This window comes from Trachurus trachurus (genome assembly GCF_905171665.1).
Source record: "Trachurus trachurus genome assembly, chromosome: 7".
In the NCBI taxonomy this organism is placed as follows: Eukaryota; Metazoa; Chordata; class Actinopteri; order Carangiformes; family Carangidae; genus Trachurus; species Trachurus trachurus.
The window spans coordinates 24,381,141-24,623,796 of record NC_139901.1 but is presented as its reverse complement, the minus strand read 5'-3'; the positions used below and the strand labels follow the sequence as shown (position 1 = coordinate 24,623,796).

General features: G+C 40.4%; 12 protein-coding genes across 30 annotated transcripts; 7 read left to right on the top strand and 5 right to left on the bottom strand.

Annotated features, from left to right (window-relative positions):
- Window positions 1-53,563: 53,563 nt before the first annotated feature.
- Window positions 53,564-71,329, top strand: LOC310988130 (immunoglobulin-like and fibronectin type III domain-containing protein 1; the record flags this gene model as incomplete). Its single annotated transcript, XM_083974642.1, has 24 exons — window positions 53,564-53,579; window positions 53,673-53,732; window positions 56,814-56,936; window positions 57,057-57,196; window positions 57,327-57,426; window positions 57,617-57,653; window positions 57,773-57,944; window positions 59,788-59,989; window positions 60,172-60,444; window positions 60,539-60,745; window positions 61,788-61,850; window positions 62,679-62,795; window positions 64,192-64,316; window positions 65,054-65,195; window positions 65,362-65,655; window positions 66,276-66,572; window positions 69,046-69,213; window positions 69,321-69,449; window positions 69,641-69,949; window positions 70,064-70,149; window positions 70,240-70,432; window positions 70,519-70,815; window positions 70,903-71,229; window positions 71,325-71,329. The coding sequence occupies 24 exons, from the start codon at window positions 53,564-53,566 to the stop codon at window positions 71,327-71,329; spliced, it is 3,882 nt and encodes a 1,293-aa protein (XP_083830768.1).
- Window positions 71,330-72,456: 1,127 nt separating this feature from the next.
- On the top strand, window positions 72,457-79,155 carry LOC310989065 (uncharacterized protein). 3 transcript variants are annotated; one of them, XM_083975951.1, is made up of 5 exons: window positions 72,457-73,062; window positions 74,720-75,207; window positions 75,678-75,840; window positions 76,451-77,160; window positions 77,253-79,155. In XM_083975951.1, exons 1-5 carry the CDS (start codon window positions 72,784-72,786, stop codon window positions 77,350-77,352), a joined length of 1,740 nt encoding a protein of 579 aa, XP_083832077.1. In that variant the 5' UTR covers window positions 72,457-72,783; the 3' UTR covers window positions 77,353-79,155. The 3 variants fall into 3 exon arrangements, with proteins under 3 accessions (XP_083832077.1, XP_083832078.1, XP_083832079.1); XM_083975952.1 differs by having other exon boundaries at window positions 72,462-73,062; window positions 75,678-75,744; XM_083975953.1 differs by having other exon boundaries at window positions 72,464-73,062; window positions 76,451-77,156; window positions 77,251-79,155.
- A 9,513-nt stretch (window positions 79,156-88,668) lies between these two features.
- Window positions 88,669-101,069, top strand: ppp1r12b (protein phosphatase 1, regulatory subunit 12B). Of its 9 annotated transcripts, XM_083974923.1 has the most exons (8): window positions 88,669-89,373; window positions 93,734-93,750; window positions 93,882-94,011; window positions 95,181-95,297; window positions 95,440-95,490; window positions 95,654-95,704; window positions 96,458-96,529; window positions 100,261-101,069. In XM_083974923.1, the coding sequence occupies exons 1-7, from the start codon at window positions 89,272-89,274 to the stop codon at window positions 96,497-96,499; spliced, it is 510 nt and encodes a 169-aa protein (XP_083831049.1). In that variant the 5' UTR covers window positions 88,669-89,271; the 3' UTR covers window positions 96,500-96,529; window positions 100,261-101,069. The 9 variants fall into 9 exon arrangements, with proteins under 9 accessions (XP_083831049.1, XP_083831048.1, XP_083831046.1 ...); XM_083974922.1 differs by lacking the exon at window positions 96,458-96,529 and having other exon boundaries at window positions 95,181-95,285; XM_083974920.1 differs by lacking the exon at window positions 96,458-96,529 and having other exon boundaries at window positions 95,181-95,285; window positions 98,342-101,069.
- A 9,256-nt stretch (window positions 101,070-110,325) lies between these two features.
- On the bottom strand, window positions 110,326-165,976 carry LOC310988980 (synaptotagmin-2-like). Its single transcript, XM_083975815.1, has 10 exons — window positions 165,838-165,976; window positions 139,879-139,946; window positions 119,059-119,277; window positions 118,549-118,709; window positions 113,670-113,807; window positions 113,352-113,519; window positions 112,633-112,800; window positions 111,972-112,089; window positions 111,499-111,632; window positions 110,326-110,653 (listed from the first exon to the last, which is right to left on the bottom strand). Exons 3-10 carry the CDS (start codon window positions 119,255-119,257, stop codon window positions 110,438-110,440), a joined length of 1,302 nt encoding a protein of 433 aa, XP_083831941.1. The 5' UTR covers window positions 119,258-119,277; window positions 139,879-139,946; window positions 165,838-165,976; the 3' UTR covers window positions 110,326-110,437.
- Window positions 165,977-167,707: 1,731 nt separating this feature from the next.
- oard1 (O-acyl-ADP-ribose deacylase 1) lies at window positions 167,708-170,225 on the bottom strand. The gene is made up of 5 exons (XM_083976313.1): window positions 169,934-170,225; window positions 169,655-169,820; window positions 168,310-168,368; window positions 168,086-168,198; window positions 167,708-167,965 (listed from the first exon to the last, which is right to left on the bottom strand). Exons 1-5 carry the CDS (start codon window positions 170,060-170,062, stop codon window positions 167,818-167,820), a joined length of 615 nt encoding a protein of 204 aa, XP_083832439.1. The 5' UTR covers window positions 170,063-170,225; the 3' UTR covers window positions 167,708-167,817.
- A 673-nt stretch (window positions 170,226-170,898) lies between these two features.
- Window positions 170,899-173,006, bottom strand: guca1b (guanylate cyclase activator 1B). Its single transcript, XM_083975021.1, has 4 exons — window positions 172,579-173,006; window positions 171,856-172,005; window positions 171,609-171,723; window positions 170,899-171,386 (listed from the first exon to the last, which is right to left on the bottom strand). The coding sequence occupies exons 1-4, from the start codon at window positions 172,780-172,782 to the stop codon at window positions 171,250-171,252; spliced, it is 606 nt and encodes a 201-aa protein (XP_083831147.1). The 5' UTR covers window positions 172,783-173,006; the 3' UTR covers window positions 170,899-171,249.
- Window positions 173,007-175,772: 2,766 nt separating this feature from the next.
- LOC310988364 (serine/threonine-protein phosphatase 4 regulatory subunit 2-like) lies at window positions 175,773-182,452 on the bottom strand. The gene is made up of 9 exons (XM_083974939.1): window positions 182,185-182,452; window positions 180,650-180,731; window positions 180,326-180,496; window positions 179,784-179,877; window positions 179,611-179,648; window positions 179,387-179,461; window positions 179,045-179,194; window positions 178,413-178,696; window positions 175,773-177,312 (listed from the first exon to the last, which is right to left on the bottom strand). Exons 1-9 carry the CDS (start codon window positions 182,216-182,218, stop codon window positions 176,978-176,980), a joined length of 1,263 nt encoding a protein of 420 aa, XP_083831065.1. The 5' UTR covers window positions 182,219-182,452; the 3' UTR covers window positions 175,773-176,977.
- Window positions 182,400-187,153, top strand: LOC310988365 (eukaryotic translation initiation factor 4E type 3-like). Its single transcript, XM_083974940.1, has 7 exons — window positions 182,400-182,891; window positions 183,758-183,830; window positions 184,337-184,431; window positions 184,527-184,587; window positions 184,689-184,755; window positions 184,878-185,033; window positions 185,158-187,153. Exons 1-7 carry the CDS (start codon window positions 182,731-182,733, stop codon window positions 185,202-185,204), a joined length of 660 nt encoding a protein of 219 aa, XP_083831066.1. The 5' UTR covers window positions 182,400-182,730; the 3' UTR covers window positions 185,205-187,153.
- Window positions 187,154-189,669: 2,516 nt separating this feature from the next.
- On the top strand, window positions 189,670-202,201 carry LOC310988979 (forkhead box protein P1-like). 5 transcript variants are annotated; one of them, XM_083975813.1, is made up of 16 exons: window positions 189,670-189,717; window positions 191,493-191,639; window positions 195,644-195,781; window positions 195,879-195,968; window positions 196,882-197,002; window positions 197,651-197,756; window positions 197,942-198,049; window positions 198,489-198,576; window positions 198,968-199,045; window positions 199,147-199,342; window positions 199,485-199,561; window positions 199,677-199,778; window positions 199,893-200,020; window positions 200,821-200,875; window positions 201,067-201,230; window positions 201,353-202,201. In XM_083975813.1, the coding sequence occupies exons 1-16, from the start codon at window positions 189,688-189,690 to the stop codon at window positions 201,498-201,500; spliced, it is 1,776 nt and encodes a 591-aa protein (XP_083831939.1). In that variant the 5' UTR covers window positions 189,670-189,687; the 3' UTR covers window positions 201,501-202,201. The 5 variants fall into 5 exon arrangements, with proteins under 5 accessions (XP_083831939.1, XP_083831938.1, XP_083831937.1 ...); XM_083975812.1 differs by having other exon boundaries at window positions 201,350-202,201; XM_083975811.1 differs by having other exon boundaries at window positions 199,147-199,348.
- Window positions 202,202-203,083: 882 nt separating this feature from the next.
- On the top strand, window positions 203,084-204,273 carry LOC310988129 (uncharacterized protein; the record flags this gene model as incomplete). Its single annotated transcript, XM_083974641.1, has 3 exons — window positions 203,084-203,162; window positions 203,551-203,796; window positions 203,991-204,273. The coding sequence occupies 3 exons, from the start codon at window positions 203,084-203,086 to the stop codon at window positions 204,254-204,256; spliced, it is 591 nt and encodes a 196-aa protein (XP_083830767.1). The 3' UTR covers window positions 204,257-204,273.
- A 1,252-nt stretch (window positions 204,274-205,525) lies between these two features.
- LOC310988384 (2-epi-5-epi-valiolone synthase-like) lies at window positions 205,526-208,977 on the top strand. Its single transcript, XM_083974963.1, has 5 exons — window positions 205,526-205,690; window positions 206,238-206,868; window positions 208,150-208,395; window positions 208,489-208,741; window positions 208,834-208,977. Exons 1-5 carry the CDS (start codon window positions 205,569-205,571, stop codon window positions 208,920-208,922), a joined length of 1,341 nt encoding a protein of 446 aa, XP_083831089.1. The 5' UTR covers window positions 205,526-205,568; the 3' UTR covers window positions 208,923-208,977.
- A 300-nt stretch (window positions 208,978-209,277) lies between these two features.
- On the bottom strand, window positions 209,278-241,503 carry LOC310988485 (microphthalmia-associated transcription factor-like). 5 transcript variants are annotated; one of them, XM_083975111.1, is made up of 10 exons: window positions 241,449-241,503; window positions 226,769-227,009; window positions 217,972-218,187; window positions 217,750-217,845; window positions 217,258-217,375; window positions 216,821-216,913; window positions 216,642-216,698; window positions 216,410-216,485; window positions 214,713-214,860; window positions 209,278-213,834 (listed from the first exon to the last, which is right to left on the bottom strand). In XM_083975111.1, exons 1-10 carry the CDS (start codon window positions 241,469-241,471, stop codon window positions 213,436-213,438), a joined length of 1,467 nt encoding a protein of 488 aa, XP_083831237.1. In that variant the 5' UTR covers window positions 241,472-241,503; the 3' UTR covers window positions 209,278-213,435. The 5 variants fall into 5 exon arrangements, with proteins under 5 accessions (XP_083831237.1, XP_083831234.1, XP_083831235.1 ...); XM_083975108.1 differs by lacking the exon at window positions 241,449-241,503 and adding an exon at window positions 240,400-240,602; XM_083975109.1 differs by lacking the exon at window positions 241,449-241,503 and adding an exon at window positions 240,400-240,602 and having other exon boundaries at window positions 216,642-216,695.
- Between the last annotated feature and the right edge of the window lie 1,153 nt (window positions 241,504-242,656).

Here is a 242,656-nt window from a genome sequence, read left to right as displayed (position 1 = left end):
AAGAATAGACTAAATGGATCTGACATCAGAAAATCTGATAAATAAATATTTAAATAATCTCTTGATGAAAATAAATAAATAAATAGAATGGCTTCTTTTGGTGGGAACAGCACACTACCAATTTTAGGTAGTTCAGAAACTGGTAGGACTAGGCTACCATGTAAACAAACGCCACTCAACAAAAACAAAGACAAACTGTAGGAAAAATGAACTCACCCTGGTTCAGCCTAGCATCACGGGCTTTACAATGCATCAGCTGTTTGGATCAGCGGTGTGTGGAAGAGGCGGAGTGATACAGCGCAGGGCGGAGCCTGCCTATGTGGAAGAGTGCTGAGTGAGTTGGTTAGTAGTTAACCCTCCGACCAGCTGATGCATTGTAATTTTTTTCTTTCTATCTGGCATATTATTTTGAGAAGGGATTTGTTGTAGGCGGCGAAAATACGCTGATTAATTGTCCCCCACTGACAGTCGTTTACTGCCTATGTCTCTGTGCAGCGCGATGCGCCGGTGTTTCTCAGTCGGGGGTGGGGGGGGCTTTCTATGCAGATAGTATACTTAATAGCCATTTGTACCTCATACAACCCCACTTCAAAAAAGCTGAACTACCCCTTTAAGCTACATGATGGGCTATAATTATAAAGGAAGGGAAACTGTGTTTTTCGTTTAAACTTTTTAGCGACCCGTTTTTTTTTCTATCGCACCACACGTCTACCGATCAATAGTAATACTAATACTACTACTATAGTAATACTAATAATATTTGGGAGTTTTTCTGCCCTACAGTAGTATATATATACATGTTTATCCATATTAACACTTTAAACATATTAGCAGCTTTAAACTTCTACCAAGATATAAAATCACCTCTTAGTTTGTCGAACATACATTAATGGATTTCCACAATATTGATGAAATAGAAGGATCCACACATGCTTGATAAATAAGGGCCAGTGCCTTCATTCTGTGCCTCATACCCAACCCCTGCCATTCTCTCCATGAGTTCATCATGGTGTTTATTTATTTTTTTGTGGGAGGAACAAAAGGAGTCAGTGTACAATTTGCAATTGTGTGTGCAATCTTCATTTCTGTCTCCAGTCTCTAAGTATTTGTCATAAACAGTAACGCTGGACTTTGTCTCATTAATTGTTAACCTCAGCAAAGCAAAAATCTGAATGTTGCATGTCAAAACCCATAACAAGTCATGTGAACACTTGCAGAGAAAAAGGTGTACTGTAATGTCCAGAAGGAAAACTACTGCAGAGGATTATAAATAACTAAGATTTTTTTGTTGAATCAATGATTCTCAGAGCTTCAACAAGAGTCTAAGGTGTTGTCGCAAATGTTTTCTCATCATTTGACAAAGTATTGTTTGTGGGATTGTTTGTGTTTGTGAATATGATAATTTACTGCTTTTTTGCCACAACCCCCCCTTTTTATTTTTCTAAAACACTTTGTCTGTGTTACAAAATAGAATATGTAAGTGCTGACTGAAATTAAATGGCAAGTTAGTGTATGTTATTAAAATGGATTGATCATGTCTGCTTTATGTACTGAATTATCTAAAAAAAAAAAAAAAATCGGAAGATTAAAAAAAGAATTACAGTGCCTGGATATTTATGAATTATCTATAGAAAAAAAAAGGTGTAGAGCATGTTCATTTTTATACAAGATATTTCTAATAAAAGACTGTTTTGCTAATAAAGTGATGCCGTTTCTTCTTTGGTAGCAGTTCAGTGGTATCTTCACATTCAGTGCAATCATCATTATCAATAATCCTTATTACTCTATAGTTTTCAAACTGACACAATAGGAAAATCAAGAGTAAAGACTGAGCTCTGAGCTTGTAAATGAAATGGTAATGCACAGAAATCATGATGTTGCCCTTGGACGGACATTCAAAGCAGCTATTAACCTGTCAGTGCTCTTCCAGCCCTGCAACACTAGGAGCCCAGTCCTGGAGCACTCTCGGTGACAGGCACACAGGCGGGACTGGGGAGGAGACTGACAGGTCTGGAAAAACCTTTATGGATTTTTTTTTTTTTTGACCAACACAGATGCCCACTGGGATTTGTCCCAATATGCCCGATGGCCATTCTGAGTGGGGCTGTTACCAAGGCTTGCTGACTGCGCTCCGTTAACTTCAGGCTGAGGGTCGACAAAGTGTTTTAACCAACAGATGTCGCTGCTGGTGATAATGATGGTGGGCTAAGTGTTTTTTGTTTTCCTACTGTCCCCGAATCCCAGAATGCCTGGTGGCCTGTCGGGGTTTGTTGTACCAATGATACTTTCCTTTGACAACATGGGTCATTGCAAGCTGTGCAAAAGATATGGTCCACACTTCCTGTCTGCTAAATGGCCGTCGTCGCCCGTACCCCCACCTCGTGTTGTGAACATGTATGTGGATGAATAAACAAAAGTGAGATATTGACATCTCATGATAACAAATAAATATGTGCAACAGCTAACAGTCATATTTAGCATTATGAAAATTAGTTAGTGCGGGCGTTCGCAAACATTAGTTGACGTTACCTTGGAGATCAGTGCCAGATCTCCCAAGAGTGTGTTGTTGAGAGAAGGTTCTTTTTCTCCTGATTTGTCCATCTGAAATGTAACATTTTCGTGTCAAAATGTTCAGAAGAGATGTAGCTTGTGAAAAATGACTCCAATATTTACTTCGATGACTTTCAGGCAAAGGAATTGACCGTAATCTGTGCTCAAGTTACAGGTACAGTTACAGGAAACTGACTCGTTGTGCGCCATTTTGCTCTAAACCATCTTTGGTTGTACCTATAGATGATGAGCATGTGCACCAAGAGTCGGAGTGCTTATCAAATCACAAAATCTATCCAACTTGATAACTGTTTTTGTCCCATCGTATCTTAGGTTGTGTTGCTACATGTTTCCACTTAATCTGTTGTTTCATATTAAAAGTCCTTTGCACAGCCATCTAATCGGAACTTCATGACATTGCAGCAGGCTGCCTCTGCTAAATGTTTATACATCTAACATGTCATTTTACAACGCTTGAGAAAAAAAAATATCAGAATTTTCCATACCCCAGTTTTCACTGCTCAGTCATTAAACTATGTGATTTACAAGAGCAGATGCTGTCTGGTTGATGGAAAGACAAACAGATTTCACGATCAGTCAAAAATATCACATTAGGAAATAACATGGAGAAGATATCAAGGCCACTGTTGAGCTGTGACCTATTTTTCAATGTGCTCCTCGATCAATACGTTGACAACTACGCAGAAGCTGTAATGAAACATGAATACAAGTCAAATAGAATGAAATGCTGTGTGTGAATTTCACCAGTAATCACCAAAGCCACAACCCTAACCTCGGTTTAATGGCAGATCAATATGGTCAGCTACACCTGCAGCATAAGCCTTGAACAAATTGAGAAAATATCATACCATCTATAAAAGGTGACAGAATTATGAGCCACTCGAAATGAAAAGTAGGGCTCGTGAAACTTTCTTTATAGTGGATTTATTACAGGGGTGAAATTGCACCTGGGTGATCACCGATACAGCATCATTAGCCTCGAGTTTTAGAGTAAATCCCTTGCCGTGGACAATTAGCAGCACAGCAGTATGTACAAAATTATATCACCTCTCCTTTTCTGTGATAGATATGAAACTGCCCATGGAAGGAATGTACATTTTTTAACTGATAATAAAGTCGCTCCTCCCTGCTGCTAACTTCCCCAGATTGCTGTAAAGTATTTCTGGATTCTGGAAACTCTCTTTTTTAAAATTGTGCAGAGTCCTAACTAACACGACAACAAACAAAAAAGTAAAAACATCAACTAGTGGTGAGTCTTTCATAAGGCAACTTTAAAAATGCATTTGAAATTCAAGATATTTCACAAGATACCTCATAAAAAGATACTTGTGGTAAAGTAAAAATGGCCAGGATCCAACTGCAGCTGGGCAGGCTCTTACTTCAGCCAGCAGTCTCTACAGTGATTGAGCCTCAATTAAATCTAATGACTTGTAATGGAACAAGAAAATGCTATAGAAAAAACATATTACATAACATTGATTTTTGTACATGGACATGAGATCTAATACAGTAGGTGTCATGTATAACAGTATGTGCACACAAAATGCCCTGAGGTCACAGGGAAAAATGTGTTGCAATACCAAATCTGGCCACTGGAGCAAATTATTTAGGTCGTAATTTGATTCAATATCGATTTAAATGCTTCAATATCGATTCAGTGCAGTGTTTCCCATTAATTAAGGAGACTATCGTTTGGGCCCGCCACACTCTCGTTTGGGCCCGCCACAGTCTCTCTCAGCATTTCACCATATCTCATCTCTGTCAGTCAGCCCCTCCTCCTGCTGGAGTAGGTCTCTCTCGCGAGCGGGGGCTTGCACGCACACAAACACATGTGCATGGACAGGTTGCGCTGGAACGCTAATATTCAATTCAATTCAAAGCTTTCCACTCTTCTTCTCTGTTTTTGGTGAATTTGTGTGACAGTGTCACAGCGCCACTACAGGCCTGGCATATGTACTACAACGTCGTTTTCAGAAAGACACAGGAACTGTATGGTTAATGTGCACAAGACAGTTACCAGATGTACTGTATGATTGGTGTAATGTGATGTGTTTTAAACGCACAGAGGGGACCCGGTTTCTTCCAGACAGACAGAAATTAAAACAGTGGATTCTAGAAATTGTTAACTTCCCACTGACATTCATTAGAGAGCCATTACTGACACCGTGGCTGAAACCATCAGCGGATTCTTCAGGCTAAACATTTATTTTTATATTATCATGATGTGAAATTAGACTTTTTCATCATAACATTATAACTGGCTTTATTCTCCTACTATATTCTTATAACATTTGTACAGAAGGACAAATGAACCTTTTACATAGAGTCTAGTAGAAGGTGACAGAAAATGTTGGGGTTGAGAGAGAGAGGGAGTGACAACTGGATCTGAAATCAGGACACTGCAATTATAGATGGTACATGTGACCCCCTCGGCCACCAGGATGCCTCATTAGGACACATTGAGACAAAAATTCATTAAAAGGGAGCATATGGACAGACAATGATATTGCATGCAATGAATTTGGCAAACTACTGGTATTTTAATATTGGCCGTTGAGGAAACACAGGCCTGATGGAGGTTGGACTTTCTGATTTTAACATGAAACAGTAAAAAACTATTACAAGGTTCAAATCATCATACATACACCTTATGCTAAAAGCTTCATCATGAAGTACTTTCTCTGGCAATGTTATTTCTTCCTCTTCCCTGAAAGGTACCCCGTGTTCACAAAGGAAAAGCTTTCATACTTAAACCATGGTCTTTCTATCCAAATTTCCTCAGGGATGGATCTTGCACTTATACTTGTTAGAGAGAGTGAAATCATTTGTCGAAGTAGGTGGGTGATGGTGTTACGAAGTCATTTCATTCTTTAATACTAATGCACATTCATATGACAATACAGGCAGGAAAATGGGCCAGTTTGAAGAAATTGGAGCTACTTTATTCAAAAGGTCACTGTGCCCTTAACCTTTGAACACCAAAGTCTAATCAGTGCGCCATTTATTCCAAGTGGAAATTTGTGCAAAATTTGCAGAATATGAATTTGACTCCCTACAGAAATTGTGAAGATTGTGTTCTCAAGGCCAAAATCATTTTTGTGAGGCAACTGCTTCACCTTGACGTAGCCATTAAAATCAGTTGATGCTTGAGTCCAGGTGAATGTTTTGACCAGATTTGAAGAAATCCCATTCAGGCATTAACAAGGCCCATACTGCATTTTGTGGGGTCACCTTGACCTTTAACCCCAAAATCTCAATCAGTTCATCCTCAAGTCCAAGTGGACGTTTGTGGCAATAGTTCTTTTACGTAGTTACTGAGACATCACAGTCACAATGTTATACGTTTGCTTCATCATAAAGATGTCATATCAGTAAAAAAGCTTTTTGATATTGTCAGGATAAAATGTCAGGCAGTGCTAAATCATTTCTAAACCTCCGTTAACTCCAGCTACCCACGGTCTCTGCTACTTACACAGTAGGAAATGAGACCCTGTGGATTTTTCTGTTCAGTTCTTCATGCATGGTTTATAAGCCCAAGATGCATTGTTCTTCATATCGTTTCCCACAAATTACCAAGTAAACGCCACATCTTTTGAATATTTCCTCATTAAATGTAATATTATGTGGTTGACATTCCCATTGTGCAAATGAATAAGTACTGTTCATGAGATCATTTAGGGAATACATGCTGAAAATAAAAAGCTTTTCCTCATTTGAAATATCACTTTAATATTTTCACTCTGCTTTTTATTCCATCCCCAGGAGAAAAGCATTAAAATGTAGCTGCGGTGTTTGTTTGTTTCTCTCTCAGTGTGGTGAAGAAGCACACTGAGATGCCGAAGATGTGGTGAGTATAGATTGAATTTAGTCCTGCTGGATTCTGACACGTCATAAACTACAGTGTGCTGAATGAACAGGGTGAAAAATTATTCTTTAGCTGTCCCTCTGTGGTCAAACATGCTACGGCTGTCCTGTTTTTCCTCAAATATTCCTGCAATGTCCCAACAGCTGTATGTGAGATCCCATTAATCTTAACTCCATGCACATGTGTCTCACTCTATGACTGATGCAGCTTCTGTCAACTGAAGCTAGACAGGTGTGAGTGATGGAGCTGGGAGGCTGCAAAGCTCTAATGACAAAGGGAATGGCACAAGGCCAGCTGGAGCTACCTCGTAATACAAATAATATACAATGTTGATATTTTGCAGTGAAGAAATAATAGTTTTACACCACAAAAATTCTGTTTTATCACAGAAAGTTTTCTTTTTATAGTAATAAATCATTGCATTGTTGTGCTTGTAACATTCACTTGTAATATTGTATTCAGTCAAACAGAAGGTGCACATTCTATTGTGACTGGAATACTAACGCATGATTGTTTGTGTCTACACAGGAAGAGAGGCCTGTTGACAACTAGAGTGTAGTTGTGGCTCTGATTAGAACTGATTAGAATTGGGAGCATCTTGGGTAGTTAGATGGAGAGCACTGGGATTGGTTAATTGCTATGGAAGGGTGGGGCTTTCCAGGTTATATACAGTAATGGGAGGGGAAGTCAGGTTGGCTCTCCTACTTTAAGTTGTTTATGTGTTTTATTTTTTCATGGCATTTTTCCTCAGTTTGTACCTTTTTTGTCCGGGCCTGATAAAAATTAAAAATCATTTTGTTTTTTGCACACCTGCCTCCTGTCCATTCATGGCATTTTTTGAGCCACACACCCACATGTTGACATCTGGCATGTGTTGACTTCACCAGTTTTGGGGGTTTTTTTGTAACTCTTACAGGATGTATAATTAAAACACCAAAGGCCAGAAGAGGGTGAACTTTCCGGAGCAGGACAATAAATCATAATGACAACCTGCACACCGTTTGGTGGCCCGTTACATCAAACCTCTAGCAGGATGTCATTTTGGACCTCCCTTGACTATGGAGAAAAAATGCAGTAATCAGTACAAAATTATCTTCTTTTCGTTCTTTTCACAGAACATCCTGCTGTGTTAACTACACTTCACTTCCTCTAATGAGGATGACAATTTCCTGAAGGTAGCACCTAACCCTAAAATTCAAGTTAAAATCATCCGGAAGTGGTTGAAATTAAAACTGTAGGCTAACACTTGGTCCTAATGTGACTTCCTTAAACAAAGTTTATATATAATCTGGTCATATATCAAATAATCAATATAAATCAGACCAACTGTTACACTGTAATATCCAAGTGTTGTTTGTTATTTGAATTTGTGTTCCGGGTTTTATCACACACATTCCTATTAGCATAAATATGAAATATTTACATGTGTTTATAACAAGAATTGAACTGAATTCCTTTATTGTCGTTGTACAAGGTACAACAAAATTCAAAGTGCAATGACTCTGACGAAATCCCACAAAATGAATAAGAGAGTTAAAAAAATATATTAGATAAGATTAAATAATAATAATAATAATGATTAAGACTGAGACTATGAAGTTCAAACAATGGCCTGAATATTTTTGGTTGATACCAACAGTAGTCGAACCATCAACACCCTGAAAATATTTTTTTGTAAATGAGCAAGTAAAGCAGCTCATCTTGAAGGAAAGCTATTAACAGTTTATCCTTATGCCCCCCCTCCCAGCAGGAAGAAGTGCTTGTTCAATTTGTTTAAACAAGGGCATCATCCTGCGTGTTTATAAATGTTTAAAGGGCTTGTGTGGTATTTTAGCATATATTATATGCGTATAACCACTTTACCTTGATTATTCCCAACAAGTTGAAGAGTTTATGGACATGCTCCATCAAACAATCAGATGGCAAAAGTCTCCGCACAAGAATCTGATAATTGAAATTCAAATGAGTGCAGATCGACTACAAACATTTAAATCACCCGGGAAGAAACTCATTATGCATAATAGCAACCTTTTTGTAGACCTCAAATAATCTTAACAAACTGCATGACAGCCTAATGGAGCCCTGTTGAGGGAAGATAAATATTGCTTCAGCAGCACACTTGGCTTCCTCTTTTAAATTGTAAACACAAACAAGTACAAGTTTGTTAAACCAATAAACAAGAGTTCCTCACATGTCCTTCATGATTAAAACAAGATCAACAGTGGAAGTGATAATAAAGGGACATGTTATAATACGTAAACACAATATCATCATATCATTTTTACACTATAAATTCTCAAAAGTCCAATGACGTAACAGTATAGAAATACAATATCATGATTACAGAGATGAGGATTATCACAGTTACCAGTGCTATCGTGATATTGTCAAAATGTGCTGAAAATGTTCAAAGAGGAACAACACAACTAAACTTGTTTTATAAAAGATTTATACTGTAATGGAAACACTGAACAGATAATGTGCAGCACTTGAATTTAAACACTGTCATCTGTATCACAGATAAGGACACGGACCAGTTTCCCTGCTGCACACCCACTCTAAACAATAGCAAACGTATCATTATAGGGATGCTCAGTGGTTAGAGCATATCCAATGTTGGCATGGTCCGAAGAAGTGATTGCCAGTTCAATTCCCAACTGAGACCATCCTTACTGCCTGTCACCCTCGCAGTCCATCTCCCTACTTTCCCATCTCTCGTCACTGTCCTATTTAATAAAAGGCCTAAAATACCTCCACAAATGATGTTATCATATCATTATTGTCATAATCATCACCATGTTAACATTATCTCTGTGCCATAGCATCTTTCTGAGCACACACACAATGCAACCCACCTGTCCCCTGCCCAACACGGTGTTAAACCACAAACTCTGATGCTGCACTGAAAGATGAGAGCCCTCAAATAAGTTTCTTTAACACCCATCACCGATCAAAGGGTCTCACACTGAACAGAGCACATTTTCTGACGGGGTTACCCACTAATTTCGGTGTAAAAAAAAATATAATAAAAACCTGTCAATCCTCTAAAGCAGCACTTCTCCTGCTTTCACCATGTTGACTGATACAAAACAAAGCCTGAGATATTTGCCACACATGCGTCTGGGTTGATGCCATACAATACCTAAGTTACTAAGAGCTCCAAGTATGAACATGAGAGTGTGTCTGTGTCTAAGCTGCATTTGTGCACATGCCAGGTGGAAGGAAAGCCAGGTTCTAACAACACAGTGGAGTCTGTGTTTGTAGATTTGCAGTAGTCTTATCATCTGTGAGGAGATGTCAATCAAATGTCCAGACAGGAATTTACTAATATCCTCACTGCTATTTTTAAACCAGCCTGCACAGCTGTTAGTGTTGTCTTTTTCTGTCCAGCCTTGATCTCATGTGTACAAACTAATAATACAAACTAATCATCTCCAGGGTTAAAGCAGGATAAATAAAATGCTGCTGATTAAACACTGAAATCATTTGTATGCTCCACATGTACACTTAAAAATACATGTCGCATATGCACTTTTTTCTTCCGTTAACTTACAAATGTAGTAGCCCTGTTGTTTGTGTGTGTGTGTGTGTGTGTGTGTGTGTGTGTGTGTGTGTGTGTGTGTGTGTGTGTGTGTGTGTGTGTGTGTGTGTGTGTGTGTGTGTGTGTGTGTAAGTGTGTCTATGTGTGTGTGTGTGTGCGCATATGATTGCTGCTACCCTGGTGACACTATTACAGCTCATGATTTAGGACTGTCAAGACTCTGAGCCATTACTCTTCACATACACACCAGATTCTCCACTCATTCCTCTGCTCCACCTGCCCCACAGTAGGTATTTACGTGTTCAGTTAGCTGTGCTACTGAAGAGGCCGGTCCATATGTCTCCCTGAACCCACTGAATAATTTAGCCCAACAGCCATTCCTATAAAAACCCCATCTATATTAATGAGCAGCCTCCAACCATTTGGATCACTGCATGAGGGTTGTGGTCCCTCCATCATGCGTGAGATGTCGCGGTAGGCCCGCCTCCACCAGACAATCTCAGGCAGTGTATGCCAAGGATAGATACTGTACGGTGTGAAAAACCTGGGTGTTCAAATTTAAAAAGTCACACCTTTTCCAATTCATTAACAAGCTTCTGCTTTCTCTTGCCACCACAGACTCACAGATCCTCCACTACACAAGCCAAGCCACTGTGAAGCAGCCATTTTTATGTCTTTCATCTCCAGGGTTCGGTTTTTGACGCCCTTTTTGAAGAGCTTGAATAGAAGTTCACTGATATGGAAATGAGGTTTACTGTCACAACTGAGTTGCAACTTCTGCAGTTACTGACAAGAAACCTAACTGAACAATAAGTCATGTTTATGACATTCATTTTCTTTTCTTTTTTATTATGCTCAATTTTTTTCAACATAATTGGGAACCGGTGCGAATTTTAACAATAAAATGGTTGTAAATTTTATATTTAAAAACATTGCACTCTGAGGGTCTTTGACAGATGCTGTCATCTTCATTTTCTGTCTTTGTTAAATTTTTGGACTTTCCTTTGGACTTTAACTTTCCTGAGTAAACCCTGTTGCAGAGTGAGTTAACTCCTCAAATAAGTTTGGAAACGTTATTTCAGTCAATCCTTTCTCCCCCATAATAATAACAATTGGTGTTGTTATTCTATATCATTGGAAAGCCTGATTGAGGAACTACTTGTAAGGATCATATCTGTGGAATGAGCAACACTGAAGGTGTGGGCAGCACCCAAAATAATGTGCCAAAATCCACAAAACATTGAGATCCTTACAAGTTGTACCTTGTATCTTATTATTAAGGTGATTATTCGGGCTTTCCAATGATATAAGATACAACAAGGCAAGGCCATTTTATTTGTATAGCCCATTTTTACAAAAACAGTTTGTCTCAAAGGGGTTTACATACAGTAGCATCATAAGAAGAACAATGGATGCAATAGAATTGGTATTATTAAAGGGGAGAAATGATTGACTGAAATAACTTGTCCAAACCTTTTTTTGAGGAGCTTATATTGTTAAGTGTAGTCAACATTGTCTTCTTAGAGAAAGAAGCAGAGTTCAGTTTCAGTTATTTGGAAAACTGTTTCATGCTCATATTAAAAATGTATTTTACATCCATTTCTTGTCCCCTTGTTGAAGCAAATAAGTTGCTCCATCAGTGTCCTGTAGCTGTTTATTAGAGTTCAAACAGAGTTATCACATTCCTGTGAACTGTCTTAAACATTTGTTGGTTGTGTTGGAGTCTAAAAAGCCTCTCTGCCTGCTGGACTGCATGGTTCAGTGGCATCAAGTGATCCCTTAACTGTACTCAGGGATCAATTTAGTTCATCAGGACTCTGTGTGAATCGTGTGTGAGTTGCGACATCACCTCTGTTTTGTCTACAGCGCAGAGAGGAGCTAGATTTCATTTGTGCAACTAATATGCATGTCCAACATCATCAATCCTGCGACACGAGAAGAACAGTACAAATACTGAAATCTATAAATATGAAGACTGTTTTGTTCAAGTAGATTCAGATCCAAGTAATTACTTTCGGGAAGTGAATGATATTTTTCATGAAGTGAGACACCGGTGTGGAATTAAATTTCGCTCTCATCTGTCTAATGAAATAACCTTGCCGCCTCAATTTATCACTTTTCGTGCTTCTAAAGTTTGATCTGGAGAAACAAAACATGCAGCTTCATCACTGCATTTACAGTTACATTTGCAGTTCAAAGCCTTTGTGTTTATTTCTCATCTTTCTTCAGTTACCCTTAAAATTTGGCAACAGATGTTACTTTGAGTTTGCATGACGAAACAAAGAAAACAAAAATAACACTCCTGCACTCTGAGTATGGGACCACATTGGAGTCACATTTTAAGATCGATGTTCTTAGCCACAATCTTTTCCCTTATGTATATTTGTCATATCATAGTTCATGAGTTGTAATTCCTAATTCTGTTGAATCACTTTTATTATTGGCTATGAAGTACGGCTGAGGATCAACAGGGCTTTCCTACTGATGCCTTTATGATGTGTCAGGCTCAAACAATGCTTTGGTATGAAGCCACTGTGGAGGGGTCAGCTATTGATCACCACCAGTTGTTGAATTGTCTTGAAATGAAGATTAAAGAGCAGTTCTGTGCAGAATTACTCTAACTGCTCCATCCTTTCAATCTCTCTCTTTCTCTTGGTCCAATAAACATTCTGTAACAGTATGCCCATTCCTCAGCAGAGCATCTGGTGTCGTGGCTGGCCATTTGTCTTTATGGTTAGTAATTCACTTACCAAGAGGAGCAGTGTATGGCCCAAACTTCCATCAGTGGATGTGTGGTTTTTCATTTGAGGGTAAATGAAATGAGCATAGGAAATGAATAAGCCAAGAAATAAAAATGGAGCAGCAAGAAAAATGAAAAACTCCTGAAGGCCAACCACCAAAATTCCTCCTGGAGTGCTGTTGTACGCCACTATAATGGTTTTGTGTATGGAGCAGTTATTCACTGTCAGCATGCAACAGCTTGTATGTAAGTTGCATGGCGACCATCCAGTGAAACAGTTTGAATTCCTATCTACCACCTGTCCTGTCTGTGCCGTGCAGACATATCTATTAGAAAAATATGAGCTCACCCTGGAGATTTTTCCTCAATGCATTGTGGCGTCTGCAGCCAGAGTAAAACTGCTGTAATTACCATTCTCTGTCAAGACAGAGAGCGCAGGCATCAGGCTTTCTTCTGCTGACAAAAACTACCATGACATGAATCTCCTCTCCTGGGAGGACAGTATCACACTCTCCCCTGAACGTCCATTTTGTCTCATTATCATTAAGCAGTATGTTGAATTGTAGATTTTGGCCAAAAAGAGCCAGTGGAGAGTGAAGGTTAAATGCAGTACAATAAACAGGTTGATGAGTTCCATGCAATAGTTGAGGCAAAGTTGGAAAACTCCCCGAGTACTTCTTCTAAAGGTATTTTCCCCCCTACATACATACATGAAATCTGTGGTATTATTGATGCAAGAATGAACAGAGGTTTACTGTAGCTCACTGAAGACTGATTCTGAGGAATAAAACACACAAATATCAGTATGTACTGTACATACTGCATTGCACAGCACAGTCTCAGAAGAACTTCTGTAAAGAGCCTATTTTTCTACAGGGAGTTCATTTTCCTCAGTAGACTTTGCTTGTGTAAATTAGGTGCTTCATTAAATCCACATTTCTAAAAAGGAAATATAATGCTCAAATCTTCATTTTCAAATAAATGGCAATAATTTCACACACACTACCAAGTGCCTCCTGTATCCTCCAGAATGAGATGCCTGACAGGATCACACAACTACAGAGACACGAAGAGACGAAATATAACACACTCCGTCAGCAGCAACTCAAACCTTTTGCTCTCTGAAGTGAAGGTGTATAACAGCATGCCATTTCTTCAGCATAATTAGGAGAACCACTTGCTATAACAGACTTAAAAAGGTATGTTGGGTTGAAGCTGCTCCTACAGGCAATTTGGTTAATTTTGACAGATGTTAAATCAGTGTAGAGTTCTTCTTTGTTGGGGCAACACGCCACTGAAGAACCAGTGGGTTCATGTCATTCTGAGCAAGTGTGCTCTTCAAATTAGGTGCTGTTTACTGACAAACAAACCTGTGTGATGAAACATCTATTTTTAGCATATTTATTACAGGCATTTGAAAATAGTAACCTTCTCCACAGGCTGTACCAGCAGGGGGGGGAGGATAAGTGACAACATCCGCATGTTTCCCTGCATGAGACAATCTCTGCCAATGAGTACTGTGTGGTAACTTTGTATTTTGAAATTACACACTGTGACAAAAGCAAACCTTGAGAAACCGATCTGATTCTATCTTCCAATTTCATGCCGATAAGCTGCAACCTAGGCTAATCCTTTTACAGTTATTAAAACAGGGAGAAATTATTGCTCAAGGCAACATGTGCTTCCAGATGTACACGAAATGAGACATTTCAAGTCTTCAAATTAGAAAATGTTCTTTACTTTTCCGTGAGTTGACAGAAGCGCTTAAGTAAATTTCAAACTTCTCAAAGTTCATTCAAATGCTCGACATACTGATGCTGATACATTTTGACAGAAAACATTAATGTTATAAATCCACGCTTCTGACCCTGTTAAAAAGGGCAGAATGTGTGGTGCCCAGTTACCCTCAAGGATTGGTATTAGGCCTATATACGATTTTACACAATTTTGTGTAATTGTGTTGTTTATTTGAACTCTATTGTTCCATGAATGCCTTAGAATTAGGTCTGTCATAGTTAACGCGTTAATTGTGATGCGATTAATTTTTTTTTTTTTAAATGCTCACTGTTAATATGAAGTTATATCTGATGAAGTATATTTGTATGCTAGTGTCATTTGTCCCTGTGATTTAGAACTGTGATAAATCCAATGTACCATTGGATGTATCCTCTGCCATAAAAGCTAATGTCTAAATCTTTATATTCACTCGGCACTTGGTTTGGGCTCCTCTGGTCCATGATGAAACAGATAAAGGGGTAACCAATAAATCACTCAGAATTTAAGTACTTTATGCAAGGCAGAAAAAAGTGATAATTAATGTGAGTCAAGTCTCCAGCTGCTCATGACTACCTGCAGTTAAACAATGTGTTAATTAGCATGAATTACTTATAAAGAAATATAAAGTGAAAAAAAATGAATATGGGATTCAGTTCTCCAGAAGGCCTCATCTGGTCTCAGAAGAGATATTCATATTTATTGTTGTTCAAAGGGATATTGTGCGGAAGCGGGACTCCATTATGTAGCTGCTGGTGGATTAGGGTGTGTTTGCAAAGCCTGTCTTGGCCTGCAACTCAAGGAAAGATGAGAAGATGAAATATCTCACCACATGTTACAAAATCAAATATAACCCACAATGGTACACGACAGAACCACCTGGGACTTAAGACAGCACAGCAAGAAGGCACACAAGCCACATATGGTTAAGTGCAAACTGTAGGAGCAAAACAACTCACTGTTGAATCAGCAGAAAATAGAAGCATCCCTTGTTAAACATGGATAATTTGGGTGATCATAACCACTGATTTAAAGAGTCTGAAACAGAGGTGATTGCTGTACTGTAAGACTGCAAGGGAAGTTCTGCTTCTTCTAAAATGACAACACAAATAACATGAAATATGAACTGTTTCATGACAAAAAATGCGTTAGAACACATTAAACTCTTAAGACGAGTTAATTCAGAAACAGCTACTTATTAACCCTCTACCTCCAGGTCGACTGACGCAATGTTTTTCTTATACAGTACACTCCCGTAGTGTCTCAGTGCATTAAACCTATTGAAGCTCAGCATCCATGGACTTCAATAGGGCAGTACACAATCGTTTTCTTTACTGCAGCGAAACTAGTACAAATGCTGTAATTTTGTCCATCCTGTGGCCACTCAGCGTCTCTGTGTGATGATTGGAGGATCTGTCTAAATGCTGAATCCCTTTTTGATTGACAGCTATTTTGAAACATACACCAGCACCGGAGGATTGTCAAGTTCAGTCCCATTGCTGATTTTCCAAATGAAGTTGAGAGAAAAAAATGCAGCTAATTTCTTGGCATTTGTTTGGTACATATCATACACTGTACTGTAAATAAAACACTATTATAGCATTTCCTTGTTTTGGTTTCACACAATTCTCGGTTTAAGTTCAATATCGTTTTGTTAGTTTGTTCATTCATTCATACTGTAGGCTACTCTAAAAGGAAAGGGTTAACATTTTCTCACATCCAGATATTTTGGCATCAAAAAGACTAAACTTTGGACGATACCTACTTGTTTAGTCCGACTCAGACTACTGAAGCGTTACATTAGCTTCAGCTTTCAAGTGCATTTTTTTGCACAGAGCGAGGACTATGGATTTTGCCCCTCCTCCTCCCCATCACTTACATTGAAATTACTTGAAGAGGCAATCTCTTCCCAGCCCATATGGAACAGAACAACCACCAGAACAAACCTCTTGAAATGTTACACAAAGCCACAAGAAAAGTATTTTAAGACATACTTCACTATCAACTTCTCCTTTCACTTTTTAATATATTCCATTATCTGTTCTAATGACAAAAATAATAATATATATACACACATTGCATGGTGCTCACGTCTACTATGATATTATTTGGCATCTTCCTTTTACGCATGATGAGGTCACAGATGTGGCTTTATTCTGAGCCGAGCGAGCCACTCAGCACCAAACCCATCATCTTCCAGCACAACTATTCCTTTTATCATTATGCTGCATATAGGAGTAAATTGAATTTCCTGTTTCTATTTTCATATGTGGTCACGTTCTTCTGTCATCGCAGATGCAGTGCATTAGGCTTGTTTGGAGTCAGGGCTTCTTTTACAGTGAATAATGGTTTTCTGCACAAGGAAAGAATCCAAGTCCTGCCAATAAAGTGGTGGAGGTATATCATAGCCCTCATTAACCACGGCTATTATGAACCTGCCGGTGCACAGTGCCACAAGACAGGATGAAAAACTGGCTCTCTGGACTTCCATTCCTCTGGCCCGGGTGAACAATACGGCTTCCCTCTCCTCCCTTGATATCATTTCAGCAGCCCCAATAAAAAGGTTGTATATTCATGCTGTGACATTTCTGTTTAGCTATAACCCATCTGCTCCAAGTCTCAGTAGGTTTACCCATTTTCAAAAACACATGGGAGGATTTCCTGCCATTTATATTGATGCTGAATATCATTATTTTCTACACACAAGAACCGTTTATATTCTGTAATGTATGTTATTTGTCAAAATGTGTGACAGCATGTTATGTAAAAGAAACATGTGGCTGCTACGTGCTTGTTTTTCTATTGTTTTTTATATGCTCGTGTTGTTTGGTCTGATTTGTTCAGACTAAATCATTGGTATGTTCTAATTATAAATATTTTCTGGGTTAAACAAAAAAGGTAAAACTTACGACGGAGTATTAGGGCCACATTTAAGAAAAAAAAAATCACAAATTCGAGAATAAAGTCGTAATTTATGAGAATAAAGTCGTAATTTACGAGAATAAAGTCATAATATTACGAGAATAAAGTCGTAATTTATGAGAATAAAGTCATAATTTTATGAAAAAAAAGTCGAAGTAAAACGGAAGTAGGTCGAGACGAGAAAAGGTGATATACCACAGTGAGCAGGGTAGGCTAATGTTGCTGTCGGCTAAACGTTTATTAAACTGTTCTGCTCACTGAGCAAACCTAGGTTTTAGTTAACCTACAGGTTAACGTTCGTTACATGTTGTTTAAGAAGTCATACAGAAAATGTATTGATCTGTTGTGATCAAAGCAAGTGTTAGGGCGACTATGGATGGAACAATTAATGGTCGCCGAGAGACTAAGCGAGGGAAGTTTTTTTACTTGCTGGACGCGCTTCAACCATAAAAACTAAGCTCCAGAGGTTATGTCGATTCACAAAGTTTATTAAGCTAAAAACATAGCAGTGAAACAACCCCACATAAGCCTAAAAACGTCCAAAACAGTGTAAATTAGCGGTCAGCAAAAAGTAGGACCTTCCCCCCTCACCCTCTCAGTTCATTCATTCACAGGTGAAGAACAGCTGATTTTACTACGCTTGGTGACGTACCATCCCACCTGACTCCTCCCCGGATGTGACACACCCACACACACACACACAAAAAACACTACATGGCATCTACAGCAAGGTTATTATTGTTTACAGAACGTATGTGTTGATCATTTGTGATCATGTTGTCATGGATTACAAAAGTAAGCCAAAAACACTGGATTTCTTGAGGTCACTTGCAGATGTTTGCATGAAGAGATTTTATTCTGGCGTTGGGGCCTTTGCAAGTGTATTGCCGGCGTCGGAGACGCCGTGCTCGCCGGAGCTCGACTCCCTCTGGATCCATAATCTTAATTATCAGTCGGATTGTTTCGAGACACCACGAAACCCCTCTGAATGGCCCGCTGATGCATCCACCGATAACCCTGCAGTTGACCAGTTCCAGCCATTTCCCCCTCCACAAAAGCAGCGACTTCCTCCAAGTCCGTCTGGTTATTTCTCCGGAAAAGATGCAATGTCTTGCATATAAAGTCCTAATACTTATGATGATATGATGCTGATGTGCCAAAAGATTAAGTATCTCCTTGTTTGTGAAACCTATCCTAAAGTACAACTCCACAAAATCCTCCACGGCCCCGATTTTACCAACTGTCTTCCTCTTAAACAACAGGTAAGTATATTATGACTTTTTTCTCATAAATTACGACTTTATTCTTGTAATATTATGACTTTATTCTCGTAAATTACGACTTTATTCTCGTTAATTACAACTTTATTCTCGTTAATAACGACTTTATTCTCATAAATTACGACTTTATTCTCGAAGTTTGTGACTTTTTCTTTTCTTAAATGTGGCCCTAATACTCCGTCGTAAAAACTAAACAATAATAAATAAATAAAAACGTAAAATGAATTAATTATTTGAAATCAAAATCGTAAGTGAAATACATCACCACTAAATTGAGCTTATATGCGACATAAAAATGAGGGATGTGAAACCACCATCCTCTGATCTGTATGAGGAAATTTCCCTGCAAAAAACAAAATCAACATATGACACACAGATTTATTTAAAGTCACTGCACGTCCACTTTGGAGAGGCTTTCCACAGATTAAATGTTGTTTTCTTAACTCAAAATGTTCAGCCAAGAGCCCAAATGCATCTAAATATAGCAGCCTCGGTGGGCCGGTGCATCTCTCGGTTTCAAACTGATGTTGCTTGTATTTGTTGGGCTCAACACGGTAAAAGCAATGTAGAGGCAAATGATGGCTCCTGACATACTCACTTATAATGATACACCAGAGAGTCTGGTTTGGGATGAACAACCATTTACCCTCTGTTAATGAGGGCAAGAGGAAATGGCAATAAAGAGAGCAGAGACATCACTGCCATTAGTGCCAAAGGGCCCGTTATGATTGGCCAGTGACAACGCAACCTGAATTTCTAATTGATGAGGATGATGCAGCATTAATATCCGCTCTACTCCCTGAGAACTGTTTATACATCACCAAACAAAACAATACGTTTTAAATTATTTATTACGCTCCTTTGTTTTTTTGTTTTTTTTTTTGTTTTTTTTTTGGGGGGGGGGTTACAGGCTAGAGTTACAAGAACTTTTGTTAGCAGTCAACAACGCAATCTGGAGCATGTATAATAAAAGTGTTTTGCCAAATCAGTTGTTGTTGAGTATCTTACTGGATCTATATGGTGCTTTCATTAATTCAGTGCTGTAGAGGGACAGAAAACGCTCAAGACAGACAATTGAAAAAAAGCATGTTAACACACTGACATCAAAAATCAGCTGTAGAATTACCCGGAGAACAACAACAAAGTCACTTAAAGTTATGCTAAACTAGTTTTAAACTTGGTAAATGTCATAAACTGTCAGTGTAGATGATAAACAGGTCTTGATTTACCAACTCAATTTATATGGTGTAGAATTTTCTGTTCTGTATAAAACTGCTTGTTTATCAAAATAGAAATGTGACAGCATCTCATGCTGTGAGTCATTTAGCCTTTGCTGAATATCTAAAGCCCAACATTCACAAATCAGCTGGTGAACATAAATTATTTGGTCCTCACATCTGCTCCCAAAGATCTGAGTCATGAAACAAGTGGCTGCATAACTTTTGTGCAGCTCTAAATGGAGGCCAAGGACGAAATTCTCCTGTAATCAATATTTCAGGACATCAACACTGCTCTCTAGATGTCGCATTAATATAAATGCTATTGTTGCATAACATTGTTTTCAACTGAGGTAAAAACACAATAGAAGTAACCTGCTTGCCTGCGAGAGATCAGTATCGCACAAATTTAGATATTAGATCCTCTGCATCATAACAGGCCGAGGTCCTTTCAGGTTGCTGTAGTTGAAATGAAAAAAAGTCTTGCTTTTTGCATTGACATTTCTTGCTCCCTCCTGACGTGATCTTGGACAGGGCTCTACTCCAATTTGGCCTTAGACCCCCTCCCAATACTGTAGGTCTCAAAGTGTTACAGACAGATTGTGGCTTTTCTCTCTTTGCTTTGTAAGGCCCTTTATGGTTTCACAGTCCAACAGCAGTTAATCAAAGAAAGTGTGACTGACTGACGGACTGAACTCTCTGTGCACCTCAGCATTTATTCTTCATATCACGATGCTCTGACAGGCAGCTCTGTCCTGTCTACCTCAGAGGAGGGAATATTTGCTTTTCCAAGGAATGAAGAGAGAAAACATTTCCTCTTAGATCCTTCTGTGGCACCATTTCCCCAAACGGTTAAATGTTCCCCTAACCCTTTCTTCCTCTTTCCTTACAAAATGTACAGAGAATTAATTTAAGAATTCACAAGGAGAATGATTTTAGGAGTGTGATGCTGAAAAATAACACTAAGCAATTTTTCAGTATTTTCTTCTTTCTTTCTTCTTTGCCTGAAGATCTGCTAAGAATAGAAATGTGATTTGGGACAGTGCAGAGAACTATGGCGGTAATATAACAAAAAATATTTTTCTGAATTAATGCCAGGCCATAGACACAAGTGAAGTCAGTAACCGCGAGAAGAAGAAGAGGTTTTGCTAAAGAGAACATGACGAATATGTTGTTGGCTTAAGTTATCGTCGAAAAAATTGTCCACTTACTGAAATCCTCCAGACCCTCAGATGAACTATTCTTTGTCTGTTAAAGTTCAATGTCAAAGAGACTTTTGTGATTTGAATGAACAACAGCTAGTACATGTACAAGTTATACAGCAAATGCAAATCTGAAAGTTTTTTTTCCCCAATACAATATTTTCCCCCCTTTTGCTTGATGGGGGCTACTACGAAATAGGGACCATATAATAATTTGCACAGATACAATCAGTAAACGTAGGGAGGCAATAACACAACAGGTGTCTGGGGATGATTTTACCCTGAACCACACCTCCCAACAATCCGAGGAGAAATCTGGTGGTGGGCCGTTTTCAGTATTAATGTCTTGCCCAGATTAACTGTGTGTGAGGGGTTTACAGATTCAGTCGTCCTGAGCTGTTTAGTGACTCATCTGAGCCACCACAAGAATATCAAACATGTTTGATAGATAGGAGTTAAAATTGGGAGGATTACAACCAAATGATGGTGTTGCCAGGCAACACTAAACATTTTGGCCTTCATACCGTTAGCTAGCATGTTGATGTTGACATATTGGAACTGACAGTTATAATCTTTAAAAAGTTTCTTTCTTTTCTCGCTGCATAGTAGGCTATTACTAATGGTGAAATAAGTAGTTGCATGTGCACGGGTAAGTCCATTGCCTCCCTCTGGACCACAGTCTTTATAATGACCCGTATGATAATGATGATAATAAGAACAATAACCACCCATCATTTTCAAATCATTACATGTGTGGATGTTTGAGACTGGACAGAACATCTGTAAAGTTTCTCCTCATGTGCAGCAACTCGATTACAAATGGGTTCAAGATTTTCGACCATGTAGTACAAGCCTGACTCAACGTTTCAAATTATGTGCAATTTGAACAAGGTTGTGTGAACACTGAGTCTAGTACAGACCAAAAAATACACCTACAGTGTTGCAACCAAGGCCAAAAAAACAAATAAATAGATCCCACAGGTGGGATGGTGCACTTTAAACTGTTAAAGAATCGGATAATGGAACATTCTCTGGTGCTTTTATTGCCTTAAGTCTTTACTGCTAAACTATTTCGGTTTCAGGCCTACTAAAGAGACTCCTGTAACAGGCAGCTATTTAATTGTGGTTGACTCAGTGCTCTGTGTGTACCTACAGTCTAAGAGTTAACTGACAGGTCCGTTCAAGCTCAACTATTTCTCCTGCTTCTCTTTTCTTTCTCCATTTCCCTCAAAAAGTGAGAACAGAAAGGCATTAAAACACATAAAAATCAATAGATATTATTCATGTCCAGGAATACGACTTAAATGTAGGTTAAACCCTGGAGTTTGGAGTCTGGAGTGTACCAGTGTACCTTGCTGCACATATTGCAATGTCAAGAAAATGTATGTTAAGTTTTTTGGAAAGCACATAAATGCGTCTTAAAATATGGGAGGTTGCAATTATGAACAATGCATTTTAACTTTGAACAAACACATCATTGGCTTGTTCTTGTCCATATTTAAAATATCACTTAAAAATTCACAGTGTCGGTTGAAAAAGTATGCAAACCCCTCGGCTAGTGACATCAACAAAAACTAATTGGAGTCAGGAGTTTGAGAGCCTGGAGTCCAAACAATGGTACCAGACTGGAGGTGTGGGCTAGAGCTACTTTGATTAGTAAAAACACTCAGTTTGAGTTTGGAATTGAGGCTGCCATTCATGCTGATGTGAATCATGCCTTTCAAAAAAAAAAAAGAGACCTCAGAAGGGTTGTGAATTGCTGATTTGCATAAAGCTGGAGGGGTTACAAAGTCATCTCAAAGGGTGTAGATATTCATCAGTTCACACTTAGACAAACTGTCTATAAATGGAGATGACTTGGTGCTGAAGCTGCTCTCCCTTGAAATAGACACCCAGCTAAGATGGCTCCAAAGTCACAGAATCCACAATAAGCTAAAAAGAAACCCAAGGGCTTAAAGCAAAGGCTTAAAGGAAACACTGAAGCCAGTCACCACCACTGTTCAAGCCTCTACAACACACCAATCACCGTCTATGGTACAGTAGATTCATGAACATTTTATGACCGATCAATAAAGAAGACCAGGTTACTCCGAGCAGTTTTACGTGACTGTATCCGAGATGTGAGCATCAAAACCCTCCACTGTGCACAAAGCCAATTAGCTGTGACAAGGAACATGAGTGAAATGCTAACAGGTGTTTAATGCTTGTAGTTGGAATAATAAAGTTTCTTGCTGGTGCAAACAAGTCAGACAGGGCAGAATGGTTTTCAATCTGAGTGATTAAATGATCCAAAAACATCAATATATCAGAGTGAAGATGGATTGACCGTTTTGTCCGACGAATTGTGAAGTCTATTTCATCATTCAGAGGTCGTGTCTTATCATATGAGCTGAATCGATCTGATTTTATACTGAGCTTTTCTGTTCACACCATGTTTATCCACCCCACCCCACCCTTCTTCTTTTTGCTGGTAGTTTACGGAGCAGAAATAACAACGTGCTGCCAAGGTTCATCCAATATCCTCGCTTTTTCTTTTTGGCTCCAACATCACATTACGTGGCCAGGGTAGGTGTAGCAAGCAATCCTGTTTCTGTGTGGACTTGTTGCACAGGGTGCAGTGAAGTTAATCCTTTGTCTCTGCACTGAAAAGGGGATTAGCTGTAGATTATTTCAACTTCAGTTTATTCACTCTCAGAATCAAATCAATGCATGATGTTAAAACTGTTATCAAATAGCCTGTTAAGTACAGATATGTAGTGGAACCTGTTGACAGATCTACTCTTCAAATAAGCAAACTGATTGTATTTTTCAGATTAAATAAGAATTTGAGGTAGTGCATGTCTTAAAGTCAAATTTTAGGTGGTATAACACTTTGCTTTTTCCAGGAGATATGAAAGAACTGCCTTCAAGTGTGAAACTGTTATCTATTTATATTAGGATTTTCCTACTATGTGTTAATGTGTATGAATCTCTTCTTTCTATGGCGTTTTCTAAAATGCACATGCATGCTTTTGAGATGTGAAGCATGTGAACATTCAAGTGAAGTAATGATAAGCAAAATATATATATTTCTGATTGGATGAGGACTTTAATTATCTCAGACTTGCACTGATTTTTTTTTCATTTCTGCCTTAAGGAGTGAACGCACTACGTTGCAGCCATCGATTGATAAATGACTTTGAAATTAAATAAGAAGAAAGCAATGGCCTCCAATCCACAAAATGTGACTCACTCCTCTGAAAGGTATTCTGGATGCATTTCATTTTGGACTGGATTCTATTGTGGGTGGGGGAAAAAATGGCCTCCATCTCTTTTGTATGTGGATGTTCTCACTGTATGGTTGTTAAACTGGTGCAAAATTTTGTGTTTGAAAATGTCTTTTGTTTATGATTTTACAGAGAAGGATGCCAGATTATATTTTTCTCCTTATGAATTTTACCAATGTTCCTCTGCTTACAAACATTTGTATAGCAACCTGGGAGGGGGACTTGGGCTCGTCCCTATCAGCAGATACTTGGAGCTCCATGCTTAAACATGTTAGTTCTCGTCAGTCCTTAATCCAGTTTAAAGTGATGCATAGGGCTCATGTTTCAAAAGCCAAACTATCTCATATATATCCTGGGATTAGTCCCTGCTGTGACAAATGCAGAGAAGATGAAACCTCCCTTATGTATACGGACTGGCCATGGCCCAGCTTTAAGTATTAGATGAAGGTTTTTTCATACCCTACCTCAGATATTAAAAGCCAAATTGAAACCACATCCTCTGGTTGCTGTGTTTGAGGTCAGTGGAGAGACGGAGGAGGTACAGTTAACTCCAGCAAAACATACTCCAGCATTTGAATTCAGCTCAGTGCAATGTTTTGCACAGGTGGAAAGACAAATAGTGACACACAATGGTTAGGATGATGTTTTCGGTTTAAAGTTGAGAAAATCAGATACACCAATGAATGTTGAATAAAAAATTCCAGAAATTATTAGGCTCCTTTTTAAGCATTTCATAACTTGTAAATTTGTGGTTATTTACATACTCTACAACTCAGTGATGTGACAGGTAGACAACAAAATGCATTTGGCTGAGGATGGATTGTGTTATTGTGAGTTTTCGTTTGTCTGTTTTCACTATCGTATTGTTGTATTCCCCAATAGACCTGTTATTACATAATTGCCTGATTACGATAATTTGAGCTGACCGCAATTATTTTGCATAATCGTTAAAATCTTTTCCATTCATCCGTATAAAAACAGCTGAATGAAACTAACAGAATGTCATATTTCCATCACCATTTCCTCAGCGTTTGCCAACGTTTGAGGTTTGATTGGTCCTCTTTTAATGACACCTTGTTGCACCGCACATGAGTGGAGCACCACAAACCGTTTATCTAGAGAAGCTTAATTTCTAATATTCGTCCATAATGTTAGCATCATGAACTTAGTTGCAAAGCCTGAAGTCAAACTGAAATGCAGTTATTTATATGTTCCAATGTTTAATGCCAATAAATGGGTCTTCCTCTTCATAAGGAGTATGTGTATTATTAAACTAAGTCTAGCCTTACATCCACCATTAATTTAGATGATGATCCATTGCCATACAAATATTTACAATTAACAATTTAAATGGTATTTTTCTGATAATTTTATGCCATTATTATAGTATGACAGCCCTAATACCCAATAAATGAATTTTGATTGAAAACACCCATCATAAACAATTACAAATGTTAAGAACATACCCCTTGACAACAAAACTATCCCCACCAATGCAAGACACATTTCCAGCACTACTTTTTATAATGTAAGGGTGGATTTGTTCTCTTACAACAAACATAGATGTTTTAGGAAAGTGGCTGAGAGTTTGGTCTGGTGTATATGATGTATGTGTAGGATCAGACACGCTGAGTGAGCTCAAAAGAGCTTAGTCAGCTAATGAAATCATTTCCGCTGGAACAACAGGATTAGCAGTGTGGATGTTGACATCTCCAGTCACAATTACTCTGTCAAAGTCTGTAAATTGCATTGTCAAAGCAGATTAGGAAACTCTTCCAAAATACAGAGTTGAGTCTTGGTCTCATATAACTAGCTGGTAGATAATAATGCTATAATGGTATAAAAACACATCCCAAAATTGAATACATTGCTTGTGCCCTACTGGATGTAGGGCTGTTCGATTTTGCCCAAAAGTAAAATCTCGATTTTCTTCTCTCAAAAATCGATTTCCGATTACGATAAAGATTTTTTTGTTAAATGACAAACTATTTTGTGTGCTGTTTGTGTCTTTTTAAATGGACCTAGAGTCAAATTTTTTAAAAAAAATTCTATCTATTTTTTTTATTCAAAACTTTGTTTCACAATACAAAACAGTTTTTCAAAAATAATATGCAATATATAAAGCACATTTGTCTGTCTGTCTGTCTGTCTGTCTGTCTGTCTGTCTGTCTGTCTGTCTAAAAACGTGACGTCAACTGACTGCCTTCCACTGAGCAGAGCGCTGTCACCGGAAGAGTCGCAAGCGCGACGTCCGACCATACTGTACGTCCGTCACGAGAATCAATACCGCTCATTTTACAGTAAAAACACAACAAACTGTTATTCTGTCACCTGAGTTAAATGTCTGCTGTGTGGAAAACCACGCGGTCCGTAATCGAGAAGACACGGCTGTAGCCGCTGTTATATGACGACCCCGCCCCCGCTGAAGAACTCAGCTGTAACTTAGAAAATCCTTGTCATATCACAGTACCGCTGTGATATGACGGCCGAGTCGAGCTGAGCCGAACCGAGCAGAGCAGTAACTGTGTAGTGGAAAAGGGCTGTTGGTCTTTTCGGCAATGAAATCCTCGCTGGTCATAGCAGAATGCCGACATGCTTGTTTCCAGTGTGTGGGGAGAGCAGTGGGAGAGCGTGATGGGAGGAAGGAGGCGGCAGTCATTACGGTAATTCAGCGCAGCGCAGATTCATGAACGGGGGCTTACCGTAATTACCCTAGTTAGAGTAAAAAATCGATTTTTAGGATTTGACGTTTTTAACATCGTCCTAGGCAAATAATCACGATTACGATTTTAAATCGATTAATCGAACAGCCCTAACTGGATGTAGACTTGGTGCAAGAGTACTGTAAGTGTAGTAACTTTTTTAACGGACGAGCAGTATGGAGTAGGGATGTGGAGATTCACCGATTCATATCGGTGGTCCGATATAAACGTGTGCGATGCGACTGCACCGGTAGATTCAGGCTACATCGGACATAATTTATGGTTGAATTTGCGATGCATCTCTTCTAGCCTTCTACATCGGTAAATTCCATGGTTAAATCGATCATTTCATTTTCCGAGGCAACCTGAATGCACCACCGCGTTAGCCGTGCGCAGCCTCCTCCTGCCCCTGACAGGCAGCAGCAGCAGCAGCAGCTGTAGTCAGAGCTGCCAAGAAAAGTAAACAGTCCGACCTGAAGCGCTGGAGCCGAGCGGCGGGTCAATACTCGGCCGTCAGCGGCTGTAACTAGGAGAAGGGCCGTGGTAGTGGCTCTGGTTGTAGTGAGCTGGGAAGCGGTGGCAGCCGCGGATGCTAACCGCTAGTTAGCGGTAGCGGTTAGCATCCGGACAGCTAGCAGGGCTAGTACAGTAGCTCTCCTACTCTGCTGCATGGAGCTTCACCTGAGCTTTGTGAGCACTGGCTGGAGAGAAAACACAGACTCTCCACCCAGAAATGTCCTGTGCACAACAAAACATCTGTGACTTGTCTCTTTTAAGTTGTTTTGTGAAGCACTTTGTAAACTTGTGTTTTTAAAGGTGCTATAAATAAAGGTATTATTATAGCAAAAGACCAAACTGCAGAGGTGCCACCACACAAGACTAGCCCATATAATTAAGCTGGATTTCATTTCTACCATTTATTTCCTCTAGACTGTACCTTTCAAATATGATTTGACAGGTTTTCCCTGTAAAAATTAACCAAATATAGGCTACATCCCTCAAATTGATACAGAAAGTAAAGCAGAATGGTATTGAGGTAATAAACTTGATGTGGGAAGAAACTCTCATATAACTGTATCAAACATCATATCGAACCGAATCTCTTTGTAATTAAGTCATATCGTTATCAAATCGCATTTGAATCGCATCGCATCGTTAACAGGAGTGAATCGTATCGCATCGTATCGACAGGAGCTTCAGTGTATCGTTAATGTATCGTATCGGTGGCAGCGTATCGAGATGTGTATCGAATCGGCCTCATTGGTGGAGATATACAACCCTAGTATGGAGGTATCTGGATGTTTCATAGTGTCATTTCATAGTGAGTACTGTCCGCCTCAATTATATGAAAATCTGTTGCCAGGGTTGAGGAATATAGAAGTTACCTTTCTTCACAGCTATGTGGTAAACATATCCACCAGCTAGCTAATGATCCATCATTTGCTACTCTACTAAACAAACTCTCTTTTCCCCCTCTCAAACTATTTTCCTAAAATACACACAATTTCTGGCTGAATGAATAAAATACAACATAGTGGTAATAGAGTCTAATTATCGGGGTATATTTCATTAGGTCATTACAAAGACCTAAACCTATATGGCACAGTTATTACAGTTCATAGGTTCAGTTCCTCTCTGTTCTGATCTGTGAAACTCGTGAAACTCAAGTATCTTTACTCTTCCATGTAAACTGAACAAATCTTCTTGTCTTTATTATAACAAAAGTCAAATACTGTAAGTTCAGAACAAAGAAAAAGACATTCCCTCATCCCAAGGCTTGCCAAAGCAGAAAAAGGATGGGAATATATGAAATACTGTGATCATAGTCATCGAATATGGCCTACCAGAACCTTTAGACCTTCTTCAGAATGAAACAAGCCTTCGAACAAAGCACTGCATGGACCTGCATTGGTTTTGTTGCCAGAAACACAGGTGAGAGGATGAAATATGAAACGAGAAGTCCACTTTAGAGTCTCAGTTCTCTCACAAAGACAGTACTCTGTGCTTTACTGCCCACCAAGGAAGGATTGTGCAGCTGGATCTAGTGATGAATGGGCAGATACACGTATATTTTCTATTACTGCAAATACTGCAGGTTCTGATCCAAACTCATGCAGTCACATGGGAAAACAGAGTGTTCAATAAGTGGTAGAAGACAAAATCCACAAAACTTATGAGGTGTCAAAGTGTTTCCCTTAATTAGTCCTTTGTGCACAGATGTTGAAACAAAAAGAAAGATTTTATGGAGAGAAGGTTACCAGAAGAAAAAAAAATCACCAACTATCAATGTTATTGATCCCTCCATCAATAAATGTCAATGAGGGTTTACTGGAAAAAATCAAGCCAAAGGCGCTCAACTGATTGTTGGGGAAACCACAGGGGACTCATCAGGTAAATAAAGTAAATTAAAACCAGCTCTAAGAACAATACCAGCTAAATGAAGTGGCAGACAAACACTACTGTCTCCAGTTACTAATCAGTAATCTGAGAGGATAATCACTTATGTCTGTTTAATCAATTTCAATCAGTTTCCTCCTCTGGCATCAAGATGAACAATGATTTTGTATTGAGGTGCACTAACCATGTTGACACGCATCTTTGACTTTAAAGCAGATAAAAGGCATTTCAGCTCATTCACAAACAAACATGAGGCTCTTTTGTCACGATTATAGTATATTACCTATACCAACATCAACAGTCTGACAGCATAAATATGAGTCAGCATCAACTTCCAGCACACACACAAACACAACTTAAGCAACTGATTCTGCTGAAACTAGGTCTGCATTCAAAGCCATTACGCCAAGATGAGAGGTAAATGGTCTGTAGAGGAGGCATCCACTCTAAGTGACAGGGAGGCCACAAAACACATTCCCCCGGTGCTCCTGAAGTGCTCTCACTGACTGGCAGCAGCATATCATTTCTGTCTATTTATTCTGAAGGATGTATTCACCTGACCCACAGATGGGGGCATTTGTCGGCTGGTCAGTCGAGTGCAGATCAGAATTCATTTAACCTCCACTCAAAAAAATCCAATGTGTCATTTCTTTTTTATACACACGGAGAAAGAAAGAACTGTTGAACTTTCCAATGAATGAGTGAGCCACACTTACAGTTCTATTTGCCTCTGTCACAACACACTCACAAGATCATTTACCTTCTTGGAGGAAAATTAATCATTAGCTTGTGCACCAACCATTGTTTTAAATGATCTTCCCTGCTTTGTGTGGTGTGGCTGGATGCTTACAATGGCTATGCATACCACACCAAGTGCTGCCAAATACTAAAGATGGATGACAGTGTTGATGATGTATAAATCTTTAGATCTAATCTTTGAAAGTATTTAAATATTAAATCCAGGCATTACTGAAATGTTTTCTAGCCTTTAAGATTGTGAAAAATCTCATCATTAGCTTTAGCAGGAACTGCAAATGGGCTTAAATATTATCGTGGTGTAATGTTGGCCTGCGGAAACCTTTGAAATCAAGAAGCTCATAGTAACTCGGGGGTCGTCTGCATCATATCATCCATTTATTCAATCATTTAACTAAATATGGAAGAAAAATTAAGAGGTTTTTTTTATATATAATTGGATGAATGCATAATACTCAGTCAGTCATGTCCTTATGTTCTACTAATCCATTTTAAAGAAAGCTCAACAAAAGGTTTAATCACTGTATGACCCTCTAAGATCAGTGATTGCTAAAGGAAACCAATCAGCAGAATATAGATCATAGAACTGAAATCAATAAATTGTAACAATTCCCATCCTTTAGTGAGGCTGTTTTTTAAGACATGGTTACAGTAATCACCACATGGTTATTGTTAAATGACTAACAGGCTCATGGCTAGAAAAACTGTTGATTGGAAACAGCAAACTAACAGGTCTTATGTGTTCCTCATTTTCCTCTGTCATAGTAAGGGCAGCTGAAAGGCTTTGTCATTTCTTGTCACAGGGACTTGCTTAAAAAGCAACTGGTGTCATTGTCTCATCTGTTTTATTTACCCTGGGATTAAAATAGTGAACGTATTCTCTAAGTAGCAGCCAATTAAGCTAATGACACAATAACAACAAGGTGAGAGTAGACACTTCAGCTGCAAGTCAATGGAGGTGACTTTTCAAACCTCTGGTGTTTGTTGCTTTGACAGTTTTGATTATGGATTCACGATAACTCTTTTTTCCCACCGATACCAATAACCAATAACTTCCTGCTTCTCATAACCACACTTTTGTTTTTGGTGTTAGTTTTGTGTGGCAGTGTTACAGCGCCACTACAGGCCTGGCATATAAACTACAGTGTACTGAGACGTTTTCAGAAAGACACAGGAACAGTATGGTAATTTGCACACCTGAATATTTGCTTATTTATCACAAGTCATATTGTCATCGCAATACTGAACAGTGTCATCACACATCGGACACTTTGCCAATATCGTGCAGGCCTATTGGCCAATATTGGGCTGATAATTACTATTATCCGATAGTTTTCATGCATCCCTTGTTTTGATGTTAGATGTGAAACAAGATATTGAAGAGTGCAGCTCATATACTGAACTAATCAAGCTTAACTCTTTCACTGCCAAAGACGAGTTATCTCGTCTTAGCGAATCCAAGCGTAGTCTGCCAAAGACGAGATAACTCGTCTTAGCGTTTTTTTAATGGCAACGCCATGTTGAATGTCTTGCCCTACTCCTCTGTGAAGATCAGACTTGTATCATCAAAATAAAGTGCAGAAAAACACATTTGGATTGAGAGATATAAAAAATATAGCGTGTTTCTCCCCCCTCACGGAGCGGTGCGGGTGTCTGACTGCAGCGGCGCCGCTCCGTGACTCTGGCCGCCGGTGAGAGCTTCGGGGGCGGCGGCGGGGCTCATGGCGGCTCGGCAGCTCGTCGAAGCTCCGTGCAGCTCCGTGATACAAAGCACAAACGTTAGTAACAACAACCCCGTTGATCGCTTGTTGTTAGTCGTCAAGAGCGTTTGGAAAGTCGCCAGATTTTGCGAGAAATCACTCAGATAGCAGCTTGAAAATCCCGCGATCTAGTGTGGATGAGGAGCGGAGCGGACGGCGCCGGCGAACGTGACGAGAGGAGAGCTAAAGATGGTGGGAGTGTCTGTTGTGAGCGTCAGCGTACTGTCTGTGGCTGTGGGTTCAGGGGGCACGTCAGCCAGAGCTGTAGGCTGTGTGTAGATGTGTGTGTGAGACAGAGAGAGTGAGTGAGACCGCTGCCTGCTGACCAGAGGAAGCTGGATCTGATCTAAAGTGCCGTGTTTCGGCCACAAAAACCTGTCGAACTGATCCGCGCACACGCGCACACACACACACACACACAGACACACACGCACGCACACACACACACACACACACACACACACACGTCACGTACGCACATACACTAAAAAAAAGGAAAGCAAAAGTTGTAACTCAAAGAAAAGAAAGAAAAAAGGCTGCAGTAGTGTGTGTCAGTAGCTAAATGTTTTGTTTTTTGTCATCAAAAGTCATTTGTCAGTGTTGATTTAGTTGTTGTTTACAAGAGAACAACTGAAAAGATGCTGAGGCATCACTAAAGCAAAATATAAAGGAGCCAATTGTACTGGTTAACCTGAAAATGACAGCCGACACAAAAACCTCTTTTTCTCAAGATTTTGGTGCCAGAATGGCATTTTGGGCTAAACTAACCTATATTCAACCGCCAATCTCACAAGACTGGAACAAGATAGAAACAAATGGAAATCAGTCAAAAAGCTGGAAAATGCCTGGCAAGCTGGAGGAAGCTGCTGTGAGAATGGCTGGCAGTCAAAGAGTTAACATACATCCATACTTCTCCACCTACTGGGCCAGTTAGAGAGGCATTTCACACTGGATGGGTCACAAACAAAAACTCCCATGGGAACAGAGTTAATGCTGTCAGGGAAACGACAGTACACTGTTTGCATTTGGAGCTACAAACATGGAACTCGATGTTGACAGGAAATAATCTGTTCTGTTTTGGTTAGACATGTGAAGGTGACAGCTACAGTATGACTTCTTTAAAGTTCTGATTTGAACCAAATTAAATGTTTTCTGATCTTAAGCTGCTAGGGCTAAAGTCTTAGAGGAGAATTGGGCACAAAAACAAGTTGGTAATGGTTGACTGTCAGTGAGAAAACAGATTGCATTCTCCTTTGTTTAAGCCTGATGCTTCGCTGACACCTCCATCTACCCTGCCCTGCTCCCCTGGACTTTGTGGCACAATAATACTAGTCTTCTTCCTCCTTTGCTCCTGATGGAGACTTAATTACTATGGCCACCAGAGGGTTTTGCCACTTGACTTTAAAGACATGTTATTTGGGGGGCATTTGCTGAAACGACTGCTCCTCTTTGTTTTTCCTTAGGAGCACATTCTCAAAAGAAAAAAAAAAGCAAACCTCTATGCTAAAACTTTCTTCTATCAGGGAAATATATGGTAAGTATGTCTTTCTCCTGACATTTAAGATATAAAGTTTGATAGCTGTCTGATGATAACCTTATTGCTTGATTAGATGTAAATGTACTGATTAGATGTCAATGTGATGTCCCAAAAAACCCTCCGGCATGTATTTGAAGTTGCAACGAAAAGGCAATTTTCCTCATTAATGATTGTTTGCATGGCAGACATCATGGTGATGCTCCTCACTGTTTCAACATGTCAGCTGCATCCTAATGTACTTCATGATGTGTCATTTTTCTTTCATATCGTACTGCATGTTGCTTTTGTTGATTATTCCTCCCTACATAAAAGGATATCATCAGACATACCGTTTTGTCATTTTGTTGTAATTAGTAATACTTGTTCAGTACAGATTAAAACTCTATAGCAGAATTTACAGAATACAATATGTAATATCTACAACACATGCAACCTACTGCTGCCAGCAGTCACTAATTAATACTGATTATAAACCCTATCAGCCTCAGTGGGGAGATTGTACCATCAGCCTGATTATTCAATTTGCTTGTCACTGACATAAATGCAACAGTTTCTCCAATTTAAACGCAAAGTGAATTGACTTTTGAATCAAACTATATTTATTGCCAATACATGTTTCTTCTTTTTTTTTTACATAAACATGTGCTGTCAGGATAATAACTCTTGTGTATTATTTCAGTCATTTTTACTGTAGAAAATGAGCTGTATTATATTAAACAGATATTTTGTCTAAAGCACTGAACCGTCACCCCTGTGATCGGTGGATAACCCACTGTAACTGCGGAGCCTCAGTCGCTCCACGTAGCAATACATAAACATCAGGGCAGTCCCATAAAAGTCCATGAATCAATGCATTAGATAAGACGACCCCGAGGCCACTGAGATTTTGTTTGTTTTCTTAAGCTGCCATACAGTATACACATTAAAGCTACAGTAGACCAATAGTTTTGTAGGCTGTAAACTTTACAAACTAGGTCTTATTTTAAAATGACTGTACTAAAACACTGTGGTCGAAGTAGAGACAGCTGATTTCATGTTTTGTTTATTAAAAATAAATACATGATCAGAACTGTGAACAAATGAAGACCGACCAAGGGCTTTCTTAATTATTTACCAATGACGACAATGGAAACCTCAGCCCTCACCACTGAACCAAAGTTGTGCCAACTCTGACAATCCTAACAGCCTAATAAACATGCTCTGCCATTTTTAAACAAAAAGAGAAAATTTATGCCTATGGGATGTGTCATTTGACAATTCCCACATGTGCAAATTTGAAATACCGTACAAATGTAATAGTTTGCCAGCTCTGTATAACTATTATAACACACCTAATAACACCAGCATCAGCACCACCGGGCTGTGGAGCTCATAATTACCTGTCCACACAGTTCATAGCGGTGATTAGTGTCGGCATCTACTACGTGGCATAACGCAGGAGAGTAGAGCTCAGCGTTCAATAGTCATCTTTCCCATCTGTGACTTTGCCACATTACATTTAGAAATGAGCAAAGTTCCACAAAACTAATTACAAAGCGTTGCATGACACCTTTTTTTAAGATGAATGACTATGGAGGCATCATTACTCTCTCATCGACTTTCTCACTGATAATGTATAAGGTCTGGTCCCTGAGCTATACGTCACACACACACACTCTCACTTACACCTAATGCAACACACGGTGCAAACTATGGAGCATTGATTGGACTGAATGTGCTCCCCTCTATAAGTGAATTACATTGTGTCATCCATTATTGGTGAAAAAACTAAATTTTGTGCAAAAGTTGTTTGTTATTCAAAAGCTGCTGGGTGTTTGAAGCCGGGACGGGGGTGGTGGTTTGTGTGATGATAATAATATGGCATTTACCTGTCTGAGTAGAAGATGTTGAAACCAGAAAAAATAATGAGAAGGGAATTTGTAATGATAAGAAATTTCTAAAATATGGCAGAGGGTGACACATTAAATATAATTAGATCTTTTTCTTTTCTTTTCCTGGCAGGCTGGAGGAAAATTTCCCCCACAGTGTCCGACCACGGTATAAATTCTGTGATGCTAATGGAGGCTCTGTTGTTTAATAAAATGAAAGCTTAAAAAGGTATTTTTATGAGGGGTTTCTTTCATCATCATTGAGGAGCAGAGGCCCATTATTATCAAAGGATTATTTGTTGCTGTCATTCCCCAGCATTGCCTACTTAAGGCAGGAGCTGTAAAGAAGAGCTATGGTCTCTAAAGGGGGAGATATACAGCAAGCAGGGCCTCACATGACAAATGAGTAGCTCGACCCACGCTTATTTATGGCTACTTAAAGCTGTCAGTTGGAGATGATAAAGGGTGACCACTTGATTAGAAAAGTGTGAGATTGGTCCAGTCCTTGTGACCTGCGACAAGAACAGATGAGCGGTGGAGGAGGAGGATGGTGATAGTGCTGGGGAAACTGTTTTTTTCTTGACAGGTTCACTGGTTTGGGATGTTGGCGGACAAGAAAAAGATGACTGGAGGGGGAAGTGGATGTCAGGGTTGTCTTGAGAGGTGTGCCTCAATCTAACCCACATTTGTGGTGACTGACATGAAGAGAGGCATTGAACTGGGTGTCATATTTCTGAAGTCATTGTCAAGTTAAATGATTCTGTGGTAAAAAACAGAAATTGCAAGATGAGAGGGGAGATAGAAGAATATAATGGGAGGGTGCCAGTAGCTCTCTGGGGTGATGGGTGAAGAAATTGATTTTAGAAAATCAATTTGCAATCACCTTCATTACTGTATTATGACCTTTATGTGGTTCTAAAGCACATAGTTGTTGGGGGATGGGCTCGGTGCAATTCTACCATTTATTTATCTTTTTTCTATTAAAAAAAACAAAGAAAACAATGAAAATGGTCATTACACACAACGATGGATCCAAATAGCCAAATGCACAAGCTCTTATTTTGTATTTAACCAATTTGTCTTGTTGCTTATCTACAGGAAACTGAATTTGACCGGCCAGTTTTTAGAAGACCTTCACCAATAATGAGAGAATGAATGCGATGCTCATTGCTGTGTCTATACATAGAAATCCTCTAATAGCAGAGCTTTTTAAATGTTCAGCTCATGGCCTCAGAATTTCAGATGGCTTATCTGCCATCTTCTGTATTAAGTGGGTCTTCTGCTGCAATGCAGTTAAGCAGTGGTTCAAAGACTGATAGGCACTCTCAGACCTCTTTTTTTTCTAAATTGCTGCTGCTGTGCCATCTTGTTAAGTGCAAGGTTAAGTATCATGGTCTCGATGAAGTGTGTTCTGTTGGTTGATGGGCCAGGGTTTGCAGAGGGGTAGGGAGCCACAGACACCAGAACTCACCTGCAACAACCTCACCAATATGATTCAGCTCCTACAGTATACATCCAGAGTCATTAAAAAAAAAAAGATGTTGCAACGTTGACCACAATTTTAGTTGGAATAGTCATTTTTGCATTATTTCTCTGAGATAAATATTAAAATATGATTTTGCTTTGGCTTGTACCAAACAGTAGGTTGTGTTGTGACGCATTTTACCTTCATTGACAAAACAATTTGCAGTTCCTCTGAAAATAAATAAATTGCAGCAACTATGATTAGGATACCGACCTTAGAATCGCTGTATTGCAATTTTGATATTTGTGTTATTCATCAGCTGATGTTCTTTCATGGTACTTTTTAGTTTTAGTTTCTGCCTGTACCTTTTGTGCAAAGGTTATATTTTATATGTTATACATCAATCTGCATTCCTCTCAAGAGGTGTCTGTCGGATTTCCTCTTTACAATCTCTAAAAACGAACTTTGTTTTTTTTAGATCTGCCGTTTTGCAAGCCATTTCCACAGGGAGGAAAATCAGCATCAGATGAGGTTTGCATTATGCTAATTATTCTGACCACTGTGGGTCAACGCTGGTAGTCATAAATGCAGTACAGATGTCTCATACAAGATCAGGGACAGAAGGCAGATGGAGCTTTAAAATTAACATGGAGGGCAAACACATCTCCATGGCTGCAGTTGCTGACTGGTAATGGGAGATAATGTTGATTTGATTTCAGATGCCACAGTCTGAGCCCGCTTCTTCAGGAAAGACACAGACAACGTGACAGTGACGAGGACTGTGAATGAGCAGCTGTGTCTGTGTGAGCGTTAGTAAAGATTTGGGTGAGGCTGCCAATGAGGCCCAATTATTTTGGAGGCTCATTACACTGTGACACCGACACCTACTTTCAGATGACACACTCTCCAATGTGGACAGCAATGTGAGTTTAATGCAGGTATAGTTGTGTACAGTACTGTTTTTGCCTCCTGTTGTTTCTCATTACTGTTCGGTTAAGTAGACATAATAGTTGATAGAGCTGCTGTCTGCAATGACCCTCACTGTCAGTTAAAGTGATGGATTTATGGTAATTGTGTTATTTCTGGAAGCTGCACAGGAGGAACAAGTTGAAGAATCTGTGCAAACCGCTTAGAAATGTTGAAGAGGATTCAAAAGGTGAAGAGAGTCAATGTCAGTCGAGCAGATGATAATTGCATTAGCCCTGAAATGTGACAAAAGTGAGAGCTGATATACTTCAGCAATAACTTATATGGATTAGTTAATAACTGCTGTTATGTGATAATGCTGCATGTCAGAGGTGGTTTGAGGTTTTTTTCCCCCCAACTATATGTATAGCTGAGTCACAGTCAAAGAAAGGCAGTTTCATATTTCATCCAGGAGATATTTCATTTATGTCACCGTGATGGCCTTGCTATATCATCATGTACTACCTTTCACATCTCTAGCAAAATGAAAAAAATCATTCAATGGATGGAATATGTCCTGAAATTCAATGAGGAAAACTTCTTAATTAAATCTGAATTTGATATAATGTGATGACATATGTTCTCTCTTTCCACATCAAACTTTATTTCCACTGGTGTAGCTGAACTTTCTCTAGTTTCACATAGTGAAGTGAAAATGCATGAATCACTTTTGGGAAAGAAAAAAGGGTTGTACCATTACACACTGTTCAAAAAAATGCCTTGCATGGGTTTTTCCTAATATTGCTGGGTACCTACACAATAAGTTGTTAAAAAAATAAAAGTTAATTTATAATTTCATGCTGAAAAAAGTTACAAGTTAATCTGCATTTTTCATTAATTACAGGTTAAGTGTCTATGTGATCTCAAAAAGAAGGAAATCTACTGCCATCTTGTGGTATCTAAAGGAAAAGAGGACCACCCTGGTCTCCAACGCCAAGGGAGTCCAATAATCTGGAGTGTGAGTCACTAGCACCAGCTATCCTGTTGTGTAATTTAAGCATATAATTTACAGAAGCCAGCATCTTAGTATGAGAGCAGAATTCATCTGTACATAGTCATTATGTTGCCCTTTCTGGGTTTGTTCGATCTCAGAGAGCATCATCAGGGTCGTATTCTGTTTGAGCTATTACAGGTATCGTAGCATAAATTGTGCATGAAGCACAGGTACAGGGGATTTTTCTGTACTTCTTTGTTTGTTGTTGTTTATTATTTTTTTGTTTTTCACAAAAAAAGAAGAACGTCTATGGCAATCTAGACTGAACTGTGCAACAGCACTGCAAATCTGATGTTGAAGACTGTGTCCGTGTTTATGTCGATCCCACGCTCATTGATATCTCAGTGGCATGCCGTTGATCTTCATAAATCCCGCAGACAAACCGCCAACAATCCAAACATTTCTGCAGAGGGAATTTGATTATTTGAACCAAATACCATTCTGCCATAGTGCACGATCTCCAGGTATGTGGGCTACTGATTTGATACAATTGGTCAGCTCCTAAAAAGGACATGATTCATTTGTAATGGTGCCGAGGGAGCACATAAGCAACCTAGTACTAGAGACTGAGTGATTAAAGCAAGGAGATTATTTGTCAGTGAGGAGAATTAATCAAGCTCGAAGCCTTTGGAGCTCTGTGTAATGAGGAAGCACCAGGATGATGTGATGATGACTTGGAATGCAATTCGTGGCAGGGAAGCATCTCATATCAAAGAGACAGAAGCCTCTTCTTTTTTCCTTATACCCAGTTTTTTTTTTGTCATCTCCCATTCCTGCCTGATTCTCATACAGATGATCCTACAAATTAAATGAGTTAAATTACCATCACTCTGAATGTTTTTGATTAGAGTACACAGGGGGGCTAAAATACAGTTCTGTTTGGTTTTGATCCATATTTTACATTCAGATCTTTGGCATTTATCTACAGTTATATACACAACATCATGTACAACCCAATGCCTGTGATCTGGTAGTAATTACCAATGCATAAAAAGAGGCAGTGGCTATTTAAAGCTACACAGCAAATGTTGACTGCCATGCTCTTAGTTACTTCATTAAAATTATGTGAAAGCAAGTGTAGTGCTGTCTGGAAAGTGAAAAATGCTCCAGACTAACAACAGAGGAATATTGACCGCATCCATCACATACAGCACTATGTCCTGCACCACAACCTTGGAACTAGTGCCCTCCGAAGGATAAATCCATGTCCTCTCATATTATAGGTGAGTGAGCACAGAGGGAAAATACAACAGGCGGTAAGATGGTGAGATAACTTGAAATAATGTGTGTCTTCAAAGTCAAAGGAAGGAAGTTTATCTTGGAGTGATAAAGAGTAAAAGACCATCAGATTATCTGAAACAGCTCAACAACTGCATTACATCTTTTCAAGTGTTCCATTAAATTATTATCATACTGATGCTCTGGCAGATAATAGCAGAGATTTTCAATTTAAACATTTTAAAAGATAAACCAATGCCATATTTGTTAGTAATTATATTCAGAACGAGTACACTCTTAACCAGAATTAGTTGACTTTACTCGCAAATCGCGTGGAAACCCGTTGCCCTATACCACTTTAGTTTTTTCACAAGCTGAAACTAAACAAGTCAAGTTGTATTAACATGGAACTCTAACTTTTTACACAAGCTAAAACTAAACAAGTCGAGTTGTTTTAACACGTTACTCTAACTTTTTACACAAGCTAAAACTAAATATGGCGAGTTGTATTGACATGAAATTCTAACTTTTTGCACAAGCTAAAACTAAACAAGTCGAGTTGAATTAACATGGAACTTTAACTTTTTACACAAGCTAAAACTAAACATGTCAAGTTGTATTAACATAGAACCTTAAGTTTATATTTATTACTGAAAATAATTAAGATAAAACTAGCTAATATGACTAGTTATTGCTACTCATAATTTATTACAATCACTGTATTTTCCTCTAATTTAGTTTTGATTTTTTTTTTTGTATGAAATGTTTCAATTAAATTGGATGGAAATAAAGAAACACCTTTAAATGCTCCAATACATTTTATTTTTTTTAAGAAAAATGGCAAAACACAGACAAAGTTGTTAGGACAAATTTAACATCAGGTCAACCTCAACATGATCAACCTAAAAAGATTAATCTGAAAAAGGTCATTCTTAATCATTGAAACAATTATGTGTGTTGGTGTTAAATGTGTCTCAAATTCACAAGAAAAAAAAAGTGGATTTCCCCTGAGATTTAAGTGGTAAAATCCATTTAAAAAAAAAAAAAATCACAAGAAACCGCCACTCAGATATCCAATTCCATCTACCGGTACAAAGACTGATGATGCAACAAGAACTGAAACAATTGTGTCTTTCTGCTAAAACTTTAACAACATTTTAAATTTTCACAGAAGTGACATCTTTCAGCGTGCTTCCTACAGCACCTTGAGTGTTGTGTGTGTACTGCAGGTGTTAAATGTAACAGAAAGTGTTATTGCTGGTGTGGCAAAAAAAAAGATAGCTTAGCTCAATAGCTTCTTACAGCAAACTTGACATCTCTTTACATTGCAAGCTGATTTTTCAAAGTCTGTAGCTTTGGCTTTAGGTCAGTGTGGCCCAACGAGAGCAATACCTGTTGGATGAACTGAAATGTGAGCTTCATAGTCTTGGGGTAGTTAAGATGGAGTGCATATGTGAGTCCAAACAGAATGCACATGGCCTTTGGCAGATCTTGAATGTTGTCCATGACAACTTCTCCCTCATTGATGATTTTCAACGAGGTTGGAATGAGATGCTGGGAAGATGCGAGCACAGCACCTTCACGTTCAATGAGAATTATCCCAATGTCCAGGTCACGAAAGGAATCATCATCAGTGTCCTTCATAAAGAATAACAGAAGAGAACAATCATCAAATTAGATTTCTCTAAAACACTATAAGATTGTCATGGTAAAAAAAAAATAATAATGGTGAAAACATTAAGAAAGCAAGAGCTTACTTACAAAACCTGCTTTGAAGAAGTTTGTGGGGTTGTCCCCAAGGATGATAGGAAGCCCTCTGAGCACCTGTGTCCGGATCGCAGTTGGCTCTGTAGTCTTTTATAACACAATAATAACACAAGTTAGATAGCTAAAATGAAAAACAAATAATGATCTATAAGAAAGCTTAACCAGCCAAGAAATGTTTGGATTGAATAACACAACTAATAGAGTAGGACTGTGATATACAGTAAGTACATAATGTGTATGGACCAACCTTGGTCTGTTGTGAAATCTGTGTCAACAACTGTCCAACATTCCCTCTCTTGTTCTGTGCTCCATACTTTTGTGCGCATTAAATGTGGAATACACATTAGTGTGAAAGTTGCAGCCATTATATGGACACTGTACTCTGTGATTTACCTTTAAATGTGTAGCCTACTGCGCAGGTGAGTGAGAAAGACTGCTTCTGTGCAGGGTGCAGAAAAATCACATGACTGACAGTGAAAGGTTACTTGGGCAGTTTCACTCAGTTGTGCACCCTGGGTTTTCTGGTGAATCTTTGCTAGGTGGACCTTAAGTGCATTAATGAAGTTGAATGTGCACACACATTGTTGGTGTAAGCAGGGAAATGGGACAGTTCTACCATAGTTTCCGTGTTTTAACCTATAATGTTTTAAAAGGTAACCCCTTTTCTCACACATAAACTCACAATACTTACACTTCCACAGCATCTTCACACCACATTGATCTGAAAAAATAGAGAACAAAAAAACTTTTAGCTTAACAACTCAGCTCAGCAATGTCACTGTTGAATATAATAAGTAATAGAACCGAACGAGACTGTGTTACAGGGAAAACCGCATGTAAACAAGCATGTGTGAGAGAGTGAGTGAGAGGGAAAAAGAGAGCGGTCAAGTGGATAAATGCGCTGCGCACAGCACCCCGTGTGAACAACATACACTTTCACAGTGCTTGCTAAACTCCGTAGCCCCGACAGCTATTGAAAGGCTTTTCTACTGCGTAAAATGACAGTAATATTAATGATACAGTCGCGCAAACCTGCCGTGTGTGAGCCGTCCTCAGACTGTTAACACTGAGCTAACTTTAACATTTAGCCGACACAATTTTGAGGGGACATTAGCTAGTGTTAGCCTATTTACACCATGCACAGGAAAGTAACCTTACACAGAAAAAAAAGCTGCGTCAACAAGTCACCCCGACAGCGATTGAACGGCTTTTCTACCGCGTAAAATAACGGTAATATTATACAGTCGCGCAAACCTGCCGTGTGTGAGCTGTCCTCAGACTGTTAACACTAAGCTAACTTTAACATTTAGCCAACAACACAATTTTGAGTGGACAGTGTTAGCCTATTTACACCATGCACAGATTCGAACAGTAACTTATCCAAAACCTATCCAAAGTTCCCACAAAGATAACAATAGTTATTTTACATACTAACCGTTCCTCTCGGAGTAGGTTGTTTCCTGGTCAGAGTAACGTTAAGTCTGCAGCCGCTTGTCCAGAGATGTTATTGCTCGTCCCGCCAAGTGTAGAGCACCGTGGACGCACAGTTACGCTGGCCTTGTCACATGACCCGGCAGGTTTTTGAATTAGGCCCCTCCCTTTTCTTATGAAAGTTAACATACCAAGTTATCTCTACTAAACATGATTAGTGCAATGAATCTTTCAGCTAAATAGTCCAAACAACTAATGTTGTTTAGTAATGATAGCAGGTTTTTGTTGTTTGTTGTTTTTTTTTCATGGATCCGCTCCGTGACACTGAGACTGACCGCCGGTGAGCGCTGTGGGACGGGACCGGGGCTCAGACAGCACCCGCTAATGGTGACAGCGTGATACGAGAGAGACTGCCGTGCCGTGTAAAAAAACAAAAAAAAAAAGTGTCACGTCACAACTTCCTGTATCTGGCCCTTCAAAATAAAAGCCCCATAACCTTTCCTATACAGTTCAGTCATTGATGTTGGCTTAATTTTGACAAGACACGGCTCCAAATGTTTTTTTTTTTTTCCTGCGACCAATCGACCAATGAAATTTTGGTCGGCTAATGATTTTTTGGTCGACCAGTGCTTGGTCGACTATTTGGGGGAAGCCCTAGAAGTATGCATTTCTTGCCAGTAGGGATGTGCACGGTTACCCGGGTACTCGAGTACTCGAGTAGCAATCTGCTACTCGGTTATGAATTTATTACTCGGGTACCCGAGGATTAAAAAAAACGGCACGTCAGAGCGCAATCTAGTGTCGGATCAGACTACATTATCATGCCCTGGTTCGGCTTTTTGTAGTGTTAAACAGTTTCGGATCAAGCAACGTGATTTTCTGCTGTGTAAAAGCGTTTTTGGATCGAGCCTCGGACTTTCAAACCTTTTACAATAATTCTCCCTCCCTCCCTCGGCGACGTACGCCGTCGGGAGGGAGACGACAGGTCTCAAGTCTGGTAGAAAATATACTTTCACTTTACAAACACTCTGAAACCTTCCCTGTTATTTCCTGAAACGATGCGAGGCAGAGAGGACCGAAGGCACCAACATGTGTAGTGTGGACTAATAAATAAGCACCGCTAATGATTTAAAAAAGAAAAGAAAAAAAAAGTTTTCTCCTCCGTGGCAGCCGCGGCATAAATGCGCTGCACTCAGCGCTGCACTCAGCGCTCAGAGCGCATGCAGCGCATTTATTCCCCGGCATAAAGATGCACATCTGCCTCGTATGTGCATCTTAAACTCCAGTCTCTACTCTTATTATCCACCTGACATTGTGTGTGACGACGCTGTGTGTCAGTAATGCGGACTGTCTGACGGACAGAGCGCATTTATGCACCGGCTGCGCTCTGTCCGTCAGACATGACGTCATTTTATTTTTTATTACAGTACTCGATTACCCGATTAGTACCAGCTTCGGTTACACGATTAGTAAATTAGTCGAAATGCCCATCCCTACTTGCCAGGAGTTAATTAGGAACATAGATGTCACGCTCATATCTGTATAGTTAATATAAGATCAGCAGCTAGTTAGCTTAGCATAAAAACAGGAAACCTATTTGCCAGAACCTGAAGACTCCAGGAAGTCAGGTCGAGTCAAGAGATGGTCTGTCAAGCCAATTGGAGTCAATGGTGGATGAAGTAGATGGTGGTTTTCTGCTTCCACTGAACGGAGGCCGTATTTTTTCAGTCTTTATGTTAAGCTAAGCTAACTAGTTGTTGTGCCTAGTTCATATTTTAATGTGCAGACAGGAGATGGTTGCTGAGTGGTATTGATCTTCTCACAAGGAGGAGAATAAGCATGCTTTCCATAATGTCAAACCATTGATTTATATTCCACATGAATTCACAGATAATCATCAGTGACACATTTAAGCAACACCATAAAAAAACCTGTGCATCTCATGAATGTTGCATTGTTCCTCAGGTCTTTACTAAGCCACACAGATAGCACATATATCAGCGTACCAATTTCAGCTTGCATAAGCCAATCAAATAAAGCAGCTTTTGCTTGGCCCTTTCTCTCGTAGACACTAGATCACCTCTAGTTGTTAGTAATCTCATCAAAAATAGCTTTTCATTACTGAGCAAAGATGCCTGGGCTGTTCTGGTCTGAAGCCCAGAATTGAGGGACCCAGAATAAACGGTACACATTTCACCCACCACCTCTTAGCAAAAGCCTAAAAATGGCAATACACACAATCCATATGGCAATTTATGTCTTTGGGAGATGGCACACACATTAAATGTGAGTGTCACAATCATGGCACCTTCGTCGCTTTCTTCCACTCATTCTGCCGTCATGATTTCACTTTGATTTGTAGGCATCAGTATTCTATCAGCGTTGCAGTGGCTATGTCTCAAAGTAATCATAGCTCTTTGAGTAGACATGCTCCAGCAACGATGAAAGGGTGATAGCATATAAAGTATAAAAGATGTCGGGTAGCTGTAATAAGATCTGATTACTGAAACAGTGGTGAGGCAGTCGGATTTTAGAGCAACTACAACATCAATAAAAATTATCTCTTAAGAACAAGAAAATATGTCAAGTTCCACTGACTCTGTTCCTGGAGTGACTCAAAGGTGTTTTTATAGCACGTCTGAGCCATTTGCTCGCCTTTAACATAAAATCAAATATTCTAAATAAAATATCAAAAACTAAAAGCCCTCTGATGCAGCACGTAAAGAGGTTCAAGTGAGAACTTGTCACAGCCCCATCCTCTTGTGACTATCGTTGTGCTTGCAGAGCTGAAGTGGTTCCTGGTTTTCCCCCTTGAAGACATACTGTCCAATTATGTCGCATGCACACGCATGGCTTTCTTGTGTCCGAAATTTGGGACTACTTAAATGCCAAATTTGTGCAACGACAGTAAATATGAGCAGATGAGAACAGTTTTTAAACAAGAGCAGGACAAACTGGCATTTGCAGGGGCTGTGTGTGTGTGTGTGTACACGTGTGTGTGTGTGAGTGAGAGAGAGAAAGAGAGAGAGATTACAAAAACAGAAAATAAATAAATAATGTTCTCAATTTGGATATAAGACACGAAAGTGGTGGAAGCTAAGATAACTCTTGAAGAGCTTCATAATGCTCCATTAAGAAAATAAAGAAAATGGAAATTCACCTGCCTGGATGGAAATCCAGCACCAATTCACCATTTAAAAGCTTAATGCACCTTTCTAGAAAATTAACAAAAATCCAGTAAGGGGGCCATATTACAACATTTCAATAATGAATGACATATAAAATAGGAGCAAAAAAAGTAATGACTGAGTTTGGCAGGTTGTTTGGATCAATGAGACCATTCCTCTTCAGAATAATGACCAGTTTGCAGAACAGCAAGAACTCATGTTTAGCATCCATATTCAAGGTATTGTTTTTGTCCTATTGCACAATTTTTATCTGTACACATGGAAATATGTCATATTTAAAGGCACAACTGTTATGGATTTCTCCTCTTTACCTCTACTCCTATCATCATACGTACAATAAAAATAAAAAACAGAAGAACCAAGCATTTGTTTATATTGCTCCAAACAAGACATGCATTTTCACAATGTCTCATGAGTTCAAGCTTACAGTACATGTTGTAGTGTATGTCTAAATGTCTGGATGGGTTTCACAGTCCCTCTCTGTTTTCCCTTCCTTTTTTCAGTTGTTGCTGTATTCAGAGGCATTAATCTTTGTTTTTGAAGGAATTTAATGCCCCACGACTGCTGTGTGTTTGAAGGACATATAGTATCCTACTGTGGTCATTTGGAGAGAAAGTTAATTAATTAAGGCTCCACGTCAAAGATGATTTTGATTATTTTGTTTTGTTTATACGACTGCCACCAAGCAAAATCCCACTTAGCACAATAATAAATGGGACAAGTGGAAATCAAGGGCATAATTATGGTGCAATCCTGATTTCTTTTCAAAATATTTTCTATAAACCATTAAGCCGGTGCATATTCTCATTTTTCCAGGTCATAGTATTTCAAAGGAGGTTAAATCGAAAGCAACTGGACTTGGGGACTTGGACAAATAACTAAGTCCAGTTGCTTTCGATTTAACCTCCTTTGAAATATAAACCATTAACTTCTTTCGTCTGATCATTTTGGGTTACCAGTAGTCAAAAACAAAAACGTGATAGCTTGTTGGGATAACTTATTTCGTATTATTTACAAGCCAGGATTTATTGCAAGTGCACCTAGTGAAGCCCAATTAAGAATATCCTCACTCCTTGTTGAAGAGTGAGTGACAAGGCCTCGGCTCATGTACCGTTGAGGTTTTCCTCAGAAGAGCAATCTACACTTCAGAGAGACAGGCCAGGCTGTCTAGTTAGCACATTGGCGGCAGCACTCTGTGGTTCCCCATGACTGGAATGACAGCTATGCAGCATGACATTTCATCAATATAAGGAGGGAAGGCTGAAGGGGTTTAATTCCTAATCCAGCTGGTTTATGTGGGCTCAGGTCCACTCAAGAGCCTATTCAGATGCATTAGAGGTACTGCATGTGGAAGGACAAGCATGACAGGACATTGGCACCCTTTGGACTTTGTGCTAGTAGATTCTGTGGCTGTCCCGTTGACACAGACACATCCAACGTGTTGGGAGCTTGTGTTTCTATCTATTATTCAATCCACAAGCAGTTTCCATGGTGTGCCATTTCACTAAAGCACATTTGGTGGAACTGTCACGTATGTTTTATTCAGATTCAGGCACCCAAGGCCTTTGATCAGTCGTTTAGTTGTTGTTCTGTCATAAACACAAGTGTTGAACTAGTGTAAAATTTCAACATTTTGGTGACACAACATGAACAATTCTGAAATCCCCACTGTTACTATAAATCAGCGTCTGGGGACCATGAATATGTGTATCATGGTTAATGGCAAAACCATTCACTTGTTGCTCTAGACTAAAATGTTAGACCAGTGGATAATGGACCAACAGACTGACAGACCAGACAGCATTGCCATTTCAGGAGGCGTGCTGCTAATGTGGCAAAAAACAAACAGGTTTCCATGGAGAGAACATAACAGGAATTAAATATAGTTCTCGCATAAGGACATTAGATCAGCAACTGCAAAAACAAAGTCTGTTCAAGTCACCCATTTAGCACCTGCATCTGTTTTTGGTCAATATTTTCTTATGCATTATAAGTGGTGCACATTACACATTTTAAAAGAGAGAGAATATACAAAAGTTTGTCTTGTAACTCAGTTAATGCCATGGATTTTCTGGCATTTGACCTTTAGAGTATTTGAATGATTTGTCCTTCATTTGATCTTGCCTTCCCAAAAGTCAAGATTGCCTCAAAGCCATGACGAGAAGACACAGATGCCATACCCTTGATTATATAATATACCGTAATATAAGAAGTACACTGCAGATGAGGGGATGAGTACCTTGTTCACAACGTGTGATCATCACTAATATCCATCCAAGGTTAGGGGGCCAATCCAGAATCAAACTGAATTTCTTCCACCATCATACCACCTCTGAGTTCAATGGAGATTATGACTTCCAGCCACATTCTTTTATTAGTGTCACAGTCCAGATTAATAGCAATGCCTGTTACTTGCCAGCCTCCAGCCAAGGTCACCATTACATTACATTACATTATAGTTTAAGCAGCTGTTTGAAATCGCAGCCTCGGGTGACAGCTCAGACTTTGATCTGTATCTTTTAAAATAATAATAAGCCATTTCCAGTAATTAACACAAAACTTCTCCCTTCTTCTGTCCTTCGACAGTTATGAGTATGGTATCCGTGTTGAAGTATCTAAGCATCACATACCGCACAAACAAAACTAACTCAATCATCTTCTTGTTAGCAACTGTTCTCTGAAAGATGAGAACGCTGTCATCAGTAATTACTGCACTGAGAGATAAACTTCACCACTAACTTGTCATTGGTAGCCCTTTCCCTCTCCCCTCTGACTATTCATCCCTCCTTACCTCATGCAGTGCCCACCACCACCTCCCCCTGACCCAATCCCCCCCTTAATAATAACCCACCAGCTTTGAGCATCCATCTGCTTAAGGAGAAAAAGCCTCTACCCCGACAGTCACCGTCGAGGTACAAGCGTGCAGGCAGCAAAATCAAACGTGTTTTCCAAAAAGGACTTAACATCCAGTAAAACCCAGGAGGCAGCGAGTTTATACCACATCTATAAACCTGTTTCAGAGTCTCAGAGGGAGTGAGGACAGTGCTGTAGACAGGTAAACCACTCTTCCTCTTTATTTGTTTGTGTCTCTGCGTGACTAGGGGTACATCCTGAACGTGGGTCAGAGCCCCCACTCCTTTATGATCCAGGAGGATTACAGTTTATGAAATGATAGAAGAACAACAACCGGGGAGTTTATAGTTCACTCTGGAAATCGGTTCTCTTCCTAAAAGGAGGGCAGTTGTTATTTACCCCTTGTTCTGTACCACAGGCATGGTAGTATACTCATTCTTTGTTTTTTTAACCTTTATACCTTCTACTCTCAATATTTGGATATGTAACTTTGAATAAGAACTAATAAACATAGTAACAACAAAGTTACTGCCATTGTATTTACATTATTTTAGACAACAGTATCTATAATTCTAAGCATTTAACATCTGACAGCACAGATCTCTGCTATAGCATGCAGTCAGGCTTTGTGTAAGCAATAAGTGAGAAAGTTACAGGATTACAGCTATCCAGTAGCTACAGCGAGCAGTGCACCATCAGTGTTTATCCTGCACTTAATATGACTTGGCTCCTATGACCAGCCTTAATATTGTAAGCCACAGATCTGCTCTGAGTATGATAATAACATGTTTAATCCGAGAAAAAACTAGTATACGCCTGGACCATGTATGGTTAATGTGTGAAACTGAATTGAATGGAAATAAGCTAAAGCTAACTTTAAAAGGCATTAAAAGTTACATGCATGATGTAACATGGCAATTAGCTTATCCATGACATCATTTTGGCATAATTTGCTTTCTCTACTGTCTGACAGTGTAAGGCCTTCAGCTGTTTGCTCCACTCCTACTGCCTGTGCTCACATTAAATATTTTAAAAGGGAAATTCACAATTTACTTTTAAACAGACACTTCCTGATTTTATAACAACAACAACAACCTCTTGACAAGAATTTCCATTCACAGTGGCTGTGCTGGATTTAAAATAATCATGGTGAGAGATAGTTAGAAGCTCATTCACGTCACCTAAAATCTGGTCAAGTGAAGTGGCAAAGAGAGGTACCCCTGTTGAGGAAAATGCCAAACCACATGCTTTCAGGGAAAAACTAGAAACTTTCTGCTTCAGAAAATAGCTACATTGCAATAAAAAGTTGCTGGATTTGTCACTACCTGCCTTCTTGGGGGGGGGGGGGGGGGGGCTGCTAACAGAGTCTGAAAAGTCAGTGATTCTAGGTACAAAGGTGCTAAGTTGGCAACACTGTCTGTAAACATCCCCCGAAGGCACCAATTCATTTTTGATAGAACCACAACCAGTGGAGAAACTCCAACACTCAGTTGGCCGACTAAGGGTCTTCATTGTCTCTGGTTTGTTTTGTATACTGCAGCCTGTAGCCCACACACAATTAGATGAATGTGGGTTAATGCTCAGGATGAACCATTACTGAGCTGATCGATACAGGTGTGTTCTCCATGCAGAGACTTTTCCTTATTTGTAGTGCTGAACAAAATGTGGGCAACACCAAAGTAGAAACAGAACTGTATTTTTTAAAGCACTGTATTGAAAAACTCCTCAATATTGTGTGGGTTGACTATTCTTTATGATTTACAAAATGTGTACAGTACATTATTCTGTCTGCAAAAAATACTGCAAGCCAAGGAGAACATAACATAACATGACATAACATAATACTCAATATTGCAAAGAAGAACTGATGATGCCTGGTTTTACCATTGGTACTAATGTTCACATTCTGTTTGCAGGTCACCTATTGGACAGTTAACCTTCATCAAAATGTGGAAAAGGGCGACGAACTCGGGTCCTTCTGTGAGACGAAGTACAGTACTGCTATTCCTCCTGCCCTCCCTTACATTCTCTTTTTTCTGTTTATCCCTGCTCCATTTGTACTGACAAAGAAGTTGCCTAATGTCCAGCTTTTGCAAGTAGCCAACAGATATTAGACATTTTCTGGTATTGTTATGCAAAACTATAATTTAAAATAGCTGCACTTCTTTGGATCTCTGTATTTAATGAGTAGCTACAGAAACTGTTACAGTATAAGAGTAAATATTGCTGCAAAGCTGGAGGTCACATTAGTTAACACATCATCAAATGTAGTGATATGAATTAAATACTACGAGGGGAGAAATGCACTCCATTTCTAAAAGCACTTATAGTCCCTGTCTTAATGTGCTTGTCTGTCGATACAACACAAAGAGTTCTATTGTATCAGCAAAGCAAGCAATGCTCAGGTTTCAAAAACTACTTAATATAGAACCTGGAGAATTATTACCTTCAGTAAAATTGAAAATTAAAATGTGAAATGAAGTTCTAGTCTTTTTTTTTCATTTATTATTAATAACAAGTGAATGTCTGACTATCTATATCCATCTTATGATGAATATCTTCCACAAAAAACTACTGCATTGCTACAGAGCAGACATAAGAATGACTGGACTAAAATAAGTGTTGCTTTATATAACTAATGCTGTTACATTTAGTGTGAACACTGCATTATATTCTTAAACAATGTAAAAATGTGGAAAGGAGTTGCTCAGTGATGAATCTCCACAGAATTATCCCCTGAATCATCTGCGAGTTCCCATTTCTCCCTCTCTGTGTGCTACTGTAGTGAGCTTCAAAAACAATGTTTGGCTGACCAGCCCCACTACCTCCCTGTTATGGTTTATTCTCACCGCTCTCATTGTGCTGTCTTTGAACAAAGGAGACAGATGCTTTCAGGAAAAAAGCCCCTAAAACCCCAGATCACCTGCTTCGAATCAAAGGGCAGACAGCCAGTGTCTAACTGGTGAACATAGAGAAGCTTAAGAGCCAGATATTTTTGTTTCCAGGAGTTGGTACAGATCAAAAAAAGAAGAGAGCATTTTTGGTACTTTGAAAAATATTTTACATGGCAGGAAATGTTGTGATATTATCGAGGATCCACTGAAGCTTGCTGAATGGGCCCACTTTGGCTTCCTCAACGTCATGGACCAGACAAAATCGATAAAGACTGCACAACATTAGTACTCCCAACACAGACACACACACACACACCACCACCACCAGACCAGGGACACTGTTGTGCACAACAAGTACACGCATACACTTTAACTACTCAGCGCTGTGTCAGCAGGCAGGCTCCATTTCCTCCGACGGAGGAGAGAGCAGGTCTCACACTAACAATTACACACGGGGCATTTTTCTGTCGTCTGAATTACAGCCTGAAGGTGACAGTGACAGAGACTGCAGTCTGCAAGTCTGAGGACTGAGATGTGATGGAAATCTGTCTGGGTTTATGTAAAACAAGTTCATTATACTTCAGCACTGACTGTGTATTTTTTTCTCAAGCACTTTAAAAAACGTTATCTCCATAACTGTTCTGCTTTCTGAGACTTCGACAGTTTGCAGATTTCTGGCTATTTTACACTGGAGGGACTGCAAATATGGGGAAGCTGCAGTCAGTATGTGTGTGAGCCTAAACTTAAAAAAAACACAAAGAACGAACAGAGTGTTGTGATATTATTGGATAATGAGTTGATTCCTTTATTCATCCTATTAAAAACATGTCTTACTGCAAAATGTGATTCATACTGCAAACACAGGAACTGTATATATTTAGAGAAACAATCACAGCACATAACTTCATCTGCATAATACGATGAAGTTATGACATCATCTCTCTTAAACTTATAAAATCCATGAGAACTATGCAAGTTCTTGTTTCCCAACTGACAGGCACTTCAACAGCCAGTTGACTAAAGGTCGTCTCTCTCAGGCTTCAGTGATAAAGTGAGGATGAGAAGAAAACATCCCTGGATTAAGGCTCCCTGCCTGCTGCCCTTTTACCATGACCCTCTCACTGCTTCGGTTTATTCAGGCCACTATGAGCTTTCCTTTTTCACATTATGCCTGACTGGGTCTCCACTTCCAGCCTTCTCCGCCCACTGTTTATTTCAATCTCACTCAATTACTTCTGTGTCTCTCTCCATCTATCAGAGACGGTTAAAAGTAAAAGGGAATAAATGCTTCTCCTGGCTTGGATAATCATCAGTGTTTCCGTAAATATAAGGAAATGCCTGGAGGACATACCCTGCAATTTCAAAAGAGGCAACTGATAACGTATAGCTTATGTTGGGCACGGATTGTATAAAGAGGATATATACACCACTGACACAACACAGCATTGACTCATCATGTTATATGTCTAATTGATCTGGTGCAATTTCTTCTCACCCAGATTTCTCCCTGGTACATCGATATATTCAACATTTTAATGAGGTGTCTGGAAACAAATCAGGTGATATGAACCAGCTGTTTTACTTTCTAGTAAACAAATACAGGTACAGCATGTCTTTGGGGGTTTTCCATGCTGAATTGTACTGTATGGGCACGACGATAAGCTATATCCATTATAATGAATAATGGAATGAATATTGAATAATACATTTGGTATTATTGAAGACTGTGTCTGCTTGTGTGACCTGTCCTGTCTGCGTGTTGATAACCTGAATTATCTGCTTACTACCTTGTCAAATAAGTCACCCTCAGCTTCACGTCGGTCAGGGTGGCGGTTCTATTTCTGTCCTTGTCATAATAATCATTAATCCCTGGATTAATGTTGTTCTCCATCAACTCCTGTGTGATCCTCTATCTTTCCGTGTCAAAAGCCTGATAACAAAAACGCTCAGCAGTAAGCAGAGGACGACAGAGTGGATTTCCTGCACTGCTGTTTGAAGTGTATTAGTGTCTAGTCTATTTATTTGACTGCAGTGGATTTTAAATGCACTTGAACTGAAACGATTAGTAGATTTGTTGATTGACAGAAGGATTATTTATCATTTTTTAATAATGTATGAAGTCACTGGCGGCTAAGCAACAAAGCTGCGTAAGACAGTCACTGTGCTCACTACTTTGTCTTCTTTATATTCTTGTTCTTCCCGGGAACAATATAGTAAAAACTTTTGACATTTGGCAAACTAACTAAGGACCCTCCTGTGATGCTTATTATCAAGTTTCATGTTGGTGTCTCAAGCTCTGTAATGCCACCAACAGGTCAAAGCTGGAAATGCTTTCACAGAAAACTTCTGAACCCTTATACCTGATTTTCAAAAATGAGGTATCATTGGATTCCTTGGATATTTAATACACCCTGTAATTTTATTTTTCAAGTGTTTTTTTTTTACTCCAAGAACAAACTGTCTAATCTTTACTAAAACTGGCTTCAAACCTCATAAGTCCTTTGTATTTCGCCTCAAACTTGTTGATGTGTTTGTTGCCTTAAAATCTAAATTCTGGTGTCTGATCTTTACAAAACTTGGTGATGGCTTAGTTGTTGGCTTTTAAATTTGCCTTTAATTTGGGCTGGTCTAATCCTTTGGCCAGGGTGCCAAACAAATCAGTCATAGTCATAGCCTATATCAACTCACATGAAACTTCCTGTGAGTGCTTACTACAATGTCCTGGAAAGGATGACATCATGTTTCCATGGCAACTCTAGCCTGCTGATGCCCGACAATGCTGTTTGCTGTATTTTTTTTAATGGTAATTGCAAAAAATAAAAATTCAAACTTCTAGCTTAGACAATGTAAGCGCTAGTTGCCGCCCTGATGTGTACATTTTCACTATATAGCATCAAAATCCATGATCAACTTTTGAGCCCTTTATGAAAATGCTCTTGCACTATATTCCTGTAGTAACAGGTTGTTCAATGAAAAAGGAGCATCCTGACATATTTATTAAAGCAATACTTACCTTTCTGGAACTTTTGCACATTTCTTTGTCTAAGTTAAAATGCTATTAATAATCTGATGATACATTAAAATGTAAGAGAAACCCAACAGGGTTAAAAACTCATCATTTTTTCATTCTCATATAATTCTGAGAAAAGTCTGACCAATAATATTATTCGGTCCGATTAATAAGATTTGAAGAGCGACCGAACCTACTTAATATGTAATCACTTTGTGCACCCCTCTCCTCCTCTCCCCCCTCCCGACCAGGAAGAATGCTTATTGACAGAGCAGAGTAGCAGGACACAGAGAGCAGAGGAGACTAGAGTCACAACACACACAAGAAAGAAGGTTTTTGGAAATAAATAGTTTTTTAAAAGACCAATAACTGCAGCCGCAGCTGGTCGTGGAGTTTCATGTCTGATATTGTAAAGTTGATAGTGAGCAGCCCCGAGTGATACGTAAACACAGGAAGTCATGTGTCTATAAAGCATCCAGTGCTAACGGCTAGGCTACTGTTAGCTCTGTGAGTTCTCAGCGGTCCGGACCCGGTTGAAGTCCGGACCGGCGCGGCTCGACTCGGCTCGGTCTGGATTTATTTTCGGCCTGAACCAGCGCATCAGGTGGCGCTGGTCCGGCCGCCAGCCCGGCTCGTTGAGAACTGTAATCTGTAACAATCACTTCCCCTGCGTCTCCAGTAGCAGTAGGCTAACAACAGTTTATTATAAAACTCATCAGTCATCATCACTGAGTCCGTTTATACGGTTTAAAACTCCGGTGTTGTGTTTGTTTGTGTTGTTCCCGTTTCACTCGCGTTCCTGTTCTGTTTACCGTTGCCATGCCAACGCATGCAGCAGGGAGGGAGGGGGCTCGTGGAGATGCGGCAGGAGGGAGAGGTGGGTGGGACTTGTGAGGGAGGTGGAGCTGTTGATTTTCAAATGTTTGTGCTGTGCTGAGTGAAATGCCAGATCGGTAAGTATTGCTTTAAGGATGATGAATAGAGCACTTAATTATCTTAATTAATTTTTACTTAGTACCAACTACTGCACAGTGTGTGCTGTACAAGAGGAACAGAACAACTGACTCACACCTTACAGTTCATTTTAGCTGATGTTGCCATTAAATTTCACAGTCAACATCACATTAGATGCATAAGAGTCAAATTAGCTCTATCCATGACAGCAGTGTGTTTTTCTCAAGCTTTAGGTTTAACTGTAAAATTATTGCTGGAGGTTGATGTGCTGATGCTCCGTCTCCACTGCCTATTACCCATTATCCTTATGACCAGTAATCAGCTACCAACAAACCCAATAACAACAGCAAACATGCATCCGTCATTGACTGAAGTGACATTTAAGTCAACTCAACCACAGGAATCATTGCATATGTGTACAGCGCTTCCCATTAGCAGTAAAACAGCAAACATTTCAGTCAAGTCAACACACACACAAAGCATCTCTAGGGAATACTGTCACACTCCTGACATCTGCTGGTAGAGAAAATAAATCTGTTTAAACCGACAGCTTTCTCCACTTGAAATCCTGCAGCATGGAATTGATCTTTTTTGTTTCAGTTTTAAGTTGTAAAGTAGGCAATTTTGCTCGAAATTGTCGGTACTTCTCACTGATTTTTGTGTTGGTTTTGTTCAGCTCTCATCCGAAGGAGATCTAAGATAGCTGGAGTGATGATCACTCAGTACGTGGCAAACCTGCCAGAGGGAAAAACCACCCCAGATTTCCAAAGTAAACCAGATGAAGTGACCACCCAGACAGGTAGGTTTTCATTTCACACAGCACTGACCTGAGCTAAACAAAGTTAAACAGCATTGCATAATAATATTATCATAATGAATTCCGAACTGTGAAAATGTAATATTTCTACATATCCCATAGGAAAAATGGCTGTTTTTAAGGCCTTGGTGACGGGGGATCCAAAACCAGAGGTGTCATGGAGAAGAGCTAAAGGACATGTTTTAGACAAAGACAAATTTCAGACTAAATATGATGAAACAACTGGGGAGCACATACTAGAGGTGAGAAACTACATTTTACATGCAGTATAAAACCCAGAGAGTAATTACTACTTTTATTTTTAGTACATAATGAATTTGTACATATGTTCTGCATGTTGAATGGATTCAGTCTGTTATGTTGATTTTCTAGATTCGCAAACTGTGCGCTGACGACACCGATACGTACAAATGCTATGCTGTAAACGAGTACGGTAAAGCTGTCTGCACAACAACATTAACTGTGGCCGAAGGTAAGACATTTCCAAATATCTAGACACTGAATACACTTGACCGTGCATGTGACAGACTTGCTTCTTGTTTAAGTGTAGTGTGTTCAAAGTTCTTTATATATTTTTAATGATCTTTTAATAAATGCATGCCAGTGTGCAAATGTCCAAAATTTTACCTACAGAGATCTGAACTGATTTTTTTTTTTTTTAGAAAATCCATCAAATTTCAGAAAGTTGCTGAGGAAAAGGTAAGAAAAAACACAGATACTGACTGTATGATATTGAAATGCCTAACCAGATGTTCCATATGCAAGTAAATTCTTTCATTTATTGACTATTTTCATATTCATTTCGCTAATACATCCAGTAAAGTAGCGAGAGCAGATGGGGAAACTGATGAGAAATTCTGGGAAGCCATGATGAACGCTGACAGGAAAGACTACGAGCGCATCTGTAGTGAGTTTGGTGTTACAGACTTACATTTGACTCTCAAGAAACTGGAAGAGAAGAAGAAGGAGAGGATGAAAAATAAAAGTAAGGTAGGAAAACTCAACTCTCACACTAAATACATCTTCTCTCACTGGATCATCAGTACAGTTCTTAACGAGCCATTTCATGTTTTGTTTGTTGTTTTAGTGAAGACATCTGGCACTGATCAAAGTCATGTTCGTTCTGAATAGTGCAGGTTTTAATTAAAGCTCAATAGGTTCAAATGCAGTTCATCATTGAAAATTAACTGCATTTGAAATATTTAGTCATGACTGAGTAATTATCAGTTTATACTGTTCATTTCACAGCAGTGATTCCTTTTCTCTCATTCATCAGCTCTGTCTGACTTATCTCAATCAGCTGTTTTCATCTCCTGTCACTATCAGACAACTGGTGTAATTGTGTTACAAAAGATGCAAGTGCTTCATTAGAGCTGCCGATTGAGCTTAAAGATGCACAATGAGACAGAACAGCTTATCAGCTCTTTGTTTTTGTTATATTTACAGTATCATACAAGATTTATGCTCTATGCCGTGCCCTCAAAGAGTCCATACAGTGAAATAAAAACACAAGTACATAACAAGTTCACCACTCATAGGCCTGGGACGATAATACATTTTGCTGGACGATATATTGTCCCACAAATTATTGACGATAAACGATATTATTGACACATTTTTTTGAGAACAAATTAACCACTAATATAATAATAATATTTCATAATAATGCAAGTAGACCCTTTTAAATGCGATAAACTTTTATTTCTCATGAGTATTTTTTTTTTAACCATTGTAATTGGAATGACAAGAACTTATATAGCTACTATCCTAAATAAATAAAATAAACAAAAAATAATAAACAGTGCAGTGCAGCTCTTCTGTCCAATAACGTTATACACCTGGAGCCCCACTTTTCATTCAAACAAACTAATATGACTTCCACGGATGTAAGATTTCATCAATGAGACTAGCATTTATCTCCTATAAAGTATTAAACCAGCCGGCGGTAAACCTCTAAAAACCTGCTGATAAGTTTTCTTGGTCGTTTTCTCCCCCAATGACGGAGGTTGACCGGCCCGTGAGCTGCTGCAGGCGGCTGCAGACTGTGGGAAGCCCCGCTCCTCCTGCTCGCTGCTACCACATTAGCTCCAAAAACGTCGGAGGAAATCTCCCAACAGGCGATATGTGGATAAACTGACACAGACTGGGATCTAAACTGTGACTTTCTCGCATGAAAAAATATTAAAACTTTAAAAAGTGACGTGTTAACAGCGCGGCAGCGAGAATTACAGTAAAATAGCTTCTAGCTGCTTAGCTTTACAGCTAGCGCTGCCGGTTGCTGCCAAATGCATTCTGGGAAACAAAGATCCTGGATGACTGAAAAGAGGGTTCACTCCTTTCATTCTGCAAAACAAACGGCCCAGGTGCTGAGACCATAGACTGTAAAAGGCTGAGACCGATGCACAGAGTGAAGCCTCTTGTTATCCAGTCTGGTTGGAAGCATAACGTCTCTGTTGGAAGTCAGAGACCAGGAAAACAAATACGTGCGCACATGGCGATTTATCGAGGCCGGAAAAACTATCGAGTTCATTTTCATTTATCGTGCGATTAATTGATTTATTGATTATCGTCCCAGGCCTAACCACTCAATATATTCATTATATAGGAAATGATGAGTGAGTTAATGAGGAAATTATTTCAGACATATTATTATTTCAAACATATTACTGTCTTACATATTGAGAAGTCAGGTTGACTATTTCTCATGATTTTTATAATTGATCATTTTCCAATGTATTTTCAAGTTTTTATGAATTTCATTTACTTGGAGAAATAGCTACACACAGAATATTGAAAGTTTAACGTGTCTCTCCAACTCCTCTGTACCTGGCAGGATGGTGTGATTCACTATGATGAAGCCACAGCCGAGAAACAGAGTCTTAAAAGTGCTGGGAGAACAAAGGATTTCAGTAAGAAGGGCCAGATGCAAGAGGACACAGAGATGAATCAGATGGATGTCAAGAGAGTCAAACTCCTCCACACAGGGCTGAATGAAATGGATGCTGAAGAACTTAGCCTCTTTCAAGAGTTCAAATGTAGGTTCATTGAAAGACAAATAAGTTGAATGTAAAAAGAAAAAAAAATCTGTTGGTCTCTACTGTTTTTAACTGTGGATTTATCTGGTTCAAGATGATACACTGTGTGGTGGGTGGCTTAACAATGCAAATACACTTCTTTTTCATCTTTTTGTACATGCCTCTTTTTTTCCTTTCTGCAGTTTCGGATGTGGACTTTGTCATTAAAATCCAGGAGATTAAAGCACAAGAAAGAGAGGACGCCCTCTTTGAGTGTGTGCTGACACACCCGCTACCCAAAATCACATGGATGGGCAAGGGCAGCACTCTGGAGGATGGAGAAAAATACAGCATTACAGTGTCAGACCATAAACTAATCCACAGGCTGTTGATCAGGGACTGTCAGCAGCAGGACAAAGGAATCTATTCAGCTGTGGCTGGCATTACATCCTGCAGTGCCTGGTTGGTTGTGGAAGGTAACACTTTACAATTCCACAATTTCCATAATAATTATTTTCACTAATAAACGTCTGTCATGAGTCATGCATGCTGTATTTTATAAACTACAAGGTGAGGGCGACCCCGCATCTGCTGGTAAGAAGAAACTTCGTAAAACCACTTTGGCTGGTGGAGCACGGATCGACCTGGAGAAAGTGGCTAAAGAGCAACAAATAAAATACAGAGAGGAGATGGAGAAGATTTTAGCAGCTGTGAAAATAAAGCACGAAGGAGGACAACTCAAAGAAGAAAAGACATTAAGCACTGATGGAGGAGATGGTGAAATGACTGCAGTCAATGGACTGTGTGAAAATGCTGGAGCAATAAAGGGTGAGGCTGACGCAGCAAAAGCTGGTGTCCTATCTGAGCCAACTGGGAGCAAAGGGAGAGCAAATATTAACAGCACAAGAGGAGATGGCACAGTCTCAAAATCTGATGCTTCGGGGCGTGTAACAAAGACAGAAGTGCAAGTGAGAGCAGATGATTCAAAGAGCAAGAAACATATCAAATCTGGTCAAGTGGATTTTGACAAGGTAACAGGTAAAGTCGATCTATGCCTAACAATGCATTTCCATTATCAGCACTTCAGTGGTGGTTAAAATCTGCATTTACGATCAAAGCGTAAAACAGACATGCTGCTAACATTAGTTAATATTTATTTATTTCAAAAGAGGAGGACAGTGTGTGATACCTTTATCCTCACTAGACGCCATCTATAAAGCACTTTGTAAAGTTTTTTGACCTTCAGTGTTTACTTTACACGTACAGACTGAGAAGAGCTCTTTTGTTTTACTGTCAGAATTTATGAGGCCATTAAGTAAGTTCCTGTGTACACCGTCTCCTGAACATTAAAGAAGATGTAACCAGGACAAGAGAGATGTTCAACACAACAAATCTGAAATTTCTCCATAATTCTCCATATTTCTCCATATTGATTAACAGTACACCTCCACATTAAATCCACCAGTGGATATAATGCATTACATTATTATCATTATACATTATGCATTACAGAAATCATATATATCATTGAAAGTTTCAAGCTGAGGTTTTCTTGTAACTGACATACCACAGATGGAAATGCGGGATCTGAGGAAAACGAGGACGTGAATGGATCAGCCCATAAAACAAGATTCATAAATCGTGGTGAAGAGACAAAAGGCGGAGTAGCTGATGAGGCACAATGTAAAGAAAATGTACCACTCCATTTCCAGACTGATGTAAATGGTCAGTTTCTTTTTCTGTGTTTTATTCCTTTAATATCAATAATTAGTTTATGAACAGTTTCTTATTCTCTTCATTGTACTCTCTGTCTGTCCAGGGTCCAATGGCAAAACTAGTGATGGGGAGTCACAGCAGATTCAAACGTTTGCCACAAATCAAAGTGAAGTGACTGAATCTGATGGAAATACACATTTAAACGGGTCTGTCAGGCATTCAAGGCACCCAAAGAAGGTTCAAAGGAAACACAATATATCTGGTAAGAAACAACAGGGATTATGGTGTTCTGCATGGAAGAGATTACAGTAGCACATCTGACAGCTGATTCGACATGCCTGTATCAGATGTCCTTTATAGTACTGTCAGAGGAAACAAAAGAAATGTCCAACAATGGCAGATACATATGTTAGTCTTGGTTTCCTTTGGTCTCTAAAGATAGTATTGGGGGAAAAAAACACAAAACAAACAATATATTTACTGGTTCAGAACTAATATCTTGCTGGTTCTCAAAAACATTAAAAAGGAGCAACAGGCTACCTGACTATCTGGAACACAACTAACACCACTATTTCTTTTTTTAATTTACATGATATTGTCCTAAATGCTGCAAATAAATTCACTCCACTTGTGAAGAAATGCTTTGTGAAATAGTAATTGGACTAAGTGAAACTCGACAGTGTGTGAATCAAGTGTTCATTACCTGAACCCTGTGGCTCTAACACAGATCTGAATGAATCAGCGAGTGATAATGAAGTAAGTGACAGTGATGGAAATGAGGACACGACAGGGCAGGTTGAGCTAACGAGTGGTTCGAAGCAAAGTCTGCTGCCACAGGAAGCAGTAAACGGTGAGAGACCACAAGTGGTGCATTATTACATGGCAGTGTGATATGGACTGATGACGACAACTAAAACTTGGCTTTTTATTGGTGGTTACCAAGGAAGCCAATAATAAATTAGTATATTCTTGTTGTATGTGAATATTTTGAAAGGTGAGAGCCCATGTCCTAAAGACTTCAGCGACTGTGACGAGACTGAAGATGCCACCGGCTCTGCCTCACATACAAGGCATAAAAGACAAGGCCCCCTGATCGAGGAATTGGTGATTGGTAAGTAAAGTGTCATGACTGAATGACAAGAAAATACAACAGTTCCACTTAAAAAAAAATATTATGATGAAGGTGTTAAGATACGCAGCTACTGCATTAGTATATAACTGATGTTACTGTAGTTACTAACATCAATATGCAAATTTGTATATTATCGTTATATCTTACTACTAATTGATTAAATTAATATTGTGTTAATCTCACCCTTTATAATAGTGAAAAAATTCACAAATGCCAAATACTGGCTTGTGTAAGAATACTAGAAAAGTAATATTATTAACATCATGTTGACGAAATGTCAGGCTTCAATAAGGCACAGCATCCAGACGGTGTGCAGTGCAAACAAATCTTCTCACTTCCAAAAAAGCAAACACCATGGATTTAGTATCTCACAGAGCAGTTTTTTAAAACCAAGGTGAAGTGGTTGTCAATGCTCCACACCCGATTACCAACAGACAGACATTAGCAGAGTACTCTCTCAACTCTAGTGAGGCCAAGGAAATGTCTCGGTCCACAGTCTGTGTGTCTGTTTTGGCCTCTGGTGGCTGCTCCAGTATCATGGCAGCAGATAGGCTGTTCCTCACTGCTGCTGGTTTAACACCAGTCCACTGGAGTAAAATATAGTGACCCTCTTTGCTTCCATTGAATCAAGAATTGTTTTGGATTGAGGATTAATTCAGAATCAAACATACTAACTTACATTTTACTTATATATACACACACGTTCCACAATGGATGATAAGAAATCTGAGCAACAAACATTTTAACATTATTATAATAATTCAAAAATGATCAAGTTTGTAGTATTACAGCAAAGTAATCATGAGTCTATTTGCGTGATAGGTCACACAAAACATCTCCCCCAACCGCAATCAAGCCAAGTCTAATAATAATATTTTTCATAAGTCAATACCCATTTATTCTCAAATATCCCTGCATGTTGTTTATCAAGTTGCTCTGCATGCCACGGTGCTATTTTGCCACAACAGAGAGGTTCTCCAGGAGATTAACTGCACTGAAAACTTAAATTGTTTTGTCATTTTCATTTGCTATTTGAAATTAGTCTTCCTGACAGGACGGCAATTGGCCAGAGAGAAAGAGAGAGTCAATTTTCTGTTCGCAAAACAATACACGTTGAATAAGAAAACCTTGCAGGTATGAAATCTAATAAAGGAGAGTTATCAACATAAATTGTTTTGAAAATATATCTCAGCGCATGCAAGACCTGAAGGGGACCAAAAAAAATCCTTCAAGAGACAGAGACTATTTGAAAAGATAGAAAAACATCAATTCCAAATTCGAGACAACAACACAAAAACATTAAACCCAATCATAACCTATTTCTTTTGTTATCAATATGTCATTGTCATTTACAGTTCGCTGGTGTCTGTGTTAGATCCAGGTGTGCAGTTCATCTGTGGACTGTCTGATGTCCATGCCATCATCAATGAGACGGCTGAATTAACATGTAAGCTCAGCAGTGAAGACTGTGAGGGAGTTTGGTTCAGAGATGGCAAAAAGGTAAGTCACAAGTTAGTTACTGGTCAGACTCATCATTGATGTGTCAGTGTCCATCAAGAAAGCACAGCCTGGGGATCTTAGATCACACAAAAAAACGCCATTGTGATCCTGCAACAACACTGCAACATGGACCCATGAGTAGAAATCAAATTCCTGTGACTTTTATGTTGGTGTCAAAATGGTCGAGCTTTATGTTTTACATCATAATAAAACAAAAAAATGTCCAAAATAAAAATCAGATTAAGCCACACACACACAACACACATAGAGGATTTAACTCTTTTTTTTCCTGTCTGAACCATCAAGGACTGCATTACCATGGTTACAAAATTATTTTGTGTAGCCAAGGCTGTATCCTGTTGACAGATCAGGACAGGCAAACTTCATCAAGTTGTTTAGTTAACACTTTGTTTCGTGTGCTATGACTAGTGTCAAACTAAACTGCAACTACAACATAGCAGATCATACACCATGTAGCTGCGATACCCTAAACTTGTATCCCACTATCCCCCCTCACAGTTTTTCTCTAGCTTTCTGACAATCTGCCACTAGAATATATAACCACACGTTTTGTACAGTATGTGCACATCTGTGATTTACCTCAAATATCTGCCAGATGTTTATATTCTGGGCTTGTGGGACAATACAGCTGGAGACAAAGCCCTTTGGAGGATGCAGTGTTTCTGACTTGAATTACTAATTAACTCTGCCCTCTCTCCTCCTCCCCCCACCATCAGATATCCCCAGATGACAATTTTACTATCACTAAAGATGGTGCAAGCCATAGATTAGTCATAATCAAGTGCATGGAAGAGCATTCTGGGAAATATCGTTTTGAAGCAGATGGTCGTAAAACAGAGGCGATGATCAACGTTAAAGGTTTGAAAGTTCATGATAATATTTGATACAGTGCAACATGTGAAACTAAAATGATGGCTTATACTCTGTACTATATTCTCAGCCACTGGTCAGAACAAGTTTGCATGTAACAATATACAAGCTAAATACTATTTCAACATTGAATGGATTGTTTTTTCTTTCTTAGATCCACCAAGGTTTCACCCTGGGGATCTCAGTGCATTCACTGAGCCTGTCACAGTTAAAGTGGGGCACCACGCCATCTTTAAAGTGCATTTTCTTGGCCATGAACCCATAAAGATCAAGTGGTACAGAGAGGGAGAAGAGCTCCACGATGACAGCAACACAAGGATAGAGAAATCTGCTAGTCACAGCCGCTTGCTCCTCAGCAGGTGTCAGAGGAAGGACACAGGAGAGATCAAGATCAAGCTCAAGAACGAGCACGGATTCATAGAAGCTATTTCACAGCTAATTGTGCTCGGTGAGTGAATGAAGGGCAATGTTAGATATCTCTTACCCAGAGATTTGTTTTTTTTAACTTAAGCTCTGTAGCTGCAGAAGGATCTTCTTATATAAAAACACAATAAAAATGCCAGACCACTTGAAAGGAAATCATTAAGCATCCAACTCCCTCAAGACAATTCTTATCTTTATAGATGCCAAAGGATGGGATTTTTGCAGTTAAGCTGCATTAGTGGTTTGTATTTTAGTGTTGTAATAGCAAATATCAGGCTGCTTCTATGTGTCAGAGTTCACTCACAATATGTTACAAACCAGCACAGTCATTTCTCAGGTAAAAAAAAAAATGGTTGCTGTATTTCTCTGAGCTCATCTGTTCCTCATATGTATTTGAGATTGTTTTTGTTGTACTTTCTACAAAATCACAAGCTGCCATAACTTGACAGTTTAAATATGTGTTATGGGAATACAATTCAGATCTTGACAAAAAGCAAATAGGTTCAAGCTACCTGCTACCAGCATCATACGCATCAAAAGTCATTGTACTAAACTCTCACTACTCCTGATTCCCTAGTATAAATGCAGAATTTGCTATAACCACATTCTTCAAACTTTACTCTTTTCTGCACTTTTTTGTTTTAGACAAACCCACTGCACCCCTGGGTCCTGCAGAGGTAACAGAGAGCTCACCTACATGTATTGAATTCAGGTGGAGGCCTCCAAAGGATGATGGTGGCTCACCAGTGATTAACTACGTATTGGAGAGACAGCAAGTGGGACGAAACACCTGGAAAAAAATAGGGGAAATTCCAGGTGTGCCCAGTTACCGTGACACAGATGTGGACCATGGGCGGAAATATTGTTACCGTATCCGAGCAGTGACGGCCGAGGGTACAAGTGACGTGATGGAGACTGATGACATGCAAGCTGGGACACTAGGTGAGACACTAGCCTCGCCCACTAATGTGTTACCCTGTCAGACAAAGCATTTAACAGAGAATGAAGTATAACTACTGAGATGCTACTGGTATTTCAAGTAAGCTAAATACACAGTGCTTTAAAATGTCACAAGAGATTCCATCTGAATAAAATAAACCATTTAGGATATTATCCAATAACGAAATGTACAATGCACAATATCTACCTCTTTTATAGCCATGAAATTGCTATGAGTCACAATTCAACAAAGGCAAACACTTTACACTCCAGTGCAGAAAACAAGAGGATAAATTGCAATCAACGCCACTGTTCCTAGAACTGACCACAAATCAAATCCTTGGGCAAATTAAGACACAATCCTCCTCCACATCTTACAAACAAGTCCACCTCGTATCTCAATCTGTCACAGAAAGCAAAATCTCACAACTATTGATGGCAAAGCAGCCAACAAATAGAAAGCCAGCAGGAAACTCACAAGCCGAAAGGCCGTAAGCACACAGTAGGGTCCAGCAGCCCACAGAGCACAATAAAACAACAAAAGCACAACACAAACAAAAATGGCTTGAACTTACTGTTTGAAGAATGTCTGCTTGAAGAAGAGGGTTCATTCAGCCGGCATGAGTCAGTGTGATGTTTTCCAGACAGGCCTTCAGTCCAATACACCTCAGAGACGATGGCCGCAGTTCAAAGTTGTCCTTTTGATGTTCCTGAAGTCTGAAGAAGTCCTCTGCAAAGTCATGATCCTGCTTTTTTATCTCCACAAGTTGTTGCTGCTGGGAAACAAAAGCACATAAAAAGCAGAAAACTATTGCTTCTTGAGTAGCCACACACAACCACTCTATCATCCTTCACTGAAATGTCTGCAGCTGTAAGCAGAGGTTTGGGCTTCCCCTTCTCCAGTGCACTTTTCCCTTTATAGTCAGGTGCTGCTGAAAACTTAACAAATTTACATTTATTTTACATTATTCTTCATTACATCTTGTTGTCAGAGTTGAACCACAGGAATCAATTCTGCACAATACTACAAATTCACACCAGCTATGGAGTCTGTTGTAGGCCTACTGATGCAATGGTTAAAAAAATATATCTTCCTACAGGGACATAAGGTTATCAATTATCAAATGTCTCACATTTCTGCCAATGTGTGTGATTACCTAAACATTTCCTTATCAATCCAAAAAGTTAGCTTTTGTTAGCTTGTGTAGAGCTGTAGTAGCTAGCTAAATGGACGAGCATGCTACAAAATACAACATTTGGCTTCAAGGCCTCATAACACGAGCTAACTGAAACAACAACAACACTAGCATGCCCACATAATTTTGGTTAGGCTATGACTAAACAATAGAGACCAAGCACTATTAAATTTAAATAACACCAGCTAACACACATGGAGGATGAACATTTTTTGTTTGAGACTTTTAGCACCAGGTGTATGGAAACCTTGCTAATTAACGAGGCCCAGCCTCCTGGGCCACTCCCGCTCTTACCTGTTGTGACGTTATTTCCTCTTCGCACTAAAACTCTCGCGAAAATTATCCATATGTTGTCCGGTACAATTTCCCCCCCCCCAACTTGTAACTCGGAGCATATTCAAATGCCGACAAAGTTTGTATCGATAGATATATATCTATCCCCTGAGTCAGGCTAATGAGGTCGTGGGCGGGGCTTGTCTTTGCCCTGAGAAGCTCCGCCCATTTATGTAGGCTATCTTCAGCAAGTAACATTTACAAAGGTTGAGAAAATGTATCAAATAAACTACAACATTTAGTTTAATGTCTCATCGTTTACAAAAAAAAAAAAAAAAAAAATTCCACAATATAGGCCAAAATCATACCAATATTGTCTGGTAACAAAGATAATAGGCAATGGACCTTATCCTTTTAACGAACATCAAGGAGGGTAACAAATCATTCAGTAGCCTAGTCAAACAATAAGTCTATCATACACAGTACTTGTACTTGTCCCTGCTGTGTGTTACTGGTCTCCTTCTGAATGCCACTTATCCATAATACAGCTGCTTTTACAAAGTCATAAAGCATTGACAAAGTAGAGGCAAAAATCATTTTGTAAATTCATTCATAAAGCAAAACTAAAAAAAAGTTGCATTGGCAGAAGAATTCAGGCTCTTTGCTTCACACTTGGAATTAGCTGAGGTGCCTTTCACTATGTTTGACTCCAATCACCTTGATTAGAGTCCACATGTGGTATGGCATGACTTGGAAAAAAGAAAAAGAAAAAAATACACCTGTGGGCCTGTGTATGTAAAATATCACAGCTGACAATGTGTATCAGAGCAGAAACTTGAGCTGTGTTGAGGAGGGAACAGCCTGCAGAGTTCAGAGATGGGACTGTCTCTCAACAACACTTTATTGCTCTGACCTAGTTAGCGTATGGACAGAAAGCAAGAGAAACTAAGCCTTTCTGACTACAAATTTAAACAGTATAAAATTATTTATTTTTTGCATTTCTTCAGCTTTTCCAGGCGCTCCTGCACCCCCAAAGGTGGTCAGTGCCTATGACGACTGCATTAACCTTTCCTGGGTCTCACCAAGTAAAACAGGAGGTTCTCGTATCCTAGAGAAACGAAAAAAGGGGAGTAATCTGTGGACTGTTGTCAATGCAATAGATGAACTAATAAAAGGTCTGTGTTGTGTTTTTATTTTAACCTCAGTTCAAACTAGAAGCATCATAGAATATAAAAGTGACGTTTTATTGTTGCTCTTTTTTTTTTTTTTTAATCACCTCCAGATAAGAAATATGCAGTGAAGGATGTCATGGCAGGTATGGCATATGAATTCAGAGTTACTGCTATTAACTTCTCAGGAGCTGGTGAATTCAGTAACGCCTCGGAGTTTGTTTTTGCACGGGATCCCAAGAGTAAGTATTGCAACTTTTTATACAATCAACAAGAACAGATGAAAGAAAATACAAGTATACAAACACACATCATATATTAAAATGACTTCATATTGATTTTAAAGCCTCATCTCATATACAGTATATTATACACTGTATATAGAAAAACATTTCATATTTCTCTTCTTCTTTTCATTATTTGTTTATCCCAGAGCCTCCAGGTAAAGTTACAGGTTTGAAGGTGACAGAAAGTTCTTACAGCCACTTGGTCCTGACTTGGACTAAACCTGAGGAGAAACCAGGGATACAGGATGAAGCCAAAGGATATTTTGTTGAAATTCGACACGCCGATTGTATTGACTGGTCTCGCTATAATAGCACTCCCATCATCACAACTTCCTTCAGTGTGAAGGGCCTCAAGTCCATGAACATGTACTGGGTGAGAGTGATTGCGACTAATGATGGAGGAGAGAGTGAAGCTGAGGAGCTGGCCAACTACGTCCTCGCTATGCCCTCACCTGGTATGTTCAGAAATTTAACAGTCTGTGTTGTGCTAGTTGGTAAATATTCTTATGTGTTTTAGCTTACTAGACACAAAATCTGTTTTTTATTTTGTTTCTTCTTCCTTATTTCAGTGAGGCCCAAATTCACAAACCCCAGGATGAAGAGTTTTATGGTGGTGAGAGCAGGAAACTCAGTCAGGATCACAATACATTTTGAGGTGAGACTTTTGAGCTATTACTGCTACAAACCATGTACAACTAAACTGAAAGGATACTAAATTCAAGATACTAATGTACTTTTTTATCAGGCTTCCCCACTGCCGGATATTATGTGGCTAAAGGACAATGTGCCAGTGACAAAGCGAGCTACAATAAGTAACTCTGACGGCTCATCACAGCTGCTCATCCCCTCCTCTGAGCGCTCTGATTCTGGCATCTACTCTATCTTGGTGAAAAACTTTGCAGGAAAAGAGACATTCAGCACAGAGGTTAGAGTCACAGGTAATACACTATATCGGTTCCATTTAGTTTGATACATTTCAAAGAGGAAATGGATCTGAGGCTGTTAAAGCTGACTGTGTTTACAGATGATCCAAAGCCTCCAGGTCTGGTAGAACTGGAGGAGAATGTGCCTGATACGGTGACAGTGACCTGGGAACCTTCTCCGGATGAGAAGCGTGATGACCGCCTCCACTACACCGTGTCCAAACTGGACTCTACTAAACGTACATGGACAACAGTGGCTGACAGACTCTTTAATAATAAGTTCACTGTCTGCAACATCGTACGCGGGAGGGAATATCACTTCCGGGTCTATGCCAAAAATGACATTGGCGTATCTGCACCCTCGGAGTCGCCGACCTGGGGGATGGAGAAGAAGAAAGGTGATTTGTAGATCTTAAACATTCTCAAAGGCCACATTCACTTCTTGGACAACATCATCTCACTGTACTGTATCTCCTCTCTTGCAGAAAAGTTTGTGGTGAATGTACCAAGTGGAAAGGACTGTGATTTGCGGTGTGCTCCAATGTTCATTGTCCCTCTGAAGCTTCACACTGCACCCAAAGGCTATGAATGCTACATGAGCTGTGCGGTGAAGGGAAATCCCAAACCTCGTATCACATGGTATCGGAACCACATCAGTCTCAACACTAATACCAACTATTATATCTCCAATACTTTGGGGGTTTGCTCCATGTTAATCCTCCATGTGGGCCCCAAGGACATGGGAGACTACACCGTCACTGCAGAGAACGCCCTGGGACGGGCTGAATGCTCCACCGTCCTCAGCGTCAGAGGTGAGAAACCAACACACCTGCATAATAAGAAGGGTGAGAGAAAAGCAAAAGCATAAGCAAATCATATTAAATCATTTTTTCCCTCAATTCCACAGAGTGAAGAAAATAAGGACACGACAACATGAGCAGCATTTATTCCCAAATTCAGATTTCTCTGACAGGACGATTGAATTGAAGTGGGAGTGCATGCTGCTGGGATGTGATTTGCCAAATGCAATAAAGAAAAAGAAAGATATGAGACTGCAACTGAAACTAAAAAAATAAAGTCGTTTCACAAATAAAATCACAGTAGATTGTGGTGATGGTTGTGTTTCAACATAAGCAGCAGCTTCTGTAACTACAGCAGATGACAGTACTGATACTGTGGCTACAGACATTTCTACAGGCTTCTCTGGTGTTTGTTTTTGCTCATGCTCTTGTTTTCAACACAGCTGCCCCTATAATATACACTTTATCTACCATATCCTACAGTACAGTACTTCTGAAGCATGAAAAATGATAAAGAAAGGCTCTAATAAATAATGCTGTATATAACTATTTTAACAGGATACAGATTCAAATTATGTGGCAGGATATTAACGTTATCTACAGTTAGTAGTCAAAGATTTAAGTTAGAAATAGTTTGACTTGACTTGACTTGGCTTCAGTCAAAAGGTGAACTGCATATTTCACCTTTTGGGCTGAAATTACTCAATAAAAATGATCGCTAGAAGGAAACAGACCAAATAAAATATCACACATGTACAAAGCAAAGAAAATGGACTATGAAAACAATTTGAGAGATACAGCACAAGAAAGAAAGAAAGAACGCGTGCACATCGATGTGAACATTTAGCTCCTTAACCTCTAATCTGTGTGAAGATGTTGACATTAGAAACTGAAGGTGACCTTTGACAGAAACCTGCCCTTTCCAGGAGTCAGTGAATGCCACAGAATGCCACAGCCTTAAACATCCACATTTTAAATGAAGGCTTTACCATCACATGAAAGACTGGGAAACTATGAGGTTCATTAATCCTCTGACAGACAGTCATGGGGTTTAATCTTAAAGCTCAGTCATGTCACGTCACTGGAGTAGCCAGAGAGTTAAGTGTGAACGCGCTGCCAAGGGCCTGAGCTGAGCTGAGCTGCAGCAATAAATAGCTCACAGTAGCCTCGCCACCGGACGTGTAGTCTTTCCATTAGATGACAGCAGCGCACATGGTGGCGCAGGCTCAGCCACTCCCGGTGTCCGCCCGGCCCCCTCTACACCTCCTTGCTCTTCCTGAATGGACGAGCACGCAGCCCACGGCTCACGCCTCCCTCTCACTCTCATCTGCTGCTGCTGCTCTGCCCTGCCCTCCTCATCAAGAAACAGCGCTGCCTGCAGCCTCCCGGTGCGTTTATCGTGCGGCGATTGAAACCAGGCCGATTTTTTTTGTGCAGCGCCGCTTTAAAGGACTCATCTGAAATAAATCACCGCAGACACCACGGTCCAGGCTCCGTGACCCACCAGCTCCTTCACCTCTCTCTCCTCTCCTGCATAGCTAGAACATTGTGTCCTCTGAAGGGAAAATGACTGCCAAGCATCGAAAAGGGAAAAGCAACCACAAACATGAAGACAACTTTTTCAAAAATGAAGTTATTGAGTCTGAAGTTCGCCCGGGAGGGAATAACTACACTCTTCTTTTGGTTTTATTCCTGATGATAGTGATTGGCGGTGCCACCGGCGCGTGGTTCTGTTTCCAGCAGCACCAAACTTTAACCTACTTAACAGAGAACCTCATGGGCATGCAGATGAAGATAGTGAAACTACAGTCCTCCCATGAAGAGATGCGACAGTCAAGCAGCAAGGTAAGGAGCTGAAGTGATCAGAAGCGAGACACAATAGAGTCACCTGGGTTTTTGCAGACATGAGCGACATGAACACGCCTCCCCTCATCGTCTGCGTCCTCTTATGAATACTTCATTAATCTTTTTTCCACAAGAATATAATGCACACTAAACACTCATTAAATGAGAAGAAAAGGCCTGAGCACATGCCAACTGTGCTGGTTGCCAGTTACAAGTAAGGAAAGTCAAGAAGTGCAGGCCTCTATCAGATTTCAAAATGCCAAGAGCCTCTGGAGTGAATACAAAACGCTGCTATTTCTAACATCCTCACACAGCTGCTGACGTTTGAAATGAGGATTATTCCTGACCCACTATTGCAGGAGACTCTGACTTTGGGACTCTGACTTTATTATCACTGAGTCGAATAAATCAAATCTAGTCAGCATCACACCTTCTCTGGAAAATGTGTGTATTGCGATACCAGTTGAGAACATGCTGCTGTGCACAGGGTACTGGTAAAACATAATAATAAACAAGACAGTAGTGAGCCAAGGCTAAATTTAGTCTGGTTTTGTTATTGAACACCAGTTCAGTGGTTGTTTACAGGCCATCTGAGAGACTGAGGGAGAACAGAAAATGGTTTTATTTGTGTTCCTGAGATGACACAATATGTCTAAATACTAGCACAGGTTTAAAATAAGTGTGATGGCTCAAAAAATAGTCCCATTTGTTATTGAATTAGCAGGAATACACTGCCCCCGTTGTGTCACTGTCAACTCATATCCATTATAGCCTGTGGCTAAATAATGAACTTCAAACTATTCTAATTATGCATACGTTGCTGCTGGTGACTCAAGTTGAACAGCATTTTTTTTAAAGTGGTGCCTACTGTAACCAATAAACCCCCACTCCTGCACTTCTTCCCTCTCAGAGCAACTCGCCTTTAGGGAAGCCAATGTGGCGAAACTCTGCCTGAAAACAGATTTGCTAGCTCAGTCTTGTTGGGGAAATATTTCTTCCTTGAGCAATTAATAGATTTTCTGACTCATGAATTTGCAGTTGCAAAGTTTAACACCTCGGCATGAAAGGTTCACTGAGTTTCGATCCTGATGAACATGACAGGAGTAAAAAAAAAAAAAAATCATTTACTTCCTTATGAAACATTACTCCATTACAGTATTGTCATTTGTTTTATGTAACATCCTCTATTGATTTTTTCCCCCCCATACACTGTAGTTTGCCAGGAGATGAGGTTGTACTGTACTGAGCTGTCCGTGCATGTGAGGATCTGTCCTGATTAGTTCTCAAAGTTCAGATTTTGCTGTTGTTTATGACAGAACAGATCTTTTTCTCTGAACACTGGATTTGTTTTGTAATGAGAATTCAAAATAACCCTATCGAATTGATTTAAAACAAGAATGCATGCTGCTGCAGCCCATATACGGTACACAGCAACAAGCTAAGGATTGAGTGGTGTGTAAATCCTATACTTACTACTTACAGTATGCCCTCTAATGTGGTGGGAGCAATGTAGTATTTAAAAAAAAATATATTCTCCATAAGGACTATGAATAAATACCATATTTGTTATCTCAGACTTTCAGTAAAACTATTATTTTCATGGTTTGGATAGTCTCTCAGTTTAATTCAGCATCACTCCTCCTGTGTGTCTCTGCAGCAGCACATCTCAGAGAGTCTGGAGACCCGTCTGAGTACCCTGGAGGATTCCTATGCACTGGCCCAGAAACAGGTGGGAATGGCCCTGGCTACAACTGAGCAGCTCAAAACATCTGACCTCCCCGCTCAGGTGCTGTCACTGCACACTGAGATGAAAGCCCGGCTAGCAGAGATGCAGCAAGCCACCGTGTCTCTGGAGCAACTGAGCCAGCTGCAGACGATGCTGACGGGGAAGAGCGAGGAGTTCGAGGGCGTCAAGGTTGAGGTGCAGGATCTGGCCGCGGTGAGCTCAGAGCTATCTCAGAGGGTAGAGGACTTAACAGAGAACCTGGGAGAAGCCCAGTCGAAGCTGGTGGAGAGAGCTGGGCGTGTCACCTCGCTGAGCACCACCCTGGATGGACAGGTCGCTGAGGTGCTCAGGTTAAAGGAGCAACTCAACACCTATCACGCTCAGCTGGAGGCCAGCACACTGGAGATGGCGACTGTCAGGTAGGTACCGGGAAGAAAAAAAAAAAGCAGCAGCTTTTGGTGTTGCGGAGAAAATAGCTCACCTCCTCTGACCCATAACTTTATGTTGACTTTGTCAAATCCCTGTTGGCTGCCTCTGTCTGTGGTACTCCAGGCCAGTGTTGGTAGGCCTCATATTCACATGGTGAGATTGCACTGATCCGTATAAACATTCCTATTGTGTTGATGATATCTGGAGTTGAATGGTGTGAGTAAAAATTTTTGTATGTAAAATCTGCACTCTTTGAAGCTTATCTAAACATGATGGAAATGTGGCTCACAGGCTATTGTTGCACATGTCAGGTTTTAGGAAAGCACGGTTAGGAAGCCACTGGTGCCTTTTTCACAATATTTCAACAACACACCGTCATGGGGCTGCACCGTTCATACTATATTATCACAAATCGTCACAAAATAATTTCACATTTGACATTTTGTCTTGTGTCTTCCAGGGAGTTGCTTGAGCATGAGCAGTCCCAGCGGCTCCAGCAGGCCAGTGTGGAGGAGCAGCTCAATACGGTACGTCAGAGTCTGCAGGATCAGAGCTCAGCAGCCCATAGTCTGCACTCTGAACTCAGTGCACAGCTGGAGAACATACAGAAGGAGGTTACCCAGGTAACCAACACACAAGCCGATCAGATTTAACCCGCTAATCAGTCCAAATTGTTCTCATATTGTTCACTAAATTCATTTACTGTGACAGTGTTTTCATGTTTAACAGTTCCTGTTTCTCATTATAACTGCTCCAACTCATCCAACTGTGTCAATTTAGTTCTCACTTCCTGTCACTCGGACTCAGTAGCAAGCTGTACAGAAAGATGACATTTATTGACTCGGTCATTTCTCAGACCTGTTGAAATGATATCAGTGGGCATCAGAAACCATTATGCACGATAGGCTACATGCAGATTATACATGTAGGCTATGGCTGAACTTACACACACATACCGAGAGCACACATGGTCTCTTTACTATTTCTGTTCACTGTGTGCCCGTAGGGAAACGAAATGAGATTTCCGTCTCATTAACCTGAAGAAGTTAATTGCCTGGCATGAATTCACTCAGAGACTCACATCAACACTTATACTCAGATAGTACAGATCATTGTTGTGTGCGTCTTTTTTCTCTGGCCTCATTTAACCAGTCACCAGATAACAGAGCAGTAAACTGTCCACACTCTGGTCTTTTATGATCTAATGTATTTTTATTGCTGGCTCTGGCTTAGGTGGTGGGTGAAGTGCAGCCTCCTGCTGAGTCTGAGGAAGAAGCAACTGAAGAAACAGCCCCCACAACTCAAGAAGAGGAAGCTGCCGCAACTGAAGAAGAAGGAGAAGAGGAACTTGGCACCGAGGCAGAAGCAGCTGAGCAAGAAGAGACGGCTGCGCAAGATGAAGCACCTGTTGAGCAGGAGGTCCCTGTGGCAGAAGAAGCTTCTCCTGCTGAGGAGCTGGAGGCAGTAAAGGAGGAAGAGGAGGAGGAGGCGGCGGCGGCGGAGGAGCAAGATGACTCTGCTACACTACCTGAAAAAGAGGAAGTGGAGACTACACAGACAGAAGCGGAGGAGGAACAAAGTGTAGAGGAGCAGATGCCTGAGGAGGAGAACCAGGAAGCGGATGAAGAGGAGGAATCTGAAGGAGAGAAAGTTCAGTCGGACTCACCAGTTGAAGAGAAGAGTGATGAAACAGAAGAAAAAGAGGAGGAAGAGGAGGTGTCAGAAACTGAAGAGGCAGTAGAGGCAGTAGAGGGGGTGCATGACAAAGCAGAAGAGGAGACGGCATCTGAAGGAGAGACGGGACAGGAGGAGTCACCACAGGAGGAGGAGGAGGAGGAAGTAGCAGAGGTGGAGGAAGACCAGCAGGATATAGCAGTAGAAGAGGAGGAGGATGAGGAAGAGGAGCCATTAGAAAATGATGCTTTTCCAGAGGATGAATGTAAGTAATACATAATAATTCAATAGGCACTGGATAAAATGAAATCAAAAATTGTCATATCCATCCTAATGCTTCCTTTTTTTATGTTTTACAGAGTTTTTTTTGTTGTTGTTTTTTTTTACACCGGACATATAAAAACCAAGAAGAATGGGAACTTTCTCTAAAGTCACTGTCTACAATAGGACACATGCTGTAGGAAGGCATTATCGATTGCTGTTTTGTAGGTGCAGTATTCTTAATGTGGTTGCTCTTTGACAGAAGAAGTCAGTCAACTATGCTGGAGCTGAAACATGTACCTCAACATATGAGACGGCTTGTTAAGTTTTGCAAGTGAGTAAATTCAGGATTTACCTGCCAATAACAACCTCAAAAGCCTTAATCCATAAAAGCACGACTGTCTTTCTACAGAGCATTTTCCACAATTCATAACTCACAAGTTTTTTTTTTTATGTGTTTGTCTTTTTGTCAGTTATCTTCTGTGGTAAACTGGAAAACTAAAAGCCAATGAGATAACAAGAAGCCATTGCGTAAACTGTTTATCAGTGCACATGAAGCCATACGTGATGCTTGTCATTAAAATATGACTCTTGTTGTCACTTTCTGAAATGTATCCTTAGACAATATCTTAAAAGATAAAACAGATGGATGCAGAGTAAGTTGATTTGTCAAGAACTAGGAAAAAAGAAAAAAAAATCTGTCTTTGATAAGATAAATAAGAAATTCCTAAATGTATTAAAATATAGGATGAACTGTAGTGGATAGATTTTTTTTTTTTTACTTTATATAAGTATATCTATGGTTCAAGCACTTTTAAAACTCACGATTCCAGCCAGACAGAACACACCTGTAGTAATGTCAGATACAGTGGAGTCTAAAAGCTTGAGCCCTCTACCAAAAACTGTTTGGTTTCATCAGCCTCATTTTATTGCTCCTATATTCTTTATTTGAAAAAAAAATGCATTATTTAGTTAGTTCAGGCCATTTAGTGCTGTTGTAGGTCAACAATCACAGATATTCTATGCATTAGTTTTCGAGGGGGAAAAACAATCAGAAGAGCTCAGTGAAGCACCTCAGGGACGACATGTTCTCTAGATGAATTGAAAAGTGTCTGTGATGAATTGCAGCTAAATATATATCTAGAGTCATGGTAATATTCTCACATCAACCAGTCCTCAGTAGATGCACCAAATAAAGCTCAGTAACAAGCTAACCTGTTCAGTCAAAAGAAAGCTGACAACTTTATGTTAATGTAGTTCTAGCATTTGCCAAACCACGTCTTAAATGACAGCATCTTTGCTCGAACAGCATCAAACTTTCACTGTTGAAAACCAGGAGTTTTGACGAGAGATACATCAGCTTTAACTTGTTTACATTTGCAAAAGGAGAATCTTTGTGAGACAAACAAAGCAACAGGAGGGGTTAGTGCATCCAGAGTCAAACAGTGGAGGTAAATGCAGATGTGGGGGTGTGAACTCACAGAAGGACGACGTCACCCTGCAGAGTCATGTCAGACTTCACGGCTTGAACTTGGAAGCAACACCAGGACTGTCTGAAGTCTGAGAACGGAGCTGCTCAGCTTTTGTTCCACACTCACTTGATCTCAACTCTGCTGAACATTGAAAAAAAAAAAGTAAAACACACAACACGTCAAAAGACTTTCTCTGAGATACTCAGAACCTGGAATAATGTGAATCTTTGTGAAGAAAAAAAGAATCAAGTCACTGCTGGAGTACAAGCTGTGTCTAAGGCAAACATTAGACATATCAAATATTATTTTATGAAATTTTTAAATTACCTCTCTGGACACATGATAAAAGTTTATATAGTCACAGGGTTAAACAGAGTTCTTGGTAGTTTAGTCTTTTGGACACCACTGTACTTTTTTACTCAAATTTATATTCACATTTACAAAATGCACTCTTTTTGCCAAGGCTTTGGTTACTGTCAGTACGACACTTCCCTTGTTGTCCTGTTTTTAAAATAAACCCTGGTTCTTTCACTTTTGGATACTGTCATTCTGTGCTGTTGTGTCATGTTGAATATGATTGTGATGCAGAATCTCTATTAGCTGCATTGTCATATTATACACAAACTTACATAATGTCATGGGCTGTTGATCTGTGTAGTTTTCTAGCATTAAGCCTACATCCTGCTGGTGTTTACAGATTGTATGAGTGAGCTTTCAACTACCACTTGAAAGATTCATTTATATTGTAGCATCCTGACCTGAATCTGACACTGTCACTTCACTCTGGTAGTATTCTGTATTTCTACTTCCCACTTTTTCTTATGATGAAAAAACCCCAAGAAAGCCCAGCAATAAACTGACCCTGATAACAATTACTGTTTGTGTAGCTGACGCTTGATACAGCTTATTACTGCTGCATTTTGTCTATGAACACATCAATGAGCCACGCTGTAACACTGGCTGACATGTGCCTCCATTATGATTAACATGAACTCCACAGCTAAAAATAGCCCCCAAGACATGCACAGTTAAAACAAAAAGAAAAAAGATGTGTATCTTTAGAAGGAACAAAAAGATTTGCAGCCAAGATCCAACACATACCTGATTTAGATATTTTTTCATAGTATTTGTAAGCAATAACAAAACAATGACCTTATCCCTAAATTTAACAGTCAGATGAAGCATGTGGATTCCTGTGCAGCTCGACATATTCACTGTTATAATTAAAACACAGGCATATTTTAGATGGAGAAGAAACAAGCTATTTACATTTTGCCATAAATGTGAAATAACTGGAACAGTTTTGTCTTCACTCCTATGCAAAGTTAAAAAAAAAAAAAAAAAAAAAGAAAAGAAAAGAAAAGAAAAAAAGTTTGACTTGCAAGGTAATAATAAACTCCACTGGTGGAAAGTAATAAAATAAATTGCCATGAGTAATGTAGGAGAGGTCGGGGATGATTGTGACACTTCTACAGCTCTTTTTATTTATTCTGTTCAAAATTGAATACAAACTGGTTCAGTGAAATGTCTCCAAACACCCCGTAGTCCAAGTTAGTTGTCACATACACTGGGCTGAAATGTAACATGACATAAGGATTATGACAAAAGCTTAATACTTACATTTTTTTTACTCCACTGACTGCAACATTTATAATGTGGTGTGTGGCATTTGTGAGCCAAATATGTCACTTAGTGTCGGCCGTGCTGTAGTAGTGATTAGACATTTGAATATTGACTCAGCTTGTTGAATTATGTTCACCGGAGGCAAAGGCAGTCTACAACACATTCAAACTGGGTGTAATCAAACAAATGATGTTGTAACGTAAACACTTGATTGCTCTTTGCAGAAAAGCAGCTCCTGAACTGAGGTCAGTGTAGACTTGCTTGCATCAGACCTTGGCAGACAGAAAGTTTAAATTGATTGTGTGTGCATCATCAAGATGGACAGGAAGTCTCTCTCCCTCTCTTCCTCCCTCTCTCTCTCCCTCTCTCTCTCTTCCTCCCCACACTCTCGCCTGTTACAGAGTCATTTTGCTCAGCCTCTCCCACTCATCACTGCTGCAGTGTCTCAGTCGCTGACCTTCCACAGGGACCATGCAAGCATTTGCTCCTAGGTAAGTTTCAGAGGATCTGAGTCATGCTGTTCTATTTCTGGATTCTTAATTCACCCGTTTTATTTTCAGATATTCAGTCTGACAAGCTACAGTTCTGGCAAAGCTCCAAGGCCTCTGTGTTTGTCATCTTAATGTGGAGCAACTATGCTCAGTGCAGGTGCTGCAGGCCTCGCAGAACGGATGTAACTGGGCTTGAATGTTGTTACTCTGGGGACTGAATTAAGTTTCTCACTTTGATCTCCTCAGTTAGCTTCTGTATGTACATTAGTAATTATTGGCCAGGAGCTGTTATTCTTAGCGACTATTTTAGCTCACTAATCATTAGTGTTTATTTTAATCATGGAGTCTGAAAGGAGCAGCTTGTTGTGTGTGAGTTTCAGATTTTGTTATTTAAATAAGTGTTGTAAGCGTCTACAGCTTGGATCGGTCTCACTTATTTAGTGGTTGATCATCATTCCACTGTGTCTTTCCTGGTATCAGTCCTGGAGCCTGTATCCCACTGTGATGCTTTGTACATGATATACAGTGGAGTTTGCAGCTCTCAGTCAGGAGGGATACAGGGCGACTCCACAACTGGGAGATCGATAGCAGTAAAAGCGCAGCAGAGGAGGGGCGGGCAACATGAGCCGCTCCTCTGCTGCTTGCTCAGCCCTTTCTCTTGGTGAAGTCACAGATGCAAATTGTGCTCCGGTCTCAAAGGTCTTAAATGAACAATGAAATCTCACTCTCAGTGAATCTTGCTTTTGTTAATTCGGTTCGTTTCCTGTTGCTGCTGCAGAAATTATTCCTAACTGTAAATTAGCAGGGTGATGCACCTGCTGATGCAGCATGAGGTCATAAACAAAGATCCACAGCAGGAAGTAGATGATGTGAGGCTTATGTAACATTTTCCCCAATTCAATTACAGTCATAGTCTTCTCACAGTTTTTCATTTAATTCATTTATCTTTTCCTGCAAATCTGGATTACTCACAGTGGGTGACTGCAAGAAGAAGATTTCAGTATGTGTGTGGTTAAATAGACACACAATACCCTGTAGGCCTACTCACTGTCTCGCTGAGCTGTGGTCATTTGCTTTTTGGGCAAGGTTTTCTCATTTAACTTTTAATTATGTATATTGTTGGGTCTGTGCATTTTGTTGACTGAAATCATTTGAAAATGAAATTGCTAAAGCTGGAAGAGAAACTCATCATTCATACTTTCCCTGGACAAACAAGGTCATTACAGCTGTTTTTATTATTATTATCATTGTTGTTGTTGTTCATCAAAACAAATTAATTGACTAATGAGAATTATTATGTATTATGTGGAGACTGACTCCCAGTTTCTCTAAAGGACAAAATACAAAAGTTGAAAAAGGAAACTGGCTGTTGGCAAACAGTACAACAATCATGAACTTGATATACCTTTAACTGCTTCACACCTTTTTGGGCCATTCAGTAATAATGCAGAGTGTATACTACTGTACTACTGTAACTGTAAACTGGATTGTGTATGCTTTTTGTTACCATATTTTATATCTGCTTGTATAATAATTAAATAAAAACACTATTAAATATGACAATAATAATAATAATAATTATAATTACATGTATATTCTACTTCCTGTCTGCCATTCTCTCTGTGCTCAGACATTGTTTCCTCATTTACTTATAAGCCCCGTAACTTAAAATCTGTGTTTGTGTTTTTGTCCTGACCCAGGTTATACCTGACCCCGGTCAGGGATGAAGAGGCCGAGTCTCAGAGAAAAGCAAAGTCTCGTCATGCCAGACAAACCCGCAGGTCAACACAGGTAAAGAACAAACTTTTCTCAGAAGCTCAAGTGTCATTTCATTGTGTGTGACGGTTGACAGATGTGAAGCTGCATGCCCTGCAGGGTGTGACTCTCACAGACCTGAAAGAGGCTCAGAAGACCAGCAGCCTGTCCCTTCAGGACAAGCAGGTGGAGGAGGGAGTCTGCTCTCTGGATGACAGGTCCTGTTTGAGAAAAGGCCCGACAGATGAGAGGAGGGTCAAGATCGGCCTGACAGAGTCCAGGGAAACAACAGAGATCTGTCCAAAATGGAGCCAACTAGATGAGGTGAGTGACAGAGAGATTTATTCTGACTTTTTGCAACTGGATGCTTTTTTTTTTTTTAAACTGTGTTCTTTTAAAAAATCATCAATTTCTTCTATGCATATACAGCAGGGGAACATTGAACCCAGGTTAGAAACACTCACTGAGAGTCCAGTGCCAAACATTTCATATTCGTCTGCTGATCCTGGATACTGCGGACTGTCTTACTGCAACAGCTCCTTCAGAGGTCAGAGAAGTATTGACTTTTTTAACCCTTGTGTTTACTTGAAAATTAATGTATTATCTCGTTTCTGTTTTAGGGTTAAGGTTCAGATTTCTTTTCATTATATTTTTTTTCTTATCCTTTAACTTGGATGCAACTCAATATGTGTAGAACTGTTGTAGTAATTCTTCCACTTGCCACAGTCTGAACATTTAATACATAAAAAGTTGTGTGTCTAGAATATACCCTTTGTATTTGTCTAGGTTTCAATTACAAGAATCCAAATCAACTTATTTAAGTTAATGTGAGGCATTCTGAAAACATAATGATAGCACATAAAAAAAAATGTATTTCCTCAGGTTTAAATTCTCATAACATTACAGAAAAGACATAACATGTCAGAGGGATAAAAACAACTTGTGTTTTCTGAGCCTTTGTAGAGCTCATGAACACAACATTAGGGCTAAGTTAATTAACTATAACTAAAGGTTGTTTCAGTTTACATTTTCAGCAAATACATACTTTTTATGTGTGAGCAGCTGGTGAGAGATGGTGGAGGGATGAGAATCAGAACCCTGTGGAGGACGCAGCACAGACGAGCTTCACCACAAAGCAGCAGAGACAACACTGCTATGATGTGGACGGTTCAGACTTCACTCCTATGGAGGTATGGAGAACATCTTTACTGTATGTGTTTTAATTAGTGACCACTCTGAACCGCTGTTTTTCCTTATTATTACCATTAGATGGCGCCAAAGGATTTTCCAATGTGCTATTCACACTCTTTGAGGAATTGAGCATTTTCAGTTGACTTGAAAAAAAAGATGTTTACTTCACCAAAATCCCCTTGAGAATAAGTAAAAATGTGTTTATGATATATTATTGTTATTATCGAGTAAAAATGTTTTTTTTTTAATATTCTGATGGAAAATACCTCAGATGTCAAATACTTCACAATAAATCTTCTGTGCCTTTTTTTTTGTTCTGTATGAATCAATATTCATTAGCACCATTGTTTCATGTTCATATCCTGTTTCTGCCTCACCCGAAAGCTATGCATGCTTCAAAGGCAACATTGCTCTAATCTCTGATGCAACATTTTGAGATGTGCTGCAACTGTAGATGTGAAGCATGTGTTCACAGATTCTTTTAAGTAGAAGAGCTGGTTAATATCAGACAGAGAGAAAGAGAGAGAGAGAGACAGTCCAAGAGGTCCAACCCTCCCCATCCTCATCCTCATCCCCACCCCACCCCTCCCCCCCACCACCACCACCACCATCATCATCACCCCCCCGGCTCCCTCTAAGTCGCTTTGCTTCTTCACATCACATGGCTGAGGTGTCTCAGCATTCCATACCTTATTGGGCAAAACTGAGGCTGCTCTCTGCGTAGTCGTAGCCTTGGATTCAGAGGGATTGACTTTCCTTTCTCTTTCAGCCTCTGCACTGACATTGTGTTCCCTCCACCTGTGTGCTAGCTGCATGTGAAAAACCCCTGACCCTGAACCTCAACACCAGTACCTCTGACTTGCTGCAGCCTGTCAGTTCACATGAGTATCAGTAGTAAGGGTTTTCTATTACACTGTGTTTCTAAAAAGAAGATGAAAAAAAAACACAGTGAGGCCACGGTGAATAATAGAGAAGGGGACACAGAGAGATGATAAGTCACGGAGGGGGTGACTTTTACGGGATTATAGATAATTATGGATGTCCTATGTGTAGTACAGTATGAATGGAAAACGGTTCCCCGTGCAGGCTGACTCCAGGTCAGCGGTTCAGCTGTCCCTGGAGCTCCTGGTGGAATCTGAAAGAGAGATCTGTTGGTAACCTGAGAGTCTCTTAGCGTTACTGAGCGGACTATATCTGTCTGTGATAATCATACCGAGCAGCGAGGTTCCATCAGGAGCATGACAGGCTGCCCATCACCAGAGCCGACCCCTGTGTGACTCCATGATGATCTGAACAGACTTTCCACATTTCTTTTCTGCAACAGAGAGAGAGACAGGTGCAGAGAGAGTCAGCTAAGAGACCCTTCTTCTTTTAAGCTTATTGGCAATGATTATGATACAAGGAATAAGCAGAGATACAGCAAGACAGACTGCTTTTTCTTTTTTTTCTTTTTTACCACGTTTACTCTGACTGAGGCTTCGTTTCTATTTCCTGAAAATGCAGGAGGATTTTGTCCCATATGGAAAGTCCTGCAGCTAAGGCTGGGGATCAGACTGGGGGAACTCCAGCAGGGATCAACGCTTAATAAAAATCTCCAGCACTAGTGCCAGTGTAGTTCACTGCCACGCAAAGTCATATCCTCTTCAGATGCCTCTCTCTGAAGATGAACCGTTACAGATATGTAGCAAATAGAGTACAAGATACATATAATATGCATGGGTCATATGTCAAGCCAGAACCAAAGCCATGAATAACAATCAATTTCAAGAAGCTAAGATGCAAATAAGGGTACATTAGCAGCTCTATATGAATATTATTTGCACTAAAACTGCCTCTTTGTCATGTAATCAGGATTTGCTATTTCACTTCACCTCTTTTCCGTTCTCTTTCATATTCTCTCCATGTTCTATTCTGAGTCTCCGCTTGTATTTCTTTCAGTACTATCTTTCCTTCTATCTATTTGCCCCGAGCAGGGATGAGGGAGTTTAAGAAACAGCGAGGTTGCTGCGAACCACACTATAAAAGGAAGATAGCAATGAGCCGGCTGGTGCAGACTATGTGAAGAGAGATAGTGGAGGCGGCGGGGTTGTTGAACGGAATAGTTTGACATGTGGGAAATATGTTTGTTTGCTTTCTTGTGGAGAGTTAAATGAGAAAAAAGATACAATTCTGTTTGGTAAACATGAGGTTGCACAGCCAGCAGCCTGTTACAGAAACAGTTAGCCTGGCTCTGCTGGAGGTGACAAAATGAGCCCCCCACCCCACTCCAAAAAAAAAAAAAAAAAAATACAGCATCCATCATTTCAGCAAATCCTCAAAAATATTTACGTTCAGGTTACAAAGCCCCCTAGCGGCTGCAATTTATGACCTTTGTTCACCGGGAGCAACAGAGGAAGTCTTATTGTACAGCAACCACATCCGTAGAGGGATGAGGTCACAGTCGGTGGACGATCAACACAACATCATACTTTCACACAAAAGCCTGCTACGTGTTTCTTTCCACTAACACTCGTCTCTTCAAACGGTTGTTCCCTAACGTTTTCCAAATTTCCCATTAAGTTACAATATTCCTTTAATAAGATGATGAATTTGAAGAAAGATCAAACCACTACGTCATATTTTGCAAAGCTTATGAGGCTGCTGGAGGAGCCACAAAAAGGAAGACAAGATAATCAATACTTTTTTAACTTGCGGGGATAAAATGTGAAATAGATTACACCTATTTTGGTGAGATGAGACTCATAAAATAAAATAAGATACTTTGTTTGTCATTGATTTTATTGAAAATAAATTGATGTGTAAGATAACAAGATAGAGGCTAACTTGTAATAGTTTACAGTCTGCAGGCTGCTGTCTTCAACAGTGTGTCTGTGCAAGTTTGTGTGTGGGTGAGAAATTTTCCGGGGATGGGTGTGTGTGTGTGTGTGTGGTGGGGGGTTTGATGCAGGCTACAGCAAGCTGTTCTTCAGTCTGTTGGCTTGGGCCTTGATAGCTCTGAATCTCTTCCCCGATGGCAAGGAGACAAACAGACTGTGACCTGGGTGATTTCGGTCCTCACTGATGTTGCCAGTCTTCTTGTGTCGATGGTTAGCATAAACTTTGTCCGAGTCTGGGAACCATGTTCCCATAATCCCCTGTGTCGTATTTACCACCTGCACCAAGTCCTTTCATTTCTTGTTAGTGCAGCTGGCACACCACGACCGTGGCACCGCAGCAGGAGGGAAGTTTGAAGAAAGCCTCTGCTGAGCTTTTGTTTTCAACTGATAATGACAGGAAGTTGATGTTGTTGACCACAAGGCCGAGGACCTGATTATGGTTCAATATTGGTGCGATCAGCAGACTTCACTGTTAGTGCTACAGAGGAGTGGATGGTTGTGCGGTCGTGGGTGGGGATGGGTGAAGAGCAGAGTGAAGTGGTTGATCCCAGGTTGTTGAGTCTATGAGGGATTATAGTATTAAAAGTGGAGCTCAAGTCAATGAACAGCATTCTCACATGTTTGGATGATCCACACGGGACAGGACTGAATGAGGTGTGTCAGACAGCACAAGCATGTGAAACCATTTTAGAACACAACTAGGGTTTGTGTAACGGAGGTCCGCAGGTATAGTCACAGTCACGAGGTACCAGGAAGGAGAAGTGACAACGTATGGCGGTTAGCGGTTCTGAAGTTAAAGCAGAAGTAAGCAGAATGTTTGTGTTAAAGCAGAAGTAAGCGGAATATTTGTGTTAATATAAGTCTTAAATAGTTATATCTTCCGACGGCAATCACTTACATAGAGTGTTTGGTCCGAAACACAGGTCTGTCAGTCACTCTGCTCTGCTGTAAGCCGAGGAGAAAACTTCTTGTATACTTCCTTGTATCCTACAAGCTTTATCCAATTAGGAGAGAGAACGGCATGAAGGGCTGTGTGTGCAGCCAAGGGATGCGCGTGAATGTGGTGACGTAGGGACAAGGACCAATAGATCCATGACGAGGGCGGGGGCTGCTAACTCCATCGGCTGACAAAAAGTTAGCCAAAACGACCGGATCGCTTACTTCTGCTTTAAACTCACTTGCCCATAAAAGACGTGCTAACCCACTTGCCAAGCGGTCATTGACCTCTTGGCGAAACGGTTAGCATCATCGCCCGCGGTGTGGGAGACCCAGGTTCGAAACCCACTCAGGGCAGGCCAGAACAACATTGGTCACATTAGTGCGACTGGGCGATGGCGACTCCAGCTTGTTGTTGGGAGAAATTAAAGATGCTGATCCGGTGATGCTGAGGTGTTTAGGTGTTGTGTCTTTTCAGGGGCAGCGTCATGGCTGATCTGAGGGGTGCTACTTTTTTTTAATCCCATATCATTTTCCTGCCCCTGCATGTAGGCTACTGTTAGTTCCTTGAAGGACAGAAGACGGCCCTCTGATAGGCTGGTGGTGACCCCGCCTCCTGTCGAGCTGTGACCCTCAAAGTATAAGTGGTCCAGTTAATGGATGGATAGATGTAGGAGGAAATGTGGCACAAGTGCTCTCTGTTAACACCATGTAACACACACACACACACACACACACACACACACACACACACACACACGCGCGCGCGCGCGCTAACATCCTCTCCTCTTCATCACACTGCGGGGTGCACAGAATTACTTGACACCTCGTGGTTGTTGATGGCTCCTCAGGTAATACAGTCAGTTGACCTTCCAGGACAACAAACTGCTGCAGCCACCCCCCCCCCCCCCCCCCCCCCCCACCTCCATCCCCTCGGCTCTGTGCTCCACCTCCCTTATCCCCCGTCCACATCACTGGACAATTTTAGCCCTCAGTGCCGAGTCCGGCCATAGCAGAGCTTCTGGCAGGCTGCCACAGAGAGCTGCCAAAGCTGGAGAGGGGGGGGGGGGGGGGGGGGGGGGGGGGGGGGGGGGTGGGAGGGTGATCAAGCAGTGAAAGGAGTAAGAGAGAGAGAGAGAGAGAGAGAGAGAGAGAGAGAAAGCAAGAGAGGGAGGGAGATGGAGAGAGTGTATAACTTTGGGAAACATAGGAAGAGGCAGCACAGGGAACAAACTTTTCTCTGTTGGCTGCTTTCTCCTGGACTTTTTTTCCCGCATTTCCTCAAAGACGTCAGTGAAGACAAGGGATGCTAATTTGTTTGTTCTGCTAGTTTAAGAGTTGTTTCTCAGTTTTTTTTTCTCTCTCTGTGAGCAGCAGACATTATTTTACTTTTGTTGTTCTTTGCATTTTTTATCTGATTATCGCCTCACTGCCTGAGCTTTGAAGAAGGCGTGACCACACATCTGAAATCCCTCCAAATTTAGCCGGAGTGCTTTCCAACTCATGGGAGTCTGAAGCTGGACTGAAACAAACACACACACACACACACACACACACACACACACACACACACACACACACACACACATTCACATTCACACACACACACACACACCCACCTGTTGTTGCTGAGGATTCCCCGGGAACACAGTCATGGGCATCTGCGTCACTGCTGCTTGAGGGGATCTGTGCGTCCGTGCAGCTGTTATCTGGCGGTGGCTTCAGTGAATGTTACAGTAGAAGTTGACCTGGCTTGTTGAGGGTAGAGGAGGGAGATGTCATCCTACTACCCACGCACCAAGGACCTGACCCGCACCAGAAAGTCACTGACAGACTCACCACCGTCCTCTCCGTCCCCTACAGACAAAAACTACAGAGTAAGACCACAAGCTTTTCTTCTAGAGAAATACACATTTAAAAACATATATATCTTGGTGTAATGATGTCACCCATTTAACAGAAATGTCTAATTTCAAATCTCTGCATGTGCAACATACTGTGAGACATATTGTCCTGAAGCTGTTGAAATGATGAAATGAAACTTGAAAAAAAACCCAAAACATTTTATTTCCTGTAGGTGTCAATGACTCATCCATAAACAAGATTCATTTCTCTGGATTCAGACCAAATGCTTTTTGACGTCTCACCACCTGAGAGAATAAACTCAATTTATGAATCATATAAGTCATAATTATATAAAGTGGAAATAGTCCTAAATGATGTGAGGAATGGTTACTTTAGTTTATCACATATAGTAAGATGACATATTTTAATAGTTTGTTTTTGATGGTTTGTCAGATATTATATAATATATGAAATTGAAACAGCTTGAACTAACTATACTGGACATATCTCACTATCTTATTATCAGTTTTCTTAAGCTAAATAACTGTGATATTAACTGATAACTGATATTATTGTTAGTTTAATTAAGTTTATGTATTTGGCAATGAGCTGTTTCAGTGTATTCAGTTAAACAAACATCTATTTCCCATTTTCTCTGTGCATATTTACATGAACAAGTGCCACTTTTGATTCATTAAATAAGTTAGACTAAAAATGAACAAATAGCTTGTGAGGCACATCATGTCACCGTGTTTGATGACTTGTGAAATAGAGGCAAAGTATTTGTTCCGAGGCGCTGAAGGTCTGATCACACTTTCTGGAAAAGACTTTTGGATTGAAACATTCCTTCTGTAATTTCCTGTTATTTCTCTTTTTTTCTGTCTAAGTGGCTTATTCTCATGGGCGTTGTTTGACTGTTGTGTTTATGTCAGTGCATCAGAGTGGAGCTGGACACTGTGTGACAGGAACATTTAAAGGGACAGACAGCTGTACAATTATGAAGCTAATGTGATTCAGTCATGCCACACTACAGACACTCTCATTGTAGTGAATGGATGCTGTCATTCTCTTTGCTCTCTATGAGAAGTGTCAGTGTCTCTGTGTTGTATCCATGGCGAAACTTGGGAATTAATTTTCCATGATGTCAGCCCAATCTGAATTGGCTGCATTTTCATGGGAGAGAAAATTCAATGCAAAAATGGGGTGGGGGGGGGGTTGGAATCAGACTAGAGGAGTATTTTTAGCACCTGTCACGATGTTTTGATGAAAACCTGGTCCTGTTTAGTAAAATACAATGTCTGTTACAGCTGTCAGCCGCAGGAAGAGTTATAAACATTAACACATTACATTATTGGATGACATCAATCATTAGACAGATGTGAGCAGGGGTGATTTTCTCATGCACTAAACCTACGTACAAATGTGAGGTATTTGCACTCTCCTCGAGTATTTCTATTTAATGCTTCTTTTAAATTTTTACTTTTTTTACCCCACTACAGTAGTTTGACAGCTATAATTACTTTCCACATTAGCATTTTACATATAAAAATGACAAGCTTATAAAATATAACACACTATTAAAGATTAAGCCAGTGGTTCCAAAAAATGTTTTGGCTTGCAGCGTTTTACAAAAAAAAAATTGTGTGTGTGCAGATGTCCAAATGCATATTTTCCCTCTAAAAGTCTCAGATGGAGATTTATACAACTGCCAAAGCCCCAAAAGAAACAGTTAAGGAGTATTTCATTAAAACAAAAAGGACAAGAAAAGTGTTTGAGAAAATGAATATAAATTTTTGTGGCAGAATTTAAATTTTTCTCTCCATTAATCCTTTTTAATCATTGCATGACCACCCACATTTATTTTGTGACCCCTCTGAGTGGCCTGACCCTCAGCTACAGGTCACTACACTAACTGTGCAAACATGTTAAAACTAGTTTCATTTCTATACAAAGATAGAACAATACAATTCTTGATCAATCAGCATTAACAATATACCACTGTAGCAGGTGCAGAGTACTTTTATTTTGGTATCCTAAGCACATTGAGCTGATCATAGCTACTTTCACTGCTGAATGTGAAGCATTTGGATTCACTGCTTTTGAAGAAGGAAAAAAAAAGAAGAGGAAGATGTTCTTAGTGGCCAAAAGGTCTCTGATGTACTGTAAAGAGTTAGTGGAGAGTGAGGAGTGGCTGAAGTCAGGAAAGGTGAGTGAATGTGGAAGAAACGTCTTTTATGGCCGTGCAGGCAGTGACGGCTCCAGTAGTGGGGGTGAAGTGAGAGAGGGAAGAGTGGGTAGCTCAGATTTTCCTACTGAAGTCGTCCAGTTAGCTTTGAAGAGAAGATGCTGTGACAGAAAGAGGGGATGAAGAGAAAAGAGTGAGACGAGGGAAGAGGGCTTGAGTCTTGTAATGACGATTTCATTGGCTTTGGAAAACTGTGAAAACTGCTGCTAACAATGTCATTTGTACTTCTTAACACTGAGCTCATGCAAACAACTTGTGTGTGCATGTGCATGTGTGTGTGTTAGCGTGTACCCCTGACCCCCTCCCTCACGGTGTCACGGTGTTATAATGTTATTCCTGGCAAACCATTAAAAACTGGAGGCAGTTGTGTTTACAGAGCGCTCTCGGTCCGTGCGTGCACCCGTTGGTCTGATACAGTCTGAGACTCTGTTGTTTTCTAACCTTCAACATCTGCTCTGCTACATGTGCCACTGGTGACTCCCTCTATATTTCCTAACAAGGCAATCAGGTTGGTGCAGCTGCGTGACTTTGGCTCAATGTGGACAAAAAGTTTCATGACGCAGAAGTATATATAACAGCACTCATGCATTACTGTAAGGATTCTCTCTCTTTCGCCCTGTGAACCACGCTGGGCCCACTCTGTATCTCTTGGGGATTGGAATTAAGTTATAAGAAACTCATTTCACCAATTTCCTAATCCTGGAGTGTGAAATAGGTTTCTGTGTAGGAACTAGTCACCTTGAAAGAGTTTGGCTCATATCTGCACAAGAAGACTTAATGATGATTTTTCTATATAATGAATCTGAGGGATCTCCCCACTATAGCACAAAGAGATCAGAGTGAGTGAGAGCTCTTCTCCAGAGCTCCATCCTTGGCCCTTCTTCATCTGAGGTCATGGAGGTCTGTTTTTTCCTGGATAGCTCTGCTTAAGCACATGACCACATAAGGACAGGCAACGCTGGCTCAGTTATGTAAACAGTTGCTGGGGAATAGCTCCTCTGACGCTGCGTGAAATATCCCCGTAACTCACCGAATGTGAGCACAGGAATAGCTGTTCCTTTGGACATAAATTGTCCTCCTATAACGCACATGCTTTTAACCCCATGTCCACATCTGCTTCTCGTCTCCCAACAGCTCCGACTGCCACACATGATGTTTATTGCAAAGCGTTTCTTCAACAGAGTTGTTTTAAGACTTCTTTCTGTCTTAGGACGGCTACTCCAAATCTTAGAGTTTAGGAGGGAAGTTTACGAGACAGCAGCAGATATAGATAGAGATTGTGGATCACTCTGGCCTGATATTATGGTATCTCTCTCTTCGTCTCTCTTTTCCAGCCTCTGACCGATAGTAAACACTTGCAGTCATCCTCCTCTCATGTGCCACGTTTATCAGCTGCTGGCAGTGAGTTATCTGTGTGTTCAGAGCAGAAACGGGTCCGGATGGAGGTCTAGATAGAGCAAAACATTTTAATACTAGAGATTCTGTTCACATACTGTAGAGCCTCCAGTGTACATCAGCACAAGGAGGCAGTAGAAAACAAGAACTACTCCAACTTTGTGCTAATTAACTATAGGCCCATCTCTGAGGAAAAAAAAAACACTTCCGAAATGAAAACAAATCCAGCATGTGATCAGGACGTGCAACTTGGCACCACGCAGGGTGGACATGCCAAAACAAAAACCTGCCAGGACAGTCTGCTATCAGTCAGTCGTTGTCAGAGGTCAGCCGCTCAGTCGTCACACAGGAGATACTTAGCTTCCAGTGTCATGATGTCATCTTCATGCTGCAGGCATTGGTGTGGCAGCCGCCTATTTTAAAAGATTAACCAGGCTCACCGGGAAGGTTTGACCTGTGTGAACCCTGTCAGTGTGCAGTGATGGGGTGAATTATATCTCACTTCTGCATGTGCTTTTTTCCCCCCTCTGGGACTTCAGGCCTCTGAACACGCTGTGATAATTCACTGGGAAGTTTTGCTTTTCTACTCTGTTGTCTCGAAATGGAAAAACATTTCACTGCCGAGCCTCTGTTTGGTCTTATCAAACAAATAAATCTGGATTTATCCACAAGAGAACATTTTTGAGACACTGTTGTTCCCATGCTGTGATGCTGAGCGATCACGCTAACATGGCTTATTCTTTGTGTTTCAGCATGACAGACTGTCAAGGTAAGGATTAGGCTTTGTTGTTTTCTCTCTCTCTCCTGTATCATACTGCTGCATTTCTTAAAATAAATAAATAAGTGCCCTAAATAAAGCGGCACCGTGTACTGATCTGATCTGATCTGTGTTGCCTCCAGATACGACTCCAGTGGAGAGAGTGCAACAGACAAACCACTGGGCCGCACCAGCTCATACACACGGAGAGAGACGAGGCTGGCTGCTCTGAACAGACAAGAACAGGACTCCACCACCAAAGATTATAAGAAGGTATAAAACTATTACTGTGTTTTAGAACAAGCACATTCCCCTGTGAATCAAAGCTACAGTCCTGGATACAGTATGGCTGTTGGGTCATCATGCAATCTTTATATCTATTTTTATAATAATTCTGCAGATGGAGATTTAATTGGACTTTTAGATAATTAACAGTATCAGTGTCAATCTTTGTAAGTATTTAAAGGTTACTAGAATAGGATTTCACCAACATGCAATGTAAGGTTGCTAATATAAGCCGGCTGTGATATGACAGTTTATAAATGTTGTTAATTTCATAGACAGATTAGTTTTCTACTAGTGTTTTTCAACCTTGGGGTCGGGACCCCACATGGGGTCGGCTGGAATTCAAATGGGGTCACCTGAAATGTCTACTAATTGATAAAACAAAAAACACACTAATAAAATAATTTTTAAACAAATTATTATTATTTTTAAAAATATGATTAAAAAAACCACACACAATCTTAAACAACTGTATTCTATACTTTCACTTTATCTTGACGGCCGTGACCATGTGACTGCATGTGATTGCGGGGTCGCCAGAAATTTGTGATGTCAAAATGGGGTCAAGAGCCAAAAAAGATTGGGAACCACTATGCTAGAGAATGTCTATTAATGTTGACATGAAATAACTATTGTTTTTACTAAATTAGTATCAGTAAACATTGTATCACATGCCATTTGGCAACTTGTTGTGTTTTGACATTTTATCCGTAGTGCATTTTAGTTTGTTAATTTAATAATGTTGAATAGTCTTATCAAGTTATTGTGCATACAATTAGGCATCAGTCTGTTGATATAATTAGATCATCATGAAATGACTTCATGATCAAAATGTTGATATTGCATTGATTTCTCCACTGCATACTCACTGGGTTGGCTTTCATAATATAATATATCTTCCCTTGAACATCATGGTATATGCAGAAATCAAACCCATATGTCATCCATTCTCACAGTAGTACAGATGATCCATTGTTAGGGTGGAGTTGGGCAAAACACCACGCTTTGTTATTGCCTAAGCTCAGGGGTTTGTTCCAACTGTGGCTCCTCATGAGGACACAGGATGAAAGATGTTTCAAATGTTTACTTTGAACTAAATTTTTTACTCATGCTATTTCTTAATCCTGATTTTCTTCTCTCTCTCTTTTTTTTTTTAGATGTATGCAGAGGCTTTGCACGAGAACGAGAGGCTCAAGTCCAGGTTGCATGACAGCAAACAAGAACTGGTCAAGATCCGTGCCCAGCTGGAGAAAGTGACACAGGTACAGAGACAGGTACATTTCACTGCCACGCCATCGACCCTCTCCCGTGTGGGTGCTCTGTCGAAAGGTCATGACTGATTACTCGACAATGTTCACAATTCTTCCAAGATTTCCTCCATTGCTTCACCATAACAGCACAATTCTCCATTTCTAGAGGCACGACAGGATATCGGAGAGGTCTACAGTACTTGAAACGGAGAAAAGGGTAAGTGTCCTGTCAGAGTTTTGGCATTCATCAAGATGGATGAACACCCACATCTTGTTCTTTGCAAGTCATTCTCTTGCCTACTTGAAATTGTAGCCTAATGGCTTTTCACTCCAGGGTACCCTAGTAGTATATTTATTTCAGTTGTTTCTTCTTTTCACAGGAAAAACAAGCTCTTGAGAAACGAGTGTCAGACATGGAGGAGGAGATAAAGGTCAGTCCAGACAAACCTAAATAGTGCAGACTCATCCTAAGTTTAAATGGCATCTATTTTGTCTCATAATGCAAGTTGTGCTTCATTGATCCTCATAATGGGTTTTTTTGTACTCCCAAAATAATAACACACCTCCAGCTCTCACTCATGCTAAATGTAGCACGCCTAAAGTGTTTATACAAAGCAAAACATGCACATTTAGCACACTCCAGGGTTGTGCTTAGGCAGGTGGGATGGGAGTCAAGGAGAGGGAAGGTTAATGCTTTAGGCTCATTACCCACAATGTTCTGCTGGGCCACTTCCTGCCAGGCTAAGGAGGAGTCTGCGCTGCTGCTCCCCTGCTCCACTTATCCCACTGTTGGGGTGAACATTGTGACCTAGTTCCAGCTGAATACCAAACCCTGTCCAAGAGCAAAAAGACCTGCTTTTGTGAGACATTCCTGCACTGCACTGTGTGTATTCTCCTTCACAAAGAAACACAACAGCAGAGAGATCTCAGGCCCGAGCAGACGCCGTCTGTGTTGGATTCGGTGATAGAAGCAGTCCAAAATCACACGATAAGGTTATGATTTGATTGTTACGGCAACATTGTTATATTCCCTGAGAGAAATGAAATCATGGCTAAGGCCTGAGAAAAAAACCCCAAAACAATACGCAGACACTGACGAAAACATTACAAAATAGGACACAATGCAGCAGTGTGGTACGCCAGCAGCAGATGTTTGACCCCCCATGTTGTCGTGGTTCCCTCAGCAGGACGCCCCACTGCGCTTCCGCTGTGGGTACCAGCCCTGAGTGCAGGCTGTCTCAGGGGGAGGGGGGATGGTGAGTGGTCGCTATGACACCGAGGAGTGATTGACACCTGCCTGTCACTTCACATCATTCTGTTCTGTCAGAGACAGGGGCATGTTTACACGTGTGGACACACACACACACACACAAACACACATGACACTGTAAGCTGAAATATACAAGTGTTTTATACCGTGAATGCCACAGAGGCACAGGCACATAATCCATTTATTTCATTTAGATGCAAAGCACCGAAGGGAGCTGTCTTGTCACTCACCCACAAAGTCACTTGTTCCTTTTTAGCAAGGTTGAGCTTCTCCACGAGGGGGGAAACCTCCTCAGTGGTTTAGTCCTACACGTGCCGATCTGCGCCACCTAGTGGAGGGGAAGAACAGCAGCAGCACCTTAGGCCCTGCTGGTACTGATGAGATTTTGTCAAACTACAGGCAAACGAGTAACAACTGCTGCCATTTGGGCACACGTTATAACACCATTGTGAGTGTTACAACTGCTGCTGCTTTTCTGTTTGTGTTGCCATTTAAACAAATGCAGTGGTGACACTCACTTCTCACCGGTGAAAGAAGTGTGAGAAATTGCAGAGGCTGTTACTCTACTTGACTGTAGACGGTGCACATCAGCTCCTGTTTGCTGCTCTTACTTCTGTTGCACATTCGGGGTTGCAGTTTGAGTTTAGGGTCTACCTCATTAGCTCCAAAACTACTGGCACTATGGTTCTTCCTGCGCCTGGTTTGGGATGTTTCACATCAATTCTACGATATGCCCCGGTTGCTCCTTTTTAAATAAGTGTCAGATTACTTTGTACGTTCTTACAGTTCTTACAGAAAAGCTAAATTATTCCTAGTGATATTATTCCTACTTTCTGAAAAATGAATTAATAGCAGCTGTGTTGAATTATCACTGGCACTCGCGAGTGTAGACAGATCTGATTTAATATCAGAGAGCTCAATATTAAGAGAGTGTAATAATGGATACTGGTCATTATGTATTCTCAGCTCACTCTGTCCCTTTCTTTCCTCTCACCAAGGGCACCTCTCCAGAAACTGTCCTGTTTTATTCTGCGAGCAAGAGAACATTATATGCATGAACTGCTCAGTCTCAAACACACACGGGCTAGCTTCAAATTGCTTTTACAAATGTGTTTTGGTGTTATAAGAGGTAGCTGGATGTCCCCCTGAATGTCATCCTCGGCCATATTCGTGTCATCAGATTTGTGTTTGGGGAAACTCAACTACAAGTGCGTGTGAGTGTGTGCGTGTGTGTTCTGAGTGGTTTCCCCTCAGGAATGGCGTCAAACCACAGACTTTACTGTCAAACCACATTGAGGTTTACCTCAGACAGTCAGGCCAAGAGGAAGGAGGAGGGGGGATGAATCATCTCCATTTCTCTGACTAATAACTCGACTAGGTTCTTGTGCTGAAATTGCAGCAAATTTAGGTTGAATGAATTTGAATTCCTTCTCCTTTGCAAGTCTATGCATATAATAATAACACGTTAGCGCTTCACCACTCTCGCTCATGTACAGCCCAGTTTTGATGAGTTCAAACCCAAGAAGATGTGGCTTCATAATTTGCTTTGCTTGTGGCACCTTTTTGCTCCTTCTCTTCAAATCTAAATATTTCGTTATGTAAGCCCTCTGACAAGTCCCTCAGATCTATTGTTCTTTTCCTCTGTGTGTGTGTGTGTGTAGGCGTGTGGATGCATTTCTGTATGAGTGTATATAGTATATAAATATACATGTATCAGTCTTCTTCCTTGCACATGGCCTGCCTCCCTGCATGCTTTCTCTGTCTGCCCCTCTCTGTATCTCTCTCCTCCTCTGTGCAGGCTTTCCCTGCTCTGGCTCAGGTCCAGACCTTGCGGAGGGTGAACGAGTGTCTCCTGGCTGAAAATAGAGCCATGCTGCGCGCCCTCGCCCGCCTCTCTGAGACGGCCTCCATGCCGGAGACGGAGGACCTCTGATCCTCTGACATCACCTGTCCTCCTTTCCCCCTCCTCCTTTTGCTCTCCCCTTCCTCACAGCCACATACATACCTTCTACACTCCTCTCTCCTTCTGGTGCCTCTACAGCCCCCTCGTCCTCTGCTGTGTTCTTCTCAGGCAGGTCCTGCACCCTCCCAATGCTCACTGCTCCCCCCCTCCTACACTATGCATCTTCCTCTGCACTCTCTCTCTTTTTTTTTAACCCATTCTCCTTTATGGCCATCAGAGGGTAACCCTGCTGACCCTTTTTCTCAAAATAATCCCCTGCAAAGTGAATTTTAAGCTACATTCATGGGGGTTCACATAAAGTGCATTAGTTGCTCTTTCTGATTATCATGTAAATCACATCAGTCGTAGATTCTGCACCATAAAGAATAAATGCATTTTATAGCTATTGATCTTGGAACAGTGAAATAAATGCAGGCCCTGTGTAATGTGCTGTGTAATCAATGCAAAGTTGTTTGCCAAGAAAATAGCCATTCTAGTCAATCTTCCAAAGAAAATGAAACGTGTGAGATCATTAGACTTCAAAATGAGCAAGTTCTACGCCACTGGGTGAGAAACACACACACACACACACACTTTGAGTGATATTGTTTGTGTGTGTGTGTGTGTTTCTGTTCATGAACCCTCTTAAGGAAAAATAAATAGAGAAACATGTCGCTTTAAAGTGATCCAACATTTGGCAAATGCTAGTGTCCACTTTCTTGCCAACAGTTAAACGACAAGATCAATACCAATCTGTGCACTAAATATGAAGCTAGCAGGTATAGCTGGCTGGCTTAGCTTGGTATAGACTGGAGCCTGGGGGAAACAGGTAGTCTGAGACTGGTCACAGGGTAATAAAATAGACCTACATCCTAATCTAATTTCAGTGTGACAACCTCTGTAACCTCATGCAATTCTGCACAGATCTAAATATAACTTGTTATTTGGTGAGCTTTAGAGGTAAGTCACAGTACGCTACCGCAGGACACAACCAGACTAACTGTTTCCCTGTTGTGCTCAGTCTTTATGCTAAACTAAGCTGCTGGCTGTTGCTGGTTTTCATATTTAGCATACAGACACAAGCGTGGCACTAATCTTCTTACCTAACTCTGGGCAAGAAAGATGATAATAATAATTGTTCCCTAAATGTCAAACTATTCCTTTAACTGCATTTAGAGCACAGCATTCAATTGTTTTCTGTACTTGGTTTGGATGATCGTGACAAAAGAAATAACCTGATCTCCGTAGATTATGAAGATGGTGATGCCAGGTGCCTTTGCTCATTCATCGGTTTTGGTAATATGTCACAGCAGAGGGTTACTGTTTGTCTCTAGTAGAGGGGAAATACTTTGACAAAGAGGGTGGTTATTTTTAGCCGTTGCTCCTCATGAGAGACATGACCTAGATTTGGGAAACTGACCCTCTCTCGGTTTCTCTCTCTTTGACTTCATTCTCTGTCACTGTTCACATGCAGAACATACCGTCAAAGTCACTCCTCACTGCATGATCGAGTACCGTGAAGCATGTCCTCATCGTTTGGCCTCAAACTTTCCTGAGAGACAACTTTAAGCCCACTTGTTGATGTGGTGATTTCAGATAATTGATCATTAATGGCCCTGGCGATTAGTGTCACTGTATCTGAAGCTTTAGATTACAAACTTTCTATCCACAAACCACTTAAATGACAGTGCAGAGAAAGACTGTACTGTAAGACTATGTTCGCTGTAATTATTGTCTGATTGTCTAATATAATTTCTTTCCCTCTGCTCTTCCAGATCTTAACAGAGCTCAAGTCTGACAACCAGAGGCTAAAGGATGAGAATGGGGCGCTCATTCGAGTCATCAGCAAACTGTCCAAATGAAAAGATATCTGAGCGTTCCCCGTACTGTGTCCATGGATGCTCTAACCCTGAAATGGCATTTTAATTATCCATGATATCCCAAGTTGTGTCTCCTCTCAGAGTAATGGTGATGGGCCGTTGAGGCTGTATTGCGGAAATAAATTCCCACAGGGACTGGTGAAGTCTCACAAAGTTTCAGACATAATATCGCAGTTAATGACGGAGTTACAGAAATCTTTTCTACTTGATTTATCATTGTTACTTTGTAATATAGAATATTATTTCACATTATCCAAATAGGGACCAGTTATACTGTTTGAAGAGCCAGTTCAAACAAACCCAGTGGTTTGCATGAAAATGCTGCAAAATAATATAATGCCCACACATCACGTTGAGATGTCACGTTTGTTGCTACATTGTGCACTGCAGAAATATATTTTAATGTTGTCTTTTTTATGAAAGAAGAGAGAGGCCAATTATGGTATTGATTTATTCTACTGAAATGATCATGCCACATCTGGGTTAAACATGGGGAAAGTAGGTGAAGCCCCAAAGGCCACTTTGGCATGGATATACATTTGAAAAATCAATCATCTAATTAGAATAAATGGCCAAACTCCTGCAAGTTGAAAACTAAAAGGAGCTTCGTTTCTATAGATAATTATGCGAGCATCCCATAAAGCTACAACAACCAGCAGAGAAGCTTTGCAAGGTGCAGTTCTTCCAAGAAACTTAGATTAATAGAGAGCTCAGATGTGACACTCAGGCCACACTCGGATCGAAAAGCTCTGACCTGAGGGATCAAAGATGGGGCGACGGCAGAGGTGTGGTCTCAGTCCCTGTCCCAGAGCTGAGAGAGGGAGGAGAGGAACGGCGTTTAAAGGACTTTTAACATACCTGAAAAACAGCTACAGAAAGACCCAGACGTGAGGAAACGCAGAGATATAAGAGCTTTTGCCATGGCAGGTATTAAATCAATAACCGCAGAAATTTTCGCAAAGCTGTGCCAGAATACAGTACATGCCTTTCAAACATGCTAAATTAAAACGCAAAAACTGCCACTGCAATCTGTTTCAGGTTTGGTAGGCTTAATCACGTGTGCTAAATAAATCTATTTGCATCTACTCCTCCCAATATTTTGCACGTTCTGTCAGAAACGCCCCTATTTGCATATTCATCAGGGCAAACTAAATGGATTGCCCGTTTGAGAGACGCAATCCTCTGTGCACCCGATTAGTAGATCACATGTGTTTGCACGTGCAATCAAGGTTGCACACGTTTTTATACAAGCAAACCTTTCGTAGATCAGGCCCTCAGACTTTATCTCAAAATGAAGATATGATCTCTTCCATCATCTCAGAGAAAAGATGTTCGGAATACAGCAGCTGGAAATGTTTCATATCCTCCATTAAGATGTTAAAGGTTCTGTAAACGAGCATCTCTGATTCTAGATGTTGCACAAGACCACCAGCAAACCAGACCAAAACAACCGCTTCCTTCTCCTTGGCTATCTTCCCCTCCTCTAACTGCTAACTTTATACTACAGCTAATCTCTTCATGAAAACACATTTTCAACATTATGGAGCCAGTAGGTTACTTACATTAAGGAGGAGGAGAACAGCCAGTTGGAGTCTGTTAGCAGTTTCATCTTATAAATCCAGACCAGTATTAACTCCACAGTCAGACAAGAGAGATTCAGCCTTGGAATTAATCCACAGGAGCAGTGAAGGTAAAGACTTAAAAAAAACCTTATAGATATTAGGATTATAAGAGTCACAGGACCTTTAGATGAAAAGAGGTTTCTCTCTGTAACACTGCTCTCACTTGATCCCACCATCACACCTGTGACCTTTACCTGTGGTTACAAACTTTTTTTCTTTTTGGGGAGACAGAGAGAGGGGCAATCAAACTGGGGCGGCTGCATCTGTATACGGGGTGCCTGTGCCACCCCACTGAGCTAGACAACACCCTGCTATGGTTACAAACTTGGTTTAACAACAGAAACTCACATACACCAACATGCACATGCACTGGCTGCCAGACCATCTACCAAATTGATCAGTTGCTACTCAGGCCACCATTTCTCCACCACATCTTTACAATAGTTGTTTGTTGTCATATTAGTTTTGGGGGGTGGACTCACTTGGTGAAATTTCTCAGGTTTGTCCTTGATTAGCTCTGCACAATTTTAATTTCTGCAAGCCCAAAACTTCTCTGTTGAAAACATTGATATCAGAGAAACAACATCCACAGTTTTCCCACAGTGTTTATGGCCCAGTGCATCAAGTTGCTCAACAACAGTTACCGTACCTTTTTTGATAAGATACAGATCAAAGCAGTTAAAAGTGCAAACCACTTTCAACTGCTTTGATCTGTATCTTATCAAAAAATGAATTTGTGTAACCCTAAGCCTTTGTTCTGAAGAAAGGAACATAATTATGTGTTAAGACAAGTAAACAAAAATTAACGTTCCCACTGTATTTGGTAAGTGAAGGGGACTGTACATTAGCCTCAAAGGCACAATCCTTGGCCTATGCACTTTGTACAGAAGGGACAGCGTTGGTCTTTCTTGGGCATCATAAGCAGCACTGTATTAGCTGCAGTATGGTACAGTTTCCAGGATATAATTGAATGTTTTCCAGATTCTGTTGCATATTGCATTATTAATGTAATCACATTTTTGTAGTTGTTGTTGTTGTTACGCACATCCTTCATAGAGGATGTTTTTTTGTTTTTTTTAAAATCAAGTATCACATCCTTAAAACAGCAGAATGGCTACACAGAAGAGACGGTGTGTGAGTGTGTGTGTGGGAAAAAAAAACATGTACTATATTATGTTTTGTAATAGAGATATATTTATTTATTTATGCATTTTCTTAGTTTTAATCTTTATACATTGTTTACTCTGTTTTCTTTCAAAGGATTGCATTGCACCAGTTATTGTTGTTGCTTGGCCCGTTGGCCATCTTTGTGTTTGGTGATGAAAACACAAATGCCAAAATCATCCAATGGTAGATGTGCTGTAAATCACCGCTGACATTTTAGCATCCATGATATTGCCTAATCTTAAATATCAAGCACAAAAGTTTTAGGACTAAACCTTTCATTTACTGTATGTGGACTTGCAATCAACATGATATTGTGATAAAAAAACATACACTAATTTACCAGTTTATTAGGCACAACTACTGATACAATCCAGTATAACAGTCCTGCTTTAGTAACCCATATGAAACTGAACAGCTTTTGTTATGGCTATGGCCATTTTGCATTTTATAATGTGTTCTTAATATCTCAACAAATATGTCAACAACAAATATGAAAAATTAATGAGCAATGAGCATCTTTAAATTTTATAATAAGTTAAAATGGTAGAGGAGAAATGCAGCTTTTTACTTGCACATCACCTTCACTACATTGTCAGGTTTCAGAAGGAGAGCGTTATCCTGACTTCAAAGCAGTGTGCTAATTACGTGTCATTCACGCTATCTAAAGTATAAAACTGCCAGACTCAACTTCCTATTTAAAATTCCTCTCACCATGACCAAAGTCCCCAGTGTTTGATGTATTCTTTTTGACAATGTGATGGTTTTAAAGTCCAACCAGGGCAGCATGCTATAACTCACAGTATTATCTTTGGCCACATTTAATGAACTGATTTTCTCAACATTAAAAATAAGGAACAGTATATGTCAGCTCTTTCTACATGTGCTGTTATTGAACTATTCTGAGTATTGTATTGAAACGTTTGAAATGTGTTGACTTAATAATACGCTCACATTGGTTTACTCACTTGGCTTAATAAACTGTGCGGGGATGGAAATGTTCCTGTGTGTGTGGTGTTATTATAGTGAAGCAGAGAGATTATTGTTATTAGCATCCAGCTAATGATGAAGATGAATACACTGCGTATTGAACACAAACAAATCATGGTAATTAAAAGGCCTTTATTTCCTATTTGTTTTTTTACAGAACTGGTAACACATATGATAAATTTGTAGTAAGTTATTTGGTTCCCTTGATAACTTTATAAGGATCCCCAACGTTTGTCCACATAAGGGTCAAGAGGAGTTTGTGAGCAACGTTTGTGTCCAGTCAAGGGCTAAAGCATGCGATCCACAGTAGGCACAAGTACTGACATGAACACGCGCACCACGACACTAGACACGAAGAAACACAGCTAGAGGACACAACCTGGCTGTCCTCCGATGCTTTAAAAGATGATGAAGAAGAGAAAGAGGTGGAGAAATAAAAAGAGTCTTAAGAAGTACAGTTGCACCAAGGATGAGGTGGAGGACTAAGCGCTCAAGAGGGGAGTTTGGTACGGTCCTGCATGTTTGGCAGTATACAGTATGTCCATGTTGTAAACATGAAGGCCGGCATTCTTTACGCTCAGAAAAAAAGCAGATTCAGTGGAGAACACAGTGAACCTGCTTCCTATTCAGCATAACGATACTGATGGTACGTAGCTGGTAACATATAAACAGGACAAGGACGCAAACAGAAAGCAAGACATGAGAGAGTATGGCGACATATTTCTGGCATCGGTTCAAATACAATCCTACATTCTACAATAGAAGTATACATCACAAGAAACAAAAAAAAAGACAGGAGTGATTGCACATATGCACAAGAATACAAAGAAGAAATACAGCGAGTAATAGAGGAGACAAGACGACATGTTTCAAAGTGGTGTCTTTACCTGCTGAGATGCTTCTCAACACATTTTCACGAGGTGGCAAATGATCTCACTGAACTTTGGATGCTTTCCCTTTTTAAATCCCAGCGTTTGTTTTTGTTGTTTTTCCAAAACAAATAAAGAAACCAAAAATAAAAAAAGAAATAAACACAACTATAGCTGTGTGAACGGTGCTCTAAAACTGTCTCTGCAGAGCTGGAACAGCGCAGTTTCAGACGCAATTGTGCATAAGGTATTGGACATCTACACAGCTTTCAACAGAACAGATCAACCCCCATATTAGAAATGTAACTAAGATCGTTTGAGTATTACAGTCATACACACAGAGATGTACATTTAGGAATGAGTAATGTATCTGGTGCATGCAGACCTGTACTATTATAATTATATAATCCAGAGCCATGATTTTTTTGCACCATCTCTCCTAAAGGGCCTACACTCCATCGATTTAAGCTCCCCCATAGAACTTAGATGTCCGGCGGTCATGTGATTATGGTGATCCGAGGAGTTAAAGAAAAAGAAAAAGAAAAAGAAAAAGAAAAAGAAAGGTGTGCTATACATTTACCTGTAACCACATTTGCCTCATCATTTGATGTGTGTGTCTGTTTGGGTGGGGTCAAACAGTGGTGATGAATGCAGGCAGCTGTAATCAGGTAGTGGCAGTAGTTTTGAAACGCACTGAACACATCTTGTATTTGAATTACTCTCAGTGCATCATTTGGTCACAGTCAGTAGCTTAAATGGGACACTGAATACATATCATATTGCATTAGATAATGTGCAGTGTCGCACACAGCACATTGGAAGTTGTGGCCAGGGCAGGTAGATGATGGCAGTTACATGTTTACTTCAGAGTAATTCAGAGGCTGAGGTGAACTTGAGTGAATAGCTTGAGAATTTCTGAAATGTGCTTCCTTGAAGAGTCAGATGAGGAGACTGTTATCACTCGTTGATTGGTCCTTGGGGCCAGGACACAGTTAGCTTAGCTTAGCACATCGACAAGAAAGAGGGTAAATCAGCTAGTCAAAGGTGACAAATCTGCCCACCAGCACTTCCACAGCTCAGCGATTAACACACTACCTTTCATTAGGTTACCAGTTAACACACACAAATATAAAAACATGCTGTGGTTGTAAAGGGGATTCTGTCCTGTCCTGAAAAAAAAAAGACTTCAAGGAGCCTTTTTGTCTCTGGGAGGCGATGAGGCAACCATAAGAGACTGATTCAAGCTTTAAAAGAGGCCGAGTCATATTTTGGACAGAAAAAGGCTAACTGTTTCCCCCTATTTCCATAGTTTATGCTAAGCTAAGCTAACTGACATTGATCTAATCCTCCAACTCTTTGCAAGGGAGCATATCTCTAGAAATTTTGAACTATTCCTTTGATTTCATACCATGTGCATGACATAATATGTATTCCTATATCTTTATATAGGCAATGTACCTGTGAAAATCATAACTTTATGCATAGTTCTATGGGAGGGATCCAGACCTAAAACATGGGTGTCACTGTTTAAGTTTCTCTTGTTGCCTTTAACATTGTTGAAGCTCTAAGTGTTTTGCAGCTTGAAAAGTTTGATAGCAATAGGAATCGACAAAAACCATCAGCTTGAGCTTTAGATCACCAGCAGTAAGATATCGATTGTACATGTAGTCATAGTACAAAGTGCAAGTAGAGAAACTTAAAGCGTGACCCAGTTTGGTTCATAAATTGCACTCAGCCCAAGAATAGAACACACTCTCATATATCTATCTATCTATATACGTATATATAATTTTAGCAGTATTAGTGAGAACTTATTGTGATATTTTATATATTATTTATACTATCAAAACAAGGCATATACATTACTAATCACAATACTGTAAAATCAACTACCTCTATGAAACAAGGACATCAACAGCTCTGAAAGTAGAAAAAGACACACTCACTCTACTAAACTCACAACTGTTCTCAATGCTCACATATACAGTTAAATGGATTTTGCCCTCTTGATGAACAAAGACCTCTGAACGGAATGTAGAAGAAACACTGGCCAAGGAAAAATGAAGACGTCAGATTTTTTTTTTCTTCATAAATAAACTCTAGCTACTCGGCTGAGCTCTAAAGAGTTAGTGCTTGAGTTTTATGGCTTTAGTTTTATCTTATTCATTTATCTTGTTTACACGTACACGTTATTGTATAATAAACACAGTAAAAGAGACACAGCCGTGAAGGGTTTCAGGTCATCTAAATAGAAGTGAAAAATAAAAAATAAAAACTTCCCAAGTGAAGAAAGAGAGAAGGGATTCCAAGTCATTATTTGTCTTTTGGCCCCTGGACATGGATTTTATGTAAAGACGTGATCCAACAGACTTCACTCTCTGGGTCAGTACTGGCACTAATAATGACTCCCACTCCTCCTACAGATTGCAGAATTATTCAATCTCCTTCCAATAAGTTACTTCACAAAAGCACAGTGCCCAAATCTGCTGTAGGAAAAAATAGTCTTCTTATAGACTTGGAGACCCCCTCCCTGTTCCAAATATTAAAAATCAAAACCATATTTAAAAACATTAAAAAAAAAAGAAAAAGAAAAAGAAATGGCAATAAAATTCAGAAATAAGTCAAACATTGGCCTTCAGATAAGTGCTGGAACAAAAAACAAAAAAAAGTATGGCAGTTAAATGGCAACAAATAAAAAACGTTGATCACAAGGAGATAGATAGCAAGCATGCGGCTACATTTTCATCCTACATGAACTCACACACAGTACTGGACGACACACTTGCTTAAGAATTTCAGGCGTGGAAAGGTTCTTATTAGTAATAGTACTGTAATATTTGTATGACATTCTCTCCAATGACCCTCATGGAAAATAAATACGCATTTGTTTCATTTAGAAAATATACAAGTGCATCTTTTTTTCTCCCTTCATTGTGTTATTAAAATGACAAATGACACCCATTTACGTACACGAGATATTTTTGCTTCGTCTCTAAAACATGCTCTTATGTACAGTATTTTGTATAAACATGCAGTATCAACGTGTATGAACTATGTATATAGGCAAAACTACACACCAATGGGTTGCTTGATTGCTTCCATGTTGCCTTTTCTATAGTGTTGCTTCGTCAACAGAAGAAAAAACGGTGATGTGAGGTGAAAAACAATGAGAGCATGGTCTATGTTGTTGGTTTATAAAAACATAAAGTGTTACAATTTCCAACAGAGAGAAAAATACAAGAGCCAACATTCATTAAATTCTCAAATAAATAAATAAATTGTGGTCCTGTTAAAAATATCGACTGCATTTCTTTGCACACAGTCAGCGGGTAGTTTTTGCTGCTGTTACTCACACACAGCACTGATTTGAATTAACTATATCTGAAACCAGGAGTTCAACGAGCACCTGGCCAGTTTCAGCAAGTTAATTAACAGTTCACATTTCACCAATTTATTCAAGGGCTGATGTGTTTGGATTTAGTCAAAAGACAAAAGTTCAGACTGAAAATTTCCCTTTGACAGAATATTAATTTACAAATACACTGAACCGTGACCTGATTGCTTTCTGTGAAGGAGCCAGGGAGCAACATTAAATTGAAACGTGTCTCTTTTCTTATCAGAGGAGTTCATTTATACGAGGAGACCTGTCTGTGTGTGCCACGTGTTCCACAGAAAAATTCAATCTCACAACATTTTATCACGAAAAAAAATAAAAAATACACAGATCACAGAACAGAATAATACCCAGTAGTGCAATTAAATTCAACAGTTTGGTAAGCTGTGTATAAAATACACATGGATCAGTGCCTTCTTCCAGACCGTATTCCTTGCAATCAAGTGAGAAAATGAAATATCCAAACAATCTAATGACTTACACAAAAAGGCAAAAGCAACAACAAAACAACTGCTTATATAATGCACTCCCTTGCTCTTATATTAAAAATCAGCAGTAAAACCAGTTATTCTTAACGTAAAATAATTAAAGCTCTGGTTTCTGAGGGTACTTAAACATAACAGTTGGATTTAAAGTGCTTGAGGAATAAAGTTAAATCAAATAAAACACATCTGGATATTAAAAGGAGGAAAAGATCGAAAAAAAAGAGAAGAAAGAAAGAAAGAAATGAAGAGAACAACACCGCTAACTGGAAGGCGTCCCTGGTAGTTGAAAATTGCTTATTTTGTTACTTGGAAGGCTTGTCTCCTTTATGACTGTAAGACGGTTATAGGGATTCCTTTGAAGTAAAACCCTTGTGTCAAGTCCATGACTAATGGCAGTAGCACTGAACAAGTGAGATACAGAATCAGAGGCATTGGGAGGGGAGGTGGTAGACTGCAGGCAGTAATCGACACCTTGTAAATATCATGTCATTGGTGGTTGGAATCAGTCAGTGTTGTACCCGCTCTGATATTTTCCTCGCAATTTTTGTTGCTCAGATGACAGACACAGCCTTTTTGCACAGTCAAAAATACACAAATACCCCCCACTTTCTTTTTTTTCTCTTTTTTTTTCCATACTGAAAATCCAGCACTCCCTCCCTCTCCCCCTGACATACCATTTCATGGATGAGCTAACTAGTCGCGCTCCTTTACGTCACCGAAAGAAAACAAACAAAGTGGTCAAGCTTTTGAATCCAACGTTTTCGTGGAGTATTAGAATAATAAGAACCCGTTTAGAAAAAAAGGCATGGAGTTTCAGTTTCCTCTCAGTTTTCCTGAGACGAAGGGTGAAAGGTCAACTAATCAAAACGGCAGTGTGTTTGTGGGTAACCCGGATAATATGTGCTTATCCCTACTCGCTACCCACCTCTAGGAATGTACTTCAAACTAACAAAATCTTCTAGTATGACAACTGGCAGGTGTGGAACATGGTGCACGATACACCTAAGGAATGGACCTGCTTGTGTTATTTCTCTATCTTATGGCAGTATAAAGCATTTTATTATTAAGCACTATTCTAAGCAAACTGTGTCACTAAAGGGAAGGGGCGAGAAGTACAACATGAGTGAATGTATGTTTTATCCCCTCTATCACCAGATTCCCATATAGCACTCTTACTGTTCTTCATAGTCTACTCTGTATTCTTATTAATGGAACCACAACCCCAATACAAAAATAGATCTAAAGGAAATCAACGGAGTCTCTGTCCATCCTGTAACTTCTCTTATTTTTTTTTTTTCAATGACATGATTTAATATAACATGATGTTTTTTAAACCCTATTTCCCATCATGTCGAATGGTATTTATGGATCTTTTGAACGGTGGCAGTGGAAGAGGAAAAGGGGGACGGGGACGGGGGCGGGGGGAGGTGGAGGGAGTGGATGCACAGTCGGGGTGTTCTTCTGGAATATACACTGATATGTGGGACCTGATGGGAAATACATGGGTAGACAGGTGCAGGTGTGGGGACGATGTGGTCGGGTGGGAGTTTACTTCTTGGCATTCAGGGCTGCGAGGGAGGCATCCACCTCCTCCTCTGGCTGCAGTGGATGCCACTGGGCGATGGGACGACGGGGGTTGGCCAGCATGTCGGACCAGTGTTTCAGCCCGGCCCCCGTGGACTTGCTTCCCACCCAGATCTTCCCAATGGCGTCGTTCTTGCCAATCTTGTCATAATCCAGCACAGTGATCACAGCTTGGATTTTCTGGGAGAAACAGGAGAAAAGCATCACAGCCAGATTCACAATGTCAGAGAGACTGAATAACAGTGACTTGTTTTAATGTCTTTTATTGCTGATCACCCTTTTCTTTGTGTCCAAAATAAATAATTCTGCTTTTATTTTATAGTGAACGGTCACTATGAGCAGCAAAAGAGCCAGACATTTTTCATGGAAGTTGGTGGTGGAGACCAAAACGGAGCTTAAAGTGACTGATTATTTGACTTAATTAATTTGCTACGACTCAAAGATTTGTTGTTGAAATATTAAAGGACAGGATACAATTTTGAAGAAATTGTCAAGTACCCATATGTTGTTAACATTCTTAATCTTCATATTTGATAAGATTTTGTTTTCAGTGTAGGTGATGAGGGACAAAATTCACAGACCTCCATTTGTCTGAAAACAAATTCAAATGCTGAGTGTCCAAATATCAATATGATTATAAATGATGACCACATCTCATGGTATCCTTAGTTCATTTTGTGTAAACTGCAAACAAACTGTCACAAATTGTCTGCATAAACATCTGTTGACATCCTCACCTTTACCTAACGCCCATCTGTCATGTAAAGATAAAAGAAAACATGGTAATAAAACAGCAGAATTTCTGTATATTTTCTCTTTGATGCCCATAAATGAGTGTGGTTGGTGTTAGATCTACTCTTTATATCTGGCTGTCCATATTAATTGGAAATGAGCTGTTTTACTCAGGCACAGTACTTGTTATCAGTAGTTCACTCTCTGTAGAACAGTACTTGTACATTTCTAGGACAGCGTGGAGCTCTCTCCAGCCTTGACAAATATTTCAACACATTACTCTGTGTCCTTACCTGCATTTGCTCAAGAGGAATCTCAAAGCTGAAGGACTCGTTATAATATGGATTCAAAGTGTTCTTCTTCACCGTCGTTTTCTTCTTCTTCAGCCTCTTTCCATTCTGCAGCAGGTTAATTTTCACATAGGGATCTTGAAATGGAGGGGGGAAAAAAAGGCAAATCATGATAAGCTGATCGAAGATACGTTGCACATGCATGTTTGGGCTGCAGTGCTGTAATGCACCAACAGATGGGGCCAATGCTGAGGCCAGAGGGAGTGTGAGTTGCTGCATGGTGAGTACTGCAGCGTCAGCACGTGAGCAGAGCAGGAACGACCTAATGGCTGCGCTCGCAGGCACGCTCTCATATGCACTGCAGTCCCACTGCGAGCATCCAAATTTCACGTTAAGCTGACCAGAGCAGCTAATTCAATGTTAAGTCTGATAATGAAATTCAATATTTGATGCTGTGCTCTGTGTATATACAGTACCTGACAGTCCACCCACGTCCATTTTCTTCAGGTTCTTAGCCTCCAGAATACAGATGGTGAGTTTTCCAGCAGTGGGGACGTAACGCAGGGAGATGCAAATGTCACCCAGCTTCTCCGGCTGTAAGGATGAGAGCGGGAGAGAGAAAGTTAAAGGAGATCCCTGATGTATCAAATAGATATACACAAACGGTTCCATCTTAAATATACACTCTCAATAACATCATGTCTCTGCTGTAATAGCAGCAGGAATTATTTCTTAAGCTCGTTGTCTCAAAATGAATAAAATATGTGAGACTGCGAGCAAAATAAACTGTGGAGTGAGTATTTCTTTTTAAGGTGGCTCAGGGGAGGCAGCTGTAGCATTGACTCAAGTGTGTTATTCATATCCTTGTGCAGCATAATGATGAAAGCAAGAAATTACAGGCTGCATGGCTCCAGAGGAAGCAGTGCAGTTGGTCAGGAACCAAAGAGCCTGTCCTTTAGCCTCATTGGTGAACAGATGAAGTTGGCAACTTGTGCTCTGGGTTATTTTTAGACTATGTCATCAGCTGTTTACGTCGCCTTATGCAAAGGAATATGACTAATAATACTGGAGACTGGAGAAGTTTATGTCAAAAAACCTCTCCTTACGTTAAACGGTCCCAGCCAGTGCGTCCCTTACCTCCTCTTGGTCTGCGCTGTCCAGGTCCTTCCACTCCTCAATTGCCTTAGCCAGGTCAAGGGTGTTCATGGGAATTTTAATCTCTCCAATGACATCATGTTTCGAGAAGCGATCAAAGTCGTAGACGGACATCACCAGAGTCTTCCCTCCCATCTCTTGGAATGGAATCTGTAAGATGGTAACCAATACCCAGTTCATTCATTCCTTGGAGATAGAAAAGAGCAGTTCACACATTTCTAACGATTTCTAAGCGACTTTGTATAAAAAATTCTGCCGGATCAGAACTACAAAGCCACGCGGGTTGCGACTTTGGCCTATAGCTCTAAATTGCCTGACTTAATAACGTGCTGCTTCAGCAGAACTGGCCTGACTTTGACAAAGCAAAGCTGTTTGAATTGTTTTTTATAGAGCTGTGTCAGCAGGTGAGGTGCACCAGAGGTGGCACTCTCCTTTAATGCGATTCCATACCACACTCCCCTTGTCAGACACCTTCAATATGTCTGTGCCTTTTTATCACCGCGGGCTAGAAGTGTTAGTAAAAAAAAGAAAACCAGAATTGAAGCAGCACCTAAGCTCCTAAAGAAAGTGCGGGGAGAAGAAAGGAAGAGTTGAGGAGCAGTTCACCTTTTACAAGACCCGTCTACCCATCAAACAGGCCGACGTACATGCTGTTTTAATAAGTAATAAGTGAGGGGTGAGGATGAGGTGCTTTGCTCTACCTTGAAAACGAAGGTCTCGTTGAAGACAGGATTGAGCGTTTTCTTGTGAACCTTCGTGTCGTACTTCTTCTTCTTGTCAGGGAGGACAAAGACCTTGACGTAGGGGTCAGAGGTGCCGCCGCTGTCCATGGAGAGGAGATCAGCTGCTTGCAGGATTCCCACAGTCATCTGGGGAGGCAGAGGTGGGACTTTAAGGCAGTATATACTATAGCTCCATTGCAAACTCACACCTAAACTAAATCCAACAAAAGCACTGCCAGACTAGAGGAAATGCCACCCAAAGGAAATCAGGCACTGACTGTCTCTACATCTACTCACCTTGTTCTCCTGGAAGTCATAATCAATGGAGTACTGGAGCTTCCCGAGCTTTTCTTTCTCCTTCACTTCCTCCTCTTTCTCGTCCCCAGTGAGTCCAGGCTCGACATCATCTTCCTCATCATCTTCATCCTGTTGTTTCTGCAGAGACAGAAGGGAGGCATGCGGCAAGAGAAGGAGTGAGAGGCCGGTTCTGAGGCGGCGGCGGCTGTGCTGAACACCAAACCTCAGCAGTCGGGTCAGTCAGCACCTACCTGCCACACTTACCCCGGCTCACCCCGGTGCTACTAGTGCAATCTGTTCATCGATGACCACGGTTGCAACCTGACTTGATTTCACTATTTCTTGGGTGACACCATTTGCTGTTTTCTTGACTTTCTTGTTTTTGGTTTTGTTTTTTTTTCTCCACGAGGATTACAGGTGTGTTACTGTATATATCTGATATAATTAGAGGCAGGGGATTTACTCCTGGGTTATATACTATTATAAATGCCATTTATATAGATGAATCAAAACAGATTAATCAAAACTCTCAGCGTGCAAAGAGTGGAAAGAGAGGAAGAGTGAGAGAAAGAGAGAAAAAGAGAAACAACAGAAAAAAACAGTCAATATACAGGAGGTGGACAGAGGCAAACAGGAACACCTTACATTAAATGCAATCTAATACAACAGACGTGCAAAAAAAAAAAAAACTCTGGAAGTTTTGTTGTTTTTCAATTATAAAAATGCTGATTATCCTTTGTTATTATCATTAATGAGAATTGGTTTTCAAATTAATATGACTCACGTGTGTAGCTGCCATTATTTGTGACAATATCGGGTACGGGCAAAATACCGGCAGCATGACAGCAATTGGGAAAGTTTGAGGGAAATCAAGGTTTACAAAGGCAGCTACACAAATCCTATGTATGACTCATTCCAAATGAGTCATATTAAGTTTTCCAACAAAGTCTCAAAAAATCGTGACGACGTATCCCACACAGATGAAAGCTTCATGAGCCAAAGTGCAGAGAAAACAAACTGAAGGATATTATAGGATACTTTTTTTTTGTTTTGAAAGCAGCATGATGCAAAACCTTTCTGACACAAAAGAGTAAACACTTGCTGCATGTGTTGCAGAGCTTTGGCATTGCACTGCATTGTAGTGACAGGTGTTCCTGTTATTTTGTCCACCCCGTGTACAATAAAAAATCTCCAGTACAGTTTGTCACAGGAAGCAGAGCGTCCTTACTGAGAGGAAGTGAGGGACAGACATGATTTTTATCAAACCACTGATGCAGTGATTCCTGACACTTTTCTTGAAAAGCCCTCAAACTTGCTAAAAAAAAACTGCAGGCAAATACCCTCAGATAACACACGCTGCGCCAGCTGACAGTGTAAAGCTGTTTGACAAATACGTTTACTTCAAGCCAAACAAAATTACTGTTTGCCGTTTATCTCCTCCTGACATACCAAAGAATCATTAATGTGTTTACACTGCTGTTGTACTGTAGATAGCATTTTTGCCGCTATTATCGCCGATTACTGTAGCTACCTGAGTCACTGAAAGATTTCACTATTTATTCCAAACAGAGTCCAGATTTTCCACCTGATGCTCTGATGTGGATTGTTGTAACTCTTGATCATAGGATGCAACAAAACTCAGCAGTTTATTAACACTTAGCTGCTCCTGAGATAATCTGGGCGTGATGGATGCCTGAACATCACTGCCCTACAAAGGCAAAGTGCAGTATCTGCATTTTTTCAAAAGTGTGGCATATTCTCTTGAATCTGGTAGAATTTGCAGAGTTATTGGGCTTTTTATTTTGCTGTTCATCCAAAAAAGCACTATGAAACCAAGGCAAAGTGCAGTATCTGCAAACTGTACCCCCTACATTCTATAATTTATTCTATAATTCCATTGGAGTAAAACCAAGGCAAAGTGCCGTATCTGCACCAAAACCAAGGCAAAAGTGCAGTATCTGCCATAAAACGGTCAAAATTGGTCAGAAAGACAAACTACAAAATACATTTAATTCAGTCCACCTTTTTCTAATCAATTATAGACTTGGTAGTTATTCATAATTTGATGCTTAAACCTGACAATGAAAAACACAAAAAGCTGTTTTTCTCAGTTTGGCATTTTTTTTTACAGATACTGCGCTTTGCCTTTGCAGGGCAGCACTCCTCTATATGTCGTCCCTTCTTGCCTGAACATCACACCCGGCGACTTTTCATCTCTTCAGAGGCGGTCGTGACTAATAGAATGAGGGGCAAATGATGCTCTGATATTAATATTAAAGTAAACTTTCATTTTCAGATGCTGAATGAAGCTGGATAATATCTCAGTATGGCCTACTTTCCTATATGGCTGTCTTCTTGACAAAACACTGATGTCCTCGTAAGACTGGAGGCTCCAGCTACTCACTGATGAGCTGGAAGAGGAACAGGGCACACACACACACACAGAGAATACGCACACCATCACACACATACTACACACCACACTGTAGCGTCCACACCCCATCTCCATACGCATACACACATACACACACACACATTTTCTTACATACAAACACACACACATTTTCTTACATGCAGGCTCTCATGCATGCTTAAAGATACACACTCTCTCTCTCACTTTCTCACTCACATTCTCACACAATATTCCTTATATGTGGCATTCTCTATCTTTATAGTGGTAAATGCTTTTCATTCGAGCATGCCAGGCCACACAATGCAGGATCCAAGTTTCTTTCTGATGGCAAATGTGAATGAATTACCTTGTAGTTTCTGAAGGTAAAACTTACGCTTGGATGTTTTTTTTTGTTTTTTTTCCTAAAAAACCCCTCTGTGGCAAATTTTTGTCAGTTCCAAAAATTTATGTACATGTGTTCTGAGTGAAATGTACACATCCATGGAGGGATCATGCTACATTGAGAATTACCAGTTGTTCTCAAACTTCCAGTGGGGGTTCAAGGATAAAGACATGGTACGTCTGAATGAATGCCCTTTGGTCAACTCCACGGGATTGAACTGCAAGGTCAGCGCCGAGGTTTTGCTAAATGAAATCTGTGTCAACGCCGTCGGCCGATTGCGTTAGCTTTAAAATCGACTGAAATCAGGCCTCTCTGCAGTTGACTGCAAATGTGGGCAAACATTCTGGCTCACCATTTCTCCTCAGTGAGACCCAAGTGCTTCAGGATAAGGAGAGGGGGGAGGGGCATCAATGACTAGTCACCTAGTAATGTCAGCAGCATGGGTCATCCAGGAAAGTTACTCTCAAGTCAAGTTGTGGCCATTCAATGGTACCTACTGCAAGGGCATATGCTGGTCTTTGTCAAGCGATACCAACAGCTTTAACTGTTGCAGAGCTCTGAGCGTGTTTGCACAGGTGGGGGGGGGCACAGTGTAAGAATTTCTGACCCAAGTCAATGTGTATCTGGAGAGTAAATCGACTGTCAGCCAGGTTTCCTCCGCTTTTTGTTTGTGTTGCACAATCGAGGGGTTGTCGTGGTGGAAACATGCTCAAAGCTCTCAGTTAGGTAAAGTTTCAGCTACTCTTTGACAAATATCCAGCTTACCCCTTGCACATGCATGTTAGTGATCTCTAGTGAGTTGCTCAGTGCACTCGTCATTCAAAAGGCTCAACCATAGGATGAGTTTCATGTTCAGTTCAAACCATAGACACTGAAACAGGTCTTTGTTCTGTTGTTTTTTGCCAAAAAATTGCAATCTCTGTATAATCAAGACATAGCAGTTGGTGCGGCATATCAGTTCAGTGGATTTTGCGAAGCAGCTTTATCGCTCCCATAGATTCCTCAAGCACCCGCAGCACCTAAGCTTGCAAAAAACTAAGGAAGCCATAGCACTCATTGTCATCATCATCATCATCATCATCATCATCATCATTGCAATCCAATCCCTCCAAGCCCAGCCCACCCCCCCCACCACCGCTTCCCCCCCCTTTGCCCTGGTCTGTGCTTACACAGAGCGGCCAGAGAGGGGTGCCGCGTGCCATCAGACCTACCGTAGGCAGAGAAGTCCACCACAGTCAAGATACACGGAGCACACATAAGACACAAAGCAGGAAGGAGGAGAGCAGAGACAAAGGAAGAGATTGAACTCACAGCAGACACCAAAGAAGGGTAATCACAGCAAATGTAGTCAGCTACAGTGTAGGGTGCGAGGAAAATGACAGATAGAGGAACCTCCTCGTTAGCACAATCGCATCTTGTGCGGCAGGGGCCGTTGGGTTTTAAAATAACTCCAGTTTTAGAAGTGTTCTTATTGTGCTTCGTTAAATCATCAATCACACGTGTGAAAAAATAATAATCACAGGCCCAAAACAGCACCATTGTGCTAACTGCTAATTTTCATAATTACTCTCTAATGACTGAAGAAATAAACAATAGTTGGGCTGTATAGATAGGGGTCCTGTCATTTTCCACTCAAATCCCAAAGCACAAGTGAGAGAAAGAGCAACAATAACACGACAAATACATTAAATAACAAAAAAAGAAAGAAAGAGAGAATGAAAAATAATCATGGTGCGTAAAGAATGTAATTAACACCTGCGGAGAATACACTTGACTGGGTTAAAAAGCCATCAAAAAGCTACACAGGCTGAGCCAAGGATATGTAATCTAACACATTTCAACCAGGAAAATATCATTATTTCAATGTCACTCAGGTAAAATATGAAACATGATGGCTTCTTGTCCAAATTGTCAAACATATTGCTGTATGCTACAGTCTGCTACAAAGCTAAACTTGGAGTCTCTTAGCTGTTACATAATGGCCTCATATACAGGTCGGAGCTGGCTGTGGTTTGTCTTGCTTCGTACACAGTGTGGGTGTTAATTCCCTCAGCCGTGACACCAACTCCTGCGGTGAAACATACCTCTCCGCCTTTCATGTTCTTCATGCCAATGTCACCCTTCCCCTTCTTGCCCTTCTTGTTCTTCTTCTTCTTGCAACAGCATTTCTTGATGATGCAGAAGCAGCACGTTAGAATGAGTAAAGCAGCGACCACGGCAATGGCAATGATGGCCCAGGATGGCACTGAGGAGAATATACAAATCAGTGAAGAAATGTATAGATAGTACATCCACAACCAGAAGAGAAGCAAATACTTTGACATTTGACCAACCAATCACTTAGCTTGCCCCCATGTCATGTCCTGGGCCAAATATATTTAGTAAGAGGTGCTAGGTTAGCAATTAGATTGGATGGAAATTAGATTTCTCAGCCATTAGAAGGGGCAGCCAGTGATCAATACTGAATGAAGACATTATGAGGCTGCCGACGCCTGCAGCACAACAGAAAATCTAATTCCAAAATCATTGCCTAGAGGCACATCAATAGAAGTTGGTTGATCGGAACAGGTTTGGGGTTTTTGTCTGGCACTCACGTGGAATCTTGTCGATTTCATTGAGGAACTTGTTCTTGATCTCGTCGAAGGCATCGTTCTTGTTGACTGGTTCGGTGGTGTTGTCATTATTGGAGACTGATGCGACAGGGGCTGGACTCAGAGTCAAGGCACTGGCCCCTGTTGGCTTAGCAGCGACCATGGGCGTTGTCTGATGCTTGAACAAGTTAAACTTCGTCATTTAGGCTGCACGCACAGTCCCTGAAAGACAGCATGAAAACAATGTCTGAGAAAAGTGCAATTATCCAGCAAACAGTCAATTCTTTTCCACCTGTGCATTAAAATCCATTGACGTGCCATTGCACTGTCAAAAGCAGATGCCCTCATTAAAGTGTTGTGCCGTTCATCCAATTTAAAGGTCTTTGGAGACATTTTGAGAAAGCAAAAGTAGTGCACACAATCTGGTGTTTACAATAATGCATGAAATCACCATTAGACAATGAAAAGAAGGAATGATTCACTCAACTCCCAGGCATCTAAAAACTCTGCTTGGTAGCTCAGGTGTTACAAGACAAAGTGGTTTGATCCCAGCCTCCTTCTGCAACCATATCCAACTGTGATTTTGCAAAATACTGAACCACAAAATTACTCTTTGAAAGAGTGTGTTCATAGAAAAGCGTCTGCTAAATAAATGTTATTTAATAGAGCAGGGTTACCATAAAATATGGGTCAGATTGCACAGGAAAAAAAATCAGTTAATACATTTTCCCTGCATAACACTGTGTAGAGTGAGTGTATCTTAAATGCCCAGGCCTGAGCCACCACTGTTTTTCTTCTGCATCTGCCACAAGAGCAAACACTGTCAGACAAACAAAATGAAACAGGTTTTTCAAGTGAGGCAAGTTTACATCTGCAAACTGTATTAGTTGGTTAAGCTTTATTATTCAGGGAGGATCAAGATGAAACCAAAACCAAGTTTGCAATTTGTAAAATAAATTGGGATCCATTTGTTTTTGAGACTTGGGAGAATAATGAAACTATTCAAAGCAGCACTAATGAAATTAAAAACAATTAGAAGTCCCTACGGGGATGAGTGTTTCTAACTCCAGTTTGTTCTGCAGGTAATTGGAGGAGAGTGGAGCACGGTGCTGAAAATGACAGTTTCCCCAGTGTTTAACACAGAAAATGACAAAATCTGATAAAACAGTTATTTTATCATCCACTGCATGGATATTTCACCTTGTATCTGTTGGCTGAATAGTTACAGTATGACCAAACCAGTATATTGTGTAATACACCCACATCAATACCATGATCAGTTTCAAACAATGTATCTCTGTCTCCACCGACTAACATGAATCCATGTGGAAAAAAAGAAGATAAACAACCAAACAGTTGAAAGCACCTTGCTTGCAAAAACAACTGAAGTATCTCGATTGAAGCTTCTGATGAACACGAGTCAATATAAAGGTTATACATTGTGAAAAAGAAAAGAAAGTAACATAACAAGCTAAAAAGTGATCACCGCTCCTACAGTATAAGGAAACAATCAAGATGTCATCTTCACTACACTTCAGTGAAACTAATTCTCTAACATCTTACTTTCCCTTTAATGGTTGCAGCCACATGACGCTGTGATGTCATTATAACGTCATGATGACATATTGACTCTAATTTACTGTATGTAGAAGCGACGATGACTAGTCGATGAATTGATTGGCTGATCAACTGAAAAATAATCTGCAGCTATTTTGATCATTGAATCATTTCTTTCTGCCAACGATTTGCATTAACTGGCTCCAGCCTCTCGGCAATAGGCAGTTTTCTTAATGAATATCTTTGGGAATTGAAGTGTTGGTCGAATGAGGCTGGAAACCTAAAAATATCAATGTGGACTGTGGGAAATTATAACAGACATTTTTCACATATTCTGTCATTATATAAAGGCCCTACGTGGACATGATGAGTCATGAAGAGAGGGTTATTATTAAAGGTCACCGCAGGGTAAATTGAATGAATTGATCCATTATTAGACATTATTGGCCACAGTATGTTAAGAGTCTGACCTGCTTAGCTAATTCTTAAACATGGCGTGACAGTAAGTGCAAAACAACTTTCAGAAATGTATGATTTAGCTGTTTTCTATAACTCACCCAAGGCCTGAGCCCTTTATCTTTGTACCAGTACTTCATAAAATGACTGATTGCAGTGGTCAACGCCACAGAGTCTGCCGTTTTATAGTGTTTCTAACATATTTCACAGGGTGGTGAGGTCAGCGGGTAATGATTGGAGATCAGTTACCTACAATATTTATAAGAAATAACCATCAATCCTGCATTTATGACACCTTTCTTTTGTCTGGACCTCACTCCGTTCTCGAGCCAACACTGCCTGGTCCAGGAAAAGGTGTTTAAGCGTGTCAAAAAAAAAATCTAAAATGAACAACTGCAAGCCATTCTCCAGTTGTATTTCAACAGGCCAAACAAATGTTCAATCAGAGCTCTTATCGGTTCCAGAAATCACAGTGTGACAAGTGCAGCTGAAAGCAGCCTGCCAGCAGAGTGATGAGTGATTGGGTGAGACCTCAATTCAGAAAGCAGTGAAAGATGACAAGCATAACAAGAGGCGACATCTGCTGTTGATTTTATTAAAGTCATGGAGATATGGACAAAAATAGAGGAATCTCCCATTTCTCAAATGCTAGGTCTCCAACTTGCTGCCAGAGATTCTGCTTCTATTTATTACCACATATTAATTATTTACATTGAGACTGACAGCAGGAGGGATACGCTTATATTATTCAACGGCCAGAACCGGGTTTATACATTTTGAAATATATGTGTCTAAAATAACTTGCGGCTGGTGTGTAGGCTGATGTTACAGACAAGCAACATCCTGTGAGAAGGGAACTGAAACACAATCCGAGGCTTATTGATGAAATGAGTCAGAATGGTTGTTTCATTTTTGTCTTATCTGTTGTCGTGTTTTTATGATCTAACACTCTACATCAGCTAATGGGGATTCTAATAAAATCATAAAAATCCTAGTATCATTTTCATCCATCTGACACATTTGGGGATGAATGTGTAGCTCAATAAAACAGCAAATGACAGGCGTCGCTGCAGTCTCCACTCTGTATGACACATTGCTGTATATATAGTGACAATGTTAAAAGCATCCACTCACATCTGGGGTTTTATGTGCATTTCATCCTGTTTGTCCCTCACACCAGGCCAAGCCAGTCCAATTAAATTAACATTCATGGATATGTGCTCAAGCATTTTATCTCCTCCACTCTGAGGACGGACAGAGAGGACATGGACTTACAGCATTGTTTTATTACGGCCATTAGTCCTGCTTCACAGCCAGCTCTTAGTGCTCGCTTCAACTGAATCAACTGTAAACCCCTTTTTCTTTGAAAAACACAGTCTTACACCTTTCAAGCCGTACCTTCAAACAAGGTGTTTAATAGTAACGATTTGTGAGGAATTAGCTGTGTGAACCAACAATGGCTGACACTGGAGACAATGCTTCTAGTTGGTCACGACGGCTCAGCCCTGAAATGTCGAAACCACCTAAGTATGAAATCAAACTGCTGAAAAGACTGGACCACAGCTGCTCTATGAGGCTGCACATAGGCACAGCTAAATGCTAGCATGTTCAAAATGAGAATGCTAACTTGCTGATTATCCCGTTCAGCATCTTAGTTTAATAGGTTAGCATGCTAACTAAAAGCTGTTCAGAAATGGCCGTTTGTCCTGTTTGTCGCGCCTCCTTCTACGAGTTTCCACGAGTTACCGCACGAGTTTACCCGAGTAAGGAAAATTAATTTGATCGGTCGTTATCGAGCGGGCGGGATATTCAATGTTTGGGGCGAGACCGAGCTCAGTGTGTGTGCGTCTCAGACGTTTGATTGATGGATGACGGGATCCAATATCAGTGGCTGATGAATCGTGAGCAGGGTGACATATACTTTGTGCGCCTGCATTATCCAATGCGAAAAAAAACTACCACACTTTCATCCCGGATTTACTCGAAAATATAATTTTGCACAAAGTTTGGGCTACATCGTCTGATAGATGAGTTATTACACTAATGTTAAGACCCACAGTGGGCTCAAATTCAAATTTATTTTCTGAATACCTTTAAGGTAGTGGCTGCATTTGCCCACAAGCCAATGTACTTTAATTTTTTTTTTTTTTTTTTTTTACAGCAATTAGCCTACGTTCAAACTGTTATTCTGAAAAGATTTGAAAGGAAGCTCCAAAGTTTATTTTGACAAACCTCTGACAGCAAAAATACAAAATCAGTATGTCATGATATGTGACAGTTTGTTGTCGAGCTATTAGACAAATCAAGACATTAGAAAATTCCTCTATGAGGATATTTAATAATAAAATGTAAGTGTCATGTAACTGTGTTAACTATTAAACATCTAGCCTGCTAACTGCAGCAGGAGACAGCAGTCCTTGTTCTGCTCTGCAGCCTCTGTGAGTTTTGTGAAGCTCCACATGAACCAGATCTTCACCAAAGCACAACAAGAACCACCATCATGGGGGCGCTCCGGTGGCTCACCCTGCAGAGCGCAACCAATGCATAGGCAATGTACTGGATTCGAATCCAACTAACAGCCCTTTGCTGCATGTCATCCCTGTTTCTTTCTTCCCTGAATTCCTGTTTCCCACGCTGTCCTATCATAAGGCACAAAAAGCCCCAAAATATATCTGTGAACCACCATCACCAGCTGCAGTCCAAGATGGTGGGGACGACAGACCTGCCTGCGGGACGACAGACTTGCCCGTAGGCAGCACAACCTGAGGCAGGACGAGTCAGGGACAAGTCTGGGCTTTCTGGTCAGCAGCCACTGAAGATTCAAACACTTTCATAAAGCACTGCATGTGCATGAATAAATAACCGTGCTGTCCAAACAAATACTCAATATGAGCTTAGAAAAAAAAAACCAAGAGTGGTTGTGACACAGTTTGTAAGCAGAGAACAGCATTGATGCCATGGCCTGTAAGCAGAAGATAAACAAACAAACAAAGAATCAGCAGAAAGATAAGAATCACAACTTCTGGCCAGGACGTTCAGAATAAAATCAGTCCAGCAGCAGAATGCAGATGACGATTACCATGATTGGATTGCTTTTCAACTCATAAAGATTGTGATATGATCTTTTTAACAGATCCCCCACCCCGATATGTGACTGTGGGTCACAGGGCCACATCCTCTTAGGACGATCAATGTTTGTACAGAATTTCATTGCAGTCCATAGATGCTGAGATACTTCAGTCTGGTGTGGCCTGATCCTTCTGACTGAAAAGCCAACATGTTCTTCCATACAGTCATGCTACTAACTTGGTTAAATATCAGAGGGATCTAAACTACAAATGCCACAATTTCCACACACAAAAGTAAGAAAACAGTGATTCTTAGTGGGAGGTTAATGGCTCCATCTGTGAACCAACAGATTAAATCTTGGAAAGGAAGTAACAGAGCTGAGATGCCCTTGAGCAAGGCTCCAGACCTCCATCCACTCCAGTGGAGCAGCACTGTGTCTAACAGATGAGACTGTTGTCATTATGGGCAGCTTTAGGTGTGAACGTGTGTGACTCTGTGAGTGTATATCAGGATATCAGGGCGCTGCTGAAACATGAGCGCTCTTGCTCCGGAAAAAAAAAAAAAACCTTCCCTGAATGAATTAAAGCTAAAAATAGACTTCTTATTCAATATTCATTTCATATAATACTCGATTACTGTAGTCTGTGGGAGTTTTGAGCTCCATCTCCCAATGTGAGTCTCATTTCGTTAACGTTTGAGTCATCAGAATTTGTTAAAACAAAATGGCTCGGCTCCATGGCCCACAGCAGCTAAGCTATGGGCATGATCGGCCCCTTATCGCTAAACACACTGCTACGAGTTGGATGGGGATCAAGCACTTTTATCTTTGTACAAACAGAATGCGAAAAGAAAAATATTGCACACTAAAACAGCAGTTTTATTGAAAATTAACTGTGATGCATAAAGGTTCAACACGTGCACCAGCTGAGACACGTGAAGGTGAAGGAGGGCGGTTTGGAGACTTTGAGGAAATTCGCTTGAGCGTGGGTGCTTGTTTTTTGTTTTTGTGATATTTAATGGATCAAACAGCTACTTTTAATTTTGTGAAAGAAATAAACACCCATTATTACATTTGATATGTCTTTTATACCGGGTGTCCACAGGAAAAAACATTGTGTTTTATACAACCAGAGTCTATCCATCAATGGAAAAGAAAAAATGATAGCTAATAACTTCCAACGCCTTCTCTGCCATAGCTTTCTCTTCTTCTCTGCACCTTCTCCTTTATTATTTATAGCTAAGATGTTATTAATAAGACCGGTGAGAGATGAGGACTTTTACCCTGACTCTGGAGTAAAGCACATTTCCTTTTGGATTTTTAAAATAATTTTTGTGCTTTCATTACACGGAATGGAGAATTGAGGGGGCGAGAGATGTAACAAAAGCCCCCATGCTGGAGCAGACATTGCTCAGCATTTTGGCCCCCAAGCCATGGATGTGCTCTTTGACGCATATTTAAAGAGATAAAATGCATATGTTTTATGCAATATGTACGCATTTTTTCTTTTTAAATATAAGAGTAAACACACATGCGAATAGATTACCACATCATATGTTGTCTCCATCATCATTAGAGAAAAATATGAGTCATTTGGAAACAGAAATATGCCTTCAGGCTAAGTGTTTTTACTTAATTATCCCACACCTGTCAAACTAATGACAGTAACTACGTCTCCTCGCTGTCACATGTAAATGCATGACGAATGTCGCCGCCTCCTTATCTGATATCATGCGTGTTCTGACCTACTGACCACATCATGTGACATCCTCCCCAGTGATGGGAAAACCCCAGCTTGGAGAACAAACCATGTGTGAGATATTGTGCTTATCGAGGGCTTATTAGCACCCAGGTCAGATCCAACAGAAAACAACCTAAGGAGAGTGCACTAAAGTCATGCAGCTGTTTCATTACACAACAACAAGTACCATGAACAGCAATTAATTAGCAATCTACATCCAGACGGCCGAGTCCTTTGTTTTCCCCCAGCCCTGACAACTTGCCTCTTTACTAGTTCACACAGCTGTCTGCCAGTGGCCGATCTATACTGTGTGTGTGTGTGTGTGTGAGTATTCAAGAACATGTGTGTCTTTAAGTCTCTGAACATAGATTTTCTTCCATTTCATCCATAATTAAATGCAGCACATGGTTCAAAACCGTATAAAGGTCTCGAGTCGGCACACTCTTTCAAAATGGCTTCTGTAAACGGAGAGAGAGCTGGATTTAAGGTCATGTGACGACAGCTCAGGGGCAACAGTCAGTAGCAGTCGGGCGGCAAATTAACTATTGAATATTAGTCATTGTGAAAGGTTGTTGTATTCAAAGAGAAACAACAGCCACGGCTCGGTTGTCACAGGCCACCAGACCACCAGGGAACCTGAAAGATACAAAGCAATCTGAATAATGTGACCCCAGTGAAATCATTCAGCCCCCACTGAGGCCCCCACCATCTGTGACATTATGGGTTATGTGTGGGTGGGTGGAGTGCTTGGCCTCCAGCTGAACTAGCTGTGCAGCTTCATTTCCTCTAAATCTTACTAATGTGATTGCTACAGTAACATGGGTTGGATTATTTAAAAAATCTACAAGAAGAACTAAAGGCACTCTGAATTTTGAAGATTTCAGATTCAGGCCCAAAAGCAAACTTTATGCAAAGTGGCGTTTCTTTCACGGAGAGGCAGATTATCTCTTTCTGGGAGGTTGCATGAGTGTGTGTGCTCTAATTTTGTATTTATTCTTTTCATGCTGAGTGACTCTTTCATTTCATCCCATTCCTGTCGAGCTATTTTAGGCATGCGCCAAGTTGCGTAAGATATCGAGGGTCTGATCTGAAGGATAATTGTTCAAAAGGCATCCCATGCATCTTGAATTTATGATAAACACATTTGATCAAATGGGAAGAGAGCACTGGCTCGGCTCGACTACCTCTGAGTCACAGCTGACCTCTGCTCTGTCTGGACTGGATTTCAGCTGAAAATGTGTACTGGAACATTTAGAGAACAAGGGGCATAGTATTTTATTAGATCCATCAGACAGAGCATTACTGTAGTCAGAAAGCTGAGCTGAGATGGTGGACTTGTTTCAATTAGAGATAATGTGCAGCTTTGTTCCTGAACTCTTGCTACTCTATGGTAATTCACCCCTGCTGAAATGGACTTGGGGCTCCCACAGTCATAATGGTCTCATTTTGGCCAATGTTTAATAGGATTACAGGGGGGGATACTGATGGCCACATTGCTTCTTATTTACCACTAAAGGATGAGATACTGTGTGGAACTTGTTCTGAGCCAAACCTAAGAGTATATTTAATCGCATAAGCACAATAATTCATTATTATTACTATTATAGAACGGCCGTGATGGTAATTCCTGCTATTATTCATTAAATGAGCTCAATGATGATAAAAATTTCACAAAACCCTCTAAAGTCTTTGGCTGAATGTAAATGAAAATACTGAGCTGAGGGACTGCCGGTGGCTCCACAGCACTACTTTGTTCACACTGTGGTCTTTACAGCTGCTGCATCTCTCAACGCTGTGTTCTGAGCCATGTTGCATAAAGATATCCTGCCCTGTTATCTCTCCAACATCACTCGCGCTCATATAGAGTCAGCGTACAGGTCCCGCGGCTGAACAGATTTTAGCCGTCATGCACAGTCAGATAAACGCCAAGTGCGTGGCAGAGACGGATTTCTGCAAGGTAGCCCTATCCTACAGTATACTGTAGTTGCAAAACACTCCCTTCCTTTGTCGTTTCGTGGTACAGAGCCAAGACACTGACAAAAGCTCTGGCAAACCCCGAAAAAAGAAGCGCACGGTGCAAAACATGTGCCAGAGCAAGATTCTGAAACTCTTGACCAAAAGCCTTTGAGTCTCCTGCCAAAATGCATCAGCGGGGAGCGTGCCGAGCCGCTGTCAGGTGGAGCAAATGTACTTGACAGTGATTAAAACAGTAAAGTCAACTTACAACGCACTGACTGCATAATGAAGATATGTATTATCCCCTTGTTTGGGTCGCTGTAGAACATCGTCTAATGCAATAGGAGGCTACTGTTAATGGTGACTCTGGGCAAAGACTGAAACTGTAGACGTTACTTGATGAAGCACCATTTTATTCCCTTCTAAGGTGAACTGGAGAAATCTATATTTTTTCCAGGTCAGCACAGTGACTTTAAAGGTACATTGTGTAGGAATTGCTCCCATCTAGCGTTGCGGTTGTATATCGCAAGCAACTCAATCGTATTTTTCATGCTGCATTCACGTGAAATTGGGCAGATGGCAGACGGACGACAGCCGCTGCACGTAATGGCTGAAGTCTCTATGTAAACAAGTGGTCTGTCAGCACGAGGCAAAACAATACACGTGACAATATGTTGTCATGGCGATGTCGTATTGTTTACCTGACCCACGTTTTACCGGCTTTCTCTGGACTTCTGTGACAAAAATGACATCTGGTTTGTTACTGACGGCCGTCTGCCCGACTGCAGGTGAATGCAGCATCAGTGTAACGCTCCATTCCTCCTCACTGCGTTACCGCGGTGACTTTTCACAGACGCCACCTCACCCTGAGCCGACAGCTCCGGTGTCTCCGGTGAGTTCCCGTGGTTTCCTACCGTCACGCTGCCACTGAACGTAAAAACATGGCGACACGACATGGCAGCCAGCACCGAGCTTACCCGCTCCATGTAGATATGAATGATATGAACGGCAAATTCAGAGCTTACCGGAACACTTCAGTTTGGTGTTGGTGGGGGGTGATTACTGGCTGATGAAAAACATACTTTTGAACGAAATACTGTAAGCGATAACAGGAGAAGTTACACAATGTCCCTTTAACCTTTACTCTGCACCAACAAACAACAGAGTGAATGACATTTACACATTCACTTGGATCTGACTCAGAACTGATCTGCAACACAGTCAGAACAACTGATTATGCAACTGTTCAGGACGGGACCTTTTCTGAGGCATCAGCCCCGCGTTCAGCATTCAGGGCTGCACAAAAACCCTGAATGCAAAAACATAAATAATACAAGTAACTGCAAGAACAGAGACTGACCATCAATCACAGACGTCAACATGGCAATTAGACTTTTTTTTTACGCTGACAAAATGCAAGTGTGCATGAGGAAATCCTGCTGGTGACAGTGGTGGTCAGAGGGCAGCCACTCAGATAAGGATGTCAAAATCATCTCGCTGAGGAGAATTAGAGAAAGACCTCTCCCTCATATATGCCATTGTGTTCCTGACCCAAAGGGCAGTCCGGAGAGGCTCATTGACAAAACCTGCTTGTGTAGATAAAACAATGCTGATTCTCACCTGCCCGCTGAATGTGACTCAGCTATTATCAGGAGGGGTCCTTGAAAAAGAGGTGGGAGGCGCTGGGGTTTGAATGCTGAGAGAGGAGCTGCAGGGATCATTTACAGCCAGTTGCCATACATCCTCCCTCTCTGCCCCCCTTAGCACAACCCCTCTCCCTGTCCCCTGATAGGTCGTTTAATCATTCTGTCACAGAGATAGTGACCCAATCTGCATGTAAGGCTGAGAGGAGAAAGAGGAGGGGGCTTCTGCAGAACGGCAGATAGGCCACAGACATCCTTGTTTTAAAATATGTAGAGAGTGAGATATGAAATCACTTCTCCTGTCACCCAGACTCGTCCATTGTGATTGTATTAAAGCAGTTTGGCAATGGTGCCGTGTTAGATGAGAAAGTCGATGCTAATCTCATGTGTGTCCATTTAATGTGAAGTGCAACCAGCTGCTGATTAGCTTAGCTTTAAAGCCGCAACTATTCGTCAATTAACTGATAAATAAAATTAAATTATATGATGTGAATGTGAATGAACAAATGCCAAATATTAGCTGGTTTCAGCTTCTCATGTATGTGTTGATCTGCTTCTTGTCTTCACCACACGTGAAAAAAAATGAAATTTATTTTGGATAGCTAGTGGAGATTTCGTACCACTTAATTGAGAAAAATAATCAGTAGCTTAGCACAAAGACTGGAAACAGAGGGAACAGCTAGCTTGGTTCTGACCTAGGGGAAACAAAATCCACTTTACAGCACCTCTAAAGCTCAATAATTAACACATTTCTTCTCATTTGCATAATCTGTGCAAAGGCCAACAACAAGTAAAGAGGGTTTTACAGGGACATGGTGAATTGTTTTTTACACTTCAGAGCTATGAAGTGTAAATTAGTGAGCTTCAGAGGAGCCGTTAAGAAGATTTTGTTGTTACCACTGGACACAGCCAGGTTAACAGCTTCCCTCAGATAACTAGCTGCTGGTTATACAGTAGCACTGAATCTACATTAACAGACATGAGGGTGGTGTTGATCGTCTCATCCAACTCTCTGTCAGAAGTGCATTTCCCCGAAAATGAAACGATTCCTTTTAAACTAACTACTGGTTTGATGTGTGACTTCCTATAAAGAAAATGACATGGTAAACTCAAAGGTTTATGCTGTAAAATTGTAGGAATTACTCAAAACATCCCCGGTATGATGAAACACAGTGAAAATCATTTCACTCATTCTCCACAGCGAGAATGTTAGCCTGCTCAGTGCTTCGCTCTCTGACCATCACCAATCCTCTCCTCCACAACAACAAAAAAAAATCTGGCATGTTTTTCTCCTTCTAAAGATTAAAAAAAAAAGTGAAGAACATGCCCCGTCAGCACAGTGGGATGTTCAGACTGGTGATAGCGTCTGACCGTTTAACACCGAAGCTCTCTGACTCTCTGGCCGGCCAGCCTGCCAGCAGCAACACACCATTACATGGGCTGGGGCCAGGACTGGGAAAGCTCAGCTCTCACCTGGAGTGAGAAGCTGGCAGCAGCTGAGCAATCACAAAAAGATAGTTGTGTTAATGTGTCAGAGGGTAAAATCACTGACTCATTCACAGGGTCCAGTGCAATTGGCTCTGTCTTCTGTTTCTGCTTGTGGAATTCAACCTAAGCCGAGAGATCGTATATTACAATCTAATGAAGCAGCGGGGAGCAGGAAAACAGTGGTTATATAGGTGAAAGAGGGTGCACACAGTGAGGGAGACGCAATTTAGACAGCTACACACTGAGAATAAGCCTCTTTTCTCTCGCCTCTTCTTCTTTGAGCAGTTCCAGCATTTGGGCACCAGCTGGCCTCTTGGAGGGAGGAAACAGGAAAAAGAAATAAGACTGGTGAACTTCAAAGCATCCTCTCATTTTTCTGGTTATGTATGAGGAACTTGGAGAGTATTTCTCAGTGTGAGAGCCACTGGGAGCGGCGTGCCTGAGGTACAGACTTAATGAGCCTGTCTGAATGTTTTAGAGCCTGACAAAAAAAACAAAAAAAGCATCTTCAGAGCATGCTCAGTATCAAACAGCCTCCTGCTCGCTGGATATTGGAGAAGTAAACACATATGCAGGTACAGTGCAGCTGAATATACAGTACACATCCACATCCAGTGATCCCACTCACGGCCTCCAAACAAACCCTGTTTGTTTACTATACTTCTGAAACCTGAGTGGTCACATGACCTCTCCAAATAAAACCCATTGACTATCCCTGGTAATCACCACCACAGTGACTCTGGGGGGGAAAAAAAACCTGATTTAGACGTCATGATGTTACTTCAGGACACAAAGCCCGGTGAAGACAGAGGGACAGATGATTCACTTTGTGCGTAATGTAAAAAAAAAAAAAAAAAAAAAAATTGTGTTTGGGTTTGTTTTGAAACCACAGAGGTTCACACCGGGCCAAAATCCTCAGGCTCCCAACAAAAACACCTTTGCTATTTTTAGTCGGTGTGTTTGAACGATTTTGAATTAAACTTGATCTAATGAAAACTCTCCTGCTAATGATGCAGGAGACCAGGAGTCAGCACATTAGGCAGCAAGAGGTAGCCAAAGATAGGTTTTGTCCTTGGTACTGTTACCTCAGTGCTGCCTGTGGTATAGGTCCCATGAGAGACAGCAGAAAAAAAGAGCATCCTGCAGCACTTTATAAAATCCCCACCCCTCCACTCTCCACGCTCCTCAGCACAACTGTCAGCCTCTCTTTACGTCCTGCTACTCTCTCTCAAAACACAAAGAGCTCCGTCCTATGTGCCTGCTTTGTTGCATTGTGGATATAATACAGCTCACCTGAGGTATTTTTAGTGTAGTAGTGTACTGTCTTTTTTTTTTTTTGGCTCCACTTCACTGTTTCCTGGTGTTCAGGGAGGCTGTGAGAGACACCGCTGTAGCTACAGGGGTAAGCAGAGCATCTGTCAGCAGGGCAGCCTCCTGGACATTCTCCAGGAAAGAAGTGCTACACCCACAAGGCAAGCTAAATGAGGCATGATCAATGAGAATAATCTAGATACACAGCTACACCACCGAACCCCCTTCTAAAAAAAAAAAAAGAAATCCATGCAGCTGTCCCTGATGTGAAATTATAAACAGATTGCATACAGTTTGCATGAAGACACTAGCTGGATCCAGGAGAAGCTCGGTATTTTCTTTCACGTAGCTTATGAGTAAAGTTTGGACCACATGCACCAGGAAGTAACATGCACACAGCCTGAACAGTGAATTATGGTATAAATCAGCAATAAAAGGAAAGTCAGGCTGCAGCCAATCGTAATCCACAAAAATATCTCCAAGTGTATTTTAAAATTCCTTACAGGAGGTGTTCAAGCAAAGCTGAGAGGAGAGTTGAAACACACCCTTACCAGCACTACCGTAATTCCGTAATCCTTTTCTCCACAACAAGCTAACCCATTCACCAAAGAGGCACTTAGGGTTAATGTAACAGTGCCTTAAATACCGTCCCTCGACCGCTCTCCCATCAGCACCAGAAACTGCAGTCCTCCTCGCACTGTTTCCACTGCAGCACTACTTGTTCTCCCATAGACACACACACACTCTCTCACACACATACACATGCTCACTCATTCTCCCTGTGCCTACCCCCACCTCTGTTTCTCTCAATCCCCTCCTCCTCCTCTCCCTCACTCTCTCTCTCTCTCCACTATTTCTGTCTCTTTCACTGGAAGGATCCCCCTCCCCTCCTTCCCCCCTCCCCCCTTGTTCCCTTCCCCATCGCTTTCTCGTCATCTTCCATCTCTCCCCTCCGCTCCGGCACTCACTGCCCGGCCGTCTGATTTGCGATGCTGCTCACAAGGTGCTGTATGCAGCAATCTGTGCCCCAGCCCAACGCATAAGGGGCAAATTCCAAAAGCATCCATGTGCTCTAACTGTCCGACCGACCGGCACCCTCCATCATCAAACAAGCACTGCTGCCTCCACGGGGCTCTGATATGTTTCTGAGCTTTACATGGCTGCAAGTGCATGAAAAAAACAGTGGGTGTAAATTAGTAAAACGAAAATGACACATTGTAGATGAGACCTCTGGATAATGGGACAAAGACCAGAAGAAGCATGTCATTTGCTGAGTGCTTACGGCAGCAGCAGCCTGCTGCTGAGTCTCCCACCCTCTCTCTCTCTTTCCCTCTCGCCATCTCCATCCATTTATCTGAATTATGTCTTTGGACTTGCACCACTCCCACTGTCATCAAGGAAGATTTTAATCTTATGACCACGACACAAATACCTGCAGGATATATAGTATATGACTCAACCGTGTATATCTGTGTATTGGAGTTTTTTGGTGTGATGTAAAATATCTCAGAAAGTTTCTCTTTTTTCATGCTGCTTTATTTAAGCTTCTGAGGGTTTGGGAACTGGTCCTGTCACTAAAATCACAAAAAAAAAAAAAAAGACTTAAGAAAGAAAAAATCATAAATACTTCCACTGCTAAATCGTCAGTGATGCCACCCAGACCCCTAATCTCCTTGCTACCCCCCCCCCCCCCCCCCCCCCCCTCATTGCAGGCACATTACTGTATGAATCTGCTTGTTTAATGACATGACGTGGTGACGCAGTCGTTGGCTTAACACCAACCAGACAGTTTGGAGCCCTCCGGGTATTAGTGTGTGTCACCGAGAATCCTCATCGTCCCCTAAGTGAATCACCCTCCTTATTGGCCAGCAATGAGCACTTGAACCAGAAATCAATAAGGTCTCAATCAGTAAAAATGGAAGGGAGAGGAGAGACAGGATGAGAAAAGAGAGATGACTCTTTGCTATCTTAAAATACACAACTGAACAAAGAAGATCGCAATATGTTCCCCGTCTGTGGCAAAAACCATTTATCCATTAGGTCCAGGTGGTAATATGTGGAGGGTGGTTCTGAATTAGAAGTGATCTCGTAATTATAAGAGCGATGAAGGTGTCGTGGTAATACGCACATGAAGAAAAATGACACAAGAGCAGCACTGTATGTCTTGTTACGCATTTCATTTGTCTTCCAGAACGTGCTGGACCGTTACAAGCTCACGAAATAAAGGTTAGGAGTAATTCTGTATCTTTCTTATTATAAAGATCAACATCCTGTTAGTCTGTCTCTCTGAACTCCCTCACACATCTGTGGCTCCCAGTCCAAAGCCCTCTCCTCCCTGTTGACATAAATCTTTAATAACTAGTTGAAAATACACATGGTTTCATATTCATAAAGGCTCGGTAGGATCCTACAAACACTGCCCAACCCTGGTTTGAACAAATGTTATTCATACAGGAGTCAGTGGTGAATTTATTGGGGACTAGTTTAACCCGTGAATGGATCTATATTTGCTGCACGTGTGCATTTACAGCAGCAGGTGAATGCAGTGGACAGGTGTAATACGGGTCAAATGTGCTCATCGCAGGGACGGACAGTGTCATCCAGTGAACCGCTGGTTTGGCACACTGGTGTGTTTTTTTGGGGGGGGAGGGGGGGACAAAAACTGCCCTCTATGGCATCGGAAGAATAATTGAAACCAGACTTTGGCTACACAGACAAATCCTTGTTTGCAGGATCAGTTGATTGTTGATTTTGGTCTTTTCACGGGATTTGCTGACAATAAGAAAAAAAAAACACAGAACATCAGCTTTAGGATCACAGAAACAGATCCAAAGCCAGAGGGTGGCTGCTCCAGCTCTCTGCCTCCATATTGTTTTGTGTATAGGGTGAAAGTAAAATGGCAGACCACCACTGCTATTTAGACTAAATAAAGCGGATTTCTTCTATTGTCTCTACAGCGACTATAACAATAATAGCATTTCTGCTATAGAGCTAGTGAACCCTGTATCCCTTCTCTACATTGTAAGATATATCTCACAGCCCAGTGCCCTGACACCCAGGCTGGACTGATTCACTGTCTGAGTGGGAACAGGATATTGATCCAACTGAGATTCATAGCATGCTGGGTAAACCCATGGTGAGCAACACTGGCACCTGTCCCATGAGACATGAGACACACTGTCAATTCTCTCGTCGGGGTTTTGTATTGCTGACTACACCACACACGCTAATCATCTCGTAATGATCAGCATCATTTCATTGAGTAAAAAAGTACCACAAAAAAAAAAACACTCCTCCAGACCTCACTTTGAACTAAACAGGCCAAGGCTCCAGAGAGATTTAGTGCAACTTACAATACATATTTAATAAGGCGGGCGTGTTGTGGAGACTAACTGCGTGGAGCTCACAGCCATGTGCTAAAGCCGTTCAGTCAATGACGTTGAGAAGCCATTAAAATGCGTTGCCCTACCCAGCTTTTACCACCAAAAATCACATGTAATGCCACGTGTGTGTGTTTTTTTTCTTCTTCTTCTTCTTCTTCTTCTGTGCAGTGATTAAAGTCACACAGCATTCTTAAACAGGGGTAACAGTGTTTCTGAGACGGCAGCGAAAGCCAGAAAAGAGGAAAAAGGGGGAAGGATGACTAAGAAAAAAAAAAAGACTATGATGCTTCTTTTCTCTACACAGGAACCAAACAAAAAACTGAAGAAAAAAAAAACACCCACATTTGCATAAAAAAGATGGAGCACACATGCAGAAACATATGACAGCATCTGGCGTTTCACTGTACCAAGTATCAAGATTTATGTCTGCGATGGCTTTAAACATGAAGCAGTGAAGCGTTGTCGCTGCCTCCACCCCCCGATCTCAAATTCTCTTTGGTGGCTGCTGCCTTCATGTATGTGCGGTAAATGTGCAACGCTGTGGCAGCCAGTCAGGGATTAGATCTGATTCTGTCTTGAGTTGCAGTGCTGTAGATGTGAGGTGGTGCAACAATGCACTACTTTGTATTTTATTGTGTTGGCCTAATTTTTTTTTTTAGATCTGGCAGTGAGAGTGAGAGGGAAACCTCTCTGCTCGGGCCGTGTTTCCATAATGTGTTTTCACACTGCTGCTACGAAAAGGCCAGAATCACAGTGCTCCAACTGATAGTGCAGGTTAAAATGACAATTTAGACCAACAGGCAACTGAGCTGGTATAAATTTCAATTTAACATGTAGCCTGATAGATTGTACAAATCAATATACACAAGTATTCATAAACTATAATTATACCACCTGAGACAAGCATATAATAAATTATTTCAACACCAATGAAGGCCACTTTCTTAAAACGATGTATATAATAAGACCTATGAGCAATGTGAAACGTTTAGCCATGTAATCACTGGAAATTTAATTTTATCATCGATTCAGTCATTTGAGAAGCAAATATTTCATTTGATTGTCCCTGCAATCGATTGATTGATCGTTATAATCATGCTCCAGTTGTGTAAAGCCTTTTAGAGCAGCTGATTCTATATTATTTAAAAATATGTTACATAATATCAGGGGTAGACAATAAGGGAAATTTGCCACAGGCCCTCTGGGCCAGTGGCTTTTGAAGATCACTGGCCCCACCATTCTAACCACTGGCCCAGGACAATAGGTATCGATCCCCATATTAACGAAAAACAACATATCCCAGCCAATTCCTGCGGTCTCGCCATCGAGGCTAGAACTTTCTGATACCATTACTAGTCAATTTCCAACATTCTTGATACTTATTCAATACCACGATCTTGTAGTTTCTTGAGATTTTGGGGGATTATTTTGTTATATGTATTTTAGTGATTATGTATGAGTTGGTATATTTGTGTTTAATTTTTGTATGTTGTTATTTATTTGAGTCTGATGTAAAGGATTTATATCCTGTATCAGATATTTTTCATTCAATTTCATTAAAGAAGGTAAAAAAAAGTGCTTTTAAATTCATCAGGCTACTTTATTTAATAAATAAATAACTGTTTCACATATTTAGCCTCCACTGTGGTTTAACAATGAAGTAAAAACACCTCAACACAAACATGAAGTTATGTAGTCATTACTTTTATCCTCCAAGTAGTTCAGTGATATAACTGTTGTTCTCATTCATTCACGTTTAGGCTGTTTCCACAGATTGGTGCAAAACTGACTCATTGTTTCATTTTCAGCTCAGTTTTGCGTTTACACACGTTTTTTTGTTGTTGTTATTATGGTCTAAATGTCACGTGACGTGCCACCGCTGTGGCGCACACCGAACAGCTGGCGCCCCAGCGCGAGCTCTGGCCCGTGTGTAACGTTCGCGTCGGTCCCGACAGGACTCGACCCGACGCGCTGAGGAGGAGGGAAGTTTCATGGTTAAGAAAAAGGTTTATATCGGTTCTTGTGACGACCTTCTATCAGCAGCAGTGAGTGAGCTGGAGCTGCAGCTGCAGCTGCTTGCAGGTGGTGCTGACGTGCCAGGGCACAGCGCTGGCTGCGCACAGAAAGTAGATGTCTCTGTCGTTGATCGGGTCGGGATCTCTTAGCACTAATTACCGAGACGATTTGACAGTTATCATTTCAAACCACAGGGATTTAATGTGAAATTAGATTTATTTATTTACTTGTTATATTTTTTTCAAGGCATTATTTTCACTGGCCCCACCGGGCCAGTGTTTGGAGCGTTCTGGTGGCCCTGACGGTTTGAAAAGTACGTCCGGGCCACCGGGCCATTTATATTGTCGACCCCTGAATATGGAAGAATTTGAATTGAGATGTTCAAATATGAAGAACATACGAAATAAAAAGCTTTCTCTCGTTACCATCATCTATATCTAATCAAGTGAAGTGCAAATATGCACTCATTTAATCCACTGACCTAAAGATCCAGTTGATATTTACCTCATTGTTTCAGTTTAAAGGACTCTGCCTTCACTGTTCAGGTGAACTATCCATAGTTACTGTATATAGTATTTCCATAAAAAGCCTGCTCCAACACCAAACAGCAGATGGACAAAGTTAGCAGCTAGTTGGAGAACAGAGGGACCGAAGCATGTAGACACCAAAACAGAGGTAAAGAAGAGTGAATATTGGGTTTACTTTTACCAGGTGCCCAGAAACACAACCCCAAATTAATATCAATGTCACTTCATATCTGTTAGATGTGTAAATAAGCAGCCATTTGCAAATTAGCAACCAGCAAATTTCCCATGTCAACTTGATAATGTCAGTTTATAAGTGATTCCCTCTGTCTCATAAATGGCGTGAAATATGTTAATACTAGTTTTTAAAAAAAGGTATAAAAAGAAGGAGTTTCATGAGTTTTATTCATGATGTAAAGTATTATCTTAATGGAATAGGAGGATTCTTTTTTGCCTTATTCATCTGTGGCGGTGACTCACTGAAAACCAGAGATAAGGCCGAATCTTCAGTTGTTCTGGAAAAATCATATTTCTACAATACATTATAGCATCATGATACATTTAGTTGAACTACAATCTCTAATATTGCTGCATATTCAGACAACTAATTGTGCACCACAAGTCCCCGGGGGCATGAATTCTCATTCAGTGATACTGAGCTGATCAATGTTAATAACGATAAGGCTGACACGGGGCAGCGAGGGGCTGAATAATGGCAGATGGTTGTACTAACGGAGTCGGTATAAAAGCAGCGGGGCCAGAAACCGTCCTCTTCCAGGCGTGGCTGTTGTCCGCTGGGGTTTATTAGCTTTCTGTAGCCCCTCAGGCACTGGAGCTTCCATCACTCATGGAAATGACTCTGATTAATCAGCTGAGTGCTGGAGTGTGCAGGGGTACGCTGGAGACCGGCGCACAAAGAGCCGGTCCTACAGTAAATCATGCTTGCTCACAGTGGGCTGCACCTTCATCTTCACCACGCCTTCCCCTGCTCACTACACACTGCAGTGCCCCGCCCCCCCTCCTCCTCCTCTTCCTCCTCATCCTCTTCCTCCCCCAGCACATGCAAAGCCTTTTCTAAAAACAGATGGGGGGAGCAGGGAAAACCCAACACACAATGTTTCATGCTGCTGACATCTAGTGGAGTCCACACATGTGATTACGCAAGGCTCTGATCTACAGTATTTACCCAGACTGTAGTACGCCGCCGATAGCCGAAAAATATGAAAAACCCCAATTCTCCAGATTTAGATCAAGGATCTACTACTCAATTAATGATACTCAGCACTTATCTTTTCAGGTCAATTAGTGCTGCTGTAGCCCACAGCTCATCAGAGTGCAATATTATGGGACAGTTTGAGAAAGCATCCAGCCATAGACGGTCTAACATCTGGGCCATGCCTTCAGTGGAAAGTCTTGGTTTCTGAGACAATGAGGGATGGTGATATTTCTGAGAGGGGAGCTGCAGAGGATGGAGGCATGTAACAATGTGCAGTGATCTGTCTCCTTTTAAAAAGGACGGTCACAGCAATGACACTGGACTGCTCTGATGAAGAATCCCCCTGCTCCTGCTCCAGCTCCTCCGCCCCCCCCCCCCCCCCTCCTTTTTTCCTCCCTATCTCCCAGCCTTCAAGTTCACAGTAGAAGCTCAGAGTCTCCACAGACACACGATGGATGCACTTACAGCCAGAATCTCGAATCTTGGAAAGTAGCTGGAGGAAATCACAGTGGGAACGCTGTCAGTCGGAAACCCTGAAAGAGAAAGACACTGTGGTGAGGGCTTAAGTTCAGGCTTCCAGTCAAGGAAACATCTGTGCTGAAAGTATCTCCTTAAAAGATGATTTTAAACTTTTACTGAAGCTTAATCCTCTTGGATTATGCACACCAACACAGTTTGACTGATTTGAAAGTAGCTAGAATAGTGTGTGTATCATTTCGAGATAATCCACTACATTAAATCTCACTCCTCACACACCTAGCGAGTGATTAGCATTTCCAAATTAAAACTATTAAACGTGGGTAAAAACAAATTAAAACTTTCGATTTGCACAATACAGCAGAAATTGTTTGCGAGCCAGGGGAAGAGTATTGATAGCTGTCTCTCTCTCTCACACATAAACAAGCTGATAGACGCCGGCAGCCAAATGTTTTGATCCACCGAGCTGCAGGACGAATGAATTATCACTGGCAGCTATCCGTTGCACATGACAGCTCCCCAGTTATTGAATTAATTCATTGTCATTACCGTGTCCTAATGACTCTCTTTGGAAAAATAGCTGTGAATCAACATTTCAATACCTGAGAGAGCTTTTTCTGAACCACCTTGTCAAGTCCTGGGTCAACTGAGCTTTTGAGTTCACAAAACCAGTTGTTTCCAGGGTCGACCACTGAAGAGGAGTTCATGAGTCATTTATGAATATTTTAGCAGAGGAGGTGTTTTATTGAACCAAAACAACAGGCAGGTTTTGACAAATGAGCAACACCGACATGCTGCTGTTACACAAATAACAGACTGTGAACCAAGCAACGCTAAATTTCAAGGAAACCAAAATGGGCTATAAAGATTTGTGAAAGGCTCTCATAGTGAGATATTAGATGTTGGTGTTTAAACTCCAGTCTGATTTGACTGTAAAACAAAGATTTGAATGTTAATGGCTTGGCTTGACATTTAAAATGTTTGCTTCATTGCTTTCTTGCCAGTTATTTGACAAGAAGACTGATACTAACTACGCTGTCTCTATGCTAAATATGATGCTACACTACAGCTAGCAGCCACTTAGCTTAGCCTAGCACACTGACTGAACAGGGGGAAACAGCTAGCCTGGCCCTTCCAGCAGCTCCAAATCTTACTATTTATGCATTTATTTACTCATTATTAGCCATGCAGATCTGGGATGGCCAATCCTGACATTAAATGAGAGTGGGCTACACCCTGGACAGTTCAACATATACAACCTTTCCCGCTCATGTTCACACCTAACAGGCAATTCAAAGTCACTGATGAACCTAACATGCATGTGTTTAGATTGTGGGAGCAGGCCAGAGGAAACACATGCAGACACAGAAACGTTGAGGCCGGCCAGCAGGTTTCAACCCAGAACCCCTTCTGCTAACACATCATACAGTATCTTGGCTGAGGCTCCGTATCTAGAGCACAGTCTCCTCATGTAACTCTCAGGAGGTAAACAAATAAGTGTTTCACCATATGTCTACCTGTTTTTTTAGGCCACAACAATCTGAGCTGAGTCACTTCCTTAGCTCCACGCTTGCAGATCACAATTTTGCTGATGAGAGACTTGACAAACTTTTATGATGGGGCAAATTCCATCTGTGCTTTTCCACAGACCTTTGAGGATTTTCTATTTGTGGCCTAATTTCCTTCACCTATTTTGGCAAAACAATCAATTTCATGACTCACTGGACTTAATTGCTTTATTGTAATTGTATCATGAATGACATCCACTGGGAGAGATAACCATCTACAATTTGTGCACTTCAGTGAAGGAAAACTGTTTAAATCTGCCTCCGCCACAACAGTTTTTCGTCTGTGAGTTATGTGTATTAACCATAGATTTTACTTCTCTAGATATGGTAAAGTGTTCATTTTCTCACTGGCATAGCTATTAAAGCAACACCCTTGAGATCAATTCATCATTTTCCCTCGCTGGTGCCATAAAATCTATGCTGAAAAAAAAACAAACATTGTGAAGATACAGTACTGAGAGGAATCCTTTTCTATACCTTGTGTTCATGACCTTTTTAATGTGAACACACCCAGCTCAAAGCATTTCTAGACAACAGGACGACTGATGAAAAATCTCAGCACAAGACTAAGGAATAATTTCATGGTACAGCGAAGAGAGTAGACCGGGGAACTCCAGGTTATTACACAATGAAGTACCTGCAGTCCTCATAGAAACACTATGAAACTGTCAAAGTGAGTTGTTTGCAGGGAGCTGAAGGCCTGCAGTGACAAGGAGAAAAGCTTCAAAACTGCTTCACATTGTAGCATTCCAACAATACACGTGGCATTTTCTTTGTTTCCAATAGAAAGGTCAAATAGCAAGGGCTGAATGCAAAATCTGACAATAAAAAACACTCAATCAAACCTGATTCGAATCCCAATCCTTAATGTAAATCATATTGTCTGTTATAGGCCTACATCTTATGCAATACCATCATTTGAAGGGCAATATAAAAGCTTTAACATGAGGACAAATATAAGGTCAAATCCCAATTGAAGAAAAAAAAAAGAGAAAATCTTGAATGATCATAAATTGGCTTGCTGACAGTGGCGACGGGGCCTGATGTGCAGATTCTTAGATACAATCATGTTAAGGGGAATTGCCTCTTGGTGAACATAATTGGATCTTTCCCACACCTATTTATGTCCCCGAGGGACCAGACTATGCAGAGGAAAAGACAATCTAATGAAGACCCTGTCCTTTGGTTTCCATTACAAGTCAGCGTCAGTGAACCATGCTGGCAGAGGAGTTCTATCGAAATGAACTTTGATAAGCCAAATCACTAAAGGTCAGGTTGAAGGTGTTACCAGAGAGGAATGAATGTTGACTTTTTTTCCCATTCGCCACAGGTCTGACAGCTTTAAATTGGTGCAATTGTTCTGAATTACGCTAAAACACAGTCTCTGCAACCGTTCATCAACATTACAAAGCTGAAACCTTGATGTGAGTTTTATTGCAGGACAGACTCACAAAATCATTTTGGCTGTCACCTCACTGGAGTATTGTGATGGAGTAGTTTAATTAATGTCTGAGGCTGATCTTTAGCATCACTTTATTGTAAGTAATCGGATATTATAAGAAAACACTGTATTGTGACGGAGCAATTTTGGTTATTTCCCCATGTCAAATTTTTGTCTCTTACTTTCTTCTCTCACTGGTTCAAAGTGGCTGCAACTCTGACAATGAGCACACACTTATGTGCACCAATTAGTATTCATTGGGTAAGATGGTGGAGTTGCTGCCAAATTAGTGATTTTCTTGCTAGATCTGGTGACATTTAAGAGCCCTTTAACAAAAAAACAACAAATCTAGTGGGTAATATTTCTCAGTGGATGTGCCCTCATGTGGCTCCTGGATTGACCGTGTGAAATGTGCTCCGAGTCCCACGTCTAAATTTTGGATATGATGCATGTAAATACAACAGTTATGTTATGATGTCACTCTACTATGTACACTGGCATGTGACATACTGACCTATGACATATCTAGTGACCTTCCATGCAGGCTTTGACTACCTTCATTTGAAAATAGTTGGCATCATTGTAGGTTATCAAATCTGATCAAAACACAGCATCGCAATGCCAAAATGATGACCTTTCTACATTGGCTCAAGCCATTTAAACATCTATTTGTGAGAATTATGACCATGAGAGATGTAACTACTTTTATAAGTTCTCATTTGTGTGCATATTATTCAGATGATGATTCAGAAAAGAAAGTATTACCAAAGGAGGCTTTTTAGATTGACTGGAGTGAAACTCACACACTCTCTGATCTCTTGATCCACATTTCATTCTCAATCAATGAGTGTGATGTTGTGTGGCTCCTGTTCATCACACAGTTGATTCAGTGCAGTGGCCTGGGCCCATCGGAGAAGTAATGAGGCACAGTCATGCTAGCTCTATTTTTTTTCTCATAATCGAATATTCATCTTCACAATCGAATGCTTGGATGTTTTTTTCCAATACAATTAGGCTATATATATCCAAATTAGGAAAAGTCTTTGACACCCCTAACACACATAATACAAACAGAGAAGACAATCTGAGTTTCTGAATGTTTTCTTTTTCATTGATTACTGCTTTTTTATTCTTAAATACACAATGTTATAAAGACCTATGTTGCAGTACTGTTCAGTTATGCACTTTCTGAGCTGACTGTCCACAATACAAACACCATCAATACTTGTAGCTCTAAATTCTTGTGTGTTACCATCTTCTGAAACCACTAATAGTCATGTCAAAAATATGATCACAATCACTGCCACAAATGCCACAAATTCTTCATCTTTTTCATTTGTCAACAGTCCAAGGAGTTGAAACGTTTCCCAGCATCTTAAGAAAGAAAAAAATTCCTGGAGGAACGTTTTGGCTCTGTAGACTGAGCTCTCAGTCGGCGGAGAGAGAGAACTGAAATAAAGCTTTCTCCTGTTCTTCCAAACTGCTAAAAATCACACTCGAGTCCAAAAGAAAGAGCCTTCCTCTCTGATTTATGCTGCCCCGTGTTCACCAATTGATCTCTGTTTGATGAAGAGGACCATGTAGTCCAAACAACTGGAAAAGTCACTCAGCACCAAACTCCAGAGCCCCTTTCCATTCTTTAACAAGATTACCGTGCAGCTTCTCAGACAGCACTGAGCCCCCAAGGATCCCATGTTTTCTTTTTTCGCTCTCCATCTCCCTCTCTCTCTCACTCTGTCTATCTCAGTCTCTCGTTCTCTGTCTGTGTCTGTCTCTAAGACACGTGGCTGTCCATGACTGTTGCTCCCACTCAGACAGGGGCGGGCGGTGGATTCATGTGGGGCAAAAAGAGCCTACAGGAGACTTTTGGAGGCTCTCAGCTGCCCTGCGCTCTCTGGAGCGTAGCGTATGAGCACTGGAAGATGTGCATGTGTGAGCGAGGAGCTTTCCACGCAGGAGGGATCTGGCCCAAATTTAATCTCTCTATTGTGAGGATGGAGGGTTAGAGGAAGAAAAAAAAAAAGGGCCGTGCCTGCTGAAATCCCACTGGCAGTGCTGCAATGCAGGGGTTTAACATGGAGCCAGAAGGCAGGCAAACACATTAAAGAACTGGCCTTCAGATGACACAACACACGCGCACATTTTCATCACGAGCACAAAAATTTCAACACAAACGTGGACCAATGCATGAATGCAAACCTGCAAAAGCCTGTTTGCTGCTGTGCATAAGGAATTTCTGACAGGCAGGTAAAGGTGACTTCAACATCATGCTTTGGAACAAATGACTTTATTCCACCAAATATACCTGATTTTACGTTGCCTCTGTTTCCCCAAATTGAGCAGCTTCGTAATTAGCATCATAGAGATGTATAATCTTCTTTAAGATTGGTTGTATAATACTGCTAAGGTAGGTTTGTTGATGGGACATAAAGGACCAGTGTGTGTAGGATTTAGTGCCATCTAGACGTCAGGTTTCAGATTGAATATTCCTGCCCTCAGCCTTCTCTTCCCAAATGTGTAGGAGAACCAGTAGCAGGACTAATGTCCTCTTAAGAGTGAGCATTTCACTTGTCCATTCTGGGCTACTGTAGGAACACGACACTGCTTTTGTGGAAAACATGGTTCTTATAGTTTCAGGTGATTGCATACTGATTAGATCATAATTTTAAACATTATATTCAATATACTCTTAAATCCTTCACATACACCTTCAAGGACACTGATTTATTCATAATCATACCTTAAGTATTAAAGGCTGAATAGGTAGCAATCATCATCAAAGTAGGTAGGTATTATTTCTTAAGAGTTTACGGCAGCAGCTTGAACTCTCTGCTAATGTTGACAAAATGAGAACGATAAGGAAATCCTACACTTTGATGAATGAAAAGTGTGTTAGTCTACATCCTATGACAAAAATACATATTTTAGGGCCATTAAAAGGTTTTCAAATGGACCTTTGCATTTGGAGTTCTCATCTGTGAGTGCATCAAACCATTTGTGTGAATATGAATGAAGGTGGAGGCGACCGTGGGCTTTACTGTTGGTCCATACAGTGTGAGAGGTGAAGAGCGTGATGGGTGGTTGCTTACATGACAGATTGCTGACTGTGGGAGTCCTTTACAGTCAGCAGAAACAAGCGATTGATGACACTTTGGCCTCTTCACGCTCTAATACAGCCAGTACAGATAGAGAAGAGAGAGAGAGAGGGAGACTGTGATGCCCGTCGGTTTCTGAGCTGAACTGGTTCATTTAATTCATTTGGATGCTGTGAAGAAATAACAAACTACTAGAATTGGTGGATTAGTCGTGGCTGTTGTTTCCCTATCTATTTTAAAATGAGTAATGATTGAAGATGGCACCAGTGTTTTTCCTTAGTTGACATTGTTACATCGGCCATTTTGACAGATCTGTGATTAAGCAAATACTGACAGGCGTCTTTCACAGGCTCAGTGTCAATGCAGGCATGTTTCCTTTTCCAAACAGTGGTTTGATGTGGTCGAATAGGATAAAGTACTGAATTTTGTTTAATTTCCGTAATAATATTTATCAATATCATGTGTATAAAATGTATTGGGTGGTTGTTATATTTCAGCTCAGTGCAAAATAAGGTGCCATGTGGAAGCAGTGTTGAAAAGTGATGTCATTGTGATATACAGGATCTTGTTTTGACCTTGTTATCTAATTCACCTTATGATTCATGGAAACCTGGGCTTTAGCGATTGTGTTTCAGCATCTGCTGGACACCTACGTATGGTAGTAGAACTTGCACTGGCCCGTGGGCGTGCCCAGAACATTAATTAGAGGCATCATGGAAGTACAAATCTATTAAATGGGTTAATCAGACCTGTTAACTAGTGATTAGTGGAAGCTGTAACACAATCCTGTTCAAACTGGAAGCGGGGCAACATACGGCGAGTAGCATTGTCAGAAACCATGTAACCAAACTGATTCTACTTTTACTTACTTGTTGTCCAGCCTACAAGTAATAATACAAATTAAAAACAGACTAGATTATAGCATCAGTTACTAAAAAAATGTAATTTGGTGTGGTAAATGTTAGTAGTGCTAAAACCAGCAGCTTTCTAACCTTTCACATAAACATTCACATTCTAACACAGCCTACATAAAAGGTAACTTTCATTGTCTAAATCAATAAAAACTACACCGGTTTTATAAGATATTACCTTCCTACTCTCCATCTCACTTGTTAACAACGTCCAGACATTAGCACTGCAGCTGGACAACACTGTAGCTACAACCGTTAACAGGTGTTAATAATAGGCAACACAACAATTAACAGGTGTTGGATGTTACTGGTAATTAGTTTACCTGATTCATATTTCTGGTGCCGACTACAGTAGCAAGCACATCAATGCTTAATCATTTAGTCGACTGATCCACACTCACCCCCAATAAGGAAACTACGGAGGGGAAAACTTCAGCGTCTGTCAGGATGCCAATTATTTTTGCTCCAGGGCCAGATTTGCCAACCAAATAGATGTTGATTTTACACTGGTGATACTTTGTTTCTTCCTGACACGAAGCACAGTGTAATTAATCTGACAGCTAGACTTTAGTTTTGTGAACCCAGTTTTCTTGTTGATGCAACGTCTCATTTTTTTTTTATTTTTTTTTTTACAAAACCTCTCCTGGCACAGATCTCATTTTTGGAATCTCATTGTTTGTTTCTGATTTGCAGTCACAATCGCTGAGTTTGTTCCAATACTGTTGCTCGTTGCACAGTAAAATACCTCCAAGGTCAGTTTGTGTCTTCAACCTCTGGTGGAAGTGTGTTTAACTGACTGCGTACATAGCTGTGCACCCAGAGGAGCAGTGAGGGCAGAGGAAACTACAAAGCACTGTGATCCAAAACCCTCTAGCCCCCGATGACTCAGGATCATTCTGCATTTAAGCCCAACAGGGAGGCACACAGGTTAAAAACAACTACAGATCTGTCTCAGCTAAATCTGAAATGGCCGCATTGAATGAATCTCAATGTCCTGCCTGGCAGCAGTTAAAAAGTTATTACTCCATCAGCCACATGACACAGCGTAAACACCAACAAGAAGGATTTCCCTTTCATGCTGTTTCTTTTTTTTTTTCAGTCCTCGCCGCTTTTAGGAAAGCGATGATCTTACCTCACTTATTTGAAGCGAGCTGCTACCTATAAATCCTGCTGGAGAGCGCCTATATTCCTGCAACTACCTGCTTCACTGGGAGACAAGATCTGTGTTTATGTGCAGAAATAAGACAATTCATCATCCAGTCCCAGAGAAATAGTCAACAGCAGCTACACAATTCCAGATTAATTGCTTCCCTCCCTGGCTGTCTGGTGAATGAAACACAGCACTACAAACCCCAACAGACAAAAGAAGAGATTAAATATTATTAAGGTAATAATGAAATGTATCAAATTTTCTTCCTGCTTTTTAAGCAACCGTCATCGCATAGATCTAAAACACATGTTGACGGCTCTAAACCGCGCCGTGCTTTGTTGGAGTTTATTATCTCGCTAGACATAATTGGTTCAAGACAATATGTGCAAACACAAATGGAAAAGAGAAGAAACGCTTGTGAATTACATGCTCCCCGAGAGCAGTGAGGTGCAAGAAAAACATCAAATCCCCTGGAGGACGACTATACTCTTATAAATGTCAAATAGGTTTTAGTAATGAGCTACCAAGGGTCTGTCTATACTACAGCTGGAGGAGCGATCTCAGCGAGCAACACATTTCTGTCCACATCTATCGCTGCAGTTTATCTCAATGATACACATCCTCTGCATTGTGGTTATATTTTAAGATTGCAGTCCTGTTATGAAACTACAGGAGTGATAATAAGCTTGTCAGACGAGGGCGGATGCTCTTTCTTTCTTTCTTTTTTTTTTGTTCCTTGTAATGCGGTCAAAGGTATTGTAGGACAAACGATAGACAAGCCGCAAGTGGCTGCTCATGGGGATCATTCACCTTCACATTGTCAGTGAACTCCATTACGAGGCAGGCCCAAATCTTGGAAACCACTTCGCCATTAGTCAAACGCAGATTGAGTCTGACAGCTAACCTCTTGTGATGATCTCCTTGCACCACATAAAAACTGACTTTTGCTGCTGCATAATGGTGATGCTGTTCTCAAGGCAGTCTCGCTGTTCAGACGTAGCCTATAGCACGGAGGAGAGACGCTGCCTCATAACAATATCTTTTATCTTGCATTAACAGAAACTTTTTAATCATCTCATGGAGTAAAACAGCTCGCTATATAAGACTATGCATACAGCTGAGCAGAATCTAATTACAAATACCAGGGCTTTAATGAGCTTAATGCAAGTTGTTGCCTCCCACCTTTTATTTAAAGTCTTATACGTACATGCCTTTAATCTACAGCTCCGTCGTGGGTGAAAAATGCTGCGGCTGTAGCAGTTTATTACATCTTTACTCTCCTCTCACGATTTGTTCCTCTGTGTGTATAAAAGAGTGAGCGTTAAACGGACGGTGTTACCTTTCAGCACATCTCTCGTGTGTTCAGAAAGTCGCTGTCTCCAGTCGAGTGATGGAAAGATTTGACCTAAGAACACTGTAATATTTAACTCAGATCATCTGTAAAGTAGACGCAGAGCTTTTTTCAATTAAGCACTCATTAGAAACTAAATTAGGCACTGACCTTTGAAACATACCAGCACAGGGAAGAGGAGAGAAAGGTAGACATGTGCTTCAAGACGTACACCTCTGATTAAAACAAGAACCCTCGGCGGTTTGTTTCAAGGGTTTCTTGTATTTCGTGCTATTACAACATTCACTCCAGACAACAAAGTGAATCTGAATCCAAGGAGCCTCATCTGGTTGTTAGCATCAGTATTTTCTTAGAGTTTCAGTTGCCACCAAGCTGTGTGTACTGCAAAAATATTTTTCCGACAATCAAGTTAAATATTCTCGACTAAAAGACGTGCTTCAGTTGAATTATTCAGAAAATATCTTAAAGTAATCAAAAATGCAGCAGCGCACAATAATGAACAGCTACTCGTCCTCATGAATTAATGCATTCACTTGTGAAACATTTCCAAACAAACAGCACGTTTGGTGGAAACAAAAAAAAGGTTTGACTTTCATGAATGAATGCAGACACAATCAGAGAGAGACACAAGGGGAACGTACATTAGGGATGTTCCTGCAGCCAGACAGACAGTAGTGTATTATCACCTGCCCTCACATTGCCTTGTAATCTGAGAGTGGCATCAACAATCAATGGAAGGAGGGAAAGAGAAGACAGGACCAATCGATGCCTCTTAGAAACACTACCGTAATTGTGCACTTATCACTGCTCTGAACTTTAAGGAGCCAGAATGAGATAACCTCACCAAAGATAACACTCAACTTTTCCCCAAAAAACCCCGCCCAAAATGTCATCCCATTTTTCTGCAGTCACAATATTTTGATGCACACTTGCTGACTGAAATCACAACATCTGATTTTTTATTCTGAGTGAGATTTGATTATTGTGTCCTACAGCTGTTTCACCTGAAAAGAAAAACAACTTTTCCAGAGATAATAGAAATTTCTCCACTGTGTAAAACAAGGTGCAGCGTTCAGGGTAACACGAGTAGTTAACAGAATAAGACAATTACAAGATCATTATTGCAAGGGTCAAGTGAATCAATATGAACATAAATCTATATATGGACAGTTGACCTCTTAACCAGTCCCACTATACCGTGCCTACATATGCATGCAAGCCTGCTGAGCATAGGTTTCACAGAAGCACAGTGAAGCTTATTAACAGGTCGAAATCTAAATGAATTATGGCACTGACAAGTCTTAGTGATTATATATTACATTCATAGTGGGTATGAATTCCCTTGGCCATAGTCAACAAGAGTAAGTAAAACCTACAGTGAGGCTAGTGGCTCACTGAGCCTGCAGCTGTGCTCCGAGCTAACACTAACTGCAGAATGCTAACCAGTGACAAAACGAACATATAGACGATAACGTTTAGCATGCATCCTGTATCCTCAGGTCACCAAAGTGATCACAGTTTGTTCTAATTTAATTTTAAAGGGACAACGAGGAGTTTCTATTCGGTTATAAAAAAGTCTCACGTTAATGTGGATGAATCTCCGCTACCCACACTTGTTAATGGGCCCATTTTCGATTAATATATCGTTCTGTCTCTATTGTTATTTTGTTATTATTAGCGGTGGCGGAAATGCTGGTCGAGCCGACCAGCATTTCCTTACTTTCGGTTTCATGGCGAGTCATGAGGATAACGCAGTGTGAACCTTTTTGAACCTCTGACTTTAATTATTGATGAATGAAAACATGAGTCCGTCTTGCGCCGGTCAAAGAATTTTACGGTGCACGCGGAGGCTCGTAAATGTAGTGTGAAAACGCTTCGCTTTTCCAAAACTCCTCGTTGTCCCTTTAATATATTGGTTTATTTGACAGGGACAGTGCAACACTGATCAACAGAATTTAAAAGAAACCAGTAAGGCTAATTTTCATCCGTTGTCCCTGGCCAGATGTTACAGGCAACCTAAGAACCAAAAAAGGGTATAACAATTAAGCAATGCATTAAAATACAAGGTGGGTGATGGATGCTTCCAACAAATAGATAGTTAGATGGACGCCTCCAACACATACTATGATGATGCTACATATAGTGATGTATAATGCTAAAATAACCAAGACTATAGGTGTCATCTTGAACCATTTCAGTCCCAATCCGACTGTAAATGTCCTAAAATCTTCAAAAATGTGATGACATGTAACATCCTTTATGCACACTGTGGCAAAAAGTGACAATAGCTAGACTAAAGTTTGCTTCCTAGGTAGCTCTGGCAGCCAGAAATCAGCTGGCTAGAAAACACAAACAGTTTTGGAGCTTGGCTGCTAAATGTAACCAGAACTTTCTGTACTTCCTGGCCAGAGAGTGCACACTGACTTTCCCCTGGAACGTCCTCGCTCCCTAACATGGGTCTGTTTTATGAGCCCATCAAATTATCCCGGCAGGATGTCGCATTGCTAACAAGGGAAGCAAAACAATTTGGAAAAGGGGGGTTATTAAATGTCACTTCTGCAACCGCAAACAACAACTGCAGAGCCCAATGATGTAGTAACTGCTCCAACACAACCAGGGACTGAGCAAAGCAATCATTTCAACACATTTATTGCCCTTTCTACAACAGTATACTGAAGTTTGACTATGTTAATGATCATGATATAGTGTAATAAAGTTTGAAGCAATTCATAATGTCTCTCAGTTCCTCTTAAACAAGTTAGATCCCCCATTTTTTCATCACTTTTATTACAGCTAAACAAGCCCTGGTTTTACCATAAAAGTAAGTACTTCTGCTGCATTGCCAACAGATGTGAGTTAATGCCCTGACAATTAAAAGCCAGGCAACCTTGAAGAAACACATAACACAAACCAAATCTTTCCACTCAATTGACAGTATGTGAAATCCTACACAGCCGACCGACAGTACTCCATCAATTATTCAGGAGGAGAAAGGCTCGCAAAAAGTACTGCAACCCCGGCTATGCAGCAGTAAATCACTGTACGACACACCATCTGCTGCTTGTCAGAGCCCAGGGCTGCTGGGTACACAGGAGCGCAGAACAACATTGATCCTTAAGTCTCTGTTGATTTCCATTGTGAATCATGGAGCAGGAAGTGTCGGTAACACGTGTGGGTCAAATTGTACCCATGTCACATTTACAAAGCCTCGAGTGAAACACTGATATCACTCACTGTGCACAGTGTGGTGCTGTGTGATATTTCCATATCCATCCTTGTGTGTTTCACCTGGGCTGAAGGGTGTTACTGTGCAAAGAATCAAATATATCCCTTATGAAATATTAAGGACCCTCATGATGGGATGTGAGCCTGATTCTCCCTCTTTGTCTCCCTGGTCTTTCAAAGCTGAACCACCTCCAGAGAAAAATGTCCCATAATTCAGACTTCAACAATGCAAAGACTTCATTATCAGGGTTAGCTGGTCTGACATCTGACTAATTGCTGACAAAACCATGAATTCTGTAGCCTATACTGACTGTTTTATGGGAAAATAAGAATCTTCCAAAATGAAACACCATTGTTGAATATAATCATATGCACAAAACAAACCATTCAAACTGCCCTCTGATTCTCCTTATTATAAAAAAAAAAAAAAAACTTCCATTAGGTTTTTATCACTTGGTCCGAGAGCAGTTAGAAACTATGCAATAGTCACAGTAGCACCCAGGAAGCTGCATTTTGTCCCAAACTCCCTATTTGTCATGAGAACCAAGTTGCTGTGAGTTCTCATTATGCTGCTGATTATCAGTTATTCTGGACGTCAAGCTCAATACTGTGTCCTGTCATTCAGCCAGTCAAAGAATTACCACTCTAATTATTTGCTGTGTTTACATTTCCCGGCCTCTTTGTGAGGTTTTTTCTCTCTCCATCTCTCCCCCTCTCTCTCTATCTCCCTAATGTAAAATGTTAAGTGAAGCAAAACTGCCCTAATTGTTACAATTAAACGCATTTCAAAGGATTGACAGTGTACTGTCCAACGTTTTCATCCTGATTCAGTTACATTTCCACTCTTTATTCTTCAGCTGCTCAGACCAAGAGAGACATTTCTGTCATATTCAACAGGAGCAATTTCAAACAGCACTGTACCTCCAAACAGAAGCTCTTGATTATAAGCTGGAGCTAATTTTACACGCTGCATCATTACGAGCAGCACCATTGTTGTACGCAGGGTGTTAATGTCGTCCAATATTGTCATTATATCTGTGAGTCATTTTTAGCTCCCACAGAGTTTTGAGGTGAAATATTCAAACTGGTACACCTGCCTGAACTGTGGGTAATAATAACACCTGTGTGATTAAAAAAATTGATATATTGCACTATGTATTCCCATTTTGTGGGAATGCTGCAAACTCTACACGGTGCAAATGCCTCAAAATTTAGGGGCTCAGTTCTGCATCTGCTAATTGCTGCAACATTATATCGTAAAACCCCCCTAGGAGGATTGGCAGCTGAGCTTAGCTGGAAGCACAAGCAGTTTAAAAATGTGCAGCAACACATAATGCACAGTTGGTTTGACTTCTATTGAAGCTTAACTTTCCAATTTGAATTCATTTCTTCAGAATCTGAAAATGGTGAGGCTGCAAAAATGAAAAGAACGTTTGTAAAGAGATTCTTTAACTTTTAAGCCGCATGCCGGGAACTAGATAAGGAGAAAATGTCAATTTCAATGTATGTATGAATTACTCTGTAATGGCACTGTGCAGTTCCACTATGCTTTTAGAGAGAGAGCAAGACAATCAGCTAGTAGCTATAAGACCGTTCAGTTCTCACAGAGCGGAGGGGAAACCCAGCCAACGTGAGGTCAGACGACAAGCTTGCCAGCTGAGATAGAGCCCAGCTGAGACACTTCCCCTTTCCCAAACAACAGATTTCCACAGGGCCTTCTTTTCCAGCCTATTTGTTTGATTTTATAAATAATATATCGTTCTATGATAAAAAGTTCTGCCTGGAAAGTGCAAAACAGGGAAAGAGTTATGATTAAACTAAAATTAGTTCACTTCATTCCAGAAACAAGTGATGAGTCTCTGATGACAATCTGATTATACTGAATGGCACTTAAGCATTTGAAATTAACAAATCGCAAAGGGCTGTGTTGGTTGGTAGTGTTAGAACAACTAAATCAAATTGGCCATGTTAGACAGCACAGATGTCAGAGAAGATATGAAATAATTCATCCCTGTCAAATCCCAAAAAACAATGATCACAGCTTTCGGTTGCATCACCCACTCGAAAACTCATCTCAAGGGTGAAAACTTTTTTCAGAGAGCAGATTCGTGGTGCACGCTGACACATACATAACGATCAGACGGCATGGAAAATCAACAGAGAAAATGACGGTGGATGTAAGAGAGATACCCATGCAAAGCGGGAATGTCTTTGAACGCAACTTTTCAAAAAGAACTTTCAAGTAATGATGTAAAAAGTTGTTAAAATAAATTCCATCTACATCGGCTGTAACAGTAAAATGACTGAATTAAGTATCAACAGTATAATAATGTACAATACCGGAATATGTCATTCAAATTGAGTTTTTATTGTTGAATTTTGCTGATAATACCTCCATACTTCTATGGTTTTACTCAAGGAGTCTGAACAATTGATTAAAAATTAAATGAATCTGAGTGAAATCACAGGTGTAGCTACTTCATCTGACCCATCTTACCTTTCACAAGCTCCTTGATCTAAAACCTGGAAAAAACTGATTTACAAATGTTGAGTTGAGTTGAATCATTGATTTAAAGCAGAAGTAAGTGATATATTTGTGTTAATATAAGTCTTAAATAGTTATATCTTCCGACAGCAATCACTTACATAGAGTGTTTGGTCTGAATCACGGGTCTGTCAGTCTCTCTGCTCTGCTCTGAGTCGAGGAGAAAACATTTATCGTATCCTACAGTTTTTATCCAATGAGGAGAGAGAACGGCATGCAGGGCTGTGTGTGCAGCCAAGGAACGCCGTGAATGTGGTGACGTAGGGACGAGGACTGTTATGGTGCGTTCAAGGAAACTCGTTTTTTTCCGACCTGTGAAGTCGTACCAGTTCGATCTGGTACATAGACTGTACAAAAAGACGTACTGGTACGATTTCACGGGTCGGAAGTTACGAGTGGCCGTTATAGTGACTTTCACCGGTAAAACAGGTCGGAAAAACACGAGTGGGTTGCCTGGAACGCTACAAAGTCGTAAGTTGTGACTTGAAGCTGTAATTTATGATTTCAAAAGCCTGCCTGGAACGCAGCATTAGCGAAAACGACCGGATCACTCACTTCTGCTTTAATATGAATGCTTTTAGATTATTTTATCCGAGAGGACGTGTCACTCTGTTGGATTTATGGGAACCGTGAAAACACTCATCCAGCTACTTGACTCAGAGGTAAGCTCAAAAAAATAGCAGCGCAGGAATAATAGAAAGCTAAAAATGAAAACACAGTAGTGTAGATCGGGTTTATTTCTATCGATATAATCCATTTAATCAAACAAATCTGTAGAACCTAGTTGTTTCTGATCTAAACACTATCAATGACATGAGCACTTTTTCTCCCTAACCTGAACTGACCAGTTATATATCTTAACACACTGCTCCTTGTCACTGCTGACTCCGCTGGTGTCAGACAGCAACGTGCTTCCTCCAATGACACATGCTGCAACATGTGCAAAGGTCAATGGGCTCCTCCAGCTCCCAAAACCCTCCGTCCATATACACACACCCAGCTTACCAGTAGGAGTCACCAGTACCATGACAACAACACAATCCCTCACTGGCTTCCCACCCACCAATATAACCAATTGTGGTTTGTGCTGGAACTCACAGTCAAGCTGATGCAGGTAGTGGGTGAGTGCTGTGCCCCTGCACCATCCGTGTATTTCTCAGGGCAGAACAGTTAACTCGATTATTGCCCGTTGTGTCAAGGACATTTGTGTAAGGATGTCTCTGAAAGCGAAAAAAAAACAAAAAAAAAAACACAAAATATCAAACTGCCTTTCACATCCGCTCTGATGCATTTCAGTGAGGGGGCACAAACCAGCCATGTCCTAGATAAACGGCACCCTGCACTGCACTGAAAGACTACAGCAGTCAGGTTTACATAACAGCACACAATGCACGGGGATGCACACCACTTCCAGGGATCCGTAAGGAAAAGCACGGGCTAAAATGCTGCCTGCACATGATTTTTTCAAAACCATAGAAGATCTTCTCTGCAAATATATGGATTTTAAGATGACTCACAGCTACATCAGGAGTCGTTTAATAGAACAGGTCATAGATTGTAGATAGTTTACTTGGTGGATTTTTATTATCTGGTCAGGGAATTGATGTTACTATTCATTTTTGGATTGCGCCATCCCTTAGTCTCTGTCTCCAAGATGTAAAACAGATGATTATGTTACACATATTTTCCAATTATTTTTGTGATATTTGCTGAGTAAACAGTCAAAGATTGTGAAGATGAGCAATGGTTTTTTTAGGTTTAGAATAAGCTTATTCAACTGCTGCTTCCCTCCCATGTTCAGACTGTTGGATGAAGCTGTTGACTGAGTGTGTCCCCAGTGTTGGCTGGATAAAACCTCAAGTAGCCTATAAGAGACCACTGCTTGTAACCGGCAGACAAAAAAGGAGCATCTGAGGGGAGAACTATGGAGTCATAAGAGTGCCATAAAATAAAATAAATTAAAAAATTAAAAAAAATCAGTGAGAGAATAAGAACCCTTTATGTGTTTGGTCCTTTTGTCATACAACATCACAGTTATAAAACCGGATTTGACTGTAGGTGGTCAAGCCTGTTTTTGTAGTAAAAGCAAAAGCAAATATAATACAGTTAAGAAAAAACAATATGGTAAAAGCTTTTTTTGAAATTGTTGCATCAATTTCTATTTGATGACTGTTGCACACTGTTGCAGCTATTTCCTCATTTTTTATTCAAATTGGAGATTATAGTGAGTCTCTACGTAAGAGTGACGAGCTGAGGTTCAACAGAATGGGTCTTGCTAATTAGCATGCTAACCTCTATAGAAGAAAATAAATTATGGAAAACACTGAACCTGCTCTACTGACAAAGACAGCTTTCAATGAGTAAAGGAAAAGTTTTATTGTCATGTCTCTTCTTGACTGCTGTGTAAATGCTAACGTTGAAAGCAATAACAAAACTTACAAAAAGGTCCTTTAAATACTCATGTTAAAGGTTCAGTGTGTAATAACTGGCAAGGTTTATTGGCAAAATCTGAATATACTTCCCATGAATATATTTGTTTAATCACTATAAAATAAAATTTGTTTGGTTTTCGTAGCCTTGTAATTATTCTTTTATATATACAGTACATATAGAAAGGATCTTGCTTTAGAGAGCGTCACCATCATGTGCCGCCATTTTTGTACGGCAGCCTGAAAGGAAAATCCAGCCAGCCAGAGAGCACGTGTGACGTTTCGCGAGTTTCGTGTGCATAAATAAACCAACGAAGAAGAAGACGGAAGGAAAGAAGGAGGAGGAAACAGCAGACATATCGTAAAATGGTTTAGATCTTCACCTCATCGCTCCATGCTCCTGAGATACTCCCAGTCATCCCAGTCCTGGTAAACACGTTTTTTTGTCATCGTAGGCCACCGTCACTTTGCCGACAGGAGGAGTGAGTGCGAGCGAGTGAGTGAGCGCTGCAAACTAGAATCTGAACGCTAGATATCACGGTTTTACCGCCATATTACACACTGGACATTTATGGCTACGAGCACAAAGGCATCCTATCTAATATGTCAAATACATATCTAAATGCAGCCGTGTCTCATCAGACAGAAGTCATCGTGAGTCAACATTTCATGAGTAAAAAATGTATTTTTCTTTTATCCTTGACTCGGTTTTTCTCTGTTATCTCTTAGCCCTATCACAGGGAGTGTACTGACACTACTGTTAGAGCCCACAGGGATTCTTTAAAATCATGTATGTTGTGTCCTTCGGCTGCACACTGGCCTCAGAAAAACTCAAAGAGACAAGGAGCAGCCTAGATGCAGAACACCTACTCACATTACTGAAGTATTCTCCATCCTCCCTCTTGTACCTTCCCTTTATTTCTCTTTTCTTATTCACAGCTTTGCACAGTGTTCCTCTAATGAAAAACTTAAGTCCTGTGATGCATAAACAAGCAAATAAGAGCCACAGATCACAGAAGCATGCGGGTTGCATGGAACAACAAAATTATATATATGTAAAGAAAATCCTCACAACATCAGCCTGGAGTTTCAAGCAATTTCATGAATTTCACAGTATGACATGCACTCAGAACAATTTCAAAGCCCGGGTTGATTTAAAAGCATAAAAAAATCGGGTTTTTTTTCAAGGTTTCTGTTGATGTTTGCACCGCTCCAAGCGTTCTGAATGTCAGATGGGCAGATTCTCACTTGGCAACACTAAGAAATGGCAACTCAGCTCTCCCACTGCAAAACCCCGTGGGAATGGAGAGAAAAGGAGAGGAGAAAATGTCTCTTCATTTCCAAGATTTCAGGGGACAGAAAAAATATATTTAATGAGGATCTGTGTTGTTTCTCCAAGCAGAAAAAAAGCCTTCACATTCTGCTGCCAGTTGCCTTTTAGAATAGGCCAGGAAGAAGAAAAATGGAGAGGGAAATACAGACAAAGCCCAAGAACTACATTTTAGACAGGGACCCTGCAGGCATGCTGTTTAAGACAACGGTTGGCAGGCTATCATAAGATCCATCATTATTTAGACAGATTGAATCACTGCATCCAAACAAGCTTGATATTGCAGCTATGTGGTGCTCTGTTCACCCTTCTGGGGCTTCCACCTTCAAGGTTCAATTGTCTCAGCCTTTACTTGCACGTAATATTGTTGAGGTTTGTAATCTAGGTGTGATTTTGTGGCTCTTGGGGGACTGGAATGAAATGCCGGCGTCATTACTGGCATTCTCACTGTGTACAGAGAAGCTTGGAGCCAATACAGGGTGCATTTCAAGTACCTCTGCGTGGTCCCACAGTCTTTCTGACAAGGACAGATCCCCACAGCAGCTTTTGGCTGACACATCTAAAGACAGAGTGGCACTGCTTTCAGGACAAAGTAGAAACAAAACATATTTAATACCACCTACGGAGAACACACAAACTTATTTATTGTGAAGCCATTTGGGGGATTTTGCAGAAGAAACAATGTGTCAAGGATGAATAAGCACGACAGTGATGATGAGGTTAGGTGACAGAGGTGCTAGTAGACCAGTGCAGTATAGTATAGTGTGGTCATCACCAACCAGGCAATATCACCCTGGAGACAGAGGAGCTAAACAGGTTCCTCAGCTCTGGCAGCACCGAGGACAAACAGGCTCTTACATACAAAACCTTGAATGCATTCAATAGATGACGACATAAAACATGTATCCACCTACAGGAGGGATCAGCACAGAGCCTCGCTGCATCTCATGTGCATGCATGTGCACACCTACACGTAAATACAGATTGCTTGCATGTGTGATCTGAATAAATAGCTGAACAGGAAGACGAAGAGAACTGAGTTTAAAAATAAAAATTGAGGGGAGAGAATAATAGACACTGTCTCCAGTGACAAAGAGCCTATAAACAGCAGGTCTCCTGTAATTGTGTACCCACTTGCACGATCACACTGTGTAGACGACAACAACCCAGAATCTGTAAAGAAGGTGCCTAAATATAACACCATCCTGCAGATTAAAAAAGCCACTCCTCCTCTTCCTTCCTTGTGGTCCAATTCAGGCAGACTGGATGAGAGTTACACCAGATGTGTCATATAGGAAGGTGTTTTGCTACAAATTGGATGATTAACGGAGCCGTGGAGCCAGCAGTGAGGCATTTGGCTGTGGTGCGGAGCTCAGTGAAGAGTGATTGGCTTTGAGGGCCGAGGGAGCAGATGGGACAGAGCTGGACCGAGCGACTGAGCGCGCCTCCCTGGGTTTGCATCAAAATATCACTTCCCAGTCGGCTCTGTGCTGAATTTGCCTCCTGAAGAGTGATTCCACACAAGGAAATGGAAAAAGGGAAAGAGCAAAGAGCTAGCTCTGCTTCTAGCAGTATTGCAGCGGCTTGTTCTTCATAGCAAGTTATCTCCGCCTTTAGCTCCACCCTCTTAACATTAATTATGCAGCTCAATGCAGCACTCCGAATCCCTACTGCAGCTCACCCACACTACAATACTCTGCCGCTTTCTCCCACTCTCTCTGTCTCTGTCACACACGCTCTCACTCTCACACACACACACACGCGCACACAAACCACCGTGTCTGTCTTTTTTCCCTGGCTACAATCTTAACTCTCCACAGCCAAAGACATCATTTTCCTCCGAGCATTGCCTTGTCAGTTGTGTGCTATTGCAGGGAGGTGACTGTAGCTATTCTTTTTCTTTGAAAAAAAAAAAAGATTTTGCACAGTTCCATCATGTCCAAACACATTTTTACATAAGATAAAAAAAATCACTACACATACAGGGTAATAAAATATTAAATCTATTATTTATTGATCACTGCTTTGAGTCAAATACCAGATGACCTAGATGTTTTATTTTCCAGAAATGTTATAAACATTTCTACTCACGACATTTGACATAAATAAATGTATTTCAATGATTTCAGATTGGGTTACTATCTTCAGCTGCAGCGTGACTCTCTTCCAGGGCATATTTCTCCCTGTATAATTTTCCAAAACCTGATTTCGTTGCAAATCAGTCACAAACACCGACTGAAGTGCCGAGGCAAACCCACTTTGCAGCTCAAACACCTGTCTGGTGGAGAGTAATTGACTCAACGCCCTCTGAACACGGCGAGAGACACAATCAGACCTTGTCACAGGAAGCAGAGAGAGTCCACGCTACGCAATCTGAATCAGCTACATCAGCAAAGTGGAGGGAAACCAGAGAACACACAACGGGGGAAGCTCTCACGCTTCAGCCGTCCACCTCCCCCCCCAAGGCAGGCAGGCAGGCAGGCAGTGGGACGGAAACGCAGCAACTGTTTATGGAAGCAGAAACAAGCTTCTCCTTCCTTTCCTAGAGCTTTTCACATGATTAAGATGCATTTCACATCTGCATGCATGTGTTTTGTGAGCTTGCGTGCATGTGTGTGTGCGTGTTTGTGTGTGACAGAGAGAGAGAGAGAGAGAGAGCATCGCTTGCCACGGCCAAAAAGCTGTATAATTAATCCAACACAACTTAAGTGTGAGGCTACCCTGTGTGAATCATTCATGCACACTGTACACAGCCTGACTTTAAACTGAATTAATTGTGCTTTTCTTCTTTCATGTGAGCCGACATCAGACTGAGCAGTTATTCATGGGATCATTATGTCTCATTCGCCACAGAGGATATCGTCAACAAAATGTCAAAGCACGGACACGCAAACACGGGCTATTTAGGAGCGCGTGCTGTTTGCCTCCCTATTGTTGCCATTTCAATAAGTTCAATAAAGTGTGTGTCCACGTGTGCAAAGATACTACCTCTGGAACAAAAGCAAACAACGAGGCAGATGTTCCTAATGAGGAAAACATAGCTGGGGAAGGTGGGATCACTCAGCTGGTATTGGAGTGACGTGAATGTGTTATGCGCTTACATAATCCAGGGGGAGTGTGAACTGACTACTCCCTCTCTCTACATGACAATGTGTTGGCAGGCGCAGGTCGGCGGTTTATGTCATGAGCGCCATGCTGCCATCGCTGGTCAAAAATCGGTGCATCATCAGCCGTCCAGAATTCATGTCGGCTGCTGGAAAGCTGGGTGTAGGGGTTGCTGTTCGTCAGCAGGCAGCCCCCTCTGTGCCGTGCAGCTCTACTTCTACTGCTGCTGCTGCTGCTGCTGCTGCTGCAGGGGTCTTTTCAGTGCATGCAACCGGATGGTGAGCAGAGAACGCAGCGGGGGCTGGGCACTGCAATGTACTGCAGTGCTTGTAGCTCAGCTATGCACACCCACTCTCTTCCATTCTTGCTCTGACAATCTCTCAATCTCTCGCTCTATCTCTCATCCTCTCTCTCTCTCTCGCCCCTACTTGTATCATTTGTCTTGCCTTCCTCTCTTCACTCTCTCCCCATCGCTTTTGTCCTTTTCATGTCAATTTTTTCTCCAAACCCCTTGAAGCCGACTGCAGTGCATGTGTCAAAAACTGCCTCTTATACTCTTCATTTGAATGACACTTCCCTCTGTCACTGACATGCGCACTGAGAAACACATTTACACAAATACATACATAAATACATCCTGTAACCGTTCCCTGCGGATGATGAATAAACGCTCTGCTTCTTCCTGGTTACAGAGAAGACACACACACACACACACACACACACACACACACACACACACACACACACACACACACACACACACACACACACACACACACACACACACACACACGACACGGGAGTCGGGACACACACACCCTGTCCTTCTCACACTTCAGTGTATTTATCAAGGTGCCTCTAGTATCCCCAAGAGGGTCTGCTCACCTTAAGCATCTGCAGTGTCCTCTATTTTCATTTGTTCAACCTAAACAACACCGTGACACTATCTCTCTGTGCGGTGACATTTTCAGCACCTGCCCTCGCTCTGACGTGGAAACTTTTGTGATTGGTGTTCACTGTTCGATGCCCTGTGTACTACTATGCACTACACAGTGACAGACGTTGCTGCTCCACTATGTTACCAACACCATCAGTAACAGGAGACGCTAAAACATCCATGTGGCACAGCCTGGGATGGAGGGTGCTGTACACAGAGGATGAGCAGTGACAAGAACAACAGCTCCTTGTTTGCTCTAAAAAAAAAAAAAAAAAAAACCCACAACTTTACAGTTGAGTTACAGTAGAGAACAGGAAGACAACACAAAAATAAACCTTGAAAAGCAGCGTGCTTTGCCGGCGTTTAGCTGTTAATTCTTGCACATGGTCACGACTGTTTATTTTCTAATGAAGCAGCTGCTATATCACTGTGTAGGCTTAAGATCTGGTAAATCAAATGATACAGGCCTTGGCCCTTTAAGATGGAAACAGCATGCAAAAGTTGGAGGTGGATTAACCACTTCTCATTAGACAGAATGGTCGGCCATTCTCTCTAATGAGAAGTGGTTAAACCACCTCCATCTCTTGCACTCTCTTTCAATCTTAAAGAGCGATACTGGCTAATTCTTGGCAACAGGAGGGCGTCTCATTCCTGCTCCCCATTAAATAGTGGAGGTTTCTGATCATCTCCAGTCAAATGAGTTTCTCAGTATGTTGGCTACATCCTGCAGAGACGCTTTCCTAGTCCCTCTCAACCATGACACAAAACAAAGCCTTGTGTCACAGCGGGCGTCAGAAATGTATGAGTCGCAAGTCATTACATGTTTTTCATTATATGTTTTACATGATCTGTTCTGTTCGCTGTGCAACATTGCTGTTTTATAATACCCTCTCAATTGTGTTGTAACTAATTTATGGAAAAATAATAATTAGTTACTCAACACTACCAGCATACATAAAGTTTAATTTACACTCTTTCAATAATGTTATGAAATACTTCAGTGTAATAAGTAGATTCAACGCTGAGTGGTTTTGCTGCTTCAGTCTGTGTCATTACACAGTTTGACGTGTTATTTTGAGCTCCGGAGTGAAAAGAAAAGTCGACGCTCCCACCTGGTGCATGCGGACATAATACAGGTAGGTAGATGAGAACACGGAGAGCTTTTTAACATGAAACAGTTGGGGGCTAAATTGTCAGTGTCTCTGCAAAAAAACAAAACAGTGCTCTTTAAGTTGGACAGTGTTCTCGAGAAGGAGAGATGCATGAATAATAATGTTTTCTTCAAACTGAGGAACAGATGTGCACAGCCGACTACAACATCAAGTACTTGGACTTGTAAAAATGTGTGCAGCCTGGTAGTTTATCAGGAAAGCTGACTAGATATAGGCACAAGAATTACTTTTGCCTCAAACTGCCTCGTAACCCTGATTATTTTACACCAGTTCGCTTGAAGCTGTTTGAGGGAACCACTTATCAACAGTCTCTGCTCTGTGCTCTGTCCATGGTGCTGAAATGAGTTACATTTGCTTCCCTCTGCTTCTCATTACTCCTGCACAAAACTCAGTCCTGAATAATTAAAACATTATTTAAAACCCAGTCACCCTGGCTTCAACAATTCTGCCCAGGCTCATGCACGTTGTGTGTTTCTATCCAGTGTATTAGCATGAACGATACTGAGCTTTCTTCCAACTAATATGAAAACACTAGTACATACTGTACTCTCTGTCCTGTCTAGCGTTGCTTATCAGTGTGCCCACACAAAACACACACTAAGTCCATCCGTTATTTCCTCCCATTCTGCTGCAGGCCAGTGTTCACACACAGTTTCATCAGAGAAAACACACAGTGCCCACTGCTGGACAGTATGGAATCTTCATTCACAAATGATGAAGGTCAGACTTCAGAAAAGAAGACAGTGGGATGTAATAAAGAGCCTGTGAATATCCCTAAAGAAGACTGATATTGAATGCATAGTGAAAAAAAACAAATATATGAATATGAATGGACCATCCTTTGTTTTAAACAAACAAAAGATCCACTTTACTTTGTTGTTTGAGCTCATCTTAAAATCACGATCAACCGCATAATCAGCATATAATACCTAAGCTGTGATAATAGTATTTATCAGTTTCTTTGGTACACTGTGAGTAAGTAAGCCTAACCCTGAGTCTATAGTTCGCCCATTCAGGCAGCCTACTTCAGCTGCTGAGAGAAGTCCCAGAACGGATAAACAAAACAAAAACTCATCTCCTGGCTCAAACGGAGCCAATTCAGTCTGTTATCTAAGCAACCCCGCTGATATGCAGACTACACAATGAGAACATGCACGGCAACTAAACTAAAATGGGCTGCAGTAGTGTCTCTGCCACTCTCAGCTTATCAGATCAGCTCTGAATTTGGAGCATAAAAGGACAAAACTTTACCCCACCTTTATCCCAATGAGGGCTGATAAGATGAGGTGCAATGATGGGAGTTATTTTAGAAAGCTTGTATAGCTGCTTTGGGTCGCTCTCTGCCTGGCACTGGCTGGATGCTGAGGCAGCTCCGCTCAGGGATGTAATGGGATACTGCAGCACTAGAGAACCGTGTGCACAGAAACTTGCCTACAAGCATCAGGGAGTCCCGCACTAACCTTCCCCCCCTCCTTCTCCCTTTCTGCCTACCTCTCCCTCTGCTTCCCTGTCAAGTCCTTCTTATGTAAAAAATAAAATAAAATCATCAAACTCAACATCCATGTTGATATTTAAATGTTAATACCCAGGAAATATGAGCGCACCCTGACAAAAAACAACAAAGAAACAACTTCAGAAGTGTAAAAACCCGGCATGCCTGTAAGTAGAAGCAGAACGTGGCTGCCTACCTCTTGTGCAGGATGCTCTCTCCTGGACACCGAGCTCTTCCCCTTCTCCACAGGCTCCGAGACACTTTGAGATAGAGAGAAAAATAATCAATCTCCTCTTACTTTCTCTTATTTCCAGTTTTCAGAATGAACAAGTCAGGAGTCTTAACACAGCCCTCAAGACACACCTTTACTCTGTCCTCCTGTAAACTCTGCCACATACACACACACAGACACCCATTCAAATGCACCCCAAGACTGGAGTACCCAAATTGATAAAGATCTGCTCAGGGGAGGGATAAAAACTACACACACTCACACACTGCAGTTTTTTTCCCCCCTTTCCTCTTGCCCACTCGCTCTGCTGCTTCTTTCTTTTTCTTTTTTTCCCTCCTGTCTTTGCCTGCACTGTCTCCTGATTGGCTTAGCTGCTCTTCAATAACATAAGCTCTCTTCTTTAATTGGAAGGGGGCCAGTTATGTGGTGCACCAGAAAGCCTCCCGCCCAGCTCATCTCTCTCTCTCTTCTCTTTTTTTTCTCCCTTTTTTCCCTAAGTGCCTGTGGAGAAGAATGCTGAGCTCTGCAATTTCATACGCATCGAGCAAAGAAAAAAAAAGGGAATGGAGGACAGAGAGGGGAGGAGGAGGGTGAGGGGGTAGTATGTGGGAGAGAAAAGGAGTGAGAATGGGAATGGATGGAGGGAGAGGAGGGGGGGGGGCTGCATCGGAGGCGAATCAGTGGACCGCAGTGGGACAGGCTGAAGCTGCATGTGGGGAACAAAAGACACAGAGACTATCAGGGTGGAGAGAGGGCACGTTTGGATGCACGCTCCTCTAGCCGAGCATGTTGAGGTGTGACAGTGGGTCAGAGGAAGGAATATTATTTCCCATTCGCTCGCTGCAGCGCGGCTAGGTGGCTCTGCTGCAGTGTGCAGTCTAATTGCCAGGCATGATGGGGGGATGGGAAGGGAGGAGGAGGAGGAGAAGGATGAGGAATAGGAAGAGAGGAGCGGGGGTTGGTTGCAGCGATGCCAAAGTACAGTCTTCCAGCCAGCCTGGATATATGGTGGGGGGGTGGGAGTAGAGGAAGAGAGGAAGAGAGGAAGGGAAAGGGAAGGAGGGAGGGGGGGGACAAGGCAGCCGCAGAGGTTAATGCCTTTTCCTCATGAATTATTGAAAGTGCCCCAAAGGACAGCGGACGGGTCACAGGCGGCAAACTACTGAGCCTGCTCAGCCAGTCTCATTGCCACCGAGGTTTATGCTAATCACTCAGACCTGGAGTACATGTTGTCAAATAGGTAAATGCATCCACCTTTAGTTGGATTAATCCTTATTTAATAAAACGCCTTGAATGGAGATTGTGTGGTATTATCTCACTGCATGCTTTCCACTTCAGTTCCACAATGTGTTGAAAAGGTTTTTCTGATCCTGGAGAGAAAATGGATGGATGGATGTATGGGATTGACTTTGTGGTGTCAGACACTCCACGCCCCCCCCTCTGTCTTTAACCCCCATCTGGTACTGCCATTGTGTCCGGGCTGCATTAAAGTACAATACCCAATTAGACGGATCAATAGTGGACCTTACAGCCATCTGCAGAGGCTTCAATGAGCACTACAAGTCCTATGATGCCCAGGGAGAAATGCAAACACACTGTTTGCTCAATCAACAACATAACTGCCTGGTGGCTGAATGAGCAAATAAAGAGATACCTGATATTTCAGACTGAGCGTCCAGATGGAGAAATCCATTTGTGATGTTTATAATGTAGATGACCATGTTCTGAATGCTGCTGTAATATTTTTAAGGATCTCAAAACTTAGGGGAAAAAAGTATGTAAATGTCATCCTCTGTGTGAGCTACTTGCAGAAGTTCACGACTGTTCAGCTGACTTTGATGTACAAAGAAGATGTTTATTGTGTAATGTAACCTTTAAAATAACATTTTCCCACCATATAACACAATATAAAGTGCACACATGAATTATTACAATAAACAGGAATCATCTGCGCCTGTTTTCTTTCATCACTGTGGTCTCTGTTTTCTCTGGGAGGCTGTAGACTGTAATGGAGATGTTTGTGTGTTTGAAGACCTGCGCCAGTATCTCCGACACTTTCGCCCACGCCAGTCGATCCAGGCCACAGCCGATACTGTTGGTGAGAGATAAAACACAGCTCAACTGTGACAGAACCAACACGAAACCTTGTCACATTACACATAAAATCCAGCAAATTAATATTTCTCTCTTTGCGAGTAGATGTGATACTGACCGAGGCATCGATATTTTTGTAACTCCGTTCTCTTCACATTGTGACCTCATGTCCTCCAGGCTCTCTCTCAGCTTTTCATAGGTTGGCTTTTGAGTGGCTTTTTTCTTTGTGATCTGTGATAAACAAAACAGAAATATTTACTACAATCACATCTAAATAAGTTATCCCCATCTTACCCCAGGGTGTACGTCTGTAAAACTTTTAATTAAACGTTATATCTTTACCAGATTGTAGATTAATCGTGAGTCCCTTTCCAGCACAGCACACTGTCCTGGTTGCTTCTCTGTTTGAACACACACGAAAAAAAGATAACATCCACATCAGAATAACAAACAGTACAATTTTTCCCAAAAAATATAATGGGTTTTAAAAACCCCTCACCCTCACTGCCCTGCTGCTGAACAAGCCATTACAAAACTAATACTGTGCGGCTAAAAACGATTTCAACCCACAGATGTTTATTTTAAGCTCTAGTGACGATGATTTGTCAGAATGAATTTTAGATAAGCGTTAACAAAATGAAGCATAAGACATTGAGAACATTTTCATGTTGTCACAGCTGGAGGCAGGAGCACAGACGGGGAGGACCCAAGAGTAGACACACAGACAGGCTGCTGTAGAGAAGTTACCTTAAGAGGAACATGATGATGAAGACCAGGGTTACGGGTAGAAAGGTGGACAGGTGGCAGACAAAGGCAGCAAACAACTAAACACTCTTGTCACAAATTATATGGGAGAACAGGGCTGGTATAAATACATAGGAGCAAATGAGTGACAGGGTGGCACATTGGTGCAGTGGTTGGCAGCTCTCCGCAAGAAGGATTAATTCCCGGGTCTAGTGTCTTTCTAGGTGGACTGTTTATGTTCGCCCTGTGCCTGGTGGGTTTTCTCCACCTTCCTCCCACGGTCCATATACATGCAAGTTATGATTTGTGATTGTGACTGTGCTGTTTGTCTCTTTATGCTGTACCCTGCCCTTACCCTATGTCGGACCCTGCATGGATAAGCAGTACAGAAAATGAATAAATATGGAAATGGTGTGTAGGTGGGTGTGGAGGTCCCAGTGATTGTGAATGAACTGGAAACAGATGTGGTGAGAAGCAGGTGGATCTAGGAGGAGGAGGGAAGTCAGAGGACATCTGGTGGGTGGACGACAGAAGGAGGCAGAAACAAAGTGACCATCATAAAAATGGGATGAGATAGGAATCATGATTTATATGAAAGGATGTCTGGTGAAACCATTAGGCTAAAGCACCAATCTCTCACTGAATATGTACAGTCTGAATTTGGGACGACTGATGGCTCTCTAATAACCTGCACACTAACAGTATACAACGAATTTATACTGTACTGGATGTTATTATGTCAATTAGTGTAGAATAGGCTACAATCATTGTCCCAACTGTGAAACCAGGTGTTTGAAAGACTTCATGTGAAATAAAATATAAAAATAAAAAAACAAGCCAGTTTTTCTGGCCACCCATGAATCAGTGCCCCCAAAACACGACTTTTTATTTCTTTTCTTTTTTTACTCAGGATGAATTATGAATAATGAGCGGGCTGACTCACGCTGCTTCTTTAACTCATCAACCCCTCCGAACCTCTTCCTGAACGTCACTGCGATCCCTGCCCCCATGCGGCAGTCCTCGCTGATGCAGTGGGCCAGAGCCTCGTCCTTGGGGCAGGAGAACAGGTCCCCGGTGACATAGTCGGGTCTCCAGCTGTCTTCTGCAGACTGACCAGCAGGGGGCAGCGTTACACCGCGTGGCGACGACGACAAATACAACAACAACAACAACAACCATAGGCTACTAGAAAGTCAACTTTTCTTTCAAGTGTGAGCTTTACCTCTGTTCTGCCACTGCCGACTGGTTTCTCAGCCTCAGACGACATTGCAGCGGTGAGCTGCTGAGCACGTTTGAGAAGGTTTGTGAGTGTCGTCGTCAACCCACGTAAACACAACAAGACTATCGGCATTCAAGTTCTGCAAAAAGACGCGTTAACTAACTCATTATGCGACAGTAAAGAGGTTCACATAACGCACATTTAGCTGACAGCAGGTGGCCGCTCTTACACCGAGTTAAAATACTTTGTTTATGATGCTTTCTCTTTGTAAGCTCGGTGTGGGCGAGTCAGTTTGCAGGACCAGGAAGAAGAGAAACTATCGTGAAATCTCGCGAGAAAAGGATGCTTGAGCATGGATCATAGATTTATCTTTTATGTTTGTTTGCTCGAAAAATGTTGATGAAGTAGGCCTAAATATTATTAGTTTGAACATCTAATCAAAAATTATGCAGTTCTACTGTGAAATCATTGTGGTGTGTTATTTCTGACTCAATCCCTTTTGTTTGTTGTACTGTTATTTGTTCAATATGATAATAAAAATAAAAATAATTATAATGATAACAATTATGATATGGTGATATTCTGTGGGACACAGCATACAGTATATTAATGCTAAAATCTATTTATTTATATATATATATAAAAAGAAGAACTGAAACCAATTAATTATGAAATCTGTTAGATAAGATTGTCAAAAATAATGCAATTTAATATCTGAAAAACGACTTTGTCATGTGTTTTTTATTTAGCTATTCTTTTTCTTTTAGAATTCTTTTCAGGTTGAATCCTTCCAGACTAAACTGAGAATGAAGGTGGGGTCATTAATCCCAGTGCACTGATGACAGGCTATATGAAAGTATACTACTGTAAATTGTCCCAGACATGGTGTAACAAAACTGAAATAAATCTCAGTCAGTAGATTCCCTCAAAGACCCTAAAAAGCAATGGAAACACATCTGTAAAGTCAACCATGTTTATTAAATAACTTTTATTTTCCTTTTATGACACAGATAAGAGAGAAGAGAGTACAGTATGCACTTTATGATTGCAGCATCTATGACATAAAGACACAGACCTACAAAACCATAAGTGGTGAATAATAAACTGCTGTTACTCACTTGACTAAATGTGACACCTGAACCAAAATAAATGAACAGAAACAGAACCACATTAGAAGCAAAATGTAACATAGCTGTGGAGATACATCTAAATCTGTGTTTTTTTCTTTATATATAAACTTCAATAGATAAAAAAAAAGAAATCACAGCATTATTGGGCACACATGTATGAAGGTAGTGTGGATGTGACAGACTGACAGTTCATGTTTCAGCCTTAGAGTCAGAACTGCGCCTTCGTTCACCCATCCAGTCACCAGGATTGACGTCCATCTGCAGCATCTTCATCACCCACTTGTCCCTCCGCGCTCCGTCGATGAACTCATCCAACGAGAGCTCCCCTACATGACAAGGGACAGTTATCCACTGGGCTTATGTTATGATAATAGAAGGAGGACAATTGCACAGCTGGTACACCTTCCCCGTTCAATATGCACAAACAATGAGCTCATGCTCACTTTTACATTAGCACCCCCACAAAACCATTACAGCGGCCTGACACTTGCCTTTTAAACCATCCACAAAGCATTTTAAACTGTCAGAAAACTCTCAGAAACACTCACCATCTCCATTTTCATCAACCAGCTCAAATATCCGGTCAACCACTTGGTCTGGGGTCAGCAGATTGCATTCTTCATCCAGCTCGCCATGGCAGGCTTTCTTCAGTCGATAAATAGACTGAGAGTGACAGGAAAGGATGTTACAATGAAACCTGCATTGACTGCAGCTCACCAGAGCCCACTGCTTTATTGTGAAATATATTGATACAAATGCGCTACATATAATTACTGTTTAATAGTCAAACATTACCTCCACAATTTCAAGTAGCTCTGTCTTATCAATGCATCCACTTCCGTCTTTGTCGTACATTTTGAACGTCCATTTAAGCTTGTGTTCCAGTTTACCCCTCAGGACTAAGTTCAAGGCTGCCACGTACTCCAGAAAATCAATAGTGTTGTCCTGTGTACATACGGGGAAAGAGTTAAAAATGTTATGAAATAACATATATCTTCTGTATTGTCAATTACTGGATAAAATGCAAAAATCCTTTTACTTGAATCACCAATTAAAAATATGTGGATCTGCGACTAATAATTCGTTTTTATTGTTAATTAATTATGCAACATTTTTCTTGGGTGATCAGTTAATTACTTGGTTAATTAGCTGTCAAAAATAAGTTGCATAATCATTATAATTACATAATATCCCAGGGCAATATGAGTGTTTTTAGACTGCTTCTTCATCAGCAAATGCTGGAAGCTGGAAACTGTGAATTTAGGGCAAAACCTTATAATCAAACAGCTATCAAAATTGGAACTTAATTTTGAAATACATAGATTTACTGTCTTTTTCACCAACTGGGTAACCAATTATTTGTTTTAGCTCTGAAAAATACACACTCGGTAATGGACTTTAGATGCATCTGTCACAATTTCTGCAAATCAGCAAACCTCTAACTGGAGTGTTGATGCTTCAGTGAGATAAATGACTGTACACCACTTGTGCTTCCACACAACAAAGGTTTGTACTTACGCCGTTCTTGTCAAAGGCTCGAAACATGTTTTCGATGTAATCTGCAGCCTCCTTGTTGTCAGTGACGCCAAAAAAGCTCTTGAACTCGTGCATGAAGAGAGTTCCACTCGGACACTCCACAACAAACTTTTTGTACCATTCCTGCAGCTCTGCCACATCAATCTCCTTGTCTGGGTCACTTTCCTCACTCAGGCGCTGACCCATCTTGGAAATAATTTGTACAAACTGAAATTTTGTTTTTGTTTTTTACATCACACAAAACTGTATGACTGTGTGACTCCTTTTTTTCAGCTTTCCTCTACATTACAAAATCTATCGATCTCAATCCTCACTCGCTGAGCTGTAAGTGCTGCAACTATAACTTTGTCCAAAATTTGGCAAAAAACTCCCACAAAAACAAAATGGCATTTTAGTCCATACAAGCTGGATTGTTATTAGGCTCCCTGTTGTGGCAAATCCCATCTGAAAGTGAGAGGAGGCTGTTGTGGATCACGTGATAAGTGATTAGAAATGGACACTTGTCAACATTAATCAGTTCACAGACAGATCATTGAGGGGATTTCCTCGTGGCCCTGCCTCCACCTGTCCTAAAGACAGAGGCATGTACTGTATGTTTTCTTTGTAGGAACACACTGTGTTGTTATGATTTCAAGTATATGGGCCTTGCCAGTGAATAAATGAATTAATGAATTATTTTGCATTGGATAACTTTAACTTCTTATGGGTGTGTAAATGGTTAACTCAGTGGTTTCCCACCTTTATTGGCTCGTGACCCCATTTTGACATCACTAATTTCTGGCGACCCCACAATCACGTGATCGTGGCCGTCAATCACGATGCGCCATCCAAGATATTTTTATATGCTGCATTTTATTTGAACTCGATTTAAATTTGAGAAAGTGAAAGTATAGAATGCAGCTGTTTAAGATTGTGTGGTGTTTTTAATCATAATATTTTTATTTTTTTATCAGTAATTTTTTTAATTAATTACTAGATATTTCAGGCGACCCCATTTGAATTCCAGGCGACTACACGTGGGGTCCCGACCCCGAGGTTGAAAAACACTGGGTTAACTGAAGATAGCCTAATGATAATGTCAAATGGGAAGTGCCCATACATAGTTCAAACTTTAAGCCACACAGTCTACTCCAAATACATTTAAATCAAAATACAAAGACACTCCCTGCCTCTCTTTAACATAAGTCATTAGTTGTCAATTAAGTGAGTTACTGTCAGGATTGTTTACATCAGATAGTGATAGAAACGTCTATGCTAACAGAACTGATATAAACTTAAACTTACCAACAAACAGATAATACATAGATAAAGTCAGCTTCAATTGGAGTTTTGGTACAAAATGTGAGTGTTATTGGTGTTTGATTTGTTGAATGATCTGACTGGTACAGTTTGAGTGTTTTGATAGGATGTAACCAGTAATTTAAGACACCAGGAGCTCTCAACCACTTTGATTTCGTCAAAGTGGCTCTAAGAGTAAAAAAAAAAAAAAAAAAGGTGGACACCTGTTTTAGAAGGATGCATAATGTCAGTTTACTCTTCAGAGGTTTACAGGCAGAGAGGGTCTAATCAAACTGTGCCCTTACTTATTATGGGAATGGTAGGATCCAGTGTTCTTCATAAGTCTGTACTAAAACTGAAGACATAGCAGGCACATTTTATGGATGTGAAATGCTAACTTTCTGTCGTACTCCTTTAAGTAATCTTTTCTCGTCTAGGGAGTTCCTGACCAGTCACACGGGCCAGGTGTTAGGTTATCTCTGGAAGCTCTGAACTTCACATGCCTGGTTATTTATGGATAACCTAATTACTGTTTACATGCCTGCTTTGGTCTCAGTTGAGTCTAAATGGCATTGTTGTTAAAATCACTAATATTTGACGTCAAATCACACATTACGGATTGAGGGGGCAAAATATATTTGAGATATGACAGGAAACATTTTCTGTCTTGGTGGTAAAAAAAATAATCAAGCAACAAAGCTGACAAATGGAAGTAACTTAATATTCTTAAGTAAGAGTATCGCTGTACTGGTGACACAGTCATTGTTTTGAGGTAAAATTTGGCCTGGTCCAATACCTTCCTGGCCCATATCTGCTGACAACAGGGACAGTGATAATCTCTAAGCTCTAAGTGTCAAGGCCATCTGAGCAGTCACTGGATGTTATCCTCACATGATTAAATGATTCACACCACCTGCTCTTACACAAGAGATATTTTCAGTCTAACCCATATTTCCTTCTGCATCCGGGTGTAAAATAACACTTGCTGTTTGTTTGTTTTGTCATGCTAACATGCTAATACTTAAGCATGTAAGGTTGTTGCTGTTATGCATTTTCAATACAGCCTGATAGAGTATGTTTGGCTAATGTTAAACTGTCAACATAGTGTAAAATGAATTTGATAGTGTGTTCCAGCATTAGATCAACAAAAACTTGTAATTTCATCCAGCTGAGGGAGGTGGGGCATGGGGGGAACAGGAAGTACAAGATGGAAACCCAACACTGACATATCACATTTGAAATTGATATGATAAACATGTTAGCCAATAGTGGACTATTTATATATACAGTAGGTACAATGCAACATTAGCTTTCATTTGGCTCTGATGGGATCAACTGCAGAGGGAAATAGTTATCTGAATCCTTAGCTATAAACACTCCCCTATGTGGGGACATGGATACAGCTGCATGCTGCAGCTGGAAACAAAACAAAGCAACCGAGAGTGAACCACAAACAGTAAACTGACAGACTTGATATCAAACTAGTGAACTGAATCTTGCTACAAAGCTCTGTAAAGTGAAGAGGAGCTGCACTGTATAGAGTTGGTTGTATATACAGTCATGAGTTTCAGAGGCGCCCTGTCATTAACTTAGAGTTAAACGTGGACTTGTTTGCAGCATGAGGTGTGAGTCAGCTTTAGAAAATCTATTTCTGTACCAAATTTCAAAGGTATTTCACTTTGGGCTAAAACTCTGGGTTGACAGTCTAATCAACCACAGGTGCTATTTGCAGAGTCACACTTCAAGCATGGCAAAGAGGTGACTGTCCCCACTTTGTTCTGAAGGTATGAGACGTAACCGGATCAGCAACTCAAGAGTGCAAATCCCTAAACATCAAGTGAGCAAATTACACTGAGTACATACTACTTCCTTTGAACACTATGATACAGGCTCGAGCATTCAACTTCCAGCAATTATCGTTTTATTGTCATCATATTTTACGAAGGCAGTGAACACATATTACAAGTCTACAAAAACTGATATAGATATGTACTGTAAAAATCCTAGCTATCAAAAGGGACAGCTGTACAACTAAGGTGTGACATACAGAAAGTGTAAAAGTACCTTGTGTTCTGTTGAGTTTGATGCAGAGATGGCTACCCTCAAGCCAAATCAATGAGCTAATCAAAAGCAAACTGGTTAAAACCTGCAATATTATGTGTAAATATTGGCTTCATACAGTGACAAAGCAAAACTGTGATATTTTCCACATCCTTCGAAAGGGTCAGTGCTAACAAATGCAACGTAATGCTAATAGGAAATACATTTTTCGGTATGTGCTTCATAGAAAATGCAAACAGACGTGTGAAGTTTTGCTTAATGGCAGATTTCCTAATTCATCAGGAGAAAGACATTCATTTGATAGACAGTCAAATTAACCATATGGAGGCCAAAACTCAACGCAAACTGCCCTAATATATCTTCTTGGGCATATGCCAAATAATGGATGAATAATGAAATTTAGGAATACATCAGTTAACAAGGTTAAATCAAAACACTCAGATAGAAAAATCGGGGTTGGGGAGAGATTAGAAAAACTTTTAGTCAACAGTGAAAAAGCTGAGACTCCATAATCTTCTTTGAATAATTTCCTTCTAGTTTAAAGACCAGGTGATGTGTAGCCATGAGTAGTTGAAAATGAAGAGGACACAAAAAAAGACTCTTCTGTGAGGAATCTCAGGGTCCACATCGCTCCTGGTCCTGAAGTCTAAAGGTCCACAGTGCTACAGATATACCCTTGGTGTATGGAGTCAAAGGAGTGCCACAGAAAAATAAATAAATGTGTAAAAGAATAGGAAAATGAATGTGGAAATATAAACTGGAATAAATACCAGTTTAAGGACACATTGGTCCTTCATGGGAAATCAAAAGCAATGAGACAAAAGTGATGGCAAAAAGGGGGTAAAGCGTTGTACCTATTTATTCTGTTATTTATTTTTCATATTTTTTTAATTTTATCTTTTATCTATAGTTGGTTTTATTTCCACATCTATTTTCTTTGTCTTTTATATATCTGTTATTTTTCATGGCACTCCTATGACTCCATATTGGTGTGGTATCATACAGTGTACAAAAAAGTCAGTTGGCAGGCCGGGGCTTCAAGTTAGTCATGTTCCCCAGGCTCTATTGCAGTGTCTGTGCTGTTCGAACTGTCAGCATCGCCCTCTGTTGACAACTCCGGTGAACTACTAGACGAGGGGGCGACCGGCTTGTCGCTGGGCAGGACTTCTCCATCACTGATGCCGCCGCTGCCGCCGCTGCTGTTGCTGCTGCTGCTGCTGCTCTCCCCAGTGTCCTGCTCAAAGCTTGCACTCTTCTCCGACTGAGCCGTCAGCTCAGGTTGGTCCACGTCGCTGTCATTCTTCTGAGTGTGGACGTCTCCCGTCTCAGATGAGTCTTCTTCCTTTTCAGAGGTTTCTGTCTGTGCGTTACTGGGCTCTGAGGAGTGAAGTGGTCAACATTTTACTATTAGACCGCCTAAATAATACACACTCTGTGGTTGCTATCTAATCAGAACAACGCTGACCTCATTTGCAGCTAAATGTGTGAACTCAAACATCAATATTATGAATCAAGGCTTCAGATTTTATCTACTTAGAGATATCCAAACCAATCAAATCATAGAGGAGTCGGAGCAGGCAGAGTCTCTGCTGTAGCCCTGATGTGTTTTTACACATCAGCTACAGTACACACACACAGAATAACCTAGGAGCCCAAGCATGTAGCTGTCATAGGTACAAAACAAATCCTTAATGACACTTAATGACACCCATTTCTTTCAGATTGTACATCATGAATGCCCTCCAGCAGATACTGTCCTAACTGAGCTCCTTTGTACAAGTCACTGTGCCGAAACGACAAAAACACTCAGAGGACACAGAATTCTTGGAGATTGATCAAGAACACAGTGGGACGCAGCCTGCAGGAGGCTTCACCGACAGGCTCTTCGCCCCTACATCCCAGTGTGTGTGTGTTGTTTACTTGTTTCATATTCACTTGAGCTTTGCACTAAAAATATTTTTTGGGGATAATTTGGTGTCAGTGCACTGAGTGCAGCCTTCTATATACTGTACATTTTTGAAGGGAAGCACCTAAGCTATCTTTCTATTAAGACCCCATGTATACACACAGTGTTGGTGCTAAAACAATTTCACACTAAAGATCAGTGATGAGGATTTAATGGCATCTAGTGGTGAGGTTGCAGATGCCAACGAACTGACACTCCCCACACTCTCCATTTCCAACTGTGCGACAGATACTACGGTGCCTTCAGGTAATGTATAAAAAACACAAAAGCCTCCCTTTAGAACCAGTGCTTGGTTTGGCTGTTTTCGGCTACTGTAAAAACTCAACAGAGCAATATGGGGGGGCGACTATATGAGGATATGTAGTAATGAAGGGCTCATTCTAAGCTACTGAAAACACAGTGCTTCTTATTATATTCAATTTCTGTCAACACATCCACCTAAATCACACACCAACTACACACTGATCCTTTCACATATACAACATAGATCAATTAGCCAAGATTCACTCACCATGTTCCTCTGAAATCGACGGCGTGTCACAAGACGTTCCACTTGTTAAGTCTTGACCACAAGAGTCTTTTGAAGACTCCAGTGTCTCTGACAAGCTTTCTGACCCCTTTTGACAAGATGACTCCTTTTCATGTTCCGTTTCATCCTCTTCCTTTTCATTAAACTTGAGCCTTTTGACCTCTTGCTTGTCGGCATCAGAATCCCCCTCCTCCTCCTCGTCCTCAGGGTGTTTGTTCTTTATGCCGCTGCTTGGTGTGATGTCCTCTTCTGGCAGCGAGGAATCACTACAGAAATGACAAAAAAAAATCAGGGAACATTAGAATCAATGTTAAGTTAATATATTATTCTTTTAAAGATGGGGTTTTGAGAAAAATCTGCATGGCAGCTATTATCACTGCTCCAACATTTCAAAAAGAAATGTCTGAGATTCAATCGGTGCATTACACACTTCAACATCAAAGAAATGTGGTTCAAAAGCGGTGGTCCTACATCTCACAATGTGGCTGCTGCCATGACAAACCAGAACAAACCAGTAGGAATTTAACATGAAATGAGGGCTATGTCTTTGTATGCTGGATAATGAATTTGTGTTGTAGATCATGTCAAAAGTATATATAAACACTTCCAATTACCTGATGTGGTGCTCCTCAACCTCCTCTGTAGTTGGCTCAGGCTCTTTGCTGACTGGACAGTCAGGTAGCCCGTTGGTGGAAAGTGAAGATGACAGTGACAACTTGGGTCTGGTGAGTGGTTTTGGTATTCCTGGTCCGTTGACATTTCGACTGCAAGAGAAGAAAAATTACACATTCTTATGAGAGTCATCTCAGAAAGCAGCAGAGCCCACACATGACCCACACTGACAGGCAAGACTGATGTGTCCTTTAGTTATTGTACTCTACATTAATTCAACTTTCCTGCGTATGAGGCATTTTCAATTTGTGGATGTCAATCACTGACAAGTATGTTGCTCCCACCTGTCTGAATATAGAGAGGAGTTACCAGGAAACATCACTCCATTCACTCTGTTTACACCCGATGCCCCATTTTTCCTTTGAAAGAAATAGAAAAGGGACAAAAACAACTGTCTGTTAATTTCTGTTAAGTGTGATTACATGAGCAAGTTAAATGGAGCTGTCAATGTGCATGAGAAGCAGAAATACTACAGCCATCAGAACAACAGCTTTCAAATTGCACTCACTCTGATGTGGGGTACACGCAGCTGACCACCATTACATTCTGAATTGGAGAGAGTATTATACACTTTAAAAATTCATTTTAAATACATGGTAAGTGCATTTCATCAGTACTGATAAATATCGTCCAAACACTGAATTTCTGTGTGCAGCCAAAGTTGTGTTGTGTAATGCTCACCTTTTCCAGACCCCTGAGAAACTTCTCTGTCCCTGTGTAGTTACGCTTCGGGTCCACAAGGAGTTCACACAGACGCTGGATGGTGAAAGGGATTCTAGAAAAATGAACAAGAAGTAATGTCTTGATTAGCCACACAGCCATCATCACAGAGGCAGGCAACAACACTATCTCTGAAAACTTGCCAAAGCAGCATCAGAGCTGAATGAGGGGGGGGGGGGAGTCATCAATCTGGATAGATCCATGACTGTTTTGAGATAATGCCATTAGGACAATAAATCATAACAAAATTGAATTGATTACACCACAGAGTGGTAAGATTTGATTCATGGCTTCATTAGATTAGATCTATTATCAGTTGTTTTTTTCACTTAAATATATCTTTGTGGCTTTGTGGTTTTCACCCATGCAATAAGAAGACTGATAATGTAGTGGACAGACATTTTTGAATTCATGTAACTGAACTGCTTTATTATTTATTTTGTGTATGGACTTCTAAGATTTGTTTACAATTTACAAAGTGGCTGATTTTCAGCTTTACTCACCCATTGTAACCATCCACTATTTTTAAGATTCTCTTCTTCATCTCGTCGAAGGGAACATACTCTACGTTGGGATTGTGTGGACCTCTCTGTTCTGGTGTTGCAGCCTGAAAGTCATCAATGACTTTTTCCAACTTAAACACAAAGTAAGTTTTGAACTGGGACCACGGGATCCTGAAAGACAGCGGAAAAGTGAGTTTTAAAGACTGAAAGGTCTCTTTGGTAGGAGAGAGACAACAGAAGGTCGCCATGCAGATTTCACTGACAGGAAAAATTGAACAAAATAAAAATATTTGAAGCAAAACAAAAAAATGAATTGCTACTCACAACGGTTGTCCCGTTTTGGCGACATGACACAGGAATTGTTCTAGTACAGGACAGGTCTCTCTCTTCCCTTTCTTCTCAAAATCTGCAAATGCCCACATGAAAAACTGAAAATTAATTTTTGGTAAATATTCCAATTGCACACAAATCAGGACTGAGCATAACTAAACAAATACTGCACAGGCGGGAAAAAAAAAATTACCTAAAGACAGAAGATTTTAAAATAACCCAGGTTAGTGATGTGCTGTAAATGAAACTTTTCAGAGAGAGAAAGTCTTCCAGTAGTACTACACACAGCAAGGTTTCTGTGTTCACCAAGTCAAATGTTTGATTTATGACATTTTATCAGATTTGAGAATATTCTCTAGAGTGGAGCACAATGACTGCCAAAGAATGACAGAAAACCAGTGGGTACAATGAGGCCTGGCATTATTTATTCTGTACCTTAATTAAAGTTTTAATTGTTTTCCAGCTGTATGGGAGTTATTGTCATAATTAATATTTAATTACTAGTAACAGTCAATTAATGAACATGGCCTGGTTTCATGGATTACTGAACAGGTCTACAGGATGCAGACCCTTAATATTTTTTGTTATAAAGACCACATAGCTCGGGTAAAAGATTTCAAGGTCAAGCAAAACCTGCTCTGAGAGACACCATCCATACAGATAAACAGAAAAAAAAAATCACAAAAAAACGTGAAATTAATTCAGAAACAGAAAATAACCACAAAAAGATTCAAAACGTCTCAATACACAAAACGAAAGTAAATGATGCGGCTGAGGGTCTTTCTACTTATCTGTGCCAAGGGACCGATTGTCACATTATTTATCTATGCACACACACAACTAATTAATTGATGGGTTGACCAATTAATAAATAAGTAATTACTTGTTAGTTATATACATGTATACCGGTATATATATTTGCTACATCAGACCCAGTAAGCGTTGGTGAGCCTCCGTCCAACAAACAGCCAAAAGTTACAACTACTTTTACCGTAAGGAAAACTAATATTTGATCTCTGCAGTTGCAATTTAAGACTTTATTTAACCATCTACAGTCCTTTTTGAGGGCAATAAATCTAGGACCTCTGCATCATAAGATCTCTGGAGACCTGTAGAGACCCTGTCAAACACCATTTCGGGTTAACTGCATGGAAAGTTATTGTCAAAGTTGGCAAGTTAGCATGTTTATTGTGACGTTACCCAGCTAGCTGTTTACATACTGTCACCAGTATCAATAAGGGAAATAAATGGACCAAAAGAGAAATATATAACCAACCTATTTATTCCAGATAATAACATAAAGCTAGCTAACGTTAAGCCAGGCAAGAAAAATAAATAAAATAGACCAGTGTCCCTAGGTGCCTCCTGTGAACGCTAGTCGATGTTGGTAAGCTAAGTTACGGGGTAACGTACGTAACGTAGTTAGCAAACACTGCTGATTTTTTTTTTTTTTAGCGAAGACATGAAAACAAACGCAAGGCCCTGTGGCTGATAACAATGAGTCACGCATGTATAAGTGTAAACATTGCCTTGAAACGCTTCCAGCAACGCGTCGATGTCCATATCTGTGTCCAGTCCCTGGCAGGAAACACTTGCTAGTTAGCAGTAGCAGGTAGCGACCCAACAAAGCTGGTGGCGGCGGCGACGACTGCGCATGTCTGATGTTTGACGTCACGTTACGTCATTTGCGGAAGATGCGTTTCGGGTTTTAACCTGAGATCAACAAAGCGCTCGAACAACCCAGTAGTAGCAACGGGTAGAAGTAGCCAGAATTAAATTATTGTGTGTCCTCCAGTCGGTACGCACTGTGCAGCTCAGCGGGGTGTCACCGTTTTTTTTTTTTTAAATTGATGTTGATGTTGTGACGACGCAAACCGGTGAGACAACCAATGAGTCAGCAGTCGATCTGGGTTAATTTTACCTAACCAGCCAGCCCATATATATAAACACAGCGACAGCAGCCAGCGGTGAAAACATCAGCACAGCAGGAGGTCTTCTCTCTTCTTTTTCTTTCTTTTTTTAATCTCCTTATACTAAAATTTTTAGTTTTCAGGGGTTAAAAAAAAAATCTAACAATGGCAGTTCCAGTAGCTGCGATACAACTGAGCACATCATCCAGCCCGGGTCTGCTGGAGCACAACATTCACATCAGCGACAGAGATTTGGGAATGATTTCAAGTGACAGTGATCAAGACACTCTGCCTTTACACTCTCCGTGGACCTTCTGGCTCGACAGGTACGGCTTCGTGTACATTACTTGTCCTTATCATATAGATGAACTCTTTGGAGCTGATCAAATAAGAACAAAGAAAGGAGACAAATTTATGGTCCGGTCACTGCGACCTAGATAATAGTCTTTTAATAACCATTAATAGCCACATGATTGGTGTTTATTAGAATAAATTACAGGAAAGAACTTATAAAACTGCTTGTTAATGGTGTTAATGTTGCTTTGCTGACAACCTATTTTCCCAACGACCTACATACCCAAGACCGCCTAGTAGGCTCTGAAAATAAACAGGACGTAATTATGACTGACTGGCTAAACATAACTCATAATAGTTTGATGAGTTCATTTTGAGGTCATCTTTAACCTCTGTACTTTGCACAGGTGTTGTTATTTAAAAAAAAAAATGTTGAGTCACTGCTCATGTGTCTGCGGTCAGAGCTATAATAATCAGTCTTTTTCCCTGTTATTTCAACTTATGGAGCTGAAATGTGCCTTATCATAACAGTGTTCCCAGGTTAACATCATCATCTAACTCTTTGCATAGGATAAGTTTTTCAAAATTGTGTTAAGTAATCACAGCAGCAGAGTTGAACAGAAGAGACACTCAGTAACAGATCAGATGGTTGCTGTGCTCAAACGGGGTCAGTGTTGTTTACTGTTTACTGCCTTATTTGTCATCAGCCCCCCCTCCCAGTCACCCAGCTCAGAGGGCAGCCCTCCGAAACATGTCTGAGTAATGGAGCAAGTGGAAAAAGTCTATTTAGATATGTCAAGTCACTGAAGTCAGAAAAGCTTGTTTTTTTTTTTAAATTGTAAACACATTCATTGAATAAATAAAATGTAATCAAATGTCTGTATCTGATTTTTGTCAGATCTCTTCCGGGGACAACAGCAGCTGAATGTGAGTCAAACTTGAAGAAAATATACACAGTGGAGACCGTCCAGGTGAGTCTTTCCTACAACAGCACAGCTCCACTAGACACAGGGTTAAAGACTTGGGGTTAGAGCATCTGCGTTCTGCATTCACACAAGGAGTTCAGTAATGTCACATTTCTAATTTCCTCATTTGTACTCACTCTTCAGTGTGAAGATGTTTATTTTTACACAGCTGCTGTATAAAGACAAGAGTGTTGATTAAGTTGTTAAGATGTATCATGTCTAATTACCCAAATTTGCATGTCAGGTTATTTTTAATCTACTGTAATGACTATTGTAGGATATTAAAGAGCGCAAGTGCCCTATTATGAACCACTAACCAGAACTATGTTGGGTAAGGATTCGTAAATTAGGGCAGGTGAAGTGAAGAGCAATGAGGAAAAGACCTTTGGCTGTGATGTTCTACTTCACATGAAATGTGAAATATTAACAAGGCCAGCTGTCTGCGCTCCCTGTGCCAGTAAATCGTTCAATAAAATACCCGTTTCCTCTGTTCACCTTGGCACCGTGAGTAGAACTTCTGGCGAGTTTACAACAACATACCCGGCGTCTCCAGCTTACCACTGAGATGTAGCTATCATCTGATGAGAGGAGAGAGGAAACCACTCTGGTGAGTTTAACTTAAAGATTAATGAGCATTGTCCCTTTTTTAAAAACTGAGTTTAGTTAAAATGTGTAATATTGTCTGCTGATTTGTTCAAACAGGGAAGAAGAAAGCAATGCTAAAGGTGGTGTCTGGAAAATGAAAGTACCCAAAGAGTGCACTGTAAGAGTTATAATATATTTAAATATGTATGATGTGCTATTTACACATTAATCATTTCCTATTTTCATGACCTCCTAACAACCTTGCCATTAAATACACAGACTGCTGTATGGAAGGAGTTGCTCTTGGCTACTATTGGAGAACAGTTCAGTGATTATTGTCCCTCAGGTAAATTTCATGATTGACTTATGTGAAAAGACCATGGCAAATGAATTATCACGTTTTTTTTCAGTGATGATGGCATCAATATGAAATTGATTAAAACTGGTTCTCTGTTGTTGTTTTTGCAGATGATGAAGTCGTCGGTGTCAGCGTCAGTGTCAGAGACAGAGAGGACGTGTTTCAGGTCTGGAATGGAAATGCGTCTTGTGCTAATGAGTCGAACATCTTAGGAAGGATCAATGAGCTTCTCCCACAAGTCCCTTTCAAAGCAGTGTTTTACAAACGTGAGTATTGGCTTTGAGTATTTATTTATATATGGCAAGGCTGGCAATAACACCATAAAATGAAAAAAAACAAACATCATAAAAGTAAAACATATTCTGTTGTTCTTGTTTGCTTGTATTTCAGCACATGAGGAGCACCACGCTTTTGAAGGAGGTCGAGCAAGACATTAGCACATTTTACACATCAGGACACATTGAGATAGACAATAATTTTCTTTGCTTATGAACGTGCTTAGGACCATAATATATATGGGCAAATTTGAAGCAGTTGAGTTTATAGTTGCTTTATGGATTACCTTTTAATTACCTCAAAATGTAGCCCTTGTATTATGGAACTCAGTTGATGCAGTTTCCCCATCTCCTGGGCACTACTGTCGTTATCTAAAATTATTTTAGCCAAAAGCAAAAACTGCTTTAGTGTCACATTATTCTTTTTGGCAGTGTTTGTATGTTTTTATACCGCAGAGTTTTGCAAAAAAAACTTTCACTAAAACAGCAGATCATGTACAGTCTGATTTTGTTTTTTTTAGATGTATTTTAACATATTTTATGGAGGTTCCTGAGCACAGACAGAGCCACGTTGTCGAGCAGGCCTAGTTCCACAAAGCAAACCTTTACCCTAACAACGCATTACAAAGCTTTTCTAGTCAGCTCTTTTCTCTGTTTTGTATGATACAGCCAAAATACTGTTGCCTACACTAGAGAACATAGATATTAAGTGTGCTGTAATGCTTACATATGAACAGACAAATTGCACATTTCTTTTTTTATTTTCTTCTTTTCGATACGAGTGAATAATGAAAGGAAAATGTTCTTGTTACAGTTAAGTGACCTCAGTACACAAAACACCGTGAGTATAGATGCTGAGAAATATATGCAATCATTTTTATTCTGTAGATTTTGTGGCAGATGTGCAGTGTCCTGGTTTGTCCTAAATCAAGCACTTTGTTTCTTACTGTATATGTAAAACATCAGATTGTCCCTCCAGGATTATATGGGGTCGTGATATCTGAGACCAAATACATACTTTGGCTTTGTGTCACCTTTTTCTGATAAGTGTAAAGATGTGTTTGTTCATTTTGTTATGAGTTTCTTTGTTCTCCTTTTTAATACTAACTGAGAAATGTGGATGAAAAACGCTGAAACTCATGTTTTCATGTATTCATATGACCTGTGTTATAATAGATTTGTGAAACTACCCTTTGTAAAGCAGGTAATACTAGACCCAGGGTTAAACAATCTCTAATCACCTGACACACTGAAATCTGTCACTGAGGTACAAAAAATAAAATAAAGATATTGCTCTTTTTGGGCTATTTTAATGAATTTGTACAAATCACTGGTGTCTGTTTAGATGGTGCAATCAGTGCAGCAGTGTCAAAAGTGTATGAAACAATCAAGAGGTGGTTTACTACTGCTGTACCCAAACAATTTCAGTGTGTCTAAAATCCATAGCTTTAATGTTTTTGTTGCATTCGTGTTTTTAGGTTTTTAAATTTAGGAAGCTGAATTCTACATCTCACCAAAGGCGCCTTTTCTGTGTGTTTGTGAGAAAGTTAATGGGTGAGGGAGTGAGAGAGATTGTCTATTCAAGGCTGCATAGAGCAGAGCAGATTTTGTTGAGTGGCTGTACTTATACTGAGACATTTGAGGTAATTTCCACAGAGACTTTGAGAGAGTGTGTGTGTTGAAATCCACATAATGAATGCTGCTAGGATTCATCAATCAAATCAAATATTTAAGTGTTTAAAATTGCTGTTTTGTCTCTGTCAGAGTCAGAAGTAGTCACAGTTGGTTTTCAGACCACTGATTTTGTCAGGCTTTCTTTATCTTAGCTGTACTGTTTTTCTTTTCTTTTTTTCACGTGATGATTTTAAAAGCACATACTTTTAGTGAGTTTAAGAGGAAACCGTACTGTCCCCCCCTTGCACATATACAGTTGACCCCTCACCTCAGAGCTCAGACCTTGTAACTGATTGTTGATCTTGGATGGTGCCTTGTGTTTACCAGCAGTTCAGAATGTTACTGTCATCTGTGTTCAGCTTGTTGAAACTTGTATCTAGTCATGTTTCTCTGTTAGTTTTACATGTGTTTGAAAAATAAAGTCGACTAAACTTTCACTACTTTCATTTGCTGTTCTTACACTGTTTCTTACAGTGTACACCCTGGTCTTCCTGACTGAGCCACTGAAATTTTAATTTCAAATCAAATCAAATATGGACCAATTAATAGGAGGCGGATGTTTCATAACAACCAGAAGGACAATGTCTCCCTCCTGTGGTTGCTAAAATGCATGGACAAAAAATAAAAATGTATAAGGATTAAAATGCAAAATTCAACTTTGAAGGATATAATCAGACTCCAGTTATATATATGACTTTTGGCAATTACATTACATTTAGGAATTTAATTATATTCACTCACTCATTTTATGCAGCACTTGTGTATTATAACTTCCCTTGTACTTTCTGAACAGCATATATCTGATGCGTGCTCAGATGCAAAGAGATATTACAAACCTGAACTGAAAAATCTTCTTGGGTGTGGAGTGCTGCTAACTTTCATTTTACCATAATAAAAGCAAACTGTTTCTTTCCAAGGAATTTGCCTTTCTTGATAGAGTCAGTGGCGGAGGTGATAGTACAGGAGATTTATTGTTTTACAGGAGGTAACTACAAGGGTTAAACTTCATTCAGTTGTGACACACTGAAATGGTGTTGATGGAACTTCGTAAATATTGTCTTCAATTTTTAATGCCATAATATTTCTTCTCTTTGTTTTTCAGGGGTAAAGGAATAATTAATATTTTTCGCTGCTTGTTACAGCCATTTGCCCTTGGTCTAATAGAGGTCCCTTTGCAAAATCCATGGAAATGTCAGTTTCATTTCTCATTCAATCTCATTCTATTGGATCTGCTCTTTGATATATAATGTTGTTTCACTATGCAGATAACAGTTAATTTCATTTCTGTCTAGCTTAGATTTTTTTTCTTTCTTTCTAAAATTCTGTGTAGGTACAACAATCAGATGCATGATAATTCAATTCTGTACTATATAAGTCACAGTGGAGTTCTTTAGTATCCAAGTTGCTTTTTCTTGAAGTTATTCAGAGGTTTTTCCCCCAGACAAAGTGACCGGGGTTTCCTCATATTTTCTGCAGAAAGTGCCACTGTTTTTGTCAATATCTGTACATTTTTCCTATACAGATAAGTTAGAAGATAGTGATTGTGTCAAAAGTAGCCTACACTCTGTTGGCAGTTTATCTGAATGCCTAAACTATTAGTCTAAAATAGTCCTACAATAAATCCTCCCTTCATGAAGGTGTGGTAAGGTACACATATAAAGAAGAATACAATACTTTGAGATATTAAAGCAAAGGTACAGGTGGATAATACACTACAAAGGTTATAATGCCAAGAGGCAGCTATTAAATGCAGATGAGGGTAATATCAATAGATAACCTCCAAAATAGTTCGACTTTAGGCCTAACTGTGCTGTTGTAATCTGTGTTTTCAATTTCATTTCCTATCAAAGAAAACCTACTTTCCGTATCTCAATTTATGAATTGTCTTTTAATTAAATTCTCTGGATGCCACAGGAAAAAATCATAGCGATAACCTGTTATTGTGATTTTTTTTAAAAAGCCACCATTATTATTAGTATAAGGGTCAAGAGCCCAAAAAATCAAGATGATCTGAAACAGTCCCGCGTGTCGACATGACGTCACCATTGTTTACTTTTACCTAAGCCACGCCCTCTGTTAGCAACTTGTGGCTAGCTCGTTCCAAGGAAAGCACAGTGCTCCGAGGTCCGTTCTTCTCCAGACACCACCCGAGTCAAACACTGTCCGTCCGCACATAAATCGGTGAGTAAAAACATCGACACATTATCATTGATTGAGTATCGGCTTCAACGGTGAGATTCACTGTGTTATTGCCGCGTGATTAAAAAAAAAAAAAAAAAAAAAAAAAACGAAGAGGAGAGAGAGAGAAACGTTTCTTACACAAGCTAGCGAGCGTCCGGGGGCAGCCTGCTAGCTTTTGTTGTACTGTTAACGTGAACGTTACCGGAAAGGTTCATCACCATACCTCCAAAAAAACTGTTTAGTTATCGTGGGTTTTTAATCACCTAAGCGACAAGACAAGAGCGGGTTTGGTTTTTCTGTTCAGCTAACATACTAAACTCCTACATCTCCTCCTTTCACCGGATACATGCTCAAGCTAAAGGCTCAAGTCCTCAACGCAAACCTCACACTGCGATGGTTGGTGTTGTTAACGGATATCGATTCCATTCATATTACGTTGAGCTAACTTATGAATGTTAAACCGCGTTGTTGTTGTTATCATTAGCGGCTCAAACTGCGGTTTTCAACCACATCAACCGTGAAGACATAATTTTAAAGTGAAGTGGGGCTTTAGGTGTCGATGTGAGCTGTGTGGTGGTGGTGGTGGTGGTGCTCCGTGTGCTGCTGCTGCTGCTGCTCGAGGTACGTGTTGCTAATCACCATCGCACTGGGATCAATACGAGGAGCCACGGTGGTTCATAGACCTTCACTGACCACACTGTTGAAAGAGAGTTTAGCACCGATTGTCTGACGTTGTTGTTGCTATAATATGAACTAGCTATATCGTCGGACGGTCACCTCGAGGGGATCAATGCAGACTGAAACCTGGAGCGCATACCTGGTTGGTTGAGCGGATCTTAAACTTAAGCATGCAGGAGACGAGACGGACGGTGCATGTTTATAATATGAAATACATTGAGACCATCATTAGTTTGTTAAATTGATAATATGTTCTATTTGTGTCTGTATCTAAAAATGGCAAAGTAAAAAATAAAGCAGGGGTTCAAAAGTCTGAGCACACTTTCTCAGAATATATGTAGTGTAGCTATATGTAATAAGTGACTAAGTATATTTTCTATCCTGGTCAGTTGTGGAGAATCTTGTGGATTAATATTTCCCTTTATGGTTAAGTATTACTGATCCGCTGTGCCTTCTTTTGTCTTTTGTCTCTTGTCTTTTGTGGTGCACGCCTGTGTAAATCCAGTTGTTGAAATATGGTCTGTGTTTAGAAGGGAGGAGGTGGATGTTGTTTGCTCTTTCTTAAGGAAAGGTCGCTTTGCAGCATTTCCTTTATTTCCTTTACATTCTTTGAAGAGTGGTGGCCCCCACTGCTGGAGAGTTGCCCCTGTGGTGAGAGTGCTTAAAATACAGTAGTAAAAAAAATCATCATTTTCTTATTATTCAGCATATTCAGAGGACAGATGCACTGCAGCACAGCTACTCGATTATCATAATCCTACAGTATCCAGATAATATCATATTTCATCCTAGTGTTAATGCATAATAGAAGTGATTTGGAACGAACCCGATATTCAGCCTGGTTCTGACGACCAAAATCACCCCCGACATCTTCAGAAATGTCTACAGGAAACACTGCCCTTTGTCTTCGGCACTAATCCTCATCCTGAAAGCAAAAGTAAACAGAGTGGAAACCTTACCAACAATTGCCTGTTTTGATTAGATAAGTTTTAGTTTTAGATGGTAGGAATTCCCTCAGTTATGAACCATTGAAGTTTTTAACTCTGTGAGCTGGACATGAATTATTATCCTGTCCTCATCTATTAGTCATCTTTCAGGAAACACTTTTTTTTTTTTTTTTTTTTAATTTACTTCGTCTAACAGTTGGTACAGTTTGGGTCATGAGCTTGTCAAAGTGTATAAAGCCTAATCTGATCATCTGTCAGATGTTGCCGAAATGTTGATGTTGGTTTTCAGTGGTGCCTAACTGATTTGATTTCAGTATGTGAATTTGTCAGTAGAGTATAACCCTGAAAATAATATCACCCTTGAGGCAGTGTGGGCTGTTTCATTGGAGGCTTTTGTGTGTAGGTTTCCATCTGTGCACATTATTTGTTTGCCTACTTTATTTACCTTTGTTTATGCTGCTTAGCTTTTGACTCAAACACTCCCAAGCTGTATACATAAAAGCCTACTTGTGCATTGTACTACCTGCCACGGCCGTTTATCACACCACCTGGTTAATGGTAAATTGTTCCAGAAGGAAGATATGTTTGCACATAAACACGGACCCAGGGCCCCTGTGTTTACAGTAGTCATGGCAGCGCTCGGTTATTCAACAAATAGACGTAGCATGTTCCTCTCTCTCACTTGTAGAGGAGAATGTTTGTCCTGGTGGGCAGAGCGATAACAGTGTAGTTCTTAACTTTTAGTGCTGTGGCTTTTTACATTGAGCACAGTTACTTTCACATGGTGAACTACTACTTTATTGGCCCTTATTCCGCTTAGATGATAGATTTTTAATTGCTTTTTTACAGTGATAGTTTCATTAGAAGCATTCAGAAAGGTAGTTCTCTCTTTGTGTTCTGTCTTGTGTTGCATGGTATCTACTTCTGCTCCATCCAGTTGTTTTCATTTACACCCCATTTCCTCTCTCAGGTCAGTGAAGTCCAGATGCATGAGTCTGGGTCAGAACCAACAAGCCACGCCATTCCAGCAAGTCAGACAGAGAACGGGAGTCATACTGAGAATGAGAGTCGCCTGAGTAGCAGCCAGACTCCTCCTCCTCCTCCAGAGGCACCAAGGGTCAGTCTTCATTCAGCCATCTGCATCTGTTCAACACATCAGCATTGGTTGTTTTTTGTTTTTCTTTTAAAAAGCACAGTTCTTTACAAATGTAATATAACGCGACAGCGCTGAGTCACGTGTATGCTCCGAAGAAACATAACGTAATGACAGTGATCTGTGGAGCTGAAATGGTTAGGAGATGACTTGATTAATCAGTCAACATGAATTCATCAGAAACAATTTTGAAAGTTGATCAGCAGTTTTTTTCCCAAGCAAAATGACCAAACATTTCCTGTTTGCAGCTTTTTTTCAGTTTTGCTGTTTTCCTATGTCATCCATGACGGTAAATGGAATAACTTTTCAGTCTGTTGGTTCAAAAAGTAATTTAAAGATACAACTCTGGCCTCGGTGAGTTGAAATGGACACTTTTCTAGCACATATTATAGCTCTGTTTTAAGTTGTGTTTGTTTTAAGTTGATATTTTGTGACTTAGAGATAGCATTGTGGCACATTGCTTTTATCTCAATGGAAATATTTTCTCGGAAAGGGCGCTATTGTAATGAGATTATAAGCAAATAATGTTGCTCAGTCTTGATACTGGAAGGCTAAATCTTGATGCCTGACCACTTTTGACTTGAAGAGTGAGTTATTTGAGACCACCAGCTTCTCAATTGTCAGAATTTGCTCCTTTTTGTCGTCAATGGGAATATTTTTCAGACGTTGTTGTTGTTGTTGTTGTTGTTGGACAAAAGAAACAGTTTGAGCTTTGAAAAAGAGGTGTTGGACAATTTATTGACCAGATAATTAATTGAAATGCTGAACAGCTGAATCGTAGCAGGCGGCTGTAAAACAAAATCTACTCTGGCGAGTGTTGACACTTTTTGTTGCTAAGCGCACTTTGCTTTATTACAAGACCGTTCAGCTAAATGGTGGCATATGTAAATATTAGTTTTCCACATTGCAAATATGTGTTGCGACTCACCCATCTGCTTTCATTTCTCTTAACTTTGAACCACAAGTCATCATGCTACATTTGAATTTATGTTCAACCGGTCCTGTCTCTAAAACCACACACATTTTCTTGTCAGTGCTGCTCTGCATACGCTGCATAGATGATGATGATGATGGTGAATGTAGGGCAGGCAAATTACCGGCATATGAGTAGGTACTTTTATTTTGTTATTTTTATTTTCTTGTACATGTAAAGTTATCCCTGAACCTCTCACTTTGGCTGCCTCAGTTTCTCCAAACTGCAGTGTTTTATATTTATGCTGGAGGGGAGCACGGGGATGGGGGGAGGTTGTACTGAGGTTTGCGAGGGGAGGGAGAGCACAACTCCTGCTGGGTCGACTTAGTTATGTTCATGCTCACATCATGTAGCTTAGTGAGGCTCTGTTAGATGTTCAGGCAGAACATCATTGCTGAGCAACGTTGTAGTTTTCTAGGTTCCCGGGCAAACGTTCAATGGAGACTAACAGGTTGGTCTGAACCATTCTTTATTCATTTTAAAAACATTTTTAAAACAGGATTAAATATTTTTCTTTTGTTAAATCAAGTGTATATATACATGAATAAGTGTTTAATTTAATATTTTTTAATTTCTCTTTATTTAATTTCAGTTGAGTTTATGAGGTGTGTCTGTGTGTTTTTGTGAAATGTCACTGTTTTTTTTAATGTTTTTGTTTCTTTTGGCCACACCCAGCAGGATATATCAGTAGGAATTAAATCTCATAAGAGAAACAGTCTTGTTTGTTTTTTAGTCAGTTTTCAGCTCTTCCATTTGCTGTCAGTCATCTCAGAGTTCACAAGACCAGTCTTGCGGGAACAGATCTGTGTTTACACTCAGTTGCTCACTGGTATGACTTTCAACAATAACAACAACAGAAGATGTTTGGACTTGCTGGCTACCATGGCAACAGGGATTAGGCAAAGGCTGTTGTTGTGTTGATGGTGTCCACAGGAAAAATAGAGGGGGGCCAACTGGCTCTGTCTGTGGGATAGACCTATTTTCATTGCTTTGGTGGCCACCTCTGCAGCATTGAATTTCATAAGAAAGGACAAACTAGGAGGCAGTCGTCTGTTATTGTTAGCCCAAAGCCTGTGTGAAATTCACTGTCAGTTTGTTTACCCGATTCAAAACAGACTCTGCCTTGGAGAGAAATGTTTGTTTGTGGTTCAGACCTTAATTAAAATACGAATCTCAAGTTCTGTTTTGGTAAACAGGCTCTGTATGCTTTTTTTTATTCATTATTTATATCTCTGTGCAATTTTGATTACTCTGTTTATGTTTACTGTAAACATCCCTTGAGCTGTGAGGCTTGACAGTGTGGGGGGAGGGTGTGGTAATTGCTGCATGCCTAGCAGAGGATGTTGTTGTTGTTGTTTTCGTGGGACTGGTTGTTGTTGTTTTGATGGAGTTCCAATTCCCCTAAGCCATCCTGTGTTGTTGTTGTTGTTGTCGTCGTTATTTTTGCTCGGTTCATTTTTAGCTGAAGTGGCAGCAGGGTTGGGCTCAGCCCAGACTGACCAGCCAAGGAGAAATAATAAATAAGCAGTGCTGTGAGTGACTATAAATTATTTTTGAATTAGAAAAAAGAGAGGCATCAGAGTAGAGTTACAACAGTTTGTCAGATCGTTGCTGTGTTCAATGACAACAATAAGGAGCTGCTAAGTGATGGAACAGAAATCACTTGAGTGTTTTTCTCAATTCTTCCATATTTTCCACTTTTCTGTTGTTTTTCATTTGAAGTTTTGATATCCACAACAAGATATTTTTTTTGTGGTTTCAATTACCCGAACCCCCTCTCAGTGTAGTTTTCCATCTCTTCTCTCTCACACTTCTCTTTTTTTTGCAACAACAGAGTGATAGGTTGATGTTGTGTTGTTGTTGTTGTCTGGGTGGGCCGGGTAGGGGATATTTTATAACATTTTATAGAGGAAAAGAAGAACTGATCAATAGAGGAAATGATGAACAAATTGTTATAAAGGGTTATGCTTGATGCTTGTTGTTTTGTGTGCATAATGTGTGTTCATGCATATCTAAAGGGGAAAATCACATAATGTGTTGTTTTACACTGATATAACCAGATAACCGCAAACTTGTGTCTGCATTTGTTATATTTCTATTTTTATAGTTATATGAAAAATAAGTTTCATGGGCCATTTTTTATGATTATAAAGTGTATCAACACTGAACATGCCCTTTTATAGGCAATTTTTCATTTATTATGTTGTATCCTTAAGAGTTTCATTCTTTTAAGTCATGATGACGTCACCGAACACGCCCTCGTCTGAGAGGCCACATAATTTTTCCCGTGTGTGTATGTGTTTAAATGTCACAAATAACCTACTGTTCAGCTGTGGAAACTCATTTAGACTTGTTTATTTCAAGTTTTAGTCTGACTTTGGATTTGATTATTTTGGGTACAAGAAAGCACCACTGCATGTAATGTTTTCTTTTTCATCCGGCCACACTGATCATGTCTCATTCAAACACTTATGCTCTAATATATCTTTATCTTGTTCATGTCATTTAAAAAAAAAAAAAAAAAAAAAAACTTTTGAAACTGGAAGAAAAAGGAAACCGGTTAAATCTGAAACGTAACTGTGTCTCATAATCCCCGACCGTGACGGAGAAGATATGGTTTCTTGTTTACGTATAAACAAAGTGATTGTTTTTACCGGAAGGGAATACATCAGATTAACGTGTCAGGTCTACACACACACACACACACACACACACACACACACACACACACACACACACACACACACACACACACACACACACGCACACACACACGCACACACACACGCCCTGAATGACCTACATATGTTGTTTTTTTGTTTTGTTATTTTCCTTTGTTTTTTGTTGTTTGCCTCTGAGTTCCCACTCTCTCTTCTGTCACAGTGTTTTCTGATTTTTTTTTGCTGTGCTTCCCTCTCTATCTTTTTCATGTGTATAGATTTTAACTCACAATTCTTTGTTTGTTTCTTTTTTTTTGTCTTTTTGGATGATGCAGGTACCAGTGTCGTTGTCGATGATGACCCCACCAGCAGAGGCTCCACAACAACTACAACAGACCCCACAGCAGCAGATCCTCAGTCCTCAGCAGCTCCAAGCCCTGCTCCAGCAGCAGAAAGCACTCATGTTACACCAGGTAATGCGCACGTCTAATTGTTATGTATCAGTTTTTCTTCACAGTGACGACTGGTTTTATTTTTTGCTAAACTCGAATTTCCCCGACATGTCTGCAGCAACAAATTCAAGAGGTCTTCAAGAATCAGCAAGAGCAGCTAAACATGCAGCTGCTGCAACAGAAGAATGCTGGGATTGTCAGCCAAGAGGTAATTTTAATTCATTATGGCAAAATCATTTCATCACATTATGAATGTTTGATCATAACAAAATTCATGAATTAGGAAGAAGAAGTCTTATTCACTTAAGTAGAACTGGAGGTTAATTCCTGGAATACCCTAAAAGTACTGTTATTATTATAAGCAGTTATTCATGCTGCACAGCCTGTAATAACAAAATGTCTGTTCTGAGTGACACGTCCCAGGCTCTACATAGTGTATGATACAGAAATAGCACTGGAGGGAGAAGATGTAGCAGTAGCCTGGATAATATAGAAGGTGTTTGGAGTTGTAGAAGGTGCCTGTGATGACTACGTGTTGCTCTGTCTCAGCACTCCCAACTTGTGGTCTCGTAGACTTCAGTGCACATTCAAGTTCCAACAAATGTTGTGTGTCATAAAAAAACAAAAAACAATACACAGTACAGTTAACTCACACTTCAGCTAGTGTGTGCATGGATTTGCGTGGCAGGATGATGTCAGCAGTCCCCTGACTGTTTCTCTCTGTGTTCTGAGATCCTCCATCCTCTCACAGTTTTAACATGTCACAACTTGGCTGAGTGCATGAGGCAGCAGTGTGAAGTGCGCTTTATGTAGAGTTTGTCTATTTGTTCACAGGCAGAATGCAAGAAAAGTTTATTCTGATCATAACATTTGACCAGAAGAGAATATAATAAATTAGAAAAAAAAAGCAATGTCAGAGTAAAGAATTGTTTTATTCTCTAATACGTAGATAACAGCATTAGCGGCTGTCACTACTTTTGTAAGTTCATTAATTGACAGCAGTGTGATGTTAGGTGATTTTATAATTTTTTTCCTATACATCTCATTAAGATATACATGTTACTGTAAATGGGGGGAAAAGGAATTAACCGGCTCATGTTCTGTCACTACTTGTGTCACAGCTGACAGCTCAGCAAATTGCCATCCAGCAGCAGCTCCTTCAGATGCAGCAGCAGCATCTCCTCAACCTGCAGAGGCAAGGCCTGTTGTCCGTCCTGCCCACCAGCCCCAGCACGGCTCCAAGTATGTTTTCCTTTGGCATGTTGACATTTGCAGAAAATACTTTGAGATACGGTTTGGTACAATGACAAATTAAGGCTGTTGTAGATAAAATAAATGCAAAAAAGAAACAGAGAGGTCAGCTAATATTCCCAGAAAAAATCCCCTGGCTTTAGAAAAGACATTTCTTATACAAGCATATATTTGCAAGAATAAAGTAGTTGCAATTGTAGTACTGTAGTTTTATTACCATTATATTGAGGGTCACAAAATAATATTTAAATGGCTCTTCCTGGGGAATAAAAACATTAAAGACAATTAAAAATGGTTTTCAAGACCAAAAAAGGAATAACTAATGAAATGAGATAATTCTTTATTTCATGGACATATTTACAGGGTTGCAGCAGCAGACAACAGCAAACAGCAGACATATAATAAATAGCAGATAGCAATAGCAGTAAAAAGAAAGCAGTATTTGTAATAGAGTATGATTAAGACAATGATTAAGACAAAATAAGGGCAACGAGGTGCATTTGCACCAGACGGCAGCAACACTTTGTAACAGATCAACATCTACAATAGTTCTTCATATCTCAACTTTATTTTTTAATCAGTGTCATTATTTTTTGTTGCTGTTTAACTTACATTGCAAATGTGAATGTGTAATTTCAGGCTGTGAGAATGGTAGCAACCTGTCCGCCGGTGGAGACACCAGAGAGTCTTCCAGTCATCAATCCACCACCAACGGTCATCACTCTCTGCTGAAGAGGAAAGAAAGGTGCTTTACAAAAATCTATTCAGAGGAAACATAAACACTATTTACATTTTTGTTTTGCTGAAAAATGTTGACTGTCCAGTCCTGAGATGAGAAGCTAAACCGTGTTTTTGTTAACGCTTGAACATTTCAAACACGTTGAGTCTGGCGTGCGTCATTGATGGTGGACTGTTGTGTATGTGTTACAGTGGGTCGGCGGATGAAAACACACAAAACAGCCATCCTCTGTATGGAAATGGCATGTGCAAGTGGCCCGGCTGCGAGACCGTCTTCGGAGACTTTCAGGCATTTCTCAAGTGAGTGATGAACCTTTGATCACATCTAAAGCTGGTGTAATGTTTGTTCACGTCTATCAGGATGTGCAGGGTCGCAGTTACAGTCATTGAGTAGTGAAGAAATGTTCATATGTTCTGCATATGGAGCTCTAAGTATTTTTTATTTATTTTAAATCGGAGCTTAAATGGTTATTTAGATTAGTGCTGAAAGTGTTATGTCCCCCTTTTTTGTTTCTGACATGGATCTAATTTTTTAAGGATTAAAATGATATTAATGAAAGTTTTTCAAGTGGAAATGAATTGACTCTTGAAGTGTAATTAATTTGTTTATTTTGATACTTGAAAGAAAAACCTTTTAGTAATTCATTGCAGCAGGGCATTTCATGCTCTCGACCACAGCTGTTGCCTGCTCAGAAAATGCTTTCCCTAAAGCCATGCTATGATTATGATTTGTCTGCAGACATTTAAACAGTGAGCACACACTGGATGACAAGAGCACAGCACAGTGTCGTGTGCAGATGCAAGTGGTTCAGCAGCTGGAACTGCAGGTACGTGTTTGGTTTTTTTTCTATCAGCGAACCTTTTTTTTTGTGTCTGTTTTTAAATCAAACAACAAAACAGACAGATGACATATCTGTGGTTTGTTATTGCAAATTTTTGTTATAGTTTTACATTATAACTATAACTATTGTTCTAATGTGATCTAACCACCAAGGACCCTGTCCTTATTTTTAAACCAATGTAATAGAAGCTTTCTAAAAACAGCGGTGGTGTGTTTTCACACCAGCCCTGGAAGCAGAGGTGATGTCTTTTGGATAATTACACTTCTCATGATGTCTGAAAAAAGCAATTCCCACACTGAATGTCATTTTGTCGTTTAACACAAGCTGTGAATGCACCAACTCTCAACGTCTATTTTGGTCCTCTCGTCTTACACAGTTGAAGAAGGACAAAGAGCGGCTGCAAGCTATGATGGCTCATCTCAAGTCCTCCGAACCCAAACCCGCAGCGCAGCCTGTAAGTACCTGCTCCGACTGTTGTCCCTCAATTAAAATAAATATCGTTTTGCTCTCGCTTAAACTGACGTTTTCCCCCGACTTAACTGCTTTGTTTTTCAGGTGAATCTGGTGTCTAATGTTCCCTTCTCCCAGGCAACATTGCCCAAAGGCCTTCCTCCGATGAGCCTGTCCCAGAGCGCCACAGCACCGTCCACGCCCCTGACGCCACTCTCTGAATCCCCCTCAGTCCTCACTCCCAATAGCTTGTTCACTGGAACCCCTGTACGGAGGCGGTACAGCCGCTCTGTCAGCCAAGGTATCGGTGAGAAAATGGAGATTCACTTTATTAATATACATATTTCTTTTATTTGCTGGTTCAAGCTGATGCATGATTTTACTATATCTTTTACCTCGTTTGCCGCCCATGTATAAATCACACCTTTCATGTCTTTCCACAGATATAATCGATAATAAGGAGTTCTACCTGAGCACAGAAGTTAGACCTCCGTTTACGTATGCCTCTCTCATAAGACAGGTAACTTCCTCTTCCCTCAACAAACACACACACATTAATATTAAAACTGCGTGAAAGTGTTTCCATATAATTTTCTGTTTCCACCACTAAATGTCTCCCCCTCCATGTCTTTCAGGCAATATTCGAATCACCCCGGAATCAGCTGACATTAAATGAAATCTACAACTGGTTCACAAGAAACTTTGCATATTTCAGGCGGAACGCAGCTACTTGGAAGGTGCCGACTCTGTCACACGTTAAATATGATCAGATGTTGATATCAGAAATAGGTTTTGGGGGGGGAAATTCCACGTGTGTACAGCCCCTAATTTTTCTCCTTTTCTCCTTCCAGAACGCTGTCAGACATAACCTCAGCCTCCACAAATGCTTTGTGCGTTTGGAGAACGTGAAGGGAGCCGTGTGGACGGTAGATGAGATCGAGTTCCACAGAAGAAGGCCCCAGAAGACGGCCGGTAATGGGTACGTGTGCAGTGGACATGGACCCTGCGTCTAGACGTCACATGCCCAACAGTGTTTGACCTTGTAGTTTAAGTACACACAATATTTAGCTCTGCCTTCTAAGTACACACGATGTTTACTGTAAACAAGTCTTTGAATTTCAAAGTCTGGGAGCCTGCTATGAAGGTAATAATATATGACTTTTAACAGGGGAATTTATTCATTCATTCATTCATTCATTCATTCATTCATTCATTTATACACATTTGTCCCACAACATGAAGGCAATAAAAGTAGAAGCAAAACTTTGTGTATTAAAACTTACAAAATAGATTATGAAAAGCACATGTCAAGCATTTGATCCAATTTGAAAATAGCAACAAGGCCTAAGGTCTGGATAAATATAAAGATTTACACTCCTCATTCAGATGTAACCATACACCGTACATAAGTAGTGGTGGAATCAGATGATCCAATTTGTGAAACTGATGATTTTTGGGAACAAAATAAAACCACGTCTGTTGCTGTTTGTTTTCACGCCCGCAAGCCAAACTTAAACTTTTACACAACTTTGACCCATCGCTTTAAGTAACCATCACTATCAGCAATTCATCAAAAAAAAAAAAAAAAAGAAATCATGTGATAGCTTAATTTTTTTTTATTTTGTCCTGACTTGACAGAAACTCGTCATTAAACAAACAGGAGGATGTATATTGGCAGTAGCTGACACAGTTCACAGCCATGGGGCTGGTATCTCAGGCCCTTCAGGTGTTGTTACAAAAATAAAATATAACTTGCTGATGTTATTTGTGTGCCAACAGATCTCTGCTGAAGAACTCTCAGAACCGTCAGAGCTTAGCTGGATCTATTCCTCAGGTAAGAGAAAGTCTTATTTTTAATACACTGAATTATAAATTAATAGAATTTAAACAATATGAGACTGTTGCTGTGAGTTAAAGGTAGCAGCCAGCAACATTTCAGATGGCTCTTTGCCCCCTCTGATAGGTGTACTGTGTATTGACTGTATTCAGTATTATTATAAACCTGAGGATGTTGCTCTCTTTCAGTGCGGTGGGCTAGATGGCAACTCTTTCTTCAACCCGGCGGCTATAGGCAGCATCCCCCTGCACTCCCTGCCTCATATTCTCCAAGAGCAGATGAACGGAGCCCTTGCTAATGGATCTGGATACCAAAGCGACAGCAGTGCAACGCAGTCCCCTCCACAAGCTTTGTAAGCGTCACCTCAGCTGTTTTCTCCTCAGGTGTGATTCATATGTTAATTATTGTTATTAAAAATCCTGATTTGTGTGTTTCTTTTTTTCTCTCTCTCTTTCTGCATGTTCATCAAAGCAGCATTAAAGAGGAGCAGGAGGATGAGGAGATATGTGAAAATTACCCATACGAATCTCCGGAGAGCACAGACGAGCACGGCCACAGCCCAGAGATGAACCACGACGAAGACAACGGCAACCTTCATCTCGATCGCGTGCCTTCTCTCTGACTATGAGGTCCGGGATCTCTACACCACGTGGGGCGCCTCACTCACAGCCTGCGTGACTTTGTATTCCAAAAAAAACAAAACAAAAAAACACAACAGCTTCATCTGCATAACCAAACCACTCTGTTTTTGGGGAATTTTTTTTTTCATATTTATCAGCCTTATTCTCTTTTTTTTTTTTGTTCTTAATCTAGTTCTTAATTCTTTCTGTACAGTAGAGTGATATCACAAAAGCACATTTGTGAAACTGTCTGATTTTTCTTCTTTTATATCTGTACACACACAAAAAAGGACCATGATGAGCAGAGAAGCCAAAGGCAAGGGAACATTGATAGCTAGCACTTCACAATGAAATATTCCCCCTCCCCCCTATCTTTATAGCTACTTTCTGCTATGTTGGGGGCCACACTACCTGATTTTATTTTAGTAGTCATAATATATATATATATAAAAAAAAAAGATTGTGAAAAGAAGTAACAAAAAAAATGTTTCTTTAAAAATGAAAATGTTCACTGCCAACATGATCTGATATATTTGTATTTAAGGTATAATCAACTGATCAAAAGAATACGTAGCTTCTTTATACTTGTCGGTCTTTTTCACCCCTTCCATGAACATTGTTGAATTTTGCTCTAACTGAGCTTGTAAGAGTAGATACTATAGATTTACCATTATTGTAAACCAATGCATCTCTATAAATAATAAATTCCTCATGAAAAAATGTGAATACTGTCTTTTATCTACCTCTACCATCGCCTCAGTGAGTATTCATCACCATTTCACATCATGAAATTATGGCTTATGATGCTTTTTTTTTATACCCTACACAGCGCTAGCGCCACTTCTCTCAGTCAATGGTAATGACTTCTTAATGGAAGGTAATGGAAAAGAGCAAATGGTGTGGGTGGGAAATTTTCCACTGTGGTATTGTGGTATGGCCACGTTATTGTCCTATAAATCCTCCTCTGCTGTCAGCAAGTGTTGTATTCAAAACCGTTACACTGATAAAGACAAGATAAGAAACTACAGTACGATTTTATAAAAGTCTTATTCTCTTATTACTTTTCAAATCCAGGTGTTCGATAAGTGGCTCGGCTCGGCTCGGCTCTCTGCCGATATATAGCGCCAGTAATTGAGTGGATCATCTCGGGCGTTTTGCCATCGCAGATCTGTAGTTGAGCTTCCTGACCGGTGAGTATTGATCGATGTGGAGTGTGCTCAAAATGTGGGTGTGTGCATGATGATGGGATGTACTTGAGCTCAACCTCAGAGCCGTTACAGTTGCAGATGCCACCGACTACACTGCTGGAGTGTTAACACATACAGACAGGTAATCTTTAGAAAGCTAATTACCGTGCAGGATTTAATTTCATTAGATATTATTTTTCCAACCACTGTAGTCTTGTTGTCTTTTTCAGTGAAGCACCTCCTGCAGGAGTCTTATACTTAACTTAAAAACAGGATGTTGGAGTAACGTTTTAGTGTCAGAGATGAGTTAGTCTTTAGCTGTTTAGGCTGTTACGATGTTAATGTGTTTGCATGTGTCTCACTGCATTTCTCTTCTCTTCCACTTTGCCCTGCACAAGATGACAACTCCCTCAGATCCCCCTGTGGATGATCAGGACTGTATCAAGCTCGAGAATCTAGGGGATCAGGTCTCTGATGGTAGGTTTTTCACTTTTATCCGTGGCTGGCTGGATGTGGTGCATGCCAAGTGTTGATTGAGGGAGTGTATTTTCACACAGTCTATATTTTAAACCCAGGAATCTAGATCCAAATAAACACTTTGGGCACGCTAATCAATACTCTCTCACTGCTGAAGTTTTAAAGAGCAAGCCTCCTCCAATTACACGTTCCACATCTCACCTCCTTGTCATGCTTCATGTTAATGGTCCCCTGAATAATTAACACTGTCTCATATACAGATTTGAAGTGACTAACTTTTCAAATAGAGACTGGACCGGGTGTAAAAAAAAAAAGCCCTGAATTTTATTTTAATGCAATCAAGTGACTAAAATCATCTCCTCTGTCTCTTGCATCATCCTTTTCAAAGGAAACACCCCGGAGCCAGTGACTTGCAGTCCATCTAGAAAGATGATGGACAACAAGTTCAGTGGGGTACGCAGGCTCAGCACCATCTCGGAGCGAGACGCGGACAAGCTGGACGCTGGGCCCAGCTCCCGTGAACCCCTGGGTGGCAGCGAATGGGGTAGCTCCAGCTTCTCGGTGTGCTCCGACAAGTTCAAGAACAGCAGCAGTAATTTTTCGTCTGATGATTCATACCTGCCTGGCACTGGAGGTACTGTTTAACTCCCCCGAGGTCCAAACTGATGCAAGTAGATAGAAAAACCCTGAAACTGTTGTGCGATCATTAACAGCACTGTAATTCTGATGCTGAGGTGCAGCTAGAGGTGCACACAGGGTGACATGTTTAATGTGTTTAATTTCATACTAAGTAATTAACATCCTCCTTTTGATCTTTTTCTTCCCCAGCAGACGACTGTGCAGCACTTCTGCTCTCCTGTCTGTATTGTCGTTTCCATGAGTTGATGGTCCTGCTGCCGAACACGTGTGAGCGGGCCGTGAGCCGCTGCTTTCCCTCCTACAAGTACATCACAGCGTCCAGTGAGAGGGACCAGCAGGGAAAGGACTGCTGCAATCACAGGCTGGAGCTGGACTGTAATTGCTGCGGCTCCTGTCAGGACGCAAGTGAACTTCTGGAACTGGCCATGGAGATGTCGGAGATGTGCTACCGCTGAAACCCCCTCTCCCCCTTTCTTTTTTTTTTTTTTTTCTGTCTCTAACCTCTGACCTGTACGTATAACACGCACGAGTTCACTTCAAACAAAACCACCATCATACATTTTTCAAACCTTGACTGTTTCGACTCCCAGCATCAGTGTCTCATGCATATTCACATATACATAATAATTGCCTGCATTGCCAAAGGTGTTTTTTTATATTGGCCTCATATGGAAATGAGCAGCTGCTTGTGTGCGTCAAACATTATTCAAGCAGATAACTACTGCAACTGTGTGTAACAATGTGGAGCTGTTATAATAATAATAATAACAATAATAATAACAATAATAATAATAAAAAGCTGATAGAGAATGTGCGTCAGCCTCCACACGTTTTATTTCTATTTTGCAGATTTCAAAGTGCACACACAAGACGTGAGACACATTCACACCCACTGATTCATCTTAAACATGACACATTACACCTCAGACCTCCACCCTTTACCACAAATTGCTTGTTTACTTGTGATTACAAGAGACTTTACAGATACTTTCCATGTTGTAACGAAAGAGTTTCACATAAAAGTTTTGTGTTTTCCCAGTAAAAGTTATAAAAGAGCCAAAAAAAGAGTGTGTGAGGGAAAGTCATGTTTTGTGTGTGTGCATCCCTGTGGTCATTTTGTATACTGACTGTAGGATTTCATCAGTGGCACATAGGCATTTATTTGTGTTGTGTTATTTATTCCATTTTAACACAGTGTAATGATGTTGAGATCATTCCCTAAACACTATATCATCTCTTCTACCAGTTAACCGTTGACCTTTTTTAAGAGTTATTAATCCTGTTGCTAAATTATTAATTAAGCACATCAAAACACATTCCAGTAATACAGTTCTGTATCTGAAATACTTTTCAATGTGAATTTGTTCTTTGGCTCTGTAAATGATTGAACCTCATAATATATGATAATATCCTATAAATGTATAATCAACTTTGTACTAAGATAATTTTAAATTGATTTATTCTTAAATTTACATCCAAGTCTATTTTTTTTCTCATCAGTCTGGCAAGAAAAACAAACAAACAAACAATAATAATGATTATGATAATAATAGTAATGGTAGTGATAGCATCCTCATTTATTGTTTCAGCCCCACTCGCCCCTCTGAGCAGAGTAATCAGATGCCAACAGCTGAGTGGAGACGGTTACGTATGTCCAGTCATGGTGACGTCCTCTTCACTGACATCTTTTTACGTTTCCGGTGTCACTTCATAAAAGATACCAGATTAGACTGAAGTCATCTGAGAGACCAAGCAACACGGGGGAACATGCTTTCAAATAACAACTCCAGCCACTCACAGGAAACTAAGTTTAACCTGGTCCAAGTGAACGGAGCGTGGACCAGACAAACTGAGCAACAGGCAGAGGGAAAGTTATCAGATGCTAAAATGTGAGTACTGAATGAAAAGGGAAAGTCATATCTCAATTTTTTTTTCAAATAAATAAATGTAAGAAATAATTCTGTCATATTTAATATTAGTGGGTTACCCTATATGTTAAATGGTAAATACACATGTGTTAAATAGGATATAGAGCAGTGTCTGTGTTTTTATAAGCTTAATAAGAAGTATCTCTTTCCTAGAATAACTTTTCATTCATAATTTGCTCACATTCATTGGTTACTGTACTTTCATTATACTGTATGCTGCTTGGTCATATATTCATAACTATGCTCCATGGCCTGGGGGTGGTGAAATACCTTTCTATTTTAGGCTCGGGTCACCAACTTGTGTAACATGTGCAGCAGTGGTGGAAGTGTACAGTAAATCTAAAGGCCCATAGAATGTATTTTCTCAATCTCATATCTTACTCCGATGTGAGTGTTTGAATACCACATGAACACAAACACTTCAGATATTTTCATAGGACACAATGTATTTTTCATCCATGACTTGTTTTTGTTTTTCTTTCTTTGCTTTGTTGTTCATTATTTCCAGCTATGAGAACCAGTCAGAACATGGACTTTCCTGGACTGTCGTCAGCCCCATTGTGTTCACCTACAGAGTCCTTCAGTGCAGAAACATATTCGACCCCAGAAATGATACGTTACTCTGGGGTCATGTAGGAGATGAAGAGCTTAAAGGTACCATAAGTAACTCCAAACCTGTAAAACGCTTTGTTGTCATTGATGAAACTGTCAATCATCTCTACGGCTCTCAGGTTATACAGTATTTTGAGGCCAGAGAAGTCGTGTTCAAGATCCTCCCACTGCCCACCACTGAGGAGAACAAGTCTATGGAGTTAGTGACCAAGATCCTGGAGGAGGTCCATGGGTTTGGTATTGACAGGCGCTCTGAGCCAATCATAGCCATCGGTGGTGGGGTTTGTCTGGATGTGGTGGGCTTGGCAGCATCTCTGTATCGCAGGAGGACTCCTTACATCCGGGTACCGACCACTCTGCTCTCTTATGTTGACGCCAGTGTGGGGGCAAAGACAGGGGTTAACTTTGCTGGTGGGAAAAACAAGCTGGGAAGCTACGTCCCCCCCGTGGCGACGTTCTTAGATCGTTCGTTCTTCCAAACTCTTCCTCCACGTCAGATCTCCAACGGGATGGCAGAGATGTTAAAGGTGCTCGTCATTGCATGGTCACTGAAGAGTGTGTTTTCTGGGTGGTTTTGCATTGTGCTACACAACAAGCAACAATATTTTCAGACTGGTTTAAATTAATTTACAGAGAATAGACTTAAATTACTGTGAATTATAATTTAGCTGAAAGCAGAAACTGACTAAGCTCAGAATTAGATACGTCATAGCTAACAAGACAGTATGTGTTGTTTAGAAATTAAATGATTAGTTTGTAATGTGCATACAACTTTTACCGTATTTGCAATTGGTTAAAAGCTCTTACACACTTGAACGCACCAGCAAGAAGGTCACAGTCAAAACAGTTCTCTTCTGGTGTATTAACAAGAAGAACAAATATTTGTTGAGATGGATAACCTCTCTGAAAAACAAGTTTCAAACTGCACTGGAATGACCTCAGCTCTTGGCTACAAAGACTAAATCCATCTAATTGCATTAGCATATTTCTAAGAATTTATTTTCATCCATTACCAATGCAGATTAGCGCACTGTCTTGTTTCTATGACATCTGCAGTTATTTGGACAAGCCCAAACATACAGTTAAAGAAGAAGAGAGCACCAGCAGTTGCATGTTGTGACAAAAACACTTGTCTGCTAAAGGTCAACTGAACTTTGAAAGACAAAACCGTTTACTGTCTCACAACAGCCTTAAAGCAATATTCCTCAGCTTGAACCTCCACCCCCCCCAAACACCAAACATGAAACCTCTGCCGGTTTGTACTAACCTCTGTCCACCAGATTAAGCTTGAAAACATTTGTTCTGTTTGTTGTTACTTCACTTGTTGGATGTTTGGTGCATCACGTGCGATTTGACACCAGGAGGCTGTTTTTTTGTGTGTTTTTTTTTCAGATCTGCTGAAAGAGGAGAGCGTCTTTGTGCTCACCTTCAATCTGAATTGTTATTGAGACATGTACATTATGAACCAGCAGAATTCTCTGGCTTCATAACTAGTTTACAAGCAGGTCATGGTTCAATAATGCATCTTAGCCAAGTAAGATTGTTCGCATATTCTTCAGTTTTTCTTTAATGAGCAAGAGAAAGTGCTTTAAGAGTGTTTTTAATATAGATACATTGGAAAATAATCAGACCATATCAAACACAAAATATCAAATTATTTTACAAAAAGTATTTTTTCATGCATGCAAGTGAAATCTTTGAAAATATATCCATTGAATATATATTATTAAGGCAGTGCAGTGTGTGATGGAGAGTATATGTGCTGCATTTCTCCCACTTACTCCAGTAATTGTCCCACTTTACCTCAGATGGCTCTGATGAAGCACCGCGGCCTGTTTGAGCTGCTGGAGGCCGAGGGCAGGAGGCTGTTAAACACCAAGCTGCAGTCATGTGAGAGCAGCAGCAACAACAGCTCCGAACATGAGGACAGCGCTACAACATCAACCCGCATCGCCATAGAAACTATGCTGGAGGAGCTGGCTCCTAACTTGTGGGAGGATGATTTGGACAGGCTGGTGGATTTTGGTCACCTCATCAGCCCTGAATTAGAAATGGTAAAGAAGTGGTTTTGTATTGTGTTTCTGTGAGTAAAGTCATGGAGAGTCTTACCTTGACATCTATTCCCCATCTTGTCTGACATACACCAGAGAGTGTTGCCGGCGTTGCTTCACGGGGAGGCGGTCAACATCGACATGTCCTTCATGGTGTATGTGGCCCACCAGAGGGGGCTGCTCACAGCCGACGAGAAGGAGCGCATCATCCAGTGCATGCTGGGCCTGCAGCTGCCTGTGTGGCACCAGGACTGCACCCTGGCCCTGGTGCAGAAATCCCTCAAGGAGCGACTGAAGCACTCCGGTGGCTCTGTGAGGATGCCTTTACCCACAGGGCTGGGGCGTGCAGGTAACAAAGAATACATCATGTTGCAGCTCTCGCCCCTTCGACCGCAGGTGAAACACAACTTTTCTCCGATTGACAGTTTTCTGATTCTACAGAAATCTTCTCTGACATGATTGAGGACAACATCCTCTGCCAAGCGCACCAGAGATGGACCAATGAGCTTTCTTCTGCTGGGAACAAATGAAATGTGTAAATATAACTTCAAGTTTTTATTTAGCACTTATAAGCAATGTATAAATGTTCTAATAAATCATTTATATCATCTAATAACCCAAGTTCCTGTGGGCACCATGAGTGGAGGCTGTACAAACAGATAGAAGTTGACAATACTGATAAAATAAAATGTTTTTGTAAAAGAAATAACAACAGATACTGTCGATTAAGACTCAAACATGCAATAAAGTAATATATTAATGTGTTAAAAACATTTATTCACTTATTATAAATGTTAAATTAGTGGGACTTGAACGTGTCATGTTGTTGTTGAAGAAAAACACGCTGCACCAACATTCAAATAAAACTTTTAATATTTCTCACAACATTGTTTCCACATTGAGTACCAATGAGTTTTGAGTTCACTAATCTGAAACCAGAGCGTACAGTAATAATTGCTACATTCATCTCATATAAACTGTAACAATAAGAACAGTAGCAACATCAGCAGAGAACCTGTCTGTATGAACCACAGGGGGGTGGGAAGGAGCATTGAGGTCTAAACTGAGCTAACACGGTTCTTCATTAGTGGTTTACCCATGATGTGCCATAATAATTAATAACAGCTGGAAGAGTCATTGTGAGAAATCAGTCATAGCGATGGCTTTAAATTAAGTGCTGCCACCACCACCGCCACCACATGTAAGGCTGATGTTCAATCTAGCTATAGTCACATTTCAGGGTTTAGGTGATATATCTAAAGCTGATCTGGGTTCAGTCACAGGGCGATGTGTGTGCTGCACTATTAAGGCTCAGTACCTGTGCTGAGTGTGATCGTAAGGGTTCATTCTGCCGTCCTCTGACACTTCCTATCTGTGACAAAAGATCTGGCTACTTACTACCTTTCTGGAGAGCTTTCAAAGCATGGTACTCATCAGTGAGTAGCATTAGTTGGTGAAAGACTCAAATACAACTGAAAGCTCTGGAAAAAGCTACTAAGTGGATCTGGAGTGAAGAGTTTTGTGTTCTGTTCTGTTTCCAACCTCTGACTTCCTTACTTTGTACCATATCTAACGTCTGATTGCCATCATGCTGTAGGTACTGTATCATTTTCTAATATGAAGGAGAGAAAAACAACCAACAGTGCATCCGCTAAGCTGTTCATGTTCAATAGTATCAATTCTGAATATTCAGTACAACTTTAGAAAACACTGATGTGAAGAATTCAGACCTTTATAAAGATAAAAACAAATGCACAACCAAAAACATATGGAGCTCCAAAGTGTTCCATATTAAATACTTGAACAAGATGTTATGAAATAAATAATCATAAAAGTATTATTCAACACCTGACCTGCTGACATATGAAAAACTGGCCAATAAAATTATGATTTTTTTTTTTTTTTTACAGCTCAAATTATCACAATGAAATCTTGTCATCATTCTTGTTTTCAAAGCACAAAACGTCCTATGACAGTGACATTGTATTAAAATGAGAACAGACTTTTGATAAAAGGCACTTTCAAATAAATATTTCTTCACCGAAATAAAAACAGAATAAATAAAACTATGGGAATAAGAATGATAAAATAACATTCTATAATAATTATTTTAATAACTTTTATTACTTCAGAATTCAGTGGTTTAATTATATTTCTCTCTGTTCTCACTTTCATGATTATGTATTTCACAATGCCTTATTTATATATTTCATATCAAACACTCTGGTCTTGTGGTTCTTTTATATGACCAAAGGCCCCCGACCTACTGCTCTCTAACGTAACTCAGTGTAACTCTTCAGGTTAAACCATGAAGCACCAAACATCAGTACATACATCAACACAATGTTGCATCACTCCTCTTACATCACCAGGGTAACAGAAATGACTGTAAGGCACTTAAATCAATGAAAAAGACAATCACTCAGATACTGTTTTAGACTAGTTCATAAGGAGATCACATTGTCAAGACATTACGCTGCTTTTACAGGCACAACTTCAGCCATTGCATAGTTTAACCAAACAGAGGCTGTGCTGTAACAGGGCTCTCAGTGTATGGCAGGTAGTTATTAATAAAGGCATACTTATGCAATGTGCTACAACTGTTGAAAAACAAATTGCTGAAATATACAACGACCATACACCATCGAGAATCTACAATCTCGTACAATATTCTGTCTGCATTTGAAAAGCCAAATACAATAGTTAGTTTATGCTTAGATACAAAAGAAAAAAAAAAAGAAAGGCAAACAATCCACGTTTCAATTTACAGAGGTCATTCCAGTGTTTGGACAATGTCATGCATTTCATACAAAATCCCAAAGCTGTCTCCTTATACTCCATGGCAATATAAATGTCACATAATGGAAAAAGAAAAAGAACATCCTGAATGTGAAATGTCATTGCAGTGATGTGTAAAAAAAAATGACAGAAAAATAATAATAATTTAGGAAATGGATGGACAATTATAAAAACTGAGCACTCCCATCAACACATCTGAAGTATTACAATATAATGTGTGTGTGCTGAGATAGAAGCAGTTTTACCAGTTCTGTCACCAGTCTGATCACTACAGGCAAGAACACATAAAAAAAACTGAACGGATTCGTTTTTTCCTACATTAATCACATATCAAATATTTGCAGAATTACATAAGAATAATCAGATCGATCAAGTCAAATCAGCTTCTTGTCATGGTTTTCTACTGCTTTCATTTCGATTCTACTCATTTGGAAACTCTGCATTATAAGAAAAAGTTTTTGTTTGTTGGTTTTTAATTCCTTATGTAAAAAAAAAATATATGTAGTTTAGAAAGTGAGGAATGTCTTGTAATAAACACCACCAGCCACAACATTAAAACCACAGACAAGGGAATTACACTGATTATCTTGTTACAGTGGCTCATGTGTATTATGCACCAGGTGAAGAGTTGACTAGCATCTGGTCCAATCCTGCAGAATAATACTGTACACAGCACCTTAGTCCTGGCTATGATAGTGCTGCCAAAACACAAAGTGCATCACAGCTTCCTGCATCTGCTGAACCGTCCACTGTCCAAAGTACCAACCTAGTGTTGGTTTGTCCGAACCAATGAAAGAAGGAGGCCTGATCCGATGAGTCATGTTTCTTTTACATCATGTGGACGACTGTGTGTGTATGTGCGGCGCGCGTGGGGGAAAAAAGATGCACTACAAACAGGAGGAATGCCGGGGGAGTACGACGCCCTGGGCAACGCTCTGCTGGGAAACCTTGTGTCATGGTATTCATGTGGATGTTACTTTGACACCACCTACCTAAACATTGTTGCAGGAGCGAGTGAAACCTCTTTAAGCGGGAGTTCAAGGTGTTGCCTTGGCCTCCAAATCCAATCAACCATAAGTGGGATGAGCTGGAAAAACAAGTCTGATCCTTGGAGGCCTCACTTCACAACTTACAGGATCTGTAGCTAACATCTTTGGTGCCTGAGTGATACCACAGGACACTTTCAAAAGCCTTGTAGAGTCCATGCTTCAGACATGTGGTTTTAATGTGGGCTGATAGGTGCATCTGGTACACACTGCTGCATGTGTGGTTAAAGGATGTGAGGTGAATGCTGGAACCTGACCTTTCTCTCTCGTTACTGGATTGTAGTGCTGCATCTTGACATTTTGACACTTGAGAAAAGGCTGAAATTATGAATTATTGATGGTGACTCTGTTTGTTTTGAATTATCTAGAAGGAGACGTTTTAGCTTAGGATTGCTTTTAATGTGCTTTTTATTTTATTATCTCAGGCTCTTTTAAAAAGCCTCGTTATAAATATATTTTATAAGGGGAATGTGTACATAAAGTCCTGTTTACATAGATACATAAATAAGATCAAATCTACAAATGATTAATATTTGTCAAGGAAGAAATTTCAACTGGAAGACTGACAGACTCAGCTAACAGCCAAAACATGTGCATAGCAATACAACATCGATGTATACACATCTTAATAAGGCATTGGCACATTCAAGTTCAATCTAAGACACAAGGAGTGTAAAGCACTATAGTAATAAATAGATTTGTTTTTCTTCTATTATTGCTAGTGATTTAAAAAGCAGTGTTCATCTCACCACAAAAAATATCTACATTTCTGACCATGATTTATAACTTCCCTAGATTCTTTGGAATCAATAGAAATAAACATAATCTAGCCTCTATCCAAAGATAAATGCATTTTTTTTTAAATATAAAAAACTTCTATTTTTGTAACTCATTGTCATCAAAGTATTGATTAAAGCAAACATACTTTAAAATCAGTCCTTGAAATCAAGGTTGAGGGCTTGAGGAAAGACAAAGATATCACAGAAAAACTAACAATAACAACAACAAAAAAAATGGATGGAAAAGATTCAATACATGTAAACAACACAGGTGGGGGAGAAAAAAAACACAAAAAAACACAACGAACAAACAACAGAGCCTCTCCAGCAGCTGAGAGCGAGTTAGCTACTGACAGGGAGACGTGCAGCAGGATGAAGGGGGCTGAAGATGCAGGTGAGGTGTTTTCCAGTAGGGGGTGCTAACAGCCCTGCTCATTCTCATCCATGCTTACGCTGCTCTTGCGGCTGCTGTCCTTTGAGGTGTCTGGGGAGACGGACGAGAGCAAAGGGTCCCCCCCCCTCACCGGTGATAAGGTGTCTTCCATGAGGATGTCGTTCAGTTTGGAGCCCGGCTTGCCGTGAATGCTGCTGTAGTGGCCCTCGGGGAAGTTAGAGTGGCCCTCGTTTAGCTCCAAGGTGCTGGGCGGTTCGGGAGTGCAACCCGGGTGGTGTTGGTGATGGGGGTGGAACGTGTACAGGTCCTGGTGACAGTCCTCCAGAGCGGGCTCCTGCTTGATGCCCCGGGCCTGGAGTTCAGCAGAGCAGAGCGCTGACGATGTGATGGCCAGCCCGTGAGCGCGCGCCTGCATCTCCAACTCCTGTAAAAAAAAAAAAACCAAGACATTTAATTTAATTTAATTTCATAACCTTTATTTAAACTCTGAGATATATTGAGGAGTAACCTCATCTACAATATAGCCGTGATGAAACACAAAACATATAAGGACAGAAGACAAGACATTTGAAACATACAAAAGCATAACAGAATACCGGAAGTTAAAGGTGACATGGATAAATTGAAACATAAGTGTAGTTAAAAGCAGGAGCAGTTAGAGGTAAAATAAGATGTAGTTATGGTTTTAAATTGTCCTATAAGTGAGGTAAGTTTCAAATGATTTTGCAGAGTGTTTCAGGTTGTAGGTGCACAGTAAGAGAAACTGGTCTTTCCAAGTTCGGTGTTAACAGAGGGAACCTGCAGTGTGAGCCAGTCTTTTGAGCGTGTGCGATAGAGACATACAGGTCATTCAGTGAAGACAACTCTCTGTCATGGCTGACCTCGACTCAGGAGCTTTTGTTTTCAACAACATGCTGCTCTAATTAATGACAATGGCAAAACAAATGCACCAATGTGACCAATTGACGCCTGCTGAGCTGAATCCCATTGATCCTTGTGATGAATTAGTTACAACATCACGGTCTAAGCAGCCAGCTTCCTCATTAAATACACTGATGTGTGAATTAGCGTCTCTGCTATTTTTTCCCTGAAGCTTGATGTACTTCACAGAAGTGTAATAATTTCATCTAATTTTAGCCCTGGCATCCTTTCCTCTCTTAAAGACACGACCCCTTCATAATCCTCCACTGACAATTGCTGCTTTTTACTCTCTGTACACACACGCACACCACGTATTGTGGTTTTCCTTGTCGTTTCAGTTCGTGATGATGAATCACTTGACTTCATGAATATGTTTTTTACCTGTATCCTTAACATCAGATGTCGGTTGGCATGCTCCAGCTTCTTCTGACGATTCTCCAGCTCCTTGGCCCTCTGCTGCTCCCGCTGCAGCTTCCTGATGTAGTCCACCGATGCCTTCAGGATGGTGCCTTTGTTCCAGCGCATGTCCCTGAAGATCACAGAGGAGCCATTATTCTTACATCTCTTCGTCTCTTGGACGTCACAGCTTTGATGTCAGACATTACACACGCAGAACTCGCCAATCAGAAAAAAAAGATAGGTTTTCTCGTTGCTGCCGTTAGGGCCCGTCCAGTTCAATCGTAGCGGGAATAATGAAAGTAATGGCAAACTGATAATGCATATCTCCAAAATCAGGCAGGTTTCCAGGATGTCAAGTAGCCTACTCATTTTAATGTAATAATTGCCGATGAGAACCGGTGTCAAAAAGGAAAAAAGGAAAAAAAAAAAACCATCACGGACTTCATGATCGATTACCATGGCAACGAAGGAAGCTTTTTTGGGTCAGCCCTACATAAGACGGAGGCGGAGTATAATGCGTTTTTAGCAGAACTGAAAGCTGTGTAGGACATGTATGCATGCAGAGGTCACTGGGGTCGTGAGCAGTCATAAGGATGACCCTGAGCTCTCAGAAGAACTGAAAAGTGCGATTGACATGTTGTAGGGGTAAAAATCAATCTTCACTGGTTTAACTGGGAAAAATACCCCTTATATATCCAACATCTCCACAACTATGCTTAAAAGGTGTCGTATGGCGCTGGATAAGAAAATTAAGTTTAAAGTAGTCATTTTCTCTCACATGTTTGCTGTGTAATTACTCCTGTTTGTGAGAGGAGGCCTCTGAGTTTGTGTGTGTGTAGGTGTGAGTGTGGGTGGAGCACCCAGCTGGGCTTTAGCAAAACAACTGTGGGTGGACAGACACAACAAAAGGGGACTGCTGGGATCTTCCCAGAGCCAGAGGCAAGGTCAAAGGGCAGAGAGCGAGAGAAAAGAAGGAGCTTTAAGAGTTTCAATGCATACATACAGTTATGGTTGATAAATTCATCATCATATTATACATTTTTTTGAGTGAAATGTACATTTATTTACCACATATCCACAGTTTTCGCTTTGTGATTAATATAACACTAACTTCAATGATGTAATGCCAAAATCCCAGGAATAATATTATAAAATCCAGCTGAAGTTACACACATTAAGTGGTTAACTTCAAATGTTACAGTCTCTTTGGTGCAAAAACCTTCCCTCTGTGTGTTTTTTTGACAAGCTACTGCAGAGGGACGGTCACACAAAGAGGGGATTTTGTACGAAAACTTCGGAAGATACTGGCTTGATTTGTCTAACTCAGACGACTGAGGGCTCATATTAGTTTCGCCTGAACTTTTCTTCCATTTTTATTGCATTAGGAAGGGATCTCTTCACAGAAATTACAGCCACCAGTGACTCCCTCAGCGAGCATGCATACAGTATAAGTATTTCATTAAATAGGTTACTGAGTACTCCAGACTGTTCATGGGAAGCAGAGGGGGATCTTTTCCATCCGCTGCAGTTGTTTGCATCTTTCTGCTTTTCTCTCTTAAAATTTCACTTTTTATGAAACTCATAATTTTTTATGAGTTTCTGCAACGCATGATATCACTAAATTCGAATAAATTAATCTGTATTACATAAGAAATAAACAACTGAATCAGTGAACTTACGGGTCGTTGGATTTTGGAATTAAAGTTCCCAATTCTTTGATTCGATCATTGATGTTAAATCGTCGTCTTCTTTCAACTAAGAAACAAAAACAGGAAAAACAAGATCCATGATTAGCCCATCTGAAAAACTGCTGATAACACCACAGCATCCATAACCTCAATGAAACATTCACATTTACAGAAACAATGTACAGTATACTTTGAGAGCAATTAAAAACAAGTTAAAACTCACTCAGATTATGGTTGTCCTTCTTCTGTCTCTCCTTAGCCATAGCTCTTACCTCAGCTTTTGGAAGAAATGTTATAATAGATCAATAAAACGCAAACAGCTTACAGCAGGTATAGTAAAAAAAAAAGTGCAGCAGTTACAACATCAACATTTACATTTTGAAGCTTATCAACCACACGTACCCACAGGGAACCCTTCAGGCCTTTGATAGTTGTCAAATTTGCCACAGGATCCAGATTTATCCAGCATATGCATGATGGCCGGGGATTGTGAAACTATGTGATAAATGATGTTGTTTTTAAAATCAAATATGTACAGATAGATATTATAAATACACTTACAGATATTATAAATACAAAAACATGTCAGTTGTGTACAGTTAACATCTACCACATAGAACAGGATTACAAAAAGGAGACTCTTAATAAAATGCTACATTATTGGCTGCACAAAGGCCTGGAGAGTAAAACTTTGTTGTTCATGGTTTCCATGCAACAGAGAAGCCTAAAGGATGTTAGATCTAGTTTTTACAGCGCTAGGATGTGAAAACATTGGCTAGATATATTTTTGCAAACAGGAGCTAGGCATTTAAGCATCTTATATCTCCTACGGTGCTTACCAGAGTATTCCCTTTTGATGTTTGGCAGGTTGGCAGGGCAGGAGTTGCTGATGGGCAGACCTTGCTGGGACATACCCTGGTTACCATACATGTCCATGAGGTTCGCAGGCACAGGGATCTGAGGGGACACAGCAGAAGATATGAAACATGGATCACACCTCAACCTCCATGAATAGATGCTAATCAGCATCCCAGAATGAGCATGATGAGCATGGGAGGGGTGGTGAGATGGAGCAGGCATTTTTATATGGTGAGAAAAATGTAACAGATGTTTCAGTATCCAAACGACAATGATGTCATCGAAACTGTTTCCCTTTTAGATGAGATGCCAACATCATATGTGTTAAATGTGCAGCTATAGCTGAGATTAATTAAGGTTTTGTGATTTTTTTAATTTAATTTTTTATTTCAAGTATCATAGAATTTGATTTGATTTTATGGATTTGTCTCCAACAGTGCTGCATATCAAACACCCTCATGCAGTGATCGTACCGTGTTCGCCATCTGGAGTCCTGGATCCATAAGGCCGAGGATATCATCGCTGTAACTGGACTCCAGACTAATAATGTCATCAATGACATCATCCATCTAAAACAAGACGATATAAAGCCCAAAGGTCACACAGGTGAGTAGGATTACATGAAATGAAAGATCACAAAAAAAAGGTGTGTTTCTTCTCATCACAGTGGGATGAGTCAGGATTCAATCAGTCACCTCTTTCTCGCAGTTCGAGTTCAGGGTCAGTAAGGCCATAGGGCTGTTTGGGGCACTGTTGCCCGGCCCTGGCGGCATGCCCCCGTGGTCAGAGGACTGGTTGGGGCAGGGCAAGCTCAACGCCTGAGAGCCAAGCTTCCCCAGGTACTGCTTCACCTGCTGCTGCTGGGAGCGCTGGATGTGGTATTTAGTCGGGTTCTCCAGGTGAGTCTGGACCTGGTGATGAGAGAAGGAGAGAAGAAGGTTTAGAAAAAACAAAGACCAAGTGTTGATGGTTGCAGGCGGCTCATTAGAAATGCTGCTTGTTAGGAAATAAACCATAGAAATATGCACTTTGAGAATTTCAAATCATCCCTCTTGTCACATTTAGTTTTTTCGGATATGATCTCGTCTTTTGCTGAATTAAAACAGCTCTAAATATACCTCAAAGTCTTGTCTGTTCACAGCACAGACTATAATATTAAAATAAACTTGACAAAGATTTCAAACCCTACGATGAATTATGCATTTTTCTTCTGAGCTGCTGTCAAGAGTTGTTACATTAAAGAGCGTCAGAAGTAAACACACTCTGCATATTTCTCCTCAGCTCCACACTACTTTCTGCTTCTCTGCATTCACACTCCACATATTATCAAGCAACAAAAATTACACGTGCAACCCGTCTCTGCACTCTCCCCGGTTCTGGATGAATTTGATTCTGGTGGATCATTAATCCCCCCCACGCAGCATTAATGATCCAGAAAAGCTACTGCAGGCAAATAAACAAACTTCAGAGACAGTGTTTGTCGAGGCTGGAACACGTTATAAATGGAGCGGAGATGCTGTGCTCCAGTTCACATGTGGAGAGTGTATTTTTAAACCCTCCTTTGCTCTGCTTAAGTTTTTTAATAAATAATGAGATTGCGAAAAAAAAAAAGACACAATAGATAAAAGTAGATCAATAATATACATGTAAGTGCTGGTAATGACAAAGTAGGTTTCCATTCATTTTGTCTCTTAAAAAAGATAAGATAAATTTCAAACATACCTCATAAGGATGATATCCAAGCATCTCAAACATCATTCTCAGTAAACTGATTAAATCCCAGTCAAAAAAAAAGTTCTACTCTAACTTTAACTATCTGAGCTAAGAAGTGCTCTAGATGCTCCCCTCTCTGCTGCACCAGAGGACTAAGCTTGCTAGCATGAGGGCACATTCAGCTCATCTTTTAAAAGGCAAGAAAAGTAATTAGTTATGCATGTCAAGGAATCTCAGTACAACACAATGAGCCTTTTCAGATTTGTGTTGTTTTATGTAAAATCTGAATTTATTCCTTTATGGTGTATCACTTGATGTCAAGATGCGGTTCTTACAGTTAGTGCCTTTGTTTTGCAAGGCCACCTCTTTCACTGAGACTTGCCCCAGGGCTGTTACTTAGCCCCAACCACTTTTTTTTTTTTTTAACCCTTTGGATACTTGGCTTGTGTTCTTGGCTTCTCACAGCACAAAGAATAAAGTCTGTTGCTTGTGTGTTTGTCTGCAGCTCACTGCTCCTCAAGTCTCTAAACGACATGTTTAATCAGACGCAACAGGCGTACTGCGACTCGAAACCAATGAATAACAACCCCGGCTACTTCATATTTTTTTCAAACTGATGTGTTTGTTCTGCTTAACACCGGAGGATTTGAGTTCATTAACAGAGCTGAGGAGGTCACAGGCTCTAGATGAACTCTTAGCTACCTCTGACATTTCCTCTGCTGCTGTGAAAACTGCGTCAGCGTGCACGCGACATCTGACATTGAGATATTTAAAAAAACTGTCTGACTCCCAACAGCAAATTAAATTTCATGACGCGTGTGGGACATGAAAATGAAAATAAAATGCTGTGACTGTTACAGTTACACAATATTTAATATACTGTATGTGTAGTGATGATCTTATAATCTAATCTAACAAATCCACATGTGCAAGTTGGTAGTCATGCACTGGAGTATTTGAATTTTATTAGCATCTAAATGTATTTGCATGTTTTCTTTGGACAGTGATCTGTACACCAGTGACCTAGTTAAGCACTTAAAAGTATTTCTGCTGCTTAAGCACACTCTGTTTATTAAGTACACCTGCACAGTCTACTGCAATCCAGTTCAACTGTTCTGCTCATACAGTCTGCTTTTTTAATGCTTATGTTAACATGTTATTTGACACCACATCATGGAGGCGTTATCTTAACTTATACATACTGTATATCATATCATATCATATCATATTACTATAGTTATAAATATTAAATCAGTGTTATAGCACTGTGGTCAGAGTTTGTGACAGGTTCTACTGTATAGCATTATATATTGACTGTGTCAAAATGTTAATGCGAAAACATCTCTCACTGTTATGAATATCAAAATGGTTATTGCAGGAGAGTTCAACTGGAAAATGCACTGATTGAAAAATCAAACATTTATGGAATTGAGAAAACAATAGGTTTTTTCAATAAAGTAAATAAAAATTAAATTACGGTAATTAATTTGTAATGCCAATTACAAAGCCAACAATAAGTCTGTCTGTCTGTCTGTCTGCCTGCCTGCCTGCCTACCTACCTACCTACCTACCTATCTATCTATCTATCTATCTATCTATCTATCTATCTATCTATCTATCTATCTATCTATCTATCTATCTATCTATCTATGAATAAATACGAATACAATACAATTGGAGCTGAATGGCAATAAAAAAATAACATACAATAATATCATCATAGTCAATAATAAATGCAAATTTCAAACAATGCTGATAACAACCGAATCTAAAAACCTCCATTAACTGCGCTGTAAATTCACAGAGGTAGACCACAGAGTAGAGCTGTCATAGAGCATTGAATTAGATCGTGCCGGTGTCCCTAATAAAGTGACCACCACAGTGCAGACTAACACCATCAGGTGACGTTATCTGTTTCTGTGAATGTTAAATTTGTTCCACTTTTCAAGACAACAGAGGCTTTTTTCATGCTCTGTTACTACATCATTGTTCTGCACTCATGTGAGGTACGTTAACAAACACACGCTCACACACACACATCCTGCAGGTGACCACTTTGGGCTGTAATGTGTAATTACAGGGTTGTAAGCCGACACCACAACAGGGGGCGCATTTACAGCACATCAATTACTCATTAGTTTCTCATATCCTGCTTGGGGCAAAAGTACAATAGTGCATTAGTGTTGGTCGCTAATTGAATCATTCAGTCTTTGAGTATTAAGATTTTATTTATATTTTTATCTTTTTGTTTGTTTAAAAATGATTCTTCACAAGACCTTTCTGCTATCTTTTTCATCCAGTCAGATCTTTTGATTCATTATCAGTTTCTGTCATAACATGGAAAATAATATTTACTTGCGGGAAAACATGAATAAGTAAATCCGTGTCACTGCAGCTCTTCAGCCGTTCCCTCTGACCTTGAGGATTGCTGAGTGTCCGTCCGCCTCTTCAGGGGAACAATCATCATTTCTTAGCCGCTCATTTAGAGGAAAAACAGGAACCAGTTGCTGCTTTAGTAACTTAAGTCATTTATCCTGCTCTGAGTCTCTGAGTGTCGAGTTCACAGCCGCTAAAAACAGGGAAGTACATTTACTAGTGACACAGAGTTTGGCGTCTGTTCCTGGTTTATGTGAACCTCCTTGACGCTTCAGATTCATTAATGCATAAAACTCTGCTTCTTTATTCAACTACTTTGCTGTTTTATCTAATGTCACACCCTACTGTCACCTAAGGTGTTCACACAGGAATTCAGACTAATGATAATTATATCATGCTAGACACAAAGCTTTTGCAGTTTTGTCAAATATAGGTCAACCCTCAGTTCAGCAGCTCCAAGTCTCTGAATATGCAAAGAGCTCCAGATACAGGATGAGGACATGGAGAAGAAAAGGCTGATATTATGATATATCTACTGCTGAAAATATGCTCTTTATTAATTTCTCTGCTCTGTACTGTTGTGTGCATTAGTAGAAAGTAACCTAGATTGTTCTGTTACGCTATTCATATTGGAGTCAAACATACTCGTGACACATACATACAGTACATACGTATATACATACGTACATCAGATGAATAAAATGCATCACGTAAACCAGTTGTGACCTCTTTCACAATTAGCAATACAAACTGATGTCTGTAAGCAGTGAGTCGCACCATCAAAGACAGATTTCCCCTCTAAGGCCAAAAGGGGCAAAACAATCCAATATTTCATAGAAAAAAGGGAAGAAAATCTTTTAAGACATGAAAACAGATTTATGAATCAGGCTTTGTGTTTTTTTTTCTTCCCACCTCTCTCATTAATCATCTCATGGCCACCCAGATTTATCTGATCTGACCTGTTAGGGGGACTTAACCCCTGATAAGGTAACCTGTAGGTACAGTACAACTAAAATACTACATATGTACTAATGGACCAGCATCAGCTATCTATTGTAATAACGTCAATATAACAACATTTCAGTCACATTCTATCACAGGTGTCATGTACAAGTTGCAACCAGTCATTATTCAAATTATTTGTATTTCAGAACAACATTAAACTACTAAACATTTTCTTTCAATCCTTTCAATCATCTCACAACTTCTCAGATTGATCTGGTTGGTGACCCTTTAGGTGGTCCCAGAGCCCAGGGTTTGAAAACCACCACAGAACTCACACATGCGCTGTGATATTTCTGTTATGCCCCGACACAACACAGTCCTTCTCTGTCCATCTTTGTCTTTTGTAAATTCACACATCCACAACTGATAGCTGCCACTTTCTAGAAATAGAAACAAAGACGCTGAAAGAAACTGTACAAAGGATTAACTGTAGGAGCCCCCATATAACTGTCTACTACTCCACTGCTCCCGCACCAGGAATAGAAGCAAAGAGGTCAGTGAGGGCACTTTGTGCACGAGACAAAGTCAAAGGTGCCCCATTAAAAGATACAACAGTGTAAACCTATAGTGTTACAGTCAACACAGATGTTAAGCTCTGAATTGTTATTCTGTCTTCACACACACATTTTGTTTAAAGCTGAAATTGTATGAATCAATTACAATTGAGTCATTTATTAAAATGCATCTTTGAGTTTTGGTCTATTTGGTCACACAAAACAATCTGCAGATGTCAGTGACTGATTGTAGACTGAAATATTGATAAAGAAAATAACCTGCTGATTTATCAATAATGAAAAGTGTCAGTTGCATCTCCAAATTGAGGCTTTGCTGGTTTTCTTTCAGTCTTATATGACCATAAATTACCATTTCATCTTGCACTGTTAGCTGAACAAAACAAGCAATACATGGTTGCTCGTTAACTGGATTTGTTGTAATTTATTAGTGGCTTTATGGCCCCGACTACTATTCATTATAATATCGAGAGAATAAAGATTAGATCAATCGATGGTGAACATATAAGCAACATTATCAGCCATGAAATGATAAAGAAAATAGTAAAAATCAGATGTTAAAGAGCTTGCATTTGCTTAGCCATCTGAAATCAGTTTGCGTTGTCTCTTTGACATTAAAATGAGAATCAGTGTTTTTCCAGCCTCTGTCTCTGTCCTGAGGGATTTCCTAAATTAACACACATAATTAGATGGTCTCACTGGTCTGAGTTCATTGGAACCCCCCCGAGGGCCACAGGCCTCAGACTGGAACATCCTGGCCTTGTCAATAAATACTGCAGCTTGTTTTATGACGAACTGGTCCGAGGGTGAAGACGTTATCTGATTGTAAAGAGTCCCGAGGAGTGAGAAAAGGCTGCTCTGTCATGCTGCATTTACAAAGTGGTTTCATCCACACAAACACGATTGGTCAGCTTGTGTAAAGAGCCAGCGAGCAGAGAAATTGATTACAGAGATCACAGAGCCAGAAGCCAGGGCTTGAACTTTACTTTGCTAAACTTCACTCAATGTACTCTTTCCAGAATACACAGTTTGGAAACGTAACATCAACGGCTTGCTCGCAGCATCTGCAACCACAGCAAATAAAGACGTCTTGTTGTTTATCAGCTCCTTTTTAGCCATCAACAGCCCAGAGGGCCACAGAAACACAACCACCCGAAGAGGCAGAAACACTCAGCAGAAACACGCACAAAGCGTCCTGCTGTCCTGCAGGAGGATGCAGGGTGAGAGCAGAATGACAAACGCTGATTTGTATTTTCTTCTGACTCGTATGCTTTGGGCACTCCACGATGCTGCTATCAGGATACATTAACGAGAATGACCCCATTTGCTACGCAGACTGGAAGAATGGGCCACTTTGTCTCACAGTTAAGCCGTTAACGTGCACTGTGGCGCTCGCAGACAACAACTGTGATGCTAATGTGAGCAGCTACATCAGAGCTACGTGTGGTCTTCTTCTCCACCTCTGGCCAATTGTCACGCTATTATATAAAAGCGTGTCAAATTAGCAAGCGTAATCCAAACCGTATGTCTTTAAATGGAAAATGTTTTCTTAAAATTTGCATAAATCCTTAGAAAACTGCTTTTGACAGTGTGGTTTGCAGTTTTCTGCAGAAAGTGCAGAATAAAAATCACTGTAACTAAAATTATTAAGCACTAATATTGGCAACAGTGCAAACTTTTCCAAATTTATATCACACTCTTGTGTTTGAGATTAAAAACTACAAGTTGAACATTAAGTTGCATTAATTAACACAACCAAAAATGCAATGAAATATCTTTGGGGCATCTTTATATACTTTCTGATGCGTACCGGTCACGAGCTACACTGACTCTATAATCCAAAAGAAACGTACGTTTTGTCCGGGGGTTGAAGAGCACTTTGTTCTTTTCATGGAACCATAAATCCCCTGAGGAGAAGAAAAAATCTAGAAATCATTTTTTAACCCTTTTAGGAAGTTATCCTACATAAATTTCAAAGCAGTGTTTTTTTTCTCTTAAATATGCCATGGAATGAAAGCAGTGGGGGCTAATTACGAGCATTCTTCACTGAATTAGCGTTCGGTGTGTGGTAAGGCTGTGCTCGCCTTTGTCTTGATCCCTAAACTGATCCTTTACTTATTCCCCAGAAGGTCGGAGGTCACTTGGTTAATTAAGGGTCCAATCAGTCTTTAGATAAACTCATCTGAGCTTAATGTTTGCACTTTTTGAGGTCCAGCAGCTCTGCCTGGTACCCCTGAGCTTTGTGTGGACTCTGCTAATCTACCCACAGACAGGGGAGCAGGTTAACCCAGCTCAACAGCGCCAAGCTTGAACGGCCTTTTCATTGGAGGACTTCAGTCAATGAAGAATGTCTGTAAGCTCTCGCCAAAGCAGAGAAATTACTCTAACTTGATGTATTGTACACAGGGGCGAGGGTTCAGGGTGGGGGCGTCCTAAACCTCTCAAAGAGCAGCAGATTAAGGAGAGTATAAGTAATGTTTATGCTGCATGAAGAGGGCAATGTTTTCAATGGTTACACTGTATGTGTCCTTCACTGCTGGCCCATGCCACACACATCCAGAGTGATGAAAGTGCGGCTGAGCAAGTAACCATGAAATCTATGTTGTGGATGGATTTAGTTCAACAAAGATTACTCAATAGCTCACTGGTGTATCAGTGCTTTTAATCTATACTATTTTAAAAAAAATCTGACGTATTCTCTGATTAAACCTTGTTTCCATCAACAGCTCATGATCTGAACTCCACAAACATATCATCAGTCTGAATACAACTTTTTAAAACAGTAACAGCTGAGATAACATCACATTTTTATTACCATCACTTCATGCTGTCTGCAGTGTAACAGCAGAGAGCCGATTTAATGTTTTCTTCCTTTCAGATTTCTATGATAAATATCATAATTTGTGCACAAATGCAACTATATTTGCACAGAACTTCCCTGAGGTTCACACACACATAACGTCAAACGCATGGAAATGTAAATAGAGACATGCAGGCATATATCCTCATAACTCCATGTCTCTACATCTGCTCCGTTATCATGTTAAACTCACATTTTACCATAAAAATTCCTTAAAAAACTGAACTAGGAGCGATAAAGTCTGGAACACCTTGAGAAAATCCTTCGAAATCTTTGTACTTTGACTTTTTTCAGACCAAGAAATCACAGAATCAAACAGGAAAAAAGCACCAGAACTTAAGAGCAGATAAAACCCACAAAACAGCAATAACACAGAAATTCTCAATTGCAGATAAAGCAAGCTCAGTGCCGCGCAACAAACCTCAACGCATTTTCTACTGCCACTTCATAAACATTACGAGCTTTCTGGAAACACATGCAGAGGACAAAACAGGAAAACTCACCAAGGTGCCTTGTTAAAATGCACGCTCAAACACAAACGGTCTCTACTCCTACAGGAAAATCTTAACAGTCTCCTGTCCCTTGGACTGCCAGGGAATCAAAGCTATGAAAAGATGTGAATGTAGCTGAGCAAATAGGATTAAAGATGGCTAAATCCAAATGGCTGGAAGCACAGCATGCATTAAAGAGGAATTCTCTCAGGAAAGATAATCCCCATATACGCATTTTAACACACTTCACTCACTCCTGTGTTTTTTTACACACAGTCATAGTAAAACCACGACTGCCTGACTGTCCACACACACACACGCACGCACACACACGACTCAATAAACTCTATAAATACAGCTGCGCCCGGACCGCTCAGACTGCAGCAATGACACATGCAACTTCTAATTTCAGAGGTGGAAACTTTATACATACACACTGTAATAATTCTGACATCCTGAAAATCACACATGCTGCCTCATCCCCCCCCCCCCTTCCCTCGCCATCACAAAACCCAGAAGCACTGTTGTTTCTTACCTTCAGCACCTCCACCGGTACCTGTGCTGCAGGCGCTAAACTGACGGGCACGCTGACGTTGATGGCCGGGGTCTGGGCCGCTGTGGTTTGTGGGTACTGGGAGGCCTGTTGTCTCTGCTGCTCGCGCCGCTCCTGCTCCTGAAGCTGCTCCCGCATCAGCTGTTGCCGCAGCAGGATGCGTGATGTCATGGCCGAGGAGCTCAGCGGTGGCTTGGAGGAGCCGTGCTGGTCCGACGGGCTGCTACCGAGGGGAGAGAGATGCCAGATGAATGAGCAGAAGAGATGATGGACAGGGTGGGGGGGGATGTCAGGGAAGAGTAAAGGGGGAAAGTGAAAGGGGGAGGCGGGCGGGTGGGTGTGGGGTGGAGGGGCAGACTGGAAAAGGTGAGGTGAAGAGAGGCGAAAAGAAAAAGACTGATAACAGAGAGAGGGTAAGGAGAGGTCAGACGAGGAAAGAGAGGTCAAGCAAGAGAGACAAGTGAGGAGAACGATTAGAAGAAGAGGTAGAGGAAGATGGAGGGAAGGCAGATGGGATAAAAGGTTAATATGATGAAAGGAAAGTGGCTGAAGACGCCTGAAGGGGCAAAGATCAAAAGGGAAATCTTAACTTTGATTGATGCGTTGATTAGTTGATCAAAAGCAATTTCATTTTAGTCATTTATAAGCCTCCACTTTAAATTTCCCTGCCTATTCTGACAGTAAATGAAATGTCATTGAGCAATGGACAGTGGATGTACAATAGAGCAAAAAGCAGCTGCTGCACTCAGCTTTTTTTTTTTTTGCACACAACAAAAAGAGGAACATTTTTAACAAAAGGTTGCTTCAGTTTTCCCACTCTCTTAAATTTAGACGGCTTCTCCCCCAGACAGAGACCTGCGGTCCTAAAATAGAGAGGCTCTGCTGAAGCAGAAGTTGTCGGGATGAAGCCTTCATCGAGTGAGTGATCCTTTTGATAAGACTCAGTAAAACGTCTGGCCAATCCAGCTGTGCAGTAATCGCACTAATTAGCCAGCCCAGAGTCAAACACAGCTTCGGTCTACAGCGTATTCAGTGGGTGTTGAGCCCTCAACATACCATAATTCTCCTCCTCCCCCCCAGTACTGCATATAATCTCATAGTCTGACACCACACCCACTGAACCCTGCACAAAAACCATTATATGATATATAATAAAATATTTAAACTTAACTCCATAACATACATAGAATATAATATAAATCACATTATCTACAAAAATGCACTAATGATTCATATTAAATAGCTCCATTCATTCCTGAAGACAATGCTGAGGCAAAGTCATTGATTCCTGATCCTGGATAAAATTGATTAATGAGTGAACATGATGACTGAGTTACTGCAGAACAAAGACTGTAGCTTGTTCTCTGCAGCAGTTTGGGTCTTGCAAGCCGACAGCAACTTTTTTTCTTTCTTTTTTTTGGTCAAATTTCTTTGTACTTCACCCAACACACAGAATCAGGTTTAGTGTTCATATGCATAATTCCTTTGTCTGTGTGACTTTGGGCGATTGTGTTTCCTTTCATCACAGAAGTTTCAAACAAAAGTCACTGGATCTAATGCTGGAAAAGCTTGTTTTAATTTTTCATTTCCACTGCCAGAGCTGAATCCTTTGATTCTTTTTCTTCTTTCTTTTAATCTACTTCACTGTTTGAGGGCTTGAGTTTCAAGACAAGGCCAGTTTCATATCCCTTTCTTTTCACCAGTTTACAAAAATAAGAAGTACTGTAGAACTGCAGGCAAAAATCACCAGAACTATTTATTTTGGTGGTGGTGCTGAAACAAGTGGATGATCAATCAATTCTACAGTAAAAAAAAAAAAAAAAAATCAAATAAGTAATGAATCGTTGGAGCTAAAATGCCTCTGATTCAAACTTCTCAAATGCAAATATTTACTTATCTGATAGGCAAGTGCATATTTTTTATAGATTCGCACAGTTGGTCAATCAAAAAGACTAAATGAAGCTGGGTCAAGAGATTCATTGATAATTAAAATACTCATTAGTTACATCATTTGATTACACAATGATACTGATTCTTGATCTTTGCTTTTTAAAAAGTGCCTCTTAGTGTCCAGTGTAAGAGGAAATCCACAATTACATAACGGCAGACACTCCCTGCTGTGCTGATTGCTTCAGCTTGTCTTCTAATACGCACGCACGCACGCACGCACACACGCGCGCACACACACACACACACACACTAAAGTGGCTGCACTGGTGGAGAGTAATGAAGTAGATATAGCTTTTAGTTACTCGTACGGTTGAGTATTTCCATTTTAGGTTACTTCATACTTTTTTACTGCATATTTTACTGCACTTTATTTATCCGACAGCTGCAGACTGGTCACTTTATAGATAGACTAAATAATAAGTGATAATATCACTACATAATATCAAACACCACATCACCAGTTATATACAGGTGCTACCCAGATGTATACAAAGTAGTTTAAACGTTAAATGTGACTGACATCTAATTATTTTGAGGCTAATGTTCAAATACTTTTACTCCAAAACGCCCAGAGGAGGGATTTTAATCGCTCTTACACCATTACACCATTTTTATGATGTTTGCATCGTGTATTAATGTGAATTCATTCATAGGTTCCACCTGTTTCTGATTGACAGTAACGCACCAACAGCAAAGTACCAACTGTTTCACAAGTAAACATGGATGTCAACACCGCAGGGTCTGAAATATTAAATATGAAACATTTATACAACGTGGTTTGGTGAGAAATTTTGCTCCTGTTTGTTTACATAAAAAAAAAAAACTCCACAGGGCACCTTCAAGCAGCAGCAGCCGTCACTAGCAGCCTCCCCGCCCTGCATCAGACCTGTGTTCGCACTTCAGGATGTTTACTTTTACAGAGGTGAATGAAAGTGCAGCAAAAATACAAAAATAAGTTTACCTCATCCACAGATACTGTATTTAAGTATTTACCACCTCTCTTTCTTTAAAGGGATAGTTCTACATTTTGTCAATTCGCCTATTGCCATAATCCCTATTGTCACAGAAGTAGGTTCATTACCTGCATGGTGCATATAGTTTTGTGATCCGCAGGGCAGAGACGTGAGCTGCTCAGCGAACACAATGGAGGTGAACGGTACAGGACAGGTCCCCTGTCCCTCATCAAACTCATCAAAATACACAATCCAACAACTCCAAAGACAAGTTGTGATCTGCACATTCACCATGCTATAAAATAATCATGTATAATTATGTAACATTACGACACATGAAGCAAATACTCTGAACTACCTGCGCTTTTGAAATCACTCCACCCAGTAGCCGTGTATGGAATGTAGTTCCGGCTATACGCATTTGCCTCGAAAACAACTCTGTCTCGTAATGCTGCATTATTATTTCATAGTGTTGGATTGTGTATTTGATGAGTTTGATGAGGGATAGGGGACCCGTACCGTTCACCTCCATTGTGTTCGCTGAGCAGCTCGCAAATCTGGATCACAAAACAACATGCACTGATAATTCAAGGTAATGAACCTACTGCTATGACTATAGGGATTATGGCAATAGGAGAATTTGATGTTGAACAATCCCTTTAACTTTCAATCACACAAATTAATTCTATATTAACAATGTTTCTTAACCTTCATCAGTAAAGTTATTCTAACAGTTCTTAGTTATTTCAACACTAATAAAAAAAGTATAACTGAACATATCCACCAACTTACTGTATAAATATCTCTGTACAGTTTGTCATTTCACAGCTTTACATCTGCTCTCCCCTCAGCTTTACACCCTCAACTATAATAGTTTTGGCAATGACTCTTCTGATCAAAACATCCTCACACCCTTCCAGGCAATCGGAGTGAAAACACATTTGCTGTCACTTCAAACACAACAACGACCTGAAGGTGTAGCAGCACTTCCAAGAATAAGAGAGGATCCACCAGTTTCTGTCTGCAGCTGCAGAGACTAATGAGCCAGTGGTGTGAGAGAGACTACGCACACACACGCATGCACACACACACCTGCACTGGTCTGTGTGAACAGAGAGACGTCCACTTTGATGTCAGAGGACGCTTCAAGTATCACGTCCGGTCTGTGATTTAAACGACAATCTCATCAGCAACAATGACACCAGCCCCAACAACTTTTACAGTATATTGCACCACAAGTCCAAGAGGACACACATTTCTCTTTACATCGGAGTGACTCAGTGTGATGGTCTTTGGAAAACTTCATTTGAAAATAAACTTTACATAAGAACTTTATGGAGGGGGCAATTTAAAGTCTTTCGATCGTGACAAACGGACAGGTATGAAATTGAAATAGTTGGCTAACACCAATCCACAGGGAAACTCAGATAATACTGTGTATTTAAGCTGTTGATCCTTTGAGAAGAAATTACATTAGAATAGGGGTGGGCGATATGACGATATTAGATCGTGAAGGATTACAGCATGTAGGCGATCTGCCAAAGTGCAGAGATCGTAGGATCGTCAGGGGCACATTCTATAAATTGCAGTTCTATGCTGATGCACCGACGCACCAGATGTATTACGTCATTAACCTGAACGACCAATTACAGTGAATTATGGGCAGTGGCGCGCTTTCTTACCTGCCTAAAACAGTGTTTCATATCTCTCATCTCTGCCAGTCAGCCCCTCCACCTGCAGTCTCTCTCTCGCGTGCGGGCGTACCGCACGTACGTACACACACAGACACACATGGACAACCTGATTAATCCGGGTGTGTCTGACCATTGTGACTGCTCAGACACACCTGGATTAATCAGTTTGTCCAATTTTGTAAGACAGGAAATAAAGGAGCTGCCTTAAATTCAGGAAGTAGTGGAGCTGTGCATAGAGCCCATTAAAATCTGTTCAGAAAGGCTCTTTGACCTAAATTGTCTGTTTTTCAATTTTCAATTTAAGATCGTGATAAAATCGAGATCGTTATTTTATTTTCCAAAAATCGTGATATGATATTTTTGCCATATCGCCCACCCCTACATTAGAAGTTAGGGAAATGTAAAATCAGTTACAGGCAGGCACACATTGAAAATGCTGATGTGCTAATGATTAGCAGGTGTAAAGCTTACCATATTCACCATGCATGTTGCTAATTAGTACAATGCAAAAGTTGGGTGTATCATTAGCTTTGCCAGTATTTGATCATGAGTATAAATAGCTACAAATAAAAAAAATCAAGTTATAAGGATTCATCCTCTAGCCAATAAATATCTTAAACACATTCCACAGATTTTACTAATCAAATAAAAAAAACATTAATGGCACTGAAAGAAAGGTCAGAGGATCACCAAAGTCAGGTTTCGTCCTCTGGACACCATGATGTTTGCACAAAATCTCAAGGGAATCCATCCAATAGTTGTTGAGGTATTTCAGCCGAGACTAAAGTGGAGCTAAAAACACTGTCTGTGGTGGAGGTCACGCTTTGTAAAACCTGGTCAACTGTGTTCAAACTGATTTCACACCTTACACATGTGCCATCAGGAGGCGATTCTCTTTCACTACGTGAAACTTTGTACAAATTTTCTATCCAGACATTTCTTATATATCACAATAACACCTCCTCTGTGATGATGTTACAGTAATATCGCCATTTAGTGGTAATACAATAGGCCTCGTCTGTCATGCTGTATGTGAAAAGCAAACAGAATTTTTAAATAAATGCAAATTTACATGACCCCCCATTAAAGGGTGTGTAAAGTTAAATAGAGTTAAATTACACTTGAAGGAAATAAACCTCCACATGTTTCCAAACAGAGTTGAACGGTTTATAGCTGGGATAGAGTTGTAGCACCTCATGATTTTCTTTTATACATTCCTGAATATCAGATTAACGTGTGTGTGTGTGTGTGTGTGTATGTGTGTGTATGTGCATGAATGACCAAAAACCTCTCTACAAAGCAAAGCTCAACCTCTCTCTTTCTCTCTCTCTCTGTTTCTTCTCTTCCTCTGATCTTTGGCTTTTTGCCAAACAAACCACTGAAACACATAAAAAGCTCTTTTGTCCTTTTTAACTTTGTCACCCGTGTGTTGTGTGTGTGTGTTGTGTGCACCTCCTCTATTGTTTGTGTGTGTGTGTATCTTAAAAAAAACAACAAAAAAACAATGGCTGCACAGTCTTGAAGAGCCCCACCCACCCACCCACCCCATGATCCCTCTGGATCTGCTCACTACACTACTCCATCATACTCCAGTAGTCAGAGCTGATGCAAGTTTTATTGACGGACAGACAGCGACTGAGCAGGACGATGAAGCTTCACATCCAGACAGATGCAAAGGTGAGTAACCAAGTTCAGCGGAGCGACTCTGGTCTGATCGGAGTCAAACCACTGAGCTGTTGAAGGAGAATAATCTACCACCACCAGTATCCCTGCTGGTAACTAACTGGAGACACTGGATGGTAGGAGGCTGCCTCTGAGACCCTTTAGTGACCAGAGAACAGCTCTGCCTAATGGGCAGTAATGGTAAAACAACAACTGCATCTTAAAGCTTAACTTTGTCCAAACTGCTGTTCTGCTTCAAAACAAGTTAAAATTAGTTATTAGCCAGTGTAACTCAAGATTTAAAAACGTTTTATGCACTTAAGTTAATCATTGATCACTTTCAATCAGCTCTTGCTTATATGACAAACTGTGATTTTGATCATTAACCAGTTAAAGCCAAAATTACTCAAGACAAACACACGAGGAGAAATCCGCTCTGCAGCTCTGACAGTAGATACTTCCCCTCACGCAGCCCTGCACACACTGTCCTTCATGTGTAACTTGCAGCGTTTTACAATCACATCATTTTAACATTTAAAGTTACGCCGTAACGCATGCCGACAATACCACAGATGCTGCAGCGTCAAAATACTCACAGACATTCAAAGGAGCAGGGTCTGTACACTTGCACTCCTACAGCCTCCATATTTGTTTGTTTTTTCCTGAAGGTGCACCACCCGCCCTTGGAGAGCAGTGAAAGTCATGCTGGTGGTGCAGCGCTGAAAGTGTGTCAGAGGGGGGAGGCTCCGGGGCCCGGCCTGGAATCTCCAATCGACACACAGAGTCCCAGGCAGAGGACCAGCCCCGTCCAGAGCAGAACAGAGGAGAGGGCAGGCTGCGCCCACTGGAAACACACTGTCCATCAACACGCTGCTTTAAAACCACACAGATACTGTTTCACTCTGAGACACGTGTCGCCACTGTTGAGTGGACGGCCTGTGACCAAGTTTTAGTTGCTGTCTATGAAAACCACATAGTTCCGAAATGTCAGCGCTGCGTGAGCTGCAGATGGCGTCTTGTTTTCACATTAGAGTTTTTACATTTTCAACCTGTTTGACCTGCACTGTGCATAAATGATTTGTGTGTGCAAAGTTTCTACTTGGTCTGCCGAAGGAGCAAAGTTTTTTCATGTCCATTCCATGTCAAACCTAGAGTTTAAGATATTCTATGAGATCATTTTATTATATTGCATTTTATTACATCACAGCCAGATTGGAAGCTGATTATCGTCCAGTATTCTACATACACAAAGTTATGTTGAAACTTGATAATAGACATTAAGAACAAGTTAAGAACAAGACACATGTGCACAGCAGTTAAAAAACTTTGCAATAAACAACATGTAAATAGGTCATATCAATTTAGATCCTAGATGTTTCTAGGAAACCGAACTTTAAATGAACATGGAAACCACTGAAGACATAGCCTAATTAATTCTTCATTTTGTCTGATAAATTCAAAATCAGACATACATGTATAGGATTTTCACTGCAGCATCATTATAAAGTTCAAACGGAGATTCAAGGAGCAGCCTCTGATAAAAATCTTCAAACTGAGTCTCTCCAAATCAGCATGAACACACCGTGACAGCTGCACACAGCCTGACACACTCCTCACACAGCAGCATAACACTTACAATGACACGCTCAAATGCGTCATATATCTTGAGACAAAGTTCTCAGATCTTTAAAGGTCTCTAAAATCATACGTATGAGACCTTAACACAATACATCACTGAAATCTGTCGGTCTTTAAATAAAGTCATTAAAAGCTTTTCTCCCACCAGAGGGAGATCTTTTCCTCTATTAGCTCGATGCGCCTCCTCCGACGAGCTGTGATTCTGTAATAGCTGATGAGATGGAAAGTGGGAGCACAGTGCACACTAACAGGGATATAAAGGGAGTGGAGGTGCAAGAACAGCGAGAGAGGACAAAAAACGAGCGAGATCTCGTGTTAACACGCTGCTCAAACACACACCGCCCTGCAAAGAAAGCAGCCGCCTGTGATGATCCTGTCTGCTTTTGTTTGTCTCCAGCAGAATGCAGGTGTTGTACTCAGAGTGCAGATCAGGCCGGCTGCACGACCTCCCTGCTGGAGTACAGCCCGGTGATTATGACCCTACATGACAGTACATTGATCCCCTCTCGGTCTCCCCTGCTGATCACACACGCACACATACACACACGCACACACACACCCCCCAGTGCGCTGCAGCTGGCATCATCCCCCAGTCAGTGTCAGTTACCAGCAAGCAAGTCAGTGATAATGTGAAGCGTCTGTACGCAAGTGTGGAGCCGTGAGCATCAATTATGTATCTTGAGCGCTCCGGAGGATAAACTTTAAAGCAGTTTGACACATTGTTTTGAAAAGAGAGCGAGCTGAGGAAGAGGGAAGACGCAGAAAGAAGAAACCTGAACAAACATCTACAACTAAGTAAATAGTTCAAGCATGTACAGTAAACAACTGCAGGTAGAAACTCTGTGTTTACACATGTCTTACTGGTTAAATACTGAGCTTCTGCACAACACAACAGCAGGTTATGAACAGCAGTTAACAAACAAAACCAACATAACTCATTGTCCCTATATAAACCACATTGTGCAGGTGAAACCAGTGTTAAAGCGTTTATCTACAGCCAACACCATTAGTTGATTAATTGATTGGTTAATGAAAAGAAAATGTATGAAAAAATATAGTATTTTCATAAATGATTAATATTGTCATTTGTCTTTGGAGATTACTGAAGATCTGATGGTTATTGGGTCAAAACAAGAGCTTTAGGAGATTGTATTGCATTTTTTTTAATCAATAAAGTAGCGGTAACACTTTACAATAAGGGTCCCTTAATTAACGTTAGTTGGTACATTATTAAGCATTAATTAACTGTTTACAGATATATTAACAATCATTATTATGTATTACTTAGGGTTAGGAAACACATTAATTAATGTAGCCTATTAGTAAGCAGTTAATTAATGTTTAACACTCAAAGTTAGTTAATAAATGAAAAGTTGAATAATGTAATTAGTTATCATTATGTATGCATTACTCAGCATTAATTAACACATTAATTTATATATTAATGCTTAATAATGTACTAACTAATGTTAATTAAGGGACCCTTATTGTTAAGTGTTACCAAAGTAACTGACATATTCATTAAGTTGCAGCCACCATAAAGTCATAAAGTTTAAATTTTATCTCACAACATCAACTAAAGAGAGTAAAACCTGCTCCTCTGGTAAACTTATCAATGCCAGATATCTGAGATCTTCTGTGTTCTCAGAAAATAACTTACTATTAACTTTCTATACAGCACTCACATCAGATTAATGTAATAATATATATGTATAATTGGTACAAACTCTACATAATGTAAAGCCAGTTCCCCTGCAGAATAACACTAAGATTCAAAACAGCCCAGAGCGAAACAAACCAAAACAAACCAGGGTAAGCTGTTAAAGCACCCAAAGAGATAATCAGGTTCTTTGCTTGGTATTTCCAGGGAGCCAAGATTGGTTGGGATAACTTGAACTCGCCGGGTCTTATTTCTATAATTAGGTTTCTTTACCCTTCATAATTCCCTTTGCTTGTTTTCAGCAGGGCGGCCAGAGAAAACAGAGCATTCAAGGACACCGACGAGGAGGATCTCAGACACGTTCCTACAGCAGGTTGAGTGAGTCCATTACAGGTTTTCAAGTTTGTGTGAATGAGGACGTAGGAACACGACAAAGCAGCTTTTGCTGTAACAATTTTCCTGATTTTTCCAGACACAAGCGAGACTCTGTTGCACTGTAAAAAAAAAAGATTCACAGTCATTATTTATGGCTGAGAAACGTGACTAATCCTCATTTTACACACAATATACAAGACAAAGAAAAACCTTTCCTGACCCTAAGCAAAAATGACCGAAGTGGATCTGAGGATGCTCACCATGACTAATGTCTTTATTTTTCTAAAGCGGAGGGGCAAGCTCGTACTGTTCAGTGGCACAGTTTTACAGCGGAAACTATAAAGTCGATTAGTCGCCTCAATTCATTGGTTCCAGTGTCTCAATTGTGAGGATTTGTTACTACTGTTGTTAAAGTAATGTGAAGGCCTTCGGGGCTCTGCTTGGTCAAAACAAGTAATTTGTCGATGTCACGTTGAGCTGAGGGACATTTTGATAGTATTTTTTCTGCAAGAAATCATCTGCAAACTAAATGACAATGAAATAATTATATTGCAAAATAAAATTACTTGTAGCCTTGCACTGTTTTGCCTACTGTTTCTGTGTCTGTCAGATCTGAGGATGCGACCGGCTGAAGTGATGTTTTCAAATGTTGTGCAGTTCCAGCTGCTCACCAACAGAGGGTGGCAGAGATCACCGATCATCCACTTTCAAACTCTTAGAGCAGAACAAACATCCAAAGTTTATGAGTGTTTTCCAGGAGGTGAAATGTGAGGCAGACGTGCACTTGAGGAAGCAACACGAGAGGCTGAGGTGCAGCAAAGCGATCACGACTTGTCCTGCACAAGTCGTTCTAACAATATTTTACTGCACCCGCCCAACACCTGTCTGTGTCACTTATCCCCTCCGCCGCCGTCTTAGATCATGGATGAAACTCTTCGGCCTCTCTGGCATCTCTGTCTGGGACTCCCCATGGGAACAAGCTGCTCCGAACATCAACTTTCATAATCGCCGGTGGATCTCTGACTCAGCGCTGTGATCCAGGCACTGTGCTTTGACTTTACAAGGCCTTAATGATGACTATGGGTTGGATATTAATGTGAATGATAGTCTTATAAAGGGTTGGGGTGGAATTCTTCAGATTCAGGTTGCTAGATGTAGGTTACTAGAAGACGTACTTCCTTTGCCCTGCATTAAATCTGTATTTCAGTGATAGTTAATACTCTACTATAAAGATTCTTGAAAGGAGCATCAATCAAAGTAAAGCACTTGAAGTGACAGAGGATGTCTTCTTCTTGCACAATCTGTCAAGTAATCCAAGAATAGAGAGTGAGATAAGAGTAAGAGTGAGATTGTGATGCCACAACCTCAGTCTTGTTTATCTATTCTTGGATCAAAGATTTCCTGGTCATTTTGTTCATTCTAAGCCATGTGTTATTGCAGCACAGCTCTTGTACAGGTCTTTGAATGCATATATTATTAAACACTATAAAAAAAAGTTATTCAAGAAAATGATGTTGAGCAAAGTATAATGTCACCTCGAACACTAGAGAGTATAATTCTCTAAGAATTCCAGCATAAATATTTATAGATAATTTAAATGACGATCTCACCTGCAAAAAAAGAATGAAAAGAAGAAAAAAAATCCCCCAACTCTAGATATAACACATCCACTGCTATATTTGTACATCTTATTTACACTGCATAGAAGACCAGTTTCACCGCCTGTCTCACATCTATATTAGGCACAAAAAGTCTGGCACATCGTCTGCAGCAGCCTGAGTGCGCTGTCAGGCTGATATGGAGACGGCAAGAAAACAAATAGATCTGTGAAAAGCTGAGATGACATTTTGTCACACTTGAGATTTCAGATTTAGACACAGCAGCAGCAGCAGCAGCAGCAGCAGCAGCAATGGCCGGGCCGGCCATGACAAGACATCACACAAGTCGATAATCAATTCCACTAATAATAAGCGTTTTGCAACAATGTCTCACAACGCAGTCATCGTGACTATTATTATGCTGGGTCATCCTCATGTGATGGGAAGAGGAAGTGGGATAAGTTCAATCGAAACAACTGCTCAGACTACTTCACATTAAATAAGTCAAAATCCGGTGATTGCCCACAAACAACTGCTTTAGTTGAACTGCAAATGGTTCCTGCTCCACCAGCGACAGCACAACACAACACAGCCCAGACTCAGACTGTGTATAAGTAACAGTGTAATGGCATTTCACTAATGAAGAAATTGAAGAAATTAGTTTAAAAAATGCAGAACTGGGTTAAAGGTTGAGACCATCTGAGAGGACAGTTTTTTTTCTGCCTGAGCTTGTGTTTTTGACCTGAATTGAGAGAAAAAGACATAAATTACAAATCTGCAACAACATGTCAGGAACCAGAGGGCAAAAAAAAATAAGTGGAGTCAACCAAACATCTGCAATAAGAGCTCTGTCTGAAACAGTGGCGTACTGTCCTCAGCGTGTCTCACCCTGACAATGAGGCCAGCTATTAGTATCTCTGAGCTGCATAACAAAGTCGTGTGGATGCAAAAATACGGAAAATCACACATGTCCTGTCGTCATCAGAAAATCAGAAAGAGCAGTGAGTTTCCCAAATTCTCTGACGTACCGTGGCTGAAATCTGTTTCATCATGTAATCAAATCACTCACCATTTGACCACAGAATCAATCAGACTGACCATCTGCTGAACGGAGCTTGATATTTTTGCACACAGATGTTGTCAGTGGCGAGACAGGAACTCACCTATAGCAACACGCCAGATAATAAATTTGACACCGCACACAACCACCAGGCGTGTCGGACAGCAACACTCACTGAGCACTACTTCCAGAAAGAAAGGGGTGAAAGGTCAAATCATGACCACACAGACCTGACTCAGCTCAGTGTTGATTGTTTGGAGAGGCCTCAATATACCAAAGCTTAAATCAACAACAACAATAACAACAAAAAGCAGCTCTCTTATAAGTCAGTGTTGCTGAGAGTTTGTACTGGAGACGCCACAGGAACTCTTAACTGTTGATTCATTTACTCTATGAAAATGTTTCTACTTTGTTTGGTTCCTAGAGTCTGTGTTTGCCAAAGCCTGATATAATTTACAGACTGAGCTTCTGTCCAGGTGCTTAGATGTTGTATTAGTGATCATAACTATCTACTACTAACAGTGAGTTTTCTACCATCTGCATCAGTGCCATAGGCTCTAATACTAACACAATATTATGTGACAAATCAACACAGTTACATTAATTATCTATAAATTATTTCTAATGAGAGTTTTAGCTGAGCCCTTCTTATAAACCCAGCCCTTCCCTTTTGCCTGAGCAGCACACAGCCTCATGATGAGTGAGGCTGAGCAGCATCTCATCACACTCTGACCTGTCTGCTCCTCCGCGAGCTAATATTTGGAGTTGATGTTGACAAGACAACACCCAAAGTGTTGCATAACTTCATGCCAGCGGGATAACCATAAGGAATGAGAGACCAGTTGAATCCCACTCTCCACAGCTCAGCGTCGGGGCCCAGCTCCAGTAGTTATCATCACCCGGAGGAGCCTCGCACACGCACGGATCCCAGACAAGAGTGAAAACGCTCTGCAGCCTAATTATCACCTGAGCACAAAAACCGCTCCAGCGTGGGAAATAACTGTCCACAGCCACACAACTGACCTGTTTTTCAAGGGTGTACTCTTCAGTTCGTAATACGTTTTAGGCTCCTCTTGAAACTCCTCTCCAACCTCGAAGTCGGGAACGATTCCCGATTCGGACTGCATACTTGCAGATGTCAACTTTTGGAAAAAGGTTGAAACCGCTGAAAAACACTCAGCACACAGACGATATTTGTGCCGCCGTACTTCGCTCAGTACCAACCACTGTCAACGCAAAAACCGCCTCTGTCCAGGACCCGGAGCTGTGTAGTCCTCCACGGCGCCGAGCGCAAGCGCTGCCAACGGCCTGCGGGCGGCGCACGAACTGCGACTACCGGCATGCACCTCGGCTGTCAATGTCAGCATGGTTTTCATTGGTTGCAGCATCCGAGGGGATTTTACACGGTATTTATTTGTGCGCAGAGCGAAAGTCGAGCGTCAGAAAGTTTTTTTTTTCTCTGTTCCAATAATATTTAATAATTAATAAAGCTAATTTAAATTAAAATGTAATAGAGATTTCAAACGGCTGCTGATCTGAGATCTGGAGAGTTATTAACTCTACATGACCCTGAGAGACGGTGACCTCACATTACACCTGGCTGCACCACAGCAACATTATGTAGGCATTAACATGTTATATCAGCTTCATTGTGCATTGGACAAGTGGTGCAACCTGTTTCAATTATGAAAACAACAAGAAAACCACAAATATTAATATTTAATTACACAACATAGCTTGATTAAACTCACAGTTCTTGATGTAGGTAAATTGATACTGAAATCCGTCACATGCTGTAAGTAGGCTATAAATCAGCTAGGTAAAGATGTCATGCTCAGTAATAACAATATTTCTCTTCATGCATCTACCATTTGTCGTTTGAACATTGCATCTACTCAGTGAGTCAAGTCCACTTTTGCACCACCACCATAACAACAGCAACACAAAAGTCAGTCTTAAAATCCATACCTGAGCAGCATTCGTTGCATTGTTAGTAACCTATGGCCTATATCCTGCAGTCGTCTCATTATCTCGGCAGCTCAATCAGGCATTGCACGCAAATTATAACCAACCTGGAGACTCTGTCGACCCTCATGTCTGTTTCCCTCCCGGCTCCTGTGCAGACAAACTAACCTGACCCTGCTGCTCGCCTCCTTCTGCACTCCCACCCAACCACTCTCTCTCTCCAAGTTTGCTCTGCGCTGGGTTGACCTCCTTTCTACCACCTGGGGGCAGCATAGAGCTAAACAAGGCCGGTGCTGTGAGCCCACGGGAGGTGGCTTTCTATTACAAGATGGAAATTCAAGTTCAATATTTGCATTCGCCTCATCCTGCTGAACTGGTTTTTAAGTCTGCGTTTTAACAATGCAAATGCCATGCAAATGTGCTTCTGCTGAAAAGCACGGGCTTAAAAACTATGAATTACATTTTAAATGACATCATGAGAATTTAAAACACACATAGCCAGAAGGAAACTGAATCTATGTTTTTTTCTTTTACTCTAATGATTGCCAATATTTGCACAAGACTACTTTTTTTCTTAGTCACATTGGCTCAGAGACACATGAAAAGCAAACTAGGTTGCAGTCAGATGAGGAGACATGATGCAGGAGCTGCAGGGCGTCACACAATGGACTTAGACAACACATATTATTCCGGCTGTTGTGGGGTGAATAGAGGCACTGATTACCCAGGGCCTCCAGCTGAGGGAGGCCCCCAGAGTTTGTAGACTACAATGCCCTTTGTAATTCCTCAAGTGGGTATAGTATGTAAATATTTCATACTTGTGATACAATATTCACACAGTTCTGTCTTTGAAACACAGCATCGTTAAAACCAATGAACCTAGCTTTCTGATTTTATTGAAGGTAATAAATAGATAATTCAATAATTGATATACTGCTGGAAAAAAGAGGCTAGAATAAAATCACTGCATCATACTTCAGACTTCAATTATGCTGTTATGGCAGTGATACAACATGGGCAGAGGTGGAGTGTGATTAAATATTGTATTTCTATATAGCCTACTGTATTTCCATTTTATACTTTATGACACAAAATAATATAGCAATTGAAGAGTAACTCCAAAAACATCAAACAGCTTTTGAAATCATGCATTTATAGTCATGCATTTATGTCAGAGATGTAGTGCAATTGAATCAGTTATAATTGAACCACCTAAAAACATTTTTAATTGCAACTTCATGTTGCATATGTATGTGTTAAAGATACTAATCCAATGATATGTAAAAAACAAAACAAAACAAAAAACAACCAAAAA

Bases quoted from the DNA above. Each gene is read 5' to 3' on its own strand.
- LOC310989065 (XM_083975951.1), top strand. From the start codon at position 72,784: ATGACTGCCAAGCATCGAAAAGGGAAAAGCAACCACAAACATGAAGAC. The intron at 75,208-75,677 runs GTAGGTACCGGG...TGTGTCTTCCAG, and splicing joins CTGGAGATGGCGACTGTCAG to GGAGTTGCTTGAGCATGAGC. The intron at 75,841-76,450 runs GTAACCAACACA...GCTCTGGCTTAG, and splicing joins TACAGAAGGAGGTTACCCAG to GTGGTGGGTGAAGTGCAGCC.
- ppp1r12b (XM_083974917.1), top strand. From the start codon at position 89,272: ATGTCATCCTACTACCCACGCACCAAGGACCTGACCCGCACCAGAAAG. The intron at 94,012-95,180 runs GTATAAAACTAT...TTTTTTTTTTAG, and splicing joins CCACCAAAGATTATAAGAAG to ATGTATGCAGAGGCTTTGCA. The intron at 95,491-95,653 runs GTAAGTGTCCTG...TTCTTTTCACAG, and splicing joins TACTTGAAACGGAGAAAAGG to GAAAAACAAGCTCTTGAGAA.
- LOC310988980 (XM_083975815.1), bottom strand. From the start codon at position 119,257: ATGACGAAGTTTAACTTGTTCAAGCATCAGACAACGCCCATGGTCGCT. The intron at 113,520-113,669 runs GTGAGTAGATGT...CTGCCTCCCCAG, and splicing joins ATGACTTCCAGGAGAACAAG to ATGACTGTGGGAATCCTGCA. The intron at 112,090-112,632 runs GTAAGGGACGCA...TCATCCTTACAG, and splicing joins ACAGCGCAGACCAAGAGGAG to CCGGAGAAGCTGGGTGACAT.
- oard1 (XM_083976313.1), bottom strand. From the start codon at position 170,062: ATGCCGATAGTCTTGTTGTGTTTACGTGGGTTGACGACGACACTCACA. The intron at 169,821-169,933 runs GTAAAGCTCACA...CCTGCTGGTCAG, and splicing joins TCGGCAGTGGCAGAACAGAG to TCTGCAGAAGACAGCTGGAG. The intron at 168,199-168,309 runs GTAAAGATATAA...TGTTTATCACAG, and splicing joins CACGATTAATCTACAATCTG to ATCACAAAGAAAAAAGCCAC.
- guca1b (XM_083975021.1), bottom strand. From the start codon at position 172,782: ATGGGTCAGCGCCTGAGTGAGGAAAGTGACCCAGACAAGGAGATTGAT. The intron at 171,724-171,855 runs GTAATGTTTGAC...TGTCACTCTCAG, and splicing joins AGCTACTTGAAATTGTGGAG to TCTATTTATCGACTGAAGAA. The intron at 171,387-171,608 runs GTGAGTGTTTCT...CTTGTCATGTAG, and splicing joins GGTTGATGAAAATGGAGATG to GGGAGCTCTCGTTGGATGAG.
- LOC310988364 (XM_083974939.1), bottom strand. From the start codon at position 182,218: ATGGACATCGACGCGTTGCTGGAAGCGTTTCAAG. The intron at 179,878-180,325 runs GTGAGTAAAGCT...TCATTTTTCTAG, and splicing joins ATAGTGGATGGTTACAATGG to AATCCCTTTCACCATCCAGC. The intron at 178,697-179,044 runs GTAATTGGAAGT...TCATTTCTGTAG, and splicing joins GTTGAGGAGCACCACATCAG to TGATTCCTCGCTGCCAGAAG.
- LOC310988365 (XM_083974940.1), top strand. From the start codon at position 182,731: ATGGCAGTTCCAGTAGCTGCGATACAACTGAGCACATCATCCAGCCCG. The intron at 182,892-183,757 runs GTACGGCTTCGT...GATTTTTGTCAG, and splicing joins TGGACCTTCTGGCTCGACAG to ATCTCTTCCGGGGACAACAG. The intron at 183,831-184,336 runs GTGAGTCTTTCC...CACCGTGAGTAG, and splicing joins ACACAGTGGAGACCGTCCAG to AACTTCTGGCGAGTTTACAA.
- LOC310988979 (XM_083975810.1), top strand. From the start codon at position 189,688: ATGCAGACTGAAACCTGGAGCGCATACCTG. The intron at 191,640-195,643 runs GTCAGTCTTCAT...TGGATGATGCAG, and splicing joins CTCCTCCAGAGGCACCAAGG to GTACCAGTGTCGTTGTCGAT. The intron at 198,577-198,967 runs GTACGTGTTTGG...CGTCTTACACAG, and splicing joins TTCAGCAGCTGGAACTGCAG to TTGAAGAAGGACAAAGAGCG.
- LOC310988384 (XM_083974963.1), top strand. From the start codon at position 205,569: ATGCTTTCAAATAACAACTCCAGCCACTCACAGGAAACTAAGTTTAAC. The intron at 208,396-208,488 runs GTAAAGAAGTGG...GACATACACCAG, and splicing joins TCAGCCCTGAATTAGAAATG to AGAGTGTTGCCGGCGTTGCT. The intron at 208,742-208,833 runs GTAACAAAGAAT...CTGATTCTACAG, and splicing joins CACAGGGCTGGGGCGTGCAG to AAATCTTCTCTGACATGATT.
- LOC310988485 (XM_083975108.1), bottom strand. From the start codon at position 240,503: ATGCAGTCCGAATCGGGAATCGTTCCCGACTTCGAGGTTGGAGAGGAG. The intron at 216,699-216,820 runs GTACGTGTGGTT...CATTTCTTCCAA, and splicing joins GCCTGAAGGGTTCCCTGTGG to AAGCTGAGGTAAGAGCTATG. The intron at 214,861-216,409 runs GTAAGTTCACTG...TGTGATCTTCAG, and splicing joins ATTCCAAAATCCAACGACCC to GGACATGCGCTGGAACAAAG.